This window comes from Erithacus rubecula (genome assembly GCF_903797595.1).
Source record: "Erithacus rubecula genome assembly, chromosome: 19".
In the NCBI taxonomy this organism is placed as follows: Eukaryota; Metazoa; Chordata; class Aves; order Passeriformes; family Muscicapidae; genus Erithacus; species Erithacus rubecula.
Window position 1 is genome coordinate 821 of NC_136671.1, and position 280,511 is coordinate 281,331.

The following is a 280,511-nucleotide window of genomic DNA, read 5'->3' on the forward strand; positions in this document are numbered from 1 at the left end:
GAAAGAAGACTGGTATGGAACTGAGGCTTTAGAAGAAAAGTGCACATGCCAGGCGTGTTTTGGCAGTAGCAGAAGCTAGCAGCAGAGTGTACTGAGTGAGCAGTATAGACAATTCACCTCTGGTAGAGAGAAATCGCTGTAAAACACAAAGCGCGAACAAGCGAGAAGCAGAGCAGCAGAGTGTTCTGCGCAGTGTACTGTGTGTCAGTGAGTGACTCCTGCTAAGAAGGAAGATCAACCACAGCTAACTTTGCTACTACATGCAAATTCTACATGCAGCCTCCTGTGCTAAACAGGATCTTGCTGTTAGGCTTTGAAATGCAGAGAACACACTGGCCTGTACAGTGGAAAGGGAGAAGTGCTGTGTGGTGCGCTTGCTTTCTCTTTAGCTTGAAGTACACTTTCGCTTTGCAGACTTGAAAGAGTGCAAGCTACTCTTTCAGGAAGCTAGACAGACTGCTGTGCTAGAGGTGGCTTAGGAGAAAAGTGCACCTCTCTGTGTGCCCTGCTTCTTCTAGGAGTACCATGCACGTTGATCTTCCTTCTTAGCAGGAGTCACTCACTGACACACAGTACACTGCGCAGAACACTCTGCTGCTCTGCTTCTCGCTTGTTCGCGCTTTGTGTTTTACAGCGATTTCTCTCTACCAGAGGTGAATTGTCTATACTGCTCACTCAGTACACTCTGCTGCTAGCTTCTGCTACTGCCAAAACACGCCTGGCATGTGCATTTTTCTTCTAAACCCTCTGTTCCATACAGATCTGCCCTGCATCTTGGAAGAGTGCTGTGCACTCCTTGAAGCCTGCAGAGCGAACAGCACAGTAGTGAAAGTAATGCTTAGGAGAAAGCGTGCACAGCACACAGCATTCCTGGCCCTGCACTGAACATACCAATGTCATCTCTGCATATGGCAGCCGGATTAACAAGCGTCTTATTTGCCACAGAAAACTGCATGAAGAGTATGTATTGCAGCAGCTAAGCTATGGGAAGTTGAATTTCCTTCTTCCTAGTTCTGTGCTCTTCTCCTTGCAGGCTTCCAAGAGTGTATGGCAGTGTTAGCAGAAGGAAAGAAGACTGGTATGGAACTGAGGCTTTAGAAGAAAAGTGCACATGCCAGGCGTGTTTTGGCAGTAGCAGAAGCTAGCAGCAGAGTGTACTGAGTGAGCAGTATAGACAATTCACCTCTGGTAGAGAGAAATCGCTGTAAAACACAAAGCGCGAACAAGCGAGAAGCAGAGCAGCAGAGTGTTCTGCGCAGTGTACTGTGTGTCAGTGAGTGACTCCTGCTAAGAAGGAAGATCAACCACAGCTAACTTTGCTACTACATGCAAATTCTACATGCAGCCTCCTGTGCTAAACAGGATCTTGCTGTTAGGCTTTGAAATGCAGAGAACACACTGGCCTGTACAGTGGAAAGGGAGAAGTGCTGTGTGGTGCGCTTGCTTTCTCTTTAGCTTGAAGTGCACTTTCGCTTTGCAGACTTGAAAGAGTGCAAGCTACTCTTTCAGGAAGCTAGACAGACTGCTGTGCTAGAGGTGGCTTAGGAGAAAAGTGCACCTCTCTGTGTGCCCTGCTTCTTCTAGGAGTACCATGCACGTTGATCTTCCTTCTTAGCAGGAGTCACTCACTGACACACAGTACACTGCGCAGAACACTCTGCTGCTCTGCTTCTCGCTTGTTCGCGCTTTGTGTTTTACAGCGATTTCTCTCTACCAGAGGTGAATTGTCTATACTGCTCACTCAGTACACTCGGCTGCTAGCTTCTGCTACTGCCAAACACGCCTGGCATGTGCATTTTCTTCTAAAGCCTCTGTTCCATACAGATCTGCCCTGCATCTTGGAAGAGTGCTGTGCACTCCTTGAAGCCTTACAGAGCGAACAGCACAGTAGTGAAAGTAATGCTTAGGAGAAAGCGTGCACAGCACACAGCATTCCTGGCCCTGCACTGAACATACCAATGTCATCTCTGCATATGGCGCCGGATTAAAAGCGTCTTATTTGCCACAGAAAAACTGCATGAAGAGTATGTATTGCAGCAGCTAAGCTATGGGAAGTTGAATTTCCTTCTTCCTAGTTCTGTGCTCTTCTCCTTGCAGGCTTCCAAGAGTGTATGGCAGTGTTAGCAGAAGGAAGAAGACTGGTATGGAACTGAGGCTTTAGAAGAAAAAGTGCACATGCCAGGCGTGTTTGGCAGTAGCAGAAGCTAGCAGCAGAGTGTACTGAGTGAGCAGTATAGACAATTCACCTCTGGTAGAGAGAAATCGCTGTAAAACACAAAGCGCGAACAAGCGAGAAGCAGAGCAGCAGAGTGTTCTGCGCAGTGTACTGTGTGTCAGTGAGTGACTCCTGCTAAGAAGGAAGATCAACCACAGCTAACTTTGCTACTACATGCAAATTCTACATGCAGCCTCCTGTGCTAAACAGGATCTTGCTGTTAGGCTTTGAAATGCAGAGAACACACTGGCCTGTACAGTGGAAAGGGAGAAGTGCTGTGTGGTGCGCTTGCTTTCTCTTTAGCTTGAAGTACACTTTCGCTTTGCAGACTTGAAAGAGTGCAAGCTACTCTTTCAGGAAGCTAGACAGACTGCTGTGCTAGAGGTGGCTTAGGAGAAAAGTGCACCTCTCTGTGTGCCCTGCTTCTTCTAGGAGTACCATGCACGTTGATCTTCCTTCTTAGCAGGAGTCACTCACTGACACACAGTACACTGCGCAGAACACTCTGCTGCTCTGCTTCTCGCTTGTTCGCGCTTTGTGTTTACAGCGATTTCTCTCTACCAGAGGTGAATTGTCTATACTGCTCACTCAGTACACTCTGCTGCTAGCTTCTGCTACTGCCAAAACATGCCTGGCATGTGCATTTTTCTTCTAAACCCTCTGTTCCATACAGATCTGCCCTGCATCTTGTAAGAGTGCTGTGCACTCCTTGAAGCCTGCAGAGCGAACAGCACAGTAGTGAAAGTAATGCTTAGGAGAAAGCGTGCACAGCACACAGCATTCCTGCCCTGCACTGAACATACCAATGTCATCTCTGCATATGGCAGCCGGATTAACAAGCGTCTTATTTGCCACAGAAAACTGCATGAAGAGTATGTATTGCAGCAGCTAAGCTATGGGAAGTTGAATTTCCTTCTTCCTAGTTCTGTGCTCTCTCCTTGCAGGCTTCCAAGAGTGTATGGCAGTGTTAGCAGAAGGAAAGAAGACTGGTATGGAACTGAGGCTTTAGAAGAAAAGTGCACATGCCAGGCGTGTTTTGGCAGTAGCAGAAGCTAGCAGCAGAGTGTACTGAGTGAGCAGTATAGACAATTCACCTCTGGTAGAGAGAAATCGCTGTAAAACACAAAGCGCGAACAAGCGAGAAGCAGAGCAGCAGAGTGTTCTGCGCAGTGTACTGTGTGTCAGTGAGTGACTCCTGCTAAGAAGGAAGATCAACCACAGCTAACTTTGCTACTACATGCAAATTCTACATGCAGCCTCCTGTGCTAAACAGGATCTTGCTGTTAGGCTTTGAAATGCAGAGAACACACTGGCCTGTACAGTGGAAAGGGAGAAGTGCTGTGTGGTGCGCTTGCTTTCTCTTTAGCTTGAAGTGCACTTTCGCTTTGCAGACTTGAAAGAGTGCAAGCTACTCTTTCAGGAAGCTAGACAGACTGCTGTGCTAGAGGTGGCTTAGGAGAAAAGTGCACCTCTCTGTGTGCCCTGCTTCTTCTAGGAGTACCATGCACGTTGATCTTCCTTCTTAGCAGGAGTCACTCACTGACACACAGTACACTGCGCAGAACACTCTGCTGCTCTGCTTCTCGCTTGTTCGCGCTTTGTGTTTTACAGCGATTTCTCTCTACCAGAGGTGAATTGTCTATACTGCTCACTCAGTACACTCTGCTGCTAGCTTCTGCTACTGCCAAAAACACGCCTGGCATGTGCATTTTTCTTCTAAAGCCTCAGTTCCATACAGATCTGCCCTGCATCTTGGAAGAGTGCTGTGCACTCCTTGAAGCCTGCATAGCGAACAGCACAGTAGTGAAAGTAATGCTTAGGAGAAAGCGTGCACAGCACACAGCATTCCTGGCCCTGCACTGAACATACCAATGTCATCTCTGCATATGGCAGCCGGATTAACAAGCGTCTTATTTGCCACAGAAAAGTGCATGAAGAGTATGTATTGCAGCAGCTAAGCTATGGGAAGTTGAATTTCCTTCTTCCTAGTTCTGTGCTCTTCTCCTTGCAGGCTTCCAAGAGCGTATGGCAGTGTTAGCAGAAGGAAAGAAGACTGGTATGGAACTGAGGCTTTAGAAGAAAAGTGCACATGCCAGGCGTGTTTTGGCAGTAGCAGAAGCTAGCAGCAGAGTGTACTGAGTGAGCAGTATAGACAATTCACCTCTGGTAGAGAGAAATCGCTGTAAAACACAAAGCGCGAACAAGCGAGAAGCAGAGCAGCAGAGTGTTCTGCGCAGTGTACTGTGTGTCAGTGAGTGACTCCTGCTAAGAAGGAAGATCAACCACAGCTAACTTTGCTACTACATGCAAATTCTACATGCAGCCTCCTGTGCTAAACAGGATCTTGCTGTTAGGCTTTGAAATGCAGAGAACACACTGGCCTGTACAGTGGAAAGGGAGAAGTGCTGTGTGGTGCGCTTGCTTTCTCTTTAGCTTGAAGTGCACTTTCGCTTTGCAGACTTGAAAGAGTGCAAGCTACTCTTTCAGGAAGCTAGACAGACTGCTGTGCTAGAGGTGGCTTAGGAGAAAAGTGCACCTCTCTGTGTGCCCTGCTTCTTCTAGGAGTACCATGCACGTTGATCTTCCTTCTTAGCAGGAGTCACTCACTGACACACAGTACACTGCGCAGAACACTCTGCTGCTCTGCTTCTCGCTTGTTCGCGCTTTGTGTTTTACAGCGATTTCTCTCTACCAGAGGTGAATTGTCTATACTGCTCACTCAGTACACTCTGCTGCTAGCTTCTGCTACTGCCAAAACACGCCTGGCATGTGCATTTTTCTTCTAAAGCCTCAGTTCCATACAGATCTACCGTGCATCTTGAAAAAGAGTGCTGTGCACTCCTTGAACCCTGCATAGCGAACAGCACAGTAGTGAAAGTAATGCTTAGGAGAAAGCGTGCACAGCACACAGCATTCCTGGCCCTGCACTGAACATACCAATGTCATCTCTGCATATGGCAGCCGGATTAACAAGCGTCTTATTTGCCACAGAAAACTGCATGAAGAGTATGTATTGCAGCAGCTAAGCTATGGGAAGTTGAATTTCCTTCTTCCTAGTTCTGTGCTCTTCTCCTTGCAGGCTTCCAAGAGTGTATGGCAGTGTTAGCAGAAGGAAAGAAGACTGGTATGGAACTGAGGCTTTAGAAGAAAAGTGCACATGCCAGGCGTGTTTTGGCAGTAGCAGAAGCTAGCAGCAGAGTGTACTGAGTGAGCAGTATAGACAATTCACCTCTGGTAGAGAGAAATCGCTGTAAAACACAAAGCGCGAACAAGCGAGAAGCAGAGCAGCAGAGTGTTCTGCGCAGTGTACTGTGTGTCAGTGAGTGACTCCTGCTAAGAAGGAAGATCAACCACAGCTAACTTTGCTACTACATGCAAATTCTACATGCAGCCTCCTGTGCTAACAGGATCTTGCTGTTAGGCTTTGAAATGCAGAGAACACACTGGCCTGTACAGTGGAAAGGGAGAAGTGCTGTGTGGTGCGCTTGCTTTCTCTTTAGCTTGAAGTACACTTTCGCTTTGCAGACTTGAAAGAGTGCAAGCTACTCTTTCAGGAAGCTAGACAGACTGCTGTGCTAGAGGTGGCTTAGGAGAAAAGTGCACCTCTCTGTGTGCCCTGCTTCCTCTATGAGTACCATGCACGTTGATCTTCCTTCTTAGCAGGAGTCACTCACTGACACACAGTACACTGCGCAGAACACTCTGCTGCTCTGCTTCTCGCTTGTTCGCGCTTTGTGTTTTACAGCGATTTCTCTCTACCAGAGGTGAATTGTCTATACTGCTCACTCAGTACACTCTGCTGCTAGCTTCTGCTACTGCCAAAACACGCCTGGCATGTGCATTTTTCTTCCAAAGCCTCAGTTCCTTCCAAATCTACCCTGCATCTTGAAAAAGAGTGCTGTGCACTCCTTGAAGCCTGCATAGCGAACAGCACAGTAGTGAAAGTAATGCTTAGGAGAAAGCGTGCACAGCACACAGCATTCCTGGCCCTGCACTGAACATACCAATGTCATCTCTGCATATGGCAGCCGGATTAACAAGCGTCTTATTTGCCACAGAAAACTGCATGAAGAGTATGTATTGCAGCAGCTAAGCTATGGGAAGTTGAATTTCCTTCTTCCTAGTTCTGTGCTCTTCTCCTTGCAGGCTTCCAAGAGTGTATGGCAGTGTTAGCAGAAGGAAAGAAGACTGGTATGGAACTGAGGCTTTAGAAGAAAAGTGCACATGCCAGGCGTGTTTTGGCAGTAGCAGAAGCTAGCAGCAGAGTGTACTGAGTGAGCAGTATAGACAATTCACCTCTGGTAGAGAGAAATCGCTGTAAAACACAAAGCGCGAACAAGCGAGAAGCAGAGCAGCAGAGTGTTCTGCGCAGTGTACTGTGTGTCAGTGAGTGACTCCTGCTAAGAAGGAAGATCAACCACAGCTAACTTTGCTACTACATGCAAATTCTACATGCAGCCTCCTGTGCTAAACAGGATCTTGCTGTTAGGCTTTGAAATGCAGAGAACACACTGGCCTGTACAGTGGAAAGGGAGAAGTGCTGTGTGGTGCGCTTGCTTTCTCTTTAGCTTGAAGTACACTTTCGCTTTGCAGACTTGAAAGAGTGCAAGCTACTCTTTCAGGAAGCTAGACAGACTGCTGTGCTAGAGGTGGCTTAGGAGAAAAGTGCACCTCTCTGTGTGCCCTGCTTCTTCTAGGAGTACCATGCACGTTGATCTTCCTTCTTAGCAGGAGTCACTCACTGACACACAGTACACTGCGCAGAACACTCTGCTGCTCTGCTTCTCGCTTGTTCGCGCTTTGTGTTTTACAGCGATTTCTCTCTACCAGAGGTGAATTGTCTATACTGCTCACTCAGTACACTCTGCTGCTAGCTTCTGCTACTGCCAAAACACGCCTGGCATGTGCATTTTTCTTCTAAAGCCTCAGTTCCATACAGATCTGCCCTGCATCTTGTAAGAGTGCTGTGCACTCCTTGAACCCTGCATAGCGAACAGCACAGTAGTGAAAGTAATGCTTAGGAGAAAGCGTGCACAGCACACAGCATTCCTGGCCCTGCACTGAACATACCAATGTCATCTCTGCATATGGCAGCCGGATTAACAAGCGTCTTATTTGCCACAGAAAAGTGCATGAAGAGTATGTATTGCAGCAGCTAAGCTATGGGAAGTTGAATTTCCTTCTTCCTAGTTCTGTGCTCTTCTCCTTGCAGGCTTCCAAGAGTGTATGGCAGTGTTAGCAGAAGGAAAGAAGACTGGTATGGAACTGAGGCTTTAGAAGAAAAGTGCACATGCCAGGCGTGTTTTGGCAGTAGCAGAAGCTAGCAGCAGAGTGTACTGAGTGAGCAGTATAGACAATTCACCTCTGGTAGAGAGAAATCGCTGTAAAACACAAAGCGCGAACAAGCGAGAAGCAGAGCAGCAGAGTGTTCTGCGCAGTGTACTGTGTGTCAGTGAGTGACTCCTGCTAAGAAGGAAGATCAACCACAGCTAACTTTGCTACTACATGCAAATTCTACATGCAGCCTCCTGTGCTAAACAGGATCTTGCTGTTAGGCTTTGAAATGCAGAGAACACACTGGCCTGTACAGTGGAAAGGGAGAAGTGCTGTGTGGTGCGCTTGCTTTCTCTTTAGCTTGAAGTACACTTTCGCTTTGCAGACTTGAAAGAGTGCAAGCTACTCTTTCAGGAAGCTAGACAGACTGCTGTGCTAGAGGTGGCTTAGGAGAAAAGTGCACCTCTCTGTGTGCCCTGCTTCTTCTAGGAGTACCATGCACGTTGATCTTCCTTCTTAGCAGGAGTCACTCACTGACACACAGTACACTGCGCAGAACACTCTGCTGCTCTGCTTCTCGCTTGTTCGCGCTTTGTGTTTTACAGCGATTTCTCTCTACCAGAGGTGAATTGTCTATACTGCTCACTCAGTACACTCTGCTGCTAGCTTCTGCTACTGCCAAAACACGCCTGGCATGTGCATTTTTCTTCTAAAGCCTCAGTTCCATACAGATCTGCCCTGCATCTTGGAAGAGTGCTGTGCACTCCTTGAAGCCTGCATAGCGAACAGCACAGTAGTGAAAGTAATGCTTAGGAGAAAGCGTGCACAGCACACAGCATTCCTGGCCCTGCACTGAACATACCAATGTCATCTCTGCATATGGCAGCCGGATTAACAAGCGTCTTATTTGCCACAGAAAACTGCATGAAGAGTATGTATTGCAGCAGCTAAGCTATGGGAAGTTGAATTTCCTTCTTCCTAGTTCTGTGCTCTTCTCCTTGCAGGCTTCCAAGAGTGTATGGCAGTGTTAGCAGAAGGAAAGAAGACTGGTATGGAACTGAGGCTTTAGAAGAAAAGTGCACATGCCAGGCGTGTTTTGGCAGTAGCAGAAGCTAGCAGCAGAGTGTACTGAGTGAGCAGTATAGACAATTCACCTCTGGTAGAGAGAAATCGCTGTAAAACACAAAGCGCGAACAAGCGAGAAGCAGAGCAGCAGAGTGTTCTGCGCAGTGTACTGTGTGTCAGTGAGTGACTCCTGCTAAGAAGGAAGATCAACCACAGCTAACTTTGCTACTACATGCAAATTCTACATGCAGCCTCCTGTGCTAAACAGGATCTTGCTGTTAGGCTTTGAAATGCAGAGAACACACTGGCCTGTACAGTGGAAAGGGAGAAGTGCTGTGTGGTGCGCTTGCTTTCTCTTTAGCTTGAAGTGCACTTTCGCTTTGCAGACTTGAAAGAGTGCAAGCTACTCTTTCAGGAAGCTAGACAGACTGCTGTGCTAGAGGTGGCTTAGGAGAAAAGTGCACCTCTCTGTGTGCCCTGCTTCTTCTAGGAGTACCATGCACGTTGATCTTCCTTCTTAGCAGGAGTCACTCACTGACACACAGTACACTGCGCAGAACACTCTGCTGCTCTGCTTCTCGCTTGTTCGCGCTTTGTGTTTTACAGCGATTTCTCTCTACCAGAGGTGAATTGTCTATACTGCTCACTCAGTACACTCTGCTGCTAGCTTCTGCTACTGCCAAAATACGCCTGGCATGTGCATTTTTCTTCTAAAGCCTCTGTTCCATACAGATCTACGGTGCATCTTGAAAAAGAGTGCTGTGCACTCCTTGAACCCTGCATAGCGAACAGCACAGTAGTGAAAGTAATGCTTAGGAGAAAGCGTGCACAGCACACAGCATTCCTGGCCCTTCACTGAACATACCAATGTCTCATTGGCTGCTTTGGGAGAAACCAGGACTTAAACCACTGCATGTGCTTTTGAGGTGATCTCGGGTATAAGGAGAAACCTCAGACTGGGCCAAAAAAAAAAGCCTTAAGCCTGAGATCAGTTTGCTAACTAAACAACAGTCTTCTCTACCTTGGGGCTTCTTTATTTCCTAAATGAACAAATACAAGTGCTATCCTCCACCACTCACTCAGGATTCAGGCTCGAGCTACTTGCAAAGGATGTACAAAGCAACTATTACAGGAACCTGTCAGCAGAGTGCAAGAGCAAAATCATTTCTGCCTTTGCACAGCTGACACAGATTGGAGGTAAATTTTTAAACACCTTCTGCAAAAATTCCATAGATTGCTGGGAAAAGCATGAGGAAACACCCAGGGAAAATTCAGCATTAAAACCCAGAAAAATGCCCATAAATTCACACTAAGAAACACAAAAATCCCCTAGAAACTGCACATAAAATGGCCAGAAAAAATCCTAAAATCTCCACTAAAAAGCAAAGGAAGACGCCAAGATACAGTGAGATTCCAGAGATTTCAAAGTAAAAGACTGAGAAAGGATCAGGCAAAATATTCAAGATAATGAGACTTAAAATGGCCAAAAAAATCCTAAAATCAGACTAAAAACAGCCCAAAAACTCCTGTAGTCCATAGTAAAACACGTAAACTCTGGAAAAATCCCCAGGACAGTCCAGAAAAGCATCAGGAAAAATCCAGGAAAAGTTCAGACTAACAATTGAAAAAAATAATTCAAAATTTGCAATAAGAGACAAAAAAAATCCCCTAAAAATCGATATGAAAATGGCCAGAAATAGTCCTAAAATCTGCACTGAAACACAAAATTCCAGGCATTATTGGGAAAAACATTGAGAAAAATCCAAGATAATTTCAGACTTAAAAAATAGAAAATTCCCTCGAAAGTGGCACAGAAGAAAGGAAAAATACCCCCAGAAATTGCAAAAAAATGGGCCAGAAATGTTCCTAAAATCTGCACTAAAAAACGAAACATGGCCCCAAAATCCAGTGAGATTCCAGGAATTTCTGAGGAAAAAACTGGAGAAGTGAGTGGGCAAAATATCCAAAGGAAATGCAACTTAAAACAGCCCAAAAAGCCTAGAAATCACATGAACAATGGCCCCAAACTCCTGAAATCCATACTAAAACACCTAAATTCTGCCAAAATTCCAAGGACTGCTGGGAAAAACATCAGGAAAAATCCAGGAAAAATTCAGCCTAACAAATTCGCACTAAGGAACACAAAAATCCCCCAGAAATTGGACAAAAAATGGCCAGATAAACTCCTCGCATCTGCACTAAAAAAACAAACATGGCCCCAAAACCCTGCGAGATTCCAGGAATTTCTGAGGAAAAAACTGGAGAAGTGAGTGGGCAAAATATCCAAAGGAAACACGACCTAAAATGGCCCAAAAAGCCTAGAAATCACATGAACAATGGCCCAAAAACTCCTGAAATCCATACTAAAACACCTAAATTCTGCCAAAATTTCAAAGACCTCTGGGAAAATCATCAGGAAAAATCCAGGAAAAATTGAGCCTAACAAACCAGAAAATTCCCTGAAAATTCGCACTAAGAAACGAAAAATCCCCTAAGAATCAAACAGAAAATGACCCGAAAATTCCCAAAAGTTGCACTGGAACACCCCAAAGCTGTTCAAATTCCATTATTGGGAAAAACATCTGGAAAAAGCCAGGGAAAACTCTGCCTTAAAAACAGGAAAAATTCTTTAAAATTCGCACTGAGAAACACAAAAACCTAAAGAAATTGCACCAAAAAATGGCCAGAACAACTCTTGACATCTGCCCTAAAACCCAGTGAGTGTTCAGGGATTTCTAAGGAAAAACTTGCAAAATGAGTGGGCAAAATATCTGGAGGAAATGTGACTTAACATGGCCCAACCCCTAAAAAAACACCTAAAATTTATGAAAATCCTTAGGATTTCTGGGAAAAGCATCAGGAAAAACCCAGGGAAAATTCAGACTAAGAAATTCGCACTAAGAGACTCAAAAATCCCCTAAAATTAATATAAAAATGGCCAGAAATAGTCCTAAAATCAAGACACCCCAAGCTGGCCAAAATTCCAAGAATAATTGGGAAAAACATCAGGAAAAATGCAGGATAAATTCAGACTTAACAACCCAGGCCTAAAAATTTGCAATAAGAAACACCAAAATCCACATGAAATTGCACCAAAAATGGCCAGAAAAACTCCTAATATCTGTCCCAAAACACACCACTCGCACACTCCCCTAACCCTAGCACCCACCCCTATCACCTCCCTAGCAACAACCCATCATTGCTTCTCTAACTCTGCACCCACATTTAGACTACTCCCCTAAACCTAACACCCACACCCAGCACACTCCCCTAAACCTAGCACACTCCCCTCAAGCCCTCCCCTAACCCTAGCACTCATCTCACTGACAATCCCATAACCCTAGCACCCAGCCATAGCACACTCCCCTTACCCTAGCACCCACCCCTCGCACACTCTCCTAGCCTTAGCATCCTCCCATAGCACACTCCCCTAACCCTAGTACCCAACCCTAGCACACTCCTCTAACTCTAGCATCCACGTCTCGACACTTCCCTTAACCCCAGCACACTCCCCCCAATCCCTCCCATAGCCCTAGCACCCAACCTACCACACTCCCATAACCCTAGCAACCAGCCCTCGACACCTCCCCTAACCCTAGTTCCCACCACTATTACTCCCCTGACCCTAGCACCCATCCGTCGACACTTCCCCTTGTAAAAGTTGGTCTGAAGTTTTCTCTGATCTGCCTCACAACCATCATCAGAGACTGGGACCTGAGATTGCACCACTTGCCCTGAACTGGAGCTCCAGCCTGGCTGAGATGGATGCTTGCACTTGTAGCTGTGCCTGGTGCTTGTCATGGTACGCTGCAGGGTACTGGTTATTGCAGCCTGTCCCCGCACCTGCATCGTGGAGCTATGATCTCCACATACAATAAATCTCCCTACCTTTTGGACAGAGGCCACTCGCTTTGGAAAAGGACTATAAAAAGTGACTTTCTTAAAGAAGACTTGGAGATCTCTTTCTCCCCAACGGATTGAGGATGTGTCACATTGGATGACCACGAGGATGCCTCCCTAACCCTAACCCTAACCCTAGCACCCACCACTCGCACACTCCCCTAACCCTAGCACCCACCCCTCGACCCCTCCCCTAACCCTAGCACCCACCCCTCGACCCCTACACCAACCCTAGCACCCAGCCCCAGCTCACTCCCCTAACCCCAGCACCCACCACTCGCACACTCCCCTAACCCTAACATCCACCCCTCAACCCCTTGCCTAAGCCTAGCGCCAGCCCTCTCACACATACCCCTGACCTTAGCACCTCCCCAGCACACTCCCCTAACTCTAGTGCCCACCCCGAGCACACTTCACCTAACCTTAAAACCTACCCCTCAAAATCTCCCCTAACCCTAGCACCCAACCCTAGCACACCCCTTAACACTAGCAACCACTCATAGAACACTTACCTAACCCTACAACCCACCCTTTGATCCCGCCCCTAATAATAGCACACACCTCTCTACTCCTCCCCTAACCACAAGCACCCACCCCTTAATCCTAGCACCTGCCCATAGCACACTCCCCTAGCCCTTCAACCCACCCTTCAAACTCTCCCCTAACACAAGCACCCAGACCTCGACTCCTCCCCTAACCGTAGCACCCACCCCTAGCACACGCCCTTAACCCTAGCACCCAAAGCTTGACCCCCTCCCCTACACATAGCACCCACTCCTGGCACACTCTCCTAACCCTAGCACCCACCCCAAGCACCTTCCCATTAACCTAGCATCCATCCCTCAACCCCTCCCCTAACCCTAGAACTCACACCTCGACCCGTCCCCTAACCCTAGCACACACCCTGAGCACAGTTCCCTAACCCTACCACTGATCCCTAGCACACTCCCCTAACCCTAGCACGCAGCCCTTGACCCCTCCCCTATCCCAAGCACCGACCCCACACCCACTCCCATAAGTCTTGCAGCCCCCAGCACACTTCTCTAATCCTAGCACCCACTGCAAGCACAGTCCCCTAAGCTGAGCACCACCCTTAGCACAGTTCCCTAACCCTAGCACCCAGCCTACCACACTCCCCTAATCCTAGCAGCCACCACTCGACCCCTCACCTAATCATAGCACCCACTCCTAGCACTCTCTCCTAACCCTAGAACCCAATCTTCGACCCCTCCCCAAACCCTGGCACCCATCCCTACCACACTTGCTAAGCCTAGCACTCACTCTTCGAACCCCACTCTTACCCTAGCACCTACACCTCGACCCCTCTCCTTGACCTAGCACACACACCTAGCACACTCCTCTAACCCTATCATCCACATACCAAACACTCCCCTAACTTAAGCACCTTCCTTAGCAAACTGCTTCAACACTAGACCCAGCTCTCGCACACTCACTTGACCCTAGCACCCACCACAATCACACTCCCCTAACCTTAGCACCCACCCTTAGCACCTTCCTCTTACCCTAGCTGCCATCCCTTGACCTCTCCCATAACCCTAGCACCTACCCCTGGTACACTCATCTAACCCTAGCACCCACCCCTCGCCCCCCACCCCAACCCTAGCACTCACCCCTCAACAGTGTTCTGTTGGAGAAGCAGACGACGATTCACCTCTGGGAGAAGGAAAGTGAGACAGATCTCATAAGCCAAAGAAAAATGCCACAGAGTACCTGGTTGATGTGTTCAGTGTACTGATCGAAAGGCAAGTGTGGCTGCCACAGGCCTGTTAGCTGAAGTCACAATGGCAGTCGTTAAGGAGGCAGTTTGATGAAAGTTAGTGTACTGCTACCTATTCCTTTTCCTCCCCTCTGTGGAAATAATTTTGCTAACCTTCAGGCTCCAAGATCCAAACAACACAAAATACAGGGGAGAAAGAGCTCACAAATGAATTTGATGTGGCTTACAGGGGGCAAGGGGAAGGTGCAGCTGACTTTCTACTTCTATAGCCTTTATACAGAGGCACAGCTGCTGTATGTTTGCAACAAAGATATGAGAGTGAAAAAGCACATCTAGCTAGGAGAGAAGATACAGAGCCGCAGTGCATTGTGCTTAACCTAAATGTTGCTAAGAGAAGCGGGCATATTAAGAACGTCTTCTGTTCTTGCACTTCCATCTGTGTGTTCTTTAGCTGCCTGGAATCAGCAACTTTGAAATTGCGTGAAAGTGATTGAGATGAGGATATCAGGTTTCATAGGGAAAGATGGTAGAACTTCAAATGCCTTTTGTCCTGGCACATTGCTAATGTTGAATTGCAACTGGAAATGCTTCTATGCCACTTTGAGAGAATATGTTGATGTTATCTGTATAGTTGAGAAGGAACGTGGGAATTACTACTGTGTTTTGTCTAGTGGGCAGACTGCAAAAGGACTGTGAAAGCCAGTGCTGGCTTTTTGTTGTAGAACTTCTGCTTAGAAAGCAGCTGCTAGACGTTTTGAAGGGGGTTGGGATCTGAGAGACTGAGAGGGTAGGATGGTACGTGGAGCTTGAGAGAAAGTGCATGTCTCCAGGGAGGTGGATGCAGTTCAGTGCGTGAGAGTTACATGTTGAGCAGCTGATCACAGACAAAAGTCAGCGTTCATCAAAACAACCACAGGATGGCACTGTCGACTTACAAAAGAAGGAAGTGCACACAGTCGAGCTGGAAGCCTACAGCCTGCTATGGGCTCTTGCCTTCTCAGCTCTAGGTACCGTCCTAAGCGTTCAGTTTTACAGAATCATAATCCAAATGCAATGGCACCAGGGACTATTCACATACTAAAAGAGAAAAAGCTCTGCATCTTGCATTCCCACTGAAAATTCAGCTGCTCTAATCCAGAGAAGTCTTTAAATTCACTAAGACTTCCCAAAGTGCGCATCCAAAGTTGCTTTCTTTGCCAAAGAGAGAAACTAGAAGCCCATCTCCAAAGAAATTGCATCCCCTCCTCCAAAATACAAAAAATATTCAGGAACTGCTCCACCTTCAGTGATGAATATATCCCACAGATATGCCTACACAGAAGGGGCCAGAATAGAAATATCTTGCTGGACTATTTTTTGCCACAGTACCTTAGCATCTGCTCCAACCACACCAACACTGTATCTTTTGCTTCCCAAGGAAAGGCACACAAAACCACTTGGCCTTGCCTTGTCTTCAGTACCATTTCTAGTTGTTCCTAGACTACCCTTGCTTTGCTTTGTGTTGTATACCGAGCTTTGCCTTGCCCTCCATGCAGGCAAGACAATGCAAACCACGTGTAGGCAGTTAGAGGCAACAGTGTTTGACAAGGCCAGAACAGTGAGGGGAAAGCAAATGGAATAGTAGGTGAGAGGAGGCCCAGAAGTTCTAGGCAAGGCTGGGGATAGGAAGACAAGCCCAGTGATGGCTAGACCAGGCTGAAACAGGAAGGACTAGGCAAGGCTCTGGAGGAAAGCAGTAGGCAGGACAAGGGTGAGGCATGGGCATGGAAGGGAATGCACAGTTAGGGAGGGTAAGAAGGGCAAGGCAATGAAACTGTTGCATTGCCAAGGCAAAGAAAGGCAAGGCAAGGCAAGGCAAGGAAGGTGAGAGGTATATTCAAAGATACATGAAAGCAGCCAGGACAGAATGCTCTGTCCAGCATTGATCTTGTGTGGGCTATCTCTAATCTGCACCTAAAACACCTGGGCTACCTGCTTTCCTTCATATGCAAAAGAACTGTCTTTGTGGGCCTGGAGCCCAAGGGAGAAATGTGAATCACCTGCCCAGACTTCAAGACATGTACAGATTGGTGCTCATGTATTCCTGAAATGCATGAGTGCTTTGAGAGTCATAGGAGAAACAGGCAAGGCAGTGCAAGTCCAAGAAATGTCACTAAAAAAGTGGTCTTGAATTCCGGAGGGGGTGCAGAGGGGAGGGGGGCAGGGATGAACAAGGTAATGCAAGGGAGGAGTTCAAGGGCAAGACAATGCAAGTGCTCAAAAGAGAAGGAAAGGCTGGACCTGGACAAATGGGTAAGGAAGTCACGTGGGGGATGGGTAAGCAAGTCAATCCAAGGCAATGGAGAAAAGCCTGTGTGTGTATGAAGGGTTGTGTGCCAAGGTGTGGGATATGTGTATGTGTGTGTAGGCCTCATGTGTGGGGTGCAGTGCCAGTGGGAGCCACCCCACCACCAAGAATGTGTGGAGGAGAAAGGAGTAAGATGAATGCGTCTTTAGAAAACAGACGACGCGCGTCTCTCCTCCTACACAAAGCCAGGAACCCAAGGATAACAAAGTAACAGAAGAGACTCAGTTCTAGAAACTGTTACTAATCAACAGAGACAGTTGCTCATCCAAGGTGGTGTAAAATTCCTGAACCCAGAGGAAGAGGGACTTAATAGAATTAGGAAGAGTTTATTTTTCTTTCTTGTATATAACAAAAGTGGGAGTGCATATTATAGTGGGGCGTAGAGTATGTGATTCAGGAAGTCTGTATCTTCCAATTACTTCATCCAGTGGGGAAGAGGAAGAGGAAGAAGGTGACACAGCACAAATTTAGGATAAAAAGGGAGCTGCATCCACCAACCGTTTGAGAGACCCCATTGGAAATGCCCCATGATCTCTTCCTTTATTGGGGTAAAGTTATAGGACATAATCTGCCTCCTTTTTTGACAGAAACTTGTGGCATCGTGGATTAATTTTTCTGAAAGTAGCAACCCTTAGCCCTCGGGGAGGTGTAAAGTGGTTCCTCTCGGCAGCAGCCGAGGGGGTGCGAAGCGGGGGCTGCGGGACCATCAGCCTTTTTACGCAGGGCGCTGCTGCCACCTCCATCTGCCCATCTCGTCTTCTGCTCACCCCAGGCTGCGCGCTCACGGGCGTCCGCCCCCACTGTCCACTCAGTCTCACCGGGAGCCCGCTTCCCCTGCGGCTCTTCCAACGGGGCCGTGGCCCGGCTCCCCTCGGGTCTCCGCAGGGCCCGGCCCCCGCTCCACCCGGAGCTCGGTGGGGCCCAGCCACATGCGTGTCATGCGGCACGGATCTCTCGCATTGCCTGGCATGCCACAGGGCAGGAGGGTCGAGCCGTGGTAGTGCGAAGAGAGCAGCCCCGGGCGGGAAGAAGAGTGGAGCGGCACCGGGCGCTTCTGCTTCCAGTCGGTCGATGGCCTTCCTGGGCAGTGGCCCGGCAGGTGTTGTGTCACCCCGCGAAGTGGCGGGACCAGCCAGGCAGTGCACAGCCAGGCGTGCGGCCAGCGGCGGCTGCAGCAAGGGGCTGCTCGCACTGCCAGTGCCGGTGGTGAGAGAAGGGAGTCTATGGGATTTCAGAGTATTCGTCTAGCTTCCCTGGGAGGTTTAAGACCCCCCTGGCGGGGTGTCCAAAGACCCTCAAATGAGACCCAAGTGTCCCAGGGGCTGGGTTTAGCTCCTTGGAACAATTTACCAACATTGAGAGTAGGAATGCAAGCTGCAAAAATAGAGTGTAAATTAGATTGTTAGAATGTAGAACAGGCAGATTTCTATAATATTTATATTAAGGGGCTCATGGTCAAGATGGAGGACTTGGGGTGTGGTATGCTTCTTCCTCTTTCTTCTCCGTGCCATCCGTGTCGGAGTGCCACCTTGGCATCCTTCGATTGGATGGGAACAAATCTGGACCATGTTATAAGTTTGAAGTGTATTGAGAGTCAATTGTAAATACTTAATTTAGACTATAAAAGATAAGTCCTACCTCTGCCAGGTGGAGTCTCTCTGGACGTCTGGCGAGCAGACCACTGTTCATTGGACAAAGCATTCCTGAGATAAGAAACAATAAACAACCATGAAAACCTCTAAGAACAGCCTCCTGCAGCCTCTCATTGGCAGCCATCGGAAAGAACTGAGTTCCAGACCACCTTTATGTCCTCCTGAGGTGATCTCAGGTCTAAGGAGACACTTTCGGCAGTGACAGGAGCCAAGGGTGGCGTTGCCAGGCTGATGAGGGGTGGCCACCTTTGCTGAGGGTGCCATATGTGGCCAATTCGGGTGAACCAGGGGTCCAGGGAGCTACACAGACCATCAGACATGGGGAGCACGCTCCGGTCAGTTCCAGCCACTTCCGCCAATCGCTGTGCTCCTCTGAGGTGTTTTCCCGCCTGTCCTGGGAAGGAGATGAAAAGAACACTAAATCAGGAGGTTTGCTGTGTTCAGGAGCAGTTTCCACCCCTGGTAGCCTCAGGGAGACAGTACACAACTGCACAACAAAAAGCCCTCTGTAAAAATATGCAAAATTTCTTACCAGTGCTTGCTTGGAATTTGTTGGTGGACCAAATGGATTTTAGGTAAAGTGGTATTGCTGATACTACTTTTAAATTAGGTTCCTCAACTTCAGAAGTATAGGGATGGTGGTCATAAAGCTCTGAGGAATGCTGCAAACAGTAAGACTGCTCCTTCATTTCAAGGTGGCCAGGAAATAGGTGAAGCTGTGGAGTGGATATGCTTGTGAGTAGGTATCCTTAAGTCGTGTAATGACTGGCCCTCCAAATGGAGCAGGACTTCTCCCAGAACCAAGATGCCACCACTTAGAACCCTCGCTACCTGTGGAGAGCCAAACACCTCCTCCAAAATGATATCAGGAAACTGGGGGGCTGAGTTTTGTCTTACAGGGAAAAGGGCTACCATTCATATCCAGGGCCCTGTAGCTGGGAGTGAGCTTCTGCCTGCTAAAATTCCAAAAGGCACAGGATTTCTCCCAGACCAAAGCTGCCAGCACTTAGAACTCTGCTTGCCCTTGGAGTACCAAACACTTCCTCCAAAATGACATCAGGAAGGTGGGGGGTTGAGTTTTGTGTCTCATGGAAAAGGGGTGGCGTTTGTTTTCAGGTGTCTGTTCCAGGGACTGGGCTTCTGCCTCCTAAAATTCCAACCAGCACAAGATTTCTCCCAGACCCAAGCTGCTACCACCTAAAACCCTGAGTGCCAAATGCCTCCTCCAAACTGACATCAGGAAACTGGGGGGTTGAATGTTGTTTCCCATAAATAAGAGCGAGGATTTGTGTGCAGGTCCCTGTTTCTGTGAGTGGGCTTCTGCTTGGTAAAATTCCAAACAGCAGGATTTGTCCCAGACCAAAGCTGCCACACATAGAACCATGGCTGTATTTGGAGTGCCAAATGCCTCCTACCAAATGACATTGGGAAGCTGAAGGGAGGTGAGTTTAATTTTACAGGGAAAAGAGCCAAGGTTTGTATCCAAGGTTGGCTGCGGGCAATGAGTCTACCCTGCAATCAGCGGCCAGAGAGAAAGGCCAGCTGAGAGTGACAGGTCTACCCAGCACCTGCCAGGATGAGAAGGCACAGGACAGGACACTGCACACCTCTCTTAGCATCCCAAGCACCGAGCATGATGCCTGCAGAGGCAGTACAAGGGGCATGACATGTGGCTGACCAGGAAGGAAGGCAGGGAGGAAGGGAGGGGTCCAAACTAGAGGTGCCACTTCCCAGAGGACCCCTGAAAATGTGGGAGCCATCACATTTCATAGCAAAAAAAAAAAAAAAAAAAAAAAATCCCAGTAAATTGATTTTCATTGTTTTTATTATATAATATTAAGGAATTTTTATTTTTTATGTTTATTTCAGTTATTAGCTATGATTTTCTCTAGGAACTCAGCTCAACAGAGCAGCAGTGACACATTTTGTTACCTGGCGACATCTGTGTTGAGCCAGGACAGGCTCTTCCTTCCACAAACCCCCTTCCATAGTCCCTCTTCCCCATCTCCAAGGTGCCATCTTTCTGCTGACATCACAGTGCATCTTTCCAGCTGCCATTGACATCACAAGGCACCCACCCATCACTGGGAGACACCATGGTGACAACCAGGGGTTGCCTGTAGCCTTGAGCAGGGTTGGGGATTGTTCTAGTGGGTGTGGGTTCTTTTATGGGAGGGCCCTCAGGCACAGGCAGGGCCTGATTGGAGAGAAATTTGGGGAGTAAGATGGAGGGGTGCTATACAATTAGCATCAGCAAGAAGCAGAGTTGCTTGTTCCCCACACTCCTGCAGCTCTCTATCAAAGGTGAGGGTTTTGCGAGCCTCCCTCGGGCCAGAGGGATGGTTGTACAGGGCTGGGCCTGCTCTGAAAGTCTCATGGGTATAACATGTCCCTCTACCAGGGTCAGCTTCTGGGCTGTGGAAGCTCTCTGGGAACCTCTCTCAAGGTTCTGGCACTTATGGGAAGTCTGACAGCGCCTACTGGGCTCTTAGGAGCCAGCTGGATTTTGGGTTGCCATCTCTTTTTGGGGGTTAAATGACCATAGCCCCGGTTCTGAGCCCTTTTCACACCCCCATGTTTGCCCCAGCCCTGCCTGGGGAGTAGAAGGCAGCAGAACCAGGGGCACAGTCCAATCCAGGCCCTTTGTCAGCCCCATCTATCACTCCAAGAGCTCCACGAAGTGCTGTGAGTACAACCTGACACTTCTTTCTGGTACTTTCCAGAGGTGGTGGCCATCTGGGATGTTGTGTCTGCCTACGTCCTAGGACAGATGAAGCTGGACAAGGTTGGCTGGTGTCCTGGACCCCTGTGGTCCCTCTTCCTGAGCATTATGGCACCATTCCGAGAGAACTCCTCTAAGTGTTCTCTGATCTGCCAAGGTTAGAGAGACCTAGCAGAGAGATACAGGATCCTGCTGGGTCCATGCCAAAGATCATCCCAGGGAATCTTTGCCTGGGCTGGAATTGCTTGCGATCTTCTTTAGCTGAGGAATTTTTGTGAATATTTTGAAGAGGGAAAGTAAAAACATTGAGAATATGAGTTTTCCTCACAATTTTCACATTTCCTTTTGTGAGAGACTGGATTAGAACAACATCTCAAGACATCTTGCCCTTGTAATGTCAGACTGTGTCTGATGGGAGGGGCAGGCCAGGCTTTGTGTAGGTGAAGCTGTGCCCAGTCCCACCCCCAGTGCCCAGCCAGGCTGTCAATGACAGCACCTAGGGGTTGGTGCTAACCTGCCCTCTTATTGGTGAGTCCCATCTGGGGCACAGGCCCACAAAGGCCTAAGAGCTTCAAACAGGCTGACCACAAGGTACCCAGCATGTGGGCCCTGCCTTGCTTGGGACTCTGGGGGGGAACTCAGGAGCTGGTAGCTATATGTGTGTTTTGCTGTACCCTTTCTGTTTCTGTCTCTCTCTGTCTCTCTCCATGTCTCTCTGTCTCTCCTTCTAATCCTCTTTTCATGGAACCTTTTTGGTAAATGCTAAATAAGTACTAAGTAATGGGATGGTAAGTGATTTTATGTTTAATTTGTTAGTGTATTTATTCCTTTGCAAAAATTTCTTTAATTTTCTGTATTTCTGCCTTTTGTGTGATTTTTTATCTCTTGAGAATAGCTGGTAGGGGTTTCTCCTTTGCATCAGTCAGAGTAAAGGCACCCTGAGTTTAACCCCTGGATTCAAGGGTCTGGGTAACAGCTATCTCAAGTGTTTTGTCTTCTTCCTGGGCAGGGTGTTCTTGTCCCAGGTCTTGGGACATTTGCTGTGATTCATGAGCAAATCCATGGCAAAGAAAAGCTATACGTGGTTCGAAAACCTGTGTTCCAGCTGGACATAGACATGTCCTGTCTACAGGAGCTGGTTTTTCCAACAGTGATGATACCTGGTGAGAAGGGATCCAGGTCCACATTTGGAGGAATTGTGTGCCCTCTGCTCTTTGAGGGAGGGGGGAATCACCTCCAAAGATGGAGGACAGAGTTGGGTTGACCCCCAAACCTGTCTGGCACTTTGCCATGAATCTCATGCAAACATTTGTTCAGCTGTGGTGTGGTAGTGAAAATGTGTTCCTCTTTGCAGGTGACATCGAGATCATGCCACTGGATTACTGGTGGCTGTCCCAGACCAATTCCCTTCCACCCGACGTGGTGAGGGGCTGTGTAGAAGAGACCATTCTTTTGTACTCCTTCCAGCTGAGGGACAGGCAGCGCCCTGCCTTCGCCTTTGAGAATATTGGCATCCTGTCCTGCCAGGACAATGTCCTGTGCATGCAGTTCCACTGCAGCTGCATTGCAGGACTGGAGAGTCAGGACACCTGGGTAGCTCTGCTGCTCACGGTGAGCTTGAATCTGGGGACATTGAAGTGCTGGAGCATGCCCAGAGAAGGCCAGAGAGGCTGGGAAACGGTCTGAAGCACAAGCCTTATGAGGAGTAGCTGTGGGGGCTGAGCCTGAGGAAAAGGAGACTCAGGGGAACCTTATTGCTCTCTGCATCTACTTGAAAGGAGGGTGAAGCCAGGTGGGGGTAGGCCTGCTCTCCCAGATAACAAAAGAAAAATTGCACCAGGAGAGGTTTAGGTGGGATTTTAGGTAAAATTTCTTCATGTAAGAGGTCGTCCACCCTTGACACAGGCTACCTAGGGCAGTGGTGGCCTCATCATCCCTGGAGACATTTAAGAGGCATGTAGATATGGCCATGGTTAGACTTGTTGGAAGAACTCCAAGGGTTCTTCCAATCTTATTGGTTCATTGATTCCATGATGTTCATGGGGTTTGGGAAGAGGAATTTGGAGAAATAGCTTCTATCCTATAGGAGCAGAAGACAGGTCTTCTTCCTGCATGGAAATCTGACACCTCCCTGTCACTCAGCAGAGGCTGAATGTGCTGGGTTCTGGTGTCAATAATGGAGTGGCCACTGTTCAGGGAGTGCAGGCCCACATGTTCCCTAGGTAAGTGCATTTTCTTGATGATTGTCTGGTTCCTTCATTGCCCGCAGAGTGTGGGGTCTGCCATTCTTCAAGCCTGTGGCATCATTTGCTTCTGGAGTTGGCTACATTTGTTCTTGTGGGTTCCTTCAAATTCAGGATGTTGTCATTCTGTGATTCTAGGTTTCAGCTCACTGTGTCTGAGGATTTTTCCACCCAACCTACAAAGGCTGCAGAGAAACAGTGGGTCAAAACAGGTATGGAAGGGGTTCCTGCTGCCCTGACATACATGGGTAGATCACAACCTGTTACCACACAACCTCACAGGCTGCACCCAAGAGCTTCCTCTTTTTCCAGGAGAAAAAGAACATCCTGGAAAGTTTTCCCTCCCCGTACTGCCATACCAGAAGCCAGGCATGAGGCAACAAGAGCCAGGGCCAAAGCTACCTGCCAGGTGAAATTCTCATGGGATCAGATTGGAGGGATCCTGGGTGAAATCCTCCCCAGACACTTGGACTGTGTAGCAACTCAGGAAGGTCCACAGGAACTGCCTTAGCTCCCCACTTCTCCTGAACACCTGTGGAGTTTTGGCCCCAAGGGAAACAGGTTTCCTATCTGCTGCACGCTCATGCTGATGACTGCTGATATTTCTGCAGTGTGCTCACCCAATGCTCAGCCAGCTCTCTGAGGATGAGGGAGGTAGGTGGGAAAGAGTTAGCTCCTTCAGCCAGGCCTGACATCACACTCCTGGCTTCTGAGGACTGTCAGAGAGCACTGCAGGTATGTCCCAGATGGATCAGACCTGAAGGAAGCCTCTCGAAAGCTGAGGCTAATCATGCCTGACACCTCCAGGAGGCCTGTCAGCTGTCTGCAGAATGGGAACATGGGAATTCACACTGGAGAGAACAGAAGGTGGAATGGGCAGCATGGGAAGACTGGGCTGCTGGGGAGGACCAGCAGATGCTGCAGGTAGGGGAGGAGAACTGCTGTGTCAGGTCACCCTGGTTGCCCATAGAACCTCCCTGGGTCAGAGGCACAGGGAGTGGAATTGGAGGTCGGGGGGAACATGAAGGACTAATGAGGCATGGGACATATCCCTTGGAGAGGGGATGGATGTTTCTAGAGGGCTTAGGGTGTCCCAGGAGGCTTTTGGGCCCCTCTAGGCTAGTTTGGGGGTAGTCCCTGGGGACTGGGAGACTCTTAGGCCTCCAGGAGATGGGAGTCCCTGGGAACCCAGATTGAGAGAGGGGTCTCAGATGGGGATAGGGTGTCCTGAGGCTTCAAGGGGACTCTTAGGACTCAACGAGATGGGTGTACCTGGGGTCCAGTTGGGGGACACCCAGGTACAGGTACAGGGATTTACCTACATGTGTCCCAAGGGAGAACTCTGGGGTGCAAGAGCAGCTGTCAGCCATGGTGAGGTGCCAAGTCTCCTGGCTCCCACATTTCCTGGGATCTTCTGGAAAGTGACACGTCTGGTTTGCTGAGTGTCCCCTCCTTGACAGGTATTCGGCATTGGAGGTGCTTGGGCTCCCCACCGTCCATCCCAGCGCCCAAGAAAGGGGGTCACTGTGAGGTGGGGGAGGGCTGGAACCTCCCTCCCCACAGAGAAAATGTCAGAGAGATTCCAACCTGGGACCAGGTGGGTGAATGCGGGACCAGGTGGGTGGATGTGGGACTGTGTGGGTACAGGGAAGGGAGAAGGGAGAGGCAGATGGTAGCTATGGGATGAGGATTCCCTGTTGTTGCAGACACCTTTCCCCACGAGCAATCCAGGTGCTCTGTGGGCTAGAGCCACATCAGACACGGAGGAACATCTTCATGTTCTTGGCTGAGAACAACCAGCGGCGGCAGGAGCAGCAGAGGCAGTTCTGCAGGTAACTCCAAAGGGATGGATTTCCCCACTGCTGAGGTAGCTCCAAGGGACAGGAGCAGGATCTGAAGGCCACCTTTGGGCTGCCTGACACTTCCCCGATACCCAGTGGGACATCCAGCAGGCTTCCCATGTGGGACAGAGAAGTCCTCGTTGAAGACAGAGGGACCTTGATGGCATGCCATCCCCTCCCCAAACCTGGAAGCATGTCCTTCACTGGCAGAGTCCTACCCTACAATACCTTGTCCTGAGTAGGGACACCTGTATGGTACATCTAAGGCCTTAGCCCAACTTGGCTTTGCCTCAGCTGAACCAGGGACCTTCTCATGGGCTGTGAAATCACCAGCACACCTCCATGGATGCCTTAACATGATCTGATCCCAGGCGGCCTAAGCCAACCCTGCAGAAATTCTCTGCCTTCTGCCTGCCTGTTTGATTGGACACCTCTCTCTCCCCCTCTCACCTCAGCTCCAAGTGCTAGTCCAGTGCGTAAAGGGTCAAGGCTGGAGCTGTGGCTGCAGCAGTGGCTGCCGGGGATGCAGCTGGGAGATTGCTCACCCATTGAGGTCGACCTGTGGATGCAAAATAAATAAATACTTCTGTTCCACCTGGACTGAGTGGTCTAGGCCTGGTGATGAAGCTGTCAGATGACTGGGACTGTGCTGGGACCATGGGGGCTGGGATGGGGAGAGGGGCCATGTGGGGGGACACGGGCTCTTCAGGAAGCTGAGGAGGTGAGTTTGCCTCTTGTCTCCTGCTCAGGGTGGGACCCAGCAGCAGATAGACCAAAGTGGGTGCAATGTTTGCCAGGTACCTGCTCTTCAGGAGGAACAGGAACACAAGCCCTGGTCTTCATGGGGGATCTGTGCCAGCCCCCAGGCTTCCCACCCTCCCCCAGTACCTGACAGGAGGAGAATCCAGACATCTGGGAGATATCCAGGGTACATTTCCTAGCACAGGTGATATGGAACCAAGAGGGAGAAGTGCCTGGGGAGCAATGATCACCCATAGGATCATTGATGCCTACTTTGATGTCACTGCCCAGTGAGGTGCCACCGTCCAAGTGGAGAGACTGGGGAACTCTGGGAGGGCACTGGAGAGCAGTGAAGCACATGGGAGCATTGGAGGGGGCACTGGCAGCAGTACAAGAGACAGGGAGCAATGGAAGGGGTACTGGGAGCACAGGGGAGACTGGAGCACCGCAGAAAGTTGTCACCAACCTTTACCTCCTCTGGGCAGCCCATAATCCACCTCAGCAACTCTTGGCCTGGATATTTTCCTCCCCCAGGAAGGGAAGGTACTGTCATCCTCCTTCGTGAGCCCACCTCCCAAATTTAGATAGCACCTCCAAAATTTGAACACGACAGGGGATTGCTCCCACACAAAAGGTGTGGGGGCAGAAAGGTCCTGGCCTTTACCTCCCCTGGGCAGAAAAGGCACCGACACATCTCTGTGCTCTCCAGTCTGGTGTGTCAGTGACTTTGTGAGAATGAACACCTATCATTGCAGCAAGACTAATAGCATCCCAGAACTAGAATCACAGCCAAAAAATCAAGGGTTTGACAAACAAGGAACGATTCTTTTCCCCTCTATAAAATTCCAGCTTTTAATTGAATCCCACACCAGTTTCTGATTGATTTTGTATGGTGCCACCTGATGCGACTTTTCAGGGGTGGTTTGGTATGGGTTATTTTCCCCCTTCTCATCCTTCACCGCTGACCAACTGTGTCACTTAGCACAGTGGCAGTGCAATACAGAAACAAGGTGCAAAGCAACGCTGAGGATCCAGGATGCCCATGTCCCTCATTTTAGCATCTTTCTGGCAACAGCAGGAAATCCAAATGACAACACCCTTTTAAATGCACTTCATCAGTCACAGCAAACTAGGAATGACCTTACCTGAAACTTTGAGCATGGCACGTTTATGTATGCAACTTACTCCTGGGGAGGTTCCAACTGGGCAGAGAAAAAATTTTCCACAATGAGAACAATCAATCACTGGAATAATCACTCCACAGGAAAGTAGTGGGTTGTCGCTGTAGCAACGGACAAAGACAAACACAACACTAAAGTTTAAGTGGCAAAAGTCAAATCTTTATTGCACACAGCTTATGGTTATCAGAAGGCACCATGTTTAATTCTAGTTGGTCAGTAACATTTCTCCACTCAGTTCATTGGTTAGTAGCTGTTCATGTGTGTACGTGCTAATGGCTTTCCTCTTTACAGATGTTTATATTTTTATCCCTGGGAACAAGACGTTTCACATGGGCAGAATCTTTACCTTCACAGGCACAAATTGCTTTACCCCAAGATGAGATGGATATGCAAGCTGATTCTCACTGTTACCATTCCTTTCTCACGGGAACTTAGCTGAAGTAACAAGGGCTGAACCATGATTTTACAAGACCTTTCTTTTGTAAAGTTTTACCTATATGCAACAGTGGATTTATCAACATTGGACACTTTTGAGATTCAGCTGGAATTGGTTGCTGGGCCAATCTTGTCTTGACTGTGTTTTTGCCAGGAAAGGTTGATCCTGGATCCTTGAGGTCTCTTCCAAACTGGAATTCCATGAGTTTATGAAATCAGATAATGTGCTTCCTATGCTCTGCCACACCTTTTCTGAACATAACATGGAAAGGCATCTTCTAGAGAAAAATTGAGGCCTATCTTCCTAGAGTCACTGCTGTTTTTCCATCCCTCAGAAATGACTGAGCAAGGACTCATAGGACCAGCTCTGCCCCTAGGAGAGAGGAAGTGGCACCAGCCAGTGGCAGAGTGTGTATCAAATGTTGTAGGACAAAGCTTTTGAAGCAGGTGTTGTTCAAGTTCCTCCACGCTGACACTGGCTGGTTGCTGCCAGGCCACACAAAGCTTCTGCAGGGGAAACATGACCCTTTGTGGATGAGTTACTCACTCACTAAGGCCTGCAAAGAAATCAGATGCTGAAGGATAAGAAAAGCTTCTTGTGCCTGAAGAAAGGCTTTTCACAAAGTACTTTTCTGCACACTTCTGCACCCAGAAGACCCAGCTCTCACCTATAACCCAAGCACACTGTGGAGCCATTCCCTCTCCACACACAGCTCACTGTAAGGGTTGGTCCAAAGTTTTCCCTGATCTGCCTCACAACGATCATCAGAGACTGGGACCTGAGATTGCACCACTTGCCCTGAATTGGAGTTCCAGCCTGGCCGAGGTGGATGCTTGCAGGCCAAGGACTGTTTGTAGTTGTGCCTGGTGCTTGTCATGGTACGCTGCAGGGTACTGGTTATCGCAGCCTGTCCCCGCACCTGCATCGTGGAGCTATGATCTCCACATACAATAGTCCATAAATATTCCCACCTTTTGGCCAGAGGTCTCTTGCTTTGGAAAAGGACTATAAAAAGCGACTTTTTTAGAGAAGACTTGGAGGTCTCTTTCTCCCCAACGGATTGAGGATGTGTCACGTCAGATGACCATGAGGATGCGTCCCGTCTGTTGGTAGCTATATCCCATCCTTTCTCTCACTCTCTCCCTCTATCTCTCTCAAAACTTAATTGTTAGCACTCAATAAACTGCATTGCTGCTTTCTGCTAAACAAACCTGAGACTCTTGCCTTTTGTCTTTTGCACCCTGGGGTCGAACAAACCATCACGACTCCCGCTCGGGTTGAGCGGATCATGACATTAAATTGGCGTCACGGACAGGATGAAGGGTTTCTGACAGACAGAAGGGTTGCTGGTTTTGTGTAGTCTGTGACTGGGGAAGGACATCTTGCTCCAGCCGCACCTAGGTGGCCACCTCGACAGGGTGAGCCAGACTAGAAAGGAAGTGGGCATTTCAGATTTCCTGCAAACTGCACACACCTAGGTGAAAAGCACTCTTACACTTGTTTGAGGATTCTGTCTTCAGAAATTCACAAAATATCTCTTGGTGCAAAAGGCAGAACTGAGCTTTTCTTGTTCTTTATTACTGTATGAATGTGTACTGACCTTCCTGAGTTAGGGAGAATACTGTGCAGGCTGAGGAGTACGTGTATAACTCTTACTGTGTGTGAATGTGTACTGACCTCCCTGAGATAGGGAGAATACTGCGCAGGCTGAGGAGTGCGTGTGTAACTCTAATCTATTACTGTATATACATGAACTGACCTTTCCTAAAAATTAGTGGGGGAAAACCTGCGCAGGTTGTGTGCCTGCCTTTCTTGAAAATAAGGGGGGGGGAAACTGCTTAGGATGTGTGTGCATGTGTACTTTTCCCTTTCCTAAAAAAACTGTGCAGACTGTGGGTCTACCCTGTCCAAAATAAGGGGGGGAAAACTGCGTTGGGTGTGAATACATGTGTACTAACCTTTCCTAAGAAGTTAGGAAGGGGTATCACGCAGACTGTGTTTCTACCCTCCCTGAAATAAGGAGCTTGTAGACAGCAAAAGCTGTGTCTGTGATTAAGTGCTGATCTCCCTTGAGTGGCTTTATTTTCCTTCTTTCAAAATGACTGAAAATCATAATGCAAAAGATAAAGCTGCACTTTTCACTTTATGAGCTAAGTATAATGCCAGACCCTCCCAAGGGGGAGAAGACTGGGCTCACAGTAACTGGTTTAATTTAGAAAATGTGATTGATAGGATACATTCTTTGCAACATGAAACAAAATTCAAACTGGGCAGAAATAAGACCATTCTCTGCTCAGTTTTGGGGGTCTGTTTTATGGCAGTTATAGAAACTCGCTTTACGTGAAGAAGTGAAGAAAGAGCAATTATTGACTCTACAAAATTTAGTGGAAACTTTGCAAAAACAATTAGATTAAGAAAGGAATGACAGTCATGCTTTGAGAGATGAGATTCATTCTTTGAGAAATGAGAATCATTCTTTAAGAGCTGCCCTAAGACAAGCACACACCAACACTTTAAAACACACTGATTTACCAAAAGAAACAGAAGAGAAAGAAACTAATCAAATATATCCTCAAAAGGAAGTAACTCTGATGAAAAATAATGGAGAATACTGCTGCCCTAGCAATAATCTGTTTTAACCTTTAGTTAAAGCAGAATACAGTTTTATCAATGATGAGAATTTTAACCCACTAATAACCACTACAAAAATCCTGTACACTGTTATTGAATCATCAGAACAAGAAGCTAGTGGGCACTGGGGCCTTGAAGCTCTCTTAACAATGGGTGACAAATTTAACTTATGGCCCCCAACTCAGCACGCGATTTTTTGGGCAGGGGAACTTAACACTTTGTAGCTTTAGTTGGTACCCCCGACCAACTCCTAGAAAACATTCAAAAAGCTGCTTGCTTGCAAATTACACATGAAATAAAATTCACCGCTGGCCATAAATCACCTATGTAATTACCTGTAAATTTAAAACAATACCCTCTTCCCTCTGGTGCCAAAGAAGGGATCAAACTGTTTATACTGGACTTGCAGAACTCCCCTGTATGGCCAGTCCAAAAACCCAAACCTGAAAATGTGGCTATTTATTAATATATTGATGATACCCTTGTAGGAGGAGATTAAATGGAAGTAGTGGGGGATACCCAACAAAAAATAATCTCCCATTTGGAAACCCGTAACTTGAAAATTGCCTCAGAGGAAATTCAAAAACCTTCTCTGGAAGTGAAGTTTTTGAAGACAGCCACTACTGGGACTGCTCCCCCTGATGGGGTGGCCCAGAAATCCTCAGTAACAGAAGGAATTGTGAAAAATCTGGCAATAACAGAAACTGAAAGCTTGGGTAGCAGCTAGCCTAAGTGATTAAAGTAGCCTCTGCTTTCTTCCCCAAACAATCATTGTTCACTAATTCCTTGTTCACTAATGCTTCTGCTGAACAAATTATTGCTGGGGGACGGGGTGGCTCTTGGGTTGGGGCACTGATGATTATTTGGGGTGTTTTCCAGTTGAAGTGCGGAGTGCATCTCTTGTTTGCAGCTACACTGACTCTTACTCTGTGTTCAAAGGAGATATAGAGTGGCTTCCCTTTTGGCAGCAAAACGATTGGGAAGTTAAAAGAATTCCAGTCCGTGTTACGTGCTGCATAGTTCCATTATTTTAACCTCCTGCCTCTTTGTGGCAGATTCTGTTGTGTTTACTTTTCACAGAATAGCACCGTGGAACATGAAGATTAATTGCTTAATCCCTCATCGAACCTGTATACAGTTACAGCACAGGACCTTACAGCCGTGTTTTATTTTGTGAAGATTCAAAATCAAAATTGAATTGTACAATTTTCCCATAAAATTATGTGTGGTAAAAACAATATAAAATACTGAGGGGAACTTGATGTTAATGTTCTAACACCTACTACCCAACCACCGGTTATACTGAGCCTGAAAATTTTTGAAATTGGACCTTAGGTAATTTGGAAAATTGGCCAACAGCAAATATTGTTTAATTCGGCATGGCCTTTTAGACAAGTCAAATTGCCAATGCTAAACAATGTCTCAGTAATTCAGCAGCTTGTTCACCTTTTCTAGCAGTGGACAACCTGGCTGCAAAAGGAGGATCCTTTCAAGAAACAGACAAGAGACATAACCGATGTTGTGGGAACAAGATTGGGAATTTTGAATAGTATTGATTTAGAAGTAATAATGAATAAATTGGCTAACATGTCTTTAGCTCTTTGCTGTATCCAGGCTCAATTGTGGATGCAGTCAGCTGCTGCCTCAATTATACGAGAAGTCGAGAAAGCCACTTTTCCTACTGAAATTTGGAGAATAATTTGGGATAATGCCCATGATCTTGAAAAAGAATTCCAATCCTGGTGAAACTACTACCCCAGCACAAACATAGCCTCGGCCTTCATAGTAACAGTACGCAATGCTTCAGTACATTCAATATTCCCTATCATTGCGTTAGGGCTGAATCATGACGGAGCTATTCTCTATCCTTTCAAGCATAGAGAATGGGCCCATCAAATTGGCAAGAAATGGCGAACTATTAATTTGGAAACTTATACTGTGTGGGAACAACAAGGGTTTATCTGTGAAAGTAATGCAATCAGAGTTCAAGATGTTTGCTTAGACACAGAACAGAATGTCTGTCACTTTGAAAGTTATCCAAAGAAGATTCCTGAAACACTACTGGGGTATATGAGTAATGGGTGTGCATGCTTTAGAACTGCTTGTGATAGTATTTTCATAGAAGATTTTGGTAGTGAGTACTAAAAATCATTTAAATCTTTGTGTCTATAACTTTACTAAAATTCCTGTTTTAAATTTGAAAAATGCCTTGTTTTAATACTGCTTATCTTTGTTGTATTGCATTATGAATATTGATTAAGATTGATTTTTAGTTCTTATTTAATTGTTTCATTCTTTTTTAAATATTGATTCAAATAGCTTAAAATTTATAAACATTGATTTAAACTATTTATTTATCTCTTTGTAATCAGAAATGGAAACTGAAAATTGACTGTTAAACTGATTATTATATTTCAACCAAGAAATTAGTATTGTTAAATCAAAATTGAAATTAAAACTTATTAACATTGATTTAAATTTTTTGTCTTTTTATAATCAGAAATTGAAATTGAAAACTGATTGTTAAATTGATTATTTGCTTTGTTTTCTTTCTCCCTTTTCCTTTCCCTTATCTTTTTCCTACTTTTCTATTCTGTCCAACTTTCTGTCTCTGTTTTTTCTGGGATAATGCTACCAACTCGGATGAGTCCTGAAGACTTCACAACACCACCACAAAGGAGCGCTCTTGCCGATGATCGTGAGTCACGGGGTGGTGTAAGAGTTGGTCCAAAGTTTTCTCTGATCTGCCTCACAACGATCATCAGAGACTGGGACCTGAGATTGCACCACTTGCCTGAACCGGAGCTCCAGCCTGGCCGAGGTGGATGCTTGCAGGCCAAGGACTGTTTGTAGTTGTGCCTGGTGCTTGTCATGGTACGCTGCAGGGTGCTGGTTATCACACCCTGCCCTGCACCTGCATCATGGGGCTATGATCTCCACATACAATAGTCCATAAATATTCCCACCTTTTGGCCAGAGGTCTCTTGCTTTGGAAAAGGACTATAAAAAGTGACTTTCTTAGAGAAGACTTGGAGGTCTCTTTCTCCCCAACGGATTGAGGATGTGTCACGTCAGATGACCACGAGGATGCATCCCGTCTGTTGGTAGCTATATCCCATCCTTTCTCTCACTCTCCCTCTCTCTCTCTCAAAACTTAATTGTTAGCACTCAATAAACTGCACTGCTGCTTTCTGTTAAACAAACCTGAGTCTCTTGCCTTTTGTCTTTTGCACCCTGGGGTCAAACGACCCATCACGACTCCTGCTTGGGTTGAGTGGATCATGACAGGTTGTTTCCTTTTGCTCATGTGCAAGAAGCTGCTTTTCTCTAACTCTGGCCAACTTTCTTTCCACCCAGAGCCTTGTGCCTTCCTCCAACGTGTCTTATCTTTTGGGAAATTTCATACTGTCTTGGGGTGATAATGCTTTATTCCCTAATTGTCTGCTTCATGCCCAGAAAATAAGTGCTGTAGCTTTAAGACGGACCTGTGGGGTGGAGCAGGGAGCCTTGGGCTCCTGCATGGGCTCTGTTCAAGTCTGGCTCTCTGCATGCTCCAGGTAGCGTGGATCAGGATTGTTCCCTCTGTTGAATTGTTGGGTTTTTTCTGCTAGCATGAAGCAAAAAGTTTTTTCCCCTTCTCTTCCCGTAGCTTGGAGGCTGTACCGGGAATCAGTCCTCTCCGAGATTTGTTCCTTTTTACTTGGACTGTTTCAGCTTTTTTTTTCTTTGACCATCCAAGGAGCTGGTGCAGGATGGCCCTGAACCCAAGACTTTGGACGAACTGAACCAACTTGAGAAAGAACATTTACAGCCACCAACTTCGGCTACTGCAAGGAGAAGACCCACACCAGATATCCATCAGATTCCCAGCTGCTGTGAACTCTTCTCCTCCCATCCCCATAGACAAATATAGGCAGTTGCCATCTTTACCTATCGGTAACGTGGCAAGGTGGGGGTGTGGTGTAAATTTTTTTTCCTTTTTTTTTCTGTGCCTTGTGGGCATCCTTATTACTTTTTCCTTTATTTTCTTTTCACTTTCAACCCCTGGTATCCATTTCTCTCATTGGTAGAAGAAAGGGGAGTTATTAAAATCCTCTCTCTTTAGAGAAAAAACACTCATTTTAGAGCGTTTTCTCCTAGACTTTATCTCCCAACGGAGCCAGGTACTCACAGGAACTGCTGTGTGTGATGGCAATTGCTTGCGCCTTTAATGGGGGAGTGTTTGGGTTCAGTATTTTTTCCTTTTGTTTCTTTCTCTCATGTAATTTCGTCTCATCTGTCACCAAGAAACTATACGGATCGGTACTTCAGAGACAAAAGTTGCCAAGTTCAGGGACGGCACCTGGCTGCACTTCTCTCACCTGAGGGTTTCTCTTGGAGAGGTACAGATACTGAAAGAATTGGGCTGGGGTAAACAGGGTTGGGCGCAGCTCCTTTGTAGATCTTTGGACTCCTGATCTTTCAGAAGGGAAGGAGACTGCAGTCGCTGTGGGAAGAATTCGCTGCCACTGCAGGCTCTGTCTCCTGATGCCTCCTACTGCAACTGGAGCTCTGCTCATAAGAGCGGCTGTTGCACTGGGACCTCATTAGCACCCTTCCTCACTAAAAAAGGGCAAGTTTCACCATCTGCTTGGGTACCTCAGGGGAAGAGCCCAGGGATCCCTGAGCCCCTTCTTCCTCCAAGGGAGCCTCTCCCAGCCCTGTTTAGGAGCCGAGCTGCTGCTGCCCAGCCCCCACCATGCCTCTGCTACTGCTCCAGAGTTTTTTTTGCAAGACTGTTTCCCCACACCCCCTGCCTGCGAGCTGTCAAGTTTCTTGTGCCTCTTGCCCGTTCCTGCCATTTCAGCTTGCCACATCCGAGGTTCCTGCTGGGGCATCGGGATCAGCTGCCTCTGAGGGTTTGAGGAGCAAACCCAGTTTGTGGAGCATCCCTTCCACCATTACAACGTGAGAGAGGCGACTGAGCCCGCTCCGCAGCGCCCCCTGCAGCCGCAGGGCAATCATCGCACCTGCCTGCCCGGCCGCAAGCCACCAGCGCCCCTGCTGGCCGTGCCTGGAACTGCGCCAAGGGGAAAGTGCCTGTGGCCGAGAGAGGCTGGGACTGGGGGTCTGTCTGTTTGCTGGGAATGCCATGGTTGCTGTTTGTTTGCCTTGTTATACTAACTAGTAAAGAACCACTATTCCTTTTCCCATATCTTTGCCTGAAACCCACTTAATTTCAGAGTTATAATAATTTAGAGGGAAGCAGGTGATAGTCTCCATTCCAAGGGATGTTCCTTGCCTTCCATGGCAGACACCTGTTTTCAAACCAAGACACGGTGAGAGCTGTTTGACAAAATGTGTGTCAAGTAGTACTCCAAATAGACAGGAACCACACAGTCCTCATTTCCTTGCTGACAAGCAACTGTGGGCACTGAGGAACTTTTAGGGACTATGAATAGCTCCAAAACTGCATGCACACACCCGTCAGCATTCTCCATCTAAACTAGATCAGTGTTACTTTAGATCTCTGAAGAGCTCTGCATGCAGAACATCCCCTCCATTTCCACAGCATTTTAGTACACAGCAATCATCAAGAATTGACTAATTTCCCAGACACACTTGGTTTCTCCCAGGGTGACCCTTGCTGCCACACTGTCTTTGCTTTCTTGCAGGCAAGAACATCAGTCATCTGCTGTTCCTGCTGCTCTCAGAAGCAGATGCAAAGGGAATGCGGCAGAGAGCTTGAAGGAAAAATGCAGTCTCACCAGCAGAAATGAGCTGTCATGGAGCACCCAGCTGACAGCACTGGGCAGAATTTGAAAACTGGAACACATAAAGAGGGGATTAAGCTGGCCATAGAGAGTGGGAGGGAAATGTTGGACAAAATGAAACTCATGTCCTTCTGAGCATTTCTGTTGTAAGAAAACACTGGAAGTGAAGAGGAAGACTTAATGGACCACCTGAGGCATCAAGAGGCTTAACTTCAGGATGGAGGTGTCATGACAGGGCTACAGGAAGGGACAGGTTCTTGATGGCAGTTAGAACAACCATCGATGTGACAGGGTGTGTATCCTGTGTGATAGCAGGGAAGAACACCTACAGGAGAGGTGTGTGGTGCACAGCTGTGGGGCAATCTCCATTCCTGATTTTAAGTGCTCAACAGGAAAGTGTCCTGAACCATCTGACACATCTTTGGAGTATACCCCACTTGGAGCCAGCAGTTCGCATCCTTTCTGGAGTCTTTCTGAGTCAATGGGTTTTAGAGGTGTTACTAAAACCTGATGTTACACCCAGATTTGCTTAACAAATTTACAGAAACAAAATCAAGAAAAAGAAAAAAGCAGCTGCAGAGGATTGCCCGAAAAGGTTTGAGAATGAAAGACTTGTTTTATTGGCACTTAAAAGCTCTTGGCCTGCTCTTCCTAGCAAAAAAACCTTAGTAGAAGATGAAAAAAATTAAATACATTAAAATACTAGAGTTAAAACTGGAACTGAGAAATTCCACAGAACAGAGGGGAAAAAACCCCAAACCTCAAAACAATTGCACTTTCCTAACATGAGCGAAGTAGGAAATCAAATTGTGCCAGGAAGCTCAAGAACTGTGCAAGAGCTGTTAGCCCCATACTGGTGTCAGAAATTATAGCCTGTGTTTTGTACCAAATATTACAAAATCTCCTTCTCTGCAATGTCTGCTGGCTCCTGGGAAGGACGAAGACTTTGTCTTTCACCTTAATAAAAAATGCATCTTCTCCAGATTATTCTCCTCAGAAAGAGCAGTGCATCATCAGGACTAACAAACCTCCAGTATGTGTGAGGAAATGGACACTGGTGGACCCTGCTCCTTTGTTCAAGGAATGCTGCCCCTCTATGCAGGAAGGTGTATGAGGATGGGGAATACCCCTTACCTTCACTTATTGTGTGATGTCAGGCCCAGATTCTGGATGGAAGCAATCTCATGGTGTGCTGTGACAGGCACCTGGAATTCAGGTAATAAGCAAAAGCCTTCCCTCTCTTCTGTGGCGAGTAGAAACTTGGGAGTTTTTCAGGACTATAAACAATCAGTTCCAAAGATTTTTCCGTGCAACAGATATTTAATTTGGAAGGGTTTTCCGCAAAATATCTATTACACATCCAGGTGTCAACCCCAAGGGTCCACTCCACCTGATCTCTCTGATATTAGGTACCACTTGCTCACACCATGTTTCTCCAACCATCTGGACTGCAAGAGACTCCAGTTTCTGAGCATGAGCCCACAGACACTTTGTCCTAGCAGGCCCAAGAAGCTGCTGGCCACCTGACAAACTCTGACTAAGTCCCCTTGTCTGCAAGTGGCCTACCAGGGGCTGGCTGCAGCTGAAGGATTAAAGGACAGGTGTTTTCCTTGCTGCAGGCATAGGGCCAGATGCCAATCAGCGGTGTAGAACTCTGAAGGCTCCAAACAGCCTCTCTCTAATAATTAGAAAACTCTAATAATAAAATTACCTGGTAGAGCAAATTGATCAGAGCAACACAAACCTGAGTGGGTGACAATAGAACAAGGGTCGCTTTATTGTCAGGCAGTCGAGGAGTTCTTCTGATGCTGTAATTATGTCTCAAAGAAACAGCAGTGGAACTGAGTGATAAAGTGACTGCAAGCAGAGAACCAGAACTCCAGCATTCTTCCTCTGATGCTCACAGCCCACTGTGAGCAGTCTAGGAGGTGATACTTTTCTAGAAGGACCCTCACCCTCTTAGCTGTTACCATGCTGGCAGTTACACCTACTTGCAGTGACCTGCTGTTCAGGAAGCTCACTGCAGGTGCCAGTGCCAAATTTTTGAGTTCCACTGAGGTTCCATTCCTTCTGCTCACACTCATACATGGACATCTCCTTTCTATAGCTCCAATTCATGGCTTGGCTTTCTCTAGCCCAACTTCAGTATCTTCCACAAAAAAATCCTAAACCACTCTGCTACAACTCAAGGCTTATTTTTTAATTGCTGCCAGGTTCTTACTAGAGAACCAGTAAGCCAAGCACAGTGATCCAAGCTCCCAGGTTTAGCATATGAATATACTCAAGTTGGAAAAGGGGTACTCACACTTCTACATCAGAAAAAACACCCATCTTATCAGGCACAGTTCCCATTTCTTTCAAAATAAATATTTATAATCAAAAGGAAGAGATTCAGAGAACTACAAAGTTAAAAATTTTCCTGCCAACAGCAGGAATGTTTCTCATGTACAGTCACACGAACAAGTTGTACACCAACATGAGCACTGTCTAAAAACTCTCTCCTCATCAGCTGCCCCAGACCACAGAGATCCACATCACTCTTTGCAGCAGCCAGCTCTTCTGCACCTCTCCAGGACTTGTAAGGGAGCTGCTCAGTCTCCTTTCATGATCAAGTCCTCAATATATGCATCCAGTTCATCATCTGTATTAATATCAATGTCCTGAAACCAAAGCAACAAGGAACACCAGTGAGAAGTGAATCCTGAAGAACACTGCAAGAAAAGAGGAGCTAGAGCAGCTTAGCATCCTGTTACATCTGGTCTGCTCAGTCTCTATGCCCCAACCTTCAGCACCGTCCAGCTGCTGCAGTGACAGCACCCCCAGATTTCCCTGTCAGCACCTGAAAGAAAACACTGGAAACCCCTCAGCACTTGATGCTCAAAGAACGCACTAAAGTACTGATTTGAGTCGAGGCAGGTTTCGTTGGGGTTCTTTTAGATTTTCTAACAGAGAGCAACTGCTTCCAGATGCTTTCAGAAGCGTAGCCCTTTCCAGGTTGATCCTGATTTTATTAAAGCAGCTTTTTAATTTAAAGTTAGTTTATTTATTTAAATGTTAATTATATATTTTCTATTTTAATTTAATAGTATAACTAATGTATCAATTTTACCACAAGACTTTTTAATATTGTTTGTTTAAAGGTTTGCATTTCTAGATGTGGAGTTCAGAATCTGCCCAAGAAAGGGAAAAAATTCCCTGATGGACACTGCCTATGCCTGGGGAAATTCTCAAGCAGTCTCATGGCAGAGAACAAACAGAAGCTGTGCATTATATACAAACCATTAGAAATCACTTGGTGAGAATTAACACACATCAGGACTCCCAGGCCTGCATCCCAAGGGTGGACATGACAGCCCAAACTGTTCCCAGCTGAGGAATCTGGAGCCCAATGAGACTCTGGACTGAAACACTTTTTATGCCTGGTGGGGAAGAGCCAGGTGGTTACACTGAGGCAGCTCAGGGTTTGCTACTCCTCCTCACCCACCTCCTGCACTTTCTGCAAAAGGGCCATGATATTAGTCCTCAACTTCTGCAGTTTTTCCTCTGTTTCCCTCAGCTTCCTTTCTGAGTTCCGCAGGTTTTCCTCACAGGCTTTGGCCCGGGCATCGGCACGTGTCTGATATGAATTGCACAGGTTCTGCAGACCCATCTCATACTGCTTAAAATATTCTTTCTGTAGTAGACAAAATCCAACAGTTATCACTTAAGAGAGAAAGCATCAAGCATCACAAAAACATGAGCACACACAGGCTGTAGAAGATCCAAACTCCTGGCCCCCATGATCAAATCCTGCCTCTGCACACTCTGCCCACACTCATATTTACATCTTATTTGCGTACACCAGCCAGCATGAAATTCACACAGCTTTTCACATTCTTCCAATACCAGAACTGCCCCCAAAGCTGCTTGAATGCAGATTAAAGGTGCAGTGTAGTTTAAAAAGCCTGAACCCACAGGTATGCTGCAGGCAAGGCCTGACATCCCCTGTACACTGTGAATATCTGTGGTATAGATCATGCAGACAACATAGGCTCTCACTGCAAGGTAGGGACAGCACCAAAAACCCCAGACACAACCAAGGTACCCTGTGGAACAAGCAGGAGTGGCAACTCCAGCAAATACCAGCAGATGTTTGATTTATCAGAAGCAGGGGAGACAAGAGAGAGATTGCCAATACACACACTGCAAGTGTGGAACTACAAAAGAGAACTAACTGGCTTTGGTCATGTAGTCATCTGCAGATGGCTTTTTACATGTGCCTCCTTGGGAAGGTCTCTCTTGGTGGTATACTGGAAAAGGAAAAAGTCAGAGAGGCCAGTTTCCTTGCCCTGCATTCCAGCCAGCATTGGTCTTCCCAGTACCAGGCTGCTGGTGGAAGCTCAGTCCCACCTATCCTGTGCTCAAATAAACAGAGGTCAAAAGTCTTAAGGTGTGCAGTTGACTCACTGGCAGTAAACCTGCTCTCCTAGGAAAGTGGGAAGTGGTTGGCTTCCATGTTCTCTCACACTAAAGTAAATGGCCTATAAAGGGACTGAATCCACACTAATGTTGTGATTTAGACTCGAAGAGTTGGACTCGATGATCCTTGTGGCTTCCTTCCAATGCAGAATATTTTGTGAATCTGGGGGTAATTATTTATTATGTATAATTTTTAAGATTGTCTCCAGATCAGTTATAAAGCTGTGAGCAAAACAAGAGATATGTCTATCTCTTGCTTCTACAAACCTCTAACGAACCTTTAACCTGGTCTCTCTTTTTTAGCAGTTTAACAGCAATGGTTAAGAATTTAAGATAGTTGCAGCCAACAGCATTCCCACACTGATGCACAGATGCATGGTAATTAGAAAAATCCTCAGACAACTGTGAAAAGATTCAAGGCATCTCTCAGAGCTCTCATTCTTTTCCTCAGCTATGTTAGTCTGCCAAGGATGGAAATTACCTTTTCAAGACTGCACTCTTGCATTAGCAAGATGCACATTTGCCATAAGAATGGATATGTGTGGGAAAGACACAAACTTACTTTTCTAGAAGTACTGAACTCACCAAGGGAAATGCCAATAACCCTTCTGAGCTCATGGAACTCAGCTCATTCTTGGAGATTGGAAAATTTGGAGGCAAGAAGTATCGCAAACAATTCCTGTGCAGGAATACAAAACACAAAGCCAGAGTTGGGAGTTTACCAGACTGAAGCAATCAGACTGCAGAGCTCACAAGATCTGCAGTGAACCCACCGAAGGATCTGGACTAGCAAGTCAACTGTTTCTTGGCTGCTGCTGGGACCAGTGGTGTCAGGCTCGATTCTGATGCAATCCGAGGTAGAAGGTTCAGCCATGACCACCTCCTCTTCCTGCTGTGTGTCTGGAGCCTGGTACTCAGGAGAGGGAGGCTTCATAAGCCTTACATCCTCACTGCCCTTCTCAACCCTAAGAAAAAGTATTAAAGGGCAATGTCAGGAATCTTTTTCTAGATTGGACATACCTGAAACACAATTTCATCAGAACCTGTGCCCAAGTGTTACACAGACCTCTAGATACACAACAGCTGTCTCCAGGGCAGGCAGCAGTGACAGAATGGAGTCTGATGGAGTCATACCCTTTCCTTATGAAGCCCTGGACAGACCTGACCTCATATGTCTTCTGACATGACAGCAGCATATATGTCTTCAGCATCTATGGCAATAAAATAGGACCTTCCTCCCAAAACCAAAACAAGCCTCCAAAATCCAGTAGCTTGAGATAGTTACCAGCGATCCCTTGGTGTGGTGTCTGTAGGGACATAATCGAACTTCACCTTCCACCGGATTGTGTGCCTGACCCTTTCCACAGCCGTTACACGGCCTGTGAACCATTCCTTGTTCACACGCACCTCCACGTGCAGCCCCTTATCTGTGAGGGGGAAGCAAAGGTGTTTGCAAACATTCAGCTGCTGGAAAGCACATTCTACAGGATCTCTAGAGATTTAGGCACCTCAGAAGGGAGCACATTTGAACCTGTGCCAATGCCCTCAAACAGTACAGACACCGTCAAAACACAATGTGCACACAGGTCAGCTCCTGCTGAGAAACAAGAAATGCATGGAAATGAGTTGATAATTCCAGATGTAAGGTTTCTCTTGTACTCCAAGCTGTTTGACATGGACCTTAGAGTCTCACAATGGCTCTAGGACAATTCACCACATGTCCCTAGTGAGCCACTTTACAGACAGTTCCCTGGAAGCATGCTGAAAAGATGCCCTGCTCTGGCAGATGGTGCAGTAGGATCCCAGCTATTACCTCTCCTGGAGTCTCCCAGCCCCTCTTCTCTCACAGAAGTGCAACATACAGTCTTGAGCATTTTCCAGCTGGCATGGCTGTGTGATCCACTCAGGAAGGGTGGACATGCCATCAACTACACCCTGCAGCCTAGCCCCACCCCTGTCAATGTGACACAGCCATTGATCATAGACCTTTCCACGCTGCAGTTGCCATTGGTCTAATCAAAGGGCTCCCAGCCAACATGTTTCATGCAAGTTAGAATAATCTTGAGGTTTGGAATTCAAATTTACACTGTTTCTTATTTAAAAATCTCATTAATGAAATCACATGTTTAACTAGTGCGACAGTTCTTTTCTGTGGTGGCAGCCCAAGGGCTCATTTCTCACCTTTCTGTGCTTTCTTCAGTTCCAACAACTCTTCCTCTCCAGCACTGTCTGTGAGCTGGGAACAGAGAGAGCTCACATTAGTGGCCTCCCATCAAGATTATAAACATCTGACAAATACCTTCTGCTGGGAAAACCAGCACACTCTCACCTCCACCACCACCTCATTGGAATCCTTCTCTTCTTTTGCTGCCAAAAGTTTTCCTCGTTTTGTCCTCTCCTTTTTGGGTTCCCCCTCCTCCTCAGACCCATCTTCTGGGATGTTCAAGGCCCTCTTCCGTGTGCTGGAGGCCTGAAAGAAGCAAACAAGCTCTAGCTATTAATTCCAGCCTGCATCCAACCAAAACCTTCTTGCCGCTAAGTTAAAAAATAAAAAAAGCCCAACATCCATTATTTAATTTGATAGTTAATTAGCTGTTCTGGAAAGTTTCATAGATGGTACATCATCATGCAAATGCTCACCCCACCACTATACAGACTTTTTTTTCCCTAGGAAAACAATCTGGTGTAACAGGAAAGAGATGAGACCAGTCTTCTCAAGGGGTGTAAACGGCACCCTAACCCAAGAGTAAAGTAAAAGTTCTCTCATCCTGTGCAGCCTCCACAGTGCATATACCACAAGACAGAGCTGACAGGCTGAGCAGGACAGTGTGTGAGGAGTTGAGGGGTTTCATCACATTGATTCTTACCTGTAAACATCTGCCAGAGGCAGATTTCCTTACTGCTGGTACTTTGGCAGCTTTTGGATTGGGTGTCTCACGTGGGCTTTTGGGGCTCTGCAGGCCAGAGAGGGGCTTCATGCTTGCACCTGGTTTGGCAAGAGTTTTTAAAGTGCTGTTAGACTTCCCAGCTGTAACAGTGTGATGGTGTGTCCTGGAAGTGCTGGCCTCCTCCTTGAAGGGCATGCTGACTAGCTTGGCAGAGCTGGTACTTGGACAATCTGAAGAGGTCTTTTTCAGTTGACTGCAGGACTTGGGAGGAGGTGAAGATCCTGGTGGTCTGCTGGGAGCATTCTTGATTATATCAGGCAAAGGAGGAGATCGCGGGCGCTGAGCTTGGGTGTGCTGAAACAAAAGAGGTTAGAAGGAGAAGAAGGGTAGAAGAGTAGGGGAACTGCTATTCAGAACAGCTAAAGAAGCACAAAAGAGTAAAAGCCTACAGCAGGATCCCATTTACCTCCCTTGAAGGCCATGTGGTCATTTCCAGAGGCAGTTTCTTTAAGTCAGCTGGAGATCGAATTGAAGTGGTTTTCTACAAAAAAATAAAAAACAAAAACAAAAACAAACAAACAAAAAAAACCCAACCAAACAAAAACAAAACAAAACAAAAAAAAAAAACAAAAAAAAAAGAAAGAAAGGTCATGTTTACAAGCTGCCAGAGGCTGCCTGAAACCATCCCAGCAGTCTTCTAGGCTAAAACAAATAATTATATGGTGCAGTTTGTGTCCCTCAAGAGACATCCCTTCAGCTGTAATGTCCATTTTCCCAACAGAAAATGAAATGCAAGCTGAGATGGTCAATTTCTGTTATTAGAACAGCCCCAGCTCCATGAAGGAGCATAGATGGTTTCAGACTCAGCAGCAGCTCTTTGCACAGGGACATCCATCACACCTGCTCTGCTAAGCTGGAGACTTCTAGACTCACCTGCAGAGCTTCCAGCTTTTTCTGCTGCTGGCGGATTTTCTCTGTCAGTTGTTTCTGCTTTTCCTCATTTGATTTCAAGTCTTTTTTTAGAGTTCCCAGTGGTACTTTCTGCTTCAGCTCTGCGGCCTCACATCTAGCATGGAGGGAATGCAAGAAAAACTTAGCTAGGACAGCAGAACCTGTATCGTCTCATGCAGGATTATCCCAACATCCCATTCCAGATGCAGCAGGAAAGCCATTTACCTTTCTGCAGTACACACAATCTCAAAAGCAGCCATCAAAAGTCTTCATCTTGGAAAACAAATATTAATTAAGGATCAAAAGCACAGTTGCTAATAAAAGGGCATTTATGCTGGGATTCATCAATTTGGAGCCCAGGAACTGTGACAGTTGTGATACCTTCTGTACCGTATCTGTACAGATATCTGTATCCAGACTTTTTCAGCAATTTTCCTTCTTATCAGCTTATTCCTTCATATCAGTTCTTCTTTCTACAGACTTTTTCCTTTCAGAAAGGAAAACACAGTACCAGAAACCCATGACTAAGACGTTACCATAAGCCTTCCAGTCTCAGATGCCTTCTGCCTTACCACTCAAGGCCAGGCAGTGACCTTTGCAATATTCTGTAGCTATCATCTTTTCCACCCTGTTCAGCCTATGACCTACAAGAGTGGTGAGTATCCTACTTTCCCAGGTCCTCTCAGGTGCAGAATCCTGGAAGAGTTCTTGAGAGAAAAGGAAAAGAGAGATAGGAAATACTCTCTCAAGTGGACTGGCATCACCTTTAAAGTGCTGGCTGAGCAGCTGGCCCTCAAGAGCATTGCCAGAGGAAGAGAGGACTGAGCCCAGGCTCATCTCCTATCATCAAACGGAGTCATGGAAAGACAGACCAGATCAGCCCTACTAGGATAAAGTCATGGAAGAATGATTTGAGCCAGGAAAGCAGCAGACAGCTCTTTTACAACACAAGAGATCCAGCAGATCTCATGGCACTGGAGCCGAGCTGGTAACTTGCAGATGTGAGTCTTATTAGTAAAGGGAGAACCCAGCTCTCACTGTAGAACACTCAAAGCTCCAAAAAGCTGAGGAGAGATGATTTTAACAAGATCTCTATCTACCAAGACACACACTGATCAGCTTCATGAGGGAGAATGAGCACCAGTAGCAGTTCCTCCATCAGCCTTTTCCCACGTGAAGCACTGCTGCACTGTTTTCCATAGAGTGGTTACCTCCTTGGCTTCTTTGGAAGTGTGTGACACCACTGCAAAATGACTGCCTGACACAAAATCTGCAGTTCCCAAAGATTAAGTTGAACAAATGGCACCATACTCAGGTTTCCCAGCACAGAAATATGTCTTTCAGCCCATGGTAAGGCTGGAAGCATTGCCAAACTGTGTCTTACAGCACAATAAAAAACAAAAGCACCTTGAGTTCTGCAACAAGAGAAATTCAGACTACTCATGGCATCCAAACCCAGAGATTGCATCACTGGAGGCAGCAAACCAGAACAAAGGAATTATCTTGGTAGTCAGAATGGATTAAAACCAAGACTCTGGTGGTGGTCAAGGAGCTTTGGGACACACAGTCATCTTCAGCTGGTGCTTTAGCCACCCATTCAAACGACATTTGGGATCCCACTGGATATCAGATAGCAGAATAGAGGCAAGCAAGCCTGACACTATTTCATAGAGTGAAACAGGGACGCTGCCTTCTCTGTAACAAAGTGAGAGATGGTGGCACCTGGTGCTGACCACAACACAGACACTGGCACTGGAGGGAGTGACTGCTTCCCATGACAGAAACTGAGAAGGGCATTCAGCTCCCATGATCTGAAACACCATGCCACGAGCAGCCATTGAAGTGTAGGTGAACAAACCAGAAGGGTGGGGAACAGCTCAGCACCAACAGTGGACACTGTGCTGAGGCAGCCAAAACTACCATATGATCTCTGATGCCAGAAGAATCTCAAGACCTGACATTGCTCTGACATTGCTTCATTTCCAATTTGGCTGGATGCAACCCTGCACAGACCCTCACAGTACACAAGCTTGAGGATGCCACCCATGTGCTTCTCAAACCTTGTCATACTTCAGACATTACAAATACCTGGGATAGTCAGGACACAGATGTGAAGGTGTCCAAAGCCTGCACAAGGACCCAGCACTTGGAATTGGTCCCAGCCAAAAGCCAGAGAAATGGTGGAGCAACTTTTGCTTCATGTAAAGGACACAACTGCACTCACTGCTAGAAAGCACATGTTAATTAAAAACATCATGGAGCTACTCTTGCAGAGTAAGACTCCTGAGATCTCTTTTGAAGCTAAAATGACCAGAAGTTTGGCTCACCCATGCCAAGTGCACCACCTGCTCTTTCCCAGCTTTCTGCCTAGGGGATCTAAGATGGCACAGCATGCACTGTGAAGGCACTTGGACTCATTCCAAACAACACCTCAACATGTTCTCTTGTGAAATGCAGCCACCCACCCTCACACATCCCCAGTTTTCAAAGTATTGCAAATAAAAAATTTAAATTCTCTCATCAATAAACCAGGTTCCTGGTAGGTGATACCATAAAGACCCCATCTGCAGACAGAAGTGCACAAATATAATGGTAAGTGAGGGGACCTGAGTAACACCCCTCCATGGCTACCCTCAGGCCATCCCAGGAGCTGCCATCCCAGAAACTACCAGTCCATCTAGGGTCCATTTCCACAAGCCCAGAGGCCTAAAGGGAGCTCAGGGGATGTGAATTTGGCTTCTTGGGAATTGTGGAATGCACATCTGTTCAGAGGAACAGAAACCCCATCTGGGGTCCTGGCAGAACTGTCCTACGGCCACCTCAGCCCCTGTGTCTAGTCAATGGGGGCAGCCCTCTGAAACATCTTTTGGACCAACAGGAGGAACAAAAAGCAGATAAAGGAAAGAACTGAGATTATTTGGAAAGAACAAGCATGGGAAAAACAGACTATAACAAGGGCCAGTTGTACATATACCTTTGACTGGTCAGTACACCTCTGTGTCCTAACCTACACATCTCCCTCCTTCCTAGGTGAGTGACTCTGTCCTGTGTGTGCACCTGGGGTGCATGTGCCAGCAGCTGGAGCGGGACCACTGGTGACAGTGACCCATGTACCTGAGTACCACCAGCTGCTGTGACTACAGTGAATGAACATGAGCCACAGGAACTTCAGGCCAGAGGAGCCAATCAGGAGGTTACCTGGGAGCAGGGGAAGGGACGTCTAAGGGTAACCTGCAGGAGCTGATTACTGGAGGCACAGGTGAGTCCTGCCCAGGTAATGGAAATGGGTATAGGAGTGTAGGTGGAGCTGTGGGTGTCTCTAGGCAGAAAGCACCTGGGAAGAACAAGGATCCCGATTCAATCAAGACAGAGAGATGCCCAGTGTGAGACACTGGGAGGTCTGTAGTGTGTGTGTGCTATGTGCAACCACAGAAGAAGGTCTGTACACCTAACCCCCTGGGACTGCAAGCCTCAGGGCCCATCTATCCCAGTGCAAGTAACCAGAGGCATGGGATCTGGAGGCCAGATATGGGCATGAGTATTTCCACTAGTGGCCCTTAATCCTGATGAGCCAAGAGGGAAAAGGATGAAGCTGCTGGTGCAGTTTGTAGGAGGGCTGCACATACCCACTTGTGCTATATGTGAGGCTGAATGTGTGTACATATACAATCTGTCTGTGTTTGTGTATGTCTACAAGCAGTATCTTCCTAGCATCACCACTGTTTCCACCTGAAGGGCTGGGGATGTGGCAGCCCCTTCTAAGGCTCCAGGCTCAGCCCTGCCCCAGCATTTTGTCCAGGAACACCCTCAGCACTGCCACACTCCTCAGAGTTCTACAGCAGGAGCTCTAGATACACATAGAGCAAACAAGGAAGTGAGCACAGGTATTTTTCCACTGGGAGGTACCAAAAGGAAGAAGACAGAAAGTCAGTAATTCGAAATAGCATCAATATTCTGCAAAATTTTTGGCCACTGATGTTAATTTTTTTTATTCAAATCAAAAGGTAAAAGCTACTGACTGGTTCATCCCCTTTGTCTTTAAGCCCTGAGCCAAGGGACCTTGAGTTACAGTGGAGCAGCTTCCCTTCCTTGCACAATACAGACAAAAACTGGCTTCCAGCAGTGCTGCTCTCCACAGAGAAGCAGCATAGAGCAATCATTTTCTTCACTCAAATAAACGACTAGATTCTACCTACATTTTGGAATTGTAACACATGAAAGTGAACCATTGTGCTGCTCCCTCAAGCATGCAAAATGTCCCTCCTGGGCTCACCCAACCAAGTGGAAATGCTGCAGTTTAGTGTCTGATGGGTGGGAGCAATAGAAACAACAAAGGCAATTGCAAAGCCCCCGCCTCCCAAACTCACCTAACTCGCAGGCTGCACCATGACAGTTCTTTAACTGCCATCTATTCTGCTCATGGCAAAATTAATAAATTCCAAACCTACAACAGTATTTCTGGTGCCAGTGTAGAAAAGTCACCAAGGATCTAAATTTCACCATATCGCTAGTTGATAGGCTAGAGGCATCTCTGGGGTCTATCTGGCTCCACCCTGATGAGGCAGAGCCACCTAGCACCAGGAACCCAGGACCACATCCTGGAATATTTCCAAGGATGGAGACTGCACAAACCCCCTGAGCAACCTAGGCCAGGATTTTGTCACCCTTGCAGGGAAAAAAGTGTTTCTGACATGCAGAGGGACACTCCTGCATTCCAATTTGGGCCCAGAGTGTCTGATCGTGCCACTGGGCACCACTGGGAAGAGTCAGGCTCCATCCTCTTTGCAGCCTGCCTTTAGATGTTTGTATACATTGAGGCTCTGAGCCTGCTCAGCTCTGGGATGGACAGCACACACCACTGCTGGGACTGTCCTCCTAAAGAACAGGACTTCGCTTTCTCTTGATTCAATGTCAGGATAGGCTTCTGCTGGCTCATTTGTCCAACCTGCAGGTCCCTCTGGATGGATCTGTGACTGCCTGGTTTGTTACCTGCTCCTCCCAGTTTGGTGTCACCTATCACTATCACTTGCTGAGGATGTCCTCTGCAATTTGCACATCGCAAATGCCCACCCAGCATTCAGCTCCCTATACAATTGCCATTACTGCCTTTTCACAGACTGTGAGCACAGTTTAAAGGTACAGAATCCTTCCAACAGTTTTAAAAGAAAAGATGACCAGAAAAAAGCTACAAATGAGCAGATAAGGCACCCTGCAGAAGTCTTAATATGAACTAGTTCTTACCTGTCTTGTCCAGGATCAGGGTTCATGGAGCACACCCAACTGTCAGGGTAGTTCTTCTCCACTGAGCTCAGTTGGAACGGGAGAGTCCGCCACTTCAGACAGACGTCTGTTAGACAGACACTTTGCAAGTCAGAAGCACACAGGCTGAGACACATTATTTTTTCCCACAGCCCAATTATCGCCCAAGGACCACACCAAAGTGTATTCAACAACAGTAAGACTAGTGGCCAAAAAAACCTGTGAGACAGTCACAGAATATTGAGTCAATTATTTCCCTGAGCTCCCAAACACTTGAACAAAACCCTCAAAGACAACCCTAACAAAAATGCAATGAAGCCTGGCATCAACCAACACCAGAGGACCTCCCACTCCTGCTGCAACAATGACACATACAAACTGAATTGAACATCCAGTCCTGAAGTCACAACTCAGCCCAGCAATCAGGCTGTCTCTTAATGATATTAAAATAACATAAATAAGAGAATTATCCACTAAAAAAAAAAAAACAAAAAACAAAAAACCTATTCAATTTTTGATGAACCAGAGATACAAATTTGTCTTCTAGAGTATTGCTGGTCTATCAGAAAACCAACAGCTTCACAAAATCAATTTCTGCCAAGAAAATCCAAGCATCCTTAAATCAGGTTCTGGAAGGACATCAACAAGGGAAGACAAGAAGAAGGACAGTAAAGTCCCTCCTCGTACAGAAGAACCTTGAAAAGACCAAGCCAACCATCAAGGCAAAAGAGCCTAAAAAAAAATTCCACAAGAATGGCCTTAGATTCCTTCCTACAACCACATCCTCAAGTCCCAGGGAGAAAATAAGGGGGTTTGCTGTCCCTCCACCAGGTGACAAAGTGATGATGTTGAACTTCCTGTTACTCTAACAACGGCTTAGCCAGAGCTGTTAGATGTGCACAGAAGACTTCCACTAAATTCCAAGGTAAAATGTCTCCACTGTGCTGATACACTGCAGGCCAGTGCATCGGGGTACAAATTGCTTGGCCACTTCCCATTGCCTGTGAGGATGTTTCAGATCTTATTCTGGTGCTGGGATGGATACCTTTGGTGAGTTCCAGTTCATACGACATTTGTAAGCCTGCTCTCAAACACTGCTACTGGCCATAGCCACCCTGCTCTGTCAGGGCACCTGAAGATCAGTTAGTGAACTGTGCAGGAAAGGAGCCTCATGCCAGGATGTCACAGAGTACCACTGAGTGCAGACAAAGGCAAACTGCAGAGGAGTGACTGATAGGCCCTAGGAAGTGAATGATAGTCCATCCCAAAGCATCTCCTAAACATTTAACTGTACCCATCTGCAGCCAGGAGTGTCCCCCCCTTCCCCAAGAAGAAGCAGCTGGATCAGACGCACCGCACTGAATTGTGGTGGGGATCTCCATGGCTCTCCTGCGCTTGTAGCGCAATTCACTAGATGGAGGCTGGTTCCAGTTTGCTGATAAATAGCCAAATTCATCCCAGAACTTGATGATACCTCTCTGGGCTGGAAAATAAACCACATCCTGCTCAATACAGAGCCACTATCACAAAATCACCGCCTGTTCTCTTGGCTGCCCTCCAGCCACCCAAATTTCTCCTTCCAGACCCTGGTAAATCACAAAGTTTCATTACCTATTGCAACATCCTTCCAATATTGAGCCAAATGTTCTCCCATGGCCTTCAGCAAGTGTCGATACTCTTTGGCATCAGCAAAGTCTTGTTTATTATGGGTTGGCTCCAGAACCAAATAGGGCACATCCACCACACCTACCACTCCTCCACATGCCCTGGAAGAGGAACAGAGTCACAAACATTAAACTGACAGGCTGGCAACCTGAACCATCATGTAAAATGTAAGATAGGCTCAAATATTTGTATTTGCTGTTAAGACATATTTTGCCTGTCTCTAGAATGGGGCACTATTATTACCAACACTCATCAGCACCAAATGCCAAGCACCTCATACTGCTACAGGGATGACTAAAATTTGTGTAGAGAACTCTATCAAGAAACCAGGGAAATACTAGGCAGTATTAAATAGTATTTATTTGTCAGAATGCAAACTGAAGGCTGACAAAACGAGCAAGCCTCAGGCTCATGAAGAATGATTAATGCAGAACACAGTTATTGCACAGCCTAAGTCGGATGTAGAAATGTGCCAGGTCTAAGCAAAAAGATTGCAGAAAAATCTGCAGGACTCACATGCCACCCTCCAGCTGTGGGCCCACCTTCTCATACATCTTGATCAGCCTACTGCAGTTATAAATGAACATGCCATCCAGCTCGCGTTGCTCAATGTTCACCCCAAAGATAAAATTCAACTCCTTGGGCTCCTTCAGTGCCCTGTAGGGAATGAAACAGAGCCTCAAGAGATGCTGAAAATAAAGCGTATTATTTGCTGGTGTTAGAGAGGGTACGGAAATCCAGCACCCTTGAGCATTAAATTAATCCTGTAAACAGCTACTTCGGAAAAATACAAAATATTTGTTGACAGAATATTACAACTGAATATGAACAAAATACAAGAGCTTTGCAATACAGATACTAATTTAGGCTGGACAGATAATTTAATTATTCATTTGAATATGTTTTCTCCTTTAGAACAGATTCTGGTTTTTACTTCAGATATTTTTATTCATTGAACTAGATTCATGAGAGCACTGTTGCATCCAGACTGGTCCTTTCCCATGCTATTTTGATTTGTATTTTCCAGCTATATATCCCTTTCTAGATAAAGCATGGAAATTCAGATTTCAATACAAAACTATAGTCTTGATATTCCAATTCTAGATATTCTCCTAATTCCAAATTTCATAAAGCTGCTCCTTAAGTTGGAAACCTGGAGGATGCAACACATAGCTCATGCAGCGCTTTATTTTTGGGAATGCCAGGATATCAATTTGCATGATTTCTCCCTTATCTATGCAGCAGATGACTTCAACAAAAGTTTGCCTTGGGTACGTTTGTGAGCCCATAGGATTTCTCAATCTGAATCTTTGGTTACCACGAATTCTATCTCCATGAAGGTCAAAAGCCTTGAGATTTTGATCTCTTTGTGCTATACATCAAACAAAATCCCTGTGTCTCACAAACAGAAGTCCTGCTCTTCAACATACTAAATTAATCAGGTTCCACAGCTTCCCTGATATCCACGCTGATGATTTTTCATAAGAAGGATCCTCAGGATGAAGGTATCCTCAAATGCAAAGTCCAAACCATTAACTACTGCAAGGCAGTAGTGGTCCTGCCCACCCCTCTCGATTTTGATCTCCTTTATATCACCCACCTGCCCCCATCAAGTCCTTTGCAGTTATGTATTTTATCTTAGTAAGGAATTTGACTTCTGCTTAAATGGTTAGCTGAAGATAATGGAACTCTTTAAAATATTCTGTTGACTGTCTACTAGTATCAAACATTAGGAAGACCTGATCCATGCACGCATGAACCCTAGACAATGATCACCCGCAGATACGAGATCTGAGTCTGTCCTAACGATGAAACCTTGCAAAATAAATCCCAAAAATGAATTAAATTCATATTCATTTTTTGTTTAAGGCCATCCTCCCTCACACAGATGCAATGGTACCCTGTGACACACATTCATTTAAAACAGGTGGCTGCAGTACATTGCTAGGAAAACATCTGAAATAGCAGCTTTTGGTAATTTTAAATCTAAACCTTTGCCAAGAAGGATTTTGAACACTGCTACCTGCTGGGCTGGAATGTGACCCTGTGGTCTCATCCCTCGATATAGACAACTGTGATTCAAGAGCATGAGCAAGTATGGCAAAATACCCATCTCAGGGACTAATTTTCTTTTTCTAACTTCTAGAAAAGAATGTAGAGCCTTACACTTCAAGTAACTGAATGTACTCACCTACAAAACAAGGACATCTACTCATTTTTATCAGAGAGGACAGAAAGTAAAATTATCATGGAAACCATAAGAGCAAAGTGGTGGGTCAAACACCAGGGATTTAATTACTAGAAATGTAGTACCTGTCCTATTGTCTGGATTCAGATCCAACCAGATCTTACACAGCCTTTGAATACCAGAAACAGCTTTCATTGATGCACCCAGCATCAGGGAAACAGCAGAAAACTGTCCTAGGACATCCTCTGTAACTTAAGAATTTTCCAAAAGACAACAGGGATTGGTTAGTATACTTTGTCAGCTCCAAGCTATCCTATTATACACCTTTCAGAATTCTTTGTTTTTTGAATGAAGTATAATGCTGCGGAAAAGCACAATCCTCTGAACTGCTTCTGATCACAAGTGATGAATGCACAGATAGAGGGAGAGCCACATACCTGCCCAGAGCATTTTTTTTTTGCTGGTCAGCTTAGTAACAGGAAGAAGTATTTTGTCTATGGGCAGAAAGAGAAGACTATTCACACAATTTTTCATTGCACACTAATGTCACCAAACCCAAGAATTAAAGAACAAGGCTGTCTTAGGTTTCAATACAGGATGTGACCAAAAGTACGTATTCTATTACCATCTATTGAAACCAGGTGGGGCAGTGATCCTTATCTCTGTGGGAGATATTGTCTGCCAATGAGCTGTCTGTTAAAACCAGATTGGGCAATCATCTTTATCTTTCCCACAACCCATCCTTCCTCCAGGAAGATATCTTCTGTTAATGGGACATTGAGTCCAACGGCATTACTGATAAAATTAGATCATCCCATTGGGAGATGCTCCAGCCAGGGGGAGAAGCCAAGCCTTTCCTACCTAAAAACTGAGATTTGGAACACCAAAGTAGCCTTTTTCCACTGGATTCCAGAGTAAAATTGCACCTTCTACAGGACTACAGCTTCAACTGAACCACATCTGCCACTGCAGGAGGATGCAGCCACTATTTAATTAGACTACTACCAACACCCTGTCTGATGGGGTGTCAGGTTGTATTCTGACTCTGTCAGTGTTTTGGGTTTGTTCTTTGTAACACTGTATTTCTACTTTAATTTTCCTAGTAAAGAACTGTTATTCCTATTTCCCATATCTTTGCCTGAGAGCTGTTAATTTCCATATTATAATAATCTGGAGGGAGGAGGTTTACATTCTCCATTTCAAAGAGAGGCTTCTGCCTTTCTTAGCAGACACCTGCCCTCCAAACCAGGACACAGGTGTAGATGGAAAAATGTGTGGAAGCTGAAGGAAACAGCTTCTCTCACAAGCTTCTGTATCATTCAGATCCTAGCTCTAACACTTTTAAATTAAAGCTGTATTTATTTATTTCATTCTGGCATCTGAAGATGAATTAGATCTATCTCCAGCAACAAATCTGTGATAGTTTCTGACCTAGGCAGCCACGTAAATGAGCATGCATGCACACGGATGGGTGGGAATGGAGACATGCTGTATCCAAATCCCCAGCTTCCTCAGGCTCAGCATTTGTTTTAAGTGCATTTGTTTCTGGTTTTCACTTCATTTGTGTCCTCGGTTACAGTGTAAAGATGTGCCCAAAGGTATGTATTCTATCACCATTGGCTGAAACCAGGTGGCTCAGTGACCCTTATCTCTGTGGGAGATATCCTCTGCTAATGGGCCAGCTGTTCAAACCACATAGAGCAATGTTCTTCATCTTTCCCATGACTCACTCTTCCTCCAGGAACATATCTTCTGTTAATGGGCCATTGAGTCCCATTGCATGACTGATAAAATTCCATCATCCCACTGGGAGAGGCTCCACCCAGGGGGAGCAGCTAAGCCTTTCCTACCCAGATAAAAACTGAGATTTAGAACATCAAAGTAGCCCTTACTCACTGGTTTCCAGAAGACAAGAGCTACCAGGATCACTGCCAGGATTTCTACAGGATCACTGCTTCAAGAAGACCACTTCATCCGGACTGTTAACACCACCCTAACCAGCAGGGTGTCAGGTTGTATTCTGACTCTGTCAGTAGTTTTTCTTTTGCATGTATTTTATTTTTTTTCCTGCTTTTTCCTATTAAATTGTATTTCTGATTTAAAGTCTCTCACTGGTTTTGATTTCAAAGCCATTACAATTTGAAAAATGCAAAACAACATATATGAAGTGTGAAATATTCATGTGAGTACATCAAAAATCAAAGTTAGTTGCCACCAGAACTAAACTAGAATTCCTTGGCATTTCGCAGCACTGACTATACCAAAACTCAGCCTGTTTTTATAAAACATCCCTAAAATTCCTAAAATTGTTTCACTATAACTTGTGAACACTTGTTCATCAGCCTGAGTCTTATCTGCAGGTAAAAAAACAAGAGTGAAAAAAACTATGTGAAAACCGGGTAAACATCTACAGCAAACAACCCATTCTAGAGACCCATGGGTCTTTCAGCAGGTAAGAGAAGAATAGCAGAGGTAACCAGCATAGTGCCCCAGGTACATGGTTTAACAGCCAAGGCATATAAGATGCCTATGGATATTTAAGCTTTGAACTGAACCGAACACACATGCAAAGCAGGAGAGATATATGAGCACCTGGAGCAAACAGCCTGGGTACTAGAGTTTGGAAGCCACTGCACTCACCGCTGCTTTGCATCTTTAATTCTTTTCTTGACATCAGCCTCCCGCCGCATGGTTATGGCCGAGTTCTGGACCTGACGCAGTGTTACCTATAAACAGGCAATGCATAGTCAAGCTGGGAAATTCATCAAATTCACTCCATTTATAATTTACTGCTCTTTCACAAAGAGCTGAGAAATGTTTTAAATGTAAATGTAAACGGTGACAACCAGTGTGACTCCAATGTAGGGCACATTTATGCTACTTTGTTTAAGCAGCTACACAGTTGCTTGGAGAAAATGTCTACACGCAAAAATAGGATTAAAGAAATTGAAACCAGTGGCAATGGAGCACAAGGAAACATCCAGGTCACCTGGATACTGCTGTTTCCATGACATACTAATAGGAAGTTCAGTGATTTTAACTGGTGTTACTTGCTGACCTTCTTGGTGTCCCTGCCAGCCTTCCTCCCACCTCCTGCCACCAGGGCTCAGACTAGTCCCTCTCAAAGACACAGTCCCACTGGAAGGAAGCAAAGAGGCCCTCTCCAAAAGTCCCTGCCCAATTGCCTCAGAGACAGCTGCCCAGGCAGCAGGGAACAGCCAAACAGCACGTAGCTCTAGTTCTGTTCACCGGGCTGCTTCCACAGAGGCTGTCAGCAAACCTGACCTGGAGTCTGGAGGTCACCTTCCCACGCAGGATATATCCGGGGTGTAGGCACAGGAATGCCAGCACATTCTCACTTGGGCTGGACACCATGTGAGGATGATGAAGCACATCCAGTGGTGATGAGGCCATGGAGATGCGTAAATGCAGTTCACTGTTGACTGGAGCCTGTTGACTGTTGACTTGCTTAACCAGCACATGGCATGCTGCCATGGGGTGCTGCCCAGTCAGCATCACTCCACCATCAGTGCTCCAAACCATCCTCTGGTGCCCAAAACACATGATGCCAAAAGCATAAGGCTCACCCTGGACTCCCGCGTGAGATCTCCACTGAGGCGTAGCTCGAGGGCACGGGCTTTGCTCTCTGCTTCACGAGCCTTCTCTTCCGCTGAAACATAACAGGGATAAGGATGATGTCAGCCAATTGGTACAAACAGATATCTTTAGACATTCACCCAAGGAAAGCAATTCCAGAGAGCCTTTGCTGCACTGATGTGTACAAGGGTACACAGAAATGTCCAAAAACCAAACCTTACATGAGAGGGTCCCACAGACACTTCATCTCAAACGTGCTCAGAGATCACAGTCAACACTGGCACAATAGCAATGATAAACTGTGCAAAAGCACGTTTGAAGGAAGGATCCATGAGGAAGTCAACAAGGAACTGGAAAGTATAAGGATGCCTGCGGCCCTGCCTGCTCTACCTAGTAATGTCATTCAGAGAAAGATTCTCACAAAACCAGGACTAAGTTGAGGCTTGAAAAGGAGTTCCAAAGAGGTAATTTTCTTGCAGAGATTAACAGAAAGGACTACACTCAGAAACGGTTTTATCTCTGATAATTGCTAAACTTTGCCTAGAAAAAGACAAATCTGTGCTACACATTAAATAGGACCCAGCATTTGGAGAACCTACCCTGCACATGGATCCTCGCATGCAAGAAACTTACCACACAAAAGGAACTCCCCTTTTGCCTCGCTCTTAGGCAAACAGTAATGCTGATGATAGGCACACACCAGTCTTGTATTACTTAAACTTTATTCAATAAACCTCATTTGCCACAAGGAGAATGGACTGAGAGCAGTTCTGAGTAGAGGGACTTGGCGGTTGCTGGCAGTGAGAGCTGGCAGTGTCCCAGCTGTTTGCACTGACTCCCAGAAACTCCCCCAGACCTGGACCAATCCCAAAGTGTGGGGGGCGCAGGGAAAGGGGGTAGCAAATTCTGTTCCTCTGCCCCACCCAGGTGAGACCCCACCTGCAGAGCTGCCTCCAGCCCTGGGGCCCAGCACAGGAAGGATGTGGAGCTGCTGGAGAGAGTCCAGAGGAGACCATGGAGATGCTCCAAGTGCTGGAGCACCACTGCTCTGGAGACAGGCTGGGAGAGCTGGGGATGTTCAGCCTGGAGAAGACTTCAGGGAGACTTTAGACAAAATGAGCTTTAAGATCCCTTTCAATACAAGTCATTCTGTGATTCTGTAATTTGGCAATACAACGGATGCATGCTGAGGGATGGCATAGCATCACCACCAAGGCAAACAACGCCTGCACCCCCACACCTGGAGGTGCAGCAGCCTGGTTACAGCACACCCAGAAGCACACACAGCACACACATCTCCCTCCCTGTTCTCCTCACAGGGAGATAAACTGCAGCTGTGAGACACTGAAAACAAGAAAACACAGTGAAGGAGCAACCATGCCTAAGAATTACATAGGACAAGGTAAGCAAGAAGATGACAGGCTAGCAATTGGCACCTAGGAATTACCAATATCTCTCCACAAAGTGGCACTTGGTTGCCAGCCAGAAAGAAACTAGAGTCTATAGCCAGTCAGTTCACTTAAACCAGTACACAGCCAGAAAGAAACTAGAGTCTATAGTCAGTCAGTTCACTTAAACCAGTACAACAGAAATCCGTTTTTCTTTCTATGCAGTGTCCCATTGGAGTTTTATTCACTTCACTCCCACAGCAGCATGCTCTGGGGTTCACAGCTGCTTACCGAGGACTGTGCTATGTGACTAGCCATCATCAAGAGACAGCATGGCTAAATCAAGCCAACAGGAGGCTGGAGGCTGCTTCAAGCACTTGGTCCACTTCAATCAGAGCTTGTAGGGAAGTTGCTGATGGCTAAACATATTTGTGGCTAGTTGAAAGAACACAGTGGTAACCCAGAAGGGCATAGGTCAAACCTGCTCCACTAATGCAGTGACAACTGAGACAGCTGACAGGGACTGATAAAGTTACAAGGCTGAGGCCCTAAGGTATAAAGATGCGTGTCCTATGCAGGACAGTAAGCACGCAGCAGCTGCAACCCATACACACATCTTCCCAGGGGACAACAGGCATGATGTACCCATGGCACTGCCAAGCAGGTCACTGAACACACCAAAATAATCTGAAATACTACCTAGAGCAGCACAGAGCTGTTAGCCTCCAGTACTTGACATCTGTGTGACTCCTCTTCCATTTGTTTGCTTTCCCAACTTTGGAAGGGGATTTCCAGAAGCGAGGCAATGGCAATGCCTCAGTGCAGCATCCAGTCATGGTTCAGAAGAACACAGAAAGCAGTTGATGGTCTTTCACAGCCACCTTGCCCAGGAATGGTAGTTTTTTCCTAGGTCCACCCACTCACTTGGAGAGCTGGATACAATAGCTCATTGCATGAGGCAGAAAATAAGTTCCTGGGGAATGAAAAGTGGCTTTTCCTCATCTCAAATATATGTATGTCTTCACTCCTGAGCCATGGCTCTTTTTAGAAATGCAAAAGCCATGTCATCAATAGTCACTGCTGCTCATACATCTTTCCCCCTCCAGCTATTTTTAGGTTATCCTGTTTTGATTCCACAAGCTCATAACTACCTCCAGAGACTCAGCAATCTCTCAGACTGACTGACTACAAAACATTCCTTGTAGGCAGGTATCTCTGGCATTCTGAAACTGCTGTTCACCCAGCTGAGACCCACCATTTCTCACAAGGTACTCCTGGATTTAAAAGAGAAAACTGTAAATCATTCCTGGGTGAGGATCCCTCTGGAGTCCTGAAGACCATGAGAAATTAATAATTTCTACCAGCAGAACAAGAAAGCTTGGTGCTACAGATTAAATCTATTTTGTTACAAGCTAAGCAATGAGATGTATGCCTCTGGGGATAATGCTCTGAGCATGTTTAGTCCTGGAGGCTCCATGTGACCCAATCTTGTAACAACAGTCTGAGGTCAGCTGGCAGTTTTCACCAGTGTTCTAAGCCCTTTGCTCAGGAGCCTCTAACCCCCAGAGGCACCAAGGCTGTTCGGTGATCACTGTACTCCCTGAATGTTGGGAGTTGAGTGTTTTTCTATTACTGTGTCAATTGAAAGAATTTTTCCCATTATCATGCCAATGGAGCTGGCCGGGTTACACCCAGGATCTCTGATGACTCCAGACAAAAGGTGTCAATTGCAGCGGCTCCCAGAGGGGCTGGGGGGGGGGGACAGACAGACGAAGACTCGTGTTTCCGGCGAGCTCAGAGGAGGACGCCCAGATCTTCAGCCACGCGGCCAAGCACAGGAGAGCCAGACCCTCTGTGATCACCTGCCCTGCTTCTGCCCCGTTCCAGCCTCCTGCCTCTGCGGACACAGCTGATCACCTGGACACAAACGGTGAGCGAGGAGCCGCCGCTCCAGCCCGTTCCCGCCTGAGACCAGCGTGGCCGCTGCCGCCCCCCCCCCCCCCTCCTGCCTCCATTCCCGCCTGCCCTCGGCAGATCTGGACTGTGGACTAAGGACAGAAACAGTGTGCTTGCATCTAAAGGGACTGACACCGAGTTATCTATTCTGTTCTGTTAGCAATTTTAACAACTGCTGTTGTTTTTCTGCTTGTACGGTTAGATATATTAGTAAAAGAGCTGTTATTCCCACCCCCTTATCTCTGCCTCAGAGTCCTTAATTCAAACAATTATAATACTTGGGGGGAGTGGAACCAAAGTCTCTTTTTCAAAGGGAAACTTCTGCCCTTACCGGCAGACACCTGTCCTTTCAAACCAGGACACTGAAGTACTGGGTTGGTTTGGTGATCCCTGTACACCAGAAGCACTGGGCCTGTTCATAGAATCACAGTATCAATTAGGTTGCAAAAGACCTCTGATACCATGGTGTAGTGGGTTGATGTGGCCAGAAATGTGTATGCTATCACCATCTGTTGAAGTTGGGTGGGGCAATGACCCTTATCTCTGTGGCACATATTATCTGCTAATGGGCCATCTTTAAGACTAGGTGGGCCAATCATCCTTATCTTTTCCACAACCCATACTCCCTCCAGGAAGATATCATCTGCTGATGAGACATTAAGTCCCACTGTATGACTTATAAAATTACATCATCCCAATGGGAGATGTTCCAGCCAGGGAGAGGAGCCAAGCCTTTCCTACCCAGATAAAAACTGAGATTTTGGACAGCATGACACCTTCTTTCCACTGGATTCCAGGGGAAAGCCGGACCTTTCCACATCATCCCTGGACTTCAGAGGAAACTGCACCTTCTCCAGGAGCACTGCTCCAGCTGAACCACATCCGCCATTGCAAGAGGACTGTGGCCACCATTGAATGGGACTGCTGCCAGCACCCTGACTGACTGACGGGGTGTCAGGTTGTATTCTGACTCTGTCCATGTTTTTGGGATTGTTCTTTGTAATTTCTGTATTTCTATTTTAATTTTCCCAGTAAAGAACTGTTATTCCTAATTCTCGTATCTTTGCCTGAGAGCCTCTTAATTTCAAAATTATAACAATTTGGAGGGAGAGGGTTTACATTCTCCATTTCTAAGAAAAGCTTCGACCTTTATTGGCAGATACCCGTCCTTCAAACCAGCACACATGGAGACTAGCCTGTGACAAAAAACCACCATGCCAACTGAACCAGAGCACTAAGTGCCAAAGTCCTTCCTTAAACACGTCCAGGAATGGTGACTCCACAACCTTCCTGGGCAGTCCATTCCAATATCTAATGACCCATTCTGTGAAGAAATTAATTCTAATGTCCAACTTAAACCTCTCCTGGTGGACCTTCAGGCTATGTCTTCTCATCCTGTGACTACTTGCCTGGGAACAGAGACCTACCCCTAGCTGGCTACAGCCTCATTTCAGGTAGTTTACCTGAGCTTCCTTCTCTCTAAGCTAAACGAGCCCAGCTCTCGTCATAGGACATACACTCCAGCCCCTTCACCAGCACCATCGCCCTTCTCTGGACTCACTCTTAACACCTCAATGTCTTTCTTGAAATGAGGGGCCCAGAACTGATACTGAGGTGTGACCTCAACAGTGCTGAGTACCAGGTGGGAAGGAAGAATCACTTCCCTGGTCCTACTGACAACACTATTTCTAGCACAGGCCAGAATGCCATTTGCCTTCTTGGGCACATAGCAGGTTCAGTGATCCCTGCATACCCAAGAGCACCAGGCTGGTTTGGTGATGGCAATGTAGGACATTTCAGTTCCAACGGGACCTGTTCTCAGAAACAACATTGTTGTCTCTGGGACAACAATGGGCACTATTTTTCAGTGCCAGATACTAAACTCAATCTTTTAAGTGTCATGATAGACTTATAGACTGCTTCAGGGAAGAAGCATTTCTAAATCCTGCTCTGTGCATCTTCTTGAAAAGCAATGAGAGTGTGTGCTCAAGATCTGCTCTGGCTACAGGACTCAATCTAAAACTGAATTCACCTATGAGGATTGAGGCACACAATAAAATCTGCTGAAGCTTCATTTTATCAAGTCTATCTTGCCAGTCTGTACTTCCTAAAGGAGGAACAGGGAACATGGCAATTCACAGCATTTCAGTCTGCTGCTTTTCTTTGGGGCAGGACCACAGTCACACCGCCCTCTGAGACACTGTACAGGCTGAATGTGGCACCATCCCTTGTGCATCTGACCTGCAGCCACACACTGAGGTGCCTAAAGCAGCTCTGACACAGGGTCAGATGACACATGCCTCCGAGTGATTTATGTAGTTGATTTATGAAACCTACCAGAAGATACAGGTCACATATAAATCACTTACAACTTTGAAGTTCCTTCCTTCACTACAGCATTTTTCCACAAAGGATTAGGGAGGGACATTGCTTTGCGCATTAAATTTCTGGAGATTTAATGCAGTTATAATACAGTTTAATGTTGTATTTATATGCTTGTGTGATTTCTATATGCTAAATATCCCATAATGACAAACTGAGTTTTCCCCGAGAATTACAGGACTTAACAGGAAAGGAAAATTAGATGGGCAAAAGGTATGCCTGGAAGGGTTAAAACCAAACAAACCAGGGCTCCCTTGTACACCCAGATAAATCCCTTTACATTAAAGTGATAGAATAAAAATCTACTTTTTTAACTGCCTTAACAGGAAATGAGCAGAACAAAAACACAACCAAAAGCTCATAGTGTGTTAAAGGTGAGAGAAGAACTGCAGGGTGACAGAGCTCAGCCAGGCTTCTGCTGGAATGGGGACTCCAAGGGTTATCTGCTACTCAGATTAAATGATCCCTGGGAACAATGTGCATTCCTTCCATTGCAAGAACCTAAGTCTGTGTCATCAGTAATTGGTGCAATAATTTAGATCCTGAACAATCCCATAGATCCCACACAAAAGCGATTCCAGGTCACACCAATCAAGGGTTTGGTCTTCCCCATAGCAACAGCTGAATGAGGGCACATGCATATCCTGATGACTCACCTATCCTCGCCATGTGCTCTGCTTTCTTCACCTCTTGCTCTGCACGGGTCTTGAAACGGTTTGAAGTGTATTTGTACATCCTGTGATGATCAAAATTCATAAGTCAGCAAACTCAGCAGTAAGGTCAAACTAAAATTTCATCACTGCATGAGAGAACAAGGAGCCCATATGCTACTCTACTCCACCCAAAATATTCAATAAATGGAGAAGGTTTACATATCATGAACTGGACATACTTGGATGAAGCTAGGCAAAATCTTTTAAAGTCAGAGGTGTCTTAGCAGTAGCTGCAACCACAATACCCTCTCTTCTTCTGCATTAACCAGTGGATGTGAAATATATCCATATTCTTGTAGCAAATCTCAAGAAACAATTTCTTCAGAAGTAGAAAGGAGGAGTGAAAATATGTGGAAAGCTTCTCAAAGCCCTCCCACCACAGCTAAAGAACCTTTCCTGTGAACAGCAGTCCACAGGTACAGTCTGACAGGTTCATCTCACACAGGGCTAGCTCAAAGCAGAGCAACAATTTGATCAGAACGTCAAGTTTCCGGACACTTCTGATGCACAACCTTGTAAATTGTGCTGGCGATGGAGCAGCTTGTTTCACCTTCCCTGTATCCTAACATGCCAAAAACAGATTCAAATTCACTGACTGCTGCAGAGTGAGAGATGGGTGTTTGCAAGACAGAAGCTCACGAATGGGTATCACCTCCAAGCATGTCATGAGGAAAGATGACACCTAGAACAAGTAGATCCTGCTGGAACTCGGATCACCTTAAGACATAAAGTTTTGGACATACTGAGAAGAAAATCCCATTTGCTTGACCAGGAAGGTTCAGCATTTACCTGGCCCAAGCTACTGGCCCAGAAATACAGCCATGCTAAAGAGCTGTGCATTCCCTGCTGTATCAGCTGACCCTAAAGGAGCACCATAAGGGAGGACTCTCCCCCTGTGCACTCACACACAAAGCAGAGCCTGTACAAGTGCAAGGGATTTACACAGAGCACTCAAAGCCTAGTAAATACATGAGGATGGTGAGCTCTGGCTCCAGCTCTGAAGGGAAAGTGAGGGCATAAGCAACCCTTTTCAGCAGGTTCAGGGAGAAAAACGTAAAAAACCCCACACCTATGGCAGTAATAGCAGAGTAACTTCACTTTCAGAATGGACCAATTTACCAGTTTTCTCTTTAGAAAGAGCTACCCAGGGCAGATTTCAGTTCTCCTTAGGAAGAAGACTGAGTTTCCTCAACCTACCCAGGGTACAGTGTGGCACTTATCCCAAGAGCTGTGCTGCCTCTCAGAACCCATACTGAAGGCTTTGATGGCTTGTCCTGATGGCCACACAGCTTCTGGAGCCCAAAGCTGACACTGGGAAGTCCAGTCAGAAGGGAGCAGTCTGGACACTGTTCAGAGAGGCCCAGTAAAGACACAATAAGTGCCAGAAGATTTACACTGTGCTCTACCAGAAGGCCTTGCAGTCTTTACTGCTCTGTTACAGGAATGGGGATTTTAAATGTAAATGTCTTTACAGCATTTGAGAATTTGTACTGGCTTATCACCATAACCAGATCTACAGAGTCTCTCGGATGCAGCACAAGCAGATCTGAGATACACCTGCCACCAGCACTAATCCATCAGCTTGGGGCTCCTTAGAATAGCTAGTGACCCCTTGAAAAAGAAGATACTGAGGTAGATGAACATCTGGGGTGACCTGGGACACCTAATATTGTCACAACACTGGCAGCATCACCCACAATGATGGCATCCTGTCTAAGAGTCTTGCAAGAAGCTTATCTCTGATGAAATAAAAACCTGTGTCCCCCTCTGGTTTCTCTCCCTAGTACTTTTGATGGACTGCAGCAGAAGCAAAACCAGCACAAGGCCCCTTACATGTAAGTAAAACAGTCAAAAATCTGTAAATCCAGAGATTCTCTCCCCAGTAAATCAGGATTTACAGTGGCAAGTTCCCTGCCTTCTGCAGAGAAACAACTGGCCTGGCCAGCATGCGCAGTGGGTGCAACATTCTTTTATTTTGGTCAGGTTTCTGGTACCATTTCACACAGTCTCATGTAAGGAGCTGAGGAAGCCTAAGTTAAAAACCATCCAAGATCTTCAGGCACTGTCAGTGGCATGACACTGGCCTGTGGCTGCTAACAGCACCTGGTAGGCTGAGAGTGAGCCCAAAATGCTATACTAAAAAATCACTACTATTTTATTCAAATAAATTATGCCAGGGTATTTAGAATGCAGACAGTGTGCTCCCAGAGAGAGTCTACTTCAAGCAGACTTAAATACAGGTTTCCCTTTCCTCTCCCAATCCAGTGACCTTTTCCCATCTCTGTGCAGCCAACTGACAGCACACCCCAGATCACTGTCACATTTTTTGTTTAAGGAAACTTAAAAGGAATATAAGGAAAACTTTTTCTCAATCTCTATTCAAACCTAGATTAACTACATATAAAAGCAACTGTTTCTAAGGGCTTAGTCTAGTTTCTTTTGGGAAGTAATCCTACACCCACCATATGTATTTCCTTCTGCTCAAAAAATAACAGTTACCCAACAGTTTTGTGTGAATATGGCAGTTCATACAATCAGGATCTTAATCTCTTTGTGCTGAAAGGGAGCCAAATTGCATCAATGATTCATGCAGCTTTCAAAGGCATTAGGTTTTCCACTACGTATCTCTCTTCCCATGATATCAACAGCACATGCCATTCTCTTATGATGTGATTCTGTGGCTTCAGGGCTAGGGCTAGGAATGGAATTATGCAGGATACACCTGGAGAACAAAATACTACACCTTTTCTATAACTCAAAATGGTCCCAGACATCCACAGATTTTGGATCCAACACTTACCTTGGCTTGTAGAGGCAGCATGAGAGTCGTTTGGTTTGTACTTTGTGTCCATTGATGAAGATCCTCATCCTGGGATCAATATAAAGCACAGCAGCATAGGCACGGAAGGAGCGGCGCTCCGGCTTGCTGCAAGAGAGCCATCTACTTCAGAACATGCCCAAGAGATACCCTCAGCAAAACAGACAGGTGGAAGGAAAGGTCTTTCTATTTGAAATACCATGAAGCTACAAGGCAAAGCTTTTTTTTAAATATTTTTCTATCTGTATCTTCTCCAGACTCTGTTGAACTATACATCATAACTACTGCTACAAGACACTGATACATGTTACTGCAACCCGAAGAGGGAGTTTGAATACATCTGGATAATAATGGCCAAAGCTGTAAACTGGATATTTAACACTAAAAGTGTGCCCACCTACCAGAGCTTTTCTACTCTTGAGTGAATCAGCAGTACGCTGCCACAGAACCTGCACTACTCACTGACACCATGGTACCACAACATCAGAGGGAAGAGGCATTGATCAGTGGCAATCATGCCTGCCTTACAAACAGGCATTAAAAATGCTGAGGTCCCTTGGAGGGACCCAAGGAATTTGCTCAGTATCATCATTCTAATACATAGACCAAGATGCTTTACAGGATCTGAAACTCCCAATGAAAAATTCAAGCACTTCAGGGAAGAAGCATGTAATCTTATCAAAAAAGTAAAGTTTTCTATGTGTACCCATGAATCTCTGGGATTTAATCAAGCTTTTTACTCATTTCAGCTCAGTTTTTCATTTTCAAGCTACAGGTGACCAACTCAGCAAACATTCTGCTCTCTCTAAACAGGGCCCCGTGCTCCTCCAGCTGCCATCTGAGCACATCCTTCTTGCCCCTCTGCAGGGAGGAGTGCTCCCTGCTCCCTGACAGATGTGATGACACACCCCACCTGCCTCCTGTACTATCCACCCAGAGGCTGACCTGTGTAGAATCTCATGCTTTGCCAGAAAATCACAAAACTGAACAGCAGTTTGGGGGCAGCACTGACTCACAACCAGCTCTCATTCTGACAAAAACATCTTTGATAGGTGAAGAAAATGAAGCATATACCATAGGGCTCCTTTTTTATGGTATCTAATGGACACTGAGTCTTCTGCCTTGGCTAAGCTGAGATCAGCCAGCACAGGCGCTCACCCTAAACACAGCCACAATGCCCATGGGCTGATACACACGAACCCCAAACTACTAAGGAACAAACTACGGATCTTCTAAATTCTCTAATTCACTACAAGAAGAGAAGTTTAAAACAACTCCATGCACACAGGATATAGCCAAAACCTACACCAAATTTTATTAGCCTGTTAACACCAGTCACACTTACGTTCCTTCTGGGGGTGTTTCTGCCATCTGAATATCTTGAGGGTCAGAAATCACATCCAGCTCTGGCTCTCCATTATCCATTAGTTTGAGGTTAAAGATGATCACCAGGGTGCCTGAGCAAGTAACAAGTTGACCAGGTGAATCCCAGCCAAACCCCAAATACCTCACTTGTGACCTGCACCATCCACATGTACCTTTCTCACCACGTATCTTATTGAACTGGTCCATCACTTCCCGTTCTGATTTGAAAGGGGAATACTTGTAAATGAGCTCCGTCTCAATAGCAAATTTCTCCATGTTGTCCGTCACAGGTTCACGGCTCCGTGCATTCCAGGTGGGTAAGGGAACAATGACCTGCAAATCCCATTGTATTGAGAGTGACTCAGGCTCTCCCACTCCAGTCAGCCCCTCCTGCAGGTCATGGTCCAGCGACTTACCCCTCCTGACAGACCCCTAAGTCTCCATGAGAGTCCCTTCTAGCTTTTCAGTAGTTTGCATGTCTGTCAAATGCTCACAGACCCTCTTTGCCAGCCTCTGTGTTGCCTTCTTACAATACTGGTCTTAGAGTGAATCATTCCCAAGTCACAGGTACAGAATACTGGCTACTCACACACTCAATGGCTTTTTCCCCCTTCCCATGTAGCAACAACCATAATACGAAAAAGACCACTCTGGCTTACTTTCTCTCTTGAATGCAGATATCCCTCACTCATACTTTTCATGATTTCAGTCTTTGATTTTTCTGCCATTTAGAGCAAAGATATAGATAGAATTATAAACTGCAGTTGCACATCAAGGGACACAAATCCCATTACAGAACTGTGGTCAAGCCAAAAAGTGGCCAGAGCTGCTGTGGGAATTAGAATTACTTTACTGTTCCCAATCTGTTTCAGTCATGGGCTGGCTATCAACATGCACTGCCCCTCCCCAGGTTCTCGGCACAGATTTGTCCCTTCAATCCCTCCTTCACAATGGAAAACTCTTTCTGAGATACCACCCCAGTGCAAATTTAAAACTTTTAATTATTAACTTTGCCTGGAACAACAATGCCTGAGTTATCTATTAAAATACACAAGCTTTTCATAGGTAGAACTACAATGACTTTTTATTAAAAAGCAAAAATATTTCTAAGAAGAGACACACCTGCAGTTAATGACCTGTAGCAACTTTAAACAGCTTTAATTCTCTACACAAAATCAAATCAGAGCGCTAAAATTAAACACATCTCAAACTCAAAATTTGTGGGAAAAGGAAAGTGCAAGATGTGTGGGCATGTTCTGAACTTAGCATAAGCACACCTTTAAGTAACTGAAACAAGCCTTTCAAACTTGCTGTACTCTAGGGAGACTTCTCAATTAGAATTAAAACCAAAAGGAAAAAAATTCTGTTGCCTTTGCAAAAGGCCTACAAGCATAATGCCAAAAGAAAACCACACACTGATCCTACTAGAGTCGTAACTAGCCCTGACACAGACTCTTCTGTGAGAGCTGGGCAAGTTCAAGTGAGGCAGCATTCACTATATTAGTTTATTACAAGTAGCACATGCAAACCTCGTCGATGCCTTCTTCCTCATGGAATGTCCGCGACAAGAGGAGGCAAGTCATAGTGTTATCTTTCTTCGTGAACAAGATAAAATCCTTCCCAATCCGCATAGAACCCCTGTAGAAAGAGGTCAGACCGAGTATTACACCTGATGTACCACACTGTTCAGAACACAGGCCACATTACCGAGCTTTCTTCCCATTATGTTCAGTTATGAGATGCCAAAACCACATTAAGCAGAAAGGCTGAAACAGCAACTACCACTTCTCTCTAAACATTTAATTCCTTTCAGAAGGCATATCAATCTGGGAATTTTCACAATGTTTCAAAAAATTTAACACTATTTACAATTAAAAGGTACACAGCATTGCAGACACATTATGTAGAAAGTTTGAACAAAAATTAAAAAAAAAAAATTTAAAAGACAACTGAGGTGGGATGCAACCATAACCTTCAAATCTCTGAGCAGAAATGTCAGTGAGAAAGCAAGCACATTTCTCATTTCATTGTACTTAGAATCAAGTGCAGCAGTCTGGAGACAGAAAATTAATTTCCTAACCTAACTAAAGCCTTACTGACATTCCAGCTAAAACAACTTAGCAGCTTGCTGTCACAACAAGGGACAGTCCCTTACTCCTCCTCACTCTCCTATCACAAATGGTGTCTTTGCATCTTCTCTATCTTCTCTACCAAGTAATCCTGTTACCAAATTAATCCAAAACACTTTAACAGATAACAATTAATATTGCATCAAAGGAAGTATTAGTGTTATGTCAGCTCATTTCTCTTCAGACTGGCTTAAGTCAATATCACAGTGATACCACAACCTATCTTTCACATGCTGGGGCTTCAGGCAGCATTTTTTCAGATGTAATACAGTACACCTCTTGCTCAAGGTTAAGAAAGGACAGAGATCTATCCTGGAAGCATCCAGTTAGGATCTGGGATCTGTCCTGCACTGCAGCTGAACCGATAGTGTCTCAAGATCCCCTAATCCTGGATTTTTTCCCCCCAGGTTACAGAGTCCCACAGATTTCCCAGGAGGATGCATATAATTAAGCCACATAGGTGAGCACAAAGCAGAACAGCCAGAGTAAGTCACAAACCCCTGTAACATTTACAAAAACACAGAAAACTTCTTCCTCCTTCCTAGCAAATCCATTCCAATCAGTAGGATTCCCTTTCCCCATGGGCTCCCCTGCACTTAATCCCACTCCTTCTCTCATTGCTTCCATCATTCCCCTTCTCCCTGCATTTGTTTGGTTTAAGAACAAAAAGAAAAGGCTTAAGGTCCATATGCCTTACACCAGACAATTTTCCTGTTGGGAGGTTGCAGCACTATTTTGCTCACATTTTACTACCTGAGTGTAACTGATCATTTTGTTTCCAGCTCTTCCATTCTTTTCCCCAAGTTCTGACCTGTATCCTCTGCCTTAGGCAAACATAGTGCCAAACCACTGACATTAGCTGTACGGAGCCTTCCTGGCCACTGGAAAACTAAACCAGATTTTGACAGAGCTTCTGTCTACCAAACCAGGGTATCTTAGAGCTCACCTGCTTGCTTTTTTTTTTTTTTTTTTTTTTCCCTGAAAAAAAGGTTATAACCTCTGAGCAAAAAGTACATCGATCACCTGGACTATGACCTTCCCAACCTCAGGAGGCTGGCTCTTGTTGTACCTACGATTTCAAGCCGTTCCCATACTGCCCAATTTGAGTGGACTCAGGTGATCGCTTGGCTGATTTACCAAACTGGATAACACTGGCCGCTTCATCTGCAACAAGAGACAGGGAACAAAAAAGGCTTATTTTAGTGTACAGACACACACACACACACCCCCTTTTAGATAAACAAGGAAGGTAACTCCTTCACCACTGGAAATAGGCCAGTGAGGAAGGCCAAGCTGAAGTTTCCATCCTGAAGCTGTACCAGAGCCCTGTAAGATACACGCTGCTGGAGGGCACTGATGTTACCAGAAGCTGTGAACAGGTAACATGATGCTGACAAAATGAGTTTTAAATTTCAGTCTAGTTCACTGTCCTGCCTCAACTGCACGAAGATGTTTCTTTTTGCAAAAAAAAAAAAAAAAAAGAAATATCCACAAAAAAGGTCTATTGTGTCCATCACAGCTGTCAATTTCATAAATTAAGACTCTAGGATGCAGGGAGTCTGTTGCACCCCATGTCCCACCAACACCACACACTTGAGAGCCCTGGCACTAGAGCATAAGTAAGGACTATTAAAAAGGTCAAGAATTCAGAATAAACACTGCTATTTCTTCACAGTGCTGAACTGAACATTCTGGTTAATTAAAGCACTAGTAGGACACAAGCTAACTTTGGCAGCAGATAGCTGTAGCCCTGGCAGCAGGACAGCTGGGGAGAAAGTCAACACAAGCAGGTCCTACAGCAATTAGCAGAGGATTTCATTAGCACAAGACACAATGGCTTTACAACTGAGAGGGTCTGCGTTTTTTAGTTTCAGTCTTTCTATTGTTCAAGGGATAATGCCTTTTAACATAATCCTAGGACAGAATGATTCCTTTCCCTTCCCCCAAGAGATAATAATCATTTTACCTGAGAGTTTACTGGGAAAAATAAAGTTTAATTCCAGAGACAAGGAACACAAAGTGCCTTACTGTGAGGGCTAAAAACAAATGCATGCACAAGCTGTAAGGGAGCACAAGTCATCACTCAACCCCCCAGGCAACTACGGGGAGTCTGAGCCCACAGACAAGCTAGATTTCAGCAGGAGACTCACACAGGCTTATCAGCATTGACCAGGTTTACAGTAAAATATTCAGTACTAACACCATTAGGTGGACATGACATCACTGAGCTGGTGTCAGAATCCCATTTTCAGTTGAAATTATATTCAGATTTAAAGACACAAATATAGGAGAACAATGATGCAAACACTTTGCTTCCTCAACTGCAGTTGTTCTTAATGGAGCTCCACAGCAATTCCAGAAGCAGCTTTGGACTGAATAAGGGTACCGTGCCTTCCCTTCATCCTACTATAGTATCTTCTAGCCAAAGAAAGAAAACACTGGAATGTCTTATATTTCAGATCTGGGTAAGGATGTCAGTGATGATGATGATATTATTACTCTAACTACTAAAACTGCGTTATTTTTAAAGCCTGGTAAGGAAAGCAGATATGGGATATTCCAAAAAGAGAAGAAGGATTGAGACCTTTTTACTCCACAAACATTTTTCAGTAACTATTTTTAATAAACTTTTAGGAAGCCTAAAAAGGGTAAAGAGTAATTATCCAAAGCATTTCCCCTCTCAGGAAAGGTGACCAGATGGTTTATCACTCAATGCCGGATGTCTGAAATCACCCTATTATTATTCTTCTTTTAGGGCAGAGGGTTGAAAGTGATGCTGAGCAGAAGGGACTGTGAGGTAGTACCTCTCTCCAGGCTGTCATTAGGAGAGATTTAATACATATATCCTCCTAAAAAAATCGAGATACCATTTTTTTTTCCAGCTCTTTATAGGCTCTGGAGGGTGTTTCATTTAAGGCTATTTTAGTCACACTATTTTTGTTTTGTTGTGTCTAAGAGCTACTAGATTTAAAAAACAGTCAAACTCCCCAGCAAGAAAAATGGGGGAGAGAGAGATCTATGCAAAACAAAGAAGACAAAAAACAGCTGAAGAAATTCACTCAAGATGATCAAGACAGCAGGTTGATCTTCAAAGCCCAAGAAATCAAGGGCACATATAAAAACATTCATAATAAGAAACACTGGATGCCTGGTATGAAGGAACTGGTGGATGGAGCTGTTCAGTTTCTGAATGTTCCTGAAGTCAGACCTCACTTCACTCATTAAGCAGAGTCCTCTTTTATCTCAAAGCTCTTCAGCTGAGAATGCACTAAAGAAAGTTCCAATCTGAGCAGAGAAAACTACACTTCCTGCCTTCTCCACAAATTCATCTGCTATATTCACATTAGGTGGAGTATTTGCAGCGGACTCAAAGCATCCTCAAAAGATGGATGCTAAAGCTAAAGAATTTAATTCACTACCTGGGGGAAACAAGCCTAAACCCAAGGTGAACTTTCCCGAGGATAGGAGAACAAGGGAGAAGCTGTGAGGTTCTTTGTCACTCTAAGAAACACGGGACACCAACCCGCACTGGGTGATGGCTGAAAACAGACTGTGACTGACAAATCACTTTGATACATGCTCCTGTAATTAATTTTTAAAATCTGTTAACTTTAGAGGAAATATCAATGTTTAGGTTAAAGATGTAACCTTAAACAAGGTTAGAGACATTGTCTCCTGAGAATTGTGCAGACTGCTCCCCTGAAAGTTGCCCCCAAGAGTCACTGTGCACACACACAAGTGTGCACACACTCTAAAGTAAGAGTTGGAGTGTTCCTCACCACTGTGAACCTTGGATAAACAGTATTTTTAAAATACAAGCTTGAATACAGCAACCAAGACACTACTACTTAACTGCTTCCATTAAAACAAAAGCTGTTTTAAACTTCCAAACTTCAAAAATACAGTTGAAAAACACAAGACCTGATATATTTGCTTCAATCTCTCAAAAAGCAATGGAACAATCCCTCTCAAAAAGTATTAGAAGCCAGACAAGGCAGATGACTGGATTAAGTCTGCAGAAATTTACAGAGGCAAGTCACACCTGACTGATTTGGTCACCTTCTACAAGGCAGCACTTTCTGTCCATATGGAGAGCAGTAGGTGCTGTTTGGCTGGACTTCAACAAAGTGCTGGACACCATTTACCACAGTCTGCTCCTGGAGAAACTGGGGAGACAGAGACCAGGCAAGTGGTATGCAAAACAAGTAGGGAGCTGGCTCATGGGTCATGTCCAGAAGTGATCATCAATGGTTTTCACTCCTGCTGGCAGCCCATCACAAGCAGAGATCCTGGGTATTGATGTTGATATCAATATCAACATCTCCATACAGGATCTGAATACTGGGATACTTTTGCCCTCTCACCAGCTTTGCTGATGGGGGTAAATTTGGCATGTAAAAAATGCTTTCTTAGACACCTGGACAGTTTGGAATAGTGGGTAAGCAACATTGTATCTGAAGTTCAAGGGAAGTGTAAAGTCCTGCACCTGGAATTAAATAACCCAAGAGCCCAGCACAAAATGGAATCTGCAGGTTGGGAGGAACAGCCTTGCTGGAAGGGTCCTGGTGGACAGCAAACTGAGTATCATCTAGCAGTGTGCCACAGTAGCAGCTGAACCAAACAGGATCCTGGACTGTATCCACAGGGACATTGCCAAAGAGATGGAAATACAATTATCCCAGTCAACTTCATGTTTGCCAGGTCCCACCCACAGTACTGTGTCCAGCTCTGTGTCCTCAATTCAGAAAAGATGCAGACAGACTGAACAGGATGCAAAGGAGATGATTAGAGGGCTGCAGAATCTGCGTTAAGAGAACGGTCTCCTTCCTTGAGAAGAGGGTCCAGGGGGAATCTCATTATAGTATTACAGTACTTGAAGGGTAGCTACAAAGAGGATAGAGACCCTCCTTTCCTTAGGAGCCACATGAAAAAGAGGAAATAGATACAAGTTGCACTGGGAGAGGTTTCTTCTTAAAATAAGTAAGAAACTTTTTAGAGATCAATCAGTCATTTAATCAATCACTGAAACAACCTCCTCAAGTATGTCGTGGAGTCCCAAACACTGGAGAGACAGGGTGCTAAATCATCTCTTCCCTTTCCCATGAAAGGCTGGAACAAATGATCTTTGAGGCACTTTCCATCCTGAGCACTTCTATAATGAAATGCCAGGTAAAGTCTTATTTTCTTCAATTGCTTAAGAATAAAACTAGAGCTACTTCCCAAACTAGTTGTTACACCTTCTTAACCTACAAGTTGATCTACTGAATCACTCAACCTGCATTTTGATTCATTAAATTCACGTAGCACTTTCAGAGCCAGGCATTAGGTAAAATTTCAAGCCAGAGTAGTGATTTCATTGATAGTATGAGAAATCTGATATGCCACATGAGATCTATTGCTTGGTTTTCTATGGACTCCTACGTAGCTCCTTACAAAAAAGCTGAACTTTCAGGCCAGTGCTATTATTCTCTGTATTGAGGACAGAGGGTATTTACTGGACAATAATGTATTTTCTAATATTGGAAACTAGGAAAAGGCTCTTCACCAAAAGGATCGTCAAGCACTGCAACAGGGCAGTGGTCATGACCTCAAGCCTGACAGAGCTCCAGGAGCATTTGGACAACTCCCTCAGGGACAGGGTGGGATTTTGAAGTGTCCTGTGCAGGGCAAGGAGCCAGACTCCATAATGCTGGTGGGTCCTTTCCAACTCAGAAGATTCTATGATTCTGATACCTCTCTACAGGACATGATGGTTCTTTTGAAAAGAGCTGTCCTGTGACATCACTGAATCCTCAGACCTCATGATAACTCATGACTACAGAGATGTTTGCAGCTTGAGTACAAATGTATTTTGATCTTGAGACCACACAGCCCCGAGTGATCATTAAGAGAGCCAATGCAGTGAGTACTGAATGCAACTGCAGTGGAAATCACTCAACAAACACCCCTAATTTTTAGAAATGAGGAGCTGTCATTTGGCTTGCTAATCAGAAGCCATCAGACAGAGCACTCAAATATGAACAACTGCCTTACTGTACCCTTCTATTTTCAGAGCCTGCCAGACAAATCTAGAATTGTCCCAAGACAGAACAAAACCAAAGAGAATGGCAATAAGACAGAGTCACATACACAATGCGTTACTGGAACAGTTAACTTCATCCAGCCTTACAATCCTTTCAGTTGACTTGGGAAGATCCATGGTAGCATGGGCTTTAACAGCACTACAGCAAGTCATGGTTTATGTACATGTCAGGTTTATGTACAATGAAAACAATTTTTAATTAAAAGTTATCATGTACAAAAATAAAACACTCCCAAGATCCATGATCTCTGTTGAAGGGAGAAAAGTCCAATAAAGATTTTCTGCTGACATATCTTAAAGTCAGATAGAAGATATTAGGATATCTTTAACACTGGCAGACCCTGCATTACAAGAAATTAAGCTCAGATCCCTACAACCAGGGATAGAACCACAGTCCCATGCAGGGACCTTGAATGCTTAGTTGCTTCTGTCCATGCTAACAGGCAAATAGTGTAGCACACAGAGCTTCTACCTGGCTGCCCTTGGTCAAGACAGTCAAGGAAATAAACTACATGGTATTTGCCATATAAAATGCAGAGTGCTGTGAAATACCCCTGCAATGCACAGTATTTGCCCATCTTCTTTACTAGGCATTTTAGGCTATCAGGATAAAATTCAACATTTAGCCAAAAGATTAGTCAAAAGAAGCTGTCCTGGGTAACCCAAAGATTATTGCATTCCATATCCATTTGTGTCCAAAACTGATAGTCTCTTTTAAGACTTGGCAGTGCAGAGCCACAGGGTTGGGGGTGGGGGCAGGCGAGTGTCAAACTCTAAAGTCGAAGCACTCAGGTAGAGCTTCCTCTCTCCTGTCACAGCTTTTGCTCAAGGCAGAGGGTCTGCTTTGGGGTTTTTTTCCTGTTTCTCCCTGACCTACAGAGGGGGTTGTTTCAAGTAGGGTTTCTGTGCTCACAACAGTAGAAGCTGTTGCTATAAAATGAGAAGCTTCATTTCACAATCAAAAACTGTTCCAGAGTGAATTTTGCAATCTGGCTGCAGCTGTAGCATGGTGCTGAGATGAGTGAAGAAAGGAGTGAAGAGGCCCCACCAGCAGCACCTGGCCGATATGAGAAGGCACAGAGTCTGAGCCACCTCAGCTGGCTGCCTTGCCATCCTCCGCCAAGAGGAAAGTGAAGCCCTTCCACAAGTTGCAGTCCTTGACCAAGTACCAGCTGCCAGAGTGTGTCAGCCACATACACCAATGGAGCTGCTGCTATCAGAGAGTTAAGAGGGTGGACTGCTGCCATTTTCCCTTATCTCCCCACACACAGTTGACCATGGCAAGCACCATCTTGGGGAAAGGGATCACTGCCATTTTGAGTTTCTCTTTGCACCCAGGGAGCCCATGAAATTAAGCAATTTTGTATCTAGTGACTATTTACTGTTATTTTGTGCCTGTTGCTGTTTTGCTTGTTACTAAACTGATATTTTTTCACTTATATTTACACATATTCATTTCCTGTGGAAAGGGATTGGTTAAAACTAAGGGGACAAAATTTATTTCAGAGCATCCCCCTCAAATGATCTTAAACCAGGACAATAGCCAATACTTAAATCCCATTTTGTCACAAAAACAGCAATACAAAAGTAATAACACTATAAAAGCTTCCAGGAAATTCTGCGGCATTAAAACATGCATCTGGCACCTTCCAGAGAAACACACAGTTTTCAACACAAGCAGAGAAGGTTATATTTCTTCTCCCGGATCCTAAAGATTATGAGAAGGCCACACCTCAACCTCAGAGCTTTTTTTTTTTTTTTTTTTTATGGATGAGGCTTTATTGTTTCCTTCAGTTACATTGGTGGCAGAAAAGCATTCTTGGGAGACCTCTGTAGCATCCTTAATTGCATTCCAAAGAATATAAAGAAGGTACCTAGAGTTCAAATCAAATTGCCTTATGGAAATCACAAATCTGTGTATCAAAACACAAATTAAATTGAATTAAATGCTTCTTATCTGTACTGTGTTGGACTGGAATAGAGTTCAATCTCTCCATGCTAACTTGCACGGGATTGTGTTTTAGAGAAGAGTGTTGCTATTATAGGGGTATTTTCATTAGTGCTGAGCACAGCTTACACAGCATCAAGATCTTTTCTGCTCCTCAAACTTTACTACCAGCAAGCAGGCTGCACAAGGAGTTGGGAGGGGACAAGTGTGGAATGGCTGATCCCAACTGACCCAAGAGATTCCAGACAATATCATAAAATCTCCAAATGGTCTGGATCAGAAGGGGCCATCTCATTCCATTCCCTGCCACAGGCAGGGATGCCTTCCCCTAGAGCAGGTTGCTCCAAGCCTCATGCAACTTGGTGTAGTGCTCCCCAGATAAAGCTGGGAAAGTAGGAGGAAGAGGGACACATGTGGCCTTACAGTATTCGCCTTCTCGAGTCACCATTTCACGTGATGGAGGCCTGATGTCCTGGGGATGCCTGAAAATTTGCCTGCCCATAGGAAGTAGGGAATGAATTCCTTGGTTTGCTGTGCTGGTGCACGACTTCTGTTTTCCCTTTTGAACTGGTTTTATCTCAACCCATCGGTTCTCTCACTTTTTACCCTTCTGATTCTCTCCACCATCCCAGTGGAGGAGGAATAAGCAGCTGTGTGGGGCTGAGTTGTCAGCTAGGATTAAACTATGAAAATGTCACAAGAGGAACTTAAAAATACTGAGGAATACTGAGTGCAAAAATATTAGTTGTTGTTTATTTATCCATTTCCTTTGTCTTCTCCAAATTCACCTCCCAATTTCACACAATTTTTCTGCCCTGTACAGAGCTACTCACAGGATGATTTATCAGTCCTCGAGACTCAAAGGTGGATTGACAGTGCTGCTCATTGATGCTATATATAAAGCAGAAAAACTTTTCGCATTCTTCTGCTAGATACAACACTAATTTATATCAATACTTACAAGGCAGAAATACATCTGTTATATTCTTCTCATATTACTAAGATTTTATATTGTTCAGCATTGATTTCAGACACAATGTCCATGATGAAACAATGGTAAACTGTTTTCAAAGCAGAGCCTTTAGTTTCAGTCATGGCACAACTTCTGATTAGAGCTGAGATACATTGATCACCTGTCAGCCAGATGGGGAAAAGGCTTATGCCATCAAACATTGTACTTATTCCCCTTCTTGCTCCACTCTTTTCCTTCCAACCCTAGGACCAACTTCTCTGTACTGGGAAACTTCAGGCCAGGCTGACCCAACTGTATAATGCAGCAAAACAATTTTCTTTTGACCAGATTAGTTTTCTGCAATAGAAGAGGTAAATGCTTTAATATGTAATACATTGTGAAAGAGCCAGTGGAGAGGCAGGAACATGTATATAGGCATGGAACATGTTCCATTTTCAATGGAACTAAGCTGCTAATTCAACTTAAACCATAACATGAAACCCCAGCTTGCAAATGCAAGTGTAACTTTCTGTCACTTACTTGAATCCATTCCAGTTCCATCATCCAAAAAACATAGCATGAATCCACCTTGCAGGTCCTCTCGTCGCTCTGTAACAGATGAGTTATTCATTGCTCCCATAAGCAAAAGTTGCATAAAACGGGATTGATCATTGTTAACAACAAAAGTAACACAACAAATTTTACACCTGCAATATGCCTAAGCTGTAAGAAAGACCACTAGACTTTTGTTACAGAATGACTAAGACCTTCTGCGCTACAAAACTATATTGTGTCAGTGGAATTTTTTAGCATCTATTACAAACAGCAACTCGGTTCACCTGACCCAGGTGAAGGCTCACTTAATTGCATTCCCAAGATGTTTGTAAAGACAACAGGTACTATGGCACAGGAGAAATGGTAGAACAATAGAATTATTCAGGTTGGAAACAACCCTTAAGATCATGAAGTGCAACCACAAACATAACACAACTGAGTTCATTAAACTATGTCCCTAAACACCAGATGTACACATTTTTTAAATAGAGGTAGATAGTGACTCCCCCACTGCCCTGGGCAGCCTGTTCTAGTGTCTGACTACAACTTCCAGTAAAGAAATTTTCCCTAATACTCAATCTAAACTTCTCCTGACACAACTTGAGGCTGTTTTCTCTTGTTCCTGTCACTTGTTACCCAGGAGAAAAGCTCAACCCCCACCTGGCTGCATCCTTCTGTCAGGGAGTTGTCAGAGCAGTAAGGCCCCCCTCAAGCCTCCTTTTCTCCAGGTTGACCCCCGCCTAGCTTCCTTAGCCACTTCTCATCAGACTTGTGCTTCAGCCCCTTCTTCACCTCCGTTGCCCTTTTCTGGACATGCTCCAGCCCCTCAATGTTTTCCTTGTCTGGAGAGGCCCAGTACTGACTCAAGGACTGGGCATAAGCACCTTCACTCTTATTCTGTGTCAAGGACAACATACACTTGCAGCCTAAATCCAAGTTGACTACTGACTTAACTGCTGACATGCTAGGAAGTGACTTACCAGTATAAATGTCTATTCTCGTGGCATCTGCATCTCTACAAAGAAATAAAATCACAACTGTTATTCAAGTGTCAGAGTCATCACTGAAAGAAAACATTGTCCTACTTTTTTGCTATTTGAACCTATACTCCAGCATAAGACATTGCTGGCACATGAACAGTTCTGGTGACAGGAAGCATCACTGGCATTCTAACAAAAGTAATTCTGGGACTGGGAATCAAATGAGCACACACTTCTGAGCTCCCTCCTGTACAAAACAAACAATACCTACAGTTTTTCTGTCAAGTTGTGTACAAAAGGTTTAGCAACTCCACATAAATCTTCATCCCAATATATTTGTTACAGGAAACTGTCATTACAAGATCACTGAAGTGAGGCCCTTCACACACCGCATCCTCCTCTGTGTTTGAAGATACAGCATGTACAGCACTCTAGCCCTCTTCTCAGACCACCCTTGGTTTCCTGACTAGAGGCTGGATCCCTAGTGCTGTAACAAAACACCTCTTGACAAACGCCACAGCCACTTTGTTTCAATTTTATACCTTCAGCCCAGCCCAGCTACCTCCTTACCAAAAGACAACCTCCCTATAGCCAAAAGGGAACCAAGACATGAAGGAAAAACCACTGCCAAAGACCCTACTTTTTATTACCTTGCAGCAACCCTGAACATATCACCAGTTCCCAGGCATGCACACGCACAGACACACACACACAGAGCTGATTCCCTAAACAGAAGCTTTCCAGCTCAAAAATGCCCCAGGTTCAACTCCTTACATCACAAAATGTACAATGTGAAAAATCACATTTGAGAGAAAACAATCTCAAAATATTTCCATGTACTTCCTGCAGCTCAAGAGAAAAGCGTGCAAGGCTTGGGAGGCTGCTATAGCAGGGAGTCCCCATACACATATGAGACAAGTGACCCAACATCTGCAATTTCCAAAGACCATATCTCCTCAAGTGTCAAAATTCCTTTAGCTGTTACTGCTCTATTTTTCAGCATTCCATTTCTGATTTGATTTTCGTTGTCATGTTTGATACTATGATTATTTAGCTATTAGAAGAGTCAAAGCTCCTGTACTCATTTTAGCAATTTCTTTACACAAAAAGGCAGACTAGTTTTTTCTTCAAATCTATCTTGTCTGTTACAAATTTCCTTTCTGATATGAGTTGTTTCAAAATTCATTCAAACCTGTCTTTCCAGGAATAATTTTTTAGGGGTTTGATGTGGCAGTGTAAGAGGAGCAAGTGAATTAGTCATACTAAATTGCAGCAATATCTTCTATTTTCTTGTAAAGTCTACTAGAAGTGAAAATTGCTTAAGATTAATTAATATATAGGTGAATTAAACCTTAACCAAAGTTACCTTGGGAATAAGGCAGTCTCAGGTACATACCTGGCGTTATCTACAAGTTCAGCAAGGGCACCAAACAAGAACTCATGGGTAGTTCTGCAATGAAACACAGAAGTCAGCAGGGTTACACCAACACTTCAAAAATGAGAGACCTTTAAATAAATGAGAATCTCAACTACACTTTAAACAAATCCAGTCAAATGGGTACCACACTACAGTCTAGCTGACAGCAGACTAGGTCCATGCAGCAGCCAGTCTGCCCCAAACTGCAGCTCACTATGGTCTAAAATGCATCACAGCTATACACACAACAGAGAACATGATGATCCAATGAACCAGCCTATGACCCAGTCAAGAGATCATGGAAGTCCTTATTCAGCACACTGACAGATCTTTTCATGGCAACTAAATACTGTCTATAGGTAAATATGGCCAGATGAGGATTATCATAGAACCACAGAACAGTTTGAGTCAAAAGCGACATTAAAGCTTACTTCATTTAAATCCTCCTGCCATGAGTAGGGACACCTTGCTCCAAGCCCTATCCAACCTGGCCTTGAACAATCCTGGGGATGTGGCAGCCACAGTTGCTCTGGGCAACAAGATGTGAACAGCATCATGAACAAGGTGAGTCTCCTCCATGCATACAGTCCAATTGCAGAAGTTATTTGTGACAGAAAAAAGCTTCCAGATCCCAACTACGTCAGCAGGTGCAACTGCAACTACCACTTCAGCACACTCTCAAGAGACATGTTCAGTTTCCAGCCTCTTAACTGCCACCTCTTACAAGCAGCTCCCATTTAAAAGCCATTACTTACATGTCTTAACATTGAAAGAATATAGATGGTGAGAAAAACTTATGCAGCTAATAAAAATCACTATAATACATTGTCTGTTGACATAAATGCCACATCTCCCCTTCATGCCCAAGCTGGCAACCTAACTTCAAAATCTAACAATTATTTCAAACATAGATGAGCCGCATCCACCATAATGTTAACAGCAAAGATGTGGAGAAAACAGTTGATGGGATTTATTGCTTCTTTAGGCTGTTCAATGAAGAGACCAAGACCTCAGAAATCAGTTTTATCAACATGTTTCAGTTTGTACAAAACCCTCACATAAAGCCAACAGGTGACTAAAGAGAAGATACCTGTTCATATTTTCAGCCTTCCATGAACAGAAGTACTTCCAAGTACTTCCCATACATACATACTTCCCACAGATAAAATATACAGCTGTCCACACTGTTAATAATCACAAAATAAACTTTCATATTCATCTTCAGGGTGATCACACTGAACCCATCAACACAGCTTCAGTCAGAGGAAAACACATCAGCCTACAAAGTTATCACTAAAGTCATAGGAACAGAGATTTCCACATCTCCACTCTCCTGCAGAGACAAGACCAATGGGAATGGTATCCATCCCAATCAGAAAGCTTCCATAGAGACACAATCTTGGCATTCCCTCCTTCTAACAGGATTTCCTGCTGTCCCAGTTTCAGAAGGGATAGAGTTAATTTTCTTCTCAGTAGGTATGAAGCACAGAATTGTGCTTTGGATTTAGTGTGAGAATGATGTTGATAACACATTGATGTCTAGTGCAAAGCCACACATACCCTAAGTCAAGGACTTTTCAGTGTTCTACGCTAGTCAGCTGTACAAGAAGCTGGAGGAGAGCATGGCCAGGACAGCTGATCCAAACCAGCCAGAGCAATATTCCATATCACAGAATATTCTGTTCAGTCTACAAACCAGGGGAGCTCGTCAAGAGGGGCCAGTTGCTGCTGGGGAACAGGCTGGGCATGGGTCAGTGGGTGCTGACCCATGACCCATTGACTTTTGGGGTTTATTCCTCTCTCTCCTTTTTCTATTATTATCATATGTTTCTTCACCTCCATTTTTGAACTGCTGTTATCTCAGCCCACGGGTCATAGCCTTGTACAATTCACCTCCCCATCCCACTGAGGAGGTAAGTGAGCAGATACATAACATGATAACAGATTTCAAGTGTTCTCTTGAGTTTACAACTGTATTCAGCTCCACAGGTCAACACCACATACTTCCTTATTTAGGAAGTAACCCATAAGCAAATGGATGCTTTAGCACTAGTAACTATGCTTCATGAGCACCTTTTACTCCACAATTTAGGAATACTTCAAAGAAAAGATGCAAATAAAATACAAATAAGGATTTCCAAAGCAAGATGCTGGAACAAAAGAATTGATAACACAGCTATAGATGATAAGAAAGACAAAACAAAACATCTCCACATAGCCCAACACCATACTTATCTTAACCATCTTCCAAAACTACAACCTCTTGTGCTGACACAAGCAAAGGGAAGCCTTGCCACAAGCCAACAAAACTCACTCCAGAAATTTATCACTAACAGAAATGAATGTGTTATAAAAGTCTTCTATTCAATTTATGAGTTTGAACATGCTTGTCAATATCTAACTAAAGTCACATGAAGTGCTTTGGCCTGATTTAATCAACTAATTGCAAGCAAATCCCATGGTCTTGCCTTACAGTTAAAAGTGCCTAAAATACTTCACATCCATATGATCAACCAGTGACCATTTTTCACACCTCTCCAAAAAGGTTTGGGATTCTTTTACTTGCAACACAACTATAAAAACACATGAGAAGCTGTTGGCAAAATAAAGTCTGTCAGAGCTTGCATGTAACCTGCAAACATGGTGAGCTTATTTTAGACAGGCATCATCAGAGGCAACAACAACCTGCATCAGAGCATCCAAATCACACACATAGAATCACACACATAGAATCATACGCACACAGAATCACAAGGTTGGAAGAGATACCCAGGATCATCAAGTCCAACCCAACCCAACACCTCAACTAGACCGTGGCATCAAGTGCCACATCCAGTCTTTTCTTAAACCCATCCAGAGATGATGACTCCATCACCTCCCCACACAAACCATTCCAATACTTTATCACCCTTTCTACAGCTATTACTGCCATACACTGGGCAAAACAGCATATAGCAGGGAGGAAAGCATTATCAAAATCCGTAGTGTCAACAATAACTCATCTGGGTAGACAAAGACTAGCCTGGACCATCCCACAAGGTGCATTTCCATTTGAGCCAGCTCCACGCAGAACTGTAGGCTTGAAAAGGAATAGAACAAGGGAGTCCAACATTGGCAATTTATTGAAACATAGGTGACAGAAGGTCAAGTTAAACGGCTCTAAAACACAACCAACTTCAAACACCTCCACAAAGAATCATTTTGAGTAATGTCCCAAGGGAAGAAAAGCTTCTTTTGTGAGCAGTTCCTACAGGAACCTCCTGCTCGACTCCAGACTCTGCAGACAAGTACCTAGGTAACTAATGAGAGACTAAAGACTTCACTTTTGCTCTGAAGTGAAAACGCATCTGGGAAAATGTTTTATTTTGGAACATGTATCAGGAAAAACAGCCATTCTCTAAGTAATGCATTCTGTTCCAGGCCAAAATAGGCAAAAACTACAAGAGGCGATTTGGGGGATAGGGAGATATTTATTACTAACTATCCTCAAGTCCATCATTAGTCATCTTGAAGTCTATTTGAGTGACCTTCTTCCACTTCAGCTATTCAGCAGGACAATTTTAGTTACACAACAACACACAAGTTACAAGCTAAAGGCTACCTACTGCTAGAAGACAATTCCAAGTCCTCAACTTTTAACAAGCTCCTTCAGTTTTTTATTATAAATATTCAAAATATGTAAATACAGATTGGCTGGTCTCTCTTATACTTTTGGCATCATCTCAATGAGTAACTCTGGAAGTATCTTAATATAACATCATTTAATTGTTAAGGAAAACCAGCAGTTGACTGGAAAGTCATAAAACAATGCACATGTAATTTTCATTGATTTTCAGTCTAGGATCTAAAAGAACTTTAACACAGAAACATTAAGGGTTGAAAAAAACCTTTAAAGGTCATCTAGTCTAACCTCCAGCCATGGGCAGAAACATCTTTCACTATGCCAGGTTGCTCCAAGCCCCACCCAAAGCAGCCTTGGACACTTTGAGGGATGGGGCAGTCACAGCTTCTCTGGGCAAGCTGTGCCATGGCCTCCTCACCCTCACAGGGAAGAATGTCTTCCTTCCATCTAGTCTAAATCTACACTCTTGGGTTAAAGTCATTACCTTGTCTGATAACTGCAGAACTTACTAAAAAGTCTGTCTCCACTCAACTATTCATCAAACAAAGAACTTGGAAAAGCACGGTGATATTTTTATTTTTAATAAATATGGCAACTGAATCAATTAATGTAGATGCTGGAGGCTTAACTCCATGTGCCATGACACGTAAGCATTAAGCCACTATTGGAAAGATCTTCTGCAAGTTCTTAAGCTCAGGGACTTGGTCAACTGTCTCCTGTAAAGCACTTCAGACCAAGTGTTCTGAGTTAGACACACAGAAACTTTTCTGAAAGGTCTTAGAAAGAAAGAAAGAAAAAAAAAAAATAAAAACCCATGGTTTTCTTCTGCATCCAAACAGCCAGATGGTTGGTCTTTCACTGCAATTTAAACTTTTTCCATCTCCTTCACTATGAGAACACGCCTAGCATTGAACTAGAATTTATCTATGATGGAATGGTCCAAAAGAACAGTCTCCTCTATCAAAATCCCTGTGCTGGCCTTGGGTTGATTTGGGGATTGGCTCTTTTATTTTTTTGCTTTTTTTTTTTTTTTACTAGAGGAGCAGGAAAGGTTATCTGTTAGGGTTTAGTTTGGCACTTTCTTTGTTTCTATGACTTCCATTACTCCCATTGCCATTCTTAGGGAAGCATTTGACTTATGCACTGATTCCCACAACCTCAAAAGGCTCTTTGTTCACGATGGACAAGAATCTCTGGCTTTGGCTTATCCAAGCATTAGCTTCCAGCTCCTCCCAAGAATTCAGTAACGCAGGTATCACTGTAGACATGCAGCACACAAGCAGACAGCAGCGTAAGCACAATGGCAACATGAAGTAGCTTAAATACACTTGAGAGCAGCAGTAACAACTCAGTCTTTTCTACAGCACAGGCTTTATCTTCTTATGAAGATGGATAGAGTTCTGGAGCTTTGCAGGCAAACACAACCTGCTCACAGAGTACTGCCATCATCTGCACAGTCTTCTAATCCATAAAAAAGATTGTCTTCTGGAGCTGGACATGAGAGTTTCAAAAATTAACAACTGCACCACAACATGACTCAGTATTGTCCATCTTCAGGCACCAGATTGTTCACTCCATATGCAACTGCTACCAGCCAAGCTAGAGAGCAGACCCAAATGTGACATGGAGCCATTACTAGGTTTAATTCCCTGTTCAAAGCCCATTACTTTCCTGATTCTGAAAATAAATGGATTGCAATGGTCTTGGCATGTATGAGATTAGTCTTAACTCTTCTTGCAGATGTATCTCATCTCAACAGAGCTAGACAAAAATATTTTGAAACCAAGTTGCCAATGTTTCTGTGCCATCTTTAAACTGCTACAGACCACTGTGATGCTTCACATGTTGAAAAGGGGGGAAAAAAAATAAACCTGCACTTCATTTGTTCTTCTGTTGATGGATAACAGTAAGTCAACTCTTCCATAGAACATCAGCAGACAATCTTATGCCGGTGACCAACCAGCTGATCAAAATGAAGCTATGTCAAGTGGTTCCACAGAGTTCTTCCAATTCAGACAGAACAAGCTCTTTAGTCTCCTCTATACATGGCATTATAAGGCTTAGAAGCAGCAGGCAGATGTTGATGGGTGCCTGACCCCGCTAAGCGCTGCTTCCTGATGGTGCTTCTCGCTTTCTAAACATGCGCTCAGAAGAAATCCATTTCAAATAATGGCTTTGCCTCTTCTCAAGAGGTGTTATTTTGGGGGGTTCACTGGCGACATGCAAAAATCTGACTGGAAAAAGAGTATCACAATCCTGTTAAAAATAACCTACAAAACTCTCAGTCACACACAAAGCCAGATGCTGCAGATGTAGGTGGCTGGCATGGCAGCGCACACACTGCTCTGCAGAGGTTTGGTCGTGCCGGTTTCGTTGCCCAAGGGGCCTCTCCGTTCCCCCCGGGGCCTCTTGTTCCCACACACTGGCTCTCCGTGACGCGAGGATTTGCCCGCGGTGAACCAGCCGGCACCCGGAGGGAGCACGAGGCGCCGAGGCCAGGGGCCGCTGAGCCCCACCGGCCTGCGTGGCTTCGGCCAGGCCCACCCCACCCCAGCCAGTACTCACGAGTTGGTGTGCAGGTATTCGAAGGTAAGCTGAGCCCGGTTCAGGCTGCTGTAATTGCCCAGGGACATGGCGGCAGCGGTCGCCATCGGGCCTGGGCCGGCGCCGCATGCAGCAGCGGCCGCGCGCGCCTCGAGCCCTCCCCGCCCCCTGCCAGTCACGGCCCCCCACCGGATGAGCAGCCAGCGCTGCGCTGCACTGTTATGCCGCGCCCCACCGCCCCCTCGCGGTGAGGTGAGGTGCGGTAAGGCGAGGTGAGGTGCGGTGCCGTGCGGTGCCGTGCGGTGCCGGCCCGACGCGGGTCCGCTTTGTCTCCACCGCGCTGGGATCGCACCCGGCACCGCAACTGCCCCCGCGGGGCGGAGACACGCGGCTGCCACCCATTGGTCAAGAAGAGGCACGTGATGAAAGTGCCTCGGCGCGGCCAATGTGGGCTTTGCGCCGCCGCGTGACGGGTGCGCGCGGCCGGGAGGGAGCAGCGGAGGTGGGTGAGTGCGGTGCGCGCGGCCGCTCCGGGACCCTCCGAGATCCTTTGCGGGACCCCTGTTTTCTCCCAGGCTCCGTTCCGGCAGCAGCCGAGCGCTTCAGCGCAGCGGGAGCAGCCGCCGCGGCCTCCTCGGGCGGGGCAGCGGGTGTGGTGCAGCCGGGCCCGGGAGCCGGAGGCCCATCTGGCCCTGCGCGAGCTCTCCGGAGTCGGGAGGGGCCGATCGCCGCGATTCCGGCAGCGTGCGCGGGGCAGCACCAGCTGGCGGTGGCTGCTGGGTGCCAGCTTGGAGCGGGTGAGGCCCGTTGGTCCCGAACGTCGGAGGCGGCTCCGAGATGCATCTAGGTGGAAGGAACGCGCCGCTGAACTCTTACGGAGGCTCCGCGCGGATTTCGGCGGGTGCCGGTCCTGCTGCGCCGGTGAAGGCTCTGGGAAGTCACCGAGGAGAAGCTCCTGAACGTGCTTGTACTTCCCAAAAAACATTAATGCAAAGGGTATATAAAAATTGTAAATATTCTTGTTTCAGTTCTGTGCCTTTGTTTCATCTTGAAGTGGGAAGGGATTGGACTTAGGGGCTGACCTGCCTCTGTCCTGCCCCCACCGTGCCCCCCAAAAATGCAGCCTGAACGCCAGGAATACTTGTCTGAGCACCTGAGTTGTCCGGTGGAAAAACACCCCCAATTCTCCTTCTGAAATGGACTCTGAAACAGCATAACTGTGTCTGTTGTGTCTTGGGTAGTAGGAATCAGAACTTAATATCCAAAATCTGAAGTAATTCAGTCTGTGAAGAAATTATTGTGGCATATTTCTTCTTGAAGAATGTCCAGCAAAAATGAAACATGTAAGATTACAGATTTTAAAAGGATAAACATTATTTGATACTTTGTTTATATGGAACCACAGGGAAAAGGCAAAAGTTTTGTTTAAAAAACAAAAGAAAAACCCCACATTTTATTTTCTTAATTTTCCAACAATAAAATCTTAACTCATCAGAGAAAAAAAAAATTTAAAAGGCTATGGGAGTTAGGATTATTCAGCCTGGGGAAGAGAAGCATCCAGGGTCACCTTACTGCAGCCTCTCAGTACCTGAGAGGGCTCCAAGGGAGCTGGAGAGGGACTTTGGAGAAAGGGGAATAAGTCAAATGCCAGAGGATAGGGTTATTGGGACACTGAGAAGAGCTTCCTGGGAAGATGGAGAGGCCCTGGCACAGGCTGCCCATAGGAGCTATGGCTGCTCCATCCCTCTAAGTATGCATGGCCAGGTTGCCCAGAGCTTTTTGAATCAACCTGGCCTGGTGGAAGGTATGCCTGCCCATGGCAGGGGATATAACAAGATGAGTTTTAAAATCCTTTCCAATCCAAACCATTCCATGATTCCGTGATATCCAAGATAGGTGGTGAAAAGTTAAATTTAAATTTTACTCATGATTAAATGGCTAAAATCTAAGTTTCATACTTCAGTTGTTTGACTCCCTCATCTCCAGTGGTCTGTGAGCCTGAGTTAATAAGTCTGCAGCTTTGGCCTGAGAACTTCCCAGAACAGTATTTAGCTCTGTTTACCCTCAGTTTGGCCTGTTTAGGCCAGCAAGTTATGTCATTCCTTCTGGCAGGGATTTCTCTGTGTATTCTTGTGAAGGCGTAAAAAAGTCACTGTGCATGTGTCTGCAGTGGCTCTTGTAGGCCTTATCTCTGAAAAGCTGTGCGCAGCAGGACATCAAACGGCATGAAAGAATTAGGAAAATTACTGTTGAGAGCGAGAGCTGTGTTTAGGTGTATTAGGTACATTACAATCAATGAGTCTGTTAAAGATTGTAGCATGGTCTGTTGTGCTCAGCTTTTATTTTGTCACGTTGTAGTCAGTATCAGCAGCAGATGTTCAATAGCAATACAAATCCTATCAGTATAAGGGCAAGGTAATTACCCAAATATGTGTTCCTGAGGAACATGAACCTGAACTTACACATCATATCAACCTTGTCCTCTCAGGTAATGAGTGTCTCTGTGCCTACCAGGAATTTTGTCTCATTGTCTTACTTTCAGGGAGGAACCAATGTTTCTTTCCTGGTGTTGGAGAGGTTTATAACATCATTTGAGTACTGCAGCACTGTGGACAGAGCAGTTGGACATCTTCTGGCTGCTCCTATGGGATCTGACCTGTTTGAATGATGAGCTGGCTGTATGCCAATCTATTCCATTGGCCCTTGGTAGAAGACCAGTATATTGCAGATCTATTTCATTTGGCCAGCTCAGGCAGGAAATTACTCATTACCATCTTACCATTTGCTGGTGATCGATTTTACAAAAGAGAAGTGAGAATTTCATTCATACACTTTCCCAAGCCTCTTTAGTCTCTCTTGCACAAGTCTTGGAAGATTTATCCCTTCCTTTGCTGGCTCTCTGAGTTGCCAGGTGTTGGTCCAAGGTGTAATGAAATTAATTCACCCTATGCAAAGCAGCATTTAGATTACATCACAGTTCTGTCTTGGCCATGGCAGAGTTATGCTTTGACAGGAACCTCTATCCATGGATAGAGACATAAAAAGCTTGTTTGGCCTGCGTACCACTGCTGCAAACTGCTGAATTTCTTAGTACTTTAGAGATTGAAGTCTTTCCACTGGAATTCACATTTATCCTCTTTTGGGGCAGCTGTTTTTCCTTGGAAACTCTCTTCCTAGATCTTTCAGTTATACTGATTATGACAGGCAACCTCACCTTATTTTTTTTTTTTATTTTCCTTCTGCTACCAGCACCATTTCCCTGAGTTCCTGTTCAGTTCCAGGATCTCTGCATCTTGCAGTATGAGCAAAACAAGTCTGGCTGCTCAGGTGTCACAGGCAATACCCCCTCATCTTTGAAGTCTCCAATGCAGTAGAAGGGAAGAGTTTGTTCTGATGCACATAACTTTCCTCATAAATGACCCGTATGTGGGTGGTTTGTCCAGCCTGTACAAGTGGAGCTTGGGGCAAACTGTACTGCTATTCTTTAACCATAAAACTGAGTTTTTACTCTGAAATAATCTCCAAGTCCCCTTGTAAAGCTAGTCTTTTGATTCCACACTGTTCAAAATCTGTTTCTAGGCCGTGGTGTGAGTTCCCATGCAGTGTGGTGTTTGCTGGGTCCTTAGTCTGGCATAGCTTTTGTTAAGCCTCTTTCCACTGGACTCCAGGCCATAGCCTGAGGTCATTGAAGGGCTTATTTATGTGGCCATTGTTCTGCAAGTTGAAGGTAACTGCTTCTACACTTGTGTGGGCCTTGAGTCAACAATTATTCTTTTTGTCCCCTGTTTTTTAAGAAGCTAGCCTTCTAAGCCAGTACTTAATGCAGGAGTCATTATAGTGATAAGTACTAGATTCTGCACCAGACAAGTGCCAAGAGTGCATCGGTGTGTCTTTTCCACATGCCTGTTGGTTAATTGTAGCTTTATTCTGTGCTTATGTACATGAAGAAATGTAAAACTTTGCATTGTAGAAATGAAGTTTTCAGTGTCGAGTGAAATAAGCAGGCAGTGAAAAATAAATCTGAGACATCACCAGTAGTCCTCAGGTGTTTAGTGGTCATTCCTTTATCCTTCATTTTTTTGGAAGGAAAAAAATGGCATTGCCTTTGGATGCAATGTCCTCTGTCTACATAATGACAGAAATGGCTAAAGTTCTAGGTTAGTGCTGCTCTACTGAATGTTCACCTTGGTACTTCTAAGAAGATTGAGTGCAGTTGCAAGCCCCAGTAGCCAGATTGGCATGGATCTCTTTTCCATTGCCCTGAGTTTGTAGAAAGGATCTCAAAGCAGCTTCCTTTAATGGGCTTGAAATCATGTTGCCTCACAGCTTTTTGGTTCATTTTTTTGTGTCATGCTGTATGCTGCCTCTGCTGTGTGATTAGTTCTCGTTGTCTCCCTGTACAGAGTGGGAATTTCTGCTGTGAAATACGCTGCTGCCTCCATGGGGTGTTCTCCTTCAGACAGAGCATGCCAGTCTCACTGACAGAGAAGAGCTGCATCAAAAAGCATCGAAAACATTCTGCCTTTTCTTGGGCATGAGTTGCATTTCCATGTTGATTCAATACAATCCAAGAAAACAACCCTGAAGTCAAACATTTAGAAGGAAGTGTTTTCCTCCTAGCTTCTCCTAGAGAGGAGTTATTCCGTGTGTGACCTGGGGCAGCCCTGTTTCTTGTGATCATAGCTATGTCTACCCAGCTTCTCCATCATTCACATCAAGTAGCAGAGCAATTTGCTGACTAAATGTAAGTATCATGAAGTTAGACCTCTCTTCATGGAAGTGTCTTTTTCTCCTATGTTGGGAAGCCTAAATCCTGTGGTTCTTTGCTGGAACAGTAGTTTTATGAAGAGTCTGTATCAGTCCTTACAAGGCATGCAGAGCAAGATGTTTTAATATGAGTGGCTAAACATGTGTGGAAGGTACTGGCATAACAGTTCTGAGACCTTTTCTGTAGTGCCAGGTGTCAGCCTCTTGATCTTTGTTTTCATGGAAAGTCATGTCATGGATTTAAATTCCTTATTTCAGTCTAGATACCATTCTCAGTGAGACATTGGTTGTCAGAAGTTACTTTGTAAACATGAGTTTGCAGAAGAGTGGAAAAGGTAAGATTAGGTGAGAGCAGGGAAACATCTTGGAGTGAATTGGCAGCAGAATGGTGCACAGGGAGGATCCTCCACTGCCAGTCAAGCTCCCAGTGTCCTGATTCCAAGTTTGATTAATGATTTAATAGCATGAGAAAAATGTCACAGCTGTTAAAATATTATGCCACCACCTCAGGCCTACTGTGGAAAACACTGTGTACCTTGGCAGAAAAGACAGGCAGAAGAGCCTATGAGAAGATGGTAGAAAAGGAGCGATGGTGGTGTCTTACAAGAATTTTCCTCACAAACTTGAAAGAGTTATGGATGGCATGAACTCATTGTCAGAAATTGATAGCTTGATCAAGATTGGGTAGTTTTCTACAAGGATGCTGCAAAGGACCTGAGCCCAGAGGCTTTCTGCTCTGAACTGTAACTGTATGATGTTTTCAGTGGCTTCAACCAACATAAGAAGGTGTACAGGCTTCTTAACAAGGTGACTAACTAGTACAATTTTTTTCATTAATAAATAGTTTTCCATGTCTCATTATTTGAAATATATGGACTGTGTTTCTTTGTGGGTTTGGTCCAATTCAGTGTGCCTGTTTAACCCAGGCTGGTGGATTTGCACCTGACGAGGGCAGTTCCAGTGATTTCAGTCTGGCAACTTGAAAGCAACTGAAAACATACTCTTACTGTGAAAAGATGGGAATCTCTTGGGTGCCTCATGGAAGCAACATCCAAGTAGATTGTGCTGTAATACCATGAAGAGATGAGCAGATGTATCACCACATCTGCCACAGAACATGCTTGCAGAGTGCTGTGGAGAGAGCAGGACTTCACTGGTTATTCCCATCAAAGCATCTCAAGAGGTGACTGGGTAACTGCTCCTGTAGCATGTGCTGGGAATATCCCCATGGATCAAATGTCTTTTTTCATCTCTGAAGGCATTCATTTCCCTTAGCTTTAGCTCTAAACAAGTGCAAGGTGCACAAGAACCCTGGGCTGCCTTTCTGTCTTAGAGGAATCTGACATCAACATGAAGGGCTGACTGCTTTGGGTGGGAGAGGTTGAGGGAAACTTCGCAGATGTGTATATATATATATATATGTATATAATATATTCCCTGGAATGTCATGGTTTGTGGGAAGCTGGGCAGTCTGGCAGTCTGGTCAGTCTGGTGTGAGGAGCAAAAGTACTGTAGGAAAAAGCTGTCAGCACTCTGTCATTACACAGCTCTGGAGACTGTCCCTAGCTTGCTACAGGACAATCAGAAAGCTGGAAAGTTCTTGGGAGGCCAAAAAAGAAGAATCTGTGAGGCAGTGTCATTTTTTCAGCAACTTCACCCTGTACTTATTTCTTGTCACTCAGATCTTCCATCCAAATCTAGTTATTTTCTTGACAAGAAACAAACTCGGGAAGTGTTTTATCAGCACAGTTGGATCATCTCATGATGGTTTTACCAGTCCTCATTAATCCTATAATCCCATCCATTTGAATGTGTGGTGTCATCACACTTGTTCAATACATCCTAAGCCCCTCTTCTTTGTCCTGCATTGGTGATCTGCATAATACATAATCTGCACAATATTTTAAAAATATGAAGGATTTTATTTTGTGAGAGAGGTTTTACCTACTCTTTCCCTAACTCTTTCCCTAACACCACCCCACCTAATGTAAGGAAGAGCAGAGGGCTCACAAGGAGTGTCATGGTAGCTTGCTTCCTTCTGGCACGTGGGATAATGTGAAAGCCAATGAAGAAAGACTCTAGGGTGTGTTGAAAGTCAGTTTTGGTGTTGCATCAGGTGGCCGTGGCTGAAATGTAGGAAAATACCAGCATTAATGATAGTAGTGCAAAATTGCAAGGAGGTGTCTGACTCTGGGCTGAGGTTAAATGGAGAAGTGACTGCCAGGCCAAATAGAGGCCAGCCCTGTCCAGGGGCTGAGCAAAAAGCAAGAAACAGACAAGGAGGTGTGAGTATCAGCAGTGCTGCCTGACTGGGATCACTCACCAAGGCTACATCACTGAACAAGGGTGCAAAATCAGGAAAAAAATTAGCCTGAGATAGAATAAACTGGGCTAGGTTGTTCATGTGGTGGAGATAAATGGGGGCAAAATAGAAGCCAAAGCACTTCAGGGCTTTTTGGAGCCAGGATGGGCATCAGCTCAGGAGCATGACACCAAATCTGCTAAGGCTCTCTGGGTGGGTTTGCCTTGCTTCTGCAGCCATGGTAGTGGCATGTGTCCCCTAGCATCAGTGAACAAGTCCCCTAATATGGCAGAAAAGGCCATTTAATAAGGAATCTCATTTTTGTCCACATCCCTCTGCATCCCTCCACACAGGACTGAAAGACAGAGGAAGATCACAAACTTCCCTCCCACTTCACAGGAAGAGCTTTGCAGGCCCTTTCCCAAGCTGCTGCTGACAGGGTCTTTCAAGTCAACAGTACATCTCACACTCCAGCACAGTCAGCTGTTTGATTCAAACTGGGAGATGACCCTTGCCAGGAGGGCTTCACCATTTCCAAGCAGCATGGACATACACCAGCAGACTTATGTATGCAGCTCTGTCCCACCCGAAGTCATCTCAACTCCAAAAACTAAATGGGGAAGCTGCCTGAAAAATGAGGGAACACTTTTGAATCAGGATTACTCAAAGTCTTGGTATACGGTGTTCTCAGATATTTATTTCAGTGTTCTTATAAATGTTCTATTTGAATAACAATATTGTAATTGGCCAGTATTCCACAGAATCAAAATATTTTGCTCTAAGACAGTACTTCCTTCCCCCACGTCATAGAGATTTAATTCTTTGCTGATTATGTGGCTCAGGTTCTGGCCATGATGAGGCCTTCTCTCCACTGTTCATATGTAGCTAAGGTCTTAATACAGTCAGTGTCATAGCAAGGGGGAGAAAAGGATTTATCCTTAGTTAATCCTGAGAAAAGCTTTCCATCTGACAGACTTACCCACTGATAATGAGAAGTATGAAAGAATGCACATCAGAAGAGGATGGGACAATTGGGGGCAGAAGCCAAGCATCCCTGCCCCCTGCATCAGCTGTGCAGGGAAGGGGTCACTTGCTAGGAATGGGGAGCTCTTAAAAGAGAGGCTGTGAGACCTCAGAGCTTGTGGGATCTTAGGAGCTCACAGCATGGTGAGGAGCAGGCAGTGTGGGTCAAGTGCCACGACTGGAAATTGTCCCTGCCAGCTCCCCCCTGAGGTTCTTCAAAGCCTTTGCTTGTTGACAGGCTTGCCTTCCCTTTGGATGGCAAAGGTGTTGCCCAGTTTCATGGTCAGGAAAGAGTTTTAGGCATACCACGTGGTCCCTGCTGTGGAGAAACATCCTGCCCTGCACCCAAGGCTCTGCAGTGTTCACAAGTATCTGCTGGATTCATGGTCAGGAGATGCATCAGGCAGAGAGGAGTGTGTGCCTGCGCTGAGGGACACACTTTGACAGGACTGCCATCAGAGTACACAAGTGGTTGTCCATGCTCTCCCCTCTCCCAAGTTTGTGGCAGAGCTGAGGTCAGGGCTGCTGGGCTGTAGCTGTTGTAACGAGCAGGCACCAGCTTCCAGGTATGCAGACGGATGAAGCCCAACATCCTTTTGGGATGCCAGTAGCTGATAAGGGCTGAGTGTCTCTTGAGCAAGCACTTCCCTGAAAGCAGGAGAAAGATGAGAGGACTGGAGGCCAAAGGATTCAAGAGCAGAAGTAACAGCATGCAGCATGTTGGTAAAAGTTTTGCCCAGCACAAGGAAACACATTCAGCGGGGAGCCCACTATGCCAGCTTGGTGTTGAGCTGTAGCTGATGGCTTTTGGATCAGATGGAGGCTCTTGCTGCCACTGAGGCTGTGCCAAAAGGCTAGGCATAGGATATGGTCACCAAGGGAAGCTGTAGCAATGGTGTCCGTCACACATAGTAATTGGAGGGACAAGCTGCCTGCTTCTTTTGCTTTTGGTGGGAAGTTTGGCAGTTACAGTGTGTGTTCTGTGATGTTTCCTCAGTGATCAGTCTGGCAGTACCTGCTGTGTTTCCATGGGGTGGTTTGAGAAGTCCTCTGTAGGAGCATCTTAAGAATTGCAAGGAATTTTTTGTAACATCAGATGGAGACTTTGATCCATTTTATGATCTTGGTGGATATTGATGATATCCTTCATTATTCTGCTGGTTCACTTTAACATGTGTACCTGGGGCCAGGAGCATCTTAACAGGTACTGGGAGAAGAGGAGCCTTGTAACAACCACCCGCTGATATGCAGGATGTTAGAGGTGTGTGGGTGTTAAGAACAAAACATAAATGCTGTGAGGTGATTGGGAGAAGCTTTGCTTTGTCACAGCTGATTTTTGTGTACTGCATCACAGCTGCTGGAGTGGGGACAGTTTGGGTGGAAGGCAGAGCAGCTTCTTGAGGGGCCAAATACAGCATAAGGGACATCAAAATGCAGGAATGGGAGAATTTTTGTGAAAGGTTATTTTAAGATTTCTCTGTGTGCCATCATACCACTGAGGAGGGAGAAGGAATATCATGGAAGGAGATAGCTGGATTGGGATGCACCTGAAAGCTGTAAGTGAGTCCAAAGGAGCAAAGTGCTGGTTTGTAACTGCTATACATGATGGAGCTGCAGTTGACCCTAGTTCAGTGACTTAAGCTGGGACTTAAGAGAATGACCTCCAGAAAAAAAAAAAATAAATAAAAAAAAAAAAAGAAAAGAAAAGGGAAGGGTGGGAAAGCACTTCACAGGGCGCCAGAAGAGCATCATGGGATGCTGGTGGAAGATTTTGCTGCATACCTGTTCATACTGGCTTTGCAGTGGATAAATTAATCTTCCATCTCCAAAGTTAATTGGAGATCACATGTGAAATGCTGAATGGAGTACTAGAAATATCAGTTGGTCAGAGCATGGTGCTAGTAACTCCAGGGCTGTGGGTTTGATCTCCCTATGGGCCATTCACTTAAGAGTTGGACTTGATGATCCTTCTGGGTCCCTTCCATCTTAGAGTATTCTGTGATTCTGTGAAAAGCTCTGTGAATCTGATTGTGTGTGGACAGGGCATTTTAATGCAACAACTCAGCCTGTCTGCAGTATATTAGGCATAGCAGCAAGGATTAGGAGTCCCTTGCAAGAGCTGGGCAGGGAAGACTCCTGACCAAGTGGCTGTTTGGTTGTTTCTTACATAAGCCGTTTAGACAAGAACACAAGAAGAAGCAATACCCTGGCATGAGAGTATTGCTCCCTACAGAGATGGTCTCCTGTTCTACAGCTTTCATATCTGGGCATGTGTAAAGCAAGGAGGGAATGGAAAAAGGATGTTGGTAGTGCAGCCTACTGTGCATCAGAAAAAAGTCTATGAACTGCTATGAAAATAATGGAAAAGAACAATAACTAGTGAGACTTATTACATCTGGAAAACATCTGATGTTTTGCACACAGAAGGTGCAGTATTGCCAAGAAATATCTCTTTATGGTGAGCTCACAAAACTCAGGTAGTGCAAGAGGACACAGTATGGAGCTGCAGGCAAGAAGGATGGCACTGGGGAGGAGCAGGCCTGAAGAGCATGCTCAGGAATATCTTTCCAAGTCTTCTTAATTCCTTGTGACTGTTCCGGGGAGAATCAAGTGTCTATAAGGATAAAATACATTCAGAAAAGAGTCTGGTCTTGAAATAGATCACATGGTAAATGTGATAGAAGGGACAGAAGGTGTAGAGGCAAACAGAGCTGTCACCAGAGAGCAGCAGATGAAAACTCATCCTTTTGATCTATAAGGACATGGTAGTCTTGGAGCATGGGGCAGCCATCACCAACCACAGGCAGCAGAAAGCCCAGAGGTGTGACACACAGCCAGGTCCTCTACCAGTTGGTAGGACATGACTCATTGGGAGCAGTACACCCAACTGTCTTTTGTGATGTGGCTCATTAGCAAATACCAGGTCTGGTCATGTACAGTGCTCCATAACATTACAGCTTCCAGATTTCTTGGAGTCGTATGGCACTGGTGCCTGTGATGCGATTTCCATGCTGCATAAGAGAGCAACCTCTGAGTGCTGAGGCAGATTTGTCCCCAGCTCCTCAGTCCTGGAGGAGAAATTGTGCCTGTAGCCAGGGCTGCCTGCAGCCAGTCTGTGAGTGTCGGCCATGCTGAACCTTGCACTTGGACTTGGCTGTGTCTCCCTCCATGCAGGCTGTGTTGCAGCTCCAGGACAAGCAGTCTGTTTGCCTTGGCACAAGGCTGCTGAGAGGACCTGGACAGTCGAGGGGGTTTGGCCACCTCTACCCAGGTCTGTTTGGCCTTGCTTGTGCACAGTAGTGTCACTTTGGTCTCTTGTCATGGTGATTTGGGGTACATTCCCCAAACCCATCGCTACAAAAAGAGTCATCTTGCTGTTGACGTACAGCTTGTGAATAAAGCCATTTTTTAGGGCAATCTGGAAAACAATTCCTTGATTGCCTCCCAGCCTATTTTGGCCTAGGGATCAAAATAACTCCTAACTGACAGGGAGGATTCTTTGATGCAGATGGCTTCTCCAGTCTCCTAGGAAAGCTCTGAAAGGGTTGGTATGTTTCCCAGAATAGTTCATGCTGGAAGGGACCTCAAAGCTCATTTCATTTTATTTCATTTCATTTCATTCCCCTGCCATGGCTAGGAACACCTTCCACTATCCCTGTCCAACTTGACCCAGAACACTTAAAGAGATGGGGCAGCCACAGCTTCTCTGGACAACGTGTCAGTGCTTTACCATCCTTACAAGGAAGAACATCTTATCAAAATCTCTCCTCTATCAGTTTAAAACCATTCCCTCTTATCCTATCACTATCTGCCCCTCTGCATACTGGAAGGCTGCAATAAGATTTCTGTAGAGCCTTCTCCAGGCTGAGCAGTATTTGAAGATGTCTGGAGCCTGGGTTTTAGGGTAAGTGACCAGGAGTGGCATCTTTCCTGAACATCTGTTCTTTTTCTAAATCCTTCCTTTCTTGGCCACAGCAGATCTCAACAGCAGATCTGTGGGCTTTTGAGGTATCTCAAAAAGGTGAAAAAAAAAAAAGAATTGTGTTCCTTCACTATGACAAATAAATTGGAAAGGCGGAAGGGAAGATTGCTGTCAGGTCACCTCCCAGGAATGTCCTGTCTGTGGAAATGCTGAAGCCGCCTCCCTCAGTGTAACACACGAGCAGGGCTTCACGTGAGCTCTCAGAGCTGCAGCTGAGCTGGAGCCTCCCTTTGTTCTGATAGCACAAAGATATTTCTCTCCAGCTCTCCAGGTAGAGCTTCTGATGTGGCCAAGAGCTGAGGTACCCCTAGGACCCTGTTTCTCACCACTGCTCAAGGTGCAGAGAAAAGCTGGATGAGGATCCTGTGGGTCAGCATGGTGGGAGGGATACAACCCCTTGGACGAAGGACAGTCAGACAAGGGATATTTGGAGGTCTGGCCAGACTGGAGGGGAAACTCTGCAGCCTACCAGTGCCATCTAAGCAGGGGCACAGCTCTGTTCAGATGCCACAGAGTGCCTCTGCAGGCCCTGGCAGCAGTGGCTGTGCAGGAGGACGGGGACCATGCGCTTGGCCTGGACCATGCACAGATCCATTTGGAAATGCCAGAGTACAGCAGGGAAGGGAGGTTCCACTCTTCTTTGCAGGCTGGTAGCCCTGTGGTTGCTGGAGATGCTGACACCGAAGCCCTGTGAGTTTTCAAGCACTCTAGTCCTCTGGGCCTACTGCCAGGGACCAGGCTGCAGCCTGGAGTCATGTCCTGAGCAGATGCTTGTTCCATGGTAGCCTCTGCTGCAGGCTCCCTCTGCTCCACATGGACATGGTGCCCTACTTGTGGCTGCACTGTGGGGTGCTGTGTAGTGCCCTGGGCTCCTGGGCTCCTGTAGTGATGCATATTGAGAGTGTTTCCTTCTCCCCTCCTTCCTGGGGCAGAGGCAAGGTGGACTTGTGGCCAAGAGGTGCCCAGGTAGGAGCAGGCTGTGTCAGAGGCACTGCAGCAGAAGCAGATCCAGGCTCCTGTGACAGGGATGTGGTGCTGCAGGATAGACTCACTGACTCCTGTGGCAGGGCAGGGAATGGGACCGATTGTGCTTGCTTCACAGGATCCTTGGGGGATTCTGTGCAGGACAGGGGCCAAAGGTCAGTGGCGAGAAATAGATTCACTTATCTGGACTTTAACTCCTACCAGCCAAGGCTGTGGTGGGACAGTGTCCTGGTGCTGCAACCCCCACAGCAGGAATTGAGCTGGACTGGGGCAGGCATGGGCAGGAAGGGCACTAACCCAGCACCTCACGGGTGGATCTACCCTCTGGAGAGACTCCACCAGGAGCATGGGTGCATGCTCTGAGCAGGCTGAGCCCCTGGGTACTCACCAGTATTGCTCCTGTACCAGCATGAGCAACAGACAAGAGCCTGCAGATAAATGGATAGACCTGCCCATTCTCTTCCTCTATGCAGGTAATGAGGCACAACAGAGATCCAGCCCTTGAGATCCACATCTGGGGCAAATTGCTTCCAGCTCATAGATGGTGTATGCTTTTGGAATGCTGGTCCCCATACCAGCCAAGTGGGAAAACTGGAGTCCTCAGTGTATGTGACAGCACTGATCCTCCTTGGGCAATGTAGCATCCCAAAAGTGGGACCTTCCTTGTCACATATCTCCTTCCTACCCCAGAGGAAGCAGCATTCCCGGGCAGGAAGGAGGCTGCCCAGTGCCCCTGCCAGCAGCAGGATGTGAGGGATCCATCACACCAGATCCTGCTCTGGCTCCCAGCAGAATCTGAATCATGCCTGAGAAATGGGGATGTGTTTCGGCATGAATGCCTGTCCTAAGCAAGTGGCACCATTTCTGTACAGGCTGGTGGTCCTGTGGCTAGTCTGACTGCAGCAGAGTTGCCATACTGCTGCCCTCCAGATGCTACTGCCGTTCAGCTGCACTGTGTGTCCCATGCACACCCTCCTGTGCATCACCCTGGCCACTCTGTGCTGCTCAGCCTCCATCCACACCCAAGGACAGCCCTTAACACATCCCTTGTCCTGCACTATTTCTGGGGTGTGCCCATACCCAGCCCATACATCTCAGCACAGCACTACATCTACAGTAGTGTTACGTCTACCCAGGTCCTGCTCAGCCTCTGAACTAAAGAAACTGTATCATTCCCAGGGACTTACTGTCAAAGAGGATCTTGGCACACCATCACACCCAAGGCTTCTCAGGAGCAAGAGGAGGTAGAGAAGGCAGGGGGAGCCCAGCTTCTCCTGCAGCCCCTGGAGGATCTTCTCTCCTGTCCAGAGGAGCTGGGAACCACAGGGGTACTCTGCCATGGGGGGCCCTGGGAAGTAGGTCCGAGAGCTCCAAAACTCAACGACCATGCTGCTGCTGCTGCTGCTGCTACTGTTCCTCCTCCTCCTCTCCTCCTCCTCGCTCAAACATCCACCTGGGGTGACAGGTCCCCTCTCCCTGGCTTCCTCTGGGATTGAGGCCAGCCTGGTCAAACCAATTTGTGATTTTGGGAGCAGTCACAAAATACTGGGTGTATGGACAGTGGGATGGACAAAGGTCTGTGGGTGTCAGAAGTTCCCAGGAGAGGAGGAATGAAACCAGGAAAGCTTCAGGAGGAAGAAGATACAGATTCCAGGAGCCTCATCTGCCCACTGCAGCCTGCATGGCCCTGCACTGCCAGTGGGTCTGTGCTGCCAGAACAGCAGGGTAATGCTGCTCTATGATGTGCCCAGCTGAAGGGCTATGCCCCAAATAACATTGAATTCTCCCTCCTAGCACTACAATCATGTCCCTACCCTGTCTGTCTTGTCCCATCTCAGAATCAGGCAGGTGCCCAGACCAGTTCCAGACATGTGCTTGCACAATAAAATTCCATCACTGCTATTTAACATTATGTTTAGCATCCCCTAAGGGACCCCAAAGGGTTCTCGCCCCTCCTCCCTTTGCTGCACTTGTCCCCTGGCTAGGGGAGCCTCCAGGATCTGTGCATCCACCCAGGCCTCTGCCCTTTGATACAGATTCCTCTCATCTACTGGGCGATATGACCACCTTTGTCAGCACAGAACACAGTGTGCTGTGATTGCTGAAAACTGGTGAGATCACTCCCTCACCTCCCCTGCACCAATTCACAGGGCAGCCCCTCAGCCCTCCCAGAGCCAGGCATGGAGCTGGAGCCCTGGACTCTCCAAGGAGTTTGTAAATATCTCCTTGCTCCACTTCATGGAATAAGGAGGTCTACTGCGAGTCTGTGCTTGGTTGGCTGCATGCCCACCTCACTCCTGGAGAGGGATGCATATACTGTGTGGTGGGTGGTGATCCTGGGGATGTGGCAGTGGGTCAGTGAGGATGTGACAGGATTACTGCCTGGGGGGATGCAGCCAGGAGTGGTGCAGACATGTGGGAGCACAGGCAGGATAAGTACTGCTGCAAATGCTGAGTGCTGTGCACCCAAGGCTGTTTCTGGATGGGAAGGCTGTTGCTGGCAGAGGGTCTGGGGAACAAGCCTGATGTACCTTCAACAGCTGAAGTTTGGCCATGGGGCTCCCTCCATATCCCAAAGGCAGATGAGCTGCTGCTAGCTATGCTGCCTGAAGGCCAGGAGCTGGGTATGTGGCAGTGCCTGCTCCCACATGACTTCAGAGTTGCAAGTGATGCAAACCCCTGAGTGTGCTGGTGCTTGATCCCTGAGGGACTGTGTGATAGCAGAAATGCAGGGCAGACCCCAGACCCCTGTGTAGTAGCTCTGTGGCAGGCATGGCAGGGATCATCCAGCAAGTGAAGATGATGCTGCTGCTGAGACTGGAAGAGGGTGATGTTATGTTAGAGGGCACGGTGGTTGGAGGGGTTGGCTCTAGCGTGGTTGCTTGGGCAGGGGCAGTCATGCTCCAGTGCAGTCCAGTGCTGGTCAGCCTGGAGAGTAGAGAGCTGCTGAGGAACGTAGGGGAGCAGAGGACTCTGGGATGCCTGTGCAGCTGGAGACCCACCCTGCCAAGCAGGCCTGAAGTGAGACATCTGAACCAATACTCCCAGTATGGAAACTGCTGTACCTTCTAGGCATCTCTACCACACCCCTTCCCTGTGTCAGATGATGCTGTGGTCCTGCTCCATCCCATCCATCTTCCCAGGTTGTTGGGAACTCCCAGAAGAGCAGTGAACTTAATCTCAGTGACCTCCTCTGGAGAAGCCCCTTGGTCTCTGGGGTGCTGATCAAGGAAGGGAGCAGTGCCTCTCCCCCTCACTAGAAGCTGAAAGTAGATGGCAGCTGTCTGCTTTGCAGAGCCCACAGCACCTCTGGGTTACATCAGGTACTTAGTCCTCTCCAGGGAATACTTCTGGCCTTTGCCTAGAAAAAAGATTGAGCCCCAGCAAGTTTGTCCTGTGCAGAGTAGGGCTGCACTTCAACTGCAGGTAAGGAGCTTGGGGTCTCCAGGGGAACCTTTCAACAGCAAGACATCACAGTTTGGCTATCCTGGCACTGCATTCTGGGACCCGGGACAGAATGTAAGGACAAGGACACCACAAGCAGCTGCTGAGTTGGAGCATGCAGTAAGACCATGTGGAGGGGACAACACATCCCCAAGGGAGCCCTCGCAGCGTTTTGGGGGTGGCCTGGGCATTAATCCTTCAGTGGTGTCAGGGAGCAGCTCAAACAGCTCCCCAGTGCATGCAGGGGCATCCCATGGTGTGATCCCCCGGGGCCGGTGGGGAGGGTCTCTGGGCAGGATGTGCTGGTGGCTCTCTGCCCCGCATCCCGCAAGCCGGGAGTTGCAGCAGCTCCTGCGGGTGGGGTGTCCCCGCGCCCGGGCTGGGCTCTGGACACTCTGCGGGCAGCGATATACCCTGGGGTGCCACCCCAGGCGGGCCAGGCCTGAGTTCTGCTACATCGGCACCCGGTGTGGGGTCCGGGACGGGAGTGAGTCCGGAGCGGGACGGCACGGCACCGCACGACGGCTCGTCTCGGTGCGCGTGCACGGTGCCGGGACAGGGCTGGGCACCGGAATACGGGAGCCGGAGGTCCGGCGGGGCAGGGCGATGGGAAGCGGCGGGCGGCGGGAAGCGGTGGGGCTACAGCGCTGCTGGGAGCAGGAACGGGAGCGGAGCTCAGTTGAGCCGAGGCGGGGGGGGGGGGGGGGGGGCGGGGAGGGGAGGGAGCGCAGTCGAACCCAGCGCGCGGACGCGCCGCCCCGGCCGCACTTTGTTGTCTCGGCCGCCACCGAGTCCCGGCCGCAGCAGCGTGGGCCCGGCGGTCAGGATGTCCCAGGAGAGCCTCCTCGGGATGGACGAGGGAGCGCTGCGGAAGCTAGTGAGTCCTGCGGCTGCTCCGGGGCTCGGAGTACGGTGCGCGCCCGCGGCGATTCCGGGGGCGGATCGTACCTGGAGGTGCCTCGGCTCCTTGAAGCCCCCGAGCCGAAGGCTGCTGTCCCAGGCGCGGGCAGAACGGGACCGGGCGGGCCTCGGCCGGGAGGGATTCCAGAGCCATGTCTGCGGAATGGAGGGAGCGGATGTAGCACTGGAGACCCAGCGCTGATCCCAGGCGGCAGCATCTGGAGGGACCAGCGCTGGCCCAGGTCGAGCGCTGGGCCGGGGCGAGCTCCAGCACGAGTCCCTGCTCTACTTCGATTATTCCGAAGGCTCTGTTCCCACTGCTCTGGCTGCGCTTGGCCCTTTGCTCGCTACCGCGCCCGGCCATACCTCCTGTCCTGACTCCATCTTCCCGGCCGTGGATCCCGGGGAATCGTTCCCCGATGCCGGCACAGTTCCCTGCTCCCCGCTGTCCCCTTGCGGGTGCCCGCCTGACAGGGGCTGGCGCGGTGCCCGGCGCACTTCCCGGGTTCTGCTCGCATTGCTTTGCATCCCGTCCCCTCCTGTGCGGCGCCTTCTGGAGCACCGGCCGGAGCACTGCCCCAGCAGCGAGTGCCACAGTCGTGTGCTGCCGCAGCGGGTGGACTCTGGAGGACGAGGGTCTCTGTGTTCCGAAAACGGGACTCATGATATTCATCCAGGGCTGCTGTACTGGGAAGCCCCTACAAGTGCCCAGCTTTTGGCAATCCAGGGATCCCCGGCCCGGGGCGAGGGCTGTGCTGGCCGCCCCGGGAGTTGAGCCGGGGTGGCCCAGGCCTGCGATGGGGAATGATCACAGCAGGAAGCTGACTCAGCCGGGAAGGCAGGTCTCATGGAACACGAAAGAAAGGGAGGGGGGGGCTGTGCTGTGGGTCGACACGGGGGTTGCCCCTTGCTGAGCCTTCTGTCCTGCCACCCTCAGCCAGCTCTACGTGATGACACGCAGTCCTGCCTGTGTTTGAGCTAAGTCCACTTGTTTCTCATGGGGTGATGTCAGGCCCAACGGGCCACCCATCCAGAGGTTTAGGGATGGGTGGTCAGTGTTTCCCCATACTGCCAGTGGTCCAGCTGTGCCATATCCCAGCCAAGGTCCCTGATCTGAGATGGAGCCCCAGGAGCGGTGGTGGGTTCCTGGTGTCTGGCCAGCCCAGGGAAGTGGATCTCATCCCGCAGCAAGCACTGCTTCTATGTATGCTTTTTCTTTGAAATGCTGAGGCTTTGCCTCCCCAGAGCACTGTGCTTGTGATCCACATCTCCGTGTGCTGTGTGGCAGAGGCTGAGAACAGCCTCATCTGTGCTGACGTGAGACAGGGAAGGAATTATTTTTCTTCTGGTTAGATTTTTGGCTCCACTCAGATGGGAGAGGATTATTCCATATAAGGGAAAACTGCATCTCCCACCACTTCCTTCTTCTCTGCTCTCCCTACCCCTCCACTCTGCCTTGCTTCTCCTTTCTCCCAAGTCACACCTAGGCAGCAGCATCTGATGTCCCCAGGGAAACTGGAAGAAGGAGGCTGGGGGACTTGAGGAGATCCCTACAGCCCACTCACTTCTGTTCTGGCTGGGCTGAAAGCTGCCAGAAAGCCTCTGCCCTGCAACTTTTGCCATAGGCACCCATATGATTCCCTCCCCAGCACTGTTATCCTAGTCGCAGGAAGGCCAGTTGAGATGAACCAATGGTGCAGCATAAAGGTGACCAAGGGCTTGGAGAAGCCAGAGGAGGGAGCTGTGAAAGATGGGATGGCTACTACTGCAGGATGGCCCTTAGGTGGATGTCCAGGAGCAAGAGATTGTTTGAATGCTCATGGCTGTACTGAGCTCCAGGCTGAGGTCTGATGGCCTTGGGCTGGGGAATGCTTCCTCTCCCAGCCCCTCCAACTCTAAGTCTGGTTAATTAAGGATGATGTAAATTCCTTTGGAGACAGCAGCAGGGCAGGCTTGAGCTAGGAACTTCATTGCCATGAGATTCCCTTCTTCTTATACCCAGTAGCCTTTGGCAAATCTTCGATGGCCCTAAGAAGCACTGCATCCCTGCCATGTCCCTGTCATCCAGTGTCTTTCCTGCTGTCCTCTGCCTCAGGGGCAGCCATGCTCCCCATGGCTCTTTCCAAATATGACAGTGAAGCTTTGGGCTGTAGGAGGTGCTCGATGTGCCAGGCTCTTCCGATGTCCCAAAGTGGTTTCCGTGTGGCCAGGCTCCAGCCTCCAAAGTGCTGTGTGCTCTGACACTCCAAAGAGCCGGATGGATGCATGCATGCCAGGCTAATTGCAGCCATCCTGGAGGAGCTGCCCACTGCACCGGGGTCTGAGCACTGCTGTGTTGGGCACTAGTGAGGAAGCAGCCTATGAGTGCTGTGCCAGTGCCCTTTCACAAAGGCACTCTGTGTGCTGAGAAGGGTGTTTGCTTGGAATCATTAATTTGCTGGCAGCTGGGCAGGGCCCATGGGGCCCTGGCATGTGCAGATCCCTGAGCCTGGCTGTGCTGGCAGGGTTGGGCCCCTTGGTCCCTTTGCAGCTGTTGTGGTTTCCAACATGCTTTCCCCTGCCACTGGCTATGGAGTTTCCAGAGCTGCTCATTTGCCTCATCCCAGCTCTCTGCTGACGTGGCCTTGGAATAAAGCATTTTGTCCTGCCCTGCCATTTGTCCTGTGGGGAGAAGCCTTCCAGGCCCTAGGTGTATTTCCTCTGCCCTGACCCAGCTTCTGGGGCCAAGCCCAGCTTGTTCCTCACTGCCAGAAGCTTAATTAGAGAAGGACCAAAGCCTTGGCCACCCAATATGCAGTTGAGGACTATTGTCCTGTCTTCAAAGCCTTTGGATGGCTGCAGGGAGAGCTGTCCTTAGCTCAAAACTCTGCCTCCAGCCCCTCATTTTGAGCTGAACTAAATTCCAACCATCGATGCTGCCCTGTTTGCAGGGAGCCAGGCTTCCTGGCTGGCCAGAGTGGCTGCCATTGCTGCTGGACTATGCCTTTGTCCTGTCAGTAGTTGTCCCCACTGTATGTAGTGGATGTAGTGGCATCCTTGGGGTGCCAGCAGCTATCTGGGGCAGATGGAAAAAGAGAGGCCTGTGAGGATGGAGGGGCTGGTTTTCTCTGCAACACTCCCCTCTGCTCTGGCAGTGCCGTGGCTCCTGTTTTTCCCAGCCACTTCCCTGGCTTTGTGGTGGCAGACATGCCTGCTCTGGATAAAAGCCCAGAGTAGGCTGCAAGCCTCTGCTCTAGCCAGGATGCTGGAAGGGATAGTACTGCCTGCTGGCATGGTGAGAGGTGCTGGGGTGGCAGGGAAAGAGCACCCTGACTCCAGGCATTTCCCCCAGAGGTTATGTGTATTTTTAGAGTTGGTCTGCTCTAAGGGTTGGTAGCCCCAACTGCTGGGATCTTCCCAGCTGGGGAAGGATAATGCTCCCAGCTTTGTGGCTGGCAAGGGTTGGAAGTTTTGGTTGAAGCAGTTTTGGCTGCTGCTGGGATGGTGCATTGCATCTCTGTGCCTGCTGTGTGCTTGCTGGCTTCATTAAAATGGGAATACCTACTCACCAAACTCCAAGCAGAGAGGGCAAAGGGCAATAGCTTCTCAAGGTCTCTGCAGAGAAGTCTGTGTACAAGTGGTGGTGTGGGGCCCTCAGTGTGGCTCAATTAAGGTCCAGTTAAGGGACTGACCCTGGATCCTGGCTGTGGCAGAACCCAGAGAGCCTGGATGGTGGTCTGTCAGTGACCCATGGGACAGGAAGGGAAGGGATTGATACTCTTGTCCTGTGGCACAGCCATGGCTTCTCCCAGCATGATGGGGCTTGATGATGACAGCAACTGCTGATGATCATGGGGTTTATTTTTAATGAGCTCCATGGGAAATCACCTCCTGGGTTCCCAGTGTCAGGGCAGTCTTGATGTCCTACAGCAAGACTGTAAGGATAGCAGGGCCATGCTTGCTCTGGATGGCCTTTCACTGCAGATCTGGCTATCTTCTGCCCCTTCAACATCAGGAGGTTCATGGCCCTCTGGGAAAACTGGAGCTGGTAGTGGGGCTAGGCTGTGATCTGCTCTGGAAGAGGGGAAGCAGCTCTGAGTGCCTGTGCCAGTGCTGGCCTTGGATGGGCTGAGGAGCACCTGGAACACCTGTGAGATGTTCATGGGGGGCATTTGTGGGGGAATTGTGTCTGTGTTTCCCACACATAAAGGGTTGGACTTGGATTTTTAGGACAGATCCCACTCATGGATTTGGTTCCAAGAGCTGCCAACCATCCGCTAGCAGTAGATGAGGGTGGGGAAGGCTGCAGGGTGGACAAGATGACCCCTTGGTGGGATGCTGGGGCCCTTTCAACCAGCACCTCCTGGGGAACATGAGTTGGAAAGAAAATGGGCTCTCCTGTCCCTTTGCTGCTGGAGGGGCTGGCTTGGGTAAGAAAACTCATTCCAGAGCCAGTGGCACTGGGAGGGGCAGAGCTGCAGGGCACCAACCCTTGCACACAGCAGGACCACTGGCAGGTGTTCATTTTGCGAGCTCATCTCTTTGACCTTTACATGCTCAGAGGTCTTGGTGCCACCATGGCAACCCCTCCTCACCATGGCTGGTCCCAGCATCCTGCCCTGGAGGGGCACAGCCCACTTCCCACAGTTCCAGGCAGCATTAAACTGGGTATGTGCGTGCCATACACAGACAGTGCCTTTGTCCAGAGCGTGGGCAGCTCATATCAGTGTGGCAGAGGGTGGCACCAGGGCTGAAACAGGGCCTTAAGTGGCCAGAGCCAGAGCTGAGCCCTGCCCTGTGCACCCAGCTGGAGGCCACACTGGACCTGGCTGAGCGGCGCCGCATCCGCTCTGCTATCCGGGAGCTGCAGCGGCAGGAGTTGGAGCGGGACGAGGAGACGTTGGCATCCAAGCGCTTCCGCCCAGAACGCAGCAGCCACCGACAGGATGACAAGGAGAATTGGCCACAGTGAGTTCAGCTGGGAGCTGAGGTCATTCCCTGCCTCTGCCCTGGGAGATGGGGGCTGCAATACCTGGCCCCACTCTGGCTGGGACAGATTTGAGTGAACATGAGGGCGGGAGCAGCATGGCACAGAGCAGCTTGGCTCATGGTGGGGCCTGTTGCCTGGATCTGCCAGCTGCCCACAAGGGGACTTTGCTCACAAGCACCCATGACAGCTCCAGATGGCCACTGCTCTCACCCTGCTCAGGTCCCAGCACCTGGAAGAGGAGCAGCAGGCAGCCCTGACTGCTTTGTCTGAGCAGCTCGAAGCCATCACCAGCGTGGAGGAACTGACAAAACTGGTGAGCAACTGTGTGCCAGGGCAGGTCGTTTGCTGGGATGGAATTTGTGCTGGGGCTGACCCTGCTTGTTTCCTGGGTCTTTCCCTCTTTGCAGCTGCGGGCAGCAGGTGAGTATGAGGAGCGCAAGCTGATCAGAGCTGCCATCCGTAAGCTGCGGGCTGAGGAGATTGAAGGTGAGGCACCATTCCCATGTTCCGGGAGGGGGAATGCCCTGGAGAGTCTGGGATGTGGGCAGCTGCTTCCTGAATACCATCTTTGCTCCCATCCAGCTGCGACCCTGGCTGGAAATGTACAGAGTAGCCAGAGGGACGGCAGCAAGATTACCGCCACTATGCCTGGGGAAACAAAAATTGTCCAGAGAGACAATGCTGAAACACCAGCCCTTACTGGGATTGAAGAGAGCTGTGGTGAGTGCAGCACCAAACTTCCAGGCACAGACAAGAGCGGGGAGAGCGGCCAGCAGGATGATGCAGAACCAGCACTGGCTGGGCCAGAGAAGAGTGGGTACAGGGAGGCTGTGGAGCAGACCCCTGCCCAGGAGCCCAAAGGCTCAGTGGTGAGTGTGTAGGGCACTGCAGGGGGTGGGACTGTTCAAGATTTCACCCTTTCCTGGGGTTCCTGTGCCAGCCTGTCTGGAGCACAGAGCCGTGGGCAAGCTGCCTGAAGGGACTGAGGCAGGTGGGGCTGGGGTCTTTGGGGATAGGAAAAACATGGCTGGGCTGTGCCAGCGTGGCCCCAGCAGTGGTGAGCTGGGATTGGGGCCTCAGGCCAGGGTGCCCCTTGGGCTTCTCTCAAGGATGCAATCTGGTGGGGATCTGGGAGCCCCTTGATACAGTAAAGTAAATGTCCCTTGATGTGGTAAACTCATTTCTGCTTCAGTTCTTGGGGATGGGGTTCTTTGGCAGCAACAACCATTCATCTCTCCTGCAGCAGTTCCCTTGTATGGATAGAAACCTTGATTCCCTGTCCCCCTTCTTGTGATGGCTGTTCCTGGCAGCTTTGAGGGGCCAGAGCTCATTCTGGAGTGAAGTTGGGAGCTTTCTCGATAGGAAAGGGATAAGCTCGTAAGCAGATCTGGAAGGAATGAGAACAAGCTGGGGTTTTCAGTGCAGCAGGGATGAGCATGCCGATTGTGTGGTGGTAGGAGATCCATGCATCCAACCCTGTGGGGTTCCCCTTTGAGGGTAAGGATGGGAAGAGAAGAAGCAATGGGTGTACCTGCAGCCAGGTGGGAAGGCATGGGTTCCCCCATCTGCCTCTGTCCAGCCCTGTTTCTTCTTCCACTTGCCCCAGGGCTGTAGCAGGAGACTGCCAAAGGGATGTGGCCTTGTGCCACCTTTCAGCACTGTCTGCCTCCCCATCTGGATGTGCTAGCACACTGCCCCCAAGCCCTGGCTGGGCTGGGATGTCACTGAGCAGTTGAGAGGGATGTTCTCATTACTATAAACCCAAGGCCATTTCCATCCTTGGGTTTGGGGCCTGCTTCTCCTGTGCCCCCTCAGGGTACAGGCCCCTCTTCGTCTCTCCTGCCGTAGAGTCATGGTGCTGCTAGAAGCACTGGCACAGCTAGGACTGGCCCCTTGTTCCCTAGCTGACACCAGGACACCCTAACTGTGCTCAGACTTATGTCAGAGACATATCTGTCACCTGCGTGCAGTCCTGTGTCCAGAATGTTTCATCGTTTGCCAAGCAGAGTTGCAGGTGCTATGGACAGGGACAGGGTATGGTAAAACTGGGTGTTCCCTGCATCACAGAGTCTTGGAGTGCCTGGGCTGAGGGCATAGGGCAGGTTTGGAATCCCCCTTCACTAGACACTGTCTCCCTGCCCACAGGATGCACCAGGATGTGGGGACACTTGTCCCCCTCGGAGCCTCCTGCTGTGACTCCTGTGCAGGGACTGGCTTGTCAGTTCCAGACAGCATACAGGCAGGGATCTGGATAGGATGAGAAGAGACCACAGTATATGTGTCCCTGGCTGGAATGGGCCATGGTGGTCCAGTCAGAGACTGGACTGTGGCTAGTTCTGCTCTCTGCAGGCCCACAAGCAAGAGGATGTGGTGGAGCAGGAGCATGTCCCAACTGGGAGGCAGGAGCTGTGCAGCCAGCAAGCTGGAGATCTCCAGAAACTCAGTAATCAGGGTGAGTTCCCACAAATGTCCATGGCAAAGTCCTGTCTAGGGGCATGCCTGGGGTCAGAGCTGTGCCTGGCCAGTTGCAGCACGATGGAGGGCACCATCTCACAGTGGTGGGCAGGGCAACCGGGTGCCTGGGAGGGGCTGTAGGAGTAGGGATGCATTGCAGGCAGCTGCAGGCTTCCCAAGCAGAGCCTCTTCTCACCCACAGCTGTGGTGTCAGGGACCCTTGTGCTCCTGGAGCTGCAGCCAACCCCAGAGCCCAATCCAGAGACCGAGGATGGTGGTGAGGACCTGCAGCAGGGCCTGGGGCAGCCCCAGGCAGCCTGGAAGGAAGGGACCCTGGGCACTCCTGCCAGCACCCCAGAGCCCAGTGTGGCACAAAGCCCCAGAGGGGAGCAGCTCATCCCAGGCCAGCCCAGTGCTGACAGCCAGGTACAAAACTGATGGCAGCTGCTGCTGACCTTCTTGCCCAGTACTGGTAGTCTGTGTGTGAAGGCAACTTAATGAGGGGGCTGCATGTAACACCCAGCTAAGTGCTCTTCCCCTCTACTCCCACAGCTTCCTGTTGAGGTGCACTGCCAGGCACTGGGGCCAGGTGGGAGTCATGAGAGGCCATCAGTGGGTAAGTGTAGCCCTGAGGGGAATGATGTGAGAGCCGTGTCCCCCTGACAGCTGGGCAGTGCTGCCCCAGAGCCCCCCCCTGCTCCCCAGTCCTGCAGCATGTACATCCCAGGCAGCCCTGGGGACATGACTCCAGCCCACATGTGCTGGGCCAGGAATGTGAGTGCAGGGCACAGCCAGGCCAAAGGCCACCCCTAGCTGGGGGCTGATTGCTGCCTAGCCAAGTGGTGGTAATGCCCACACCAGCCAGGGAGCTGGGTGCCAGACAGGCTGTTTACTGGGACTCCCACTCTGGCCGGGTTACTGCAGGGCCATGAAAGGGAATCAGTGCCAGTAGCAAACCCTGGCCTTTTGCATTCTTTGTCCCAATAAGGCTGGGAGCTGTGCATGGCTGGCTCTGACCACCCCCACCCTGGGCCCAGCACCCTACAGGGCCTCCTCACAGCCCTGAGGGATTCCTGTGGCCAGCAGTTGCCCTCTTCCTACTGCTGGGAGAACCATCTCCATGGCTATCCCAGGAGGAAATGGAGAAAAAACAAAACACAGTTCTCTGCTTCCAGGGTCAGGGGTACTGCCCTGGCAGGTGAAGGTTGCTGCCCCTCTGAGGAGCCCATGGAGTCTGCTGGCTCCTGGGAAGATTCTGGAGGTGGTGGGTTGCAGCGTGGCACAGCCCTGGGGTAGAAGAAGGTGTGCAGAATCTGACCCCTCCTTGCCTCACAGAGGGCTTAAACCTTGGTTCTGAGGAGAAGCTGAGCCCCCTCTCTCCATGGATATCAATGACTCCAGCCCCAAGGCAGAGCTGTGCTCTGCTCACACCCTTGAAGGCTGAGCCACCTGGGGTCCCCTCGACATCTCTCCAGAGGCGATGATGTGCCAGAGCTTGGTGAGGACAGGGGTGTTCCCAACCTTTCAACACAGACCCCAGGGACCCCCACTGTGCTGCTAGGCATAGAGTCTACCCTCGCTCTGGGGAGTGTGGAGTTATGGGGAGGGAGACTGCAGGGTGCTCTGCTGGGGTGGGGGAATGCCAGCAGCACCTATGCCATGCTCACCCTCTACTACCTTTGTGTTATTCCTTCCTTGGCCTGTCTCTTCCCAAGCATCAGTGCCCACTCAGGAGGTAATGGGGACCCCGGCTCGCTTGAATACTCACCGGTGGGAGCTGGCATCCTCCTCCCTTTGCCTTGCTGGCCCCACGGGTAAGATCCTTGTAGGGGCTGCCTCCATCCTCCACTTCCCGGTGGCGGAATGTCCCCAGTGGAGCCTGGGCAGGTGTGGAGCTTTGCAGTGCCAGGACGTCGAAGGATGCGGCTGGCAGCCCACCTGCTCTTTTGCTTCCTGCCCAGAAGCCCTCCCTCCCTCCCAGCCATGTACACACGGTCCGGCAGGAGTGGTGGGAGGGAGCAGAGGCTTTGAGGGGCTGCAGCCACCCTGGAAAATGCTGGGTGTATGATGGGATCTTTGGGCGGCAGCAGTACATCGCGTGAGCACCCTGGGGGATTACATGCGTGGTCAGGCACGCCGGGGGCATTGCGCGTCGTGTGTGCAACCTAGGGGGTCTGCATGCACATTGTAGCATCCCGGGGCAGCATGCATCGCAGGGGGCACCCCAGGGTGGGGGGCAGTGCGTATCGCAGGGAGCACCGCGGGGCGCTGCATGCAGGGTGCGGGGCCAAGTCCCGGCGGGGACACGCGCAGGCGGCCGCAGTCCGGTGACCCCGCGCCCATCCCCGCAGCGCCGCGCCCCGCCGGACCCCCACCTTCCCCCGCCGCCGGCTCGGTGCGGGAGCGCGCGCAGCGCTTCGGGCCGGCGGGGGCGGGCGGCGCGGGGGGGCGGGCCGGGGCCGGGGCCGCCCAATGGCAGAGGGGGCCCCGCACGGCCCCGCCGGCGCCCGCTCAAAACGCGCGGGGCAGCAGCGGCGCAGAGCAGCGTCCGGCCCCGCGCCCTGCCGGATCCCGCCTCGACGCCATGAAGACCTTCTTCACCATCGAGATCAAGGATGGGCGCGTGCAGCCCCTGGCTCCCCGCATCACGGCCGCCCCCGGCAGCCAGCGGGCAGGTGGGCACTGAGGGGGACGGGGTGTGCAGGACGGATCCATTGGGCAGATGGCATCTGTCATGAGGCTTGACACTGTAGGGGTGATGGGTATGGGTGTCATGCAGGGAGGTGGGACTGGAAAAGGTGGGGATCTCTCAGAACGGTGGGCACCGCAGGGAAATGGACCTGGGGGATCCATTGGGCTGTAAGCACTACAGGACTGTGCTCCTAATAAGACAGTGTGCACAGCTGGGCAATGGAGCAGGGTGGGTGCCAGTGGGCAGTTGAGCACTGACAGATGGTGGGCACAAATGGGCAGGTGGAGATGGGCAGGCTGAGCCAGGCCAGGTGGGTGCGTGCTGATTAGCAGCAGTGGCATTTGAGTGCTGGTAGCCCAGACTTTGAGCACAGGTGCAGCGAGAAGAACAAAGTGTGCCTGGTAGCCCTCATCCTTTAGCCTGCACTCTCAACCTGCTTGGGGCATCTCTGTTTGGGGAGACCATCTAGCCCTGCATCCTGTCCCCAGCCCCAGTGTCTTATCGTGTTTATGTTTGAGGTCATTCCCCAATCCCTGCCCCCCCCCCAGCCCTGTCCCATCCTCTCCCCACTGAACTGCTGGTTCAGGGGAGCCCATGCCGTCATGCTCTGTCACATCCCACTGCTGTACCATGCCTGTTCCAGCCCTGCCCCAACCCTGCTTGCCCACAGATGTGGCTGGCTCAGGATGCTCCTGTGGCCATCCCTCTCACCAATAGGTCTCGGCTCCAGCTGAAGCACTGCATAAAGTGCCCTTTCTTGGGGAGGATGATAAGTCAGGGCAGCGAGGGTCTCAACTTTCTCATCTCTTGCTTGCCTTCAAAGTGCATTCCCTGTGCTCAGTGCTCACTGTCAGGGCAGGATGTGTGGGACAGGCAGATAGCCTAGCCAGAGCCACTTCCCAGCTGTGGGGCTGAGTTGTGGGCTGGGTCAGACCCCACATGCCTTTTGCTCCCCTTGCAGAGGTGACTCTGGGTCTGCGGAGCACCCCTATCCGTATCACCACCATCCCCAGCAGTGTCAGCAGCATCTGCAACATCAGCAGTGTCAGCAGCAATGTCACCAAGGTGAGTGCCCAGGATGTCTATCAGGCCATGCCCCACCTGGCCATTGCTAGGCAGTTTCAGGGCTTTCAGGGGACCTGGGACCAAGGAGTTAGTGTAGGCAGCATGGTCCAGATGCTCTCTCTGGTTTTGGTTGGTGCTTTTGTTTTGGTAGGGTTTCTTTCATCAAGACACCCTGGACTTTGTGTGTAGTTGCACAGCCCCACATGAGCCCCCTGCACTCTGGACTGTGCCACCATGTACTCAGACACTTGGGGTGTCTTGACGTGGGCAGAGGGGGACAAGGAATTTTTGTGGGTCTCCCTTTGCTTCAAACACCTTTAAGGGTGGCAGCAGCTCAGGGAAAAACCCATCGCCAGCCACCCCTCTGTTTTTCCTCCTGAGGATGGACCTTGGCCACACATCTGGAGAGCCTGCCTTGGAGGGGGGCTACTCCTCAGAGGTCTGTAAAGCACCCTGGAGCTGTGGGTTGAAGTCTTGCCTGTTCCTGCTATGCCTCCACCGAGTGGAGAGTACCCAAAGCCCCAGCCCACCTAGGAGGGATTCTTGGGTGCAACTGGAGAAAAAAAACATCTGAAAAAACAACCCCTCTGCAGTGTCTTGTGGGGAGAGCAGGCTGTGGCCACCCTGGGGCTGGGTGCACACAGGAGACAGCCCTTCAAGTGCTTTGATCTGCTTGTGCCCATCTAGGGTAATGCGAGGCGCCTGTGTGCCGCCTTGGCAGGAGCCAGGATGTCAAACATGGCTCTGTCTCACTCATGGCTCTGCACACGGCTGGCTGCCTCTGCAGGAACAGCACTGTGGGTGGCCTGGTCTCTGCCAGTGGCTGTGGTCCCACTGATAGCCTGAGCATACTGATGGCTGTGGTACCACTGACTTCACCCCATCCTCAGCCTGGCATGAGGTAGGCAGTGCCTATAGGTACTGCCCACACCTGCCAGCAGATCCTGCCTGTGGGCAGCTGGCTGTGGTGGGGTGACTTCCATGTGCTAGTGCACTTGGGCAGGCTTGGCCCGAGCACTTGTCAGCTCTCATTAAGGTATTAGTGGGTCTGTCCAGTGAGGTGGAGGGCAGGAGACAAAGCCGCTAGGTATGCTCCTGGTGAGCAGGGAGGAGGAAGAGGAGGAGGCAGTGATGCTGGCAGCCTTGCCATGTAGGGCTTGATTAGAGGACCAGCAGGCTGCAGGAACCTGGGGGAAGTAGCCATGCCAGCATGTCTTCTTGTTGGTGGGGTGTTGCCTATGCCTATGCAGAGGCTTGCCCCCCCCCGGGGCACGCATTGGGCAGCACAGGGGTATGAAGACCTAAAATCCATGCTTTATCAGGGCTGGCCTGATGTGCTGTGGGTGATGCTAGCCCAGAGTGGGAAGGCACTTGGGCAAAAGAACACAGCAGTGGTTGACCTTTTCACTCACCCAGCACTGCAGTGGTCAGGGCTGGTCCCCACCACTTTGTCCCACAGTCCCCAGGCTGGTATCTGGCCCTGGCAGCCTCCAGGGGTGGGGGGCGGGCCACATGCAGGACTCCCCTTGCTGAGCCACCTGGTCCCACAGCCGGATGTGCTGCCAAGTGTGGTGCCTGGCTCAGCACCCCTGCACGGGACCCCCAGCTGCTGGGACCAGAATAGCCCAGAGGCAGGGAGCGGGCCAGCCTCCAGCCGGGGGGGTGCCTGGGCCCCTATAAAGGGCAGCAGACAGCTGAGCGGGCCTTGCCGCAGAGCCTGCACCGCCACCATGCCGGGGCTCAGCTTGGAGGGGCTGGCGCAAGCTGGGGCGGCTGAGCTGGCAGAGCTGTGGCAGGAGCTGGTAGCCTTCCGGGGGGCAGCAGAGGGGCAACTGGAGTGGGCTCTGCAGCAAGTGCAGACGCTGGCGCAGGCACTGCAGACATTGGAGCAGGAACACCTGGAGCTGCGGGCAGAGCTGGGGCGTCTGGGCCACCGCCTTGATCTGCTGGCGCCAGGGCTGCAGGCGCCCCCCAGGGAGGACATCAGCACCCTCTTTCTGGAAGCACAGGACCCTTGCGCCCACTTTGAGGGCACTGAGGAGCCCAGTGGTCCTGTGGCCCATCCACCCACTTTCTCCAGTACACGCCAGCAATCGGCCCTGCATCTCTCCCGAAGCAACAGCAGCGTGAGTGTGGGCAGCCCTGCCCCATGACAGGGGGAAGGGAGGGGGTCACCAGCCTAGAAGGGCTGTTGGGGGTGTCTACAGACCTGGCACAAGGCGTGACTGTGGCAGTGGTAACGAGGACACGGCACCATGTCCTCGTGCACCTGTGGGTGCACAGCTCGCTGTGGCGGGGCTGTGCACCCACCTGTTTTGCATTCCCAGTGTGCCAGGTGGGAGGCCACAGGCAGCTGTCTTGCCCCCCACCCCAGCATCAGGCACAGGTGGTGGCATGGGTGTGCGTGGCCAGCATCAACTCCTGCTGATGATTTTGCCATGCATTGGTTACTGGGCCACAGGATGTGGGGTGGGGTGTGTGTGTGTGGCTGCTCTGATCACCCTCTGTCATCCCTGGTGCCTCTGTGCCCTATTCCGGGCCTGGCCCACTGCCTGCATTGCTGGGGGGTTGTGCTGAAAGGGACTTGGCGTCCTGGCTGTGCTTGGGCAGGGGCCGAACTGGCCTATATCCTGGCAGGGATGCCAGGCAAGGCTCTTGATCTCCTGCACAAGCTCCTCTACACTAAGTCCCTTAATTCCATGAAAATCCCTGTGCTGCTAATGGCATGCAATGGCCCTTGCCAGCATCTTGCCCACTGCCGGGTAACAGCTGCTGCCCAGCCCAGAGCCCTGTCTGCTGGAAGACCCAGCCACCTCCTACCAGGGAGCAGGGAGGATTTGGAGATATTATTGCAGCCAGACTGGAAGGAAGAGGGGGACTGCTGGGCTCTCCTGGGGACTGTGGTGCTGCAGATTGTCATGCTCTCCTGCCTGCCTTGGGTGCTGCAGATGCTTGCAGTGTCCCACCAGCTAAGAGCACTTAGGCCCTATGTGGCACATCCTCTGCAGGGTCCTCACTGCCTGTATCAATGGGCGTGTCAGAGTGATGAAGGCCTGGACCATGAGAAGAGGTGTGGAGGAGTGGCCAAGCTGGCAGGGGCTCAGCTGCGTGGTAATGTCCTTGCAGATGGAGCCAGAGGTGGTGGAGCAGCACCAGGCACCAAGGCGGGAACCAGAGCTGCCAAATGGCATGGAGAAGGTGCAAGTGAGGGAGGTGGAGAGAAGGAGCAAGCTGAATGTCGAGGAGCTGAGCAAGATTGAGGATGAGGATGTTCTGGATAAGATGGTACTTCTTCTCTGGTTCGGGCTCCTGGAAGAAGGTAAAGAGACCTTAAGCTCATGGTAGAAGACTAATGATGACTTCCCCCTCCTGCAGCTGGATCGGACAACAGACTTTGAGGAGCGACGGCTGATTCGAAATGCCATGCGGGAGCTGCGCCAGCGCAAGCGAGGTATTCAGGGATGGTGACCCCTGCTGGGGTCAGAGTGATGGTGGTGGCAATATAGGGTGCTAAAGTGGGGCTGTCCAGCCACATGGAAGCATTGAGCGCATGGTGTGCGCTGGGTTCTCTATTGGCTTTGCGAGGCCAAGGACATCATCCGTCCCATGAACCAGTTGTGGGCCAGCAGCAGTTGCAGGACCCCTGGTGTGGCAGGAACTATGCCCACCATCCTACCTCCCTACTGATGCCATCTCCCACTCATGTTTGCAGACCAGCGGGAGAAGGAGCGTGACCAGCGGCTGCAGGAGGCGAGAAGCCAATCCGTGGCAGGAAGGGCTGGCCACGCCACAGAGACCACCACCAGGCAGAGCACTCAGTCAGCCGATGGCTCGGCATGCAGCACCATCACCAAGACTGAGCGTCTCGTCCAGTCTAGTATGGGCTGGGCTCGGGGTGTGCCACCCTTTGGGGCCCTTGCAGAATCCTTCCCAGTGCTCTGCCACCACAGCTCCTTTGCCATTCACTGCCTGTCCTGAGTCTGGGAATAGGATAGGGCTGAATCTTTGGCTTGCCCAGAGCCTGCCTGGGGATAATTAAGGGTTCTGCTCCAGTGACTTCCCTCTGAATCCCCAACCCTGTCAGGATGGCAGGGCCTCATCTGCACCTTTGGCCTGTGCTTGTCTCCTATACCCCTGCTCTCCTAATCCCTGGGTGGCTCAAGCTGAGTGGCTGCAGGGGCTAAAGGATGCCCCAGCTCCCTGCTGCTTTGTGCTTCCCTCTGTTCTCTGCTCAAGGGGCACATGCTCTCTGTCCTCCCTCTACCTGCTTCCCTCTGCCTACCACCTGGGACTTCCCCCTGTTGCACCACATGGGTGTGAAGATGCTTGGCAGTAGCAGGTGTCTGTGGGTGTTGCTCCTCCCAGCCCACCAGTTCCCGTTGCTTTGTCCATGCAGGTGATGGCACCAAAACCTCCCGTACTACAACCACGGAGTCGAGTTATGTGAAGAGATCAGACAGTAAGAGTTTTTCCTGCCCTTTCCCCACAGCACCTTCAGGGTGTAACCCTGGGGCATTGCTGCTGCTGACCTGTCACTGCTTTGGTGCAGGCAGAGTGCTGCCTGCCTGGCACAGCTTCTGCCCGGGGCCTCTGTCCTTCCTCTCTCTGCAGATGGCAGCAGTACTTTTGTTCAAACCAAATCATCCTACAGCTCCTCCAAAAAGACGGGCAGGTGAGCAGAGGTGCCTGTGGGGACAGCCCCACATGGTCCCTTGTCACTCATCTGGTTGCACAAACCCTGTGCCCAGCTTGCAGTGTTCCCACTGCAAATGTGACCCCAAAGCCTCCAGGTCCTTGAGGTACATTCCCTGTGTTGAGAGGTTCTCATGGGTCGTTCCATGAGCACAGAGACAGGTCTTCCACCTGAGGCCCTTAAGCCACCTCTCTTGTGTCCCAGGGACATGGAGGTCTCCAGAGTTCCAGGGCTGGCCATGGGCTGAGACCATTGCTTGCCCTCTCCTGGGCTGCCCACAGCCCCTTTAGCATTGCCTCTCTCCCAGCGTTTTTGACCGTGAAGATGAGAGTGCTTCTCGACAGAGCAGCCTAGCTGCACTGGAGCGGCGTCAGGCGGAGAAGAAGAAGGAACTGATGAAGGCTCAGAGCCTGCCCAAGACATCAGCCTCACAAGCACGCAAGGCCATGATGGAGAAGCTGCAAAAAGAGAGTGGGAGGTGAGGCCCAGCCTGGGGCAGGCTGGCCAGGGCAGCGAGTGCTGTACAATAACAATCTACAGCTATGGCTAACACCTCATGTTTCCTGCCACAGTTCAAATCCTGCTGCATCACAGACCACCGTGCAGCGCTCCTCGAGCTTTGGCGTGCCAAATGCCAACAGTATCAAACAGATGTTGCTGGACTGGTGCAGAGCCAAGACCCGGGGCTATGAGGTGGGTGCTAACTCCTCTCCCTGTCCCAAGGCCAGTCACTCTGTCCCTTACTAACTCTGTTGCCCTTTCAGCATGTGGACATCCAGAACTTCTCATCCAGCTGGAGTGATGGCATGGCCTTCTGTGCCTTGGTCCACAATTTCTTCCCTGATGCATTTGACTACAGTAAGCTGACACCCCAGAACCGCCGCCAAAACTTCGAGGTGGCCTTCTCTTCTGCAGAGTACGTACCTCTCTTGCCATCATATGGACTTGGGATAGCTTGGAGTGGCTTGGGGTGGCTCTCCTGCTCGCTGCTGGGGTGAGGGGGTCACGTGGAGGTGATGGTGCTGGAGATGGGTGCCCATAGGTGTCATTCCTCCCATGCAATGCAACAAAGTTAGGCTCTGTGGGGGCAAGTAGCAGCTCTGTGGGCAGTCACAAGAGGCCAATGCAGCCCGGTCTGGTGTGGCAAGGGTGGGTATGGGGGTCTGGGTTCCTGGATGTAGGGCAGAGCACCCAAAGGCAGAGCAGCAGCCCCATGAAGCTGCTGGCTTCAGGCAGTACATTCCATCCTGGACTACCAGGTGTAGGACTACAGCCAGTGGAGGGATCAGGGTTTGGCTATGCCAGGTGCCTCCTTTCACAATTGTAGGGGCTCAAACACCATTGCAGCTTCTCCAGTCTCTTCCCTTCCCCTTTTGCTTCTGGTTTTCCTGGGTGCTGCGAGATGGGAGTGCGCCCAGCTGGAGGGCTGGCAGCCAGCCCCTCTCTCTTTCCTTCTGTCTCTCTCCCACCCACTTACACCTCTCCTCCAGCACCTTGCTGGGGGGCAGGGCTGGGGATAGGGTCCCATCCTACTGATGTCCAAGGTGGCGGGGTGAGATGGGGACTCCCGCAAGCTACTAGGGTGCCGTGGTGCTGTTTGGTGGAGCGAGAAGGGGGCTGCGGGCCTGGCTCTTGGCGCTCCTGTTAATGGATTTTTTGCCTTAATTGGGAAACTGGTGCGCGGACTTGAGAGAGCCATCGATCTCTCCGGCCTGGAAGCCAGGTGGCCTCTTGTCCTTCCTCCTCCTCCAGCTCTTGTGAGCGTCCTCTCCCGAGCTTCCTGCACCAGGGCTGTGCTGCGCGGTTCCAAGTGGAGCTGGGCAGGAGGGCGGGGCTTCCCCCCCCACCATCCTCCCAGCGGGTCTATATAGGAACTATATAGAGCGCCGCTCCACTCTGGAACCCGCTCCCCGAGCACCTGGCGTGCCAGAACACCTCACTCGTCGTCATCCTCCTCCTTTTCCATCTGTCTTTCCCTCTGGACTACACGCCTCTCCACGCCACTCACCTGCCCCTCTCCCCCTTGCTTATGCCCCCCAATATCACTGAATGGCCTTGGCATGGGGTGCCCGGAGCCCTCCTGCCCCTGCATCATGCATCCCCAGAGCACGCCAGAGCGGAGCAGCTGCCAGTGGGATGGGAACTGCACTGATCTGTGTCTCTTGTTTTCTCTTCCTTCCCTCCCTGACTGGGCTGCGGTCACTGGCTTGCCCCTCTCTCCCTGCACCCAGGAAGCACGCGGATTGTCCGCAGTTGCTGGACGTGGAGGACATGGTCCGGATGCGCGAGCCAGATTGGAAGTGTGTGTACACATACATTCAGGAATTCTATCGCTGCCTGGTCCAGATGGGGCTGGTAAAAACCAAAAAGTCGTAGCCCATTGTCAGCCCCCCCCAGGACCAATGGTGAGAATCTTCCCCTCCAAGTACCTGCCCATGCCCCCACCACCACCAGGGCTTGGCAGGGAACTGACTGCCTTGGCTGCAGACGAGGCTGGGGGATGCTGGTGGGTGAGGGGTGAGTCCTGGTGGTGCCAGACAGGGCCCAGCAGGAGATGGGCAGAGACAGCTGGTTGGGCTCTGGCCTTCTGAAATAGTGCTTATCGGGGTTTGCACAGGGGCGACTGTGTCACCCTGGAGTGCTGTTTGCTCTCTGGCTGTGGGGAGGGTGGTAGTTAGAGCCCTGCCCCCATGGCTGAACCTGACCCAGGATCAGCTGCTGGGATGCCACTCAAGGTGTTCCAAGTGATGCTGCTTGAGTGTGGGTGGCCCCACAGGATGCTGCAGCATCACTGGTTCCACTTCCTGTCTCATTCCCCTGCCTCAGGGTGCATGCCCAGCTCCATGATGCTGCCTGCTCATATATGGGCAGAAACAGGAGCCTGGAAAGTGTGACTCAAGGCTCAGGTCCTGCCTCGTCCTGCAATGTTTGTGCCTGTCTCAGGGCATCCTGGCTGGCACTAGAGCTGCGGCTCCCCTGGCTGTGCACAGTGCTGGCACACCAGGGCCCAAACAATGGCTTTATAAGGGTAGGGTCACTCTCTGTGTGCTGCCATTGCTCCATTACCTCCTGAGCCAGGCTAGCAATGGCAAGGGCTTTCCCAAGGCCCCAAGCATTGTCCCCCTCATCCCCACAGTGGTGAAGGGGATCAAAGCATGAGGTGGGGCTCATGGTGCCAGCCAGCCTGTGGGCTTGGAGCCCCCTGAGCATGCAGCAGTGACCTAATGGGATGGCAGAGGCCCTGGGACCTGGGGTGGGGGGCTCTCATGTACCCTGGTGCTCCCTAGGCTGGCACTGGCTGGGATCACTTCTTGGAGTGGGACTGTTCTAGAGGGCCAATGTGTGTAGTGGGGCTACTGCAGGAGGGGAGAGGGGAGGTACAGGGCTTAAGAGTGCTGTCATGGTGGGTGGCAAGCATAGGGTTCAGACCCTCCTTGTGCACCCTGTCTTTGGGGACAGAACCTGCCTTGGGAGATCCTCCTTATGCACCCAGAGCCTTCAGGCAGAATGTTGAATGGCCCAGGCCAAAGCAGGTGCTGCCAGTTTGTGTCAGCACCGCCCTCACTGCCAATGCAGGCCTTGCTCCAGCAGCAGCCTGGTAGGGATCTGGGGCCTGGGCAGGGTCAGAAGGATTGGCAGCAGTGGCAGGGTTGCTTCTGTGCCCCTCACCCCTGCTCAGTAGAAAGGAGAGGGCAAGAGGTAGCCAGATACCCTCCATGCCCTTCCTGGTTGTCATGACGACTCCTAATTGTGTTGTCAGTCCCTTTTTGCACCCAGGGAGCCCTGACTTGGGGAGAGACGTGGCCCAGGGAACTGGATGGGTGGCAAAGCAGTGTGGGCTACCTTACCAAAAGGGCAGTAGCAGAGACCCAAGGTTACTACGGGGATGATCAACCACATCTGATCTGCCAAGGCTCCACAAGACTGGTAGCTGCTGGAGTTGGGTCCTGCATGGACCCCTGCACTGTGGTAGGACAGGGAGAGGAGGAGATAGGCCAGGTTGAGTGAGCTGAAGCAGGGCAGTGCCCACTCCAGCAGTAGGGTGTGCTGGGCCTGGGGCAGGCAGCCCCCAGGCTCCAGTCTACTGCAAGGGAGAGAGCTGGGTTGACAGGGCTTGCAGGAAGGCAGAAGAGCAGGGCCAGGGCTTGAGGCAGGAGTAAGGTGTAACCAAGACCAACCCCTTGCTTTCCCTGAACCACTTGGTAGCATTTGAGGCAGGGGCACAGCAGATACCTGCAGCCAGGCTGGGCTCTTCTGAGAGGCCATCAGCATCAGCTGGAGGAGCAAGAGGAGGAGGGTGGGCATAGCTTTAGCAGGGGATGACTGCCAACACCAAGAAGTGGGACAGAAAGCACCAGGGGAGCAAGTGGTGCAGAAAGCTGGGCAACAAATGCCCTGGGGCAGGCACCTCCGCTGGCAGACAGACAGCTCTTCCCAGTGTCAGGAGCTAATGGACTGTGGGTACCAGGGTGGAGTGGGTTGGTGTGTGGAAGGAGCTGAGCAGGTCAGAGGGCAGCCCTGCCCACACCGGTAGGCCCTGGCCAGTATGGGGTACCCCAGCCACCACCCACATGGGGTAGCCTGCTTGAGGCCATGCTGAAGGCTACATCTCTGCAGGACGCTGGTGGACTGCGTGCCGCTGGTGGAGGTCGAAGACATGATGATCATGGGGAAGAAGCCTGACGCCAAGTGCGTCTTCACCTATGTGCAGTCCCTCTATAACCACCTGCGTCGCCATGAGTTACGCATGCGGCAGAAAGAGTGCTAGAGCCTGCCCTGCCCGCCCCCACTGCTGCCCTCACCCCAGAGCTGCCATTGGGCAGGAGAGCTGCTTGCCTGGGAGGGTTTGGGGAGCCATGGGTCTGGCACTGGGGACAGAACTCTTCTACCAGGGTACCCCCACACCTCTGCCTTGGCCAGCTGTGGGCTGACCCTGTGGGCAGATCCAAGTGGGTGCTGCTGGGGGTGCTCCCACCTTGGCTTGCCCCGCATGCTCCAGCCTTTAAGTTATTTGTTCTCCAGGAATTACCTGCCCTGCAGGCACCATCCCTGTGTCCCTGGGGTGGCCTGGGTAGAGCTGTACGGTCCAGCCAGGGTCATGGTACACCCAGCAGGCAACATCTGTCAGTGGTTCCCTTGGCCCTCTGCAAGGCAGCCTCTCTGCCCACTGCAGGCCTTACTTAGTGTCACCTCACGGGGACAGCTCCACGACCGTGCCAACACCCTGCTTCCCACTTCCACGTGCACCTGGAGCACTTCCACATTGGGAGCACCTGTGGGCTGGGGAGGGGGCAGTGGCAAGGGGTCCCAGGGGAGTGCAAGGCAAAGAGAGCAAGCTGGGACAACTGCCCCCACTCTTCTCTCCAGCTCGGGGCACCTGCGTGCTCAGCGCTGACACGTGTACCAACACCAGCCAGATAATAAAGGTTTACCTAGGGCAGTGCCTCTGGCTCAGGTCCTTCTGCCAGTGGCATATTGCACACCACAGTGCTTGGGGAATGCTGGCAGTCCAGCTGCTGCTGGCCCCTCTACCTGCAACTTAACTGCTTACCCACCCTGGAGAGACATTAGGGCATGTACTGCTCCTTGCCTTAATGGTGATGTCCACAGCTGAGCCACCCTGACTAGGGTTTACTTTCCCCAATTGCCCCCAGGCCTGGCACAGGGAAAAGATCCCCTATGGCCAGCAAGGCTGTGGTCAAGTGCAGCTGTGCTCTACTTCCTTCTGTGGCTGAGATGTCACCACTGGGCCAGTAGAGCCATGGGGCTTTGGTTCAACACTGCAGGACTTGTTCATGGGCTCATGCCCATCCCCCTGCATCCTGTGAGAGCAGCTCATCCCATGCCATGGTGCCCACCATCTCACCCCTCTATCATGCTGGGGAGTGGTGGCACAGGAACAGCACAGTTGATCTGTAGGTTGATTTGTGGCTGACCAGTAGTGACTGACTGTGCCATCCTCTCCTGCCTCTGTGAGAAGCTCTGGGGCACCCAGCTGTCCTTGCAACAGAGCAGTGCGGGATGCATACCACTGAGCTCTCTCTGAAAAGATTACACAATGCAAATGACTGCAAATAAAAGCTTTACTAGGAGATAGATATGAACATAACCCTGCTGGGGGATAAAGCCCCTTCTCGTGGCAGCTCTCCCACTACTGGGACTCAGCGCATCTACCCTTAGCACCTGGCAGTTTCTGCTGAGGGTTTCATCCTGTCCCATGCAGGCAGGATATTGCTGCCTAGTGCTCGGGGCAGCTAAACCTTTGGACACAGCAAGGGACTCCAAGGAATGCTGTTCCTCCCAGCTGGCCAGGGATAATGGACTCCAAGGACAGGTGGGCATCAACCAGCACACAGGACCCTCAGAATGCCCAAAAGTGCCCAGGAAGCTCCTGCTTGAAGCTGAATCTGCCTGGAGCATCCTTGGGCAGAGGCTACGCAGCACCAAGCAAGAGTGGAGGGGAAAAAACCTTTGACACCCTGTGACACCATCCCCAGCTGCCACAACACCCTCATTCCCTACCCTGGGTACTGGCTGCAGGACCCCATCCCAAGTGTGACATTCCTTGCTAGAGGTCTGGGTGTTCTTCCTTGTCACTTTTGGGTGGGGTCTTGCCATCAGTGGTGGGCACTTGGGGGTGCAGCAGTATTGGCAGAGGCTTAGCAGGGGCAAACTGGAACTCCTCTGGCACAGGGGCATCAGGCGTCTCCTTGCGGTAGAAGCCCAACTCCTGCACCAGCTGGTTGATCTCTTCCCGGGTCATGTCGCTCAGGGGAACTCTCTGCACCCAGACAGGGGCTTTAGCCTGGCACCTGTCAGGCACTGACCACCCCAGGCCCCGTGGCAGCAGGTGCCATACTGCCCACTCACCTGCAGCTCCTCATACCGGTGGCCAAGGAGCACAAGCTCAGGGTCGGCACCAGGCAGGTGTTTCATCTCCAGGTTATGGCTGGGCAATGTGTCAAGGAGTGGGCAGCAGTGGTCATGCCCATGCAACCCTTATTCAATTGCATCCTTCATCACATCCCTTTCTATCCTCAGTCACATATCATTCCTGCCTATCCCATATCATCTTCCATCCCAGCCCATCTTTTCTTACATCCTCCTATTCCTTTCCATCCCATCTGTTCTGTCTCCCATCCCACCCTGCTTCCCACGTAATACCATCTGATTCTCTATCACATCCCCCAACCACCTATTCTCCACTCCTCACCAAACCCTGTCCTTCATATCTCACAAAACCCCATCTTCCCTTAGCCCTTCGCCTCCCGTACATCATTTCCTCGTATCTTGTATCCCATCCCATCCCATCCCATCCTATCCCATCCCATCCGGATCCCAGCGCTGCAGCCACCGCCGGCGGGTACTAGAGTGGGATGTCCTGGGTGACGAACGCCTTCACCTGCGGAGAGTGGCCGGCCGGGCCCGGCTCAGGGTTGGGAAGCCCCAACTCCCCGCCCCAGCCCGGCCCCGTACGTACCTCCCTGAGGCGGTTCAGCCGTCACCCGCCGCACGTCTGCGGGAGTGGACACCCCGTCAGGCACCCGCCGGGCATCAGTTGACCCCCGGCGTGACCCGCGGCCCCCGCCCGCGCTCACCTCCACCTTGCCACGGGCCAGGTCCCGCAGCACGGCCTCGCGGAGTCGGGGGTGCTCCGAGCCACCACTCGCCGCCGGCGCCGCCGTCAGAAGCAGCAGCAGCAGCCACAGCCAAGGCGCTGGATACGGCCACGACGACAACGCCCGCATCGCTTCCGCCGCTGCCACGTCTGGCGCGACTCGGGCACGCGCGCAACACTGCGCATGCGCACCGATCCGCTCGCACAACACATGCTTGTGCGTGCGCAGGGACGCGCGCGCGCAAGCACGGACACGCGCGCAAGCACGCACACGGACATGCGCACGCGCGTACGCACCGTGTGATCGGCGCGTTAAATTCCCCGGGCGCGCACCGCGCACAAACCGGCACCACACAGATCAACAGCACCACCAGCGCCATACACACACAGCAACACACACACACACCGTGCACTGACATGGAGACCAACAACAGCAACACACACAGAGCAACACAAACGACTGTACATACACACAGAACACACACACACCGCATGCACAGACCAACACAGAAACAACACACACCAGCAGCAGCAACACACACAGCAACACCACATGCCAGCACATACATACCGACAGCACAAAGCAACATACACCATTTACACCGACACCACACACCGCATGCACAGACCAACACACACCAACACCGCACACCCCAACGCCACACACACTATCTCACACACCTGCACTGCACACATACACAATATGCAACTGACACCACCTAGTACAAAGACACGCGGAGACACCCAGCTGAGTGTGTGTGCATTCACACACAGCAGCACACACACACACCATCCTGCATATACAGCTGCACACACACATGCACAGTTGTGTGCACACAGTCCTGCGTATACTTAAACGCAGTCTGCACAACAGCACATGGGTACACACACTGCTACCTGCCTTCCACTTGCTCCCAGCCATGCCAACAGTCACACATATCAGCCTACACAGCAGTGCACAAGGATACAACCAGCACCCCCGTCACACATGCAATAGTGTGTGCACACATGCTGATCTACATGTACACCCAGCTGTATGCACACACTGCACACACACACATCTGAGGCACATGCATGTGCAAACCATCATGTACACCTGCACACACCTACCTCAAATCCCTCCTGCCTCCCCCACACCCCCCATTGGTCCAGGGAAAAGTGTTTCCTGACATGCAGACGGACCCTCCTGCATTCTAATTTGTGCCCATAGCCTCTGTTCCTGCCCCTGGACACCGATGGGAAGAGCCAGTCTCTGTCCTCCACACTTCCCCTCAGACATTTATATACATGGGTGATATCCCCCTGAGCTGTCTCTGCTCTGGGAGGCACAGTCCCAGCTCTCACAGCCTATCCTTAAATGAAAGATACTCCAGCCATTCCATCTTGGGCACCTTCACTGGACTCCCTCTAGCACATCCATGTCTCCAGGACTTGCTCTTGAGAGCTCTGCACTGGACACAGGCACCTCCGTGACCTCCTATGACTTGCTGGCAACACACAGGTGCAGCAGCACCTACACACAGTGCCACATACACTCAGCTGCACACAGAGACACACACGCCCCCAGCTACATACACAGCTGCACAGAGCTGCACACACACATCTGCACATGCAGTGCTGCACACACAACTCCACACACAGAGCAGTACACACATAGCGGTGCACATGCAGCACACACAGCCCACATGTAAATACACACACAGCCAAACACAGGCACACTCACACCCAACTGCCACGAGGGGGTGTGTGTTCACCAACAATGGAAATACTCTGTAGCAGACCACGGACAAATCTGGCACAAACTGACACAATAGTTGCAGTGGTGAACAGAGTCATACACACAGTAATGCATCAGGGCAGGCATTCACGTGCAAGGACACATATGCACTCGCGAGGACAGGTGCGCAAGGACAGATGTGAAGGGGTGGATTTCCTTTGCACACGCAAGGAAAAGCTTTCGAGGGGCGGAGAGAGGGGGAGGCGGGGGGCGGGGCGGCAGGTAAGCGAGGGGCGGGGCAGCTCCTGCGCCTTTAAGGCGCCGCGCAGGTGGCGAGTATTGATGTCACTGTCTGGATACGTCACGGGGCGGGGCCGCAAGGTGCGCGGGGCCGGGTCGGGGCCGTGGCCGCTGCGGTCTCCTCCTGCCGATGGACCCGGCCCGGCGCGGCAGCGCCGACCGGGGCTTGGCCGCCGGAGCGGGGTCCCGACCCAGCCCCTCGTGGGGCCTCGGGAGCGTGGCTCGGCTCCCGCCCGACGCTGGGACTTCGGCGGCGCCTTTCCTCGGCGGCGGGGTCCCGGGCGGCCGTAGGAGCTCCCGACCGGACGGGCACGGCTGCCCGCGGCGCGCAGGAACTGATGAGCGGTCCCCGGCCCGGACCCCGCCCGAGGGTGTCCCGCTGCTGGCCGTGCTGCCCCCCGGCCCAGGCGGACCCCCGTCCCCGGCAGCGCCCGGCTGCGCCGCCTTCCCCGCGCCGGCCCCGTCGGAGCGGCGGGAGATGCTGCCCAAAGCGGAGTCTAGCGACCACATTGCGGCCTGGACGGGCCCCGCCGTGCCCCGCGCCCCCACGCTGCCCAAGGCCGTGTCCAGCGAGTTCATCGCCGGCGGGTGGGCGGGCCTGACCCCCCGAGCAGAGCCGGGCGAGCTGCCCGTCCTCCCTCGGCCCCTCGGCCAGCTCGGCCCCGGCGATGTCTGCAATCCGCTGCCCGACTGCTCAGGACGGGCCTCGGAGGAGGAGGGGGCGTTCCGGTGAGTGGGGCCGCGGGGCGCTCCGGGGAGGGGGCTCGCAGTGCCCGCTGCGCCCTTTCCTCTGCTGTGGCGGGTTCAGCAGGATTGGGGTGCGGGACTGCCGGCAAGCTCCCGGCGGGGAGGATGACTGGTGCCCAGTGTTCGTGCTAGATATCGTGATAGAGATACCTACTGTGGAGTGAGTGCCACGTGCCCCGGCTGTCCCCGAGCACTGGGGTTAGCGTGCTCTCCTTCCCTATTGAGATGTCTCCCCTGTGACTGAAGCTTCTGTCGCTACCTAAAGAGCCTACGGGCCCTTTGCTGGTGCCCATTGCGCAATGGCATTAATGTGTTGTGACGGATGTGGCTTTGCGTTGGTGAAGGACACCACTGCGGGGCTGCAGCACTGCTGTCACATGTGCTGCCCTGGCCTTTTGTGACTGGTAGGGGCTGGGAACTGAAATCCGGGTTATTTTCCCCAGGAGCCTGAGCCTTCCTGGGGAATGGGGGGAAGGGGTTTTCCAGAGGCAGTGTCTTGCAGCCCACCTGTGTCAGCTGGTGATGATGAAGATGAGAGCTCTTTGTGCTGGTTGCTAGAATTTCAGGTGCGCATCCTGGAGGATCTTAGAGGCAAGCACCTGTCTCTCTCGTGTGGGAGTTAAGGTCCTGGTGTATATGCCATAACTAAGCTTCAGTCTTGGTGTCTTCATCTCTGTTGCCAGCAAAAAGCTTCCTTGGTGGATCTGGGGGCTGAACAGGGTTACAAGGAACCCCTCTGCGCCCTTGTGTTAGCCTGTTCTTCCTTTGTCCTCCTAAGCATCACAGTGGTCACCTGGAACGTAGGTACAGCCATGCCCCCAAATGATGTGACGTCCCTGCTGCACCTCAACACGGGCGAAACAAACGATGTGGACATGATCGCCATTGGGTAAGAGGATGAGGTGCGGCTCCCCCTTTTCCTTCCCCTCCTCCCTCTGGCAAATTCCCTTTTTGGGGAATCCCCAAAGCCACGGGGGACAAGGAATGGAAGAGCTGCAGGCCCAGCCTCTCTCAGGGCATGGAGAGCAGGGAGGGGTGTGCATCACAAATGATAGCATGTCAGAAAAGGTGATGGAGAATCAGCGCCTGCTAAAATGGGAGTGCTGAGAGGAACTGAAACCCTTGAGTACTGATTAGAGTCGAATATTTATCAAGCTTGAGGCTGACTATGCTGGGCCAAGCTAGCCCTGCTCTTGCTGTGAACTGTGGCAGTCCTTGGGTCAGGTCTGTCAAGGCATTTGATTCACCTGATCAAGTCCTCTGGAAGCATTCTCCTCCTCTCTGCTTTTGCATGAGGTATGCAGGCCTCAAGAGCATAGGTCTGCTGTTCTACTGAGACTGGCTCTATGTCCCTGGTACACAGAACTGATGGAAGGGCAGTGCCACAGCACTGTGGTGAGGCTGGTGAGGTGAAGGACCTGTACATTTCCTCGCAGGCTGCAGGAGGTAAACTCCAAGATAAACAAGCGCTTGAAGGATGCCCTCTTCACTGATCAGTGGAGCGAACTCTTCATGGATGTGCTGAGCCCCTTCCACTTCATCCTGGTAAGGAGGCCTGAAGGAGTTGGCAGTGGGTGTTCTCTCTCCCCACCAAGCAGGTGGGATACAGGGCTAGAGAGCTGGACTGCAGGATGGAGGGAGGTATGGTGGGAGAGCTGGCTGGAGGGACAGCCTGCAGCCATCCAAGCAGCAGGGATTGCTGCTGCATCTCATCTAGCAAGTAGTTTGGTTTGTGCCACCCAGCTGCCTTTCCTGTGCTTATGCTTCCCCTCTGGTGCTTTGGGGTGACTTTATGTTGCCTCCTGCATTGAACCAGGGTGAGGTGAATATGGGAACCAGCTGATGCTGCTGGCAACAGCCTGTGAGGCTCAGGGCAGGCTTGCTCAGCTCCCCACAACATTTGGCTCAGAACATAGATAAACCCAGCATCATTGAGGCTCAGGTTTGGCGGTCAGTGTTCAGAAGGGTATGCACAGTGCTGTCAGTCACCTGTGGGATGAGGAGGGCACAGAAAAGGGTGGAGTTGCTGCTCCATGGCCTGGAGCGGGCAAAGTTGTTCCCCTGTCCCTAGGCTCTCTACCATCTACTTCAGCCCTTGCTCCTATTCCAGGTCAGCACAGTACGGATGCAAGGTGTGATCCTGCTGGTGTTTGCCAAGTACTACCACCTGCCCTTCTTGCACAATATCCAGACAGACTGCACCAGGACAGGGCTGGGGGGATACTGGGTGAGTGTGGCCCTGGGGGAAGATTGCAAGGGGCTGGCTTCCAAGGGAGTCATGGGATCCTCTTGGTGCAGGGCAACAAAGGTGGGGTGAGTGTTCGTCTCTCCATCTTCGGCCACATGGTCTGCTTCCTGAACTGCCACCTGCCAGCACACCTGGAGAAGGCGGAGCAGCGCAAGGAGGACTTTGCCACCATACTGCACATGCAGCAGTTTGAGGGGCCTGTGGCCAACGGCATCCTGGACCATGAGTGCGTACCCCATCACTTTGCTCCCCAGTCTGGGCTCTAGTGCCAGTCCCAGTCCTTGACCACCTCCATGTAGGATCTGGTGTCTGTCCTGTGTATCCCAGCACAGCTTGGAGTCATGCCTGCAGAGCTGCCCCAGCATGGACTCAGCATGAGAGGTCTTGGTCTCATCACATTCAGAGCTGGTACAGCTCCTGCCTCACTAGCAGTATTGAGGTTTGGGACTAGTCAGGCAGAGGGGCCAGCTCTGCCCTGGAGTCCTGGCTGTGCTATCTGAATCCAATGGATGCCTCATGGTGGAAATTTCCACCCTCAATTTCAGCTTGGGGAAGTCTGGCCCATTTAGCTAATGGTGCTTGGTCCTACCTATGGAATTCTGGCAGCTGGCCAGGCTGTTGGCTGAGCACTGACCTGTGCCAGTGTTCCCAAGAGCATCTGTGCTGTGGGCTAAAGCTGTCTCCAGGCAGGGAACATCATACTTCTGCTGTCCGTGGCTCTGGTAGCCTCAACCCTTTCAGCCCGTTGCTCTTGCTACCATCCACAGCCTCGTGTTTTGGTTTGGGGACCTCAATTTCCGCATCGAGAGCCTGGACATCTGCTTTGTGAAGTATGCCATTGACAGCAATGTCCTGAGCCAGCTCTGGGAGAAGGATCAGGTGAGGGATGGGCATGCTGCCAGCCTACACTGGACTCCAAGCAGTGAGAAGACTCTCTCCAAAACTGCCCATGCAGCTGTGGGACAGGGAATGTCCTCTTGCAGCCAGTAGGACACGAAAGGCCCTGGTTCTCATGTCTCTGGGGGAGGAAGGGATGAGTCCCAGATCAGTCTGGATGAAGCACAGTTCCCTCATCATTGTGTGAAGACGTGAGGCATTGAGCCTACAGACTAGCTGCTGGCTTAGATGGACAAACCCTGACAGCTGTGGGAGCTGGCAGGAACAGGACTGGCATGTCACAGTGTGTGAGGGTGGAGAGACCTTTGCAGGGTTTGTGGAGGCATCTGGCTAAGGGGGCTGCTGTGCTCCTTGACATGCTCTCTTTCCCCACAGCTGAACATTGCCAAAAGCACATGGCCTGTTCTCAGAGGCTTCCAGGAGGGACCCCTGAACTTCCCACCCACTTTCAAGTTTGATGTGGGCACCAACAAGTATGATAGCAGGTAGGAGAGCAGCGCTGGGCATGAGGTGGGGCTGAGAGATGAAGGTGCTGGTGTGGATGCGTGGGGTGAACAGCCATAATGGGGCAGGCATGGGCTGGACCGAGATGTGATGGCAGGTCTGTCCCTGCAGCTGTGCTGAATGGCAAGATGAGCTGCATCCCCTGTGCATACATGCCATAGTGCTGGGGGAGGCAGTTTGGGTCAGAGGCCACTGCCCCTGCCAGGCAAGAGATGCCCCTCTTGTCCCCTGCAGTGCCAAGAAGCGAAAACCTGCCTGGACTGACCGCATCCTGTGGAAGATAAAATCTCCCAGCAAGGGGTTGGACACAGGTGGGCACCGGCCCAGCCAAGGCATTCTGTCAGTTAGCCAGCTGTGCTACTGCAGTCACATGGAATACACTGTCAGCGACCACAAGCCAGTAGCTGCCATCTTTGCCGTGCAGGTGAGCACTGTCCAGGTCTGCTGGGAACAGAGACAGGAACTTCAGGGGTGGAATGCTGAGCCTTGTGTATGGGGGACTTCTCTTTGACAAACTTAGCTGCCTTGCCCCTTACCTGGGGGCTGCTGTGGGTATATGCATAGGGTCCCTGGGCAGCAGAGGCAGCTCTTTGTCATGCCCTTGCTCATCATGTACCTGTCTCTGACAGTTTGCTTCCAAGGTGGACAAGCCCCTGGTTGAGATTTATGTGGCTGACGAGTGGAGCAGGCCTGAGCAAGCAGTTGTCAGGTACAAGATGGCTGTTGGCTTCCACCGGAGCTCCTGGGACTGGATAGGACTCTACCGGGTAGGGGCTTGGGGGCTGCTGTGGCTGGAGGGAGTGGGGAGCACTGCACAGCACTGCGGGGTCCTTTCTGAGCTACCCCCCACCAGCGAACATGGTGAGGGCATAGAGCTGTGCCCTCCTTTCCCCTGGCATCACGATGTGGCCCTGCTTCAGGAGGCTCAGGTCCAGCAGTTTCCTCTCCCTCTGGCTATGTGGGTCCCAAAGGGCTCCAGGGCACACCTGGTGGGGGGGCGTGCAAGGCAGCTTTGGGTCACCTTGTGTGAGGCCCTCACTAGAGGGGGCTGAGCAACAGGAGACTGAAGAGTGATGGTGCCAAGTGGGGCTCAGTGTCCCATGCACTTGTGTTCTCCTACGGTGAACAGGTGGGCTTTCGGCACCCTAAAGACTACGTGTCCTATGTCTGGGCCAGGAGTGATGATGGGGAGCGCTGCCTGGAGAAGCAGCTGTATGCACAGGTGAGGTGGGGCCAGCCCTGCTGTCTTGCTGGCACTTCAGTTGCACAGCAGGGGGACAATGGCCCCTTTGTGCCGTTGCATGGGGAGTCAAGCACCTTGATATTGCTTTTTGCTGAGCCTGGGGCAGGTTCATGGTGCTGGCAGCAGAGATTTGTACTTTTGACTGGGGTTGGAGGTGGGGGGAGATACCTGGGCCAACCCTGGTGCTCATCAGGTGTCTCTGGGCTGCAGGTGATGTTCTCTGAGGAAGCACTGCCCAAGGGTAATGGCGAGTACATCCTTGGATACTACAGCAACACCTCCAGTAGCATTGCTGGTGTGACAGAGCCCTTCCAGGTGAGCCACAGCCAAGAGGTGAGAGTGAAGGGGGATGGGTTTGGGGGGGGCAATGTCTCTGGATGGCAGAGGCCAGCTAGTGTGGCACCCAACAGTCCTCTGAGGGTCAGCTAGCAGTGCTGATGCAGGGGTGCAGATTTCCCTACCCAGGTCAGAGGAGGACAGCAGCTCTACGGACAGCTCAGGCAGCAGCTCAGAAGAGGATGACAGTACACTTGTCCTCCTGGCCCCCAAATCCCGTAGCCCCAGCCCAGGCAAGATGAAACGCCACCGAAGCCGAAGCCCCAGCCTAGCCAAGTTCCAGGGCCTCATCCTGCGGCCATCAAGCCGGGACAGGGGTACAAGCCGCAGTCCTTCACCCCAGAGCCGTCACAGCCTCCCCAGGAGTATCCCCACCATCCACCTGCCCCAGGAGGAGCTGGGGCACTGTGGAGTCAAAAGCAAGGAGCTGGGACAGGCAGCTGAGAGCCCAGAGGGCAGTTCATTCTACCAGACTCCACAGGAGCAAGGTGGCCTCCAGCGTCTCTGTGCTGGCAGCTCCCTGGCCAGGGCTGACCCTCGGAACCTGGGACTGCTGCCCGCACTGCGCCTGGAGATGATTGACCAGGCCCTGGGCTGGCGGCGGGAGAATGCAGACCAGGGCTACTATCCCAGCCCAAGAATGAGCCCAACCAGCCCCCCAGGCTGTGGCACCTCCCCAGAGGAACTGGACAGACATAGCTGTGCCATGGGCCACTGATGCAGTGGCTACCTTCCTCCTCCCCATAGCGCGCTTGCTGTGTGCTTTCCTCTGCCACTTCTCTGCTGAGACTCTCTCCCTTATTTATTGCAGTGATTCCTCATCTCTGTTGTGTGCCTGGCAGGTAGAGGCCCTCCCTCTCTGCCCCCAGTCCGAGCTCCTGCCCTGGGCAGGGCTGTGAGGTGACAACACAAGGGAGGGTGGGCAAAGCTGGTCTAATGCAATGTGGGGCAAGAATTTCTAAGTGCAAGACTCCTGTCCCATGGCCTCACACCTGAGGTGGTACAAGAGGCCAGGGCAGGGCTCTGGCAGAAATGGTGATGGGCACAGAACAAGGACCACCACAGGGTACTCTGGAGATCAAAGCTTGCTCCTTCCCTGCTCTACCACTGTGCCTCAGCCTGAACATAGTGCAAGTGACGCAATAAACTATCCTGTGCACCCCCACTGCACCGTGCTCACTGCTGGGCCAGGATCAGCCCTGGGGTGGGGGCCACAGCGTCAAGAGGGGACAACAGGCTCAATGCTTGCACCATGAACCATGCTCTAGCCACCCTTTATTTCTTCTGCTGCACACAGGTACTGATCCCAGCCCTCCTACCCTGCCTGGGCAAGAGGGTCAGGATCACTGCTAAGACCCCCCAGATGAAGGGTCACAAATCTAGGGGTGGGGCACCCTGCCATCCACCCTGCCCCAGAGCACACCAGGGAAGAAGGACAATGGTTTCCCCTTTCCTGAGCCCTCCTATTTCCCCTTACTTTTGATACTCATGGATGGCAGCTACAGCTCCTTGAGGTTTTTCAGTCCCTCTGCCTCTCTGGCTGTGATACACAGCTCCATGCTATCATGCCAACAACCATGCTCAGTGCCATCCTTTGACTTGAGGACCATACCCCAAGCAGCTCCAGGCTGCAGGTGCTGCACAGCACATCTTCTTCATCTTCCTTCCCAAGGCTGTGCTGCTTGGGTGTCATCGAAGCACTTTGTGGGGCCAAGCACCTGCTGTCTGCTCTACGACCAGATGCTGGCACTTCTCACAGAAGGTGCCTCCCCTGGCCTGTGTCTTCCGCTGTGAACGCTTGGCCTTGGAGCTCAGATGCAGAGGGCCCCAGCGTCTTACAATCTTTTTGAGCTGCCGAACAGGTACAAGCACAGCCCTGGCCCCTGTGGTACAGCTGCTGGAGAAGCAAAGCTGTGAGCATCACTGTAACCCTGCAGCACCAACACTCACTGCCCCTGCCCTGCAGCCTGGCTGTGGCATGGCAGAGCAGGGGCCAACGCTTGTACTACTGGTTTCCTGCCCCACCCAGGTCCTCTTTACCTGCCTACTTACCTGTGCTGTGACACCCTGCCTGGGCTGCAGGCACCAGGCAGCTCCAGAACAAAGCAGTCCATAGCAATGTGGTCAGCCAGGATGGTCACGTCCATGTCACTGCAGTCCCTTGCCCTCTGGAGGCACCGTACCAGTCTGCAGGCACAGGAGGGCGCACGTCAGCAGGTGCTGGCCAGGGCAGGAATCCCACCTGCTCTGATCCCCAACTGTATGCACACAGTGCTTTTTTTCCTCCTGGACTCATACCTGCGTGTGCAGTTGCAATGGAGGAGTGTCCTGCTGTCCACGTTGTGCAGCTGGTACCTTGCCTCGTGGGGTGCAATCTGGTGCTTACACTTACCCAGGTGCTTGTTGCACCTGCACCCCCTGCCTGGGCCTGAGGAGAGTAGAGAGGTAAATGGCAGGCCCAGCATGTCCCCACCAGCTTGAGGCCTTAGGCCACCCCAGCTGCAGCATGCACATGCTGCCCACAGTACCAGCTCACCCTGCTGCCTGCGCCCCTTCACAGTTGGCATGGGGGTAGCTCCACACTGTGCTGTGGCTGGGCTCGATCCAATGCTGACATACCAAGGGTGCGCTGAGATTCCAACTCCTTGCTCTGCTCCAACCAGATCCTGTCCTGACACTGTCAATGCTGTTGCAGGGCCAGGCTCTAACCCCCACTGCACTGCCGGATGCCTGGTTAGCTTATCGTTATCCCTGGCTGGCGCAGGAGTGCCTGGGCCCTGTGGCTGCTGGGCTGTCTTAGGTCTCCATGCCTGGCGGCGCCCAGGCTTTCCCCTCAGTTCCTGTCGAAGCTGCTTCCTCCCTGTTCTGGAGAAATTCCTTCCCTTGCCCGGGGGCTCCTCCGCTGGTAGGCTGGGATGGTACTGATTCTGCTGCACCATCCTGGCCAGAGGCACTACTCCATAACGCTCACACCTGGGGACACCATGTCCTGTGAGGTCCTGTATACCAACCAAACTGTGCCCGAGGAAGCAGCCGAGCAGGGCACCCCAGGAACTCACCCGCCCCACCAGTGCCACCGGACACACTCCTCACTCTCTTCCAGCACAAAGCACGGCACCTCCAACAGGTTGAAGAATGTGACGCCGATAATGTTGGAGATGGTATCGTTGATGGCGAGCAGGCACCGCCGGAACCTACGAGCAGGGACCGGTGAAGAGGACGGGCTCCCCAGGGCCCCCGTTTCCTCACGCCCTCGGCCCCGGGCTCACCTGGCGTCACAATCGCAGTGGGACACGGTGTGCAGGCGATAGTTGCGGATGCCGTAGTTGAACTGCAGCGCTGTGATCTGCGCCCAGCACTGGTCGTGCTCCCGACAGCACCGGTCGGGGCCGCGGAAGAGCCCTGCGGATGCGCCGATGAGCGCGGCCTCGCGGAGAGAGACCAGGTGCTCCCGCCGCCCCCCCGGCGCTCCGTACCCAACTCGCTCCAGTTCCCCGCCGAGTCTCCCGCGCCACACCACAGCGTTCCTGGCAGCGTCCAGCCCCGTCGGCGGCGGCGTTGCAGTCCCGGGGTCACGGGGTCGGTGCAAGCAGCACGGCGCCGCCACAGCGCGGACAGGGCCCGGCGCAGCGCCGCCCCGGGCGCGGCGGGCGGGCGGCGCGCGCAGGCGGCGCGGAAGGCGCGGGCCAGGCGCGGATCGCGATGGGCCAAGCAAGCGCGGAGGCGGCCGGGGGCGGCCCAGACGCTCTCGACCAGCGAGGGTCCGGTTCCGGTGCCGGCGCTCAGGAACGCCACGTACCGCGCACCACCCGCGCCTGCCGCCTCCCGCGCGCACACGGCCCCGCCGAGCCAAGCGCGCGCGCATGCGCACAGCGCCGCACAGGCCACAACTACACGCACCCACATCCCGCGCGAGCCGTCTCCCTGCGCCCGGCTTTAACTCTGCGGCCAGCGGCGGACCCGGCTCCGATTGGCCAGCGCCGCGCGGGCCCCGCCCCGGGGTAGAATGCTGGCTGCGGCCGGGGTCCCTGATGCTGGCACCTCCTCATTCCGGGTATCTCCTCATTCCCCTCCCCCACCTAGGGCACTCTCCATTTCTGGGCACCCCCCATCCGGGGCTTCCCCCGCTACACGCACCCCACCCCACGCGCTCTCTCCCTGGGCGCTCATGAGTATGCTCTCACGGCCACGAATCTGTACCCAGGTGTGTGCAGGTGTGCACAGCTGCCTGCATACTCATCTTAAGCGCACGCGTGCACACGTGTGTGAGTGTATGCCCATGTGCCGTGCATGCCCAACCATGTGTGTGCCCCACACAGGCTGTAGCCATGTCCCTGCTCAAGTGTCAGCTGTGTGCAGTCAGGATACAGAGCACTGTCCTGTCCAACCCCTGCAGAAGCTGCCCATGGCCCAGGACCACACCTGTTTGAGAGTTGAGGATCCCCGAGGACGGAGCCACCATAGGCCCCCAGGGCAACTCCTACTACTGCCTGACCTTCACAGTACAAAGGTGTTTCTAGATATTCAAAGGAACCTCCCATGTCCCAGATTGTGCTTATTGCATTTTGTTTCAGTAGTGGACATCACTTGGAAGAGACAAACTCTTGTCTCTGCAGCCTCCCTGCCTGTGTATTAACAGGATCCCTCAAAATTCCTCTGCTCCAGCCTCAGCAGACCCCACTCCTACAGCCACTTCACACAGTACAGGTCCTTCAGTCACTCCATCACCTCCTCCACTGCTCTTTGCTGGATTCACCCCAGCATGTCTGTGCCTTGTCCAGGTGATCCCAGCTGGAGCAGCAAAGCCTCCCCCTGATGCTCCCTGCTCAGCTTTGCCTGGTGCAGCTTGGGCTGTCCGTGAGTACACATCCCCGGCTCCTGCTTTGCTAGTGCCCAGCAGGATCCCATGGTGCATCCCTGCAGAGCAGTTTTCCAGCTGGTGGCTCAACTTATATTGGTACAATATCCCCCTGGGAATCGGGATCTCTCTACCCTGGAAATACCCTGGGAGGATGGCTGGGCTGTGGGGCAGAACTCACCTCCCCACACCTATCCCAGCGCCCCTGTGCCCCAGGGAAGGATTGCTTAGGGTAGCCAGTGAGTCTGGGAATCCTGGTGCATCACTGCTGTATCCCAAAAGGATGCTGGCCCTGCTCTGGAAAATTGGCCCACTGAAGTCCAGGTGCACCTCTCTCTTCCAGAGCGTGCTGGAAAGGGAAGACAGGTGGGAAGGCAGGAAACAGGTATCTCTGGAGTGCCTCTTTCTTTCAGGGCTAGTCTGAAGCCATGTCTGTGTCCAGGCTGGTGCTTTGCCCTGCTGGGGTGCTGGGGGTGGGGGCGCAGGGGAGGCAGTCTCTGGAGCCCCATGTGCCCTGACCCTAACGTGGGGACACTGGGGGCTGATGGATGGGGTTTGGCAGTGTAGGCTTATCTCACCTTATCAGGATTTCCCTAACAGCAATGCACTGCGGACAGGGCAAAGTCCACCCTATGGCTGTGATAGGACAACCATGTGCCACCCATGACATCGCCCCAGGTGTCACAAACGTCTCCTCTGTCCTGGGAGCTGTGTTCATGAAGCTGGATGAAGGCTGGCAAGATGGGCACTGGCATCCCAAGGCTGGGGAAGGGCTCTGCTCAGAGGTAGCACAGATGTCGGAGAACCAGTTTTCCATCCAGAGGGATCCACAGAGCCCTCCTGCCATGGATTCTGCCACACTGCTGTGTTCCTATCCCAGTGTGCCAGGGGCTGCCCTGTGCATGTATTGTGGCCCCTCATGCCCAGCACCCTGAGACTGCCCTGTGCCTGGGCTGTGTTGGCAGCCCTGTGAGGCCCCACAGAGAGGGATCCATGAGGCAGCACAGGACAGCCTTGGCTGACAAGTATATGACTCCATTAGAGACACAAACCCCAGTTTGGGTTTGTCTGGAAGATAACAGGATAAGGAGGGATGCCCAATGCTCTGGCCTTCACCACCCAAGCAGCCAGTGGGTTATAGGGCTGGGTTTGCAGCAGAGCTCCCTGCCATGTAACCATGCAGCTACTGCCCTGCTGCCAGCTGCTGGCACAAGGCTGGTGTCTGGCTGGATAGTGAGGACGTGGGGCTGTGCCCTGGACTACCCACCCCAACAGGCAGTACTGCCAGCCCTGCACCCGGCTCTGCTGACGTGACTCAAGGCCGCAGACAAGGCCAGCACAGGGCTGAGCTGCCAAGGACTCAGGACTGAGCCTGCAGTGCTCCCCCACTCAGCTCTGGTGGAGATGCCAGCCGTCATGGTCCATGTACAGCAGGGTGGGGAGTGGAGCTCAGCCTGGGTCAGCAGGAGTGCAGAAATGAGCTGGTGAAGCAATTCTTTCCCTCCTTCTTCTGCATGCCTCCATCTGGGGCTCCCCAGTACAAGGAAGAACCTATACTGGAGCGAGGCTGGTGAAGGCTGCTGAGCTGGTCAGGACTGGAGCTAGGCTTACATGGGCTGAAGGAGAGGAGAAATCAGATTTTATCTGCCCTGAACTCTAAGTCATGGCATTCCTTCTCCTTTTGCACTCCCCAGATGAGCATGGGCATTGGGGTGATGCCTCCTATGGAAACATCTTGCAGGCAGGGCTGGATTACCTGACTCTGAGGGGCTGCTAGACTTGGAGCCTCATCCATGTCTCAGTGCTGACACAACCCCAGATGTCCCTATGTCCAGCCTTGCCCTTTGCCTCAGCCAGTAGGCAGCACTGGCTCCCCATTGTGTGTGTCCCCATGCACACTGCTGGCTGTGTCCTGCTCATGTCCCCTAGGGACAGGTGTCCTCAAAGGGGACGCACAGCTTTGCCTTTTGGAAAAGGAATTGCTGCAGCACTGCATATAAGCCTTTCTGCTTTTTACTGATCTAAGCTGGAACTTACAGCTTTGTGGAAGGAAGCAATAGAGCATCCAGGGCACCCATGGCTTTGAATATGAAAGGCAGAACAGGGAAACAACTTCATGAGAGAAAATGTCTTGTGAAGGTTGAAAGACAAAATTCAAGTTGGAATGAGCAAAGGAATCATGCAGTTATTTCACACCTGAGTTGAGATTATCAGTTCAAGCACTATGCAGACCCAGGGAGACCTTTGAGGGCTCCTGTGGACTCTGGCATGCACCCACAAATCCCTCCACCCCATGCTGGTTGATGGGCACTCCCCAGGCTGGCCACCACCAGTCTGCCTAGGAGAACCTGGGTCAAGCTGCAGACCCATAAGACATTTTTATTCCATCTGGATCCCATCCTCTGTCACTGAGACCCCACGCCAGTGCCACCCTATCACACTTGCATGGGGACCCACATCACACAGCAGACAGAAGTGCCCCAGCCTGCTGCATGAGGTTGCTCAGGCTTTCCATCAGCCTGATGGAGATCGTGGCACTGGGATGTGGGAAGAGTCAGGGTCTTCTGTTGTTTTGATGGCATTTGTCTGCTCCCTGGCTACCCTGTGGGGCCAGGTTGGGGGCTTAACTCACCTGCACCCTTTAGTCCTGGCTCTGGGGAGAGCACTGGTTCAGACTGGAGTGGCACTGGTGACCATGGGTGCTCAGACCACCCTGGGCAAGGACAACCCACATGCCTGGCCACAGGCTCTGGGAGTCTGTGCTGGTTGTCATCATGCAGCATCTGCCTGGAGTTCTCAAGGAAAGAGCCATTCATCTAGGATATATTGTCTAATACAATTTATATGGTAAAGGGACTACAGAGGCAGAATTTTCTTCTCTCAGACTCTCATTGCAGAAGCAGAGCTGGCCCCATCAGCTATTTTCAGTGTGAGTCTGGGCTGTAGGAATGATGGGGATGGTCAGACTCTGCTCGTCCTGCAGCTCACAGGAGCTGTCTCCTGCTCTGGGTCCTCAGCCACAGCTGCAGCCTCCTCAAGGTCTTTTCCAAGAGTCAAAGAGCACCCTGAAGGCCCTGGGCAGCATTGGCTGGGTGACCCTGTTGAGCCAGGAACTAGACAACCTCCACCCTGAGCAAGGAGGTGTGCCTTGCTTCCAGCAGTAAATAACCAGCCTTACCTATAGGAAAATAGAGAAAGTCCCGACATAAGAAACACAAAGAAAACCACCACAACACACAGAGGTTCCTTGTAAGAGGATACTGATGGTAGGAGGAAATTCCTGACATTTTCTGTTTTCCCTTAGCTCCCTAGGCATTTCCCCATGCCATTGTGGTCTTGGGAGTGCCTGGTTTTACTGCCCTGGTGAACACATCCCTTTAAATTATGGGAACTACCCAGGAGGAAGCAGCTCTTCAAGAAGTGATACCTGACTGGTGTATATCACTGCACTCCAGGTGAAGGTCATGTAAGTGATGAGTCAGCAGGAGTTGGGATTACCAAGAGCAGGAGGAGCAGCAACTCAGAGCAGGGACCCCCTTCCCTGCAAGCATGCACTTGGCAGGAACTGTGGGCTGGCACACTGGGGAGAAGAAAGGTCACAGGGTTAAGGCATTTCTGGAAAGCACGGTCGCTTTTCTTTCAAAGTCCAAGGAAAACTGTGGGCTGGTATTATCATCTCTTTGGAAATGAGCTGAAGGGACCAAAGCAGCTTGACAAGACAAAAAATTCCCACATGCTTCGGATTTCTTTCCCATTGTTGTGTACAACACACGTGACTGAGCTCTGCCTTCGACAAATGCTGGGAAGGTTTGGGTACCTGAGCAGGAAGTGTGTATGGGTGAATAATTTACTGAAAAGTCAGGTGAACAAGCCACAGCACGTGTGTGGTTGTTACTCCCAGGTGGCAGAGCAGGGCGCAGGCAGCTCCACTCTGAGCACCCATGGGGGCTGGCAGGGCTGCAGCCTGTGCACCCTGGCCTGCAGCATCCACATCACATCCACAGCTCAGCAAAGGGGTATGAGTGCAGAACAAAAAACTTGAGGATTCCTCCTTGAACTCTACACATCTCCCACTAAAGCCAGTTTCCCTGGTTTTGGTAAAGGAAGCAGCTGATTTCAGATGGCCTTGGACCCCAGTGAATTTTTCCTTCTCACTGGAACTGAGTCTGGTGCAACTGACTCTGGGCTTTTCCTGGCTCAGCCCAATGGAATTGCTGTCCTGGCTCTCATTTGTCGTCCAGCCTAGAGACACAGCATGAATTCCAGCAATTTATACAGAGGGCAAGCCTCAGAACCAGTCACACCACACAGCTTCTGCAGCAACTTATACAGAGGGCAAGCCTCAGAACCAGTCACACCACACAGCTTCTGCAGATATTGGCCAGCAGCAGGATGAGGCCAGCTGTGTCCCAGGCTTTTAAAGGTTGTCAGCAGTAACAAAGCAGGGCCGTTACACAGAGCTGCAATTCATGAAGTGAGTCCTGGAGACATGGCATGCTGCTGACACAAGGGATTCTGCAAAGGAAACTGGGACTCGGGAGCTTCCTTGTCCCCTGGCCAAAGATGGTAGCCTAGGCCTGTGCTGCTGTTGTCACAACTCACTGGTCAGGGGCATGATGTTCAACATAAATTCTCACCAGGTTGAATAAAGCCACTAGATACATGTCAGGAACTCCTATGTTTCATTGTACGGTCACCATAACTCTGGCAACCAGCCCACTGCTTAGACTCAAAAGTTGTTGGTCAACAAGCCTATAAATTCTTATAACACACTTCCACAAGGTGCTGGCTAACAACACATTCCCATAAACTTATCATTTGCACAAAGAAGTTCAGTACAAAGTATGGGGTGGAATATGGTAAGTGTGCTTTGCCGAGGAGAGAAATAAGCATAAAAGAGGGAGAGAGAGAGAACAAAGATTATCCTAAGTATGTAGATCCCATCTTGCCATGGGTGATCCAGAGCTGGGGTTGTGAGACAAAGAAAATGAAGAAGGAAGGGAGGAAAAGAGAGTGAGTGGGCCCAACCCACTTTCTTTTCTAGTTAATGTGGTACAAGCCTTTCTGTATACTTTACATTTTGTGCTGTTTTGTGAATTCATGCATGCACAGCCAGCCATTTCAGCCCTCCTGCAGGAAGTGAGTTGAAGGAGGGAACTGAGCATGAAACTGAGGGGGAAGCAGGAAATTGTCTATGAATGCACTGCCCAACCTCCAAGGACTCTCTCCTCCAACCATATCTTTCCTATTGTAAGTCAGAATGTTTGAGACAAAACATTCCTATGCCTGGTTCAGCACAGCCATGAGGAATGGTGACTGCAAAAGCACCAAAGTTTTGTGAGCAGCAGGGGCCCATGGCTGGTGAGGGAATCTGGCCTAGAAAACTACCAAGTTAATTAGTAAATCCAGCTGCTCTTCCAGAAATCTGCCAGTGAAGCAATCCTGAAGAAAGGGCAAGGCTGGTCATGAGGCTGAATGTTTTTATTTTCATACTCACAGCATCTACAACTTTGCTTTAATTCATCCTTGTATCCATGTCAGTAATTTCAGAGGGCCAGAACAACTTCACAGGCTCTCAAGCTTCAGGACTACCTCTACAATGTGACCACACTACATGCACTGTTACCTCATGATGCATTCTTGGGGCTGGTTGTCATCTTTCCTGTGCCCTGTGGTGAAAGGTTCTCCAGGAAGAAAAGGACTGATCTTTTGGATTTACATCTTGGTCAAAGCAGAACTGGCCGTTTTTCTTGGAAAGCACAAATAAAACCACAGGAGGAACTTGCACCTCCACCTGCAAAGATACACCTTCACCTGCAAAGATACACCTCAGGGTTACTGCAAGGACATGGGCTTCCTGAGTTCTGCTGCAGGAACACCGGAGAAGCTGCAAGCAGGGTGGGTTCCGGTTTCACTCACATACCAGTTGGTGATGATGTAACCTACCAGGTGCACAGGCTGAGGTGGTGACTGAGGCACAAACCACAGCTCTGACAGACAGAGCTCTGCTTTCATTGCAGGCATGTCCTGGTGACAGGTGGTGACTCTTTCATGGCAGAGCATCCCACCAAAGCCTTACCAAATCGGCCAAATTCTACACAGGGCAGAAGCCCGTCAGGTGACCTCATACATGGAGATTCTCAAAGCTAGAGTTCGCTTGCCAAACTGGCACAGGGACTAGAGGCAGAGGGATGGAGGAGGCCACAGCTGGACTTCCGGCCCTGACACATTAGGGAACCCCTTGCCAGAATTGGCTCCGAGACCTGCTGGCGCGGGGTCGTGCTCAGAGCTGCGGGAGAAGGGAAAAGCCTCCGGGCGTCTGTGCCAGTCTGTCCAGGGGACAGCACTCCCTCCCCATCCGGCCACGAGCTAAAACTCCCTCCTGACCATGAACTGAGGACGAGCTACTCGCTGAAGTGAGCCCAGCCCAACGCAGCCGAACGCAGCCGAACGTACCGAACGCAGCCGAACCGCTCGGCTAGAGCCAGTCGCTGGCGTCGTGCAGCGCCCCCTGCGGGCCGGGCGGCTCCTGCACCAGGAGCCCGAGCACAGGCGGCCTCTCTGGCCCCGCGGGACACGGCAGCTCCTGGCGACAGGGACTGTCCCATGGGTTTGGGTCGCTGTGGTTCTTGTGTGGAAGCCCAGCAACTCTGCATTCTGCCAGGGAATGGCACCCAGCCGTGGTGTCGTGTCAGAGCTGAAGGCTCTGCTTTGAGAAAAGGGGCTTGGAGCAGAAGACCTCCAGAGGTCCCTTCCAAGCTAGTCCACTTACGTTGTGAAGAAATATTTATTTATTTGGAAATGCAGACCCTACCTGATAGATTGTCAGAGCTGCAGACAGATGAGCAAATCGGTCCCCATGTGCACCCAAATCTCATCAAGCTGGACAATTTTTCTTTCCACACAGGTTTCTCACTTGCTGCCACTGCTCCAGCAATACACTTCCTGCTTGTCCTTTGTTCTCCAGCTGCCTCAGCAGGTGCCTTGTCCGTCTGTATGCTGCATGTCCTCCACTGGCCCAGCAGTTGGAAAAGCAGGGCATGAGGGCATGAGGAGGACTCCACAGTCTGCCCCCAGCAGCCTGGGGACAATGGGCAGACTGTCTGCACTTTGACAGAACTGCTCAGGGTGAAGGGGAATGAAGACAACTGCTTTGTGCACCTAGTATCCTCCAAAGAGTATCCTCCAAAGTTATCCTCCAAACAGACTTAAACAAACCTCTTCTCCCACACAAAGATGTGGAGAACAATGAGAAATATGGAGGGTGGGCTAGGTTTGTCATGGTTACCTTCTTGCACACCAGCCCTCTATCATCTTCTCCCTTTCTTATGGGGTATTGCTCTCACTTAGTATCAGCCATGGGCAGAGCTGTGGTCACCCACTTGGTTTCATTGAAGTCTCTTGCAAGTTTTCTTCCCAAGTGTGTGCTATCACTGCTGCTCAGTGTATCACAGAACAATGTAGATGAGAAGGGACTTTCAGGTCTCCAGAGCAGCCTCCCACTGCAAGCAGATTCCATTAGGAACAGTTGCTCAGGTCCTCTTCTAGTTGAGATTCTAGTGTCTCCAGGGATGGAAATCCCACGGACTCTCTGGGTCCTGTTCCAGCACCTGAACCATCTCATGGTAGTTTTTCTCTCTCGTGTACCCAGCTGGAATTCCCTACGCTCTATCATGTGCCCATCAACTCTTGTCCTATCACCATACACCTCTAAGGACCCAGCACTGTCCCCTTGGCATCTGCTCATTAGGCAGGTTCTTCTGAAGGCAGCAACTGGCATCCTTGAAGCCTTTGATACTCCAGAATAAACCCAATTTCCCCTCCCCTCATGCATCCAGCCCCAGCAATCCTGGTGGCCTCCACTTGATTTATTTCTGTGTGTTAGTGATGTTCTTTATGTATTTACCTGGGATCCCAGCCTGAACATAACACCACAGAGGAGTTATGCTGCTCAGGACATAGCAGGGTTTGTGGGGCTCCACATTCATTTTCCCTCCTGTCTCTGCTTGCACTCTGCAGTGGTTTTGAATAATAAATGCAAGTTGTCATTCTAGAAGCTTAAGAACTTTCCATTTCCTGTAGCTCAGCATAATCACCACTTTAATTTTTTTTTTTCCCCAATGAGGACGATATTTGGGATCTATAGACATTTCCTGAGAGACAGGTGGGGTCCAGATGCTTCTCAGGAGCACTGAAGTAGTACAAGCACTTATCTGAGCTGAGCTGCTCAGGCTGAACTGCTGTCAGAGCCTGGTGAGCACTGACTTCCTTGCAGTGAATCCCAGAGCTCTTTGTTTGGGTGAGAAGGATGTTCTTTACAGAGCAGAGGGACATTCTAGCTTCCTGACCCAGGAAGGCAGAACAGTGTCTGGTCTTGTTGCTTGTTTGCATTTTTATTCAGTTAATCAGAAGCCTCTTGTTTTGTACCAAAACTTTTGTGTTTGGCACAAGAGAACTTGTTGGGACACTGTTTTTCCAACAAATACCACTATTAAGCTTCAGTGAGATAAAAGGTGTTGCTTTTTTGAATCACTGCTCAGCTAGGCCACTGATCTTTGGAGCTTTTCAGTTGTATCTCTTTTAGGAGTAAAACCTGGCTGCAGGAAGGCTCAGGACAGCTGTCTGAGAGGGTGTTCCCTCTAAAAGCCCCAGAGGAGACTGCTGCTGCTGATGTTGCATTTACTGCAGCCCTCCAGGAATCACTGTGTGCATAGTGGAGGAATGAAAAAAAAATTCTGGGAATCTTTAAATGAAGGGTAACTAAATGAAGAACAGGCAAACCTGACATCATTGCAATTTGGGAGAGGAAGAGATGAGCTATCAGGGCCATTGTCATTAGGCACCAAACATAGAAACTATTTGAAATGTTTTGTCTGCTGTGGCAAGACCTGTCACAAGTTAAAGGCCAGTATCTCTGAAGCTCTCGGCTTGCATTGGAACCCAAAATGTTCTAGAACCCAAAATGGAAGAGCACTACCAGCAGAAGCAGCAGCAGCAGCAGCAGCAGCAGCAGCAGCAGCAGCCAGTGCATGTGGCTGTGGAGAGCTGGCACAGAGGGAGGCAACCCCAGCTGGCCCAGAACAGAGGTGGAGCAAGGAGCTTTGTGGGACAGAAGGGGAGAAGGAGGTGCTGTAGCAGCTGAGGATTCTGCAGAAAAGCCATGCTATGAAAAGCCTGTGTCCATAAAGGAGACAGAAGAGTCCTGCAACTTTATTCGAATAAAGGGAGAGAGACCACTGGGACATAACCCTGTGCTGTTTCTCTCTCTGTTTTAGAGGATGCAGCCTCCTTTTATCCTAAACTCCTGGCCACATACTACCCTCTTCCCCATTGGCTGAGGAACTAGGAAGGTACAGCCCTCCCGAGGCGCCTACCACACACTCCCTCTTGAATAGGTATCGACATTTTCCCAAAAGCTTGGAAGTTCAGACTGTCTGGATTCTGCAATAGACTTGTGTGGACCCATTTCTCCTATGACCCTGGAGTCCAGAAGTTCAAACTGTCTGGATCAAATTGTCTGGATTCTGTAACAAACTTCCAGTTAGATGTAGAAACATTAACACCTATTCTTCTAAAGACCCTCACCCATCAAGTCGTTTGTAAAGACATTAGTACTCATCTTTCCTGTCAGGATCGATCCCTAGACTCTCCTGTGGCAGGTCTGAGATCTCCTAGAGACTCCTTCACACCTTCGAAGCCACCTCTGCAGCGCAATCCTGGCCACCTCCAGCATCCACCAGCAAATGTTGCCCCTCAAGGAAAAGGGACTGCAGACCTAATTCAGCCAGGGCGTCCTGTGCCATGACCCATCCTACCCCAGCTCATCCTCCTACCCCACCTGTAGCTGGACCAGTCCCCAGTATCCCCAGGAGCATGCCCAGGGTCCAGCAGTGCACGTACTGTAGCCCTATGCTGCTGAGCAGGAGCAGAGCTGGGGGGTCTGACACAGAGTCTCTGATTAGGAAGATCCTGACGTTGTCACATCCCTGCCTGAGGAGTGATAGGCATCCCCTCCACGGCATTCTCCCAGATGCAGCTCTGGCTGGGCCAGGAGAGCCCTGGCATCCCTATGGGACAGCTCTTCTCATGGACACTGCAGAGACTATTCCCTGACCATGTACCAGGGCACACAGCAGGGACTGGGCCACGTGCTGGCCATGTTTGATCAGCTTGAGGCACAAATACACCTGCCTGTGGGTCACCACTGGTTAGTGGCAGCTCTCTGCCTGCTGGAAGGACACAGGTATGCAGGGCTGCCACCCTACCCTGGGCAGCACTGTCCTACCCACCTGTCCTGCCATCACCACCAGCCCCCAGGAGAACACAAGTTTGTCTTTAGCCACCTCCAGTTCTGTCCCTGCCAAGGCAGCTGTGTCTGGATGTGACTGTTTGCTTGGAAGCCAGAGTGTCCCTTTTCCCCAAATCCACTGTACCATGTGCTGAACCTGCCTTGGATATGAGCCACATGCCCTTTGCTCAGAGAGCTGATGCCACTTCTTCCATCTTGCCCTGCCTTTGCAACACAAAGCATGATTCCAAAGGTGGCTAGTTGAGGTGCAAAGAACAAGGGGCACAAAGAAACTAATTAGCATTGCTATCAGAGACGGAAAATCTACCTTAAAAACAGCTCCAGCTTCCTATTGTGTCCCAGATAGGTGCTGGGATGGCCAGAGGCTCAAGACTCCTTCTACACTGCTGGTGGGGGCTTCTCCTCTGCAGAAAATGCCCAGAGCCCTAGGGTAAGGATTGGTGGGGAGGGAGGCAACAGCAGGTGGTCTGGGGATGTAATCCACAGCCCTGTGGACTGAAAGGGCTTTGGGAGTACAAACAAGTCCAGGACTGAGCAGAATATACATTTGCCATCCTGCACCCCAGATATCAGGAGGCCACTTTTGAGAGACTGAACTGTGAAGGGATGATTACTCAAAACATCCTCCCATTTGTGGAGATGCCAGGATGCTTTGTTGATATGGAGGAGAGCTTTTGGATGTGGCCAATCTCTGGTCTGATAATTACCTGTCTTGGGTGATGAGATCTTCCTACTCATCAGATTACTGTAGATAACAGCAAAAACCATACCTACTTGGCCTGTGCAATCACATTTCTCAACAGTAAACCCTACCTGTGTATATTTGCAAACACCAATTATTCAGTGTCATTTTACTCTAATCTGCCCCAAGGAAAGGAATCTATTAACAAGAATCTGGATTACCATTGCCTTTGGGGGTGAGTTGTAAAGCCCTTATCCAAAGACAGCTTTTGCTGCATAAATAAATCTATCAAGGAGAAGAGACTTCTCAGTAATTTCCCTCCCAGCGCCTTACAAGTGGGGCCAAAGGGTAAAAATACAAGTCAGCAGGAAATAAAAATATGGAAAAAAGAAAGAAGAGGGAAATTAGATTAGTGTAAAAAAAAGATTGGAAGATTCTGGGAATGAGAAAGATCAAAGGACAGACATTTACAATTGCTACTCTTTAAATTATTATTATTTTATTTTTCCACTTTTCTTTTTCCTTTCACTAACTGCAGCCAGTGCTTTTCAAGAGGAGGACAGGGAAGGCTAAGGTGTGGTAACAGCTTCCATCATTTTGGTTCACAGCCAGGCAAAGGCCAAATAAACAGCATAGTCGATACACTTAAAAGGGAGAAAGAGCTTTCCATCACCATCTGAATTTGCAGTGGTAACAGGGGCTCACAATGGGATGAGATGGGGTGTAATTAAGATGTGGGCTGAGGGAAGCACCTGCAGAAACACACAGAGAGAAGCACATGGCAGCACAGAGGGCACATGGCAGCACAGAGAGAAGCACATGGCAGCACAGAGAGGGCAGATGGCAGCACAGAGGGCACATGGCAGCACAGAGAGAAGCACATGGCAGCACAGAGGGCACATGGCAGCACAGAGAGAAGCACATGGCAGCACAGAGAGGGCAGATGGCAGCACAGAGGGCACATGGCAGCACAGAGAGAAGCACATGGCAGCACAGAGAGGGCAGATGGCAGCACAGAGGGCACATGGCAGCACAGAGAGAAGCACATGGCAGCACAGAGGGCACATGGCAGCACAGAGAGGAACATGGCAGCACAGAGAGAAGCACATGGCAGCACAGAGGGCACATGGCAGCACAGAGAGGAACATGGCAGCACAGAGGGCACATAGCTGCTGAGAGGGGCAAATGGCAGCACATGCCTTGAGAAAGGGTATAAAACCAGCTCATTTCCTTGAATAAATGATTGTGATTCTCTGCTGGTCTGGGTTCATGTTGTGGTTATTACAACTCACTGTCAATCTGACACTCTGAATGTCTTCTGGAAAGACAGCTTGGTTTGTTTTCAGATACCTTCTAGGCTGTGCTGCTGACACACATTTATTGTGTTCTGGAACCGTACCAAAGGTGTGTCCTGAACACCAGGGGGCTGGACATGGCCAGTTGCTGTGTTATGACTGTGGCAGAGGGGCCAGGGGTAGGAAGTGTTTATATTTTCTGCCTCTAGACAGTTGCAGTGGTTATTTTCCCTTTGATGTGTGAAATTATTTTTGTTGGTGCAAGTGAACTTTGTGAAGATTGTGTGATGAATATTTATATTAAAGCTAATTACATTAGCTAAGATCTGAGAACAGTTCCATCTCTTTCTAGCAGAAGTCTTTCTTTGAAATCTAAGATATCTCTGAAGCTTTTATTTTCTGCTGGACTGGGGAAGACAGTCCTGGACAAGACCTTTGGACATAGTTGTTTGTCTGCCTAGGTAAAGCCTTTGTCAACATGTTCTTCACCTCTGAGTTTCTGAATGTGTAGATGAAGGGGTTTAGAAATGGTGACTAATGGTTTAAGATGGTGACTGTTTTGGTCAATTCCAATGAAATTTGATGGATGGCTTGACATGGAGGAAGGTGGCGGAGCAGTACCAAATAATCACTATAATGAGATGGGAAGAACAAGTGGAGGAGGATCTTCACTGGCCTTGAACGGATGGGATCTTCAGTACAGTGGATAGAAATAAAGGAGGTCAGGAAAACAACACAGGAGCCAAGGATGACAACAGCAAACAGGACAAAGCACACCAGTTCAACAAGTGTGACATTTGTGCAGGAAAGAGTAATCCAGGGGGAGATGTCGCAGAAGAAATGGTTGATGACATTAGAGCCACAGAAAGAAAACCTGGAAATCAAGCATAGCTGCTGAAATGACCAGGAAACCACCCATGCAAGAGCCCACTGTCAGCCCCCTGGACAGAGTGCTGGTCACGATGCTGCTGTAGCTCAGGGGGGTAACACACAATCAACTAGCGATCATATGCCATGACTGCAAGGAAGAAATATTCTGTACAACCAAATTAGAGGACAAAGTACATCTGAACGAATGAAGGAAATGGACTGGCTCTGTGACACAAGATCAGCCAGTGTCTTTGGGATGCAGGCAGGGTGAACCAGATCTCCAGGAAGGCAATTTCTGAGAAAATAGTACATAGGGTGGTGGACTTGATGGTAAGTACTCACAAGCACAATAATGTAGAGATTGCCCAAGACTCAGGGCATACACAGAGAGGAAGAAGACAAACAGGAATACCTGCATGTGTTGAGAACCAGGGAATCCAACCACGATAAACTCCTTTACTTAGGCTGACTTCTGTTGCACATCCAGCCTGAAACAGCAAACCCCACAGAGTGCAGGAGCTGGGCATGCAGAAAGCAGAGGCAGCTGTGGAGGAACATGATTTATGCCAGCATCCAGATGTGTGTATGCCTCATAAGAGGAGGGGTTTGACTACAGAGAGTGGATGCTGGATGTGATGAGGAACATCAGCAAGCAGCTATTGGTCAGTGAGCTGGGGGGTAACCAACCATAGCCAATCTGGTTTTCACTGGGTATATAAGAAGCCATTAAAGAAGCTCTCTGCTATATGAACCACCAGTATTGTGTCCTGTTTCTGTCTCCCACTGTTAGAACATTGACTCACTCTCCCTTGGTCTCCAGGGGGACAGGTGAGCTTACATTCTGTGCTCCAGCCTATCTTGGCTTTGCAGTTTCATATGAGATGGGGACAATGATGTCTTCTTCATTGGAACTGGTCACAGTCAAGGCAGAAAAATGGGCATTTCCAGACTGCAGCTGGTTCCCTACCAAACCCCTTCCTGCTGCTGGCTAATGAATCATGTCTCAGCCTGGATTTCTGCTCACCAACCATGAGGAGACATCAAGGAGTGTCTCTGATGGAGATAGAGGTAAATCAGCTCTTTATGCCTGTAATAAGCTGAGCAGAACCCAAGCAAGTTCAACATCTTCTCTCTAACAGACCAGGGTAAAAAAATTAAGAGAGAAACAATGCTCTGTATTAACAATGACTATTCTCCCCCATCCATTCCTTAAGATTGCCTGAAATTGAAAGGGATTTCATTTAAGGTTTTGAAGATATGCTCCAAGGGAGAAGATAGGAAAACAAATCTGAGAAACCAGAAAAAAATTTGTATATTAATATGTCAGTTCAATTTTCAGTGCAGGTTGTAAAAGCTTTGAAAAAAAAAAAAAAAAAAAAAAGACAGTTCTTTTCATGGCTGCAAAATTTCTCCCAACCTCTACCAGTTTGTATGCCCATTCTTTATTCCTGCACACACCAACTCCTCCATTCTTCTCCTCTCCCTGCCTTTTAACCTGTCCTCTATTGGCCTATTGTTAATCTATTGACTGGAAGGTCTGGGACTGTGCTGTGAACTTCATCCAGGCCAAGTGCACAAGTGGATGAAGCAGTGTTATTTCTTTGCCTAAATGCTTGGAGTCACTCTCTGCTGAGAATTACGCTCTTCTCCAGTTATGGTGGCCTAAAATCAGAGGTTTTGTTTGTGCTGCTCATGGGAAATAGGAAGTTTTCCACCTCACTCTCCCAGTAGTTTTTGTTTGTTTGTTTGTTTGCTTGTTTGGGGTTTTTTTGTCTGAATAGCTTTTGTGTTTGTCCAAGGGGTCTCCATAATGGTGAAAAGCATTGTGTTCGCTTTCAGGAGTTCCCATCTCTGCCAGGGACTTGGAACAGAATTCATTACAAATCTCTTAGATTTGACAAAGTTGTAGAGAATATGGTTGCAAAACTGCAACAAGAGCACAGAGTTTAATGGAAGGCCTTTTAGAAGCAAAGGTAGCTTTGTTCTAAAACTGAACGGAAGGAGAGTTTCTCTCACACACATTCCTTCTGTTTTGCTCTCTAGTCTCAGTGAAGGTGTCTCTAAGGAAAATGCCTAAGAGCCAAACCCCATGATGCCAGCACTCACCTTGTCTGTGAGGGTTCCAGATCCCCTGTGATGACATCCAAGATGAGGAATGTTGGGCTTTCCATCACTCCCACTTCCCGGGCTCTTCCTAGGCTGGCTGTCGTGTTCAAGTTTTGAGTGTCCCTTCTGCTACCTCCCAGGAGGTACCTGAGAGGCACCTCTCCCAGAGGCTCTTGACTCCCATTTCTGAGACAGGCTGGCTTTGCTGTTTTTTCCCTTCTTGTCTGGGTGTATTATAATTCCAGTTCTTTGCCTTCCCAACCTCAACACTTAATGGCTTGAGGATTTCTTCCAGTCGGAGACCAGACTGTTTATTCCCTGCACTGACGTCCCCCAATCCTTCCCTGTTCCATTACCTGGGTATCCTGAGAAGCTGCACTTGACATGCAGGGATCTTTTGCTGAGTTGCTAATTGGGCTGCCATGTGCTGCTTTTGGAAGTATTCTGCTTTTTGCTTCTCCTGATGCTTCCACAGCTGTACATGACCATTCCTTCCAACTGTATGAGAAGCAAGCAATGCAAATAAAAAAAGCACCATCCTTGTGATCAAGAAAAGAGATTTTGGCTCACTTGTTAAACTGTCTGTTTCTAGGCAGTCATTGAAGCTTGAAACGATCATTTTTCAGGACTGATTTTCAGTGTTGATTTTGTCATGATTTTGAGTAGATTTCACTGTGGAAACAGTTTGATGAAAGGCTGTTAAACACAATAGACCTCAGGCATAAGACAGGTTGAAGATGGGAGTCACCTGTGTTTAGCCAGCAAAACTTGATGCAACATGGTGGTTTCCACAGCTTGAAAACACTGTTCTATTTCTGGAAACCTTACAGGGCAGACAGAAGCTGGAGGAAAGGTGTTTGCTTCCCAGGAAAGCCTCTGGTGAGAAAAGGTTCAGAGATCAAAGGGTCCAGTGTTAGGGATTTCCAGCTGAGCAGCACCACTCCAGTTGTGGGGCCTGGTGAGTGGGGAATCACTCTGGGTATGGATGAACTTTCACACAAAGTAGGTGGGAATCTTCTCTTTGGGCTAGACTTCCAAGGACCCGCAAGGAATACCCTTAGGACTGAGAGATACTGTTTTATCCTGAGAGTCATGTGAAGGGACCCTCTGAGGGTTGTCATGGTCTGTAGGTCCTACTGCATCCCTAAAACTGCATGTGCCAGAGGTAGTGTAGCAGTTTCTCCTGTCCTAGGAGAGGAGGCCTGACCCGTTCACAGCCCTGAGAGCTTCTGCTGCTGACACCTCCTGAGAAGGGAGGCCTGCTTCCATGTGTCATAGCCTTATTACTGCTCCCCTTTGGTGCTGGGTCAGTGCCCCCTGCGTGCCCACCACCTTCTGCTAACCAGAGGGACCCTCCAGCTGAGGGGGCAGAAAGAGTCACCCTTTGGGGTGTGACTCACAGTTGTGCCTGGCCTTGCCCTGTCTGCCTCCATTCTGTCGTCCAGAAGTTTGTGCCTCTGATTTTCTATTCTAACTTCCCTGCAGGGACACCTTCATGTCCTGGAACAGCTTTATCACCATCAGCTCTCAGCAGACTTGTTAAAACATCCCTACACCATCTCACCCTCTACTGTGTGTGACTTACCCCCAAGAGTTTCAGAATGCAGGAACCGTGGTGAGCTTGTTCTCACATGAAATTCTCCAGGCAAGAACAAGCTGTCTCCAACAGAGCCAGAACCCAGATGGTAGGTGAGGCTGTCCTCTGGGAAGGGCTCCAGAGGGAGCTCTCCAAAGAGAACAGTGGCTTTAATAAGCACGTTTCTTTGTTAGTTTAAGCCTGAGAAGTTAAATTGGTCTGCATCAAATGACTGTGATCCATCTCTGCATCCACTGGGGAATCTGACACTGTCTCACATGAGGTAGCACAACAATCCCTGAGGCAAAGTAGTTTCTGGGTAGCCTGGAGCAGGCTTGCCTTGTTTTCCGGCACAGGCAACAAGGACTAGGTTGTATCTGGTGAGATCACCTCTGTCACTTACCCCTGCCAGAGCACAACAGAACACAGCCTGGGAAGGTCCTGTGAGGGCTTCAGGTCTGTCCAGAGCCTTTCCTGAAAGCTCACCTGAGTGCAGGGTGTCCTGGTTCTGGCCAGGACAGGGGCCATTTTTGCAATAGCTAGGAGCGGGCATGTCCAGGACCCCGATGTTATTTTACACCACCTCATGTCATTGTTGGGGCAGGGGAAAGGGACTGTCTTCTAAGAGGGGTTACTTTTGGCTTAGAGGACATATGTTGTATCTATTAGAGGGGAGTTCTCCCATGTGAATAATTTCACTATACCTTTTGTTATTAGTAGTGTTGCTGCTACTGTTTGCTTTCTTATGTCCTTGCTGTTTCCAGTGAATTGTTTGTATCTCAACCTTTTCTACCTCGAGTTGGAGAGGGGAGGACCACATGGTTTTAGTGGGAGTACTACCGTGGAGAATACCATGTCTAAACCATGACACAGTGTCAGGAGAAATCAAAATGTACCAAAAGCCATGCCATGTTAAAAAAAAAAAAAGCAAACAAAATTGTTTTCATCCAACCCTTAACTACCTATAAATCAGCCTGACACAGGTGGACACAAACAGGGGTACGTGAATGGGGAAGAATGGACAGGCAGATGAGTTGAATTACAGATAAGAATCAGTAGAGGAAATCTGGTCAAGAATTAGACAGGTAGGACAGACATCAGAAAAAGTGCCTGATGAATTGTTAACAGAGAGATCCCCAGGTAGTAGGTCTGTGATGGTGTCCATGTGAGGGCAGCTGTTGGGGGTTGGGTTTTGTTCTCTCACTGTCCCACTTTAAAGAATTTTTCCCATTATTATGCTAAGGGAGCTTGTCGGGTTTTGCCCAGGCCCTTTTCAGGCTCTAGACAAGAGGGTAGGTGGGGGACTGGATTCTGGGGGGCAGGGGAGGCTGCTCACCAGAGAACTTGGAGGAGGAGGATGCCCCGTCTCCAGCCCACGCGGTCGAAAAGCAGGGAGCAAGATTCTCTGTGATCACCTGCCCTGCATCTGCCCCGTTCCAGCCTCCTGCCTCTGCGGACACAGCTGATCACCCGGACACACACGGTGAGCGAGGAGCCGCCGCTCCAGCCCGTTCCCGCCCGAGACCGGCGTGGCCGCTGCCGCCCCCTCCCGCCTGCGCTCCGCAGCTGTACCCCCCTGTCACGCCTTCAGCACCGCGACACAGCTGCGGCTAAAGGAAGGACTGGAACTGAGTTACCTGTTCTGTTTTGTTGCTAATTTTCATAGCTGCTGTTTCTGTTTGTATGGTTAGCTATATTAGTAAAGAGCTGTTATGGGCTGATGTTTGGACTAGCTCCTCTCCTTGCTTTCCCCGTGCAGCTGCCGGTCCCTCCCTCGGATGGTTTTATCTAGGCTGGTGTTTTCCGGCTCGCTCTCTTGCTGCGCTTCGGTTGTAGGCTGTGTCTTGCTCTCTGCCGTCTGCTCAGCTGTAACCCCCTCCCCTGGCTGCTTTGGCCGTTTTTTTCCCTTTTCCCCCAGCTGTTTTGTCTGTGCCCCTGTGTTGGCTTGTCTTGGGTTTGCTTTTGCTTGTCTTGGGCTCGCTTTAGCTTGTCTTGGGCTTGCTTTGGGCCTGCTCCCGGCTGCCCCTCCCCCTCTCTCCCTTCTCCCTGCTCCAGGGATTTGCACCGACTCCGGAGGACAGGGATCTGGACTTCGGGAACCACTGCTGGAGGTCGGCTTGGGAGGCTCTGCCGCTCTCCCCGGCGAGGACCGGCTGGGTTCGTCTCATCTGGGTTTGGGTTGGGGGAGTGTTTCTTTTGTATTTTGTTAATAAAAAAGTTTTTTCCATTTTCACCAGAACAATTCTTTCTGAGCTCAGTGAAGGAAGGAATTGTGAAAAAGAAAAGGGGGAGGGGGGGGGGGGCCTTTGGAGCTCTTTTTCCCCAAATTTGTCCTAAACTTGGACAAGAGCTCTTATGCCAACCCCCTTATCTCTGCCTTAGAGTTCCTGATTCAAACCATTACAGTACTCAGGAGGGAGAGGACTTAATTCTCTATTTCAAAGAGGAGCTTCTGCCTTTATTGGCAGACACCTGTCCTTCAAACCAGGGCAGTAGCAGAGGAGGAAGACTGAGCTGGCTGAAGCCACAGCATGCACACAGGTATTTGGATTTCTCAGCCTGAAAATGCCTTTACAGAATTAGGGGCAACACTTGCAAGCTGTGCATCCATTGTAGAAAATAATTTTAGGGGATAAATAATGTAATTAAATCTAAAGTTTTTTTCTTTTTTTTTTTCTTTTTTTTTTAATTTTAGCTGGCACAGGCGTTCCTTTAACTTTAAGAAAGCATCTTCTCCTTTAAGCAAGTGGTCTTTTTTATTTATCATTTATCAGCAGTTCTCCAGGGGGTTGGAAAATGTGATGTTGATGCCTTAAGTTCTAAGTTTTTCTCTTCTGCTTGGGTATGCTTTTCCGTTGTGCCTGGGTGATGAACACAAAACAGTCCTATTCCAGCTGGGGACTCAAGGACAGTTTCTTCAAACTTCAGGCCCTAAGCATAAACAACATGAAGAGGGCAGGCCAGCAAGCAAGCAAGAAGGATGAGAATTCACGATTTGAGACTATTAACTGGACAGTTGATGCTTGCATGCAAATGGACTAAAATCTATAAAGATGTAAGATTTTGTGACCAAGCCCTCTTCTGCTTCCAACTTGGAGCCATCCAGACAGGGCCACAATCAGTACTGCCAGGGTGTGGCCTTTGAAGGCCTTTCAATAAATACCCATTTTATTCCTCTTAACGCTGTGTAGCCTCTGTTCCAGCTCCTCTAGGCATCAATGTCCTTCTACAATAAGGATGAAAAGGAGAATCTGGTAAACTCCAGGCCTGATCTTGGTGACTGCAAAGGCCATGGAGCAGATAGATCATTCTGAGTGCTTTGCTGACAAGGGAGCAGCCCAGGGCGAGAGGGGTGCAAGCTGGGCTTTTTAGCCAGACAAGGGAGGTGGGACACTGCTTTTTCTGATGCCAGTGTGCTCACAACTGGCTCAGGCCGGTAAAACAGCCCTGGGAAAGTAGTAGGACATTCACACCATGGCCTGGGGGTTTTCATCCCTACTGATGAGGCACAACGGGCTCAACCATGCTGATGTAAGAGGAGGCTTTAATACCTTAGGTGTCAAAAACCATCCAAGGTCCTTTAAGTGCTCCCAGATTCATTTCTGGGGCCTTCGACCAGAGGACTGTGCATGATCCACAGTGCTGCAGTGATCCACACTGTTTCATCAAACAGATGCAAGACAGAGTTCTCCAAAAGAAAAGGATCATCTTGGAGATCTCCCTGGGAGGAGTCTGAGGCTGCTACCCATGACCACAGGGCACTGTAAGAAGCAGGAGGAATCCTGGGTGGATCCCAGAAGTGAGAGTTCATTCTCAATGAGAAATGGTCACCCCAGGTGGCTTTTCTTGGAGGAGCCTTGAGCTGCTACTGGGTTCTCAGGGGACTAAAGCAGCTCTGTAAAGTTTTCAGGAGATGCCTGGGAGAAGTCTGGGTTTGCTATTTGGGATTTCAGGGGTTGAAATAAAACACAGACTCCAGAAGATGCATGGGAGGTGCCTTGTGTGAAACCTAGATGTAATTTCCACATAGAGAGAAAAATCATCTTGGGCAGCTTCCCTGGAGGAGTCTGGGTCTGCTGCCTGGGATTTAAGGTCTTGAAATCACAGATCCAAAATCCCCAGGAGGTGACTCGGAGGAGTGTTGGGGTCATCTGGGATAGTTTCCTCCAGAAGAGATAAAACATCTCTAGTAGCTTCCTTGGAGCAGCCTTGGGCTGCTACCCAGGACACCAGGGCTTTAATAAATAGAAGTAAAAATCTATTTGAACTCTGTCCAGCCCAGCCCAATCGAATGCAGCCGAAATCAGCCCAGCTAAACTCAGCCGCGCACAGCTGAGCCCAGCCTGGCCAAGCCCAGCCGAAGCGCTCCCCTCGAGCCGGAGCAGCGCCCCCTGCAGGCGATGGCGGGGGGGAAGCAGCATCTGGCACGGCAGGAGCACGGCGGCCTCGCCCCGGGATTGTCTCTGGTGTGCCGGGTGACGGCGGGGGTGGGGGGAGCAGAGTGTGCCGCAGAACATGCCCCTGCCCGCCTCGCAGAAGACAGAACCCATCCCAGCACAACTGCAGTTTTGCTCCATCCTGCCTCCATGTCTGCCCAGCCCAGAGCTCTTCCCCCCTTTTTTCGGATCCTCCAAGGACTACAGAGCTATTCCTTGGTACCCAGTCAACACTTTTCATAGAATCATGGAATACCCTGAGTTGGAAGAACACACAAGACTCATCAAGTCCTACTTCTGGCCCTGCCCAGATACCCCAACAATCCCACCCTGTGCATCCCTGAGAGTGTTGTCCAAACACTTGTGGAGCCCTGGCAGCCATGGAGCTGTGCCAATTCCCTGGGGAAGTGCCCAGCACCCTGTGGGGAAAGAACCTTTTCCTGATCTCCAGCTTGACCCTCACCTGGAATAGCTGTTTGGAGCTGCAGTCTCCCTGGTGAGATCTGAATAAACCAAGTGCCCCCAGCTGCCCCATGTATGATTTCACATCTAGACCGTCCACCATCCTCACAGCCTTCCCTGGATGCTTTCTAAGAGATTTACAATCTTCTCATATTGAGGTGCCCAAAAGCTCCTAATGCCATGCCTACAAGGATGGTTTGCTGTGGTCCTGTGCCCATTGAGATGCCATGGCATGTGAGGGCTGATGGTCCCTGCTGCTGTGTGGAGTCAGTGTGATCATCAGCCATAAGTGTAAACTGGACATGTCTGACCACCCAATGCAGCCCATACTCTTCCTCCTACTGTCTCCAGCCTAAAAGGACTTTGGCTTCCCTGGTTACAATTACAAGTGATGGCCCTGTCCCATCATCACAGTGCCATGGGTCTCCTCCTTAGATGGTTCCTCAGTGGAGGGACATGACTCTGGGGTTGCTGCAGCCTCACACCACAACCACACCACACCACACCACGTCACAGTGGCAGGGTGGATGATGCCTGAAATCATCAGCAGCCCCCAGTACTGAGGGACCTGCTGCCTCCATGAGGAGCAGCAACATGGAAGAGTGGGACATGTCCTACAGCCCACCTGCCACCACTGCCAGCCCCAGGCTGTCAATAAACCTTGCCTAGGGCTGCTCACTGTGGTGAAATGGAAGAACATGGGTGTCTGAGCTGGTAGCTGTGTCCCCATCCTCCAGACCCACACTGTCATGGTGGGGACATGTACAGCCTCCAGCTGCTGGTCCTGCTGCAGGGATGTGTATAGGGTCTCCTGCCCTCCACCTCACTGGACAGACCCACTAATACCTTAATGAGAGCTGACAAGTGCTCGGGCCAAGCCTGCCCAAGTGCACTAGCACATGGAAGTCACCCCACCACAGCCAGCTGCCCACAGGCAGGATCTGCTGGCAGGTGTGGGCAGCACCTATAGGCACTGCCTACCTCATGCCAGGCTGAGGATGGGGTGAAGCCAGTGGTACCACAGCCATCAGTATGCTCCAGGCTATCAGTGGTACTGGCAACCACAGCCTCTGATTCCTCCCTCCCTAAAAACTGCACCTACCTTCTACCACTCATTTATTTAAAGAAACTGAAAATTAAAACCATACCTGGGGCCAGCACAGATCTGTGGAGCACAGCTCCAGCCACTGGAAACTCCCAAGTCCCCCACCAGGCAGCTGGGGGAAAAGACAACCCAGTCCCAAGCATGGCTCTCCCTCCCTTCCCTCACTGCAGGAGGGGTGTGCCATGTCTATTTAGTCTGTCTTCTGGCCAAGGCGGTCCAGTACTACTCTCCATGGATGTGAGAGCATGGAGATGGAGAGTATGGAGGAAGAGCAGTCCAGGCCTCACTGCTGGAACTGGAGGTTAGTGTGCAGCAGCCATTCAATGGTTTCCAGCAGGTAGGCCATGCCATAGTGCCGGGCGATGTTCTGGAAGACACTGACATGATCCATGAAGGCCTAGGGAGAACAGCAAGGGAAGGATGGGGATCTGATGGAGGAGCTGTGCAGGGCTGGCCAGAGAGCAGCTCAGCAGGTGCCAGGAGATGTACAGTTAGAGCAGAGAAAAAGAGGCACAGGGCACTTTAGGGCCTCTCACTGAGCTGCTGGGCTGGGCAGGTGTTAAAGTACCTGGGAGGAGATGGTGAGGGTGAAGTCTCCAGCACAGCTGCAGTACACAGGCATGTGCGTCTCCTTCACGGCATGACACTTTTTGCACACCTGGAGACCAAAGATGTTCAAGTGGGTCAGGAGATGAGACTGAGCCCCTCTGTCAGTGGCAAAATGAATGTGTCCAGGCACAGACCACCATGGGAATGGGCACAGCGGGGGATCCCTGTGCTTACCAGGTCCTGGAGCACAAAGGCCATCAGCTTCTTCTGCAGGGCTTCCACCAGTGCCATCTCAATGGCATCCATATCGTACTGCACATGGCAGTTGGGGCAGTGCCAGCCGGGCAGCACCAACCTGTCCTAGGGGCAAAGAGAGGGAGGTGAGCACCGCAAGTCCCATGCACTGGGATGGTGGAACTTGTTTCCAGAGAGGACAGAACATAAGTCAAAGCCCTAGTATACTCAGATCTATCACGTGCAGCTAGAAAAGAACAAACAATTGGCTCTAGGTGAGGACAATCTATGGGCACCAGGCAGAGCTGCAAAACAAAGGGGAGATAAAGTGGGCAAGATGACCAGCTGACCTCCAGCACTGATGTACTGGGGCTTCTATTGCCCTCAGGAGAGAGATTGTACCTGGGAAAGGGAAGGGTCCTTGCACAGGTCCAGGTCCCTGCAGAAGTTGCAGTTCCTGCAGATGACTTCAGGAAGCACATAGGAGCGGCAAGGGTCCCGAAACTGGGCTGCTTCTGAGAACTCGCCCACCTCAATGAGGCGCAGCAGGTCCCGGCGTAGTTTGTTCACCTGGTTGGTTATGTTGGCATCCAGGGAGAGGACCTGCAAGGATAAAAATCAGGCGAGCCTAGCAGCAGAAACTGTTCTCAGCAGGGCAGCTCAGATCTGTGACTCTCATATGGATTCAGGGCAGAGTAAATTGGTTGTAGATCCCTCCTGGGAAAGCCTGCAGCAATGGAGATGGACCAGAATTTCAGTTCAGACCCCAGTCCTTCAGTCAAGGGGTCTTATCAACCCCCACTGACCTTGCAAACGTATTTGATGAACTCCAGAGCTGGGTTGTTGAGTGGCAGGTAGGAGCCAGGCAGGACTGGGAACATGTCTGAGGGCTCTGTAGCATTCCGGGAACCAGCCATCTTCTTCTGGATCTTCTGGGTGATGGTGAAGAAGCTTTGGGTGAGCTCATTTGCCACATAATCTTGTGAGAAGGTGATCATGCCTAGAGGGATGAAGCAGAAAGTAAATTGAGTGGTGGCACATTGGGAAAGAAAAGTGGGTGGCTCTCTGCCTGCAGCAGGGCTGCCCTGGGGCTTGGCACTCACCAGGCATGGCCCTTAGCTCCCCCAGAGCCTCCTGGGACACCTGGCTGGTGCTCCTCCTCTTGATGGGGGTGCTCCCAGGGGTGTTACGCCGCAGTTCCCCCTTCATGCTGTGGTACACAGCCACGATGTAGGCTGGGAAGACATAGGCAAGGCTCCAGCTCCTACCCAGAGCTGGCAATGGGAGGGCACAATAACCTCAGCATCTCCCCGTACTGGTCACCTGACACGATCATCAAGAAGTAGCTCTGGCAGGAGCCGGCCTGGGGCAGGAACTGCGCAATATTCCAGTTGTTCTCCAACAGCTCCTCCACATCTGGCTCCCCTTCTTCCTCTTCTTCTTCCCTTGCCACCTCCTCCTCTTCCTCTTCCTCGCTCTCCTCCTCCAATGTCTGCCTCTTGCTGGTGTCCTTCTGGGGGTCCCAGCAATACCACAGCAGTCCCTCATGCCCAGCCAACACCTCCCTGCTCTGCTCCCAAGGGACAGGGTGCTTTCCATCTCTTACCTCCCCATAGTGGATGCGAGAATCTACTTTTCCCCTGATACCTCCATAATTTGCTGGGTCCATCCAGAGCAGGAACTCCCAGCAGCGGGAGAATGAGATGGTCAGAGAATGGAAGATCTCCTTGGAGTGGATGCTGAAGGGAGTAACTGCAGTCAGTCCCTGTGTCAGCATCATCTCTTCTCCATGCAACACTGTGAGGAGGTGATACTGACCAGAAAAGAAGGGTGTCCCCTTTCCTATTGGAGCCTGCCAGGGATCCCAGGGCAAGTCAAGCTCAAGGACACTTGGTTCTCTGCTATTGTGTCAAGGTGCCTATACTACAGATGGGATACAGACAGGGGACAATTTGCTGGGCATCTCAAGCTCTCCTGGAGTCTCTTCAGGATTGAATCCTATGAGTATACTTCGAATACTGCCTCTATAGAGGGCAGCTAGGGACAGATCACTACTCCAGGCATGACAGCAAGAAAACTGGGAAGCCTTGTCCCTTCAGTAGCTTTGCCAAAAAAAGTAATAAATTCAGTTCTGAGATGCATCAGAAGACAAAAAGTCAGAGCCTTGGGCCCTGCCCCAGCTCTACCACCCAGGAGCCTCCAGGTGCACTCCACCTGTTGATGATGTACTCCATATAGCTGATGGCATCCTCAATGCGCCGCTTCTTGGTGCACAGGATGATGCGGTTGAAGTTGGCATAGACCACAGAGGAGCCCAGGCGCTTGAACTCAGCCACCAGCCTGCAGCAGGGCACAGAGTGGGGTCAGTGGGTAGGAAAGCAATGGCAGAGGGCCAGATGTGACCCTAAGAGGATGTGTTGATCCACCAGTCTGGAGTCAACATGCAGCCACACTGGGCAAGGGAAGTCACCCAAAAAGGATGCCCCACCATTCTGGAGGACCACTTGGGTGCCAGCATCCTGGTAACTAACATCACACCTCTTCATTCCCCATCCACCAGCCTGGCACACTTCAGACCTCACTTACTGCAGGAAAAGCTTCTTCATCATGTTGTGGAGCGTGCGGTGCAGTGCTGGGTCATAGAGCAGGGAGGAAGGAGAGCGAAGCCAGCGGTAAAAGTGAATGACCTGGTTGTCTGCATAGATGTTGTGGTACTGCGTAATCTCCTTCACCCAGCTTACCACCATGCTCTTCAAAATCCTGCCAGCAAGCAGAGACCAGCATCACCCCACCAGCCACCAGCAACCCCTTCTTCCTTCTTGACAGATGTGTTTACGGACACACTAGAGGATTAGAACAGGAACTCCCTTGTTCAGCCCTCAGCTGAACACATGATCTGTGCCCCTATAACCTGGTGAAGCATGACCAAAGGAGAAAGCAACATCCCCACACATCTGCTGGCTGAGGCACCAGGCAGCTCTGAGGATTTTCCATGTGTTGGAGAAGATGCCTGCCACGCACTTGAGGTGTGGATTTATACTTAGAGCACTCTACAAGTCATACTACTGGAGAAAGGCTAAAGGCAGGAGGGAATGAAGCAGGACCCTGAAGGGACCAGGCAGGATGGAGATCACCTGCTCTACCTCCTGCTGTTTCTCAAACCATACCTGAAAGCATTGGAGCAGAGGGCAGTCTCATCATAGCTGGCTGGGATGTTGGCAGCTTGGTTCCCTGTCACCATGTCCTCCAGGGATGCCTGCTGAATCACATCGAAGCTAATGCTCATGCTGGAGCCTCCTTCCATGTCATTCACATGGTGGGACTGCAACACAGTGTTCACAGCCAGGCTCTGGATGTCCAACTCCAGACACACTAGGAGCAGACACAACTGTCAGCAGGGAGGCAGGGAAAGGACCAGAAACATTCTCCCTGCTGCTGCCAGAAGTGCTTTTCACAGGTACAGGGTGATCTAATCTATAGTTGCTACTGCACTCAGGGCAGATGCTTTTGTAAGCATGACTGGACCTTCATTTGATTGAGCCTTGTCTTTCAACAAGACTTGGACCCTACTGACCCTCTGGGGACCTAGAGGCTGCAATGGTGGACCTCAGAAGAACTCATTCCACTAAAGCTGCCTAAGCAAGACCTGTCTGTCCCAGCATCACCAGTGATGACCAAGTGAGCTTTCCTTAGGCTGACAATATTGCAGGTGGTCTGCAAAGTGCTGCTGTCATTGGTCACTCGTAAAAAAATCCCTATTTTGATGCCTGCACATGTTAAAGCCTTCCCTGCCCCAGGACATGCCCCTAGCCATCCATTTTCCCCATACTGATGCTGAAATCCAAAAGCTGCTGGTTACAACTGTCACCATAGAGACTCTTTGAGGATTGCATCCACCCCTCTGCAGGACTCACAGAGCAGGATCCAGCTCTGCCCCATTCAGTGCTACCACCCTTTGCCCTCTTCACCTGTGGAGTAGCAGCCAGGGTTGTTGATCTCAACTGAGGCTCTCTCATCAAACTCCATGACCAGGCGGTTGTCATCGGCCTCCTTGCCCCCCAGGTCGGGGCGGGCCGTGGGGGACAGCCACAACAGGTGGTTGTGACGACAAAGGTGGCGTGAGAAGAATAGGTCAGAGCCAAAGGTGGAGATGTCATCAGGGAGGTTCCCAATGGGGATGTGGTAGTACCTGAGGCACAGAGACATCAGTAGTCATTGGCGTGAGAATGGCTGAAGGAAAAACAGAGAGCCTTTCCAAAACCTCAAGGGATGAGGCAGCTCCTGTGGTCCCACTGAGAACACGGCAGCCTAAGGGGAACATGGCCACCCTATGTACCTGCTCATCTCAAAAGCCTGGGAGAGGCAGGTGTCCAGGTTGAGGTAGTGGCGAATCATGCGGCGGGCAGCATGGCGCTGCCAGTCCAGGACCGAGTAGCTAATGTCATCTACCAGCCGGATGGGCACCAAGGGGAACTCCTCAATGGTGGGGATCCCACTCGCCAGCCGTTTCAGGTCCCAGTTGGACTGCACAGCCACCAACGTGGGGCCCCGGCGTTCGTCCTGCACCCAAGGAGAAAGAGATGTCCTGTGCACCTCTCAATTGCTTAGCAGGGAAGCTGGTGGTGTCAGGTGCCCCTCCTCACAGGTGCCCCTGGGACCAGCACACCCCAGCATTCCTGAAGCACTCACCCACCTCCAAGATCCAGCTGAGCACAGGGATGGAAACAAGATCCTGAGGTGGGCCTTGCTGCAGGCACTGCCCTGATTAAGCCCCCCACAAGGAAAACAAGCACCCACTTCTTGATCTTTGGTCCAGCAGTTACATGCAGGTGTTCTTGGAACTAGTGCACCAGTGTCTTTCACACCATCCTTCCCTTAGTCCCAAAGGTCTCACTGAAACCTTTCCCACACCTTCATCTCACCTTGTAGCCCAAGAGCAGCCTCTGAACACCTCTGTAAATGGCCTTGGGGGTCGGTCTCAAGCGCGCACCTCAAAGGTGTGTTTGTCTGGGGGCAACAGCTCCTCGCCCACCTTTTCCAGCAGAGCTGCACGCTCCACTGAGAACAAGGTGTGAGGTTTGGCATCTGGTTTGCTCCGTACCTGGGTGCAAGAGGGACCAGGTCAGAGCAGGGGAGGAGAGTGACCCTGGGATGTGCAATGCCAGGGGGTCTGCGAAAACATGGCAGGGATGTGCGATGTATGGAGAAACCCCCTGCTGCCTGGCCCTACCAGGGAATGGTCTGGGGTGGAAGGGACATTTAAAGGTTGTCTAGTCCAACCTCCTGCCACAGACAGGGACAATACAATGTCAGAATTCCTTAGGTTGGAAAAATACCTTGAAAAGTCCAGCTCGTCACCCAACACTGCCAAGGCCACCACTAAACCATGTCTCCAAGTGCCACATCCTCATATTTTTTAAATCCCCTCCAGGGATGTTTGACTCCGCCACGGTCCTGGGCAGCTGTGCCAAGACTTGACAACTGTTTTGGTGAAAATTTTTCCTAATATTCATCCTAAACCTCTTCTGGTGCAACCTGAGGTTAACTAGACCAGGCCCCATCCAACACGACCTAGAACACTTCTGGGGGTGGGGCAGCCAAAGCTTTGCTGGTAAACCTGTACCAGGGCCTCACTGCCCTCACAGGGAACAATACCCCATCTAACCCTGCCCTCTGGTAGTGGGAAGCCATTCCCCGTTGTTCTGTCACTCCATCCCTTGTCCAAAGTTTCTTTCCAGCTCTCTTTAGGCACTGAAAGGGGCTCCAAGGTCTCCCTGGAACCTTCTCTTCTCCTGGTTTAACACCTCCCAGCTTGTCTCCAAAGCAGAAATGCTCCAGCCTTCCTCAGAGCATCTTTGTGGCCTACTCTGAACTCCATGTCCTTCCTATGTTGCAAAACTCCAGGGTGGGAGGCAACTCTGCATGTGGGATCTCACCTGCCGAAGGGCAGAGGGGACAGAATCCCTCCCTTCCCTGCTGCCCATGCTGTGGGGATCAGTCCAGGACATGGGGGGTTTCTGGGCTGTCAGGGCACATGGCCAGGGGCATGTCCAGCCAGCCCCAATTTCCCACTCTCCATGGCACTCCTACCTTGTCCAGCACGAAGACGGCAGCCTTGCGCTGTGAGGGGATGAAGAGGCCCAGGAGTGCCTTGCTGCCCTGGCAGCTGTGATACAGGTAGATGTGGCGAATGCTTCCTGGGGACAGAGCAAGAGTGTCACTGATACCCATGGATGCAGGTGTCCCAGGAGACCCTCTCCCAGAATGCCTCACCTGGCTCCAGGTAAGTGAACTGGGCCAGCTGAGCGCATCTCCAGGTGCTCAATGTTGAAGGTTTCAGCCTCTCGTCCTGCCAGGTGTTGAACAAGCTGTCTGCTGGACCATGCACACGCAGCCCAGGTGGATGAGGGCACGAAAGAGCAGTGGCACCTGGAATGATGGAGAGAGATGGAACAACTGCTATTAAGCTCTTCTTGGGGGTTGCAGATCCAGATTAAAACCCACAGGTAGCATATATCTGAGATGCCTTGGAATGAGTTGGTATTACCAGCCTTGTTGGTAATAGAAACAGGTATCTCAAATACATGTCTTCCTGTCTAGGCCCACATCCTACCTTTGGAGGACATGTGGAGCAATATTTGGGCAATCTTGCTGCTCTGCAATTTGTGGTTTGTTACTCTGAGGCAGGAGTTCCATTTGAACCTCAGATAATTGGCATCATGGGAGATTCACCAGAGATCTATACTGTTTTATTAACCCTGTAGCTCTCAAATCTACTGCTGCAGGAGACTCCTGAAGGCTTGCTGAGGAAACCTGGTCCCAAACTAGTGAGAAGCAAAAAACCTGATTGCTCTTCCCTTGTGCTAATTTTAGTTGTAGGGCCCCTCACATCTCTTCAGCAAGATGAAGCATTTCCATCTAAGTTCCATCCCCCAAGGGTAAACTGTTCCCCCTCCTTGCATCCTTCTGTTACTCCTGCTGCATTTTTTGGGATCATGATCAGAACTGCATTGCAAATGTTTAAAGAGTTTCCTTGCCAAGGTCAGTGTCCATCTGGGTAAACTGTGTCTCTGGGAGTAGAAAACTCCAGAACCCCTTGGGCAACCTGCTCAACAATATATTGCACAATTTTTTTCTGACATTCACACAGAATTTTCCACATTTCAGGTTGTGTCCACTGCCTCCCACTCTTTCCTGGGCAACAGAGCAGGAGCCTGGGTCTTCTCCACTCTTCGCATTGAGCAGGTCCTGAGCCTCTTCTGTGCTGCACAGTCCAACTCAGCTACCCACCTCTCAGATGACAGAAGCTGCAACCCCATGACTATCTAAATTCCTTCATATCTTTAAAATTTCTCCATATCCTTTGTTTTGCTTCAGCTGCTCATTTAATTTCCCCTTAATTTCTTGATTTTTCACTTTCCCACCTAATAAACATGACTGGATTGGGAGAGGACTCAGGTTTTCCTAGAGGAAGGGCTATAGATATAAAGAATTGGGTACATGCCAGTCACTTTGGACAAGTAATCTGATGTAAGATTGGGTGCCGCTTACTAACCTCAGTATGGTTTGGTGGGCACCATTTTCAATTGCTGATGGCATATATGGTTCAACGTTTTACATCACCAGAGGATCTCACAGCCTCCACATAATCATTAAGAGTTGTGCCTTGCCTTGAGAAACCTTTCTTCAAATTTTTCAAAAGCAGAAACTTAAGGTGAATAAAAAAAAGTCTGCTTTAAACTACTTCCACTGGAATGCTTCATAGGTTATACCAGTAACTTCAGTAGCAAAAGTCTCCCAACTCTTTGATGATCTTTTTGCCCTTGCAGCCTCTTGCACCTCGGAAAGAATTTTCATAGCCAGTGGCACCTCCACTGACAGCAAAGCTGTCCTACTCAGGATTTTCCATCCATAATGATCCTACAGTGCATTTCAGTACCAAATTCACCTGCCTTTATGCTTTTCTTTAACTCCAGTCTTACAATGTGTGTGTCCATCCTGCCACTTCCATACAGGCCGGGTCTGTTCACTACAGTATCTTCTGGTTAAATTCCTGTCACCAGGTTTTATCTGCTTGACAAACCAATATACTCACTGGAAGCAAGCATCTCATGTTCCCACCTTTATTTTCAGCACTGGGCAAATTTAATTTTAGCCTCATTGCTTTCTATGGGATTTCTTTTAGGTTGTTCTTGCTCTTCCTAACTTCCAGTTACACGCTCTTCTTTTCTCTAAAGCTTTTACAACCTTGTTTTAGAGGACATGGCACTCAGACGCTCAGACCTATCACTCCACATATGTTGGGTTTTCCCCCAGCTTTACTCCAAATGCCTCTTCTCCTTCCTGGGTTCCAATACCAGCAGAACTAGCTCTGGATTAGTTTTTAGAGGAAGCTCTCCATTTCTTTCCCCAAAGTTTCCTAACTCCAAATGAACCAATGTCCCTTTCTCAACATACTGTAGCCCATGTGCGGATACTCAGCATTTCTGTCTGTACGAGCATAACTTCCAGTTTCCTGGACAATGTCCAGGGTGTTGGATCTTTGGTGTCTCACAGGAACTCAGACTAACAAGCTACTGCTCAGCAACCCTTAAAGATGAGCACCTGGAGGAGTTACCTGTGTCTCATACACTCCCTCGATGTCTGGAGCAGAGAGGTCCGCGTTGATTTCGTTAATGTGCTCTTGGTACATGTCTTCAGGGACAGAGTATTCATACAAGTTATAAACTAAGTTTGAGCGGGGCAGGATCCTGTTACCTGCCAATGTAAGGGACAGGATTATTGGGACACATCCCACCACATGGCACCACCACTGCCAGGACCCAGGTTTTGAGCCAGGCTAGCTCCTGGTGTTCCCTCCTAAGTAAATCAGTGGGTTTAGCTCATACACGTTTATAAACTCCTGTAACAGAAAACTGATTTTCAGGCCGGCTTGGATTAGCAGAGGGACTAGGGCCTGGATGAGATATCCATGGGGTAGAAGAATGAGGTGTTGCATGGCAGATGCTTGTAAGGGAGGTGAAATGTATTACCTAAGTGCAAGCTGCTGTTTCCCCTTGCAGAGGGGCAGGTCCTCACCTTTCTGTAGGCTGTTCCCTCCTCAGGCTTTGGGATGCGCTGGTTGACGTAGAAGACACGGGGGATGCTCAGCTTGATGCAGTGCAGGTCACTCCCTATCACTGCCCACAGCCGGAACAGCCCAGGCTGGCCAGTCTCAGCGATCTGCAGGACATAGGCACCAAGTCAGCGTTAAGAGATCCAACATGCCCTCAGTACTTCCAGCTACACTGCAGTGCGCTCAGGGGATCTACATGGTTAGCTGGTGGCTAAAAACAAAGCAGGGGGCTTAGAGAGTCATCACTTTCAGCTCTGCAGTCCCCCTGTCCTGCTACTGTCCCAGGCTACCATGAAAAAAACTCTGCCTCAGGCTAGACAACTAACTCCAGGGAATGTCTTCCAAGTTACTCTGAAGTCCTGAATTTGCAGCTCTGAGACCTTTCTGGATGATGAAGTGGATGACAGAGGCTGGGCTTAGGTGGCCACACATAACAAATGTTTGTAAAAACACCTGGATGACACCACCTGACCTCTTCATTTTTACATTGTCTGCTTCTGGGCACCACTGGAAGGAATCCTACGTCCAATGCTGGGCTTCTCAACACAGGACATAGACATACTGAATGGAGTGAAGTGCCACAAGCAAAAAGAAGGGATTGGAGCATCTTTCATATTTGGAAACGCTGGCAGAACTGGGACTGTCCATCCCAGTGCAGATAAAGCTCAGAGGGCTCTCATCCACATTTATATCCAAAGGGAAGTGCAGAGAGGACAGAACCTGGCTCTCCCCAGTGGTGCCCAGTGGAGGGACCAGACATCATGGGAATAAAGCAGAATGCAGGAGGGTCCCTCTGCATGTCAGAAAATTTTCCCCTGCAAAGGTAAACCTGGTCCAGGTTGCACATGGAAGGTATTAATAGTATTAATTTAATATTATTAGTAGTATTAATATCTCCATCCTTGGAGATATTCCAGAATATGATCCTGGGACCCCAGCTCTGGTGGCACTGACTGAGCAGGATGTGGAACCAGTGGGACATGAAAACTCACCCAGCCTCAGCAGAAGTTTTTGCCGTTCTGTGACTGTGGAGTGCTGCCTGTGGCGTGAACTAGAGCTGCCTCACCAGCAGATCTACCCACACATCTGAGAGTCACCAAGAATAACTGTGTAGGCACCTGTTTCCATCCGGATTTGTGTGAGTCTGAGGTTTTGCAGCCCCTCCTGGGCTCCCTAGGGCTAACACTTACATGGGTAGGTCAGGGTTCCTGAACTTCACCGTTTGACACCAAGTCTAAATGTGAGGCTTGTGTCCCAGGCTGCTCTGTGGCAGCTCCCCTCCCTGGTACCTGCACAACCTGCCAGGGTAAGTCCAGGATGCTGCGCGCTCTCTGGCGCAGGTAACTGCCCAGCCCTTTGGAGAGAGCATCACGGACTGCTCCTCCACCTGCCACCACTACATCGTCCTCCAGCCGCCGCCTCTTCCGCCGCTCCTTCCGCTGCCGAGCCTGCAGCTCCCACTTCTTCTGGTGGAAGCGCAGCCAGACCAGATACTCTTCCTGAGTGGGGCCACAGCAAGCATGAAATCAGCAAAGGCCTCCAAGCCCCACAGCATACACTATACAGCCTAGCCCTCCAGTCCCAGTCCCACATCATGTTTCTGCCCCAGCTGCAAAGCCACCACCCCCCTTTTCTCTATCAGTGGTTGCTTTTCTGTCTCCTGGTTGTATTTCCCCTTGTATCCCAGAGCCATGTGTGCAGAGTGTTTTGGAAACCCACAGCTTGCTCCTGGAAGTATCCAAGCTGCTTAAATGGATACGCAAAGTCCTGGGGCATTCCCTGCACAATCTGCTTCACCTACCTTGGTGGTGCCAAGGGGTGGAGGTGGTCCCAGAATCTCCCGCCAGGACTGAGACAGCTCCAGGTCCTGTGACAGCTGTTGGCTTTCCTCTGCTGCAGGGACACGCTTCCGCTTATTTGCAACAGGAACAAGTGGCTGAGGTATCTTGACAGCCCCAAAGTCCTCTATGTCACCCACCTGTGAGCTGGGTGCCCCCTCCACAGGCCGGCAGGCAAGAATCTGAGAGAGCAAGGAGAGCAGCAAGATGGGGGCTACAAGAGAAAAGCCCCATTGGCACAGCTAGCACCTTCCCCTCATCCTCTTTACCTGTTTCTTGCCTTCTGAAACAAAGAGCTCATTGATTTTTTTCTGTTTGTACACATCGTTCTTCTCCAGGAGCTTCTTATGAAGCCAGTCTGGGTGTCGGACCCGTGGCACTGGGTTCTTTACCTGCAGAGTAGCTCCATATCACAGAGTCCCCAGCACAAATTCTTCTCCTGTCTACCCCCCACACTGCCCCATACCTGCTGCAGGGCTGCAGGAATGGTGATGATTTTCTGAATGGTGCTGCCCAGTCTCTCAATGTAGTAGTCCCAGTCCAGGATCTGGGAAGAGGGCAGAACTTGGGCAGTGAAGAAATCCAAGCAGGATGGTCCCCAGACATAGAATCAAACATGCCAGTAGCACCCACCCCAGCCCCTTGCTTTGTGAGCACAGGAAGCTAATGCCCAGGTTGTGTCTCCAAAAGGGCAAGCCTGTCCCACATACGGGTCATCTGAAGGGATGCCTCACTCACTGCACGGATGTTGAAGTCCTGCAGCGGGGCTCTTCAGCCATTTTCGGAGGTAGTGTTTGCGCACACTGGGCTCGGCTTGGAAGATGGCAAGAGGGATGGCCCTAGGGAAGGCAGGGAATCAATGTCCTAGCACCCTACAGTCTACTCTCCCAGCCTGTGGAGATCCTCCAGGCTTCTTCTAAACTCCCATGAGGCCACTGGGCTGTACAGTATTACTCACTGCCCTGCTCATGGCCTGTGCCAGATTCAGGTATGTATTCCAGTTCTGGCCATGTGTTCTAGCTCTCCCTTCCCTGCTACCTGCCCATCCCCTCTTGGTTTCTCCCACAAGGCCAGAAGTCCTGGCCCGTCTAGATGAAGTTACCTCTCAGTGACTGGAGACCCTTCTGGTTTCTTGGAAATGATGAAACGACAGCTCAGCCCTGCATCCTTCACCATCTGGTCCCCCAAAAACTCTGCCAGTCGCTTGGCAGTGCTGATAGAGGTGGATTTCTGCTCCCCATAGTCCTCCAGTTTGCGTGACATGGACGGTTCTCTGAGATGAGCTCAAACAGCTCTGAATCAGGCATGTTGGCAGCCTGAAAGACAGGGAAAAGCCCAAAGTTAGAAAGAATGATCAAACTTTGCTGCTGTCAGGAACAGGGAGCACCACACACAGCTGTTGTCTCTCTTTACAGGGAGCCTGGGAATTGTTTCCGGGTGCAGCTGCCAGTGGGATCTATAGAAAACAGGGAGTGTGGGTTTCTGGCTTGCACCAGTTTGTGCCACAGCTGGGTTGTGGCTGCACGGCTTTGTGTTGTGCATGCAAAGTTAGGCTTACCAAGAATTTGTTGCAAAACAGCATCACAAAACAAAGGACTGTAGAGGACCAGAACTAACCATGCTTTGTCTCAAACATTCTGAGTATTGCTACAGGAAAGGTGTGATTGGAGGAGAAGGTCCCATGGAGAGGTGGGCAATGCTGTTCTGACCCAATTCCCTGCCACACCTTAATACTCATGCTTAGTCCCCTCAGCAACGCACATCCAGGAGAAGGGCTGGCTGTGCATGAAAGGGAACAAGTAAGTCCCCTCTTTTTTTATCGTCTCTTTGTCTTCCACTTGCTTTGTTTCATTGTTTGCCCTAGCTCTGGACCATCCATGTGGCATGACCAAAGCAATACCAAACAGATCTAAGGACTGGTGATATCTTTTTTCCTTCCCTTGCTTTGCCCAAGCAAAGCAGGGCCATCATATTCTACTTCATAATTTTTATTGAACCCTGTTGTGCGAGTGGGGAGCTTGTGTAAACGTATGTTGTGGCCTGTTAGCCAGGACCTTTGAGTAGTGGTGCTGTGGCTCATGTGCCAGCACCTTTGTGTGATGGTGTGCTGCAGCTTGTTAGCCAGTACCCTTAAATATTGGTTGGCTATAGCAGCTTGTGAGCCAGTGCCTTTTGAGGTGCTTGTGGTGGGAGTTGAGAACTTAATTAAGTGTTCTGTACAAAATTAAGGGCTTGTTTGTTTCCACTCTTGTGGAAGTCTATTTTAAGAACTGGCTTGTTGACTAACACCTTTTGAGTTTAAGCAATGGGCTGGTTGATGGAGTTACAGTGACTGTACAATAAAACATAAGAGTTCCTGACACGTGACCAGCGTCTTTGTTCAACCTGAAAAGAATTTATGATGAATATTGTGACCCTGGACCAGCAGGTCATGACAAGGACCCAGTTATATTCTTGTTCCCTCCCACTTCCTTGTCTCAGAATCACAGAATCATTCTCACTGAACCACAGAATCATGAAAAGCCCTCTAATATCGCCAAATCAAACCATTCCCCCAGCAGTGCCAGAGCCACCACTAACCCATGCACCCAAGTGTCACACCCACAGAGCTTTTAAATTCCTCCAGGGATAGGGACTCTACCATTACCACAGGCAGCCTGTCTGTGCTAGAGCTGGACAATCCTTTTGGAGATGAAATTTTCTCTATTACTCAACCTAAACCTCCCTGCTGCAATTTGAGGCTGTTTCCTTTAATCCTGTCACTTGCTCCCTGGGAGAAGTGCTCAATGCCCACCTGGTTCCACTCTACTCTCAAGGAGCTGTATATTAAGAATGTCCCTTCTGAACCTCCTTTTCTCCAGGCTGAGCCCCCACAGCTGCTCCTCATCAGACTTGCAGTCCAGCCACTTCCTCAGCTCTCTTCCCTTCTCTGGACATGCTCCAGGCCCTCAATGCCTTTCTAATCATGAAGGGATAAAAACTGACCCCAGGGTTCAAAGTGCCTCACCAGTGTCCAGCACAGAGGGACGGTCCTGTTAGCCATGTTATGGCTGGTACAAGCCGGGTGCCATTGCCCTTCTTGTCTATCTGGGCATATGTTTAGTCACTGTGGATCAGCACCCCCAGATCCTTTCCTGTCAGGTGCCTTTTCAGACCCTCTGTCCCCAGCCTGGAGCATTCCAGGGTGTTCTGACCCCTGTGCAGGACCTGGCACCCGATCTTGTTGAACCTCAGACCCCAGGCCTTGGCCTGTGGATGCAGCCTGTCCAGATAATTCTGCAGGGCTTCCTGCCTTCCAGTAGATCCACACTTCCATCCAGCTCAGTGTCATCTGTGAAGTGACTGATGGTGAAGAGAGCTACAGGGGACCACTGACATTGTGCAAGCAAAGTCCAACCTCCCACAGTGCCTGACCAGCTCAGATGCTCCCTTCCACACTCTACCTCATAGCACAGAGTTGCTGAGCTGTGCCTACCTTGCTGTACAGCACATCAAGCCAATAATCAGCCACCTTGGCCACAGAAGCATAGACCTCCTCTAGGGTGCTGCCTTTCAGAAAGGCTTCAAACACAGATGACTGGAATATCTTCACCAGCTGCAGTTCCCCGGCGCTTCACCTCAAAGCCCTTCAGCTCAGCCAGGGACCCATCCTCGTTGAATACGGCATACCTAGGAGAGAGTGAGAATAAACCTGGCCTACACCAAGGGACACGTCCCCCAGGGTGCCACTGATGTCCCTCCTGCCAGGGTGCTTCTCCCCATGCCTTTGTGCCACCATCGAGCATGTTCAAAGAAGCCACAGAAGCACCCGGATAATCTCAAGAATCTACAGCTTCTCTAGCAACCATTTTACTTTGGTCTGGAAAAGGACATCAGCTCTTGCCCCAGCTCATCCACACTGACTCATCAAACTAAAGATCATCCAGTCCCACACCCCTGTCACAGGTAGGGACACCTTCCACTAGACCAGGTTGTTCCAAGCCCTCTCCAGCCTGGCCTGGAACACTGTGGGACAGCCACAGCTTCTCTGGGCAATCTGTGCCAGAGCCTCCCCACCCTCACAGCCAAGAATTCCTTCCAAATATCTCCTCTATCCCTGCTCTCTGGGAGTGGGAAGCCATTCTTTGTGTCCTGTCCCTCCCCAGCTCGCCTGGAGCCCCTTTAGGCCCTGGGAGGAGCTCTAAGGTCTCCCTGCAGTCTTTTCTTCTCCATGTGAGCATCCCCAACTCTCCCAGCCTGGCTCCAGAGCAGAGGGGCTCCAGCTCTTGGAGCATCTCCATGGCCTCCTCTGTATTCAATCCAGCAGCTCCATGGTTTTTTTTGTCCTAAGCACACCAAACCTTGACGCAGCACTCACTGATGGTGAGAAGTGACCTTAATGGTGGAGCATGACCTTAACTGTATGTAACTAAGGGTGGGGAGATGAGAGCCCAAATGGGGAAATGAAGGTATTAGGAAGAGATTTAGAAAGAAGGAAACTGTCAACTCCAATGCTGGCAGTGTAGTTGAGAGGAAACTGGATACAGCCATGACAACCTAAGAGAACATTCCTCTCCTTGCCTTTTCTCTTGCATTGTTTTGCCTTTAAAAACCCTGAAAATTACCTGTATGTCACACAAAAACTCAAACCACTTCTGTGAGAACAAATGGTGAGGAGAGGGGATACTCGAACCTGCTTGGCTAGTCCTTCTCCCACCTGCCCACATTCCAATCAGCACAGCCTTTCCTTCCTCCACCAACCATGGGGTCTGCAGCCACCTCCAGGCTGTTGTAGTTGGAGAGTGGCCAGGAAATAAATGTCCTAAGATCCCTTAACTATAGGAATCCAGAATCTCTGAGAGGAGTCCTACAAGCACAGCCCACTCAGAACTGAGCGACACTTTGACTCCTGCAGAATGCCTGGAGAAGTGCACTGGCAGGGAATGGTGTGTGCTGAACCTTGTCCTGTCATGGAATAAGCACAAAAAAGTCCAGAATTGTGAGGACAGAGGGTGCTGGGGACAGCAACAGCATGCTTTGTAGTCAGACCCAGGACTGTGGGCTGCCCCCAAAATAACAGATGCTACTGTTATAGCTCACATTCTTGGTTAGGAGGTGGTTGTTGAAAAATCAGTGAAGTTTGGGTACAACTACCCTTTAATGTGACAGTAATGAGAGAACCAGTGCTACTTACAGACAGAGGAAAGGAGAAACACACAGAAGTGTTACTGGAAGACTGTGAGTTGTGAGAGATAGGAAGGCAGGAACTGCTGAGTTTTAACAGATTAGATTGAATACAAGCAGTATGAGAAATCCTCAAAAGGAAAAGTCAATGTTCTCCTGCACACCTCAGAGCCAAACAGAGAGATGTCTGGTCACTAGGCTGGGGAAAAGTTATTTTGCTGTTATATGCTAAAATTTACTGCCATAGTAGCTGGAATCAGAGATGATCTGATGTAAGGAACTTGTCGTTTAAAGCCAGTGAGTCAAATGCTGCTGGCTCTGGAGGCAAGGACAAACATGCCCCACAGGCACAAAGGCAATGAGATCCTTAGTCGGTTAACTCAGGGAAAGAGATAATATTTCAAGCTTCAAAATCTTACCTCTTCTTCAGCTTCTGCCCTCCTACTTTGGAGGCTGGAAGGATCATGGCCAGGTACGGGACCATCCACTTCAAAAAGATGCTGTTCTCTGAGCGCGTGATGTAGGTGAGTGAGGCTGGATCCTGCAGTTCTGGTACTGGTCATTTGTGAAGCCTTCCTGTGGCACAGTCCCAGGAGAACAGTTTCAATCCACAGCTGTCTGGTTGCACCAGCGGATGCCCCTGGGACACACCCTGCCCAAAGGGACACCTGAGCACCCCTCTGAGAGCTACAGCAAAATTTAGTACTCAAAAGTCAAAACACCTGTCTGTTGAGAAGAAAAAGGCTTTGGACCCTAAAATGATATTTTTTTGTCTTACAGAGCTTGGAGTGAGCAGAGAATAGGTTTAGACCTTGAGCTGGACTCCCCACTTGCACAGGTAAGCATGCACCTAAACTGGCCTTTACAGGCTCCCCTCTCTGATGGGGGATGCCAAGCCTCTTTCTCTACGCAGATGCTCTCCAGGGGTATCATGCTCGACACCTCACCCAGTACACAGGGAGTGGAGATGGAAGAGGGGCTCTCCCTACTCAATTTATCAGCTGTCCATCTCCTTTTTCCCAGGCTGCAGAGATGGCCTGGACAGGTGCCAGACTCACCTTCACCAGGATGTTCAGCATGGCACCTGGGTAAGAGATGGTTACTTTTGGCTTCTTGTTATTGGTTGACTTGATGACAAAGTTCTCTGGGAAGCTATTGGGAAGGACGCACCAAATCCCATCAGTATCCAGTTCTAGAGGTCTCCTAAGGAAGAAAGGAAGGCCACTGTCAGTAGCAGAGGGGATGAGAGGTGAGGATCAGCTCTGTGTCCCCCATGAAGACAGCAGCAGCCTTTTGCATCCACTCTGTTCCCTTCTGCAAAGCAAACCCTCAAATACAACAGTATAAGGAATCTCAATGCTCACAGAATTAGAGAATCACGGAGCACTCAATGTTGAAAGGGTCCTTAAAGCTCATCTCATTCCAACAACTCCTTGTCATGGGCAGAGGCACTTCCCCTAGACCAGGTTACTCCAAGCCCATCCAACCTGGCCTTGAAACACCTCCAGGGATTCAGGGGCAGCCACAGCTTCTCTGGTCAACTTGTGCAGAGAAGAATTTCTTCCCAATATTCCATCTAACCCTGCCCTCTGGCAGTGTGAAGCCATTCCCCCTTGCCCAACACTCCTGGCTGTAGCCCAAAATCTGTACCCACCTTTCTTGGAGTCTCTTTAAACACTTAAAGGGGCTCTAAGGTCTCCCTGGAGCCTTCTCTTCTCCAGGATGAAAAACCCCAGCTTTCCCAGCCCTTCTTCTCATTGGAAATGTGACCTATCCCTCTGAAAACTCAAGTGTTTAACATGCTCCCACATCTGCCCTAGATGTCCTAGATGGACCTTCTTCAGCTCAGCACACACTCACCCAATCTGCTCAATCAGCTCTCTGGCTTGGGTGATGATATTTGCCCCCGTGAAGCACACAATGCCAGCCATTTCCATGGAGTACCAGCGAGCTCTGTGAGCAGAGGAGTCACAGTTAAAAGCATGACATGCTCCCTCCAAAACCCAGCTATGGAAGGGCAGGAAGATCTCCAGGGGAAAAATGGCAAGAAAACACAACACAGGCCTTGGAACATGTTCTCCTATGAATTCTCTACTTATGATGTTCCAGAAAAGCTGAAAATCCACTAACAGACAAGATTTCCACAATTTAATGCCTGGAAAGAGTCTCCAGGATGAGGAATAAGGGATAGAAGCAAGAGAAGAGTGTTACAGCAAGACCTATTTTCACCTTTGTGCTTCAGGAAGCAACTACCTCACCAGGACAATCGTGTTTCCAAGAATCCTCTCTAGAGGGTCCTGGATGGCCCAGGGGAGATTTACCCTTTCCGCATGACATATCCGTAGAAAGAGTTCAGGATGCACTTGTGGGCCAGCTGCAGGGAGTCATAGAGGATCTCCATGTTCTTGCAGCGCTTCACTTCAGAGGCATCTCCTGTCTCCACTGCTGCAGAGAGCTTCTTCTTCCACACCTGCATGCCAAGGGCAGAGTCAGAACAATTCCACATATCAGTACTGGTAGCACTCAACTGGTTTCCACTTGGTCCCAGTATAGCATTGCAGCTCTACAGAAATATCTTTGCCAAAGATCAGCATCCTGAGTCAAACATCCCATTTTCTTTTGCAGCACAGAAAGGGTTGGCCAGAGGCACTTTGTCACTTGTCAAAAGAGACTCGCACCTTCAGCCATTGATTGGAATTCAACCAGCACCAGCTGTGCTGCACCCTATGTGTGCAGGGAAGAACTCAATGCACTGCTTGCTGCAATCCATGATGCCCAGCTAACAGCAGAACCACCAGTGTAGGAAAAAATTTTGTCAGCCCTGGGAATCATGGCAAAAGAGGCAGCTGGGGGGAACAGCAAAGCAACAGACTAATTAACTCTGCCAGACATAGAGCCCCAGTGCCTTGTAGAATAGTTTGAGTTGGAAGGGACCTTAAAGCTCATCTCATTCCACCCCCTGCCTTGGGCAGGAGCACCTTTTATTAGACCAGATTGCTTAAGTCCTATCCAACCAACTGGCCTTGGACACTTTGAGGGATGGGGCAGCCACAACTTCTCTGGTCAACCAGTGCCAGCACCTTACCTCCCTCACAGGGAAGAATTTATTCCAAATAGCTAATATAACCCTGCTTTCTATCAGTGGGAAGCCAACAGAGTAATCCTCTGAAGTTTTCATCAAGGCACAAGAAGTCCCCAGGCTTGGCAAGACAATTTGAACATCACCCAAGCTCAGTACCTTGTGCAGACCCTTGAACTCGTACCGGCGGTCCCGGAATGCTCGCACTGTGTCCACGTAAAAAGAGTTTTCTCGCTGGCAGATGGTGGTGACTCGCTCCTCCACCTTGGTGACATGGATCTTCTTGTACGCCTTGCGACAGTAATCTGGTCAAGGGAGAAGGCAAAGAGAGGTTCTCAGGGACGGGTGCCCTGCTACAGAGGGATGAGTAGAGTAGGGACAAGGAGGCAACTAAGCATAAGGCATGGGTGAGTGTGGGACAGTCCTACTGCAAAGGGAGAGGAAGATTCCAATATGGAATCTTTCCAATACAGAACCTTTACAGAGGTGGAGGGCAAGGGGGAAAACAAACTAATCATATGGCCCACCTACAAACCCAGGCTCTGCCCTCAGCCAGCTGGGTGGTTCTGCTGGACAGCATCACTCCAGGTAATAGGATAATGTGATGTTTCTGGCTTTATTTAAGAGCCTTACAAAAAATTGAGCCATTCATATTTCAGCTCAAATCCGTGGCTCTCCAGCACAAAAGGAAACACTCAGAAAGGTACCAATGGCTCATCTTAGGAAGCACTCGAGTCTGCTGGAATCCTGGGGAAGTTCTGAGACCAGTCTGACCTCACCCCACAGTCCTAGGAGGGGGTCACTACTGCCGAACACTGCTCACGGTCCAGGTTGCAAAACACTGCCAGGATCATGACCTTGCTTTCCTTTTTTTTACCTGCCAGGCGCTTTTTCTCATACTTGGCTTGCTCTTCCCGGGAGAGCTCGTGGAAGGCACGGGGCGGTCCATCTGGGAACAAGGGAGGGAACTTCTCCGACTCCAGCTGCTGCTGGATGCGGTGATACTCGCTGCGGCTGGCAGGCACTGCAGAGGAAGGCAGTGATCAGTCTCTCAGGAGAGAAGCAGCAATTTGGCTCCTTCTCTGTGGGCTGGACTACATGGTCCTTCCTGTACTTACTGAATTCTCCTCTCCACTGCCACGTCATCCGGCGTTGACAGTTGGCACCCGGCTTGTTGAAGTCACAGGCAGCACATGTGGCCTCATCAACCATGGCTGAGGGCTGGATACAGTAACAGACACACAGGTGATAGAGGGGACAAGTCCCCAAATAGCAACTCATGCTAGAACAGGTGCTGAGTGGCAGGAGAGCACAGGAATGAACATCAGAGATGGTATTCAGTGAGTTCCCCTTTCCAGAGCCTTTTGGGAGCACAAGCCCCCAAAACAACAGCTGGGTTTTTGGGAAGAGCTCTAGCTAAAGCTGTAGCTGAATCTCTGAGGACCTGGCCATCCAGAAAAGGACAATAGACTCAGGGAAGAGGCTGGAGCACAAGTCTAATGAGGAGCAGCTGAGGAAGCGGGGGGGTTCAGCCCAGGGAAAAGTAGGCTCAGGGAGGACATTCTTTTTCCTCCAACTCCCTGACAGGAGGGTGGAGCCAGGTGGGGGTCAGGCTCTACTCCCAGGGAACAAGTGAGGAAAGAGCCTCAAGTTGTGCCAGAAGATATTTAGGTTGGATATTAGGGAAAAATCCTTCAGTGAAAGGGTGATCAGACACCAGGTTGTCCAGAGTGGCATTCTCCAGGAAGTATTTAAAAGCTGTGTGGATGTGCCACTTGGGGACATGGGCTAGTGGTGGCTTTAGCAATGCTGGCAGACTGGTTGGACTAAATGGTCTTAGACAGCTTTTCCAACCAAAGTAATTCCGTGATTCCACAATTCCATGGCAGCTTGACCAAATTTTACAGCTAGCCTTATCTAATCCCCCTGCCCTGTGCAGAAAGTTCAGCCATTGTTTTTAAGGGGATCCAGAGGGACCATCAAGGTCATCTGGAAGTCAGATTAGGAGAGACAAAATTAATGTTACTCACCTGCAACCTGTTGGTCAGAATGATGTTGGGGTACATGGCCCCCACATCCAGATGATAGATAAGAGGACACTCAATTCTGTTGGGAACATCCTTCAGGGAATTCAGTTTGGCCTTGATTTCATCACAAACCTGTGGCAAGACAGAGAAGTGAAACTAGGGCAGGAAGGTATTAATCAGTCAAATACTTGTAGAATTTGGATCTTCTTCACATGGACACTTGCCACAGGCTCTTGGGATGGATCTAAAGGACTAAAGGAGTAGATCAGGGACTCCTTGACCACTGGTGGATTAAGTTTTAATTTGAACCTCCAGGATAAGCTTTTCTGTAGGGATACCTCGCAAGTGGGAGCAGCTGCTCCTAAACATCACTTGATCAAGAACCTTTTCAGTGCAAGTGGGTTAATGGAGACAACAGCAAAGACCAGAGGTGCTGCCCTCCAAGAAATTCCAGACTTGTATTTGGAGAGGGGCAACCTGCACTTTTGTAGCTGATAAGAAGTAAGGAACAAGAGAAACAAGACTATTTGGGATATCTGAGGGGTCTGCCTTCTCCCTAAATTCCTTTTCAGCTCTTTCAGAGCTTTGCCCTCAGTTGACCCTGTGAAGGGAAAAGCAGGAGCTGCATTCCTCAGATGGGGCTGAGATCCTGATCCCCAGGCTGGGCTGCTTAGTCTCTCTTTGCAGAGCATAAACCAAACCCAAACATGCATTTTAGAGCTGCAGTCCCAGTTTCCTGCCCAGCTCAGCCATGCTGCAGGTGCTGTACCTCCTGGAAGTTGGTGACCTGATCCAAGGGCAGACCCTCCTCTTCCTCGATTGCATGCTGCAGGGTCTTCTCCACGTGCTGCACCAGGAAGTTGAAGGCAGCAGGATTCTGCAGGGTCATGGAGAAGGCAGTGAGGCCATAGGGAGCTGTCCCTGGCTGCAGGCTGGCAGCTTCTGCCCTGCACCCCTGTCCCTGCTTGGCTTGGGGACCTCTAAGCCATAAGGGACATGTTGAGGCACTGGGAGAGGTGATGGAGGTAGCAGAAACAGGTAAAAACCTCTCAGGAGGGGTTTAGAAGTTCAGTTTGGGAGAGAGAACAAAACCCCAAGTAGCAGAGGCATAACTTCCAAGAACCACTGGCTGAAAAACAACCTCAAAACCCTACTTCACCACCATCCCCTGCTGTCAACAAGCTCCGGATTGCTTGTTCTCCCACTGAAGCACAGATGGCCAGTTAGAGATCTCCTCCTATCCCAGCACAGCTTCAGGTAGCAAGGGTTTCCTGGAGGTTGCCAAGCATTGGAAAAGGATGTTCAGGTGAGTGGTGAAATCACCATCCCTGGAAGTGTTCAGATATGACACTTGGAGACAGTGGTGACCTAGGCAATGCTGGGTTAATAGCTGGACTTGGCAGCATTAAAGGGCTTTTCCAACTTTACAGATTTCTGTGATTCTAGGTGTTGCCCTAGAAGCTCAGCAGAGATACACTGCAGATGCCAACAACAGTAGAAATGCTATACCTCCCCACCACACTGATCCACAAGGACAGGGGCTGGCTGCTGGCCCATTACCATTTTGAAGCGGCAGGGAATGTCACTGCGGAAGACCCCAGATTCCAGTGCTTCCACGTGGCCTCCCACATAGGTCTCAGAGTCCAGCACATGTCCATCTTCAGTAAGTTTGTTAAATTCTTGCTCCTGCTTGTTGGGGAAGATGATGTTGGCATGGTAGGCCTGAACCATCAGCAGTGCCTCGCACAGTGTCCCAGATCCTTTTCTTAACACCTGCACATGAGAAACCAAATCTGGTTTAAAACTCAAAAAAGGCAGATTTAAATATCAGGAGCAAATTTTTCCCTGTGAGGGTGGTGAGGCACTGGATTGGCACAGGTTTCCCAGAGAAGCTGTGGCTGGCCCATTGCTGGAAGTGTTCCAGGCCAGGCTGGACAGAGTTTGGAGCAATCTGGTCTAGTGGAAGGTATCCCTGCCCTTGACAGGAGGGTGGATTAAATTATCTTTAAGATCCCTTCCAACCCAAACCAGTCTGTGACTTTGGAGAAGCGCTGTCCCAGCACTGGCAAGGCTGGACTGTCACACAACAAGCAGGAGAGTTTTAGCTGGTGACACATCTGCAACACCACTCCATCAAGTGCCTTTGTCAGCTCAACCAGGTGGGAACAAACTGACATCATCTACATGCTTAGCCTTGACAGCTTTCTCATCATACTCCCTACAGGTGACAACAGCCATCAGGACACCCAACTTTGCACAGCCAGAACTGCAAGTGAACTAGGCTGAGCATGAAGCATCAGCCATACTTTCTTCCTTCAACCCTGCACTGCCAAATCTCAGGTGTCTTCTTCTTCTAGAAACCTGTCTCCAAACACCCCACAGCTATAGGAGCAAGGAATAGCCTCTAAATCCACCCCTCCTTTCTCCCTGCCACACATGCAGAGTGTCTAGACAGTGGGAATCAGATCTGTGGCCAGAGTATCCCTGCAGTGTGGGAATCATGGCACTTCACCCAGCAAAGAGATCATAATTTTAAGAAAGCACTCACCTCATCAGGCTCCATGGGAATGATGGTACACAAGGCAAAAATGAAGGGATGCACATACTTCATATACATGTAATAAGTAGCAACAGCATCGGACACTGAGTAGGTGGCCAGGGTCTGTCAAGGAACAAGAGACACAAATTAACCCAAATTCCAAGCGACAGAGTGGCTCAATGACAATGATCTTTCATTGCTTCCTGCTGGACATTCTCCTATCAACAGGAAGAAGGAGAACGTGTACTTCTCCTCAGACTATATAAAGTATATATATATAAATTAGATTATGTATATAAAGAGTATAAACTATATAAAAAATAATGCATTTGCTTCTGAGACCATCCTGCTTTAGCTGTAATCAAACAGCAACATGTCAGTTCTAACTGAGAAGGAACAGGGAAGATGAGCTGAAGGAACATAATCTGCCCAGTCTGGGTCTCAATAAGCTGCTCAGCAGAACATCCTGCCTGTGAGACCTGCAGCACTAACCCTCCCCTGCATCCTCATCTGGTCTCAGCTCTTCATGGTGTTTCTGATTTCAGCGGTGCTTTTCACCCCACTCTGATTAAATAAATACAGAGAATGCACAGTGTAATGCCAGGGCCAGAAGCACTTCAGAGGAATCCTGTTCCTTCTCCCTGTAAGCTCTAAGGCATTGGAAAACTGGGGAGACAGATTCAGTCAATTTCTCAAAATCCAGTCTAACTTACAGACTCAGTCTTAGTGCAGCTGCTCTAGGTTTGTTTCCCCACAGAGCACAGGGAGGGAATACCTGAGGCTCCTCCACGGCCATCCGGCACATCTCCTCAGGGTCCAGCTCCACCGGATCATAACCCAGTTTTGCTTTAGCTGCTGCTTTCAGGTTGTGACTTCCCACTGGGAGGTAACTGTCTCTCTTCACCCACCTGGACAGAATCAGGAAAATATCAGTTTGTGCAGAGAAACCAGACCTGACCTTCAAAACAGGGTCAAGATTGTGAAGGGGATCTCAACTACCATGGGGATCTCTCACCAAGTTCAGCCAAGCATTCAAGAACAGTGGGGTACCAGGCTGTCCAGCTTCAGCTAGCCCAACCAGAACAATGCCCACTGTCCATCCCACGACCACTGATCATAATTTCCACCTTCCAGCTCCCTCAGTGGCTTTAAGATAAATATTTCACCACTGAAGAAGACCTCACCAGCAAGAACTGCAAGGACATCTTGCTGTGCTCCAGAGCCCAGTCTGCTCCAGGGGGGAAATCCACATAAAACCCCCAAGTTCTGTCTCTCCCATGTGTCCTTTTGTCTTCCCTCTATGTCAGGAGGCTGGTAGGTGAGGCTGTAGTCCCTTTCCCTGCTCCAATGGCCAGATCTTAACCCATTCCCTCTCTCTGTCCTCCCAAATCAGCGATCAAACACCCAAGGCTGCAGGGCAAGAGCAGCCTAGGAGCCCTTTAGGATAAGACTTGACAGTTCCTGGGATGCAGCACACCAAGGGGAAGAAGACAACACAGGAATGGATAATCACACAGCTGAAGAAGGCGACACACAAAGCTTCCAACTGACAGAACACGAGAACAGTATTTAAATACAACTGTAGGTATTTTATCTGAATGGGAGAGATAAAGACACAGCTACGTGGTAGAGGGGCAGCATTCGGTACCTCAGACAGTCCATGTGGATGCACTGGGATGCTTTGTACTCTCCCTGGCTATCCTTCTGAAACCCAATTTCCTGATACATGTTAATTCCATGAGCTGCGGCTCTTGCTTCCACAAAGGGCCTGGAGAAAGAGGCAGCATGAAGAGAAGGAGCAGAACAGCCATGTTCCTGCATTTCCAACAATGGTTCCATGACCACTTTGTTACAAACTGCCTAAAGAATTTTTCTTGTGATTTTTCTGTGTATCTGGTCACAGGAAAAACTTCCTGCAGGACAAATAGACATATAATACCTGGAACTTCAAGGCCAGCTGGGACTTGAAACAACCTGGTCTAGTGGAAGGTGTCTTTGGTCATGGTAGTGGGGTTGGAACAAGATGATTTTTAAGGTCTTCTCCAACCCAAACCATTTTGTGGCTCAAGAGGCAAAACCTGCTTGCTTGTATCCTGCACCTGGAGGTAGAGGTGTATGGTCCCTCTCCTCTTGCTTCCCCAGACTCTTCTGCACACCTCCTCCAATATCCTCCAGGTCTTTTTTGACCCTCTCCCTGCTCTCCCATGACTGAGTTCATCCACATGCTCACATTTCCACATTGCCAGGGGTTTAAAAGCAGCTCAGGCAAACAAATGGGACCCTTCAGAAAGTCCTACTGCCAAGTCCAATGACCACAGGATTTGGTGAGGTGCAGGACATGGCTGCTCCGCATATGGCCACAAGGCCTCCCCACACTGTCTGAGCTATGGAAGGATGTCGAGGATAGAACCTGATCTCACCCTCTAGTTCAGATGACACATTGCCAGTTCAGTCACCATCCCTGATCTTACCAGTCAAAGAAGTCTCCATTGTATGTGACAATGATGGTGGGTTTGGTCTCCTGGATGTGTTCAAACCATCTCTGGATTAAATGAGCCTGGGATGAAACAGAAAAGACATGTATTTTAAGGAACTTCATCTCCTGCACAAAGAAGTGGTGGATATCACAGTTTGTTCCACCCCTCCTCTTTCCTCTACACCTAGCACAAACCTGATCTCTGTTACCCTTATTCCCAAGAAACAAAAGCACACGCAACCTTGCTGGACTGTGTTTCCCAGGGAGGCAATCTGCCAGGGAATGGGCACTCTGGGCAAGAAAAGCTCCAGGCAGATATAACTGCAGAGCAGAATTGACTTACCTCATCAGGTTCATTAAAGACACAAAATGGACCCTCATACTCTGGCTTGGGAGTAAACTCAAAGTCTTCAATGTTCTCTGAGACAATCTCCCTGTTTGTGATCAGGTAGCCCTGAGGAGGAAACAAGGAGGCAGTGAGGAGGACTAAGGTTGCAGATAACTCAAAAATGCTGCCCAAACAATGGGATGCTTTCCTCCCGAAAGCCAGAGCTTCTGTCAAAAAGTAACATTTTGGGAGTCATCCATTGAAGCATCATTGACCATTGGAAAATGTGGCCATGGAGAGACAACATGGGACACCGCTGTTGTCTCTCTCCTGAAGAGAAGCACCAGCAACCTGGGCTGGGTTCCACAAAACTCTGTATACAGTACATCACCCAGACTTTAATGCTATTCCAACAGCCATACATCATGCAGCTGACAGCATGGCAAACCTGGAGACAGCAGGATTGGAGGGGAGTGCTGGGTTGCTTCCTGGCTTTGCTGCCCAAGCCCAAAGGAAACCACCCTGGTATCCTTACCTGTCCATCAATCATGTAGGAGATCATCATGATCTGGTCTGTGTCTGCATCAGGAAACTTCAAAGGGAGTTTGGTTGTTTCAATATCAAAGGCAAGAACAACAGGATCCTGAGCAAGACCAAATCCATTAGAAAATATTCCAGAGCTGACTGAAAGGGTAGCTCCCCATAAAACCCAGTGTTGGTCCAGTAAGTGAACCAGAACATCCCCATTAATCATTTTAGTGCTTTAGCAACCCAAAAATCACCACCCAAGCCCAGCGTTCCCCCTGCCACCATGGTTTCACACTGGCAGAACATTGGACAGTCTGTTGGGGCGGACACACATGCCAGAGGACTTGTGCACAGTGCTCACCGGCCGCTCCACAAGGTCATCTCGGCGGCTGATTTCGGGGGGGTAGGTGCTGCCCCGGTACCGCACATTGTACCAGTGAGCCTGTGGAGAGATAAGGGTGGGCAGTGCCTTAATGCAGGGAAACATTCCCATGTCACTCTGTCCAGCTGCTGGGGATGGAACTGTGGCAAACAGCCAGCCCAGAAGAAAGGCTCAACTTATGGCTATGCATTAACCAGGTAGCTTTTCTGTGTGCCATAAACTAAGGAGAAGCCCAGCAGAACAGAACTGAGCTCTAGACATGAACTCATTGTCACCAATACTTTTGTAAAGGTGTTGGAGAGAATGAATTTTTTCTGTGCTTCAGGAATGTGACTGGGAAAGCAAAGCTCACCACATGGATCTTCAGGTCAATGGAAAGACGAACATGGTAGGGCACATCATACTCCCGCATATCCACAATGTTGTCCATCTGATTGGCAATTTTTTTGGAGACTCCTTCCTCATCTGTGCTTAGACTGCCCCCACTTAGAGCACTGCAAGAGCAGAGGGAAGCAACTGCCTTACCCATGTGTCACATAGAATCACTAGGTTAGAAGAGACCTTTAAAATCATCGAGTCCAACCCATGCTCTAATACCTCAACCAAACCAGGGCACTGAGTGCCACATCCAGTCTTCTTTTAAACACATCCAGGGATGGTGAGTCCACCACCTCTCTGGGCAGACAATTCCAGTACTTTACCACTCTTTCAGTATAAAACTTTTTGCTAACATCCAACCTAAATTTCCCTTGGCGCAGTTTAAGGCCATGTCCTCTCGGTCTGCCACTTGCTGCCTGGAAAAAGAGATCAACCCCCACAAACTACAACCACCCTTCAGGTAGTTGGATAGAGTGATAAAGTCACCCCTGAGTCTCCTTTTCTCCTGGCTAAACAACCCCAGCTCCCTCAGCTGTTCCTCATAGGGCTTGTGTTCCAAGCCCCTCACCAGCCTTGCTGCTCTCCTCTGGATGCACTCAGGCATCTCAATGTCCTTTCTAAACTGAGGGGCCCAGAACTGGATGCTGCACTCAAGGTGCAGCCTCACCAGGGCTGAGTACAGGGGAAGAATGACCTCCCTGCTCCTGCTGGCCACACTATTCCTGACACAGCCCAGGATGCTGTTGGCTTTCTTGGCTACCAGGACACACTGCTGGCTCACGTTCAGTTGGCTGTCAACCAGTACCCCCAGGTCCCTTCCTGCCTGGGCACTGTCCAGCCACACTGTCCCCAGCCTGTAATGCTGCAGGGGGTTATTGTGGCCAAAATACAAATTTGGACTTGTTACATTTCATCCCACTGTTCATCCATCCAACCGGTCCAGATCTCTCTGCAGAGCCCTCCTACCTTCCAACAGATTGACACATGCTCCCAGCTTAGTTTTGTCTGCCAAGTATAGACCCTCAATACCTTCATCTATGTCTTCAATAAAAATATTGCACAGCACAAATTCCTGGGGGACACCACTGGTGACTGGCCACCAGCTGGATGCAGCAATGTTCACCACCACTCTCTGGGCCCGGCCATCCAGCCAGTTCTTAACCCAGCAGAGTGCTCCTGTCCAAGCTGTGGGCTGCAGCTCTTCCAGGAGTTTGCTGTGGGGAACAGTGCCAAAGGCCTTGCTGAAGTCCAGATAGACAACACCCACAGCCTTTCCTGCATCCACGAGGCAGGCCACCTGTTCATAAAAGGAAATCAGGTAGGTCAAACGTGACCTACCCTTCCTAAACCCATGCTGGGTGAGTCTGATACCCTGGCCATCCTGTAAGTGCTGTGTGATGACACTCAGTATACCAGGTACTGAGGTCAGGCTAAGTGGCCTATAACTACCAGGATCCTCATTCCTACCCTCTTTGTGAATGGGTGTCACATTGCCAGTTTCCAGTCATCTGGAACCTCACCAGTCCAACCAGGACTGTTCCAGCTGTCAGCTCCCTTCACCACCCTGGGGTGGATCCCATCTGGTCCCATAGATTTATGAATATCCAAGTGGCTCAGCAGTTCTCTGACTGCCTTCTTCTGGATAACAATGGCACTATTCTGCACCCTGACACCATCTACCATCCCAGGACAATTGTCCTAAGGACAAGCTGTCTTCCCACTAAAGACTGAGGCAAAGAAGGCAATAAGCACTTCCGCCTTTTCCTCATCTGCAGTTAACTAAGCTCCCTCTCACATCTAGTAGAGAACAAAGGTTGGTCTTACCCTTCCTTTTGCTGTTAATATATTTGTAAAAACATTTATTATCCTTCAAAAAGTTGCCAAATTAAGCTCTAACTGAGATTTGGCCTATTTTTTTCCTACATGCCTTAGCAACCCCCTTAAACATTTCCTGAGATACCTGACTCCCCTTCCAAAGATGATACATTCTCTTTTTATTCCTAAGTTTCTTCAAACCTCCTTGCCCTCCAGGCTGGATGTTTGCCCTGTCAACTCATCTTTCAGCCCATAGGAACAGTCTGTTCCTGTGCCCTCAAAATCTCTATTTTGAAGCATGCCCACCCTTCCTGGAAGGCTTTGTTTTTAAGGGCTGCTTCCCAAGGAACTCTCCTAAATGAGCCAAAGTCTGCCCTCTAGAAGTCCATTGCAAAAGTTTTATTGATGCTCCTCCTTATTTCAACAAATACCAAGAACTCTATAATTTCATGATCACTATGCCCCAAACAGCCTCCAACTATTACATCTCCCACCAGCCCATCTCTACTTGTAAACAACAGGTCTAGCATAGTCCCTCCCCCAGTGTCTGTCTACCACAGATGTCCACTGCCACTGGTAACACTAGCAGCAGGAGTCAGGGACAGGAGAGAAATAGAAAATTTTGGATTATTTCTGTCTTGATCACAACTAGAAGGCTGCCCATTGCTTCTCTGGATCCTTTTACAGGGAACAGGCAAACTTTGACAGGCAACCAGAGATACCACCACATCCTGTCCCATCAGCTTTGGGGCCTCTCAATGTGCAGCACAGAGCAGGAAGAACCACACTGAAGATGGCTGGCAGAGAGGCATAGTAGGGGTCAGACAACAACTCTGAGGACAGTTGGGAAATAATCAAGAGGGTCTAATTATTAAGTGGGTGGTAAGGCACTGGCACATATTGCCTAGAGAAGCTGTGGCTGCCCATGGATCCCTAGAAGTGTTCAAGGCCAGGTTGGACAGGGATTGGAACAACCTGTGATAGTGGAAGGCATTACCACAGGTGGGTTGGACTAGACAGCCTTTAGAGGTCCCTTCCAACCCAAACTACTCCATGGTTCTATGAATTATCAACACAAGAGACTGACTGAATCCCCTGTGGGGAGCTCCCACCTCGACAGCATGGTCGTGTAGACATCACTCGCCTGGTCCTGCTCCCTGTTTTTCCTCACAGCAGGAGAGATATCCTTCCGCACCTTCACCAAGTCCTCCACCGTGTTGAAGGACAGCTTGATGTAGTTCCTCTTCAGACCCACCAAGTGGTTTGGCTGCAAAGCAGCAGGAGAACAGCAGTTCAGGGATAGGCACTATGAGAGAGGGTGGAAGGCGAACAGGACTGATGCAGATGGAGGGACTGGCCAAAAAATAGGTGTTGATGAGTGGGACAGTAAAGCACCAAGGAGAGATCCTGGTGGGTGTGTCAAGAGCACAAGAGCAGCACAGCAAGAGCCCAGCCAGTCCTGCTGCTTGTGCAGGCACCCACAAGTAGAATTTACCCAGGGAAGAAGAGGAAGAATGGGTCAAGCATAAGCAGCATTCCCCTTCTGCAGTATTCTTCTTCCACCAGCCACTTTAATTTCAGAAATTAATATCCTGAACACATTGACTGAAACGGTTGATATTTTCAAGGAGAGGAATGTAATTACTGCTGATAAGCAATTAGCCATAGTAAATACATTTGTGAGATGCCACAGCATCAGGAGACACAAGTTAAGAATGCTGCTTTCCCTTCCTACTAGAGCTGTGCAAGGTCAAAAAAAATAAAATGGCACAGAGGGATACAGACCAAGTCCAAGTCCTCTTTGGGGACAGTTTCCAGCTTTGCAATCTTCCCTTGGAACTTCTTGGAGAGGAAGGAAGACACTTCCCGTTCACAGCCCTGTCAAGAGACCCTGGGGCTGAGCAGTGTGCCTCTATCCTTGGGAGGAGATCATCCCAAAGCAGACTGCCCAGGAGATCTTGAGCTCCCCAAGATGCTGTCTCCTCCCCTGGAGAGCTTAGCCCTGCCCCTCCTCACCTTCTGGGTGGCAATGTAGAAGTAGGGCTGGTAGGGTAGGGCCACCTAGGAAGGAGCAGGCAGATGATGGTGACAGGTTCCCTCTTGGGACAGCATACCCACTTGCCCTGGCACCCACCTTGAAGCGGCTTCCATCCTCCTGGATGAAGTAGTAGTCCACTGCACTCACTGACCGCCGGTCCTCATCCAGCACCTCCGTCTGTCCATGGGTATCAGGATTCATGGGCACCATGAGATTACCCCGGGACCCCAGCACGGGACAGTTTCCCCCTGGAGCTTACCACAAGTCTCAGTGTGGGACTTCCCTTCCGGGAGGGCCAGGGGAACATGGGAGGCCCAGCAGGGACACAGGACCTCCTTCCTCGAGTAGGGCCGGGGTCTGTCAGTGGGAACAGCCTGGCCCGGCCCTACCACGGGTCTCCCCAGGGGACTTACTCCCCCAACGCCCTATTAGGAGTAACTCGATGGGACATTCCCCCTACACCCCACACTGTATCGGACGTCTCCCCATAGGACCCCTGCCCCCAGCCCCACCGGCCATAACTCCACGGGACTCCCATTCCTGGTATTGCTGGGCTGTCTCTGTGGGAAACCCCTCCCCAGGCCCTATCGGGGTGCCCCCCACTGGACGCCCCGTGCCCCATCTGTCGCCTGCTTGCCTCCTGCCGCGCCGGCCCATACCGGGTGCATGTTGATGAGCCAGCCCGTCCGCTCACCGGGCTCCGCGGGCCGCTCAAAGCCGAACAGCGCATCCAGCCGGTCCGTGCGCTGCGCCCGCTCCAGGCGCTTGAGTGCAGACAGCGCGGGAGCATCGTCACGGCCAGACCCGGCGTCGTCCGCCAGCTCCCGGTGCCCGCCTGGCCGCCGCCCCCGCCGCGCTGCCTCGGGCTCAGCGCCGTCCCGCAGCCCCATCCCGGCAGGCGCAGGCCGCACCTCAGCAGCGCCGCGGGAGGAATTTCCCGCGCTGCGCCCGGTTCTCGCGAGAGCGAACTCCTCACGGCGCCCCGCAGCGAGAGCAACAATCAGAAACGCGGCCCCGCCTCCCCAGCGGGCACAATCCACCAATGACAGGCGGAGCCCTCGCCCCTCGTCCCGCCCCCCCGCGGCTCCCCGGGCGTGGCGGCTGGGCCGGAGCTGCGGCGGGAGGGCGGCCCAGGGCCCCCAGCGGGGTCCCCTCGCCGGCCGCTGAGCTCCGGAGCCGGCTCGTGCCCAGGCCTAGGCCCAGGCCCAGGCCCAGGCCCAGAGTGTGGCTCTGCTTTCCGCCTTGTGGTTTCCAGTAGCAGCGAAGCTGAGCGCAGGTCCCAGAGTGAATCCTAAGCGGTATGTAACAAAAGGTTAACCTTAAGTAATAGTGGAACAAGGTGTGCAGGTAAAGCAAGCAAGATAGCAAAGAAAAGCAAGGTAGCGGGGTAAATGAGATAAAAAAACGCCATCAAGATCAAGGTAGCAAGTTTTAACGGAACTTGCAAACTACAAAATTAGCTAAAAACAAGTTAGACTGAAAAACAAGAAGCACCAAGGCATGCGCTGAAGATAGAGGTATGAAGTTGACATGTGAGGAAGACGACAGAAGCCTTCATCAAAACACCACCAGAAGACTGATGACCGCCACAGAAGGAACTGATGCATGCACAAAAGCAACAAACTGTTGTAAAACCATGACACAGCTTTTACAAATATGAGTATGTTAATGATATGTTGTAATTATGATGTTGCACGGAAGGACTTTCAAAGTGTAACTGAAGGCTAAAGAAGATTTAATAAGTTTTTGTCAGAGAAATCCCCTTCCCTCCCAGTGCTGAATAAACAAATACCTGCTCTGTAGCCATCTTACTACAGAGTTTTATTTTCTTGCCCAGTTTTGGGCTTCAAAGTACACACAGGTCCCAGAGACACACACATGGGTGCAAACACAGGATACCCAGGACCCACAGGCACCGGACACAAGACGGCCACCTGCAAGGTGCTGTCATCAGCTGTCACCCTCCCCGTGTCTGGTGTCCTCCCGGTTCACAGGTTCAGCAGTAGCAAAGCTCAGGCTGATCATTCTGGAAGGGCTTACCCCAATGGGTTTCTGGATAACCCATGGATTAGTATCTCCTCTTTGTAGAGAAAAATCACACTATGAAAAGCCCTGTACCTAAAGGAGACAGAGTATTGGAAATTATACAAAGTTTAACAATTTTTAAAGTAGCTTTAGTCAGGTTAGTTCGCCTTTGTCCTGGGAAAAGGGAACTGAAGTTTATTTTCAAATGACTCACCGGGGCAAAACTGATGAGTTCAATACCTACATTGATTTGGAATAGCCAGCAGACACAGATACCAGCAGATAGGCAACCTTCAATGAGCATTGACATCAACCATCAACCCCAGACACTGCCCCCTGGCACAGTCAGAGACACCTGGTCTGGAAAAGATTGATAAGAGAACCAAGGAATGAGGGCCAAATTAGCCTCAGAGGGAAAGAAATCAGTAAACAATAGGAAACCAAATTCTAAAACCTGCGTAACTAGGGACCAATGCACATTGAACCAATGAATTTCTATGAGGTGTGGCTGTATAAAATATGGGAGAAATCTAGTAAAATTTATGTGTCATGGTATATTTTGCTCAGCACCTCCAGGCAATGTGTGAGTGAAATTATTTCTGTTGCACATTCTGGCCAGAATAAAGTAATGCCTTGATTCTGTAACACTAAAAGTAGTTGTGGGGGAGTTTTTTGTTTTTGCTGAAGTTTTGGTGACATGTTCATCCTTTCTATTTGACCTGAATTCTGAGGATGCCAGGGGATATGGAAGTCCCACTAAATTCTTAAAGCAGCCATAATCCTTTGAAGGATCCCTCTGTAAAATGAGTTCCCCTGTCTGAGTCCACTGCCTTCACAATCCCATATTCAGAAATTATTTGGTAACGATCAAATAAGTTGCTGAAGTGGCTAGATATGCCTCTGGCCACCCTGCCAGCCAGCATACCACTATCAGAGGTTATTTAATCCCTCTTGCCCAGGGCATCTCAAATAGACACCTCTAGAAGGATTTACAGCCCAGGGTCACTCTTCTGCCTTGCAATCTCCTTTGTAGTCTGGCTATTAACTTTTGCCAGGCAGCCCTCAATAGCTCTTTTTGCTAAAACAAAGAAGACCCAAAGCAGAACGTCTTGAGGAAGGTCTCTGCCAATCCTAGAGAGCCCCAATGACTCCCCTCATGGAGCTGTTTCAGCATTTGCAGGGTCAAAGCTCCTGGCATTCACCATTGTCCTCTGTAAATCAAATACCCCTATTTCTTTTGGCCCACCACCTTTAATTATCTCCAACTCCTCTGGTGGGAAACATATCACCACCACCATGACTTCCCCCTTCCCCTGGCAATGGCTGAGCCACAGGGATCAAATGGAGGATCCAGCTGCCTTCTGAACCTCTCCATTGGCCAGTTGATCACCTATTGTCTCTTCTGAGTATCCTGCCTGATGTCCCCTAACGGGTATTATTTCTACCTCTTTTAGTAAATTCACCACCTCCAACAGGCGAGTAATTGAGTTTTCATGAGACTTTTTTTCCCCTGCAAGTTAACAAACCTCTCTCCTCCCAGTTTTCCAAACTCAGGTACCACCCCACATGCCTACTTTGAATCTGTAAATGTTCACTACCTTTCCTTGATACACTTTGCAGGCTTTTATTAAGGCATACAATTCTGTGGTCTCTGCTGATCATGTGCATGGTAGCTCCCCCTCTTCTTGCATTTCCCTTTCTTTTACTACACCATATCCAGAAACTCAGTACCCTCCTATTACACTTTACTCTTTAAGATCTATCAATAAACAACTTTCCCCATTTGGCCAAGGGGTATCCTGTAAATCTTCCCTAGCTCTGATCTGGAGGTCTGTTTCTTGGATACAGCCATGACTTTCCTTTGGGTTTCCTTCCTTGGAACCAGTTAAACAGGAGGCTGGGTTAAACCCTCACCCACTTCTCAATTCTAAATCCTCCTGTTCCTTTAGACAGATTTCATACTGTAACAATCTAGTGCTGGTCATTTATTTAGAACTTGATGCCAGACTTTAACGGTACTGCCACCAGTTACCATCAAAGCTGTGGCTGCACAATTCTGCAGACAACGGAGCCTCAGTTACCCTTGGAGTAAATAGTGGGGCCACCCCCTTGCCAATGGGTCAAATGTTTTAGCACTAGAGGTGTTTTAGCACATTTGGCAGAGCCCTGTTTAATATGTGCATACAATTCAAATTCCTTTTCAGAGTCTGGCCAAAGTTTTTCTCTTTCTGGTGTCCATACCACAACACTCGGGGTATCTGAGTTTAAAAAGTCACAGAATAAAAAGTCCTTAATCCAGCTCCTGTAATACCCTATTAATCTTTAAAGCTGTCACAGCTCCCCTTCAGTCCTGGCCAATGGCACCTCCAAGATTCCCTGGACTCCCACACATTGCAAGCCTTCATCCAGAAGATGGCCCAAACATTCAGCCTTTCTCTCCATCACATCTACCCTCCCTTCAGACACTAGAAGCCCCCCTTCTCCAGCCAGAAAGTTAAGCAGTTTCACAGTGGCTTCCCCTACCACCTCCTCTGGTTCTCCTGACAGGAACAAGTCCTTCATATGCTGCAATAACCTAATTCCTATATATGGAGTAAATGCTTTTAATATCTTTCCTATATAAATATGACCAATGCTTCAGTGTATCCCTGCAGAAAGACCACCCATTTTATTTTTTACTATTTTCCCTTCTCCCTTTTGTTCCAGCACAAAGGCATAATACTGTTTACTATGCTCTGTAAGTGGGCATTCTCAGAAATTATCTTTAAAATCATGTATGAATGGTAGCAGTGTGAGGAGAAAACCTGGTCCAAGATGGTATAAGAATCTGGGACCACGGAGTGCCTGGGTTCAGTAGTTTCATTTATTGTTCTTAGGTCCTGCACCATTCTATAGCTTCCATCTGATTTCTGAACTGGCAGTGTCAGGAAAATTAATCCACAAACACCAGAGGTTTATATCCAAAAAGAAACAGAGGAGTCCTGTAACTTTATTCAAATAAAGGGAGAGGCCATGGGGCATTTCCATTGTGGTCTCTCAAATTTTTGGAGGATGCAGCCTCCTTTTTATCCTAATTTACCAGCCTCATGTCCCTCTCTCATTCCCCACTGGCTGAGATACTTGAGAGGTACTGATTTCCTGAAATGCCTAATACCTAAGACTCCCTTCTAATGTATACTTCCACCTTTGTCTTTTCCTTGTGTCACTCAGTGCCATTCCTCTGTTTCTGTTTTCTCTCAGTATCTAATTTTATTTATCAGCAGGCCTACAGTTTGTTCCTAGAGACAAACCTTTCTCATTCCATTTATCAACCAGTGAGATCCTTCTCATTATTTCTTTTATCTTTCAGTGCTAGGTTTATCTACCAGCAGACTCAGTTTGTTTATAAAGACAAGTCCTTCATTCCTTTCAGCAGGATAGGAGTTTTATAGGGGTACATACATGGCTCTAAAAGACCCCTCTTTAATGGGGACTCAGTAAAGGCTGTAACCCCTTCCTTCATTCCCTTGAAAGACACCACTTGTCCCGGTTGCTTCAGAGTAATTTGGAGACACTCCACATCCAGTTACCCATATTGCCCTGGGACTGCCAACACTTCTGGATTCACTTTAGCATAACCTTTATCAGCACAACAGCATTAGCCTCCCCATCACCCCTCACAACACTAACTTGCATTCCCAACTCAGTCATCAAATCCTCTCCTAGCAAACCACAGGAGGATCACAACTGTCAGAGGTTGAGCATCTGTCAGAGGTAAGTGAGGGCTGGTCACCAACTCCTCACTCTGTGTCTGGAGCAGCAGAAAGACATTGTCCTTTGTGCCTCATATGTGTGAGAAGAAGGCATCCTCCAGCAATCTTCACCTAGCCTTCCTCATCCCATTAGCTGCACAAGTCCCCTCGGGTGCCACTGTATATTCTTGCATGTGCTGTGACTTCCACATGCTCCCCCATGACCTTGCAGCTCCAGCAGCCTCACTCAGCAGACTGTCAGTGAGGACCAGGGCATGATCTGACCTGATGATTCCTTATCTTCTCACACCTCCCTGGTGCACATACAGCCACAGACATCTGGCTCCTTCCCTCCTGCCTGTGTTCCTAGCCAGGGTCCCTCTCTAGGAACCACCCTGATCTGCATCCACCTCCCTCCTCGCTTTGGACAAATCTTCACTCACCTCCCCCAGCCCACCCTACACTTACATGTTAGTACACTGCACAAAAAAAAGCAGCTGGAGGTGATTTCGCAGTGCTACAGGGTCACGTCCTTCTCTATCTGTCTGCTGTTGTAGTGCAGCATTCCTGTTTGAGGGATCCAGTGCCTGGAGCTCTTGCACAGAGACACTAGCACTGTGGATGTTCTGCTTCTCAAAGTCCTGATGAGAACGCAGAACTGGCTGTGGCTATCAGCCGTGGTCTGCTGCTGTGCCGTGGTATCTGTCTCAGCCATCTGAGAAGACCCAAAGCTCTGACTTTGTCACTTCCCAAGAAACTGAAAGCACTGGGTGACTTCAGGGCTGATCCACTGTCAAAGAGCCTTTGTGTCCCAGCTGAGTGCTTCTTCTCCTGCCCATGACCCTGCCTGCACCTGCTCCATCCCTTGGGCTGCTCCATTCAAACAGCCTCTGTCCCTTGTTCCCTTCCCTTTCTGTTTCTCCCCAACCTGACTCCTCTTCCAGGACTTCCTTCCCAGGAGAAGGCACGGCAGGGCTGTGCAGGTAAGGGCAGAAGTTTTCTTGCGAGGAAACATTGAAGCAGAGGCTTCCATCCAGCCTGAAATGCAGGTCTATGGATGCCAGAGGCTCCACCACTGGGTTATGGAGTCACCTCAGCACCTGCCCATCACCCTGTTCCCTGCATCTCACCCGGCCTCCCAGCATGTGCCTGGGTTGGGCAGTCTCTCTCTGCCCCAGCCTGCACGGAACACCCCCTGCCCTTGTCCCTGCTGCAGTGGAATGATGGGTGGTTAATGTTGGGGGTGATGGGAGGTGAAGGGCTGCAGGTTGTCTTCTGCTTGAGACTTGCAGAGAAAGCAGAGAGCTGAGGGTTTGCAGCTGCCTGGCACTGCTGTCATGGCCCTGTCAGCCACACAGCAAGGCACCACTGTTCCACTTGGGACAGACCTGCAAGCTGGGCCCCGTTGCCACCACCAGCTGCATGGCTGAGCACCTCACTAATCACCATGGAGTGACTGTACCAGCTCAGGAGCTGGGCAGGACCTACTGGGGCAGGACCTGCTGTGACATTTCAGTGACCAACACCGCAGTGCAGGCAGTGCTCAGTGTGAGTGGTGTCAGTGTGCCAGTGCCAGGAGCCCAAGAAACAACAGTCTTAGGGGCACACACTACCTAGCAGCTCTGTGAGGTTTCTGGGAAAGGAAGGACCTCCAGCTGTCCATCCCTCTGGGCTCCTGCCCAATCACCCCACTGCAGGCAGAGTTTCATCTCTTGATTTTCCTGGGGCAGCACAGCCCCACAGTTCTGCTCATGTCTCATAGTCCCACCCCTGGGGTGATGTGCTTGGACCTGTAAGGTGCAGTGAAACAAACCCAAATTTTGTCCACTAGTGGTGCCAGTTAAGCATAGAATCATGGAGTGGTTTGAGTTGGAAGAGATTTTTAAAGGTCATCTAGTACACACCCCTGCCAGGGGCAGGGACACCTTCCACTATCCCAGGTTGCTCCAAGCCCTATCCTACCTGGCCTTGGACTCTTCCAGGAATAGGGCAACAGCTTCTCTGGACAACCTGTGCCAATGCCCCACCACCCTCACAGGGAAGAATTTCTTTCCAATATCCAATTTAAATCTACCCTCTTTCAGCTTAAAGCATGGCCACCCACAGCTTGTGATAGAGCTTGCTGTCAGGATAATTCCCTGCAAACCCATTTACTGTCTCCTTCCAAGGCTCAATCCTTGCTGTTTGGTTGCCAGTTGCATAGGAGCACATTTTCACACCACAGGCAAAAACCCTGCACACTGTGTAGGGTAATGGAGGTGATGGGTCTGCTAGGGGCCCCTGCTGTCAGTAAATACCACATTCCATGGAGCTCTGCAGCAGGGAGGCACAGCACCACATGGAGACATGGGATCATTTCTCCTGCCTTAGAATTGAGGCAGTTCCATGGGAACCCACTGTGCACCTCCCAATGCTCTGGAAGCACGTGGGTCCCTGGAACTTCTATGCTGGAATGTTTCATCCTTGGGTATTTTTTTTTTTTTTTTTTTTAACAGCAGTGAGAACTGCAGATGAACAGCCCAGTTAGGCATCTTATCCCACTTGGAGCAGGGAACTGAAGCTGGATATTAAAGAGTAGTGATCTGCCTAGAAAGCATAAAGGTTGTATATTTGGGGTGTAAGAGAGCAGAGAGTTGGCACAAATTATCGGGGGCGGGGTGGGGGCGGGTGTTGAACCTTCCTCTGTACTCAGGGTGATCTCAAAAGTCACCCACTGAAAATAAAGAACAGATTTGGGGCATGTAATAGAAAAAGGCGCAGAGAGATGCTGACACTTCCAGATGGCCTGATAGGGAGAAAGTTTTCTGGGGAGAAGAAAGGTTCCAGGCAGGAGGAAGCGGAGGGTGGTGCAAGTCATTGTCTTCGAGGGGGGAGCAGAGATATGAATCCAGAATGAAAATGTAAAGCAAGTGACCTGGGAAGGGCCGGGCCGGGGTATTTCAGGTGGGCAGGAATAGCCCTAGCAGTAGAGGCCCCGTGAGACCAAGCAGAAACAACTCCCCCGGTGCGCCCAGGGCAAGCGGGGACCCCCGCCCCGCGAGTACCGAGAGCGAGCAGGGCCGGCGGGGACCTCCCGCTCCGCTCCGGCTGCGGGGGCGTGTCCCGCGCCCCGCCCCGCCCCGGGACCGGCCGCGCTCCGCCCGCCGCGCCGGCACCGCCGCTGCTGCCCAGGTAAGCGCGGGGCGGAGGGGACGCGTCCCGGTGAAGATGTGAAGCGAGGGGAGCTCCCAGTGTAAGGCCGCTGTCCAGGACCGCACCGCACCACGCCTTCGGCCGCGGGGAGCGGTCGGTGGGGGCCGCCGCTGCCCCCGGGAGCGAGAGCACCGTGGGTATCGGGATTAGCGGGGCGCGCGGCGGGCCCGGGGGCTCCTCTACAGCCGCAGCTGCCGGCGGGGCCGGGGTCGGAGCCGTGGGCGGGCCGTGCGAGAGCGCCGCGTATCTCCGCATCTCTCCTGAGATGCAGCAAATGCCCAGGAAATCAAAGCGGCATAAAAAATGGGTCGCGGAGAAAAGCCCCGTTTGTCCTGGACGGGGTTTAGGTCCCTGTATCATGTCCTCCCGCCAGCGTGTTCTCCAGGTTTGTTTGTCCCTGTTTTGGGTGACCATGATCTCGCCCGGACAGGAGTGAATGTCTTTAAGCTGAAGAAAGGTAGATAAGATTAAATGCTAGGAAGATATTCTCCACTTTGAGGGTGGTGAGGCAACGGCAGAGGCTGCTTAGAGAAGCTGTGGATGCTCCATCCCTGGAAGCGTCCAAATCCAGGCTGGACAGAGGCTTGGAGCAACCTGGGGTAGTGGAAGGTGTCCCTGTCCCTGCAAGGGGTGTAGAAAGCGATGAGCTTTAAGGTCTCTTCTAACCCAAGCCATTCCATGATCCTTGTGTGATCCTTCCAACTCAGGACATTCTATGTTTCTATGAACTGCATGGTCTCCTTCGAGAGGGAACATCTGAATGTGGTGGATGGAGCTGGACTATGGCGTTGTACTGTAGCTGTTAGTCTTGGAAAACATTGCCGGGATAAATTCCTTCCTCCCTACTCCAGCTCCTGTGGGGAACGCAGATTGCAATGGGGACCTGGCAGTGACAGCACAGCAGGGGCTTGACTGCCTGTAGTGGAGCAAATGAGAATTAAAGGTCTTTCATGTTGTGAAATGATTTGATTTTTGCATCGAGCACTCTTTATCCAGGGAGATTTCCCAACATTTATGATCTTTAGTGGCGAATCTTTACGATCTGAAGTGAACACCATGATTAATGGTTTCCAGTCCAGCTCACAGAGGTGTCTGGAGGGATGGCAGTGACAAGTGCTGCCGAATGAGCCTTTAACCTGGAGCCGGTAAATTGCTGAAGCAGCAGACAGGAAAACAATCCTGTGTGATTGTTCTCTGACACGGCGTTCCCGCTGCACTTCTTCGGGAGTCAGCGGGGTGCATGAACCAAGCGGCAGCTTTGTAGCTCTCTGTGCTGCCGCTGACACAAACTCCTCGTGACAAGGTGAAGTGCACCGGGCACGTCACTCCTGCCCGCATCCCTCTCTGGCCGCGCTGGGACGGGGCCGTGCAGCCCAGCGCTGGGGCCGTGAGCTGCTCTCGCCGTTTTGTAGCTTGGCTTTTTTTTTTTTTTTTTTTTTGGCTTCTTTTGCTTCTGTTTCTTGGGACCGTTTGAAAGGAAATCACCTGGCAAAGCCAAACGCGGTGCTTTCTCCCGGTGAGTGTAAAGAAAATCTTGGACCCCACCAGCAAATGGGTGGAGAGGTAAAGCTTTGGCAGGGAGGGCTATATTGAGAGGGCTGGGCAAGCAAGGTGAAGGACAAAACAGGAGGCGAAGGAGGGGTCCAGAACTGCTCTGAGGGTGTCAGACTCACTGTGTGTCAGCAGGTGGGGGACCCTGAAGCAGAAGCCAGGCAGCAGGTTCAGGATAGGTATGGAAACGGCAGGAAAATGGAAATGGGAGGGTTTGGCAGAGGGAAAGGGAAGCTAGCTAGGGAGCTAGGGGGGAAAATCGGGGTGAAAAGCTAGAGAGGTAAAGAGGAGGTTGGGGTGCCAGGGAGACAAGAAAATGGGATTCCTGTGTTCCAGACCTCTTGATTTTGGCTCATCTGTTCCATGGGCAGAGGGTGGCCTGTGCTGCATTGCATGCCTGCACAAGCAGTGTTACCATGTCCTGTGTGCAGTATCTTTGAGGTGGAGGGACAAGAAGCAGTGATACGAACACAGGGGTGGTCCTTCAGTTGGGCACCCCATTCTGGAAGGCTGATCCACTGGTTTGGTCTGGGAACAACAGCTAGGGGTTGTGAAACTCTCTTTTCATCCCTTGTAGTGTGATTCCTGACAAAAATGTTAACTTCAGGATGGAGACCATCTGTTTTCAACCTCATATTACTTTAAAAACACAAGCTCTCCCTGCCCTAAAAATATCATGCCTTGTCATGCTCTCTTCTGTGTGACTTGATTCTCTTCCCACTGTCTCCTTTTCTCTTGGCAGGCAAGTCCTGTGCCCCTCCCTGGGGTCAGGGCAGGGCTGCTGCGGGTGATGTTGATAACACAGAGTGCACAGCATGGTCCATGGGGTCGGGGTAGAGCCTTGGGCTCCCCAGTGCTCCAACCATGCCTGGGCTGTGTTCAGAGTCCTGTGTCCAGTGGAGAGAACTGCTTTTTTTGGCAGCAGAGTCTGGCTTGCCCTGGAGACAGGGCAGTTTGGTTTTGCTGATCCAGACCTTGCTGGGAAGCATGGGGATCCCTCACTGAGATCATGAGCTGTGGCACCCAGGGAGTTGCAGCACGTGGAGGATGGACCCCAGGGTGAGCAGAGAGGGGAGCTGCAGGCAACTCAGGGTGTCAGTAGGACTTTGTGCCAGTGGTTGCTGTGGTTTTTTGGGGGAATTGATCTCTGCAGGGTGGTAAGGATGGCAGGAAGGTGCCTGTGGGCTGTGAGACACTGATTGTGTGGCTGTGCTTGGACAACAGCTGGAACCCAAATACTGTTTCACCCCTACTCTGCACCATGAGGAGTATGGTGTGTCCACTGTGGGGTGTGTGCTGGCTTCTGCTCTGACAGGCTTTGTGGAGATGGACTGAGACTCTGCCACACCAGTGGAGACTGGCTGATGTTGGAGAGGGAAGGTGAACAGTGGGAGAGTGCTGGTGCGCAGGGTAGTGGTGGGGCTGAAGGATGGGGTTCACTGCTGGGGGCCATTGTGTGTGGTGAGGAGGTAGGTGGGAAAGAATGCTCTGGGTCCTTGTGATGTTCAGGACCAGGTGGATCAGAATCCTTGTGTCCAAGGACCAGAACCTGGGCTGCCCCATTGGACAGACTAAGCTTTATGGGATGGACTGGAGAGACTACAGTGGTGGGATCTGTGCTGTGCTTTGGTTGTAGGGTGTGACCAAAACAGGTCTGCTGCTGTGACTGCTCCGTGGCTCCTGCTGGTCTTGTGTTAAAGACAATATTTTGAATGTACAGAGAATTGGCAACACTGTAGTGGATAGGGCATGGTTTGGGATCAGGGGTTGTTTTTTTTTCCCACAGTAGAGACCAGAGTCAGGGACAGCTCTTCCCTGCAAGCATGGATGGTGACATTAGATGCTCTGAGGCTCCAGCTGCCCCCTTCTCTTGGTGTTCCTGCTTGGGGGATGTGTGAACCAGCTTGCAGAGCTGATGTGAATGGTTGGAATAGGCACACAGTACCCTTCACTCTGCAGAGCAGACAAGCAAGTTTTCCAGATGTTGAGCTCAGTCCTTAAACAGAGCAGAAATGACCTGAACCTTTTAGAAACATCCACGAAGGATGTCTCATTAAGAAAGTGCTGAGCTCTTCAAATAGCTGCAACATCATTCTGAGTCCAAAAATTATCTGTGGGAGCTGATAAAGCTCCTGAAGGACAAAGTTCTCAGGGCAGAAATAAGCAAATGTTTGCAGACAACAGAACCCAGATTCAATAAAAAGAAAATTTTATTGTATGCAGGGGCAGTTAAAAATGGGCAACTCCTGTTCAGTGTGGAGCTGTTGGACATTGCCTTAGAAGACCTATGCTACAAGAGACTGAAACCTAGAAAAACAAAGCTGCCATAGGGAAGAGAGGTGGAGAGATCACACGCACAGCTGGACTCCTGGCCTTGCTACAGCAGGGAATCTCTGGCCAGAAACAGCCCTGAGGAGCCTGGCAAGGGGTGATGCTCAGAGCTATAGAGGAAGGCAAAAGCCCCCTGGCACTTACACCAGTCTCCAAGGGAGATCCTTCCTGACCCCAAACTGGCAATGAGCTGTTCCCTGAGCATGTGAGCAACCCCTGTGCCCGACCCATGTGGCTGTCATGGCTCCAGGGCACAGCACAGCTGCCTAACTCCCTTCTTTCCTCTACAGGAGGCATCTCAGGGGGGCTCAGCACCACAAAATACTTCAGAAATGGAGTATCCTGGAGTAAAAATTAATTTCCAGTCTCACCAGGAAACCATCAGTGCTCCAAAGTGTTGAGGAAGGGAAATCTTTCAACATCTGTTCCCATTTTTAATGAGTGCTGCATCTGGCAAATATGTGGATGGGAAGCTCTGTGGTAGTCTCCAGATGCCAGAAATGGATCTGCTTGTTCTTTGTAGACCACTGAATTTTTCCCACTGATACCCATCTAAAAGGTCTGTTACCCTTGAGGACTCCCAGATGTTAGTGGGTCCATTCTCCAAAGCTTAAGATAGAATAGCTTAAGATAGAATTAGTTCGATCCAGGTTGTTATGTCACCCTGCTCACAGGGTGGAATTGGGATTGGGTTGTATGACCACGAGGGACCCCTTCCAGTCTAAATTTTTCCATAATCATGGACAGAAGGTGCAGAGCAAGAGGTGCCACCCTAATGGGAGATGAATACCATCATAGTCATGACCACAACTGCCCTTGGGGCTTTCCTCCAGATCCTGCTGCAGAGCACTGCAAAGGAAGCAAAGAGCTCTCCATTTGTGTGGAGAAGACAAAAGTCCTTGGAGTCTGGTTTGCTGGACCCATGGCAGAGATTGTTCAGGCATTTCCAGCTGTGGGTGGGAGCCAGTCCAAGCAGTAGTGCCTGGAAATCAAGAGAGGAGAAAGGCTGGCTGAGCACATGATCCTGAGCTCCCTGGAGGAATGGAGGTTGGGTGCTAATGATGGCAGGAAGGGAGCATCCATTGTTGTCTGTTTTCCTTGGAATGATGGGCATGTTCCTGAGCCTTGGGAACCTGAACTGTGCCCTCAGCAGACCTAGGGCTGTCTTGGGTCTGTCCCAAGAGAAGAACAGGACAGTGGAGGAGATGCAGCTGTGGGAAGACCAGTGCAAAGCCTGGAGGATCTGGGATTGTTAGACCCAGGGTCAGAGATGTTTCTTATTCTGTTAGCCAAATCCAGGATCCTCAAGAGCTGGCAGCTGCTCCATGATATTTGTCTCCTCCATACTTTGGCCCCAGGCAGGGTCCCTACTCTGAGAGCATGTGTTGAGTTGTCACCAAGCCCCTGCCTTCTGTGGCTCACACTGCTGGCCCCTGGTGCCAGGAGATCATATCAGGCATCTTCTTGATGACACTGGGAGCTCCCACATCACTGAGGAGAGGAAATTTGGGACCAGGGCTTGGGGAGAGGGTTTAAATGGGATGGGGAGGGGATAGAGCTGCCTTGAGAGGTGGAGAATCCCCCTCTATCTGTCCAAGCGACCGGTGAGGAGACTTGTGCTGGAAAAGTGAGAAGGGAATTAGAAGCAGTCCTCTTGCCTCTTCTTCCTCTGGTGGCACTCAGGGCTGGTGTGGCCAGGGCAATAGGGGTCAGGGTGATGTCCACAAAAAGGTGAGTGTGCAGTCAGAAGCTCAGTAAGAATGTCTGGAGGAGCCTGGAGAGGCCACAGGGGCAGCTGCTGTCCACGTGCACCAGGTCCCCCTCACACTGCAGATGAATCACGGCTGAGGGGACTCCATCAACAGTGCCACTAGTGTGTTCAGTGCTCCACAGAGGTCTCCAGCTGGAGGGTGCTGAGACTGCAAACTCTCCAGCTGAAGCTAGCTAGAGCTAGCTGGAACTCATCTCTGGGAGATGAGCACAGGGCATGGCTTGGTGCTCATATCTGTACCAGATTTCTAGGCAGGTGATGCAGGATTATTTACAGCAGCAGGACAGATGCTGACAGATGCTGCAGCTGGGTAGGAGGGACCTGGGTACCTGGTGAGGAAATGATACTGGGGCAATAAACACAAACTGATGCTCAGGGAAAAACATTATTTATATCTAAGGTGTGCTAATATACTTATATAGTTATATAGTTGCCACATTAGCCCTTGGAAAGGATTTTGGAGTCACAGCAGAGCACTTGATTAAAACAGGAGCCTGGGGCACTGCAGAGAGCAGAAGCACAGTGCTAATAATAGCTCTGCCAGCACTGCACTGCTTGGAAGTGGTGCAGGCTCTGGATCCTACTCTGACCCCAGTGTGAAGTGTGGCTGGCGTGTCCCTGCCTTCCTGCCCTGTTCCTGCCTGCTTGTTGCAGATGGGTGCTGTTGGCCATGTTCAGGCAGTGGACACTGGGCTGAGCCAGGTGGGCTGTCTGGTCTGATATCCCTGACCTGCACTGAAGCTTGATGTTGCCATATTTTGCATATTTCACTGCTATGCAGGGGAAGTGCTCATTGTTAGTAGCACTAGACTGTTTTCCATGTTTCTCCTGTTGGATCATTTTACCAGTTTCTCCTGTTTGGGAGCAGGCTGGTGTCCCTGATTGTATACTTGGGCAGTGCTCTCTGTGGATGATGGAGTTCTGCAGACAGTCTGGTGTAGGGCTAGTTCCTCATTCACACTAGACTCTTTAGGCACGGGACTTAGTATGTTCCTCAGTTGCTTCATATTTTGATAGACCACTCGTTCTTGCCCTCTCTGAGCAGATGCTGAAGGTGTTCCTGTTCAGCTATGTGCCACAGAGTGTTGTTTTGTTCAGGGAACAGATGATAAACTGGTTTACTGAGCATGGATACCTTGTTTAGATCAGGCCATCGCCCTTCAGGACCTAGCAGGGTTTTACAGGGGATCCTGGGTTCAGCTACATTATGTTGTGTATAGGCTTATTTCCTTCTCCTAACAGAGCTTATGGCTTTGGCCATGAATCCTGCAGGATCCAGCTCTGGATCGATATCTCTGGATGCCACTAGCAGTGACATGGCCCTGCAGTGTCCCCTGAGGTGTTCTGACAGGGGAGGCTGGTGCCTTTCTTCAACCAGCCGAGTCTCAGCTGACTCTGAAGGATCTCCATGTGCTTGCTGGGACTGAGGCTAGGAGCAGCTAGATGGCTTCTCCTCTGACAACATCAGCAGAAATTCTACCAAGAACCATTTTGCTTTTGCCAAAGGGACACCTTTGATAGCAAACACTTCCCTCTGACCCACTTTGGGAGGTGCAGATGTTTCTGTGCCTTGGAAAGGCTAGAGGAATCATCAGTGGAGAAATCAGGAGATGTGAAGTGGGCTTGAGGGGATGCAGATTGCCATCTTTAATGTCCAAAAACAGCAAAGGCATCTCGGATGAGTGGCTGACATTCCAACATTCAGGAACTCTGACATCCCTCCATGTCCTTGTTCAAATCAGCCAGACATCTAGAAACCAGTCCCACATCAGCATCGCTGGGAGGGTTGGAGAAGTTGGAGTGATTCTCTGGTGAGGCATATTTGAGAGCCACCCTTCTGCCATCCAACCCATCACCTGCCCAGGGGTCCCTGCTGTGGTCTCCCATATGTGCAGCACCCTAAGGGAATGCTGCAATGTGCCAGGCACTGCTTCCCTGGGCCATGATCCTGTCTTGCCACCACAGTGTCCACTTCTGCTGCAGGAAATGAACTGCAAGGAGCTGGTCTGGGTTAGCAGCGACTTGGTTTGCTCCCGAGGCACCAGTGGCAGTATTTTATTATATGCACTGAATTATTGTCCTGTAACACTGGTACACCAGTGACTCAAGACTTGGTTTGCCTGGCACAAAGCCATTTTCCCTTTCTTTCTCCTGCTTCTGGCAAAGGGCTCTACAGCAGTTACTGCATATGACGTCCCCACTCTGTTTTCCCCCACTCTTCCCAAATCTTCCTCTGCATTTATGCACTTTCTTACATGGTATCTTTTTTTTTTTTTGCATTTGTTCTTACATAAACATTGTCATACTACTTTCCTGGGATGCTCTTGGAAGAAGAGCTCTTCCCTCTACATTTAATAATCCCTCTTTGCAGATTATCAAATAGCACAGGCCTGCTTTGCATCATGGACAAGGCATTGGGCTTCTGTTCCTCTATAGCTTGGATTGCTTATTCAACGGCTCTGAAGCTGCTTCTGCAGCAGAGCTGGGGCTTGGCAGAGGTGATGCTATGCATGGAAGGGGAGTTTGAAGGTGTGTTTTGGAGGGATATAACTGAAAACAGAGGGATACATCTTGATATTTAGTGTTGATGTTTAAGCTAAGAAGAGAAAGTGCTTGGTATCTCTCTCCTGGTACTTCCCTAATTTCTTCTCATTGTACAGATCTCAAGGCATTTTCTGAGCTACGGAAAAACCTACTTTGCCTGTCTCAAAATACAGTTTGGAAATTGTTTTTAACTTCCTGCCCAGATCAGAGAGCTTTTTGAAAAATATTTGGCAAAACCTTAGTAAATCTGTTCAATTTAGGTAGGAATGAGTAAAATGGATGAAATGTACTATTTTATTGCCAGTGTGTTTGATGACTCTTTGCTGTTTTCAAGGTTTATCCAAATTCTTAGTCTGTACCAAATCTGAGAGCACCACAAGACAAAGATAATAAGAGAAACACAACCTGACATTAAAAATTAAAAAAAAAAAAAAATCATCTCAATCGTGTAAAAACAGGCAGTTGATGCAAAACAGTCTGATATAAAAAACACTTTCTCTAAATAACTAATTGTTCCTAAGCCAATGGCATTTCTGCAGGAATGAGCATAACTGACATAAGGGAACTTGCAGGACTGTACAATAGAGCAAACTTCTTTTTTTCAGTCTCCTAATAATAACACAAAAAACCCAACTGAAACGTATTTATGGTTCAGTCATTGTATTTGGGCCATGACCTGTGTGCTTAGAGCTTTAATTCCCAAAGGCAGGGCTTTGGGTAGTTATTAAACTCTGGCCACAAATGATATGAGGGGTTTTGTAATTAACTGAGTTGATAAACATCATAACTAAATTTAGTGGTGTCTCCCAGCACGGTGACCCCAGCAGCTCGCTGTCCCCTTGTCCCTCGGGTCACCGGGGTGCCCACGGTGTGTGTCCGCAGGGCAGCGTTGTTATGGCTTTGCTTCCCCCCCTTGCCGCACGCACCCTCCGGCCGCACCAGCTCTCACGGAGCTTTTCTGCTCAGCGCAGGTGGGATCGACGCGGAGCTGGGACACGGAGCTCCCTGGACCTTGCCAGGATGTGGCCGCGCCCTCGCTGAGCTGCCCAGCCCGGCCCCCGCTGCTGTCCCGCCCGGCGCCATGGGAGGATGCTTCTCCAAGCCCAAACCAGGTGACTGCCCTCCGATGCCGGGCCCCCGTCCCACTGCCCCCGTGGGAGAAATAGGCCAGCGGTGGACGCTGGCCAGGGGAATGTTAATGCTCGGCTCCTGCCGGGAGGATTACTGGGCTCTTAATCCCCCCAAATTCCTCAGTGCTCTCACTCCCAGGCAGGGAGCTGTGGGGGGTTGCAGCAGGGCCAGGGCCGTTGGAAGATGGGTGGGAGTGGAGCTCACCCTCTACCACAAGGGAGATATCTCTGCCTGGTCACATCTCTGTGTTCTTCACCACCCACTTGCTTCTACCTTTCTGCTGGATCTGGAGCAGGGTTGCCCCCCTCATGCTGCAATGTAAGTTTAGGGTGGCAGCTGTCCAAGCACAGACACACAGGCCTCCAGCACCTTCCTTCTGCCACAGTTTTGTCACTCACTGGCCAGCCCTTATTTCTTTCCCTGCTGGAAAGGAATGGCCTGGGAAGGAGTAGGCCAGGTCCTGGAGCTGCTCTGCTGTTGAGATTTTGTTTTCTTGGTGAAGCTTGTCTGTCTGTACTGCTTTTGGTGGGGAAAGCAGCTGTCGACACCTGGACATCAAGGTTTCTCCCCTTGCCTGGCACATTCTTTCCATGGCTGGGCTGGGTGGGCTCCCTGCTCTGTAGGGTTTGGAGAAGGTTGGGAGTATGTGTGAGGGGTAGGGGTGGGACCACCTGCCCAGGCAATCTGGCTGGTTGAGGGGGCCTTGTGTGGAAGTGTCAATGCTCAGCCCTGTCCTGAGCAGGCTGGGCATGAGCAGGCACTGCATGGTCACTCATACTCATCACACCTGGCAGCACCTGCATGGCCCTAGCACAGGACTCTCACAATGGCTGGTCCTGTCACTGTTCCTGAAGCTGCCATGGAGGAGTGCTCCCAGCTCCCACTCTGCAGCTTGTTTTGGCCACCTCAGAGGGTGCTTAGTGTGACCTTGTCCTTGTTACTTGCTTGTGCCCCAGGGCAAGGGGAATCAGAGAATGGTGATGATTTATCAGATCAGTCAGCATCCCTGTGTAGCCTTTGTGGGTAGAAAGATATCTTTTGGGGATCTTTTCTTGGCAATTTGTCTTCATTGCATGAGTCAGAAGGGATTTCAGGTTGAAGGACTAAACTGGTCAGAAGGGGCACAGAAGTTGACACACACTGAGCATCCATGGAATAAGGTGCTTTATGCAAGGCACAATGAGAAAATAAAGGTGGTTTTCTGCCTTTGACCTCTACTGTGATTATGTTGTGGGTCACCACCTAGGTAATGTGGCACTGGACACTCTGACCTGTAAGTTTCTCTCTGAAAGCCTTGTTTATGTGTTTCCTTAAGATGTTTGAGAAGTAAAAACACATCCAGGAGTAAATGCCTTTGTTGACTAAACTTGTGACTAACTCTGTTATACGCTCCACTTAATTTTGTATCATATCAGCAAAACTATGTAATCTTGGACCAGTGCTGGAACACCAATACTCTTCAGACCTCTTTCCTGAGCTGCAGATTTTTGTGGAGAGCTGTATTTGCATAGTAGGGACAAATGCCTGAAAAATGCCACCCTGCAACACACCTCCATCCTTCAGCTCTGGTTTGGATTAGCATCTTCAAAGGCTCTGCACAAGCCTTCCACAGCCCCTGGGTAGCTCAACGCTGACTGCAGGGCTTCATCCCAGGCTTATAAAACCTGCAAATGCAAAGAGGTAAACAGAGGCATTTGAGGATACTGATTGTTATAGCAAAGAGTTTCACTGATGTTTCATATGGGAATTGTACAGTATTAGAGTTGAACTGTTATTCATGTGGGAATTGTACAGTATTAGTGCTGGACTTTATTATTTATAGGAATTCACCTATTCCTTGTCTGAATAAGAAGCAGGGACAGAATAGAGCCATTTGCCCCATCAGTGCTGTTTCCACATGAAGGGAATATTTTGGATGCAGCCTGAAGTGAGCAGAACTGATTCAGGCATTTTTCAAGGTGTACATGAGGTCCTTATCTGCTCCATCTCCTTCATTACAAGAAAGACCCTCAGTTGCCCTGAGCACCCTCAAGATAACCTTGGCACTGTGCACATATCACCTTTTGATGGGCAGATGAGTGATACAAGAGCTCTGGGGAGTGGAGTCCTGGATCCCTAAATAGCTGTGCTGACTGTACTGCTGGCCAGGCGTGAGGTTTGGCTGCTGCTGCAGCACCCATCCCTGTCTGGATATTTCAGTGTTTAATTAAGAACTTATGTTCAAACAGTGAAGCAATCTGATAATTGCTGCAGTCCTGTGATGCCAGATCCTCTTCTGAAGGCCCAGTTCTCAATTTCTTCATCATTTTCTCCCCGGGTTTGTCTCAGGTGTGTGATGCATTGGGGATGAGCTGCCCAGCTGGCAGCCTGAGTGGTATCCTAGCACCCGCTTCCACAGCACAGCCAGCTCAGGATAGTGGGTGACAGGATGCATCATGTGCCAGCTGTGTGAGCTGTAGCAGCTCAGTCTCTTGTGCTGGGTGTGGTAGAGTGGTTTCAAAACCTATAAATTGTGATTCTTTTTCTGCTGGGCTCAGTGTTTGATGACAGAGCAGTTGCTTCCCAGCACATGGAGTGTCTGGGGGTGGGCTTTGCCTTGCTTGGAGGATGCATTTAGAAGGAAATGTGCTCCCTTCCCACCCACCACTGCTGGAGGAGTGTCATTGGCTGTGTGACCTCAGAGCTTGGCTCTGAGCTTGTCCCCAGCCTTGGCTGGTAAGTCCTACCTCCTGGTTTTGGACTGTTCCACTTGCTGACAGAGCTTCTGGAGAGGGAGAGCAGAACCAGGCACATTTGACATGGTGCTTTTGTCATTGGCTCTGTCATTTTTAATAGAATGATAGAATGACGGAATGACGGAAGGGTCTGTAACGATCAAGTAGTTTCAACCCCCTGCTATGGGCAGGGACACCTTCCACTAGACGCGGTTGCTCCAAGCCCTGGCCTTGGAAGGAGGGGAGAAGAGGTCCATAAAAATGGTTTGGAGTTTCTTTGAGACCGCCTGAAGTTCCTGTCATTGGGGCTTGTAGTTCAGGTGGGGTGGGTGAGCCAGGGAATGCCTGGAGAGTGCAGCACTGGCAGGGCACAGTAAGCCCCAAACATGTCCCATGGTGGTAGATTTATTCTGTGCTGGCTTTAGGAAAATAAACCCTAATGGGATAAACTGAGATGTCTAGCTGTACCTTGGGCATCATCCCTTGATGCGTTTCTGGTTTCCACTGCTCCCAAAGCTGTTGGCACCATACAGCCTGCCCTCAGTGCTCCTCTGCCCGGTGCCTTCAGCCCTGAAGTGGCACACTCTGAGGCATCACAAGATTTTGGGGCTGGAGAAGGCAGACACATTCTCTCCCCTTGCCAGCTCAGCTCCTCCATCCCCTATAGCCAGGCATCTTCATCTTATCCAGACTCCCCTTGGCTCAAGTCAGCTCTTGGCTCATGTCAATTCTTGCTTCCCATATTAACTCAATATTTCACTGGTTTCTAGTATTTTAAGTATTGGGTAACTGGAGGTACAATCTGTCAATGGCCCAATATCCATAATTTAAATTCAGCATCCAGAAGGGCTCTGAGCCATACTGGGAACCCAATCCTGTGATAGAGAAGTATTGGGGCATCTAATTGCCCTAATTTTTTAAAAAGAAAGCCTGTGACCCGGTGCTGCAGCCCACCTACCTGTCAGTACCCTGCTTTGGGATCGATGTCAACAGTTCCAGCCTCACGTCTGAAGTATCTCTCCAAGAGCATGCAGAGGTTTTGAGTGGTCCCACAAGGCTGTGAATAGTGATGGAGAAGGAATAAATTTACAGGAGATGTAATGGGATGTTCAAGACTGACTGCTTGTGTGAGTGACATCAAGACAAAGCACAAGAACATTGTGGCCACAAGAGAAAAACAATACCAACTGTGATAAATGGTGTTGGGACATGATTCCTGATTGTATGTGAAGGATCCCAGCCATGCTTGACTTTAAGGCTGAAAACCTGGGAGAAAAAAAAAATGGGTCAAAATTTATAGTCTAGTCAAGAGTCTGTATTTTAAATGATTCTGTGAGTTTGAGGAGCTGACTCAGGATTTTTGGGTAGTGAGAGCTTGCCATGCTGAGGTGTACATGGATATGTGATATGAACACTTGCTAATGCTCAGCTGGTTCCTCTGCTTTTTTCTATATTCTTATAAAATATTTCCAGCCCTGGCCTTTTGGTTCTTCATCTATGTAAGCATATGTGTATAGAGATATGTTAAAAATGTGCCTGAACTTACACAAACACACATATGTAAGTGTGTAAGTGATGTTGGTGGCACAGGGCAAGCAGGCACATCTCTGTCTCTTTATGTCATCTATATCTATATCTATATCTATATCTATATCTATATCTATATCTATATCTATATCTATATCTATATCTATATCTATACATATATAAATCTCTATTTACATTTTAATCTGTATCATCTCTTTATGCCCATACCTATGTAGGAATATCCATATCTCTACCTATATTCTTGAGGAGTTGCCTACTGTCTAGATTTGTAGTAACATGCCTAAAGCTTACCAGTCCATTTGCTTTAAGGTCCAGACCCTCTTCTAGCAGCTATAGATACCCTGTCAAACAGCTGGAAAACACTGACCCCCGCCCCATTGCACCAATTGGATTTCAGAATAAACTTCAGTTTATAAGTATTTCATTTAAATGTCATTTTCCCTGTTGGCAACTGAACCAGTTTGCTGGATCAGCTCAGGTGCTGCTTAGTCCTGGATTCCTGGAGGGATCATCCCTCAGGAATGCAGGTTTCAGGCCACATAGACACCCCATGAGGAGCTGAGAGGCATGAGAAGGAGGAGGACGTAGGGGTAAAAAGGGTTGCTGAGAGGCAAGTGGGATATGCTCCCCACAGAGGCAAAGAGTGAAGTGTAGGACCCGAAATAGCAGAGGGAAGATTTTATAATTCTTTTTCTTTTCCTCTGGACATTTGTCCAGCAGTGTTGGTAGGTGCCAGGTGGGGATGGCTGAGTGCCAGAGACCTGCTGCTTCCTGCATATGTTTTTCTAACTGAGGAAGAAGGGAAAAGCTTACAGCTACATTTCCATCTTCATCTCTGCAGGTTCATTTGCCTGTGAATCAGTGGGCACTCCATGTGCTCACCTGACCCAAACTCTCTGGAAAACAAGTCCTGGGACATCAGCAAAGTGAGAGATGGGAGTTGTTACCTGCAGGATGGATTCACTGATATCCATGTCCCCCTCACCATTAGGGCTCAGAGCCACCAGCTTTGTCCAACCTTTTTCTCATCCTGCGACATGGTCTGGCTCTGCAGTCTGGCTGCAAGGATGCACAGCCACATTTTCTGCAGATTGACTGTGAAACCATATGATATCAGCCTCCTGTTTCTTGAGCCAAAAGTATTTCACTGGGACTGGCATAAAGGGTATTCATTATACTTCCAAACTCTGTCCTGGAAAATCCTTATCTTCTTTTCCCAATGCCCTAGGAAAGCGGTGCTTATGGAGAGCAGCCTCTTCACTGGGTGCCTGCAGCAGCTGAGCTGCTTCTCTAGAGTTCCAGGAACAGATTTGCTCATAGCAATGTGGGGGTTTTTAATGCATGGTGCTGGCCCTATATATTTGCATTAACTCCTGCAGTTGCAAGAGCACAGTAGATGGTGATGTTTTCTGTTGATTCAGTGTTCATACACAGAAAATCACTTTCCTGGATCTGTCTGTCACTACCCATGGTGAATCTTGCCTGGTGAGCACAGGGATTTGGCACTTTGGCAAAAAGCTATGCATCCCTTGCCTTGCTGAGCATGCACAAACAGCAGAAGCGTGCAGGACTCGTGAGATAGCTGCCTGCCTCTAGGGCCTGCATGGCCATGGCCACTTGCTTTTCTCCCTTTCAAAATTCTTCTCCCTGACTTGTTCTTCCACTGTTCTCTCATTATTCTTGCAATAAAAGGTTTGGGACAACAGATGAGGCTGGGAAGAACCAGCATCCCTGTCATTCACAAGCCTTGCTGAAGGGCTTGTTTTTAGCCTTTCCTTAAGCTGTTTAGTTTGTGAACTCCATCTTCTACAGATTTTCTTGTTCATGACATTTATAAGATGGGGAAACCTCAATGATTTCCCATGTACTTGAGACACTTCATCAGTCTCCAGCACTTTCCCCTGGCTTGCTATCAAACTCCCTAGTGTTTATTATTATATTAATGGCTTTAGCTTGATGAAGTCCCTAGATGATAAAGTGATGTTTTCCACTTTGTGATGTGAGAGCTCATCAGTGGCTTCTGATGCTGCTGTGACCAGCTTGCCCAGCCTGGGCATGGGGTGGGTCATGGGGGTGTAGCTGGCTGTGGGTAGGGTGGGTGGGCACTGCCCTTCAGGGAGCTCGTATCAACACAGAATGACAGAATGATTTGGGCTGGAGGACGTCTTAAAGCTCATCCAGTCCCACCCCCTGCCCATGGCCAGGGACTCCTTTCACTATTCCAGGTTGTTCCAAGTGCCATCTAACCTGGCCTTGGGCACTTCCAGGGATGGGACAGCCACAGCTTCTCTGAGCAAACATGTGCCAGGCCTCACCACCCTCACAGTAACTTCTGCGTGTCCTCACCTGGGTGGCTGAAGAGAGCGCCTTTGCTCCCCACTGTCCCTGCTCCCATGTGTCCCTGGATCCTCTGGTCCCCAGGACAGGGATGATTTATTGTCAGAACTCTTCACTGGTGTACATGTGAGAAAAAGGGACCATACTTGCTTGTCTCACCTATTATCGTAGAGTCACTCTACACTCAAAACCTCATGTGGAAATAATTGCGGATATTTCTAGTTCCTTATTAATTGGTCTCCATCTAATGAAGCAGCTTTATGGACCATGCAGTGTTGGCTTTCTCTTTCAGTTAACATTACCTACTAACAATTAAAGGGGTTTTTGAAGTCTGTCTGAGCTCCAGAGACCTTGGCATGCCTCATATGGAGCTGCCTGAAGCTGTTTTCCATTAAACAGGATAAGAACTGTACCTGAGAGGTTGTTTTGCACCAATGACTCATGTCTGCTTTCAAGAATATATACTTCATGAATGCAAAGTGCCCAATGCAGAAAAAACAGAGGAATAATGGGCTCAGGTAATGAAGCTGAGCTTGATGTTAAATGTTTTATCTTCCAAGTCAAGCTAACAAAAATATCTATTTTGATGTCTGTTTCCAAGTTCAGAGAAGGATGAAGTGATAGAACAGTGAAGAGCAGCAAAACCTCTGGCTTCATTTTAACAAAGGTTTTGGGTTGTTCCTGTAGTTGAAGTGAAAATTGAAGTTGTGATACCTGAAAAGGAGAGAAGCAAGGAAGAGATGTCACCCAATGGGAAAGCCAGCCCTCTGATCTACAAAGTCAATGGGACTGCCCGGCACTACCACCTTGAGGAGCATCCAATTGCCAGCAACCCCTACCACAACCCAAAGGACGTGGTAGAAGCGTCTGTGTGCCACGTGAAGGACCTGGAGAATGGACAGTAAGTACTCAAAGTTTTTGCAGATAAAACTTGAGAGAGCTTCTAACCTAACCTCTCTTGTTCTTTAAAGTTATCTGAGATGATAATTTAACTTTGTAAGCTTTTTTATATCTTAAAAAATTACATCATGGACAAGTGACTGTTTTTACCAGAAGGTTTTCTGTTCCTTGCATGATCTGGACTGGGACTTGTCTCAGAAAGAGGTGATATTCTGTAGCAGAATTTCTCAGGAGGCCTTACTCAACTTGTGTTAACCAACCTAGACTTTTTAAAATAAATTTACAGCTTTAGTGATTTTACAAAACAACAGGAGAAGCATATGGGTGGAGCTGATGAGGTGGGTCATGTGCTTCATTCTGTTTGCAGTGCTTGGGTCTTCCAGCTGGGCTCATCAATTTGCTCTTTCAGTAAGGATGTAGCTTTTCAGATCTTTTTGCAAATAAGAGTACATTTCAGCTGGGCACATTCAGTGCCCTGATTTAATTTTTGAAGTGTAAAGAGTGCCTGTCCCAGTCACTGTGCTTTACAGGTGCCTCTTTTCTGGGGCAGAAGTACAGATTCCATTGATATCTCAGAGGGCTCCATCTGTAAAAGAAAATAGTTTGGAACAGCTTTAGTTCCAGTGAGGGAGCAACAAAATGTGTGTGGGACACAGCAGGAGTCTGGCAGCTGTTTGCTTTAAATTGAAGTATTGCCTGTGATAGTATCCAAGAGCAATCCATGTACTATGGACTACTTTGTGCTAAACTTAAGGGACTTCATGTGCCATAAATTCATTTTCTTATGTAAGTTCATCCAGGAATAAACATTTTTGTTTTTTCGTTTTTTTTCATTGCAATGGGAATTTATGTATTATACCATTCTACAAAGGACTGGACACTGTTGAATTAAATCCTCACATGATGTGGAGCAGTTGAGGCTGCTTGGCTTGTATCCTGGTTCCAACCAGGACAAGGTTAATTTTTGCAGTAGCCAGGAGGTGCATGGCCAGAACTCGGAGATTATTCTATACAACCTCATTTCATTGCCAGGGCAGGGGAAGGGAGTCTTTTGTGGGGAGAAGTGGTTCCTTCTGGTTGAGTAACTGTGAGGGACAGAGCATAGTGTACAGAAAGTGGAAGGTGGGGTAATGCTGGTTCCAAGCCACAGGGAGTGGGGTAGTGAGCTCAGCTCTGGTGAGCATTTTGGCATGTGACTCACTCTCTTTTGTACACTTGTGTTATAAATGTTCTTGATGATATTGTTGGTTTTCTTATCTCATTGCTGTTTCCAGTAAATTGTTATCTCAGCCTGCGATCTTTGCATTTTGTGACTCCAATTCTTCTCCAGCCACCCACAAATAGAGAGGGAGAATGAGCAGCAGCATGGTTTTAGTGGGAGCACTAAATTGGGGAATTCCATTCCTAAACCACAGCAGCCTTACTTAGCACCCAACATGGGGTGGGAAAGGTTGAGATATCAAGAGATCTGCCCAGAGAGGGTTGGAAACAAAATGTGATCTAAGCATTTGTTGTATCAGGTACAGAGCAACTGGCCACAATGTTGCTTGGTCTGTTCATGCGGGTGTGGTACCTCACCCTGTCTGTATTTTCATAGATGCTGTCTGTGCCCATCACAGTGCTCCTTTGAGAGCAGGGGAGGGGTCAGGATCGCTCTGTTACTGCACTGTGGGATATTGGCTTATGACATGATAACATTGAGGACAATGAGGGCCACTTGGGATGTGTATTCAGTGTTGATCTCCTGCCTTGTCCTTGGCTGCTGTTTCTGAGTCCATTAATAATCATACCCAGTCTGTGGGAAGAGCAAGGGAGAAATATTTTTTGCAGGTTTTGTCATTTTTTCCTCCTTCAAACCTGTGACAACAGCTTTTGAGGATTTTGAATTTCCCTTGGATGTTAAGGAAAGCATGTTCTCATTGCTAAGACTTCCAGATCTCCTCAGTGCAGTCCACACCATGTTTAGAGTTACAAAAGAGATTTTTAGGAAGATCATTTAGAGATCTGCCCCAGGGGTGGATAGTCATGAGTGGCATGTAATGTGGCAGAAACAGGACTGTTCTGCTCCACTGGTTTGGAAGTTCATCCCTGAACTACTACAGGATCCTGATAAAGTGGAAGAATATTTGAAAGAAAAATGCTGTGACAGTTCCAGAGAGGTGCAAAGTTATGCAGTGTTGGGCTCTGGCTGCTATTTATCAGACAGTGCTCCATCCCAGACAGCACTCTCAGGGAGAGGAAGAGGAAGGCAGAGCAGCAGGCACCGTGGATACTCCAGCTGCAGCTGAACCAGGGCAGCAGCCCACTCCAGGAGCACTTGCCCCTTTTCAGAAGAAGACATCCAAGGCAAAATCCGATTGCTTAGTGAGGGATGAAGAGGAACCAGGACCCTCAGAACAGGAGGAAGAGGCAATCACCCAATCCCCATCCCCATGTGAGTTGTGGGATATCCAAAAAAGACTTCAGCTGCCAGTTGGGAGAGCCCCTGGCGACTTGGCTGCTCCAGTGCTGGGTTATCAAGGCCCACAGTGTGGAACTAGGTGGTAGTGAAACCAAGGAACTGGGATCCTTGTCCTGGGATGTGAGCACTGACAAGATGTTTGGGGTTAGGATCTTTTTTTTTCCTTACAGAATTTTGTCCCTTAAGTTGCTGGAAAAAGGAATGACTGGGTACTTAAGAGAGACAAAAGAAGTTGCCAAGCTCAGGGTAGACGGGCATCTGGCTGTACTTCTCTTATTTGAGATATGTCTTGGAGGGGCAGAGATACTGAGAGAGTTGGGCAGGTAAAAGACTGTGCTGGGGCAGCTGCTGGCTCTCTCTCCCTCGGGGGCCAGAATTTGCCGCCAGAGCCCAACCCAGCCCTGCTCATTCTACTGTGGGGTTAGCCTTTTGCTTGTGCTAGCAGCCGCTGAACTGGGATCTTATTAATACCCTACTTCACTTAAAAAAAGAAAAGGGCCGTCACCATCTGCTTAGGAGCTGTCACAGCTGTCGCCATTCTTTTGCCACTGCTCAGAGTTTTCACTGCTCTGCAGCCCTGCATCCCCTGCCTGCCAGGACGCCTGCAGTTCCAGCTACAGCTGTGGAGTTCGGTATGTCTCATCCACCACTCGGGGATGTCTTTGCTTATTCCTGCTGCTCAGCTTCCAGCTCCCCACGGTGCTGCTGGGGCACCGGGAGCAGCCGCCCCTTTCTCCATCCCCTCCCATCCCAGCCCAGCCGCCATCACCGCGTGCTCGCCGAGCCTGCTCCGCAGCGCCCCCTGCAGCCGCAGGGCAATCATCGCACCCGCCTGCCCGGCCGCGAGCCACCAGCGCCCCTGCTGGCTGTGCCCAGAACTGCACCAAGGGGAAAGTGCCTGCGGCCGAGAGAGGCTGGGTCTGGGGGTCTGTCTGTTTGCTGGGAATGCCATGGTTGCTGTTTGTTTGCCTTGTTATGCTCACTAGTAAAGAACTGCTATTCCTTCCCCCATATCTTTGCCTGAAAGACACTTAATGATTCGGAGGGAAAGGAGTCACATATTCCATTTCAAGGGAGGATCCTGTCTTTCTTAGCAGACATCTATCTTTCAAACTAAGACCCAAGGAAATTGGGAAGGGGACGGAAACTCTCATCTCTGGAGGTGGCTCCTGTCAAGTGTGAGGGAAAGGTGTTCTCACAAAGATGTCAGATTCCAATGGATGTGGCCAAAAACCGACCAGCTTTGTCCCGACCAGCCATCAAGGAGACACAGGCTTTCCTAGGAGCTATGGAGGATGCATATTCCAGAGTACAGTCAGATTGTCAGCCCTGTCTATCATGTGACGCACGAGAAGAATGATTTAAGGAGGGATCTTGAAGAACAAGAATCTTTGAGACAAATTAAACAGGAGATTGTTGATGCAGTAGTCCTTGTCAGGACAGGACAGGGTGAGAAAAATGTGCTGTATACCACAGCCAGGAAGAATGGTCCTTCTGGAGCCTCTAGGGTTCTGGACTCAGGTAGACCTGAGTATACCTCAAGATCTGAGACCTGTTACACACCAGATGAAAAAGAGTTTGTTAAGAGGTTTGATCTGCTTCAGAAGGCATTAGCACGGAAGCACAGCTCCTTCTGGCTCCCCAACTATCAGTGCTGTGCTGGGTGTTCAAAGAGAAAGTCTCTGCTGTACATCAATGCCACTGATGTTACCTGGAGTAAGTAGATTGGTCTGATCACACAGCAGGCTCAGATAGGAAGCCCCAATCACCCTGAGATTTTGGAAATCATCACAAACTGGCCCTAAGGTGAAAATTTCAGACTGTCATCAGAAGAAGAGGAGGAGGAGAAGGTGATGTGCTGAGGAGGCCCCAGCCATATGATCAGCTACCTGAAAATGAAAAGCAATGTGTCCTCTTCACTGACAGTTCCTGCCTTATTGCAGGGATGCATTGAACATGGAAGGCTGACATATGTGACCCTGTATGGTGAGTGGCAGCAGGTATTGAGGGACAAGTGGATCAAATCAGTTTGCAGAGTTGAAAGCCTTCCAGCTGACTTTAGACATTGCTGAGTGAGAGAAATGGTCAACACTCTACAATTACTCATGGATGGTAGCAAATGCTCTGTGGGGGTGGCTGGAACAATGGAAAAAGACTGACTAGCAGCACAGAGAGAAACCCATCTTGGCTGCTGAATTGTGGCAAGACATTGCTGCCTGGGCAGAGTTAGCTGTCAAAGTCTGTCATGTGGATGTCCATAAGAGACAGGCACTGAAGAGCATAATGACAATGGGCAGGTGGATTGAGCTACCAAGACTGAAGTGTAGGTCTGGGCTAGCATGATAAGGGTGAAAAATTTATGGCTTAATGGGCCCATAATACCTCAGGCCATCAAGGAAGAGATGCAGCATGGCCTCATGATTAGAGGGGTGGACTTAATTATGGACACTATATCCTGGGTAATCTGTGATTGTGAAAAGTATGTTGTGATCAAGAAGGCCAAGTGAGTAAAGCTCCTGTGCTCTAGGGGGTGGTAGTCAATGTAAATATGGAGAGGCTGGCAGAAGGATTCCATCACACTGCTGCAAACCTGCTGCCAAGGCAAGCATTAGGTGCTGACAATGGTAGAAGGCATGACTGGATAGCTGGAGACATAGCCCGTGCTTTATACCACTGTCTGGAACACCATTTTGACTCTTGGAAAACAAATCCTGTGGCAACACTGCAGCACTGAAAGAACTGAGTCAGACAATGGGACTAATTTCAAAAGTATCCTTACAAACACCCGGGCTCTGTTAAAGGTTCTGGGGAACTGGGCTTATGAACACTGAACAAGGTAATGAGTGGGTGTACTATATTCCCTGTCATGCACCAGCCCCTGGGAAAGTGGAATGGTGCAATGCACTGTTAAAAACTACATTGGAATCAATGGGTGGTGGAACCTTCGAACACTGGGATCTATATTTAGTGAAGGCCACATTGTCAGTTAACACCAGAGGGTCTGCCAATTGGGCTGGCCCTGCTCAATCAAAACCTGTACTGTAGAAGGGGATAAAGTCCCTGTGGTGCATGTGAGGAATGTGTTAAGGAGGTAAGTTTGGATCCATTCTACCTCAAGAAAAGACAAACCCATCTGTGGGATCGTTTTTGCTCAAGGATGTGGGTGCCTTTGGTGGGTGATGCAGAGTATCCCTCAAGGAGATTTGACATGTGGAGGTGTGGGTGACCTACTGCCGTCTGTGCAGGTGAGCAGAGGCAGCAGGGCTGGAGAGGAGCAGGGCAGAGCACAGGCAGCAGCCGGAATTGCCTTGATGGCAGAGTGAAGGAAAAGGGGAAATCTGTCTTGGGAAATACTGGTTGCACAGGGAGGGTTCTATTCCAGGGTCGAGATGCAGCCTCACCTGGTCTATAGATGTCCCTGCCCATAGCAGAGGGTAGAATGAGAGGGTCATTAAGGTCCTTTTCCACACAAGCCACCTTGTGATTCTGTGAATAGCTAGATTGACTGGGGAGTAGAGAATATGATAGATGAAAATATATGGAGAGCTCTTCTGGCTGTGGGGAAGGTGAGAAGGAGCTGGCTGCAGCCTGTGAGAACATACTTGGCTGCAGGTGGCCATAGCAGGGAGCTCCTCAGCTGAAGCCAGGGCTAGGAACTGGCATTGGTCTGGGAGCTGGTCCCATGTGCATCAGCTGCTGCAACGTGCTATGAATGTGACAGCAGACGTGCCAGAACCAGACAATTTTGGTTGAGAATAGCTGTTTTCCAGCAAGCTGAGTGCAGGTCATGATAGGAGTGCTCTTAGAGGGTCCCACAACTCATGTGAACAATAGGCCAAGCCAAAGGAACCCCCTCGTGCTGGCACCCAGAGGGATTTTCAGGGATGATTCTCCCAAGGAGCGTGCTGGGTAGGAGTGTGCATGGGTATGGCAGCAGTGCAGGGTGCTGGCATGAGGCTTCGGGCACTGCTCCTTGCCTTAGTAAAGTCTGCAAGCACAGAGTATGCTTTCTGCCCAACCTTTATGTTTTTCTGCTACCAGCATAGTCTCAGCAGAACTGAGATGCAGAAAGATACTGGAGGATAAACCCAGCAGGCTAACTGGAAGGACAGAAAACAGCCCCCCAATACTCTCACAGCTCCTGAGCAAAGGTCCTTTGCAGACCAGAGCTGAGATTTAGCTGTGCTTCCCAGGTTGGGAGTAGGGTAGGACAACAGGACAAATTCCTAACTGAGTAAACAGCTTGGCAGGGCGTAGGGCAGTGTAAATCATTCTCTGGATTACTCTGGAGTGAGTGCAGGATGGGAACCTTGCAGGTAGCTGTGTGCTGTCTTGAAGAGACCAGGTCTTGTTTTTGACTCTCAGCTCACACATCTTCTTGGGGAAGCTGTAAATTCTTTAACTTATCTTATCGTATCTTCCCATGGAGTTATGGTTGCCATTGAGCAGGTTTTATCAGCTGAGGAATGCAGAAGGACTTGCACTGCTCCGTTCCCCTTGTGCAGAGGGAATAGCTCCAAGTGCTGCGTGCCCTGCTTGGGGAGGGAGCAGAGCTGGATCTCTGAGGAGCAAGGTGGCTGAATTAATGGGGCAAAGGGCAGGTGTGATGAGCTCTGCTGGTTTTCACCCAAGGTGGCAAGGAAATTGGTAAAGTGAGCATTTGTCATTCAGCAGTTGATGCAGGTGAAGCACTTGTCCAAAGTCTGGCTTGAAGTGGGTTTGGGGGTGGAAGAGGTGTTAGTGGGTTGAGCCCTGTTCTCATCTTTATGACTGCAAAGCAGAGTGGGGCAAGTGTCTATGTAGCCTGAGGCCAAGTAGTGGAATTGAGTTGGGATGTTATTTGAGAAGGAATAAACATGCAAAGTCTGTCCCATTCTCCTGAGACCCTGGAACCTGTTGTGCATGAATAGCATTCTGGAATCACTCATGGCCAATGACTTCTTTGAGCAAGTGGGGTTTGCTATGGCCGCAGTGATATGTTTGGCACCCCAAAGGTAATGTGCTGGGATAGCTGTAGAGATAGTCCTCTCCATGCAGTGGGAGCAACCAGGCTTTCCAGATAAACATCAAGCTGTGTAGGGATAGGCTTTCTGGCTGGAAGAGAAGAAGTCTCCAGGGAGCAGCACCTCTGTGTTCCTTGTCCAGCTCTTTACAAAGTGAGGGCTCTCTCCTCAACTCTTACTTTCCTCCATGGTTATCTGGAAGACTCTCCTCTGAGGAAGCAACTGCTGATAGTTGCATTGGAAAGAGATTCAGTGCCTCAGGCAGACCATGGATTGCACAGAATGTATCAGAACTATTGGTTGGAAAGGAGCATCTGAGAGGTGAGAAGAGACAGGATGTGCTGAGAGGAAGGTCTGGTGGTCCTGGTGGAGGCACAGTGAGAGGGCAGAGAGTAAACGTCTGCTCAGTGCAGAACAACATCAGTGTCACTCAGCAATGCTTGGGTACTGCTCTGCAAAGCTGCCGAAATATCTTTGGCCAAGCCTTTAAGTATAATCCCAGTACAGGACACATGATAGCTCTTCTTTTTTAATCTTCCAGTAATCCCTCTTTTTATTTAATTTCCCTTGTATCCTTTCCCACTCATATCAATTGTTCATGAACCAAAGATTGTAAGTGTCAATATATGTCCTGTGCTGCTGTAAATATTCTATTAAGCCTTTTGTCTCTTTCTCAGAATTATTTGCCATCCTGCTAACTATGTCAATTTGTCTTGGGTGGAGTGGGAGTTTCAGACCAAGTTTGTGAGAGAAGCTGTTGCTGCGTCAGGAGATGCAGAAAGGACCCTCTGGATTTTTAAATTCCTTCTCCAAGAGAAGCCTTGGTGTAGCTGGATCCAATCCTAGACCTGCCAAGTGTTTAAATCTAAGGAACTACAAAAGTGTGATTGAACCTTTGTACAACTTTGTCCTGCAGGGATAAGGATGGCAAAACAGATATATTTGTATAAAAAAGAATGATTTGTTATCATAAATGATTAGACAAAAAGATCTTACTCAGAATTATTTACTATACAGGATAAAAGCTAAAACTAATAGTAGAGTAGAGTAGAGTAGAGTAGAGTAGAGTAGAGTAGAGTAGAGTAGAGTAGAGTAGAGTAGAGTAGAGTTTAGTATATTAAAGCAATTGTATTAAAGCTGGAAAAACCCCATGACTGTGAAATAGAGATTGATGTCGCTCACGCAGACCAGGGAGTGTGGTCAAATCTCCTTTGCTCGTCTTGAGGAATGACCTTGAAGGGTGTTCCCACCTCAAGAAGGAATCTTCACACACACTCCAAGAGGGGATATATTAGAAGAACCTGCTATTTGTAAGGGACAGGACATTTAGAGTAAAGAGTGATTGTCAGTCAGGTATCTGCAGGCGAGCTGTGCCAGCTTAGCCTTTTTAGATAAGGATAATTTACCATATCTGCCCTGTCTTCCTCTTGCTATCAGAATATTTAACATTGGGGTTGATGAGTCTGACTGGATTTAGCATAATTCAAGACCAGTAGCAGTGTGATGCCCCATCCCAGTTCACCACTGACAGCTTTGCAATACTGTTCAAGTAAAATGAGTCTTTTCTCTTGCTCTTACCCCATTCCAGGCAGAGCATCCTGCTAAAATGCCACTCTCGTTGTAAAAACTTCTTTCTTATATGTAATCTAAACAGATCCTCTTTTAGTTTAAGACCATTCCTCCTTGTTCTGTGAGCAACTGGGAGATTTCAAAGAGAACCTGAACCCCTCCATATGAATGGCTTGAAGTTTGCTGGCTCATCTGCAGAGCAGAGCTGAACCCAGCAGAGATGGGCCAGGAGCCTGATGCCAGCAGGAGGTCACTGTGTGAATTCCACTCTGCAAAAACAGCTGAGAAAAAAAAACATCAAGAAGGTCACACACAGGCATTTGCTGTCCTGAGGGATTTATCAGGAAAAGTGACCCTGGGACATGGCCAGGATCAGAGCAAAAACCCCTGAGGTGTTGGAGGCAGACCCTAAGTTCAGAATCACCTCTCCTGGTTTTCAGCTCGGGAGATGTTGTGTTTGGTTTGAAAAAATGAACACAAGCCTGGCAGGGGCCTGCTGAGCTGCTGGGGCCAGGGTGGGAACTGATGTCAAAGTAAAACCAGTTTGGTTTCTTGCTCCCATTACCAGCTCCCCCAGCAGCCGCCTCTTGGGACAGTGATGGATAAATTAGATGCTGGCACTCAATGGCCCAGCTTGGATGTTGCCCAGGCTGGGACAGCAGAGCCACCTCCAAAACTGGCTTGGAATTACAAGGAATGATCCACATCTGTAGTAACCTGAAGCCAGTAGTTAGCAAGTTGAAGGAGAAGTGGAGCCTGGTGAGACTAGGGTTGAATTGTAGGGTGGGATGTTGGCATCTGCTGTGAGGTGGATGCTCTGCCATGTGTTTCCATGTTCCTCCTCCCTAGGATGCGGGAAGTGGACCTGGGCTGTGGGAAGGCTCTGCTCATCAAGGAGAGTGGCGAGTTCCACGCCGTGGGACACAAGTGTCCCCACTATGGGGCTCCGCTGGTCAAAGGTCAGTCTGCATCGTGCTCTGGAGAGCAGCCAAGGGTATCACAGGGCAAAGGCCAGCCCCCTGATGGTGCTGCCAAGCCTGCAGCAGTGCTGCACTGCACACCCAGCATCACAGGGCATCTTCTGGCTGGGGAAGGCAGCAAGCTAGAGTTGCACAAAACTCCCCAGAGCGCTTTGCCAGCTCTAGTCTGCAGCTGCCACTGCTGATCACAAGGCTGGGGCTTCTTCTCATTGAGGGGGAAGAGGACTCTCTTTGGGCTGATGGGATCCTTTCAGTAGCAAAAAGAATGTTGCTCTTGTTATTGACTGAAGTGGTATGAGGTAGATTGGTTTCCCATCTTGGCACCTAAAATTATGTGTCCTGGCATTTTGTCAGCACAGGCTTCAGGCAGGTCTCTGCCCTAAGCCTAAGCAGTGGCAGCAGGCTGTGTACTGATGTGCATCACCAAAACTGGGATTGAGAGGGCACTTTGCCTTAGGTGGGATCCTGGGGAAGACAGGAGCACATCCTTCTGAGTGTCTTCTGGGCATTGTTGGCCCAGCAGTCATGCTGGGTATAGCAGCCATGCTCTGAGCCCCTCCCCTGGGGTGAGCAGCTTGCTGAGCAGGGCAGAGGAGCCCCACACTGCCCTGGAGGTGAGAGCTCACTGCCTTTTCAGAGTCCTGTGGTGTATTCCTCAGACTGGCTGTCACATAGGGATCTCTAGGGACTTTGCTGCAGCCATAGGTGTAGGGGGGCTGCCCCTGTGCCCCACATGTGGTGGTGATGAGATGTGGCACCGCTGTGCCTCAGCAAGCAGAGACACAAGCTCAAGACCAGTCCATGGTCACATGGTGGCCTGTGCTCTGCCCTGGCATTGTAGCAGGGAAAGCTGAAGTCCAAGGTAGAATCCTATGAGCCAGCACCTGAAGAAATGAACATAGGCTTTGGTGTGTGCAAGTGTGTGCAGGTGCCTTGCTGTGCCAGGGTCTTCTCTGGAACACATGTACTCTAAATCAATGATGCTCTGCTTGAGGCACCACTTGTTTTAGTTAGTAGTGAGGCTTGTAACGAAGACCGTGAGCCTCTGGGGATGGCAGCCCCATCCTGGCTGGAGAGCAAGTTTATATCTCAGAGCAGACAGCTTTGGAACTGTGCCCAGAGGTACTAGAGGACCCTGCCATCCAGGGCATTTTAGAAGGAATTGCTCATATAGCATCCCAGCTGGTCCCAAACATGCCCAGTGTGGATGTTGAGAAAACGCCACTGTTGCCTGTCCAGGTGCACCTCAGCTGCCATGTGTCCTGTAGGAGAGGTGCCATCTCACAAGATGGGAGACAGCTGCAGGGCAACACCAACCCTGCTGTGCCCTGTTTCCTGCAGGGGTTTTGTCCAAAGGAAGAGTCCGCTGTCCCTGGCATGGAGCTTGCTTCAATATCGGCACGGGTGACATTGAGGACTTTCCCGGCTTGGATAGTTTACCCAGGTTCCAGGTGAGATCCTTCTCCCTGCAGCAGAGGAAACCACAGAATCATGGGATGATTTGGGTTGGAAGAGACATTAAATCCCATGTCATTCCACCCCCTGCCATGGGCTCCCAGGTTGCTCCAAGCCCACTCCAACCTGGTCTGGAACACTTTTCAGCTTCTCTAGCCCTGTGCCAGGGCTTCCCCAACGTCACAGGGAACAATTCCTTCCCAATATCCTACCTAACCCTGCCCTCTGGCAGTGGGAAGCCATTCCCCTTGTCCTGTCCTTGTCTGTCACTGCAGGCCCTTGTCCAAAGTCCTCCTGCTCTCTTGGAACCCCTTAAGGCACTGGAAGTGCTTCTGAGGTCTTCCAGGAGCCTTCTCTTCTCCTGGCTGAACAATACAAGTCCTCCTCAGGGGTGCTCTCAATTCCTTCTTCCCCCAGCCTGGACTGATAAAGTGAATTGCTCATATCCAGGTGCAGCAGCTTGCATTTTCCCTTATTGAACTTAATGAAATTCCCATTTGGCCACTTCTTCAGCCTGGTCACATTCCTCTGTATGGATCCCTTCCCTCTAGAGCATCAACCACACCACTCAGTTTGGTGTCACCCACAAAAATGAATCTTTTTACTGGGATAAGCAACATTCTATATGGCATGGGCCAAATACTTTCCAAAGATGTTCTGGTGTAGCCAGCAGAGAGCAGCTGCTCATCTAGCTCCTTCCTCTCTGCAGCTCCCTTGTCCCAACCAAAGGCATCAGACACCTCCTGGGAGCCTGGCAGTGCCCCGTCTGGGAGGTATCTGGAGTAGGGGTGGGGTGGGAATGAGAAACCATATGTAAACTTAGGGTGGAAATCAGGTTGTACAGTGAGCATTGGTGTGTGGTTGATACGAGGCAGGAGATCCCAGAGCCTTGAGCTGGGATGAGCCCTGGGATGAGCCCTGGGATGAGCCCTGCCATGGCCTGAGCTGCTCCTGCAGGTTACCTGGTGCCACCACCCATCATTCTTTAGCTGCTGCCCAGAGGGAGCCCTTGCTGCTCTGCAAACCAGCACTGTTCTGTCACCCTCAGGTGAAGATTGAGAAGGAGAAGGTTTACATCCGAGCAAGCAAGCAGGTGAGAGTCCACTGACATCCAAAAATCAAGGCCAATGATTTCATTTTTTGCTGTATGAGCATGGAGGTGGAGGGAAATGCTTATCTTTGGTCCTCAGGCCTGGGCAGAGGGATGTGTGAGTATCCAGTTTGGAGGTACAAGTGGAGCAGGACAGAGCTGTTGGGTCCTCTTCCCATCCAGCCTCCCTGCAGCTGCAGGACACCTGGCCTGGGCTGTCCATTCTTTCAGGTCTTACATGCATTTGTCCTGCACTTGTCCTATGTTTCCTGAAGCTCAGAGAAACTTTTAATTTAGCTGGCCCATGTGGAAAGAGGCCTCTTCAGCCTGTCTTTTGGCCTTGTCTGAATATGGCATGGTGATGACAGAGGCTTCTTCACACCTCAGCTCCTGCTGGAGAGGAACCTGATGCAGGGGTAGAAAGGGCTCTCCTGCCCTGATGGGATACAGAGTGAAGCCCACTCAGACCACTATCATCTTTGTTTCCATGAAAAGCCTTCTTTTGATACATGGTTGTATGTACACATGTGCAGATCCAGTGGCTCAGAGCCCTAGTGGGCCCTTAGAATACTTGGGTTAAATCCAGAGATTCCACTTCAGCTGATTTGGGGATATGATGAGGGGAAACTGAGTCTATTTGCTCTACTAGGAACAGATTTTGGCCTCTACTACACTAGCACAGGTCCATGCCTGTGCTCTGGTGGATTGGACAAGTCTATCAGCTTTGGATATTAGGTGTACAAGCTCTGCTCAGATTCAGGATAAAATTCCTGACAGAGCTTCTTCATTTTTGTCTCACCTTTGGTGCAGAATTGCACAAGGACACACCTGCTTTTTCTCTTGCTCCACCACCACTCCAGCTCTGAGTAGCTGCATGGCTTTGCAGAAGATGATGGATTTATTTTTCTTTTGTACCTTGTAGTGCACTGGACATTGGAATGGTATTTGGATGAGCAGGGGTTTGGAGTCCTTGTTCAGTACAAGGGTGTGGTTGTTCCCTTCCTGTCCTAGCTGGTTTATGACACTGTTGCAGTTGTCCTCATCCCTGCCTGGTTGCCCAGGGTAATGCTGAGTACAGGTAATTGCTTTTCTTTTTCTTTTTGCTGATGACACAGGCTCTTCAGACACAGAGGAGGACAAAGGTGATGGCAAAGTGCATCTCCTTGAGCAACTACAACCTGAGCAGCACCAATGTGCTAATCATTGGTGCAGGTAAGGGTGATTCACGGTGGGACCACTGTGTGTGTCCTCTCCCAGATGGGGATGCAGGGAGGGGGTGCTTTGTGCCCTGTACCCTCTGTCACCCCTCCTGCATTCCTACCTGTCACACTAGAGAGCCTTTTTGTCCTACATGTTAATGATCCAAAGATGCCCTTTGTTACAATCTGTGGATTGTAATAGTTCCCTGTTGCCATGCTTTGGAGTGAACCCCAAATCCTCTTCCTGCTACTGCCTTCCTAGTTACATCAGCAGCCCCTGATTTCCACAGATGATGAGTGTAAAGTCTTTTCAGGACCCTGTGGTGTTGATTCTCCTCTCCTCTCCTCTCCTCTCCTCTCCTCTCCTCTCCTCTCCTCTCCTCTCCTCTCCTCTCCTCTCCTCTCCTCTCCTCTCCTCTCCTCTCCTCTCCTCTCCTCTCCTCTCCTCTCCTCTCCTCTCCTCTCCTCTCCTCTCCTCTCCTCTCCTCTCCTCTCCTCTCCTCTCCTCTCCTCTCCTCTCCTCTCCTCTCCTCTCCTCTCCTCTCCTCTCCTCTCTCCTCTCCTCTCCTCTCCTCTCCTCTCCTCTCCTCTCCTCTCCTCTCCTCTCCTCTCCTCCTCCTCTCCTCTCCTCTCCTCTCCTCTCCTCTCCTTCCTCTCCTCTCCTCTCCTCTCCTCTCCTCTCCTCCTCTCCTCCTCCTCTCCTCTCCCTCTCCTCTCCTCTCCTCTCCTCCCTCCTCTCCTCTCCTCTCCTCTCCTCTCCTCTCCTCTCCTCTCCTCTCCTCTCCTCTCCTCTCCTCTCCTCTCCTCTCCTCTCCTCTCCTCTCCTCTCCTCTCCTCTCCAAGGCTGGGCCATGTTGGAGTGAAATGGAGGGTGGGAGGATGACAGGAACTTCTGTTCCTGGGACTGGGAGGAAACATCTGCTCCTGGAACATGGGTTGTTCTTACTTGAGTCTCAAGGTCACCAGATCAAAGTTGTGGAAATTGAGATCATCTAAGTTGCATCTCACAGTCTGAGCAGCAGCTTGACTGACTTTTCCTGTGCTGCTGGGTGACATTTTTCCCTTCCTTGTGCCCTTGCTGTTTGTTGACTGAATGCCAGGGTGGGACATGCTGCTTCTTAGATCAGGGAATGTCCTGGTGTGTGGCAGGTCTGGACAATCATCACAGTCCTCAGCAAGGTCACTCCACAGACAGTATTAGTCACTGCTGAAGAAACTTCCTCAGGCTTTACCAGATAAACTTACAGATCTGTTAAAGACCAGAGTCTATTCTAGTGGATACCAAAGGAGATTTCAAAGCTGGATTTGTGAGAAGAAGTGTTGTGGAAAGACTGTGCATCCAGCCCTGTGTCAGGGACCAAGATCCAGCCATGCCCAGCACAGCTAAGAGCAATTGACTACTGTCCCTTGCTCATGTGAGGGTCATCCTGACATCAGTACAGCATCAGCTCTGGCTCAGGATGCTCTTGGCAGCATACACAGGATGTCCACCCTCCTATTTCTTCTTCCACTGTCCCCCAGCTCCATCAGTGGGAGTGTCTTGTTGATGGACCAAACCATATGGTCCAGGTCCATCACCTCTCAATGGTGTTATAAAATTTGTGGCCCTAAAAACACTTATCAAGGAATGAGGTTTCCTTGACTGAGAAGAGGCTCCAGACTTCTCACCTGAGCTTTCTAATCTCACCAGTTCTGCAGTGGGCATGTCTCAAGGCAGCTTTTTGTTCTTTTTGTTTGATATAACCTTTTTTTAAAATTATTTTTTAAATTTCTTCTGATTGAAATAAGTGAACAAAAAAACGTTAAAGAAACAGCATGGAAAATGCTCTGCAGTGAGTCACACAACCAACACCTTGGCCATGGAGAAGGGAGGACTCCCTGCTCTCTGTGCTTGGCCATAAACTGGCCATATAATCACCAGGAGCAGGTTGTGCAGACCCTTCTTGACTAAAGAAGTCCAAGGGTCTGAGCAGCTGCTTGTGCCCTGGAGTTTGTGAGAGATGTGTAGGCAGTAGCAGCATTCCTCAGGTGTGCTCTTTGTGGGTTTGTGACAGTTTAGAGACACACACGAGGATTTATGTCATAGACAGAGCCATAGACAGAGCACCCCTTCTCATGCCTTGTGCATCTGGCTCCCCCTGTGAGCTGTTTGAGTTAGAAAGGGCTGTGAAGTGAGGCCAGGGCTGGTGGAGGTGGTGGTTTTGGAGTCAGCCCCGACAAGTTTTGCAGTAAAAGGCACAGACCTCCCAAGGCCACATACACATGGCTGTCACTGGTCTCCTTCTCCCTTAGGGGCAGCTGGGCTGGTCTGTGCAGAGACCCTGCGCCAGGAGGGATTCTCTGACCGCATTGTGATGTGCACCTTGGACAGACACTTACCCTATGACAGACCAAAGCTCAGTAAGGTTTGTATCACTCTGGTTATGCCACATTCCTCTCCAATTTTAAAATTTACCCTAGGACCTTTCCCCACTATTATTCATTGCAGCATCAAGGTTCTGCTTCCTTAGTCATCCTGCCTCTGTTCCCTTGAATTTTCTTTCTTCATTGTGGCTGAAATATGAAATACAAAAAAAATGAGTTGTTCAAACTGAATTAAGAGTATTCCAGCAGAAAAACAAGGGTATTCTTTCTTGTGTGGGTGGGGAGGCCCTGACACAGGGTGCCCAGAGAAGCTGTGGTGGGCCCTGGATCCCTGAAAGTGTCTGAGGCCAGGCTGGACAGGGTTTGGAGGAACCTGATCTAGTGGAAAGTATCCCCGCAAATTGAAATGACATGAACCTTTAGTCCCTTGCAACCTAAACCATTCCACAATTCATATGATGATTCTTCACAGATCTAATGGTAGCTGTCATAGCCAACTTCTACCTGGATGGGTCTTCTTAACGTGTTTCTATACCAAAATCTTTAAGGCAATGAAATGGACCATGTGAAAAAATGGTGCTGGGGGTTTTTATTAGTGCCTATTTCTTGCTGCCCAGGAATGCTCTGTGCCTTAATTATGATGATTCTCAGCCATCATCACAAGTTGATAACTTGATGGAAGTGCAAAGGTCACTTTCTCTGGCACACATCCCATTTTGCGTTCTGGTTTATAGACACAGGATGATCTTTAATCAGATTTTCTTGCTGCTGATTCCTGAGCCTTCTTTGATGTCAGATGGCAGCTCAAGTTGGACAGCAGCATTTGACCTTGGAGATTGGAGATAACATAAGGTGAATTATGTGTTCATGCTCATGACATTTCCATGTCAAAAAATGCTTACTCTTGGAGACTACTACAATCACAGCATTTAACTTTGCTTCCAGCACCCAAAAAAAGGATTTTCAAAGACAGGCAGGCATGTACATGGCTTTTTGGGAGCATTCAGGCCATTTCTGTGCTTCTGCAAGTCCTGCGTGGGGTGAGGAGCAGCTGCCTGGTACCTGCATCAAATCATCACAAGGGTTGTGCTGGGGAGCTCAGAGAATCTGAGAGTCCCTGTCCCAGCCAGACAGCTTTTCTGAACACTTACTTACTTGTATGAGTGTTAGACTGGCTTCTCTCTGTTAGATACTAATAACATTTCACATGCCAGAGATGTTGCATATGGTTTGTTAAATCCTCCACTAAACACTTCTGGCTGTAGTTGCATTTAGAAGGTGCACAAAGCCCATGAAAAAGGCAGAATTTTTGGGAAGAGGGTAGGAAAAGATGGAATTTTTCTTAATCTTGTTGTGGGACTAAACCTGTATAAGCCACTGGGGAAGGAGTGCTAACTCTGTAAGCAGCAGAGCTTTTGCTCCCTGACACTGCAGCACTGCCCTTCCTCTGCCCTGCTGGATGCTTGTTACCGTTCTGTCCCAGGTCCTGCCAGACTGTTTTCCTTTGTCCCATTTGGACCATGACCTACCCTCTCTGTGTTGCCACAACTGTTACTGTCCCCAGACAAGCAACAGCAAAGGCCATGGTGGTTGTCAAGTCTTCTGCTTTGCCCTCCCTACACTGTCACAGAGGTTCAGGTGTTTCTCTCTGTAAATGTGGAGAATTCAAAGAATTCAAAGAATTTCAATAAAACCTGTATGACCCTGCCTCAAGTCCTGTGACAGCAGTCTCTCCTGAGCATTCTTACTCTGAAGTCAGAGTAAGGGAGTGTCTTGTTGGGCTCCTTCCAGCCCCTGACCAGGCCACCTCCAGGGAGAAGGATCTTGCACATCCATCTCTATGGCTTAATAGCAAAGCCCTTGACTCCTGCATCCCTTGTCACTCCTGGGTCAAGCCCAGACATCATCATGGCATGGGTAGATGCTGATGCTGAGCAGTGTGCTGATCTACAGCAGGGCTTGACCATGCATCTATGCCTGTTTCTGCTATGCTGCAGGCAGAACACAAGCAGGGAGCAGCCTGCACATCCAACAGGTCACTTGATGCTCAGCTTGTCCTTAGCCTGAGTCTGAGCTTGTGTTGACAGGCAGGAGGACAGATGAGCTCGGGTTCAACCCTTTGTAAAGAAGATGTACATCTCACCCCAGGGAAGGCTGGGAAAAGCAAGAACCTTTATCTTGTAGCTGAAGATGTACAGATATGGGCCCCACTCCATTTCTTCAGCATTGGATAGAGCTTGTGCAGCATAACTTGGGTGCTTTTGAAAGTGTATCCTTGTGTGTTAATGCTGCTTGTTCTTCCTGCTCTTCTAGCTTCCATTCGCCCTGGTAACTGGCTGTTTTCCAAATAATCATAAGATGGTTTGAGTTGGAAGGGACTTCCAAAGGGCACCCTGTGCCACCCTCCTGCTGTGGGCAGGGACGCCTTTTACTGGACTGGTTTTTGCTCCAGTCCAGCACTTTCAGGGATGGGGCTTGCTTCCCTGAGCAACCTGTTCCAGGGCCTCGCCACCTGTGTTGTAAAGTGAGTCTTTTCTCTTGCTCCTGTGAACCTGTGCGTGCTGGGAGGGGCTGCAGTTCTGTCTGCTTTGCTGACACTCCAAAGCACCTGCTGTGGTCCTGCTTGCACCAGCCCCATGCTGAACGGGCAGAGAAGGCACCAGAGCTCAGACCAGCCTCTTGTTATGACTCCTGCTTGAACAGGCTTTCATTCTAGCCCTGTTGAGCCATTCTCTTAACCCATTCAACAAGTGCTGACTTGGGCTGGTAGCAGCTGTTTCTCCCCTCACCTGTTCAACCCACAGCAGCAGACAGAAAAATGTTTTTTTTTCCCAGTCAATGGATTCCCACCCTGAGCAGATCGCCCTGCGCCCCAAGGAGTTCTTCTGCACCTACGACATCGAGGTCCTGACTGAAATGCAGGTAAGGAGAGTCCTGTGTGTGCCTGAAGGAAAGTGCTGGTATGCAAAGGCTGTGTTTAGGGAATGTGGCTGCTATCTCTGTTTTTGGCTCACTGGATGCCACTGTGTGAATATTGGGTCTTTCCCAGCCCTCCTATTTTTGCCCCAGAGCAGAGGTTGTCTGTTATTGTACAAACACAGCTAGTGCAATGCTTCTGTGCCAGGAAGGGCACCATGGGCATGACCACGGCGTGGCCATCTGTGGTGACCATCATGTGTTACCTGCCATTCCTTATGTGAATCTGGGGCACCAGGCACCATCTGATAAGAATAATTGGCCTTCAGACAGTGCAGACAATGATGGCTTAAATATTTCTCCCCATTATTTTATTTCTACTGGGAGACCTTCAAGGATTTGTGAAAAGGCAACTAGGAATACTTAAGGTGTGGGTTAGCCAAGCTGTGGATAGGGGTTACTAAAACTAACAGACTAACTAAAAGCAACTATCTAACTAACTAAAACTAACATGGAAGACTAAAACCTTACAGACAAGCTGATTGGGCTGGGACCTCGGTGAAAATCTGGGATTTCTTCCCTTAACATTATTTAGGAATAATTTTAGGTGGCGGCTGTGGATGTCAAGAGCAAGATAGCTGTGTTCAAGGATGGGTTTAAGATGGAGTACAACAAGCTGCTGATAGCAACGGGAAACACGTAAGCTTCAGACAAACATCTTAAAGATCAAGATAAACTGTTTTATCTGAGAATGTGAGGAGCTTGTGCCTGGGGATAAGGGATGAAATGTGGCAGGTGAATTTAAACACTGAATTTGTCTGAGTGTGGGAAAGATATTGGGAATGTCTGTATGTATCTACATCTATTTATCATCATCTATCTATTTCATATATATCTACATCATATATTATAGCCTCACAGAATTGTTTCTGTTGGAAGGGAACTTAAAATTCATTCTGTATGTGATGAATATACATCCACCCCTTCTGTGTCCTGGGAATGCTTTCCACTAGACCAAGTTTCTCCAAACCCTGTGGCCGTTACAGGCCCAGGGAAAATCTTAAAGAATTTTTGCAGTCTAGCTTTCTCAGGCTCATCTAGGGTTTTTCCCAAGCTAGAGACCTTTCTCTAATGTAAACATAAGAGAAAGAATTATAACAAAAGATTAACACCTGTTGGATCCATGAGAAAGCCTGGGACAAGAGGTGTTTCTTTCTCTGACCAATGAATCCTCTGTATTTTGTTTTGCACGAACTCTCTTATTTAAAGCAATGGTTTTCTTCAATAAATCACTCTTTCTTGCACCATGCAAGAGGGGCCACGTTGTTCTCTCGCCGCTCTGTAACAAAGCCCCATCTAACCTGGCCTTGTAAAGAGCTGCCTGTCCTGTGCTGGCAGGGAACTCCAGGAAGGAGCTTCCCTTGACCTGTGGGTACACCAGTCCACAATGGGGTCTGGGGTGGCTGCTCAGCATCCCCTACTCCACCACTGGCCACCAGCATCTAGGTTTTTCCATGTTATGTCTTCAGGCTAGAGGACAGTGGAAAAAGGAAAGCTGGTAATGTTCTTGGAGCCCTGGAAGGGGTGTCTGCAGCCCTGACTGGGCACTGAACCACAGAGCTGAGAAAAGCAGCTGTATCACTCTCAGTGTTTTTCAGGCCCAAAACTCTCAGCTGCAAAGGCAAGGAGATGGAAAACGTTTTCAACATCCGGACGCCTGAAGATGCCAATCGTGTGGTGAAGCTGGCCACGAGCAAGAATGTGGTGATTGTGGGAGCATCCTTCCTGGGTGAGAGCCTGCCTGGCCTGTGTCCCTTCCCAACTCTCCACCTCTGCCTGCAGATGGGTAAAGTCCTTTGCCCAGTTTGTCACTGCCCAGTTAGAGGTAATACCCTCACAAAATTGGACCTGGGGTAGTCCAAACTCCAGCCCCAGGTGTATGTAAGGACATTTCCATGCCAAAGAAATTTATTTTTCAAAGAGGCTGGGTTGGCATGGGCACAGATATTGCTGTCCCAGTCTGAAAAGCACATGACAAGACAAGTACTGGTGCTCACGTGGGTCTAAATCTGGTGTGTCGAGATTTGACTTCAGTCAGGAGAGTCGTGTTGGTGGGTGGGAACCTCTGGGCTTATTCTCTTTTACATTTTAGCAGTGTGGTAAATTTTTTAAATACACAGGAAAAGTCTTGTAGTTTCTTTGATGGCTCTTCTTTTTGCTTGATATGGTTCCAACAAAATTATTGTGGGTCCTAACAAAATAAGAGTGGGTCCTGCAAGCCTTAAACATAAATGGTTATTACTCAGGGAATTTATATAAAAAGTTCATTATTTGATTTTCTTCTTAATAAAAAATAAACTTGTTATAATGGTTTAATCAATATGATTTATAGAAAAGCATGTGGTGTGGGGGGCCATTTGCAAACTGTAGGTCATCAAAAAGGTTCCTTTCTAAAAACCCCCACAGACAAAAAATGCCTTGGTGGAGTTCCCATGCAATTCCCAGCACCAAAATTCTACTATTCTGATGGGAGAAAACAGCTACTCACAAAAACTGTTTTCAGACTACAACTAAGGTTGTCCCAGCTATAGGAGGAAGGTTTCCTTTGGCTGAGGTCCCTTGTTACATTTTTTTCTCAGGGCACTTTGGGATTTTGTGTCCAGTTCCCCCATTTGGTCTTTAAAACCTACATCTAAGAATACCTGCATTGATGTGATCCCTGGTATCTGGTCTGGTGGCTCCCCAGTTCTCCCAGGAGTGCAGCTCCAAGCTCCCCAGTCAGAGTGGGTGTGGCTGCTCCTCATCTGCAGCCAGGGCCACAGGGCAGTGCTGGCTGGGTGAATGTGGCAGCTTGCACCTATCTCTTTTCCCCAGGGATGGAGGTGGCCGCCTACCTCGCGGAGAGGGCCCACTCAGTGTCTCTGGTGGAGCTGGAGCATGTCCCCTTCAAGAAATTCTTTGGGGAGAGGGTTGGCCGTGCTGTCATGAAGGTGACCTTGCTTTCTCATCTGGGGGGGTTAGTAACAGGGCAGGTTTTGCTTGTTTCTCTTATTGCACTATGACAGTGGAGGCATGACTGACACCAGTGTCAGTCCCTTACTATCTTAAAAGCTCCTCATGCCTTTTCTCTCTGAGCTTCCCACAGGTAGCACCACACAGCAATGATTCCTTCCCTCCTTCTCCTTTCTGCATGACTGGCTAACTCCATCCTGTCCCTTACATGGCCATCTAACCCTGTCTGTCCCTTGTGTGACCACATGACCCTTCCTTCTCACTGCATGGCCTTCAGACTCCATCTCCAACTCAGCTAACCCAAAAAACACCCATCCTCCTTGGTAAGGCTGTTTCCATTCCTTGGTAATCAGTACAGCTGTAATTCATTGGGGAGAATTGCCTTCTGTCTATCCTTACCATGCTTCCACAGCACTAATTAATTTACTTCACATTTATTGACAAAGCTGTGATGGCAGCAGTTGGTGAGAATGGGCTGTTTTTGCTGTTATGGTCCATGTGCTGTGGAGCACCTTCTTCTAGAGCTGTGTTAGGGATGCGGGGATGCTGGCCCCCTTATCTGTGCAGATCGAAACAAGCCTGCAGGGTGGGCAAGGCAGTGCTGGGGGCAGCAGGACATCAGGACCAGGTGGTTCAGGGTCCTGATGTCCCCTGTTCTGTCCCTTGTCCCCCCTCCAGATGTTTGAGAGCAACAGGGTGAAGTTTTATATGCAGACAGAGGTGTCGGAGCTGCGGGAGCAGGATGGGAAGGTAAGTGGTGGGCAGGGGCTCCCTGGCAGAACTGCTCTGGTGTCCCCCAGAGCTGCCATTCTCTTTGCTAGTGGGGTTTTGCTCTCCCCTCTTTCCTGTCCGCTGAAATTCATGCTCCTGGATTTGGCCCCCAGGAACAAATGTATGTCAGTGTGGTGTGTGGGGTGGCTCCCGCTCACTTTTCTGAGGAGTAATAGTCGATTTGCATTTCACAAAGGAGGTGAGCTGCCACCTTGGTGTCCTGCTGCTGGGGTTTTGTCCCTAAAATAACTCTGATGTGCCCCCTGCCCCCTGTGTCTCCTGCAGCTGAAGGAGGTTGTGCTGAAGAGTGGGAAGGTCCTGCGTGCCGACGTCTGTGTCGTGGGTGTTGGTAAGGGTCGTGTGGGTGCAGACCCAGGGAGGGAGGGCAGAGAAGAAGTTGCAGGGGATGTGTCAGCAGGAAGTCCCAGGGGCTGGGTGGCCAGGGGTACTGGCAGTGGTCTGCCAGCCCTACTGGATTGCCACACAAGTCTGCATATCTAAAAAAAGGTGTTTCTAGAGCCCCCACTGCAAAATGCAACTGAAAATATATTTCAAAAGTAATATTTTTTTTGTAGAAAAGAAAAACATTTCAAGCAGTTTCATCCTCTTGAGTTGGTTTTCATTAAAGCTTCCCCAAACCAAATTTTTAGTGTGTTTTTTTTTTTTTTTAATTGCTGCTGACAGCAATAAAAACTGTATCCTATATTATAAAATAAAAGACCCCATAGAACATTGTATTTTTCTCCTTTACATGTAGGGGGAAAATTTTCCTTTTCCTTCCTTCTTCAAAATACTGTGGACTCAAAGAATCACAGAATTAATTTAATTCTGGCTTTTTTGTTTTTATTGACTACTCTGATTTGTGAAAAGGCTGGAGGTAACAAAAAGATGAAAAAAGGAGAAGGAAGGTGAAACAAATGTACAGACTGGGGGGAGGCTGAGGAGCCCTGGCTGGGAACTCAAAGGTTCCCTTTTAAATATAATTTTTTTCAAAATATCTATAGAGAATGAAATTGAAAATTATCTCTAAGCACTAGAAAAGAGCGGTGAGCAGGTTACTGATGGCTTGGGCAGGACAGGGATCCTGAGGGGCCTGAGGCTGATGCAGTGGGGGCTCTGTAGGGTATCTGGCCATGCTCCACACTCCCAGAGCAGCTGCTGCCTGTCCCCGGCGACAGCCCCACTGTCCTGGCAGGAGGAAAGGCCTCAGGATCAGCCCCCAGGGCTGTGAAACATTGGACACTGCAGCAGCAACCTTTGGCTTTCCCCAGGTGCAGTCCCAGCAACGGGCTTCCTCAAGCAGAGTGGCATCAACATTGACTCCAAGGGCTTCATTGTGGTCAACAAGGTGAGCCATGGGGCAGCCCCTGCAGGAGGGAGAGCAGGAGGAGCTAGGTCAGTTCTTCTGATGGATGAGCTGCCCTGGGGCTCCAAACTGCTGCCACAGGGACTTTTCATGGCCTTTTATCTGCCAAGATTGGCAGAATTGGAATTCTTTGGGTTGGCCTGTGCAGGGCCAGGAATTCAACCCAATGACCCGTGTGGTTGCCTCCCATCTTAGGATATTCTGTGTGATGCTGAGATGCAAGTGGGGGTGTGCAAACCGCAGACCTGGATGCTCTGGCTCTGAGTTGTTCTGGAGTGGTATGGATACTTAGAGGGGAAAAAAATTAGATAGATCCATATTTGCAAGGATCCTAAAGGATCTCCTCCTTTCTCCCCACCACCAGTGACTGCGATGGGAGCAGTGTTGGAGCTGGTGGGTGTTGGTGCCTTGGGCAAAGGAGCATGTCAGGAGGCTGGGGTCAGTGCCATACAGTGCTCACCCCTACAATAAGCTGGGCTCTATTTTCAAACACCAACAAACCCCAGCCTTCTGAGAGAGGCTCCAGAACACCAGTCCGTGTGTCTTTTTACTGGATAACCTGCTGGCCAAGAGATACTGTAGGTGCCTGTGTGTTCTCATTTGAAAGTGAAAAAGGCTGAATGAAATCTTCCCTGGGGGTCCCACAGCCAAGCAGAGGTTTCCCCTTTGTTCTGAGGGACTGTGGCAGCTCTGGGTCACTCCATCTCTGGAGTTTCTGTTAATGTAGGGTGCAAACCTCACTAATGCCCCTGTTCCCCCCTGTAGATGATGCAGACCAACATCCCAGGGGTCTTTGCTGCTGGAGATGCTGTCACATTTCCATTGGCCTTGAGGAATAACAAGAAGGTGAATGTGCCCCACTGGCAGATGGCCCATATGCATGGTAGGTACTTTGCAGAATTCTCAGATTCTCAGGAAATTTCCAACACAACTCTCCACACAACTGCCAACAGAGAGACTGGGTGGTTGTATTGAACATTTTGAACCGTGTCTATCTTATGCTGTCTGTTGTGCCTTTATCTGTCAGCATTCTTGCCAAGCTTTGCCTAACAGTGCCTCATCACCAGCACAGAGGAGCCCAGGGATAGGCTTTCCCATATTCCCTTTGCTCCCTGGCACTGCTGAGGGAGCCTGCTCTGCTCCTTGCCCTGGGACACTTAGGAGCTCACATCCTAATGCCAGCATGGGCTCAGTTCCCAGCTGGGCTTCCCACGCTGCCAGGCTTGCCCAGGAGTGTTCAGCAGAGCTCTGACCCTTCTGACCTCTTGTCAGCCTGGAACCCCTGTTGTGATGGCCCCAGTTCCTCAAGGAGGTTTTCTGTGTCCTGGGTGAGAGGTTTTGGAAGCACAGCTCCAAATTCTGCCTTTGGACACCTCCCTCATGTCCAGATAGGCTTCTGCAGCAGGGAGCGTAGCCCAGCAGTCTCCATCCCTCCGAGGGTTTGTCCATCCCACAGCTCAGCACAGTCTCAGCCCTGTCACTGTTGCACAGTTGACTTTGGGGGGTGGGAGTCTCATGGTTGCATGGCTCAGGCAGTGGAGGTGACAAGAGCTGCACCTTGGGAAGGAATCTCAGCCCATCCTTGGGTGCTTCCTGCTTTGTCTTTGTTGCTGTGTGAGTTTTCTCAGCAGCAGTTCTTGGTTTCCCTGCACTCTGTGCCTGCTGGTGTCGATGCTGTGGCCCGAGGGCGGAGCATGGCTGCTGCCTGGAGAGGCCGTTCCGTCGCTGTGCTCTCTTGCAGGCCGCATCGCCGCGCTGAACATGCTGGCCCACGGCACGGAGATCAGCACTGTCCCCTACCTGTGGACAGCCATGTTCGGCAAGAGCATCCGATACGCAGGTGAGGGGCTCCCTGCGGCTGCTGGGGGCTCGTGCTGCTGGAGGTGTCCTGGGACAGAGGAGCCAAGGTCACCTCCTCACTGGGAACCCTGCCCACCAAGCTCTGCCACAGGGCTGCTTCCCTGCCTGGCTTCCAAGGGGGTTCAGTGTCTCCTCTGAAACCCATCTGCCATGAAGTGCACTTCTCTAAACAGGAGGGAGGATTAATTTAAATTACATATTGGGAAGAAATTCTTCCCTTTGAGGATGATGAGGCCCTGGCACAGGGTGCCCAGAGAAGCTGTGGCTGCCTTATCCCTGGAAGTGTTTAAGACCAGGCTAGACAGAGCTTGGAGCAATGTGGGATAGTGAAAGGTGTCCCTGCTCATGGTAGAGGGTGGGAACAAGATGTTTTTTCAAGGCCTCTTCCAACCCAAAACTCTCCTGTTATTATGTGGGTTTTGGACCTGCATCTCCTGGTGCTGGTTTCTTGGTCACTGCAGGATGCTTTCCATGTAGTGCTGGAATGAAACACCCTGTCTTAGAGCTGTATCTGGAGGAATTGCTGCTGAATACACTTCTTTGCTTTCCAGGCCATGGGGAAGGATTTGATGATGTTGTCATTCAGGGAGATTTAGATGAACTGAAGTTTGTGGCATTTTACACCAAGTAAGTGTTTATCTTACCCATGTTCTTACAAAGACATTTATCTGAGATTACTCTGATAGGCTGGAAAATAGTTCTGCCAGAGCTACTGTCAGTTGGTTTTTTTCACCTCTGCACACTGAGCTTGTGGGACATTTGTACAAGGCCCTGGAGAAATGATGTTCTGATCGTCCAACAAGTTAAACTAGTCTTTTGGCCATGGTGTCTTTGCCCTTAGTCCTCATAGTCTCTGTGAGAAGATGATGGCTTCTACTGGCAATTCCTATCAAATATTTCCTTCCCATCTCATCACCCTGTTAATAATTTGTGACCACTGCTGGACAGAGTGCTCAAGTATAACTCCTTCTGTTTCTGGTTTGACAAATTGAGCTCAAAAAACTCTTCTGTCTATCACAAGCTGTGAAGGTTTGAAGGAACTTTCTTACATCTGTAGTGAAAACCAGCTCTCCTCTAGGTTGGAAGCCTACCTGGGAATGCATTCTTGAGATGTGTTGGCAGCTGGGGTGTGTTGCCTCAGCTGTTCTGGAGCCATGCTGACTGTTTAGACTTGAAAGTCACTGCACCGTGAATTTATTCCAAAAATATTTGTTGCTGTTTTTTGTTCTGTTATCTTTTCCCATTCCAGTCTGAAACCAGTAGCCACAGAACATGCTCATGCTGGAACCAGAGGGGTTTCTCCAAGTGCTTTCTGATATTAAGGATAAGGAGAGGGAAAGCAAGGAAGCAAAGGGCTGCCTAGTTCAGCCATCAAACCACTTGGCAGCAGCATCGAGGCAGGGATTAGGAGGGAGCTCATGACAGGAGCCAGCTCTGGCTCTGCAGACATCATCTCACTGCCCCTCTGTCCCATCTCCAATGTACCCCATGCCTTTTCCCTCCCTAAGGGTGGCCCACTTGCTCATGTCGCTCCAGAATGGAGTCTAGTGGTTGGATGTGTACATTGGGCTTGAAGAGGTATGGGGCTCACTGCATCACCCTGGGGATCCCCAATGCTCACCCTCCTCCCCTTGGTACCTGCACACCTTGGGCAAACACCTGCTGCAGGGATTGGGACCTCTGCACACTGGATACAGCTCAGAGTGTGCTGGAACCTTGGTCAAAATTTCCTAAAGGGCTGGGTTTGTGCCAAGTCACCACCTGTGCTGGGGAGAGCTGCTGTGGGGATATTACCCTCCTGCAGCTTTTCCATATTTATCTCTTGATCCCAACCCTAATTGGAAAGGAAATGTCAGGTTGCTTTAATTAAACATCTGAGGAGGCCCTTCAAAGGATGCAAAATCCCTGCTCCATGCCAGGGCCCCATGCTCCCTGTGTCATGGGCAAGAGACAGGACTGCCAGGGGACCTGGGCTTGCTGGGCAGCAGTGGGGGTCCCTGCTGAGTACTGTGTTGTTCTGCCACTCAGGAGGGTCTCCCATAGATGGCTTGTGGGTACCAGGACGGCATTCCATGCTGAGAGCTGGAGGTACTGGGAAGGGGGTCAGCCAGTGATGGTCAGCCTGCTGCTTGGCTCCCTGTCTGTGAGAGGCCACTGGAACATTTCTTTTTCTTTTTTTTGGTGGTGGTTCTTCTAGTTGTTGGTAATGCTTTTGGACTGAGGACAGTGTGAAGCTGACCATTTCCTCCTGCCTCCTTCTGCTGTGCCCACCCTGGGGTTTGTACTCTTCTCCTCCTGGTCCTCCCTAGTTGTTGCAGGAACCACTGGTGGTTCTTACTCCTACAGCCTGGTCCTCAGCATTGGCTTTCACAATAAGGCTTCTTTTGCCCCAGAGTTTGAAGAGGAAAGCTGTTTTGTCAGAGCTGTGTAGAGGTCAATAAAAGGCCCTATGCTGGGAGGTGTAGGGGACAGTACTCTGCAGATGTCCTTGTGGGACACTGCCTTCACAACAGGCTAATGTCCTCCTGCCCCTGAGCTCTTGAAGACCAGAGAGTTGCTGTGGCTGTCTTCTTCACCGTTCCCCACCTCTGTTCCACTGAACCCTGCAAAGGAAGGGAGGAACATGTAGACACATCCACTGTGCATCCCTCATCCCTCAGTCTTCATCAAAGACTTCTGATTGCTCCAAATCCCAGGTTCAGGGTGGGAATTCTTGTTGCCTTTGAAAACCTTTTGAAAAAGAGAGATTCCTCCTGGTTTCCCCATCTGCCTGACAAAGTGTTCAAAAGCCACTGCTGATGCAGTGTGCTTCCAGCTCCCCAGCACCCCATGAGTTATTTTGCAAAAGGAGCAGCTACCCCATCTCCTGTCGACAGAAATATTTGGGCTGCATCTGCCTTCCTGGCTGGCCCCTTTGGGCACTGTCTGGGTTTGAGGCTGAGCCAGTGGGCAGCTGGTGGGAGTACATTTTCTGGTTCCCTTGCATACCTTGGTTATTCATTGCTTGGAACAGCACGACTCCCCCTGGTTTTGATGGATAGGTCTTTCCAACTTTGTGTTTCCCAGCTGGGGGCTGGGTCTGCAAACAAAACTGCTTTCCTTTATTTGCCATGAGCTTATTTAGGAGTGGGAGTTTTTTGAAACAGTCTGTGAATGAAGCTGCCCCATGGCTTTGTAGACACATATGAGAGATGGCTGCAACTCCCATGGCTGCACAGGGCTGAGGTGTCCTCTGAAACATGGCTTTTGCTCTCCTTGTCCTGTGAATTAGAACACATCCCTCCCCACCCCAGCTGCTCTTTGCCCTGTTGATCCCAGAGCTCTTTGGAAGTAGATTTAAGAGCAGATCTTGGTTTAGTGGGTGCTTCTACTCTTCTGTTAATTCAACAATATCACCTGTTTAAGATCTTACCTACATATCTTCCCTGATCTCACACTGTGCATTCAGTTATCTCTTCATGAGTTAAGCTTTGAAGGTTTACTCTTAGATTGACCTCAGCAAACCCCAAATGAGAAACCCCTTCTTGTTTGCCTATGACCTTAGCTAAAGTTCCTCCAGCAGTTTTACATCCTCTTCCTTTCTCTTCATTTGTTTTCCACTCAACTTTGAGGCTGCATTGGGATCCTGCTAGGGGAACAGTCAGCCAGTCTGGACATTCCATATACATGAGGCCTTCCTTGCTAGGGCTGTGGAACCCAGGGGTTGGATACCCCAGCTGTCACAGTGCCTGTGGAGCTTCTTAGAGTGAGGCACTCTGCCTGTTTGGAGGTGGGCATCAGGAAAGGGATGTAGAGTATCCCAACTGAGTGTGCCACAGGGAAATCCTGATCACCTGCCTCTCCACTCTCAGCACAGGGCAGCAGTGCAGGGATCACAGCTGGGCATCTTTCACGGTGTCCGTGTTTTTATCCAGCATCAGATCTACCTTTGGTGGTGTTTTCCCACAGATGTCAGGGTGCCAGAGCTGTCTCCATCACCCAGGTACCCTAGTGAGGCTCACCACATCCTTGTGAACATCAGTGGGACCAGTGGGGCCTGCTGTTCCACTCTGTACCCTCTCCTGATCCTTGTTCCAGCCACTAGCACAATCCCTGTGGTGCTCATACCTTGAGATCAGGCCTGGCTCTGGAGTGGGTGTTCCTCTTTGCCTCGCTCTTCTCTCCATCATGGTGGGTTTTGGGTGGTGGAGCTGTGGCCATCCAGGCTGCCCTATAACTGCTCTGCTCTGCCTGGCCCTAGGAGTGATGAGGTGGTGGCTGTGGCCAGCATGAACTACGACCCCATTGTCTCCAAGGTGGCTGAGGTGCTGGCTGCTGGCAGGACCATCCGGAAGCGTGATGTGGAGTAAGTAGAAGGCAGTGGGAAGTGGCAGTGCCAGGGCAGTGGCTAAGCACAGCTGTGGGCTGCTGGGCAGAGCTGAGCCTTTCCCACTGATCCCTCTCCATACCCTTCTTGCATCTCCCTCCCTGTTCTGCTTCCTTCATTCCCCCTGCGCTGCTTTCAGGTGTGGCATCCACCACACATGGGGTTTATCTTAAACACCAGGACCCAAATCCTTGCACAGACAGGATGGGATGGTGATACTCCCTGCCTTTGGGCACTGGCACATCATCAAGGAAGCAATGCCTTATGCTGGAGTGCACCTGGATACCCAATCAGTCAAGAACTGCAGAGAGGGACTGTAGCCAGTGCCTAACCCCATATACACAAGCTAGCTCAGAGAAATGGTGGTTTCAGGATGCTCGCCCATGGTTCCTTGGGGTGGAGCTCACAGGTAAAGGGCATTTTTCTCCCTCCACTTTGTTTTTAAGACTGTGTAGTGGAAAGGGCATAGCTTTGTGCTGGGGGTGAGTGCTGGAAGGCAAATGCCAGGGAGATGATAAGCTGGGAAGAAGCCTTTAGAGTGGGAATCAGAGCTGCTGAGGGAATGTGGGTCCCTGTCCCAGGGTGTTTCCATATCTGGAATAAAAACAGATCTTTTCACAAGCTCAGGGAGAGGAGCACTCCCAACCCCCAGGTAGCTCTGGGCCAGCTCAGACTCCCTGGGCACCCCTGGGATGGGGTGCATGTTGCCCCTCCTTCCCCCCAAGCTGAGACAGGCTTTTAAAAATTACAGAATAGTTTGGGTTGGAAGGTACCTTAAAGCCCATCCAGTTCCACCCCCTGCACCCTTTCCCCCCACTGTGCAATGTTGCTCCAAGCCCCATCCACTCTGGTCTTGGACACTTCCAGGGTTGGGGCAGGGAGAGATTCTTTGGGCAGCCTGTGCCAGCGTCTCACCACCCTCATAGGGAATAATTTCTTGTGCCATCACCCCAGTACATCAGGACATGGTTGCTGGTGTCCCACGTTGTGGCTGGGAGGGAGGTGGTATCTTGTAGGCATCCCAGGGCTGGGGAGGAGCTGCTGGCCCTGTGGTGGGGCTCAGGGGCTCGGAGAAGCCAGATTAAATCTGAATGTCTTTTCTCTCTTTGTCTCCTCCTGCTTTCACAACTTTAGGCTGTTTGTTCGTCATGGCAAGTACGTTCGGTTTGGGGTCCTGAGTGTGCTGATGTGAGGGGCTGAGAGACAGCTGGCCTCCTGACTAGGCCATGTCCCTAATTCCTATATGGGGACACTGGCTACATGAGGGGTGTCCTTGTTTTGCATCCCACTCACATGGGGGGCAATGCTGGGTGGTAGGGCTGGGGCTGCCAGGAGCCACATCAGGCACAAATCCTGTTGGTTGGGACCTTGCTTTGCTGGGGGTTTGGTGGCTTTCCATGGATTTTCACCTGAAGGGCTACTTTTAAGTATAAATAAATAAAATGTTTGAACACAGTTTTACACAGAATTGAGGATCTGCAGGTGACTTTTTGGACAGCTTAGTGACAGGTGATGGAGAGGAGGGAGCAGGGTGCTGGGATGGGCACCAAGTACATTAGCAAGGGATTAGCACTGAGGCACACCAAGAGCATTTGCCTGTGCACATTGAGAAACCCTTTGATTTTTCTCTTTTTTAGAACTGGAGACATGTCCTGGCTGACAGGGAAAGGTTCCTAACACTGCTGATGGCTGAGCCCTTCTGATGCTGCACTTGCCATGGGGAGATGGGACAGCAGCTCCATGGCCTGGTGGGAACCCCATGGCTCAGCCATTTCCCTTTGAGACCTGGATGAACATCGTGCACTGACCTTCCCAGGAGGATCTCACACAGCTCCTCTGCCCCTGTGCCTGCTGGGCTGGGGCTCTGCTGTTGCAATTGCTATGGAATGCTGGAAAAGCAGCCCACAGAGAGTGTGGGGTTTGGCACTGGCAGTGGGCACGGGTGCCATATGGCTCCAGATGCTGCCACCGGGCTGAGGGTCCCCAGATGGGTCTGCCCCATGCATGTCCCTCACCCCAATAAGCAGCATGAGTGCCTTTGGTTGCTCTTGTGCTTTCATGCATGATGCTCCTTTCCAAATTCTCTTCGCTTCCTGCAGATTTCCAATGCGGAGCCTGACATCTGCTCCCTTCCTGCATGGCTGCAGCATTTGCCACAACTCTCCCAGTGCCACCCCACCCCAGAGGGCATCTGGGCGGGCCAGGAGATGGGGTTAGACCAGGTGATCTCTGTGCAGCTGGTGCTTGTGTTGTCCAGGCTGGTCCTGTGCAGCCCCACCAGCAGAGGTGGGTCGCTGTCCATGCTGAGGGCTCTGGAGCTCATCAGTCCCCATTCCTGCATCTCCTGTCCTGGAGCAGCCAAGGGGCTGGGGTGTGTTCCCTGTCTCCCAGGGCTCAGTTTGGTTGGGGCACTGGCAGCTCTTGGCCTGTTCCTGGGGTGTGTAGCAGGCATACCTGAGAGCTGTGATGGCTCAGCTGCAGCCCTGGGCTGGGTAGCCACCCTTCCAACCAGCCTTGAAATATCTCTCCTTAATGCTATCATGGGATCAGTGCTGTTGCTAGGGTGTTATTTGAGGAAAAGTAGCTGGGGGAGCATTTCTGACTGTCCATTCTCTAGCACTTGTTTGGCATAGTGACAAGGCTTCATTTCCCAACCCACCATGCCAGTGCTGTGCTGTCCTGTTACCTGCCCTGTGCTGAAGATGAGCCATGTCTCTAGCTTAGGAGTGGACCTGGCCAGCCACAGCCCAGTGTCCATCAGCCCAGCAGAGTAGGGGTTGAGGGTCCCCCTTGGATACACTCCCAGGGCTTTATTCTGGGGCTGACTCCTTCCCCAGCAGTCAGTGTTATACCCTGAGTCCCAAACAAGAGGATTTATATTTTTAATTTGATTCACCCTCTATGAATTAAAGCAATACTAGTCTTGGGGTCTGGGTCATTTCCGATTCCTTCCAAGACTTTGGGTCACCTCTGCATGTTGGCCAGGTTGTTCAAGTATCTCTTCTCTGGAGACCTCCACCTCTGTCCAGCTCACCCATATTTCCAGTCTTTCAGATCTCAGCTGGGTAGAAATGCACCAGTGTCTATCACATCTCTGGCTGGTCTCTCCTGGTTTCACTGCAAAGCTTTTCCAGAGGGAATGGCCAGGAGGGATGGTAGCAGGATGCCCACACTCCATCACACAGTGATGAACAGGGACCATTGCAGGTCTGCTGGATCCACAAAGCAATGGGAACTTGCAAGTCTCATCTCAGGTTCCAAAAGACAAATGTCAGTGTTCCTGTCCCAGGTCCTTCTCTGAGGGCAGGGGTGGCTGGGGCTGCTCAGATCCTGGTGCCCCAGGCATGGCTCGTCCAGAGTGGTCCAGAGCTGCGGGCACTGCCCAAGTGGAGGCAGCTGCCCAGGTGCTGCCTCAGCTCTGCCCACTACCTACAAAGATCTGGCTTTGTATCCTGTGTCCTGCTGGGATAGGGTGGGATAGATGGTAGGATAGACTCTGCTTTGGCAGCTCCCCAGGGGACTCAGCTGGAGTACCAAGGGACTCTGGGGCACCACAGAGTGGCATTCCCTGGAGCTGTGTGTTTCCCCCAGGCTTTCTGTCCATGCCCGGTGAGACTGGCAGCTCCCCCAGTAGAACTTTGCTACACTGGGGATATACTGGCAGAGTGCTTTGTTTCTCAGGAAGATGCTTTTTGACCTCCTTTGCCTCTGATGTGGCCTCATCCAGTAGTGGGCATGAGCTGCATAAAATGTTCACAGGGCTGAAGACCACTCAGGGGCTGCAGTCTACAGCTGCAGTGGGGGGAACAAATCCCATTCCCTGCTTTATACAGAGGAGTTGTTTCAACCAGGACTGGTAATATCACCTGTGACATGAGAAATCCCAGTCACCACTGTAGCTTTCCTTGGAACATGTGCCAGGTCATGGGCAGGGCTGCTGGCTCAAATGGGTATTGTTCTTCTGCCCAGGTGTGGGGTGGTGTTGAACCTGGGACCCCTTATCCAGTGCCTTGGCAAATGCTTCCCAGTGGCAAGTCTGTCCTAGAACTGGACAGGGCTGGGTTGTGTTCTCTGCCACCTTTCCAGGCACATCCTGCAACCTCTCATGCCAGTACAGAAAGTTTCCATCTCTTAACAAACTGCCTGTTCCCATGAGGAATGACAGCCCAGGTGGGGCACATGCAGTGACCCCCAACTGCACTGCCCCATCTCAGTTACCTTCACCAGACTGCCCAGATATCATCTTGGTTGCTTCACCTTGCCTGCCCATGCAAACTTGATGCCCCCAGATCCTGAGCTCTCCACCAGCTCCTCAGATTCTGGGCCATGCCTGTCACCCTTCCCATGTATCACCTGTGTGCTGGCAGGATTTGGGGAATAGCGGGGCTTTGCCTCTGCCCCATGCAGGTGAGACCCCACCTGTAGAGCTGCCCCAGCCCTGGGGCCCAGCACAGGAGGGACCTCCAGAGGAGGTCACAGAGACACTGCAAGGGCTGGAGCCCCTCTGCTCTGGAGCCAGGCTGGGAGAGCTGGGGGTGCTCACCTGGAGAGGAGAAGGATCCAGGGAGAGCTCAGAGCCCTTGCCAGGGCCTAAAGGGGCTCCAGGAGAGCTGGAGAGGGACTGGGGACAAGGGATGGAGGGACAGGACAAGGGGAGGTTGGGATATTGGAAAGAAGATGGGATATAGTGAAGAAATTCTTCCCTGGGAGGGTGGGCAGGCTCTGGCACAGGGTGCCTAGAGAAGCTGTGGCTGCCCCTGGATCCCTGGCAGTGTCCAAGGCCAGGCTGGACATTGGGACTTGGAGCAGCCTGGGACAGTGGAAGGTGTCCATGCCCATGGCAGGGGCTGAATGAGATGAGCTTTGAGGTCTCTTCCAACCCAAACCATTCTGTGATCCTACAACTTCAGCCAGTTGGTCCAACTATGCTTTCAGCCCCAAATGGTTTGTTTTTGGCAGCATATGGCACTGAGCTCTGCAATTTCATTTTAGCTTTATCCAGGAAAAGAACTGTCTTTCTTTGGTTTCTTGTGTTCCTTGACAGCTTCTGGCCCTTAAAGACCCCATTTACATAACTTGTTCCCTCTGTTTGAGGCAGCTTCTCTGATGTACCTTATGGGGAAAGTTGGAGGCTGAAGATCACGAGGTGAGACCAGATCTGTTGGGTAGACTTGACTGACACTTATAGAGTGTGTCCAGAGAAGGCAACAGTTCTGTGGAAGGGGCTGGAGCCCCAGGAGCAGCTGGGAAGGGGCTCAGCCTGGAGCAAAGGAGGCTCAGGGGGCCCTTGTGGCTCTGCACAACTCCCTGACAGGAGGGGACAGCTGGGGGGGTCGGGCTCTGCTCCAGGGAACAGGGACAGGAGGAGAGGGAACGGCCTCAGACTGGGCCAGGGGAGGCTCAGGATGAATATTAGGGAATGTTTCTTCCTGGAAAGGTTTGTCCAGCACTTACACAGGCTGCCAAGGGCAGTGGTGGAGTCCTCATCCCTGGAAGTGTTAAAAAAATCTGTTGATGTAGCACTTGGGGAAACTGGTGGCCCTGGCAATGCTGGGCTAATGATTTGACCTGATGATCTTAGAGGGCTTTTCCCACCTTAAACTTGGAGTTCCTGAAGAACCTTTCCATGCCATTCATCTCTGGCTCAACCACCCCTTAACACACCATCCCCCACCCCTGTCCTCCCCAGCCCCCCGAGCCTGGATGGAGCTTGGGGAACTCACAGTGATGGGTAAGTGCTTCATGAACCTTGAGGTCTTGAAGAAGCATTTCAAGTGAAGAGCACCATCCTCTCATGAGGCATCCTTATCTGTCAGGGGTGTTTGAGCAATATTTGTGTTGATAGAGCCCGACTGGGAGAGAGTGTAGTTGCTGCAAGGTGACAGGTACAACCTGCCGTCATCCCCTAAAGATGCTGCAGAGGGGAGATGCTCTGCCACTTGTGATTTCCTTGCAACTCCACCCTGTGATTCCTGTGCGGGCTTGGTGTCCCAAGGTGGGAATTCTCCCCCCTTTCCAGCTCAGCAGCCCTGTCCCCAGGGAGCCAATGGCTGTGTGGCCCTGCGCATTAGCCCGGCCTGTAATCTCACTGACTCCCTGCCAGCTAATCCCAGGGAGAGGCTGGGGTGAGCAGGGCTCAGCTGCTGCCATGGCTGCGCTCACCCCGCTGCCCCCCAGCCTGCGCCGGGGCTTGGGGGCCTTCAGCGGCTCCCTCTTCAGCAGCAACAAGACGTGGGACAGCGGCACTGCCCACACCTACCAGCCAGGTATGGGCAGAAGGACTCTGCAGAGGGGGCTTGGGAACAGGGGCTGCACTGTGACCCTGCTCAGCACATCACCAAAGCACCTGGGTGCCTCTGAGGCAGCAGCACCCAAGGAGGGGAGCAAAAATAAGAACATTTGCTGCAATCAGCTGCTTATGGGACCCAGGGTTACTGCCTCTGCAAGCTGTAAGGGGGGGTTCCCTCTGGGCACGGGAGTCCTGGAGCTGGTGAGCAGCGTGCCCATCCCTGCCTGTCCTGCCTAGCTCACGAGGTGCTGTCTAGCCTGCCCCTCCAGGTGATGCTCTACTTCAATGTCTACTACTTCCCAGTCTGGTGCCTGGCTGAGGGGATTATGCTGCACCTGAAGGTACCATCCCATGGGGCACATGGGGATTGCGAGAGCTGCTCCTACCAACTCTCCCTGGGTTTGGGTGGGGGCCAAAGTGGGCAGGGAACAGAGGAGCCTCTTCAGAATTAATGGACCCCAAAATGCTCTGATTTCCATGAGAAAAGATTGCTCATCTCTGTCTGCTAGAGATGGAAACCACGAACTTTCCAGGCAGGAAAGGTTAAAATGCGGGGGGAAGAGTAGGCAGAGCTGAACACCAGCATGGTGAGAGCTGGCAGAGCATGGAGAGCTGGGTATGGGGTGGAGTATACAGGGAGCTGGGCATGGAGAGCAGGGAATGGTGCACAGGGGAAGGGAAACTGGGCATGGACAGCTGGACTGGGACCAGGCTGTGCCCCCATTACAGTACCACCTGCTGCCTTGGCACTACCAATTCCTGCTGGTCGCAGCCTTCCTCATTCTCTCCCTTGCTGAGGGCTGCCGCCTCTACCTGGGCTACCTGGGGAACCTCCAGGAAAAGGTAAGCACTGTCTGCCCTGGCCACAAAGCCCTCTGTGCTCAGTGAGGATCAGCCCAGCTGGGGAAGCTGGATGTCCCCTCACTTAGGACCCAAGGGCCCATCACTGTCGTTCCTCTGGAGTTCTACCTGGAGCTGTCCCAGAACAGAGTTGTGGGTGCAGGCCTAACTTGGAGAGAAGGAATGAAGGGGACCCACTTGCCTTCCTGCTGTCTCTTTCCTGTGAAACCCTTCAGCACTGGTGGGGGTTTGACAGCACCTGACCACAGCTCCAGGTGCCAAGGCTAGAGGCTGATGCAGGAAGCTCCAGGGGCACAGAGGGTCCCCCCAGCCCACCACTGTTTCCTTGCCCTATCTCAGCAGGTTCTGATCCCGCAGGTGCCTGAGCTGGCTGGGTTCCTGCTCCTCTCCTTCCTGATCCAGCTGCCCCTCCTGCTCTTCCTGCTGACAGATAGCCAGGTCATCCACCTGCCACTGGAAGTGCCCATGCACAGCTTGTTCCTGGCTTTCCTCCTCCTCGAGATCGTGGCTGCCTTCCTGGCACTGAGGACCATGACCCAGCAGCTGGCAGCACAGTTCTACCTGCGACAGCTCCAGGAGGGTGGGAGGGGCCAGCTGGAGCTGGGGGGCACAGGGTGACAGGCAGCTGAGATGGAATGATGCTGCAGGACCCCTCCACCCCACACAGCTGGTCCTGGCAGGGAGCATTAAACAGTGCTCAAACCCACAGACTGTTTCTGAGCTTTGTGGAGCCCCCAGAGCAGAACCTAGGCACAGCCCAGCTAATCCCTGCCTTGCACCAGCCAACACAGCCTGGGAACAGTAGGAGTGAGTGGTCAGCACCTCTGAAACATTCCAGCTCACCTCAGGCCTGTGCCTGTCCTTGCTGAGCATCAGCCCTAGCAGGAGGCAGGAACCAGGGTGCAGGAGCCACTGCACACCCCTAGGAAGTTCCAGTCCAGGGCTGGAGCCGTAAGATCAGCTCCTAAACCCTTCCTGAGCCTCTCACGGAGCTTCTGAGAATCCAGGTGGCTCACATGAAGCCATCCCTTCTGGAAGCAGGCAGGGTGCCACAAGGTACAAGAGCAACACTCCACAACCTTACAGTCCCTCCAGGGCTAGAGACTGAGCAGAGCCTCCTCCCACTTCCAGAACAGCTTTATTCCATTGCATCCCTGTTTTTCAAGGGAAATCAAGACCCATGACCATTTGAACATGGAGAAATGCAAAATGTTTTAAGCCTCTTGTGCCAAGCAGGGCCAGCTGATCCCCAGAACACTCTGGTTCTGGGCAGCTCTGCAGGAAACTCTGCTCCGGCATCAGCTGTCAGTGAGCTGCCCCTGGTATGGCTTTGTGCTCCAGGAGCCAAGAACTGCTGCCAGTCCTCTCCAGGAAAGGCAGATCCTAACTCCAGCAGTGCCCATCTGTCCCAGAACTGGCCCACCTCCACCGGGGCTGCAGCCATGTCCCCATCATATCCACCTGGAGGTGGCTCTGGAGGGAAGGGTGTTTGTGGTAGAGCATTCCTGATGTCCCTAAGCTGTGGCCTTAGGCTTACCTTTAGGGGGTATTGCCTGCAAAATGAACAGGGACATCAGTATACAACAGGCATGTAGGCAGCACAGGTGGCCCTTGGCTTGGTTCCATGCAACCAGATTCACTGTCCAGGACCCCCACTCCACTCTGGATTCCAGATCAGGCATTAGGGACGTTTCCTCACCCCCCACCTCCTTCCCCATAGTATGGTGCAGCTTTGGGACAGTTCAACAGGAGATGGGGGAGCTCAGTCCTCAGAGACTCCAAACACTTGGTCAGACAAAGCTGGAGATGACCTGAGGCAGGGCTGCCAGCTCTCCTGGTCTGTAGGGGCCTCCCTGTGACTCCCTGATTCATCAGGGCAGTGAATTCCCACAACAGAATCATGCTTGGTTCATAAATCTGTCAATGTACCAGAGAACAGGATGTGTGCTGAAGAGCTGGCCTCCATCTCCATTGAGTCCCAATAGATTCCATTTGGAAGAGGGTGAAAAAGCATAGAGCTGTGTCAGTTTTCCAGGTACGATCCCCACAGCGACCCACTGATGGATGTTTTGACATCCAGCTGAGGTCATGGTGCAACTTTCCCTGCTGGATCCCTGTCCCAGTTCAGACTGGCAACCAAGCCCAAAAGTTAGAGACTAAGAGCTGTACCACCAGGTTTTTTCCTGATCTTGGGAACTGAGTTTTAAGCAAAGGGCACAAAATCATTAAATCCAGAATGATTCACTTCAAAACCTTCTCTCTCCCATGTGACCCTATTCTTACCTCCTCAAACTTTGCTTTCCAATAAAGGTCAGCCTTTGCATCCAGGTAGAGCAGAATCAGGTCACAGACCATTGTAGCCTGGAGACAGACAAACAGTGAAGATAGGAAACTTCCCACAGGAATGCCTGGCCTTCCATCCTGGTTCCCCCCGCACTGAGCCCTGCAGCCAGCTGTGGGCATTTGCTGAGGCAGTGAGCCAGCCCTGCCTCCAGCCAGCTCCACTGGCTCCTCTCTGACCCAACCCAGTCCCAGGAGCTGCACAGGAGGTCAGACAATATCCCCAGACTGCAGGGGATGGACATGGAGGGCTGTTCCAGCACCCTCACAGTCACATATGGATGGGGATGAGTATGTCAGGGAGGAAAGGGGGGCAGGTGTGAGACCTCCCTGTTACTCTGCTGGAAGGGAAGAGCCACAAAAAGGCTCTAAAGGGACTGCCCCCCCAAAGTGACAGGACACTGGGTCCCTCCAGAGTCAGAGGAGAAGCAGAGAGGAGCTGGTCTCTCCTGCCAGCAGTATCTCAGTGATGCTCTGTCCCAGGATCCACACAAAAACGTGACCTCCATGAGACGTGACCCTGACAGCACTCAGGATCCCAATCCAGTGGTGTCATTACTAATGGGCACAGGGAGACCTGAGCTAACACCTGGACAGACCATCTCCCCTCTGTGCAGGCTGGCACTAAGGAAGCCTTGTGCCCAGGCAGGCAGGGAACAGCTGAGAAGTGGCACAGCCCAAGCCATGGATCAAAGGAAAAGAATGTATCTGGTGTACTCACAGCACCAAAGAAGGCGAGGCTGGTGCCGAAGCTCACGGCAGTAGGAACAATGCTGAACTTCCCAGCCTGATGAAAAACAGAGGAGGGGTAAGAGAGAGGGTGGAGAGTGGTCAGAAGGGGGAGAAGGTTGTGGGCTGAGCTTTGTAGGGCAGCATGCTCAAAGTCAGGAGGTGCTGGAAGGATCCAGGGATACTTTCCCATGCCCATTTGTAGGAACTGCTGTTATGCTGACTCCAACCCTCTTTGGCTGTCAAAGAAGGGACTGAGGTGCCTGATGACCTGGAAGCAGCAGAGGTATCTGTGACCCACCTACTCCTGTAAGCACCTGCAGGCACTAGCAGGAACCACCCTCTTGCTGTAGCTGCCACCTATGGAACCACATCCCAGCAAACACAACCCTGATGTGATGTGTCCCTCCCTTCACAAACTGAGTCTGGTGGTTTCTCTTCTGGCTGCTCTCTCTTACTCCACAGCTTCTAGACCAGCTCTCTCAGTCTAGAAGTGGTACACCCTGTCCTGCACTGTGTGCTGCACCTTCTTCAGGTACAAAGGGCACTGCTGAGCATCAGAGACCAGCTGTGGACGTCTCTGTCTGGGAAGAGCTCTCAGCACAGGCTCCCACTTTGGAAAGCTAAGCACTTAGTTTGTGAGTAATGCTGCACAGAGCAGCATCAACAATCACGCAAACATAGAATAGTTTGGGTTGGAAGAGACCTTAAAGTCATCTCATCCCACCCTCTGCCATGGGCAGGGACACCTTCCACTGTCCCAGGCTGCTCCAAGCCCTGTCCTACCTGGCCTTGGACACTTCCAAGGATCCAGGGGCAGCAACAGCTTCTCTGGGCAACCTGTATCAGGGCCTCCCCACCTTCACAGGGAAGGATTTCTTCCCAATATCCCATCTAGCCCTGCCCTCTGGCAATGGGAGCCATTCCCTGTGTCCTGTCCCTCCATCCCTTGTCCCCAGTCCCTCTCCAGCTCTCCTGGAGCCCCTTTAGGCCCTGGCAGGGGCTCTGAGCTCTCCCTGGATCCTTCTCCTCTCCAGGTGAGCACCCCCAGCTCTCCCAGCCTGGCTCCAGAGCAGAGGGGCTCCAGCCCTTGGAGCATCTCTGTGGCCTCCTCTGGGCTCACTCTAGCATCTTCTAATCCTTCTGGTATTTGGGACACCAGAGCTGAAGGCAGCACTGCACCTGAGCAGGGCAGAGAAGCAGAATCTCCCTTAACCTCCTGCCCACACTGCTGGGAATGAGGCCAGGAGATGGGGGGGGTTCTGGGCTCTCAATGCGCATGGCTGGGGCATGTTCAGCCTTGATCATGCCGCACCTTTTCCCCCGAGGGTACTTTTAAGCAAGAAAGGATTAATTGTCCAGGGTCAGTAGAGTTGAGACTGATCTTTGTCAGGGTGGTCCCACCATTAAGGCTCTCAGAGAGAGTCACCCACAAGCCCAGATCAGCTCACCTTGCTTACTGAACAGTTCACAGCCCCAGCCTTCAGAGAGGGAAATCTTCCTCGTCAGGCCATTACCAAAAGGTTTTTCTTCAAATGGGAGACTGTTTTCTCCTGCTCTGCTTAGAAAACTCTGGCAAGAGGTGAAGAGCTCAGCCGGGTGGGGGAAGCAATGGTAGCAGAAAGCAGGGGGCAGGGCGGGAGCGGCGGTGCGGGGAGCGAGCCTGGGGCTGAGCTGCCGGTACCTGGCCGTGCACGGAGAGCTCGACGCGGATCCCATAGAGCTTCAGCAGGCTGCGGAGCAGCTGCCGCTGCGAGCCCCAGTAGTAGGAGGCAGTTCTGCGGGAGACATTGGGCGCGGCTCAGAAAGGCAGCGAGGGAAGGGCATTCCAAGGCCAAAGGATTGCTGGGCGTGTGGGTTCCTCGGTGTTCTCCTGGCTGAGAACTGGGCATACACATGCAGCGATGACTCACTGGCAACCACAGTGGGGCATCAGCGTCCCCTCAGCACCCAGGCTGCGCCTCCGGGAGCAGCAGCTCTCAGTGTGCCCAGGTCAGGTGGGACAGTCACAGCTCCTCCTCGCCCTCAGGCAGGCAATGGCCTTGCTCAGCTCCAAACACAACTGAACTATGAAATGTGGGAACTGCCACAGCATCCCAGTACTGACAGGCCTTGCCCTGAATTACCATTCCCCCTTGCCTTGGAATCACTGAATCACTGGAAAAGGCTGCTAAGATCATTATGTCCAGTCAATTGACCCAGCACTAATCCATGTCCCCAGGTGCCACATCTACACAGCTTTTAAATCCCTGAAGGGATGGGGGGGTCCATCAATGCCCTGGGCAGCTTTACCAGGGCTGGACAAACCTTTCAGTGAAAAGCTTTTTTCTAACATCCATTCTAAACACTGCCTTAGTGCAACTTCAACCTGTTCCCTCCAATAAGGCTCCCTGCTGCCTGGGAGCAGAGCCCGACCCCTCCAGCTGTCCCCTCCTGGCAGGGAGTCATGCAGAGCCACAAGGGACCCCTTGAGCCCCTTTCCAGCTCCCTCAGCCTCTCCTGGGGCTGCAGCCTCTTCCCCAGCTCTGTCCCTTCCCTGGACATGCTCCAGCCCCTCCAGGTCTCTCTTATCATGAGGGGCCCAGATCTGCCAGGACTGGAGGTGCCCCAGCAGTGCTTGCACACAGGGAACAGGCACTGTCCCCTGTGCTGCCTCACCAGGGCTGGCACCGATCAGATGCCCTTGGCTTCTTGCTCACCTGGGCACACCTGGGTTCATGTTCACCTTCAGGTCCTTTTCTGCCTGCAACTTTCCAGACTCTCAGCCCCCAGCCTAAGCATTCCATGGCATTGTTCTGACCCCAAACCAGGGCCTGACACTTGACCCTGTTGAACCTCACACCACTGGCCTTGGCCCATGTATCCAGCCAGATCCTTCTGCAGGGCTTCCTGCCCTCCAGCTGATCCACACACCCACCCAGTTCAGTGTCATCTGTGAAGTGACTGAGACAAACTTCTTGTCCCTGCTGCTCCTTTCAGAGCATCCATCAGAACTGAAATCTCAAACAACTGCCATGTGCTGATCCCACAGGCCTGTGTGGCCACTGTCCCAGCACCTTCACCTGAAATTGTACATTGTGTCCTGCAGCCTGAAGGAATACTGTGGCTGGCACTGGGTAGCAGGATGGTCCAGGTCGCAGTTCCACTCGATAAGAACTCTGATGCTTCCCCCCTGCAAAACACATTTTATTCCAGGAGAAGCATGGGACTCAGATTGGCTGAGTTCTGTTCAGACATTCCCAGATCACATATACCCTTAGCATTTCAGATCAGTCCACTGCTTTTTGCTCATATCCTTGGGGAATTTTGAGACACGTTCCATAGTTATATAAAAAACAAGTACCAGGAGTGCAAGGTCTCCAAAGTTCTTTCCAGCTGCCTCCACCATGTCACGGACACGGAACACAGGGCAGGAGGGGTTGAAGACTGGATCATATGTGCAGCTCTTGAAATAGCTGGGGTCAGTGGTTTGTAAAATGTTGCACCTGAGACAGGAAAGAGCAGGGGTAAGAGTGTGGGAAGTCATGGAGCCCAGCTGTGGGACTACAAAAGGGACCCTCTCATTGGATTGGGCCCAAAGTGCTCCTGCATTGCTGGGGGGACAGTCAATGCCTCGCCTAAAGCCTCAGATGGAGAGAGGGTGGAGAAAAATTATCCCAGAGGAATCTCACATGGAGTTATCCTCTACAGCATGTGCCATGGTCGTCCCTTCTGCCTCTTTGTGCTCCTTGGTTTCTTCCCAGCACCCAGCTCTAATCACTGCTAGGGGTAAAAGCAGGGACAGGTCAAGCCACGTCTCCTGCCATGGTAAGGCAGCACAGTCAGTGTGCCTTGAGCTGTGAGGCCAGTGCAGCTCTTTACTTGCCTTCTGTGACACCACTTTGCAAGGCCTACAAGACAAAAATGTTAGTTTCACTAACGAGTAACACTAATGAGAGCTTGGGAATGGCTGGCCTTGTCCAGCTCTCTGCAGTGCTCTACATGGGCAGATGGACTCCAGTCCCTCTCTCCGAGGTGTCCCCATCCCACTGCTCTTAGAGCTGCACATCCAGCACAGCTGAAGTGACCTGTATTCACCTCAACATCTGTCCTGCCCTAACTGCCCCAGCACCACCAGCCCTTGGTGTCACTGCCTCCATGAGTGCTTCAGCTCCTCAGCCCTATGACAGGCTCAGTGCCAAGGCTGGACCAGGCTGCATGCTCAGCCCAGCTGGGAAGTACTGTACTTACTTGGAGAAGTTAAATTTGGTGAAGTGGACAGTATTTTTAATAAAAATAGTGAAGTTCTCTGCCTCAGCCAAAAGAGGTTTCCTAAAAAACAAAAACAACCACCAACAAAGTCAAGTCCTGCACAGTGGCCAAGGCCCCTTCTCCCAAGCTCTGCAGTCTCTCCTGTAACCCCAGCACTTTGGCTACAATGGACAGGTGCAAGAAATGCTCTTGGGTGAAGTCCTCTGAGTTTAACTAACCAGAAGGTCAATGTCAGGGGTCTCCCTGAGCCCAGCTGCCCCTTGGGCGAGTGTGGTCAGACTTCTGGTAACACAGAGGGCAGGATACAAAGGTCCCAATATCTGCTGTCTCCTCATGTGTGATTACCTGGGCAGGGTGTCATTCTCCACGGGGCACCAGCCATAGATTTCACAGGTGGAATGGGTGGCATTGACCATCAAACATTTCCCAGTTTTTATCCCTAGAAACAAGATATAAGTCAGGCTGAGACAGTTAGTGTTGTTCACCTGGAGAAGACTTTGGAGGACCTTAGAGTCCCTTCCAGTGCCTAAAGGGGCTCCAAGAGAGCTGGAGAAGGACTTGGGACAGGGGCCTGGAGGGATAGGACAAGGGGGTATGGCTTCCCACTGCCAGAGGCAGATTTAGGTGGGATATTGGGAAGGTGTTCTTGGCTATCAGAGTGGGCAGGCGCTGGCACAGGGTGCCCAGAGAAGCTGTGGCTGCCCCTGGATCCCTGGAAGTGTCCAAGGCCAGGCTGGACAAGACTCAGAGCAATCTGGGATAGTGAAGATGTCCCTGCCCATGGCAGGGGGTGGAACAGGATGAGCTTTAAGTTCCTTTTTAACCCAAACCATTCTAGAATTTTGTTTCTTTAGCAGAACACCCAGTACCGTTGCCATGAACCACAGGGTTTCCCATGGGACAATCTGCATCTTCTGTGCACATCCCGTCGAGGACAGAGGGGCTCTGGGAGGGACAGAGAGAAATGCTGTCACTGCTTCCTGAGGCCATGCTGTCACTCCCCCCCACTGCTGCACTGCTTCTCCAAGTGCTTCCCAAACAGTTAGAGGTGAACATTCACCAGCCTCTAGCCAGTCAGAAGAGAGGCATGTCCAAGGGGCAATCCTTCCTCTCCAGAGCACTTGTGTCCTGCTGCTCAGTGGCAGAGGAAGGCTCAGGAGCTACCTCAGATCTTTCAAATGGAACTGGCAACCAGCACAGAGGGATTCAGGAGGGCCCTAATGACTGAGTCCATTAAGCACCTTGTACCTTAATGAATTCTCTGGGGGAGAGCTTAGTAGATCCTAAATCCAGAATAACACAAGTTTTACAAGAGATCCTCTTCTTCACTCTTACTCTGGACCTACCTGATTGTCAGGAGCAGTAAAAACCTCTTATTCAAACACAGAGAGATGATGGTAGCTGGGGAAACACCACTAACACCTCCCTCAGCTACTCCAGGCCATGACAGGAGTCACCAGCTCAGCTCATCAGAAGCTCAGCTCCCCAAGCTCTGGGAGGCATAGAGGCCCAAATGCAGTAGGGGAGTCAGAAGCAAGGGTCTGTTCAGGCCTTCCCTGGGCTGCCCCAGGACAGCCTCAGCCTCTCATTCAGGTGTAAAACCAACCAACACGATCTGAGGAGCAGCATCTTTGGGCTAGGTGGGGTCTGCCTAGGGGTCTGGAGTCATTATGGGATGCAGCAGAACATCTGGGGATTGCACAAGGTGTTTAGGGAATTGATTATTTAGGGGAGGAAGAGAATGCATGGGAAGGAGGGAACTTGGTAGTCTAAAAAGGAACATAAACACTGGAACATAAAGGGATAAAATGATGCAAAGACTTTAAGTGCAAGTACAGCTGCTGAAACAGCTTGGCTCGAATTCAGTGCTGCCTCTGGCCACAGATACACTCATCTGCCAGTACCAAATACTCTCGTCATCAGGAACATTAAGACAGCTCAAACTCCCTGCAAAGCCAAAAGCTACCACTGCTAAATATTCAAAGCTTTCCAAATATGAATGTTATCTACAGCCCCAATGCCAAGAACTGAGGAACTCTTGGAGACCAGCACAGGGTGTAGGCTGGGACAGGCACCCACACACACCACAGCCCTGGAACAGAACAAAATCCTCAGTTCTGTGTGTCCTTGGCTTGTATACTGCAAACCTAGCATCTAGAGGTGCCTGTGGCTGCCTGTGAGAACCCCAAAATGCCCCACAGCACTTGTCTTCCCCCGTCGGGACTTCAGAAGTTCTCAGCATTTTAAAGATGGATCATTGGTGCCATTTTCCCTGACCCAAACACAGCATTTCTCCTCCCCTGCAGCATTTGGCCACAGCAGGAGCTGAAGGGACCATTAGGACAATTGGTGCTAGGCTTAGGTACAAGTGCCAGCAGTGGTTCAGCATAAAGGACATTTGCTCCCATCTGCTGAGCAGGGGTCAGCATGGGAGAGTGCAGCAGAGCAGCTGGCCTGACTTCAGCCTTAAAGGGAACATATACCAAGAAAAAATATACCATTAAGTGTTGGCTGGCTGGAAAACCATCTAGACCTTGTGCTCCATTCCTCCTAAAACTAGGACACTAAGATAGACATTAGTCCTGCTGCAAGGAAACATGACACAAATGTCCATGTGTCAAGGCATCCCCTTGTTCAAGGGCAGCAGAAAACCTGGAATGGTCATACAGTGCCACCACACAAAGAGGTCAGAGCTAGACAGGCCCCATGTCCCCTGTCCTGTCCACCACAAACAAGATCTGGTAGAGCATGTAGATATACATCTTGGCTTATGAAGGTATTGACAGAACAAGTGCAGATATGCTAGGGAGCACTATGAAGTAGTGAGAATGAAGGGAATCAGGTTTTGTGGGAATATAAATCCATTTTCCTTCTGGTCTTTCACTGATTACACAGAGCAGCAGAACCAGTGGGTCCATCCCAATCCTGTGAGGCCGAGTTGGGGCAGGTGCATTCACTCACCTCAGGGCAGGTGCCTTGGGCTTGCTGGATTGTGGCAGTGAAATGGGTCACCAGGAAAACCACATTTTCTCCCTGGGAAGCAAAGAAGGCGCCTTCAGCCAAGGGCTGACTGAACCAGGGTGGATCCAGGGGACGCCCTATGATACCAGAGGTGGAACAGACACTACCGGCTTTGCCAGGGCTTTGGGAGGCCGGCGGTACCCGCGGCATCCCCTTGCCAAGGTGACTGACCGTCTGTGTGACCTCCATGTCCCCGCCCGGGGCCCGGCCCTTACCTGCGGGGGCCAGGTGAGATCCGCAGCGTCCCAGAGCCGCCGGCCCGCGGCCTCGGTGGCCGCCGCCCCCTTCACCTTGGTGACCACGGCGACACGCGGGGCCGCGTCGCGCTCCTGGTACCCCTTCCGCAGCAGCAGCACCCACCTGCGGAGGGGCGGGGGGCTCTGAGGGCCCGAGGGCTGCGGCGGGGTCCCCACCCCAGCAGGGACCGGGCACCCCGAGGGCTGCGGCGGGGTCCCCACCCCAGCAGGGACCGGGCACCCCGAGGGCTGCGGCGGGGTCCCCACCCCAGCAGGGACCGGGCACCCCGAGGGCTGCGGCGGGGTCCCTACCCCAGCAGGTAGCCGAGCGCGCTCAGCTGCAGCAGGCGGTGCAGCAGCCCCACCCGCCGGTTCCGCGTCACCGAGAACTTGGCAGTCTTGTAGTCGAGCAGGGACCCGCAGGGTGAGCCCGGCATGGCAGCACCGGGGGAGAAAGCGGCACTGAGGGCAAAGGGGGTCAGGTGAGAATAGCGACAACAGGATGCAAAGGCGGGCACGGTGCGGACGGCAACCCCGGGCACTGCCCGCGCTCCCCGCCGCTAGCCCGGCCCCGCCCCTAGCCCCGCCCCAGCCCCGCCCTCCCGCTGCCGTGGCGGCGGCGGCCCCGGGCAGGGGATCCTCGGGGCGGGGGAACCTCAGGCCGGGCCATAGCGGGTGAGGGGCACAGCGGCTGCGGGGCTGCCACACAGCTGGGTGAGCCTCTGCCGCTCCCGGCCGCAGGCCCTCCCCACAGTGAGAATCGCAGAATGGGCTGGGTTGGAGGAGACGTTAAAGCTCATCCTGCTCCACCCCTGCCATGGCAGGGACACCTTCCACTGTCCCAGGCTGCTCCCAGCCCAGTGTCCAACCTGGCCTTGGGCCTGTGCCAGCCCTGCCCACCCTCCCAGGGAACAATTCCTTCCCAATATCCCATCCAGCCCTGCCCTCTGGCAGTGGGAGCCATTCCCTGTGTCCTGTCCCTCCATCCCTTGTCCCCAGTCCCTCTCCAGCTCTCCTGGAGCCCCTTTAGGCCCTGGCAGGGGCTCTGAGCTACCCCTGGATCCTTCTCCTCTCCAGGTGAACATTCTCAGCCTGTGCTAAACTAGCACAGACCCACTGCCCACCCCGCCGACCAAGGGATGTGCAGTTTGTCTTTACCACTAATTAAAATTATGTAATTCCTCTGGATGTTGGAGCAACCCAAGTTTCACATCAAGGATATGACAAGGGCCCTTCCTAGCCTGCCCTGCTGGAAATTCGGGGACCTACCAGAGCCCAGGGTTCACCATGTGAGATGTGATATTGGCCAGCTGAGGGGATTTGCCAGCAGACTGCTTTGAAGTGCCCAGGAACTGGAATCATCTCCTTCCTTGGATGCGGGTGGGAAGATGTGTAAATGGGTCGATACACCTCTTACCTCCTGGGCTGACAAGTTTTCCTTTGTGTCATCTCCCCTGGAGTACTCCACATTTTTAAGTCAATATTTCTAGGAAGAAATTATAAAGCTTCTGTACGTTCATGTCAGGTAGTCCCACCTGAAGCTGCTTTCAGCAGGCACAGCATCTTAGAAATGTGCAGTTTCAACTATAAAAGAGTACAGTCTTTCCTACTCATTTTAGGTGATAAACCTTTTTATTAAGCTTATTTTATCTGGAATAGTTCTCTGAGGTCCCTTCCAGTTAATTTTCCTATTTCTGATATCTGTGGATGGAAAAAATAATTTTATTTTGTAGCATCTTTTGTATAATCACAAGGTCATTGCCATGCATCTGTTTTAACTGTAAATATTTTTGAAATTAGAAATGCCACTGACAGAGAGGAGGATACTTGGGGCAATACAGGTTTAAATGTTGAATTCATAATTCAGAGCACCTGTGAGTAAATTAAAGGGGCACCCCACCAGGTGCAGTCACAAGCTACAGGCAGAAGTGAGGCCCAGGGAGGTACATTAAAAAGGCCACAACCTTTTGCTCTGCATTGTGAACAGTGATAGCAGTAGTATTTTTAATCATTTTAATGGAAAGATAAATTAATCCTTTAAAAACATAATGAAATATCTTCAGCTGTATCCAATGTTTGCTTTCTTGGCAAAGCTTGAAATTCTTTTTGAAGGGGAATGTCATACCTAAGTACACCAGTGTCAGCCTGTGTCTGGGGAGTCCCTTTGCTGGTTGGGGCCAGGGCAGCGGCAAGAGCACGAACCGAAACCCTGCAGCAGCTGAGGTTAACGGTGCGCGCCCCTGTAGAGGGGCTGCGAGCTTCCTGTACAACCTGATTGGTTAAGGGCCTTAGCCCCGCCCAGCTCACTGACCAATGACATGGCTCCATGACCCGTGGCTCAAAGGGATTGGCTGAGCTCCCCTTGTTCGAGCTGGGATTCAGCCAATCACTTTCGTACCTGGGACTCGTTCACTCCTGTTCTCGAATGAGCGAGGCTGGGCCGCTCAGTGTCTGTTCGGCCAAATAGCCTGCGCAGCTGCAGACCAGGCTGGTAACTCTGGATATTTCTTTTCTTATTGGTCTCAGCCTTCTTACTGCTCTTTTCATTTGGTTCCTGACTTTAAGCAGCTGTTATTTATATTTAATTGCACATCCCTGCGTTCACAGCACTTCTGTGATGCCACCCAGTTACTGCTCCCGGGGCCTGCACTGGTGTCACCAGGCTCACTTGTGCTGGGCTCAATCCCCTGTCCTTGGCTCTCTCTTGTGACATCATCACTCATCCCTAACCTTCCAACCTTTATGTTCCTTTTTGCACCTTCCTGGCACAGGCTTTATCTTCTCTCACTACAGCTGTCCTTGGGCATCCCTAGCCATGCATGTCTCCAGGATGACGATTCACAAATCTCCGTACTCCTGGTCTCCCCCTGCAGCTGTGCTCCAAATCCCTCTGCTTCCAGCACTGCTTTGATGGGTACATACTCAGAAAGGAGTGTGATTTTTTTTTTTTCTCAGTCATGCCACATCTGTGTGACAGATCCGTGTACTCATGCAAAATTCAACATCCACTGCTTTACAATCCTCAGTCCTCACACATCTCACCTGCTATAGCCTCCTCCCTGAACATCCTTCATGTCTTCAGTGGCCTTCTTTGGCTCACAGGAGAGAACACAACCTTAATTGTCACCACTTCTGGCCACCAGGAACAGCACAGCCATCCACCTCATTTGCTCCAAGTTCCCTGCTGCTTTTTTTCCTTGTGCTTACCTTTGAAGGCTGCAGTGGCTGCTTGTCACCACCCCTGTCTTCCTCACCTCCTGTTCCTTTTACAGTCAACAGTTGTCCCCGCTGTCTTATCTTCAGGTATGGACATGGTTTCCTTTTCGTTTGTCGTGGTTGACACCCTCATTTTTTTCCTGCCCCATAAGAAACTCAAAGAACACCTGATGAGCAAGCCTATTCTGATTTCCAGTGGCCGTGGGAGGGGTTCCAGGATCGGAGGCTGTGGGAGCTCCCTGGTTTCAGCTTTCAGGCTCCACCAGCGGGAGGAGCAGGCAGTCACAGGTGCACTGTGAGCACCAGCCCCTGGCTTTGTCATGATGATTGGATTTTCAGTCCCTCTTTGCTGTCTTGGCAACCTGAGGTCAAAGAACATCGATGCTTCACTGTCTGGCAGCTTCTCCTTTGGGCTTGTGGTAAATGAGGTAGTAAAAGATGTAGTTTTAATCATCTAGAGGTAATATAGACAGTTGCAGAGAAGTACATGAACTAAGCCAAGATTCCTTTCAACTCTTAAACTGTTTGGTTTCACATATTTTTTTCTTATTGGAGATTTTTGGAATGGCTATAGCAGTAAACATTGGATTAAACTTGGAATTAGCTGGAACCATTTCCATAGCCAAGGGCAGCTGCTTCGGCCAAAGGCTTCGAGCAGGGAATTGTTTTCACTCCTGTTCTTAAACTGTGAGAGCTCACATAAAGCTGATGTGCTGTTGGCCTTGTGCCTGTGCCTGTCCAAGAATCATCTATCACGTGGGATCACACAGACCTTGGAATTAAGAGAGAAAAATAATCCACTATCTATGGACGTATCACAGAGGTTTTCATTTCTCTGTTTCTAATTTCCCCCTTTTTAGAGTCAAAATTACTCTAACGAATATTTTGAATTATTTAATTTAATTTCTGATTGATAAATCAATACAGATATTTTTTCTAGTCTATATATTGTTTTTATTCTACAAAAATTTTACTCACCAAAATAAAAAAACACAGTTCTTCCAGCCTCTGAGGCTGAAAGGGGCCACGTGGTGATGGTTAGTGGGGAGTTGGCAGTGCTGGGTTAATGGTCTTAGAGATTTTTTCCAACCTAAATTATACTGTGATTCTATGAAGTTTATCTTCTTTATTTGAAAACAATTCTATGATTTACCTAGTGGGGTCTGTCCTATAAATGTGCAAATCATTTTATAGTTATGTGTCTAATAAATCAAGCCTGTGTTTTGGTCTTAGGACTGTCTGTCCAAACCATCTGTATGTTGGAAATATGGGCTGCAGTCTTTAAATGTAGGCTGTCTCTAAAAACATCAGAACCATGCTGATACCCGCTCAGTCTCCAGATGAAAACTTTGTGTATTCAACACAGAAGCTTTAGGTGGCTCGGTTTAAATAAGTGTAAGTACTTCTATTTTAAAATAGATTTTTTTTTTTTATCCATCTGTTGCCTCTGTTATGTCCTTTGCCCCTAGCCCTTCCTGTATTCTCCAAAGAAGAGATGCAAACTACAATCTTATAAAACAATACACTCCAAGCCTGTCCCTATTCACTAGCTGGAAAAGATCCACTTGCCCATGTTTTGAAACACATGGATTTGTTTGTCACTGGAGTCAGAGCTGTGTGGTTTTAGGCTCAATAAACCTATTAACACACCATTTGGGAAGCTAAACACAGCAGGTGAGCTAGCAGTGTTATGCTGGGCAAGTGGGATAGGGACCTTGAGCATCCCCTTGTTTGTGGGTTTGATGAGGTGCTGAGGGACACGGAGCACAAGCCTGCCCTGTGCCAGGTGGGATTTGCCTTCCTGGAGGGCTGTTGGGAGAAGAGGGACCAGGCAGCTAGAGCTGGCCTGAAGCTTTGTGTGGGAACTTTGTGTGGAACTTGTGTGGGAACTGTGCTTTTGCAGCTGCTGCCAAAGATTGTGAGGAACTAACATGTAAGGAGTTACTCTGAGAATTGTAGTTCTGTTATACTAAAATACCAGTTATTCTTGATTTATCTGCTCATCTCCCCAGCTGGAATCACTGTTCCTCTTTCCTCAAACTCAGTTGTGCTCTCTCTATGTTGGAAACCAATCTTGGAATAACTCACCAGACTTGCCGAATTCCTGTTCACAAGGGATTCAGTGGTTCTAGCACTGAGCCTTTTTTGTGTGTGTCCAAGTGCCAATTCCATATTGTTCCTTTGCAAAAGTGCCAGATAGCAGTTGGATACCTCATGAAGGTGTTACCACACACCAGCACTGCTGCCTCTTTTCAGGTCCTGTCCCAGTCAGAGCACAGAGGTTACACAAATCCATATTGATTACCACTAATGGTATTTCTCCAGAATTCCTCAGTAGCTCTCAGTTTGCTCAGTGGCCTTTTGAAGCCTTGACTGTCCTTGTCCCTGTCACCTTTTGGAAGGATCTGCCAGCTTGTTTTGCTGCAATACTCTGGGACTGTTCCAGCTGCCTTTTTCTGGAAAATGAGCATTACTACTCCACAGAAGCTCACTGCCTGATTCCATATGGAATTTCTCTGGTGTAAGTTGCACTGGTGACCCCAAAGTTCTAGCTGTAGCAGCTATTAACTTTGGAGGCAGGGCTGGGCAGTGGGGCCTCCAGTGTGGCTCCAGCTGCTCTCCTCCCCCCCCCCCCCCCCCAACGGAAAGGGATTTTATGTTTTCCAGGTATTTTTCTTGAGCACTTTCATCTCCTTCAGGGTATCAAGTGTGCTGCCATGCCCAGAGGTGCATTGGCTCTTAACCCAGCAAGGACTGGAGCCCCTAGTGCTGCCCTAGAATGCTTCCAGCCTAGCAAGAGATAATGAGAAATTTGCCATCCTGGCTCCAGAGGAGCCACTTGCTGCAGCTCCTTCTTCCAGCATCTGACAGATGTTTCACAACCTCAGGCCAAGCTGTCATTGCCTCAGGAAGCATTTGGGGTCTCCTGCCTAAATCTCCCTCATGGCAGTCTTAGTCCACTGGTTCATTGCATGTTTCCTGTGCATGTGGGGAAGATTTATTCTCCTTTTATAGAATCTGCAAGACTGGAAAAAAACAGATCATGGAGGCCAGTAGCTGCAGTTTTGTGTCTGTGTGGTGTGTTAGATGGGGGGAAATGGCTATTTCCTCCCTTGCACCCAAAGTAGATGCAGCAGATGCATCTGGTGTTGGAATGGAATCTCTGCCACAGGGATGGGGCCCTGCTGTTAGTGCCCTCACTTACACAGCTCCTTGGAAAGTGCTGAGACGGGGAAAAGCTGTGGCTGCAGAGACTGCTAAGACACAGTCCAAACACTCCTGGAATGACCTGGGGACCTGTCTGCCTGACCACCAGCACCTCATGCAGGGATGAGGGGACAACAAGACCACCTTGCTTTGTGCCATCTTTTAATGCCCTGCCATTCCCCAGCTGGTGGTAGGAGCAGATACAGGACTACTGGCATCCTGGAATGCTGCATGATGCTTACCTCATCCTCAGGCTGTCTGCAGGAGGAGGAGGGGTGCAGGGCAGGATAATGAGAGGATTACTTACAGCCAGCCTCCCCAAGCCCTGCAGTTCATTTATGCTGCTTTCAGAGCCGTGGCAGGGGGACTGGGGAGGGATAATTTAGGAACATGGGGCTGGGAACTGATTTAACTAGGACATGGAGCTGCTCTGTCCTGGGTGCAACCCACCAACTCCTTCCAGTGCTTGGGGCTCCTCTTTTCCTCCCTCCAGCATGGACAGAACTCAGCTATGCAAGCACTGCTTATTCCAGTTATTAAACTATGCCCTCCTGCTCCCCTGTGCTTTCCCAAGCAAGAGCCCAGCAATCCCTGTGGGTTCCACAGCCCAGGGATCTCACTAAGAGCTCCTGCAGCCCAGAGATCTCTGCAGCTCCCACTGCTCCCATCCCTGGGGCTGCACGGGCTGCAGCAGCGATCCTGTGCCCTGAAGCCTCCAAAATAATCTCTAGCTCAGTCCTTGTGTCCCTGGAGCATTCCTGAGCTGCACGTGGGGCTAAGGGCCACAGGCCCAGTAACTCACTGCTATTTAAAGGGGGCAGGTGGCAGCCCCAACACTGATTCTCTCTAGCACAAATCCCATGTTGTTCCCTTCTGGATCTGCATTTGTCTTTGTCCTGCTGCACCTGCCTTATGAGAACTGTCCTCCCAGAGCACTACAAACCAGCACTGCCCTGACAGCTATCCTCCCAGTCTGGCAGCATCACTGGAGAGGCTCAGCCAGCCCTGGCTGCTGCCTGTCCACTCCCATGCTGTCTGGGGATTATCATCCAGGATTCACATTAACCCTCTTAGCCCAGCCTGGAGCACGTGTGCCAGAGCTGCTCCTGCCCCATGGCTAATAAAGCCCTTCAGTTCCCAAAGCCCCAGCACTGGCCACTCCAGCACTGACCCACTTACCTCCCTGCAGCTCTGGAATTGATTTCCTGCAACCTGATTACACCAATTCCACGGCCCCCAGAAAAGAGGGGACTTTTTTATATTTTTAAGCTAATTTGGAGAAGGATACTGCTCTGGAAAACAGGTGTATGGTCATCCACAGGGAAGCAGCAAGCAGCCATGAAACAGGGTTCTGGGAGCTGCACATGGGAATGGTTTCATTTTACATTTCATCTGTTTGGAATCAAGGGTATGGATGGGGCAGCCATGTTTTCTCTAACATCTGCCATCTTAAAACTGTGCTGATGCTGCTTAGTTTGGAATTCTTTTTTCTCTGCTATTACAATTTTCAGGAACAAATTCCTGTAGAAGGGTGGTCTTGGTGCCAGTGGCTGCTGCCATCCTCTTTTTTTTCTGTGTGCATTAATGAGTAGTCAATTAAAAATCAATTAATACATGTTCTGTACAGAGCGTGTTACCACTGTAGGATAGTGTATGACACATGAACTGACCAGTTTTGTAATCCTGTTTAAAAAAAATACCCCACAAATGTGCTTGAGAGGTCCCAGTGGCCTCCTAGATGTCAGAGAATTACACTCCAATCCTTTAATACCTTGCTGGCTGCATCCCCTGCTCTGCTGGGGAGGACCCTGTGCTTTGTGTGCCACAGCCTAACAGGGATTTCTGTGAATTTTTAGAAATTTATGTTTTTAAATAGAGTAAATATCAATGGTTACAAGGCTCATTCAATAACTCTTTGGTCTTTTGCAGCTTAAAAGGCTGATGAAATCCCTGCTAGGAGAGCTGAGAGATGTGACTGCCATTGACTTTCCTCTACAGGGGAACATAAAAGTCACCCGCAGCTCATCACTCTGTGAGGACTTTCCTGTCCTTCCCCAGCCCTGTGTTGAGCTCCCTTCTCCTCCTGTATCCCTGTGGATCTTTTTACTCACCTTTGTCTTGCTGACAATGGATTTATTACTGAGATTAAAGCTGAGTAACTAAGGAGGGTTCAGCCTGTGCTTCCTTGGGTGCCTGTGGAACACTTGCTTTTTAATGAAGGACTCATCTCAGGAAGGACATTTCCCTAGAGAACAGCAATGTGGGGATGGGGATAACTGTGGGTTGTAATTAAAGTGCCATTAATTGCACAAGTTCTCACATGATTTGGCTCATAACCTTGGGCAGTTTTAGACCCTGCCCTGGTGCTGGCTCAGCACTGTCCCTGCTGCTCACGGGGGTTCAGTCCTGTCTGGGTCAGTATCAGGGTATTTGTGTACTGTAAGGCTCAAATCCAGCCTACCCCAGCACTGTGGGGTCCTGGTTTCTGTGGGTCTGGCTGGAGCTTGTCCCCATGACAGGAACCCCAGTTGCAGCCCGGTGGCAGTGGGTAGCACGACCCTCCCTTTCCCCACTTTCTGGGAGTGCTTTCCTGGGCATTGACTGGGGAGCAGCTTCCCACCTTGAGTCTTGGGGACACAGAAATCATAACCAGCCAGAGCCATCGCAGAAAGAGCGTTTATGAGGGTGACCAAACCAGCCCATTGCTCACAAGCCACGACACAGAGGTGCCAAGCAGGGCCACAGCTGCGGTGGCGGCAGCGCAGGGACGAGGTGGGACACGGAGCGGTGCTGGCAGACAGAGGGACTCACCAGAGCCAGCCCATCCTACTGAGGGTTCTCACAGCCCTCTAGGGCCCCCAGGGACCAGCCAGCAACAAGTAATGGAACAGCTTGCCCACAGTTCCCAGCTCCTCGCAGCATGCGGAGAATGAAGATGGAACAGGGTGTCTATGCTGCAAGGCCTGCCAAGTTGGCAACCTCATGCTTGACTGATTCCAAAACATGCTGAAACTCTCTTCTCTTCCACTTTAGGCTGCCCATGGGCAAAACAGCTGGGGTGGCAGCAGCAATGCTGCTAGGGACCCCCTCATGATACCCTTGTGTCATGAGATGTGAGCTGGAGAGGGTGAACCCAGAGCATGACTGGGATGACTGGGAGGAAGCAATACTAAAAAGCACCTGCTGAGCCTTTACCAAAGAGCCTGTAAGAGGCATCATGGGGGCCTAAGTCCCCATGGTGGGGCAGGTGGTGCTGCTGGGGTGCAGGAGTAGTGGGGAACCAGCTCCAGGCAGATCAGCCCAGGGATGCTGCTGGGGACCTACAGGGACAAGGCAATGTACCTGGGGTCCTTGAGCACCCCTACCCTGCTCAGGACTGGGGCAGGAGCTGGCCATGGCATTATCTTCTAGCAGGCATGGCCCCCAGACCACCCCTCAGACAGCCAATTCCAGCAGCTGGGAAGATGCAGCTGGGCTTTTGCTGTGCCAGCCTCCACTGGCTTTC

At 49.9% G+C, this 280,511-nt stretch overlaps 11 protein-coding genes, 1 long non-coding RNA gene and 1 pseudogene across 34 annotated transcripts in view; 6 read left to right on the top strand and 7 right to left on the bottom strand.

Annotated features, from left to right (window-relative positions):
- The first annotated feature begins 20,324 nt into the window (after positions 1–20,324).
- LOC306810453 (uncharacterized protein) lies at positions 20,325–25,582 on the top strand. Of its 4 annotated transcripts, none has more exons than XM_079323095.1 (11): positions 20,325–20,495; positions 20,915–20,976; positions 21,923–22,076; positions 22,268–22,524; positions 23,056–23,135; positions 23,295–23,368; positions 23,469–23,565; positions 23,768–23,891; positions 23,964–24,080; positions 24,617–24,753; positions 24,863–25,582. In XM_079323095.1, exons 1-11 carry the CDS (start codon positions 20,417–20,419, stop codon positions 24,990–24,992), a joined length of 1,311 nt encoding a protein of 436 aa, XP_079179221.1. In that variant the 5' UTR covers positions 20,325–20,416; the 3' UTR covers positions 24,993–25,582. The 4 variants fall into 4 exon arrangements, with proteins under 4 accessions (XP_079179221.1, XP_079179223.1, XP_079179222.1 ...); XM_079323097.1 differs by having other exon boundaries at positions 23,768–23,810; XM_079323096.1 differs by having other exon boundaries at positions 23,059–23,135.
- A 12,506-nt stretch (positions 25,583–38,088) lies between these two features.
- Positions 38,089–114,292, bottom strand: MORC2 (MORC family CW-type zinc finger 2). Of its 4 annotated transcripts, none has more exons than XM_079322165.1 (26): positions 114,190–114,292; positions 81,410–81,463; positions 80,014–80,048; positions 79,019–79,087; positions 70,570–70,660; positions 68,897–69,005; positions 67,541–67,700; positions 67,348–67,459; positions 65,985–66,110; positions 63,128–63,207; positions 56,736–56,818; positions 55,789–55,874; positions 51,477–51,617; positions 50,907–51,061; positions 50,650–50,778; positions 49,278–49,383; positions 44,019–44,151; positions 43,552–43,626; positions 43,065–43,439; positions 42,527–42,667; positions 42,379–42,433; positions 41,483–41,624; positions 40,971–41,162; positions 40,783–40,876; positions 39,224–39,412; positions 38,089–38,399 (listed from the first exon to the last, which is right to left on the bottom strand). In XM_079322165.1, the coding sequence occupies exons 1-26, from the start codon at positions 114,261–114,263 to the stop codon at positions 38,331–38,333; spliced, it is 3,075 nt and encodes a 1,024-aa protein (XP_079178291.1). In that variant the 5' UTR covers positions 114,264–114,292; the 3' UTR covers positions 38,089–38,330. The 4 variants fall into 4 exon arrangements, with proteins under 4 accessions (XP_079178291.1, XP_079178290.1, XP_079178289.1 ...); XM_079322164.1 differs by lacking the exon at positions 114,190–114,292 and adding an exon at positions 87,618–87,752 and having other exon boundaries at positions 67,550–67,700; XM_079322163.1 differs by lacking the exon at positions 114,190–114,292 and adding an exon at positions 87,618–87,752.
- On the top strand, positions 88,015–88,623 carry LOC306810094. 2 transcript variants are annotated; one of them, XR_013776383.1, is made up of 2 exons: positions 88,015–88,098; positions 88,172–88,623. It is a non-coding gene; the product is annotated as an uncharacterized lncRNA (long non-coding RNA). The 2 variants fall into 2 exon arrangements; XR_013776384.1 differs by having other exon boundaries at positions 88,032–88,102.
- SMTN (smoothelin) lies at positions 104,811–126,259 on the top strand. Its single transcript, XM_079322196.1, has 21 exons — positions 104,811–104,975; positions 109,785–109,945; positions 110,187–110,280; positions 110,375–110,453; positions 110,550–110,836; positions 112,317–112,419; positions 112,624–112,847; positions 112,974–113,037; positions 114,137–114,235; positions 114,773–115,096; positions 116,075–116,178; positions 118,188–118,304; positions 119,305–119,463; positions 119,554–119,629; positions 119,891–120,055; positions 120,575–120,637; positions 120,790–120,850; positions 121,179–121,349; positions 121,444–121,564; positions 121,636–121,787; positions 125,489–126,259. The coding sequence occupies exons 1-21, from the start codon at positions 104,925–104,927 to the stop codon at positions 125,637–125,639; spliced, it is 2,826 nt and encodes a 941-aa protein (XP_079178322.1). The 5' UTR covers positions 104,811–104,924; the 3' UTR covers positions 125,640–126,259.
- A 681-nt stretch (positions 126,260–126,940) lies between these two features.
- On the bottom strand, positions 126,941–128,677 carry SELENOM (selenoprotein M). Of its 2 annotated transcripts, XM_079322194.1 has the most exons (5): positions 128,470–128,677; positions 128,352–128,387; positions 128,239–128,273; positions 127,742–127,820; positions 126,941–127,652 (listed from the first exon to the last, which is right to left on the bottom strand). In XM_079322194.1, exons 1-5 carry the CDS (start codon positions 128,617–128,619, stop codon positions 127,440–127,442), a joined length of 513 nt encoding a protein of 170 aa, XP_079178320.1. In that variant the 5' UTR covers positions 128,620–128,677; the 3' UTR covers positions 126,941–127,439. The 2 variants fall into 2 exon arrangements, with proteins under 2 accessions (XP_079178320.1, XP_079178321.1); XM_079322195.1 differs by lacking the exon at positions 128,352–128,387 and having other exon boundaries at positions 128,470–128,666.
- A 1,879-nt stretch (positions 128,678–130,556) lies between these two features.
- On the top strand, positions 130,557–137,646 carry INPP5J (inositol polyphosphate-5-phosphatase J). Of its 3 annotated transcripts, XM_079322170.1 has the most exons (13): positions 130,557–130,579; positions 130,702–131,235; positions 132,032–132,142; positions 132,690–132,798; positions 133,364–133,480; positions 133,552–133,727; positions 134,269–134,380; positions 134,774–134,883; positions 135,137–135,326; positions 135,532–135,669; positions 136,032–136,124; positions 136,356–136,460; positions 136,597–137,646. In XM_079322170.1, the coding sequence occupies exons 2-13, from the start codon at positions 130,985–130,987 to the stop codon at positions 137,197–137,199; spliced, it is 2,115 nt and encodes a 704-aa protein (XP_079178296.1). In that variant the 5' UTR covers positions 130,557–130,579; positions 130,702–130,984; the 3' UTR covers positions 137,200–137,646. The 3 variants fall into 3 exon arrangements, with proteins under 3 accessions (XP_079178296.1, XP_079178294.1, XP_079178295.1); XM_079322168.1 differs by lacking the exon at positions 130,557–130,579 and having other exon boundaries at positions 130,583–131,235; XM_079322169.1 differs by lacking the exons at positions 130,557–130,579; positions 132,032–132,142 and having other exon boundaries at positions 130,583–131,235.
- PLA2G3 (phospholipase A2 group III) lies at positions 137,411–140,387 on the bottom strand (the record flags this gene model as incomplete). 2 transcript variants are annotated; one of them, XM_079322185.1, is made up of 7 exons in its annotated part: positions 137,411–138,375; positions 138,534–138,668; positions 138,780–138,909; positions 139,018–139,454; positions 139,541–139,675; positions 139,751–139,883; positions 139,958–140,387. In XM_079322185.1, 7 exons carry the CDS (start codon positions 140,385–140,387, stop codon positions 138,171–138,173), a joined length of 1,605 nt encoding a protein of 534 aa, XP_079178311.1. In that variant the 3' UTR covers positions 137,411–138,170. The 2 variants fall into 2 exon arrangements, with proteins under 2 accessions (XP_079178311.1, XP_079178310.1); XM_079322184.1 differs by having other exon boundaries at positions 137,411–138,378.
- Positions 140,388–147,817: 7,430 nt separating this feature from the next.
- Positions 147,818–154,692, bottom strand: LOC306810079 (olfactory receptor 287-like; annotated as a pseudogene). The gene is made up of 2 exons: positions 154,115–154,692; positions 147,818–147,868 (listed from the first exon to the last, which is right to left on the bottom strand). The product of its transcript is annotated as an olfactory receptor 287-like (transcript).
- Positions 154,693–164,179: 9,487 nt separating this feature from the next.
- On the bottom strand, positions 164,180–197,650 carry POLE (DNA polymerase epsilon, catalytic subunit). Its single transcript, XM_079322731.1, is given in 55 exon segments — positions 164,180–164,577; positions 164,749–164,838; positions 164,964–165,089; positions 165,366–165,566; positions 165,770–165,963; positions 166,067–166,198; positions 166,287–166,476; positions 166,570–166,702; positions 167,178–167,303; positions 167,550–167,723; positions 168,131–168,335; positions 168,932–169,152; positions 169,300–169,523; positions 169,886–169,942; positions 169,945–170,064; positions 171,054–171,160; positions 171,237–171,264; positions 171,266–171,340; positions 171,342–171,392; positions 173,581–173,720; positions 173,960–174,185; positions 175,368–175,577; positions 175,880–176,098; positions 176,186–176,308; positions 176,383–176,463; positions 176,655–176,682; positions 176,684–176,755; positions 177,019–177,181; positions 177,184–177,232; positions 179,392–179,524; positions 179,526–179,585; positions 181,499–181,631; positions 181,634–181,655; positions 182,138–182,282; positions 182,940–183,032; positions 183,401–183,549; positions 184,318–184,463; positions 185,036–185,182; positions 185,277–185,379; positions 186,189–186,317; positions 186,955–187,062; positions 187,746–187,958; positions 188,734–188,847; positions 189,500–189,632; positions 190,373–190,492; positions 191,196–191,281; positions 191,544–191,654; positions 192,064–192,171; positions 192,418–192,498; positions 192,791–192,932; positions 195,744–195,898; positions 196,417–196,509; positions 196,648–196,692; positions 196,766–196,846; positions 197,329–197,650. Coding segments are annotated over 55 exon segments (6,960 nt in total). The 5' UTR covers positions 197,560–197,650; the 3' UTR covers positions 164,180–164,463.
- A 7,752-nt stretch (positions 197,651–205,402) lies between these two features.
- On the top strand, positions 205,403–255,783 carry AIFM3 (AIF family member 3). Of its 10 annotated transcripts, none has more exons than XM_079322174.1 (21): positions 205,557–205,596; positions 214,786–214,926; positions 222,232–222,445; positions 232,327–232,436; positions 233,799–233,908; positions 234,961–235,005; positions 236,118–236,214; positions 238,494–238,606; positions 241,401–241,487; positions 242,089–242,180; positions 243,140–243,270; positions 244,356–244,471; positions 245,172–245,243; positions 245,550–245,613; positions 246,536–246,612; positions 247,396–247,513; positions 248,372–248,470; positions 249,042–249,117; positions 252,731–252,835; positions 253,991–254,011; positions 254,494–255,171. In XM_079322174.1, the coding sequence occupies exons 2-21, from the start codon at positions 214,896–214,898 to the stop codon at positions 254,531–254,533; spliced, it is 1,818 nt and encodes a 605-aa protein (XP_079178300.1). In that variant the 5' UTR covers positions 205,557–205,596; positions 214,786–214,895; the 3' UTR covers positions 254,534–255,171. The 10 variants fall into 10 exon arrangements, with proteins under 10 accessions (XP_079178303.1, XP_079178301.1, XP_079178302.1 ...); XM_079322179.1 differs by lacking the exon at positions 253,991–254,011 and adding an exon at positions 205,991–206,074 and having other exon boundaries at positions 205,575–205,596; positions 252,731–252,856; positions 254,494–255,783; XM_079322177.1 differs by lacking the exon at positions 253,991–254,011 and having other exon boundaries at positions 205,403–205,596; positions 252,731–252,856; positions 254,494–255,783.
- A 3,202-nt stretch (positions 255,784–258,985) lies between these two features.
- LOC306810303 (transmembrane protein 17B-like) lies at positions 258,986–260,624 on the top strand (the record flags this gene model as incomplete). The annotated part of the gene is made up of 4 exons (XM_079322732.1): positions 258,986–259,122; positions 259,344–259,562; positions 259,798–259,988; positions 260,364–260,624. Exons 1-4 carry the CDS (start codon positions 259,005–259,007, stop codon positions 260,622–260,624), a joined length of 789 nt encoding a protein of 262 aa, XP_079178858.1. The 5' UTR covers positions 258,986–259,004.
- A 503-nt stretch (positions 260,625–261,127) lies between these two features.
- Positions 261,128–271,099, bottom strand: P2RX6 (purinergic receptor P2X 6). Of its 2 annotated transcripts, XM_079322746.1 has the most exons (12): positions 270,896–271,099; positions 270,563–270,707; positions 270,288–270,359; positions 268,196–268,271; positions 267,672–267,765; positions 267,306–267,386; positions 266,419–266,560; positions 266,138–266,247; positions 264,760–264,853; positions 263,068–263,133; positions 262,290–262,367; positions 261,128–261,559 (listed from the first exon to the last, which is right to left on the bottom strand). In XM_079322746.1, the coding sequence occupies exons 1-12, from the start codon at positions 271,018–271,020 to the stop codon at positions 261,521–261,523; spliced, it is 1,122 nt and encodes a 373-aa protein (XP_079178872.1). In that variant the 5' UTR covers positions 271,021–271,099; the 3' UTR covers positions 261,128–261,520. The 2 variants fall into 2 exon arrangements, with proteins under 2 accessions (XP_079178872.1, XP_079178871.1); XM_079322745.1 differs by lacking the exon at positions 261,128–261,559 and having other exon boundaries at positions 262,116–262,367; positions 270,896–271,033.
- Positions 271,100–279,607: 8,508 nt separating this feature from the next.
- Positions 279,608–280,511, bottom strand: part of SLC7A4 (solute carrier family 7 member 4) — a 6,084-nt gene continuing 5,180 nt past the window's right edge. The window contains exons 5-6 of the mRNA XM_079322181.1: positions 280,428–280,511; positions 279,608–279,985 (exon numbers count right to left, since the gene is read on the bottom strand). The exon at positions 280,428–280,511 is cut by the window's right edge and continues 797 nt beyond it. The gene's annotated coding sequence lies outside the window, so the exon portion shown is untranslated. The remainder of the gene's footprint in view (positions 279,986–280,427) is intronic.

Excerpts from the sequence above, each read along its gene's own strand:
- MORC2 (XM_079322163.1), bottom strand. The coding sequence starts at position 87,703 with ATGGCGACCGCTGCCGCCATGTCCCTGGGCAATTACAGCAGCCTGAAC. Across the intron at positions 41,625-42,378 it reads ACTGAAGAAAGCACAGAAAG|ATAAGGGGCTGCACGTGGAG; the intron begins GTGAGAAATGAG and ends TCCCCCTCACAG. Across the intron at positions 40,877-40,970 it reads TTGCTAGTCCAGATCCTTCG|GAATTGTTTGCGATACTTCT; the intron begins GTGGGTTCACTG and ends ATTCCTGCACAG.
- LOC306810453 (XM_079323095.1), top strand. The coding sequence starts at position 20,417 with ATGGAGGGGTGCTATACAATTAGCATCAGCAAGAAGCAGAGTTGCTTG. Across the intron at positions 20,496-20,914 it reads CCTGCAGCTCTCTATCAAAG|AGGTGGTGGCCATCTGGGAT; the intron begins GTGAGGGTTTTG and ends GGTACTTTCCAG. Across the intron at positions 23,136-23,294 it reads CAGGCCCACATGTTCCCTAG|GTTTCAGCTCACTGTGTCTG; the intron begins GTAAGTGCATTT and ends CTGTGATTCTAG.
- AIFM3 (XM_079322171.1), top strand. The coding sequence starts at position 205,921 with ATGGGTCGCGGAGAAAAGCCCCGTTTGTCCTGGACGGGGTTTAGGTCC. Across the intron at positions 232,437-233,798 it reads TGGGGCTCCGCTGGTCAAAG|GGGTTTTGTCCAAAGGAAGA; the intron begins GTCAGTCTGCAT and ends TGTTTCCTGCAG. Across the intron at positions 236,215-238,493 it reads TGTGCTAATCATTGGTGCAG|GGGCAGCTGGGCTGGTCTGT; the intron begins GTAAGGGTGATT and ends CTTCTCCCTTAG.
- P2RX6 (XM_079322745.1), bottom strand. The coding sequence starts at position 271,020 with ATGCCGGGCTCACCCTGCGGGTCCCTGCTCGACTACAAGACTGCCAAG. Across the intron at positions 267,766-268,195 it reads CCCTGTGGTTCATGGCAACG|GGATAAAAACTGGGAAATGT; the intron begins GTACTGGGTGTT and ends TCTTGTTTCTAG. Across the intron at positions 264,854-266,137 it reads GACACAATGTACAATTTCAG|AACTGCCTCCTACTACTGGG; the intron begins GTGAAGGTGCTG and ends TGTCTCCCGCAG.
- SELENOM (XM_079322195.1), bottom strand. The coding sequence starts at position 128,619 with ATGCGGGCGTTGTCGTCGTGGCCGTATCCAGCGCCTTGGCTGTGGCTG. Across the intron at positions 127,821-128,238 it reads ACCCAGGACATCCCACTCTA|CCATAACCTGGAGATGAAAC; the intron begins GTACCCGCCGGC and ends CACATTGCCCAG. Across the intron at positions 127,653-127,741 it reads ACCGGTATGAGGAGCTGCAG|AGAGTTCCCCTGAGCGACAT; the intron begins GTGAGTGGGCAG and ends GTCTGGGTGCAG.
- SMTN (XM_079322196.1), top strand. The coding sequence starts at position 104,925 with ATGTCCCAGGAGAGCCTCCTCGGGATGGACGAGGGAGCGCTGCGGAAG. Across the intron at positions 110,454-110,549 it reads GCGGGCTGAGGAGATTGAAG|CTGCGACCCTGGCTGGAAAT; the intron begins GTGAGGCACCAT and ends GCTCCCATCCAG. Across the intron at positions 113,038-114,136 it reads TCATGAGAGGCCATCAGTGG|CATCAGTGCCCACTCAGGAG; the intron begins GTAAGTGTAGCC and ends TCTCTTCCCAAG.
- INPP5J (XM_079322168.1), top strand. The coding sequence starts at position 130,637 with ATGGACCCGGCCCGGCGCGGCAGCGCCGACCGGGGCTTGGCCGCCGGA. Across the intron at positions 132,799-133,363 it reads GCCCCTTCCACTTCATCCTG|GTCAGCACAGTACGGATGCA; the intron begins GTAAGGAGGCCT and ends CTCCTATTCCAG. Across the intron at positions 134,381-134,773 it reads AGCTCTGGGAGAAGGATCAG|CTGAACATTGCCAAAAGCAC; the intron begins GTGAGGGATGGG and ends CTTTCCCCACAG.